This window comes from Magnolia sinica, chromosome 9 (assembly GCF_029962835.1).
Source record: "Magnolia sinica isolate HGM2019 chromosome 9, MsV1, whole genome shotgun sequence".
In the NCBI taxonomy this organism is placed as follows: domain Eukaryota; kingdom Viridiplantae; phylum Streptophyta; class Magnoliopsida; order Magnoliales; family Magnoliaceae; genus Magnolia; species Magnolia sinica.
This window is the reverse complement of record NC_080581.1, coordinates 87366983-87655340: the sequence shown is the minus strand read 5'-3', so window position 1 is coordinate 87655340 and position 288358 is coordinate 87366983. Positions and strand designations below refer to the sequence as shown.

General features: G+C 39.5%; 8 protein-coding genes, 5 long non-coding RNA genes and 3 other non-coding genes across 23 annotated transcripts; 9 read left to right on the top strand and 7 right to left on the bottom strand.

The window, feature by feature from the left end:
• The first annotated feature begins 19805 nt into the window (after positions 1–19805).
• Positions 19806–19912, top strand: LOC131257095 (small nucleolar RNA R71). The gene has a single exon (XR_009177115.1). It is a non-coding gene; the product is annotated as a small nucleolar RNA R71 (small nucleolar RNA).
• Positions 19913–47344: 27432 nt separating this feature from the next.
• On the top strand, positions 47345–48786 carry LOC131256532 (uncharacterized). 2 transcript variants are annotated; one of them, XR_009176871.1, is made up of 3 exons: positions 47345–47995; positions 48074–48142; positions 48729–48786. It is a non-coding gene; the product is annotated as an uncharacterized LOC131256532 (long non-coding RNA). The 2 variants fall into 2 exon arrangements; XR_009176872.1 differs by having other exon boundaries at positions 48262–48779.
• Positions 48787–50744: 1958 nt separating this feature from the next.
• LOC131256531 (uncharacterized) lies at positions 50745–52642 on the top strand. 2 transcript variants are annotated; one of them, XR_009176870.1, is made up of 3 exons: positions 50745–51458; positions 52072–52268; positions 52347–52642. It is a non-coding gene; the product is annotated as an uncharacterized LOC131256531 (long non-coding RNA). The 2 variants fall into 2 exon arrangements; XR_009176869.1 differs by having other exon boundaries at positions 50745–51518.
• A 9880-nt stretch (positions 52643–62522) lies between these two features.
• Positions 62523–66010, bottom strand: LOC131256530 (heavy metal-associated isoprenylated plant protein 47-like). Of its 2 annotated transcripts, XR_009176868.1 has the most exons (4): positions 65891–66010; positions 65573–65651; positions 64623–64809; positions 62923–63110 (listed from the first exon to the last, which is right to left on the bottom strand). XR_009176868.1 is itself a non-coding variant. In XM_058257386.1 (3 exons), exons 1-3 carry the CDS (start codon positions 65894–65896, stop codon positions 62824–62826), a joined length of 372 nt encoding a protein of 123 aa, XP_058113369.1. In that variant the 5' UTR covers positions 65897–66010; the 3' UTR covers positions 62523–62823. The 2 variants fall into 2 exon arrangements, 1 of the variants encoding a protein (XP_058113369.1); XM_058257386.1 differs by lacking the exon at positions 64623–64809 and having other exon boundaries at positions 62523–63110.
• Positions 66011–86249: 20239 nt separating this feature from the next.
• Positions 86250–86789, top strand: LOC131256529 (uncharacterized). Its single transcript, XR_009176867.1, has 2 exons — positions 86250–86422; positions 86625–86789. It is a non-coding gene; the product is annotated as an uncharacterized LOC131256529 (long non-coding RNA).
• A 1692-nt stretch (positions 86790–88481) lies between these two features.
• Positions 88482–90687, top strand: LOC131256528 (uncharacterized). Its single transcript, XR_009176866.1, has 3 exons — positions 88482–88729; positions 89984–90061; positions 90296–90687. It is a non-coding gene; the product is annotated as an uncharacterized LOC131256528 (long non-coding RNA).
• Positions 90688–104702: 14015 nt separating this feature from the next.
• On the bottom strand, positions 104703–106854 carry LOC131256527 (disease resistance protein Pik-1-like). The gene is made up of 3 exons (XM_058257384.1): positions 106543–106854; positions 105726–105807; positions 104703–105193 (listed from the first exon to the last, which is right to left on the bottom strand). The coding sequence occupies exons 1-3, from the start codon at positions 106546–106548 to the stop codon at positions 104901–104903; spliced, it is 381 nt and encodes a 126-aa protein (XP_058113367.1). The 5' UTR covers positions 106549–106854; the 3' UTR covers positions 104703–104900.
• A 43767-nt stretch (positions 106855–150621) lies between these two features.
• LOC131255974 (uncharacterized) lies at positions 150622–251296 on the bottom strand. The gene is made up of 3 exons (XM_058256947.1): positions 250998–251296; positions 151639–151720; positions 150622–151117 (listed from the first exon to the last, which is right to left on the bottom strand). The coding sequence occupies exons 2-3, from the start codon at positions 151706–151708 to the stop codon at positions 150831–150833; spliced, it is 357 nt and encodes a 118-aa protein (XP_058112930.1). The 5' UTR covers positions 151709–151720; positions 250998–251296; the 3' UTR covers positions 150622–150830.
• LOC131255326 (uncharacterized) lies at positions 189485–193792 on the bottom strand. The gene is made up of 4 exons (XM_058256026.1): positions 193738–193792; positions 193401–193471; positions 192444–192624; positions 189485–190929 (listed from the first exon to the last, which is right to left on the bottom strand). Exons 1-4 carry the CDS (start codon positions 193790–193792, stop codon positions 190658–190660), a joined length of 579 nt encoding a protein of 192 aa, XP_058112009.1. The 3' UTR covers positions 189485–190657.
• Positions 211995–212101, bottom strand: LOC131257090 (small nucleolar RNA R71). Its single transcript, XR_009177110.1, has one exon. It is a non-coding gene; the product is annotated as a small nucleolar RNA R71 (small nucleolar RNA).
• Positions 234543–236581, top strand: LOC131255325 (uncharacterized). The gene is made up of 2 exons (XM_058256024.1): positions 234543–235173; positions 235264–236581. The coding sequence occupies exons 1-2, from the start codon at positions 235145–235147 to the stop codon at positions 236579–236581; spliced, it is 1347 nt and encodes a 448-aa protein (XP_058112007.1). The 5' UTR covers positions 234543–235144.
• LOC131255972 (uncharacterized) lies at positions 238573–241228 on the top strand. Of its 4 annotated transcripts, none has more exons than XM_058256941.1 (9): positions 238573–238825; positions 238924–239171; positions 239249–239452; positions 239532–239624; positions 239697–239801; positions 239905–240381; positions 240485–240532; positions 240666–240903; positions 241006–241228. In XM_058256941.1, exons 1-9 carry the CDS (start codon positions 238705–238707, stop codon positions 241029–241031), a joined length of 1560 nt encoding a protein of 519 aa, XP_058112924.1. In that variant the 5' UTR covers positions 238573–238704; the 3' UTR covers positions 241032–241228. The 4 variants fall into 4 exon arrangements, with proteins under 4 accessions (XP_058112924.1, XP_058112925.1, XP_058112926.1 ...); XM_058256942.1 differs by having other exon boundaries at positions 238574–238825; positions 238927–239171; XM_058256943.1 differs by having other exon boundaries at positions 238575–238825; positions 240666–240908.
• LOC131255324 (uncharacterized) lies at positions 242196–243340 on the top strand. Its single transcript, XM_058256023.1, has 5 exons — positions 242196–242387; positions 242515–242611; positions 242702–242833; positions 242929–243227; positions 243314–243340. Exons 1-5 carry the CDS (start codon positions 242211–242213, stop codon positions 243338–243340), a joined length of 732 nt encoding a protein of 243 aa, XP_058112006.1. The 5' UTR covers positions 242196–242210.
• LOC131255975 (uncharacterized) lies at positions 243345–246016 on the top strand. Its single transcript, XR_009176549.1, has 3 exons — positions 243345–243627; positions 245415–245506; positions 245800–246016. It is a non-coding gene; the product is annotated as an uncharacterized LOC131255975 (long non-coding RNA).
• On the bottom strand, positions 249838–251788 carry LOC131255973 (disease resistance protein Pik-1-like). 2 transcript variants are annotated; one of them, XM_058256945.1, is made up of 4 exons: positions 251656–251782; positions 251338–251388; positions 250853–250934; positions 249838–250320 (listed from the first exon to the last, which is right to left on the bottom strand). In XM_058256945.1, the coding sequence occupies exons 1-4, from the start codon at positions 251659–251661 to the stop codon at positions 250028–250030; spliced, it is 432 nt and encodes a 143-aa protein (XP_058112928.1). In that variant the 5' UTR covers positions 251662–251782; the 3' UTR covers positions 249838–250027. The 2 variants fall into 2 exon arrangements, with proteins under 2 accessions (XP_058112928.1, XP_058112929.1); XM_058256946.1 differs by lacking the exon at positions 251338–251388 and having other exon boundaries at positions 251656–251788.
• Positions 251789–257542: 5754 nt separating this feature from the next.
• LOC131257134 (small nucleolar RNA R71) lies at positions 257543–257649 on the bottom strand. Its single transcript, XR_009177150.1, has one exon. It is a non-coding gene; the product is annotated as a small nucleolar RNA R71 (small nucleolar RNA).
• Between the last annotated feature and the right edge of the window lie 30709 nt (positions 257650–288358).

Genomic DNA, 288358 nt, shown 5'->3' with positions numbered 1-288358 from the left:
AATAGCTAAAAACAACCTCCTATAGGGTTGAAATACCAAATACCTAGCCATCAACCTAGACCCTTAGCATATGCCAAATCTATACCCTTGGCAGATTCTAACCTTAACCCTTAACACATGCCAACTTGGACCCTTAATACATCCCAACCTGAACTCTAAACATATAATAACCTAGACCTTTTACAAATGACAACCTTGACCCTTACCAAAATAAGGTTTTACCTTAATTAAGGACTCCAATTATAGTTCCCTAGGATGATAGAGACATCGAAGAATAGAATGAAGATGATATGTTCATTGGAAAATATAATGTATGATCGTAGTGGTGGAAACGATGGAGGAAATCTCAAAGAAAATGAGTTTTCAGACGAATTCTAGGGAAATAATGAATGCCGGAGACTAACGTTGGAAGAAGAGTGGTACTGGTCCCATGAAGGAAGTTTCCCAAGAAGAAAAACCTCTTGCAAAAAGGGTATAAAAGGCAAGTGTTATCATTATGTATCTTTGGTCCTATATACGAGGGAGCTTCATACACCATCTGTGGGGGCCTATGCATGGAATCCACTTCATCCATTCTCCTCTGAATTGCATGAAAGGCTATTGTAAAAAAAAATTGACCAACATCTATTAATTATATAGACCACATCACAAGGAAATAGTTCATAGTAAACAGACACTATTATTAGTTGTCTTCTTTTATGGGCCACATAGAGGTTGTATGAGCATGAGATTATCATCTTCTTAAGTAAATCGTGGGCCATAAAGAAAATGAACAGATAAGATCTACCTTTCAGTGGGCCACAACATGCCTTGGAAAGAGTTGTATTAGCATTGGAATCCAAGCATGGGCATTTTCATCCAAATCTTTTCCACTTTTTTGTGAGAGGGCAAAAAATAAAAGGTTATAAAAAGGAAGCTAGGCTAAAACATATTAAGAGCCTATTTTAACGCCATTTGGATAAAAATCCCGCCCAATTTCTTCTTCTTACTTGAGAGAAGGTTGGCAAGGGGTCAGGTTTGCCCGACTAGATAGGAGGTCGATTAGGTGCGGCCCTCATTGCGGGGCATACATTGATTTAATTATTTAATATGTGTTGCTGCTCATCTGTTTTGCCGAATCATTTTAGTGTATGATCAGCCCAAAAATGAAAGAGATGGACCATACTCTACAAAATAGTGGTGACGAACACCCTATCATTAAAAACCTCCTAGGGCCATCATCATGCTTATATAATGTTTATTTTCCATCCCATCTATTAATAAGCTTACATGAAGGAAAAAATCAACTTGATCCAAAACTTTTGTAGCCTATTAGTGGTCAATCGCCACTGTTTTCTATGGTGTCTTCCACTGAGAATTGGATCAACTTCATTTTTGAGCCCATAGACTAAAATAGTTAGCCAAAACAGATGGATAACATGGATATGGAATACATGCATCAAAGTAAGCCCCACAGCAAGGGCTGCACCTAATCCACTCCCGACCCTACGTGCCAAACTTTTTAATTTTATTTTATTATTATTATTATTATTATTTTTACACACACACTTACACCTCACATACACCCACACACTTACACCACAGTGAAATTTTGTCACAATGAATACTGGAACCATGACCCCGTGTTGAGTCCACCACCAAGGAGGCATGAGCTACTAAGGAGGCCACATGGTGAAATTTCAATGCAATGGATACCGGAACCCATGACCTCGTGTTGAGTCTACCACCTAGGGGGCATGATCTAGTAGAACTTCACTACAATAGGTACTCAAAACCATGATCGCCTGTTAAAACTCTTGTGAATCTATCACCAAGTTCTTTCAACAAGTTATTGGTTTAGCCCATGGGTCAAGCTTTGCCTTGTATGTATGGCCTTACTAATTTCTAGGTCAGACCTGTTCTCAAATCATTATACCCTGATATGACCCCACCTCCCAACTTAACATGCTTGGGTTATATTCCTCCTATATGTCATTTCAATCCTCGGGATTTGTTCTTCTGGATATCTACTAGAAACATTCAAGTGGGACATAAGAATTTTATCAATTTTTAAGTCAGGTCAGGCTTAGGTTAGCCAAGCCAAATTTTTTCAATCTCCAGCTTAGGCCTGATGTGTTAGGCCCATGCTCGGCTTAGCCCTGGTTGGATCCTCATATATTAAGTGTCGGCCGGGTTGGGTTTGAGCCTAACCTAGCCCATCCCTAGCCCATCACTACCCCAAAAAGAAGGAATGACTGTCCCATTTAACTCATAGGACCCAAGTGGGACACCTACGATCACGGTGGGCCATTGGGTAGAAAGGGTCCACTGTAGATTGTACATGGCCACAATATCTTCTTGATATGATGATCACAGCTTTTTCAAGTAAGGGCTTGTGAAATGGACGGTGGTACGGTAGTCTATTTCGTATGCTGATGTCTTTATATGGTTGTCATCATCCTATCGTGGTTAGTTTTGGAGGATGTGAAATCTTCGGTGGATTCTTCCCGTACTACGTGGGTTCACTTGGGTCCCACGTAGGTACGAATAATTTGCATTGTAAAATGGTTCTAGAGGTGCGATCCTGTGTTACCCGTGGTGCCGGGAAGATGTGGGGTCCATCTGATGCACAAAGGACATCCAACCTGTCCATCACATCCGCGAATTCCTTTTGTTTTCGGGTGAAGAAAATCAGCTCGATACAAAACTGACGTAAGCCATGGAATAGAGAAAATTGTAGTAGGGAATTTTTCACCCTTGACTTGCACTACAGATCACCTGAGTTGTAAAACAGACTGATTTTGGTCCTAACCATTAATCCAGGCCAGATGAAAAGGATGAATAGAATGGATTGCAGATATAATACACTGTGGTCTCCTATTCAAATCAACGGTAGTTATACACTCTCAACTTGTTCCCTGTTTTATCGATCACCTCAGTTTTGAATTGGAATGATTTTTGGGCAGCACGAGTACTTTTAGATAACGCATCGGATGAGTGGATTGGATGTCACGAATACATCAGTCAGGCTCCACTTCTATGAGGTACCACCGTAGTTTACGGTGCTACCGCGTCACGTAGTTCTATGGTTTGCGAAATAAAATGAAAGGTTGGTGGCCAGAACATTCCTAGTCAACGCTACTCTTTTTCGTTTGGCTTCTGGGACGCGGTTTGGCTAGTGACGCTGCAGCTAGCAAGGGCTAGGGCTCGGTGCTCTGTGGGCCCTACATGATCTATGTGTTTTATCCACACCGTCAATCCATTTTTGCATATCAATTTAATACGTTACACTATAAAGAGGTAGATCAAAATCTTAGGTGGACCACATCATGGGAAAACAGTAGGGATTGAATGTCCACCATTAAAAACTTCATAGAGCCCACTGTAATGTTTATTTGACATTAGGTCATACAGACCTGATATGACCCTGCCTCACATCCTTGTCTGACTCTTATACATGCCGGGGTTATATTCTACAAATATGTAGTTAATAATAACTTTTGAGGGTGTTTGTTGAGAGGAAAACAACTATGTTATTGCACTTTGAAGAAATGTGTTCAAACTGTCCGAGCGTCGATCCAAAATGAATCTTGTTCATCCAATGCACTTGCATGAATGAGAGTACCAAAGGTAGATTTTCAAAGTTTGGGGTCTTTATCTGGGCCAACCAAAGCAGGACAAGTATGATAATATGCTTGAAGTCTGGAGATGGGATTCTACGCCACCTTGACTACCATTGTGCAAGTGGACACTTTCAATGGAAACCTATGATATATAAGTGGTCTTGATTAAGGTCCCTGCTGTAGGGGCCCACTTATGTAACATCATGTCTATAGAAGCGGATTTCCTTGTGACCATGCAATAGGGGTCCACTATGATACACATGTGTTTCTATCCGTGCCATCCATCCCCTTTACTAGCTCATTTCAGCGTATAAGCCCAAAAATAAAGCAGATCCAAAGCTCAAGAAGACCTCACCGTAAAAATAGTGGGGATAATCACACCTATTTGCCATCCAACAAGTTCATGAGGTCACACAGAGTTGGATGAAGGAAGAAGACAAATATCAGCTAGATCCACAAGTTTTGTGGCCCTAAGAAGTTTTTAATGGTATGAATTCAATCATCGCTTTTTGGTGTGGTGCAGTCCACTTAAGATCTGGAGCTGCTTCATATGGGACTCATGCCCTAAAATGAGCTGGCAAAAATCGATGGATGGCATTGATAAAACACATACATCATGTCGCGCCCCAAAGTGCCTGCTGGTGCAATCAGGCAATCTGCTTCCAATATTTGTTCCACTTTTCTGCCCCACCGTGCATGTCCAATTGCATGTACCTCAGTAACATTCCCACTTGCATTTTTTAGAATTGCTCCCATTATATTACAAATTTGCAATATAATTTGAGATCATCTACCATTTATTACCAATTATAAGTACATTTTTCCCATTATATATTCAAAGAGTCCATTTTTTAGGGACTACCTCTCCATGCTACACATGAAAGGAGGATAAGTCAATATCATCCATCTAATGGGCACTATCAAGGATGGTTTGTGGCTCAAAATACCACACCATGAGACCATCTCCATTGTTACTTCTCTTGACGTTAACTAACAGACGTTGATTGTTGACCAACTTTGTTTCCTACCATTGCTTTAAAGACCATTAATGAAATGGTTATAATTATCCGATAGATATATATTTTTAAATCATATTCCATCCACTAGATGGAATGGCTTAAATCTTTGCTGAATCTATTGTGATTCATTTTTCTAATATAATATGGCTAAGGAAATTAACACTCTCCTTTTAGAATTTACATTTTGAGATCGCATACAACTGATTATCTGTATACCTCAGTTTTCATAACCCGAGCTTAATACTTGTTTTCCGAAATTCCGTGTATTAACCTTTAAAGATATCTCAAAGTTTACCTATATTTTCTTTTCGTTTTTAGAGTTGACAATTCAGTAGAAGAGAAACAAATCAAGTATAAAGGAATGTCTCAATATACATATCAAAATACAAATGGTTGCTCGAAGGCTTATACAAACCAATGTATCAACACTAAAAATTAAAATAATTTGATAATAAAAGTAAACTATAATTTAAAGCTGCAAGATCATCAAGCTCTTCATGCTCAATACCAGAATCAATCTGTACATCATTCACATATCCTGTACTAACTGAATATGTTTTGATAGCGTTAATGACTATCGTAGTGAAGTATACCCCCAAGATTTATCAAAACATTATGTTAATTAAGCATAGTTTATCATAAACAATCTATAATAAATATTTTACGATGACCATCATAGTAATAAGATAGAGTTCATCATATACACATACATTATATTAATAAATTTCAGAATAATATTCTTGTTTAAATGCATAAATGCATGTACATGCTCGCAAACCTAAGGATGCTCATTCAGCTGGCAAAAAGGTTGCCCAAGGAGTACTAGCTACTTGAAAAACTACTCAAGATGCGCCCAATGAAAACTAGCCATTCAGAAAAGACCATGTAATGAGGACACTCAAGGCGAACAAGCCTCTCGGAGAAGTACTCTACGATACGCCCTAGAAGAACTAGGCACCTGAAAATTAAAATCCATGCAACGAGTACAAGACCTACAGTTTCAAATCTTCTAAACTTCCAATCAAATAAATTTGAATTAGCTAAACTTCCAATCAAATAAATTTGAATTAGCAATTCATAAAAAATCAAAATGCAGTCAGAGTAAATTATAAACTATAATACAAATTAGAAGAATAGAAATAGTGGGGAAAAGTAGAAGAAGAAAGCAAGATAAAAAAGAAATTTATGAAGTTGTCCAGGTCTAAAAAGGACTGATATATTTTCTGTATCCGAGATCAAATCCTAAATTTCAAGAACCAAATACATCAAATCTTGACAAAAAAAATAAAAATAAAATGCAGAAAGATGCTCGTGCATTCATAAATCACATAGAAAATCACTGAATCTGGTAATAAAGAACGAAAATGCAGAAAAAAATTCAAAAGCATCGACAAACTGCATCATCGACAAATCTAGTAATATTTTTGCTTGTTCCTTTTCGTTCCCTATTGCATGTTCAATTATTATTATTATTTTATGTTGCTTTTGCACCCATTGAGGGGTTTTAGCAACCAACATAGATAACATCTAATCAGCCATCATGTGACCCCTCATGTTTTCCTTGACGCCCAAAATTCATGCAGATCCATATAGAGACTATCATTGATTAATATGATATTAATAAAAACAAACTTCCTTCATTGAAATCAAATACAATGCCCTCATATATATATATATATATATATATATATATATAAAGAGAAAAAAAAATCTATTATTTCTATAACATTATTTTCTTTTTCCAATAAGCACCATAGCTTGCACGACACTCTCTTAAATGGTGCTATTACATCCAACAAAAATTCTCATTTCCCTATTCCTAATAGCTTACAGAAAAAGCATAGTTAGGTACCACAAGCAGGCTCAAGACTTATCCCACACAAACTTCAACCGTGGATATCACTGCTTCACATGATCCAACAGTTATCCCGGCTGTGGTGTTCACACACATAATACAGTAGTTGTGGCCAGTTGTATTGGTAGGCCCACGTAGTGGGACACACCATGGTTTCGATCGATGGCTTTGTCTACTTTGTCTCCTCTGTCATGTTCTCATCGACCCCCGTGAGGCTAACAAGCTGTGTATCCCATTTTCTTTTTAAGCAGGGTTGTCAACCTGATCGAGTCGACTCCCTCACTGACCACTACAATTTGGTCCTGATCGCTGCTCTCCAATGTAGCAGATATAACTCCTGCAATCAACATGATCAAAATGACGTCTTAGAACCTAGATTGGAAATTGCAAAGATGGCTAGTCCATCACATTTCTGTGGTTTAAAATTAAACTTCAAGGCACCCACAAGACATAGGTAATCCAGTTCAATATTTAGGGAGTTGACTCACTGAGTCAACTCGATTCATGGGTTTGCCAAATCACGTTAGTAGTGAACTTGGGGACCATTTGAAAGTACCACTACTCACTGAGTCAACTCAGTTCATCTGCTGATGTCACCAAGTTCTGTGGACCCCACCATGATGTATGTGTTATATATATCCAACAGGTTCATCAATTTTACAAGATCATTTTAAGGGATGGTCCAAAAAATATGGCAGATCTAAATCTCAATTGGACCACACCATAAAATGCAATGGCAATTGAATGTCTACCATTGAAATCTTCTTGGGGGCCACAGAAGTTTGGGATCATTTTGATATTTGTTTTTTCCCCTTCATCCATGTCTACGTGACATCATGATCAAGTTGGATGATAAATAAACATTATGATAGGCCCTAGGAAGGTTTCAACGGTAGCAATCATTGTCCCAATGCTTACTGTGGTGTGGTCCACTTGAGCTTTGGATCTGCTTCATTTTTGGGTTCATGACCTAAAATGATCCATATAACACATACATCATGGTAGGGCTCATAACACTTGTTGACATCAACACACTAGTACATCTGTGGTGTGTGGCACACCCAATCCATTTCCGCGGAATTAACCTTCACTGACTCGATGAACTCAGTGAGTCAACTCAATAACTCCGTTTGCGCAACCCACACGTGATTTTGAAGACAAGCTTAGATTTCTCATTGAAGAAGTAAGAACTGTGAGCTTCACGTGGCATCTGAGCTAAATGCGGGTGAAATCACCTGGTGTGTTGACTGTGTTGGGAATTTACGTTTGGATACACCGAAAATATCAAAAATAAATCGAAAATAAAATATTTCACTAGGTTGAATCACGTATAAAATACGTTGTCCTTAAAGCGCGATTCGCACCCTTATCAACTGCTGATGGGTTACAGGCGAATTGCTTCCAGGACATGACAAGTCTTATCAGGATCTAGCATACAACAATCACGATAGGTCCACTTTGGAACAGTTTTAACGCAGCAGATCTCTTCTTGCAGACTTAGACGGTAGAGATGATCAAAGTATTCTGTGATGGAGATATGGATCGTATTTGATTTGATGGGAGAGATGGTGTGTTGAGATGATGAAATCAGACTAGAATGGTCCAGTTTATATAGGCATCAGGTATAACACCGTTGCTGTGTGGTATTCAATGGTCCAGAACATTTGAAAATATTTCTGGCCATTGTCAATTAATCCCAGACGTTTCTAGCGCCACTACAGCCACACTACCCATGCTCGTGCCTGAGCGCGAGCGCGAGCGTATGCGCCCGTGCATGTGTTCCAGTGCGTAACCTGAGTATCACCTCATCCAAAAACTCCAAGTAAGAATACTCTTCACAACATCTCATATAAACTACAAAATCATTCTTTGCATTTTCGATGTGGGACAAAACACACACACCGTACTTTTTAATTCAAAAATTCAAAAAAGTTTTGGCGAGAAATTCCCAAAATTTTGAAAAATTCAAATTTTTATTTTATTATTTTGAAAAACCACTAATTTTCAATAGACTGCAGCTTTCATGGCCTTGGACCGGCACTTGGGATTGCTCATCATGGGGACTTTCATTACAATCTTTTGCTGTAAACAGAAAAGAACAAGTTACTACAATGAAAACCACGTAAAAGTTCATATAACCCACTTCAAGAAATCAACCATAATAAAAGTACGACTAATATTAGATACCTTCATTGTCGTTCTTTAGTAATCTACCACAGTTGAAACGTTGGTTGTGTGTGATTGCTTATCCCACGTGAAGATTTTCAGCCAAGGTAGGATCAAGGACAACGAAAACTTTTGAGTGTGGCTGTCTGTCCAGGTACTCGAATACTTGAATGTGTGATCTAGACTCCTCCATTTATATATAGCCATTAGAAAACAGATAAGATTTTCTGCATTTCTTTGTTAAAGAATAAATATAGATCTCAGCCAACACGTTATAGCGTTGAATTCAACCGTTCATTTCATGGTGTGCCAACCTGTTATGATGTTCGTTAGAAATGCATCTTGTCCATCCTATTTGTAAGATCATATGAGGACTTGGGGCCAAAAATGAGGGAGATCCAAAACACAAATTGGCCGCAGGACACGAAAAATTTGGTAGACTCTCGGGAGTTTCAACACCCAGTCAAGGGTTCGAGTATCCATAGGTGGTGAAATTCCACTAGCGTGAGTGTGTGGGGTGTGTGTGTGTGTGTAAATATATATATATATATATATATATATTTTAAAGGGTAGGGAAATTCCAACCGTCGAAATCTCCCTTGATCCACCGTGATGTTTATATGCCATCCATACAGTTCATAACGTCATCCTTACCGGGATGAACTGAAAAGACAAAAATATTAGCCTATGATCCAGAACTTTTGTGACCGCACGAGTATTTCAATGGTGGACGTTAATTCCTTACTGTTTCCTGTTGGACAGCTCACTTGAGTTCTGAATCTGTTTCATTTTTGGCCCATGTCTTACCATGATATGAAAAAAATAGATGAACTGGACGGATTTCTCACAAACATCACGGATTTCAATGGAAACCTATGATATGTGTTTCATCCATGCCGTCCATCCTTCTTGCCATGTCATTTTAGGGCTAGACCCAATTATAGTTCGATCCAGTGCTCGTGTGGCCCACATAATAAAAAATAATGGTGACTGTTGAAACTTTTTAGGCTCACCGTGATGTTTGTTAGAAGTGTACATTGCACATGTCAGGACTTTCTAGGCCCATGGTGAGCTGGTTGACAAGGTGGATGGATTGGATCACCCCATTGTGGGCCTTAAGCTATGGTACCAATGGTTTGGTAGAAGAGGAAATGAATACGTGGATACCACGATCCATACAACATGACAACCATGACCCATATAACATGACAACTACGACCCATGCAAACAACGACCCATATGGGCCCACATTGATATATATGTATAATCCATGTCACCCATCCTTTTTATTGTGTCATTTTAGGGATAGGGCCCAAATATCAGCCTGATTCGGTGCTAGTGTGGGCAAGAAAATAGAAAATAATGGTGACTGTAAAAACTTTCCAGGCTCACTGTGATGCTTGTTAGAAGTGGATATTATCCAAGTCAGGACTTTTTAGGCTCAGGGCGAGCTGGCCGACAAGGTGAATGGATTGGATCATCTCATTGTGGGGCCTTAAGCTATGATACCAATGGTTTCTTATAAAAGGAAGTGAACACGTTGCAAACCACGAACCATGCAACATAAAAACCACGACCCATATAATATGACAACTACGACCCATACAAACTAGTATCTTATGTGCATGTATAGGTCATGGTTGTCATGCAATCTGGGAATAAGAAATGAAAACCACGACCCATATTACATGACAACCACGAGGGTCGTGGTTGTAATGTGGTAAGGGTCGTAGTTGTAAGATCCTTACCATCCATCAAAGTTAGTACATGACATACGTAGATGTCATGCAAACGATATCTGTATAGTAGCATAGGTCGTATCAAGTGGTTGCAATGCCGTAAGGGTCATGGTTGTCATGTTAAATGGGTTGTGGTTATCATGTTATATGGGTCGTGGTGAACATGCAACAACTGTGACCCATATAACATGACAACCACGACCCACATAACATGATAACTACGATCCATGACACGACCCACATAACATAATAACTACGATTCATGATAACTACAACCCATATAACATGACAACCACGACCCATATAACATAACAATCACGACCTATATAACATGGAAACTACAGCCTATGCAAAACACGACCCATATAACATGAAAATCACGACCCTTATAACATGAAAACCACGACCTATGCAACATGGAAACTACGACCCATGCAAAACATTACCCACATAACATGAAAACCACAACACTTATAACATGACAACCAAGACCCATATAACACAGTTATTGCCACAAGAGAAGCTTAGAGCTGCGCAAGACTCTGTAAGTTTCTTCCACTTATGTTTGCAAATGGAGATATTATCATCCTCCTCACTCTCATCATCACTGGTTATTACTTTTGAAGAGTGCTTTCTTTTAGTTGTAAAGGATGGTGTAAAACTCTCCTCACAACTATTATCATTTTCTAAAGCTGCACTCTTACTTCTCTGGTCAGAATACCGTTCAACTGCTTTTTACATATTATTTTAGGGCTTGATCCCAAAAATGAGACGGATATAAATCTAAGGTGGAACACACCACAAGAAATTAGCTGACAACCACGACCCATATAACATGACAACTACAACCCATATAACATACCAATCACGACCTATATAACGTAACAACCACAACTCCATGGGAAACCACAACCCATATAACATGACAACCACTACCCATATAACATGACAACCACGATCATAATTACAATACAATATGAAGAACAGTTCTCTTCAACGAGCACCCAACGAGCTGAAAAACTCTGTTGAGAAGGTCCATATAATGGATCGTGGTTCTCATGTTATATGGGTCGTGGTACTCGTGTTATATGGGTCGTGGTTCTCATGTTATGTGGGTCGTGGTTGTCATTCCATTTTCCCCCGATCCACAATCCAACCAACTCTGGATGACAACCACGATCTATAGTGGATAAAAACCATGATCTAATGTGCATGTGAACCACGATCACACGACAGGGTCATTGTTGTCATATACACTAGGTCGTGATTCTCAACCATGATCTACTGTAAAGAATAACCACAACTCATTATTCATCATATTCACGACCCTTCCCTTCAAAATCAGCGCAACCCTTCGAAATAAGTGTTACATTTTTTTTTAGAAAATCACATTAATGTCGCTAGTTCCTCGTAATCCCTTTGGAATCAGTGTGACCCTTCGAAATCAGCGCCTTAACCATTGGTTGACCAAGGAATTCTGAGGAAGGAAACTAGGGATTCAGAGGATCCACTTATAAAGATCAGGGCGATCTTATGCCTGCATCAAGAATCATGAAAATTAAGCTGAACTTACTTGATCTAGTTTTCACGAGATGAAAGGTATATGAATTAGAATGGATTCCATCACCAAACCACGCCCAGGAGACAAAGCAAACAACAAAATTAAACTAATTACCAACCAATCAACAAAGCATGAAGGTTAGGAAGGGTACCGTTATCCGACCATGCCCATGAGACGATGGTGAACAACAGGGCTTCCTGACGTCATAAACATTAAAAGGAGGAGGAAATACTCAAAGCTATTGCAGATCTATTGTAATTTCAGTCACAACAAACCATTAAAAAAACTGAAAGTATTCCTTTTAATTGAACTAAAATCAACATCAGTCAGTCTAAACAAGAGGCACAAGCAAAGTCTCTCCCATCAGACTACAAGCTTCACCTCTTAGCCCTAGCTAAGAGGTTTAGCCAGTCATGGACATAGTGAAATCAAAACCCTTAAAAGAAGCAAAAGAAGAAAGAAACTAAAGAAGAAAAGGAGAAAGAAGACTCCTCTCGTGCCGGCCGTTTCAAGCTTTCTCCCTCTTCCCACGTCAAAAGATGTTCCCCAACTTGGATCCCCCCTCCTCCTCACGTGCTTCTTCTCTTATAATAGGTGTAGGTCAGCTGGAGTGGAGAAACTTCATGCAGAAGTTTTCTTTACGCAGCCCAGCAGCGTGCGCAAGAACCATGCGAAATACTCACGTTTTGGAGAAGAATTTTGGCACGAAATCAATTCATCTATTGATTCTGACATCTTGGCTAGCGTTATGGCCACCTGTTGTAACATGTGTACGGTCCAGATCATGGATCCGAGGTGATCAGAAGAACACAGGGGCCCACAGCGTCCAGATTTTACGGACTGCGAAACAGAGCCAGCGCTTCTTGCCTTGGCTATCGGTGGGACCCACTTATCGGCTTCGAATGATAAATCCACTCCGTTCTTTGGATTCCTAACGAAAAACTGGTTAGGAAGGGTGGGTTTTCTTCTAATTCTGCATGGCCCATTGTACCAGATCCATTCACCATCTATCTTTCTTTTGGATGATCAAAAATGGATCTCCGGGACCTTTTGAAAATTTGCCACCTAGGCATAAGTGATATTGCCCTTGTGATTCTCATGTACGGTCCAGATCTATCTTTTGAACGATGTATGGGCCCCACAACTCAAAATCGGACGGACGCTATCCGTCCGCTGGACGTTTTACGGAGAGACGGGTCAGCCCCCGTTTTGACCGAGCGGCTAGCCTGGTGCATTGCGGGAGTGCACCGCTTGTGCACTCCCACATGTATACGTGGGGTCCACTATGATGTATGTGAAAAATCCACCCCGTCCATCTCTTTCCTCATGTGATTTAAGGGGTTGAGACCAAAATTGAAGCATATCCAGATATTAGGTGGGCCCCAAATCAGATATTTATAGACTAATCTGTCCATTGGGCCATTTCCACAAGGATCCATGAGCTGAAATTTTACGTGTACGGTTCATTTATGGTCCTTAGGCCATGTATAAAGTTTGGAGCCGATCAGATGGTGGGAACCTTGTGATCTTGCATTATGGACGTCTTTCAGGCCTGTTTAAAGTGAGTGGCTAGAATTTCTCTGATCTCCGGTGTGTAAATCCTCTATCTTGGACCCATAAAGTCCCGTCCAATGTGTTGGTGATGCTTGAGTATTAAATCCATGCCTTTAGCATCCTTTTCAATCCATGCTCGGCAATACACTCTGCATCACAAACACGATTAAATCGGGCCATTGAACGGCATCATGCTTGTAAATCCAGGCAATAATTGGGTCTGATATGCAATATTTGACCCTCAACACAACCCCCAACTAGTATTTTTCTAGTCTCGAGCAAAGTATGCGAAAGATAAGTTAAAAAATACAGGATAATTTCTATGTACTCGAGTGATATTTTGAAAAGCGATTCGAATACAAGAAATCTAAGATTCATGAATGTTAGGCATTATTTTCTCCCGAACTCAAGCCCACAGTAATTTCAAATTCAACTTAAAGTAGTAATCCATCAATTTAAAAAAATTCTGAACATTAGGATCCCTGAGTATATAGTCTAGTCTCGACTTATCAACATTAAGATTTAATTCATTATTTCATGATATCATTGGTAACCACAAGAGCATTCAGGACACCCAAAACCTAAACTAAAACGTGCCTCATAAATCATTCTTTTTCTTTCTGTTAGCCTTTGATTTTTCTATTAAAAGGAGCACCAAGGAGGGGAATCAAATCCTCACCTATAGGGAGCAAACCTATAGTGAAGACTGTACACCCAACTTTTTTCACATATCATCCATGGGGGATTGAATCTACACCTATAGGGAGCAAACCTATGGTGTAGACCATTCGCCCAATCCTTTCAATTTCTCAGGTTGGTTCCTTTCAAACTTAGTGATCACCAAGTTAATCCTTTAATATCGAACTGAACCCTTAATGTGCATGTGAGATGTGTTTTGTGGAATTATGACTCAATCAATATTTACAACTTCTAATTCTGTATTAACAATTCAAACTTGACTGTGAAATCAATAGATAACTGAATCTAAGAGTCATAAATTACTAACATCACATATCTTGTAATTCTAAGTCAAAGATGATCATCAAAATCACTTCGAATTCACAAAAAAACTCCAGAAAAATTAAAAAATTTCACAAATTTTTGCTCAAGACCAAGAAAACATTGATTAAATTATCTAATCTCCCACCCCCAACCTAAAATCAATATTGTCCTCAATGTAAAAGAAATGAGCATGCAATGCACATGGGACAACGAAAGTAAAGTGATGGGAAGATAATACCTGGATAATGAATCAAGAGAGATACTTTCCAAAGATATCTAGGTAAGAGTGGGTCAGCACAAGAGAAAAACCAATAAGAATAAAATCCTACCTATACCACTTTCGCAGGTGCTCTCGGTTGCATTTAGCATATGCAACAAGCCTTTAAACCCCTAGGTTGCCCCTAGTGGACGAGTTGTAGTCTCGTGAGGGTTTGCAGCAATGTTACCCACAAACATTTGAACTAACTAACTAAAATAAAATAAAAGGCTGGGTTGCCTCCCAGGAGCGCTAAGTTTACCGTCTATCCTAAAACAGCATAAAGGAAACTATCCTAGTCCTATGAAAACAGGAAACCTACCTATACCTCCATCAGACTAGGAGATAAATCCTGGTAAAAAGGATCAGTTAGAGGTATGGACATGTCCTCTGAATTAAATTTCTCGACAAATGGCTTTAAGCGATGTCCATTTACTTTAAACTCCTTGCCATTGTCAGGATCTCTTATCTCAACGGCCCCATGAGGATACGCAGTGACCATAATGTAAGAGCCAGTCCAACAAGATCGAAGCTTACCTGGAAAGAGATGTAATCGAGAATTATACAAAAGGACTTTCTGACCTGGTGTGAATGATTTCCGTAGAATACGTTGGTCATGAAACACCTTCATTCTGTCTTTGTAAATTCTAGAGTTCTCGTATGCATCATTCCAGATTTCTTCAAGTTCATTTAATTGAAGTTTACGTAGCGAGCCAGCGTTGTCCAGATTGAAATTCAGATTTTTGATTGCCCAGTACGCTTTATGTTCCAACTCCACAGGCAAGTGACAAGCTTTCCCATGGACAAGTCTAAAGGGAGACGTTCCAATAGGGATTTTAAAAGTAGTACGGTATGCCCATAAGGCATCGGTCAATCGGATTGACTAATCCTTACGATCAGGGTTAACCATTTTCTCTAGGATATGTTTGATCTCCCTATTGGAAATCTCAGCTTGTCCACTTGTCTGTGGATGGTATGTGATGCTCACCTTATGAGAGATACCATATTTCTTCATTAAGCTCTCGAATGGTCTATTACAAAAGTGTGAGCCCCCATCATTAATGATGGCTCGAGGCGTCCTGAACCGCGAAAGGATGTTCTCTTTTAAGAATTTAATGACCGTGCGATGGTCATTATTTCACCATGAAATTGCTTCGACCCATTTAGTGACATAATCTACGGTGAGCAAAATATACAAATTTTCAAATGATTGGGGGAATAGTCCCATGAAATCAATGCCCCAGCAGTCAAATGCTTCTATGATAAGGATGGGATTCAAAGGCATCATATTTCGATGGGATAATGCTCCCAATTTTTTACAATGCTCACAAGCCTTGCAAAACTCATGAGTGTCCCTGAACATAGTGGGCCAATAAAAGCCACACTGTAAAATCTTGGCCGTGGTCTTTGTAGCAGAAAAGTGACCACTACAGGCCTGTGAATGACAGAAGGAGATGACACTCTGATACTCGTCATCTGGCACACATCTCCTTAGAATTTGGTCTGGGCAATATTTGAATAAATATGGATCGTCCCAGAAAAAGTTGCGCACCTTAGTAAAGAATTTCTTCTTATCTTGTGCAGTCCAATGCGTCAGTATGGAACCTGTGGCAAGATAATTGGCAATATCAGCGAACCAAGGCAAATGAGAGATTCTAAACAGTTGTTCATCAGGGAACATGTCATTGATATGTGTCATTTCAAGGGAATCAAAGGGATTAAGGCGAGAAAGATGGTCAGCCATTACGTTCTCTACTCCCTTTTTATCTTTTATTTCTAGGTCAAATTCCTAGAGTAGGAGGATCCATCGTATCAGGCAGGGCTTAGGATCATTCTTAGACAGAAGATACTTGAGCGCTACATGGTCAGTGTATATAATGATCTTGGATCCAATCAAGTAGGACCGAAATTTGTCCAAAGCGAACACTACGGCCAAGAGTTCCTTTTTCGTAGTCGAGTAGTTTACTTGGGCAGGATTTAGAGTCTTACTCGCACAATGAATAACATAGGATTTTTTATCTTTTCGCTGGCCTAGAACCACCCCAAGAGCATAATCAGACGCGTCACACATAAGTTCAAAAGGAATGCCCTAGTCGGGTGGTTGTATGATGGGTGCACTAGTCAACATGCCCTTAAGCTTAGTGAAAGCTTCCTGACATATCTCAGTCCACTCGTATGGTGCATCCTTTTGAAGTAGATTACACAAAGGACGAGAGAGGAGACTAAAGTCCTTTATGAATCGCCTGTAAAATCCTGCGTGTCCTAAGAATGATCGCACGTCTCTAATGCTCTTGGGTGGAGGTAGGTTAGAGATAAGATTAATTTTTGCCTTATCCACCTCGATTCCTTTGGACGAGATAATATGTTCAAGGACAATTTCCTTATGAACCATGAAATGACAATTCTCCCAATTAAGTACCAAGTTCTTTTCTTCACATCTTCTCAGCACACATTTAAGACTCTCTAAGCACTCGCTGAAAGATGAACCGAAAATAGAGAAATCGTCCATGAAGACCTCTAAATATTTTCCCACTATGTCAGAAAAGATACTCATCATACATCGCTGAAAGGTGGCAGGGGCATTACATAATCTGAATGACATCCTTCTGTAGGCAAATGTGCCGTAGGGACATGTAAATGTAGTCTTTTCCTAGTCCTCAGGGGCGATTTCAATCTAATTGTAGCCCGAATACCCGTCAAGGAAACAATAATAGGAATGACCAGCTAGCCTTTCCAAGATTTGATCAATGAAGGGCAAAGGAAAGTGGTCCTTCCTTGTGACGGTATTCAGCTTCCTGTAGTCAATGCACATTCTCCAACCAGTAGTAACTCTAATTTGCACGAGTTCATTATTGGCATTGGCTACGATGGTGATCCTGGACTTCTTAGGAACTACCTGAGTTGAACTCACCCATTGACTATTGGATATGGGGTATATGATACCCAGATCTAATAGTTTAAGAGCCTCGGCCTTAACCACTTCCCTCATGTTTAGATTTAGTCTACGTTGTGATTGTCAAGCGGTCTTCGCATTATCCTCAAGATATATGCGTTGAGTACAAATCGATGGGTCGATTCCCTTGAGGTCCGCTATCGTCCATCCAAGGGCTCCCTTATGCTCAATGAGAGTAGATATGAGCATACTCTCCTGTTCTTTCTCCAGGTGGGCAGAGATCACCACCGGGTATGTCTCATCTTGACCTAAATAGACATATTTCAAATCAGAGGGCAAGGGTTTTAGGTCAATCTTCGGCGGCTTGAGGTTAGACGGTAGAGGCACTACATCAGTTTGGGGCAACTCTTCAAATTGTGGCCTCCACCGGTTAACTTCAAGTACCGGTGCAGTATCAAGCAAGGCACACGTCTTCTTAATCATGTCATTATCAAAATCATGGGAGTGGGCCAGGCACGTCTCTAGAGGGTCAGAGGATAAGGTCAGAGGTGTCGTATCTTCCACTAAAGAGTCAATCATGTTAATGTCGTGGAAATCGTCGTCATCCTCTAAGTTTTTGCCGTTATTGAAAAAGATGTTTGACTCCAATGTCATATTCCCAAAGGACATAGTCATGGCACCATTCCTGGAATTGATAATTGCGTTTGAAGTGGCAAGGAATGGGCGACCAAGAATAACGGGAATCTGAGTGCTCATGTTATTGATAGGTTTGGTGTCCAGGATGATAAAATTTACAGGGTAGTAAAATCTATCAACTTGGACCAACACATTCTCAATTATCCCTCTTGGTATACGAATAGAGCCATCAGCAAGTTGTAGTGTAGTTAGGGTGGGTTTTAATTCACCCAAACCTAACTGTTTGTATACCGAGTAGGGAATCAGATTGATGCTCGCTCCTAAGTTAAGAAGTGCATGATCAATTCGATGGTCTCCGATTACACATGATATGGTTGGGCTACCGGGATCTTTGAATTTCTGTAGCACGTCTTGCTTTAGGATGACACTCACTTTCTCGGTCAAGAAGATCTTCTTTTGAATACTCTGCCGTCGTTTGGTCATGCATAAGTCTTTCAGGAATTTGGCATATGAAGGTATCTATTTTACGACATCAAGTAGAGGAATGTTGACTTTCACTTGTTTCAACACCTCTAGGATATCTTGAGAGTTAGAGAGAGGTTTTGGTGCGACCAACCGTTGAGAAAATGGAGCAACTGGCTTTTCTAAAATTTTCAGTTCTAATTTTTGTGGGGCCTCACTAGATCTATCATTGTTTTCCTCTTCTGGTTCTTGAGGCTTTTCGGGCCTAACCGGAAGGGTTTTATCAATGATCTTCCCACTCCTAAGAGTGGTGATGGATTTAGCGTGTCCCATTTAATTTGAAGAGCTGGGATCATTTATCTCGTATTGCGGTTTAGGATTGGGGAGCGGTTGTGTAGGAAGCATCCCCTTTTCTATAACCATCATACGTGAATCCATCTTTTGCATAAAGTCTCGCATTGCCTGGGTTAGCTCTTGCATGGAATTTTGAATCGGTTCTTCTTGAGGTTTCCCCTAACTTGGATTTTGATTGAAGAAACTTTGAGGGGTAGCAGTTTGTCCATTTCTCCAACTAAAGTTTGGATGATTTTTCCAACCAGGATTGTACGTATTGGAGGTCGTTCCATTGAAAGGTCTTTGATAATTATTTACGGCATTGGATTGTTCATTTAACACTTCTCGAAAGGCGGGTATTGTAGGACAATTTTTAGTTGTATGAATGTTGCAATCACAGATGCCGCAAACACTTTCATTAACCTTATCCTTCTTTCCTTCCATGGCCTCAACTTTTCTTATGAGTGTAGTCACCTTATACTTGAGATCATCCTCTTCTTTCAAGAGATATAATCCACCTTTCTCCTTTAATTGAGTTGGCCTAGACGTGGTGTTCAATTTTGGGTAATAATCCCATGATTGTGTTTTTTCAGCAAGACTATCGAGGTAATCCTATACCTCGTCGACATTTTTATTAATGAATTCTCCATTACACATTGTCTCGACCATTTGGCGCATGGAAGATGTCAGTCCATCATAGAAAAAATTTGTAATGCGCCACGTTTCAAAGCCATGTTGTGGGCATGAACTGACCAAATCCTTGAACCTTTCCCAACATTGGTAAAATGTCTCATCCTCCTTTTGGGTGAAGTTCATGATTGCTTTTCTAAGGGTAATCATTTTATGATGTGGAAAGAATTTCTTTATAAATTCCCTTTGCATATCATTTCATGTGCCAATGGATCTAAGACGCAGTGAATGTAACCACGTCTTAGCTTTCTCTTTTAAGGAAAAAGGAAAGAGTCTCAGCCTGACTGTGTCCTCAGACACATTTTAAAAATATAAAGTGGCTCTGATCTCATCAAACTCTTTCAAATGTAGATATGGTTCTTCAGATTCAAGCCCATGGAACTTAGGAAGGAGTTGGATAACCCCTGGCTTGATGTCCATATGTCCTGTATTTTTAGGAAAAATCATGCATGAGGGCGTACTCACCCCCGCTGGTTGTAAATAATCTCGTAAAGTACGTGGCGGGAGTGCTTGATACACCTCATTCTCATCCTGAATGTCCTCCACCCTAGGTTGGGGTAGAAGAGGTTGGTTTTCAGCCATCACTTCAATTAACTCAGGGGATTTCGAGTAGTGTCTAGTCCTGCGATGGATAGTTAACCCCTCAACCAATCCTCCTTCAGTCAGGAGACGTCGAGTGTTGTCACGGGCCCACTTGGGCATGAAACACTCACAGCCCTTAATCAAATTTGAAACCTAATCCTAAGAAAATCTAGAAAGAAAGAGAGGGTTGGAAAGAAGTTACCAAATTGGAAGCCTTAAGTAAAAAAACCTGCAAAAGAAAACAAAACAAGTCAGTTTCTAAAGAGAAGATCTAAAATTAGAAAATCCTTAAAAAGAAAGATAGAAGTAAACTAGTTTCTAAAAGAAGAAATTCCTAAAGGAAAGTGAAAATTTCTAAAATAAATTAGGAAAGTCCTAAACTAGAAAGTAGGTTACTACAAGAGATCTGGAAAATAGAAAGTAGAGAAGGAGCTTACCGAATTAGAAATTTCTATCTTAAAAGCCTACAAAATGGGAAAGTTAATTTTTAAACAAAAAGTCTACAAGTAGAAAATTTCTAAAAATAAATTAGGAAACAAAGTTAGATTCTAAAAGAGTTAGAATTAAAAAGTTTCTAAAATAGAAACTCTAACCGTAAAATTAGAAAGTTTCTAAAAATAAAATAAAGGAAAGATGAGTTAGTTTCTAAAATTAGAAAGAATTTCTAAAAAGGGAAATAACTAACCTAGTTTCTAAAAACAAAAGAGGAATGTTTCTAAAAATAAACTATTTCCTAAAAATAGAAAAAGTAGAGGAATTAGAAAGGGATTACCAAAGTAGAAGTTTATGTGAGGATCCTACAAAACAGAAAAACAGGTTAGTTTCTAGAAATCAAACCAAAAAAATTCTAACCTAAAATTAGAAAAATCCTAATCTTAAACTAATCCTAAAACCAATTAATTTCAGAGAATCGTAGCCGTCAGTCCCTGGCAACGGCGCCAAAAACTTGTTCACTCCCCAAGTGCAGGGTTGTGATGTAGTAATAAACTTGGTGAGACCGAGGTCGAATCCCAAGCGACTGATACTTGTTCGTTACCTGAAACTATGTAGAAATAGAACTAGCCTAAGATGAAATCTAAATTGAATATAAAGTGATGAATAATGGTGAGAGATTAATCTAAAACTTAAGAGAAATCAGAGATAGGAAACTAGGGATTCAGAGGATCCACTTGTAGAGATCAGAGAGATCTTATGCCTGCATCAGAAACTCAACTGGACTTAGAGTCCATCTTCATCCAGTTGAAGGTGTGACCATGGAAATCAAGACTGAACCTCATTTGATATAGTTTTCAAGATATAAAAGGTATATGAATTAGAATGGATTATATCACCAAACCATGCCCAAGAGACAAAGTAAACAACAAAATTAAACTAATTACCAACCAATCAACAATGTATGAAGGTTAGGAAGGGTACCATTATCCAACCATGCCCATGAGACGATGGTGAACAACAGGACTTCCTGACGTCATGCACATAAAAGGAAAGGAACATGCTCAAAGCTATCGCAGACCCATTGTAATTTAAATCACAACAGACCATTAAAAACTAAAAACATTCTCATTAATCAAACTATAATCAAAGTAGTTCAAATAATATAAATTAAAGTCATAAAATCCCTCCCATCACACTACAAGTTTCACCTCTTAGCCCTAGCTAAGAGGTTTAGCCTGTCATAGACATGCTAAAATCTCATAAAAAGGAAAATAAAAGAAAAAGGGAAGAACCAATGGAAGGAAGATAGCTCCACGTCCAGGCCGCTCCATTTCTCTCTCTCTCTCCACGTCTTTGGCCTTCACGGCTGCCCCAAATCATCTCCCCCCTCTTCCGTCCTCTTCTCCACATTTTGGAACTCTTTTTATAGCTGCTGGAGTGGTGGAAATTGGATTTGGAAAGCTATCGCACGCGCAGCGAAAGCCTTTTCGCAGCCAAGTTCGGGGCTTCATAACTCTCGCGTTCCTTGCATTATTTTTGTAAAATCAACGTCTCTTGGAAGTATTTTGGCTGGCCTACACGATGGACGGTTCAGATCTGCTATATGATCAAAGATGGTGGGCCACAACCGCCTGGAAAACTGAATTTCGCGGACGTGCGTAACCTTTCACACGTCCAGCGCTGTCGTGATCAGTGGGCCCCACAGAGGTGCTTTCATGAAAATCCACCCCGTCCATTAGATTCAGGACGAAATTTTAGTCAAGAATCGGTGGTTTTGAACGTCCATTGACGTGGCCCAATGGAGAAATCACAATAAAATTACTTTTGAACGTTGCAGGGCAGTCCATTTGTAGCCTCTATACCACATACGTGTGTACACATGGGTCCAAAATTTCAACATGGGTTTGTCATATTCGAGGCCATCTACAAGATGGACGGTTTAGATTAGCCGTAAGGATGACGTATAGGACCCACTATCTTCCGCAAAACGGACCGCCTGTCGGTTTGCGAAACAGAGAGTTTCCGTCTCTGTTTTGGCAACTGAGATGGTGCGGTCAAAGGTCCGTTTGACCATGGTGGATGTACAACGCACGAGTAGTGCACTTGTGCACGTGCACATGCCACGCAAGGTGGGGTCCACTGTAATCTTCTAGATAAATCTGCACCGTCCATCTATTTTGTCTCCTAGATTAAGGCGTTGAATCCAAATTTGAGGCAGTTTCAGATATCAGGTGGGCCCAGAATCAATGGTTTATGGGCTGATCTGTCAGTTGGGGCACTTCTTGAGGTCTTCAATGGATGAAATTTTACATGTACGGTTAATTTATGGTCCTCATCCCATGTACAAAGTCTCATGTCAATTGGATGGCAGAAACCATGTGATCTTGTATTTTGGACCATTTTCGGGCTTCTTTAAAGTGAACGACTTGATTTCCTCGAATCCCTGGCGTGTAAATTCTTCATTCTTGGTCCTCTAGAGTCCGTCTCTTGCTCTGGTGACTTTGGAGCATCAAATCCATGCTTTTAGCACCTTTTTCAGTCCAAGCTCCTAAATTCAACCTGCAGCATAAACACGATTAAATCAAGCTATTAAACAATATCATGTTCATAAATCCAAGTAATAAATAGGGTCTGATATGCAATATTTGACCCTCAACACAACCCCCAACTAGCATTTTGCTAGTCCCGAGCAAAACATGCGAAAAATACTTTCAGAAATAAGAGACAATTCTTGCAAACCCGAGTGACTTGTGAACAAATAGTCGAGATGTGAAAATTCTAAGATTCATGAATGGTGAGTGAAATTTTCTTCTGGATCAAGCTTACAGTAAACTTCATAATCAAGTGGAAACTATTAATCTATTAATTAGAATGTTCTAAACATTAAGTTCCATGAGTGTATAGTGTAATCTCAACTTACGATCATTAAAAGATCCAATCGTCAATTACATGATATCATTGGTAATTAACAACGGAATTCATGAAAACTGAAACCAACACTTGCCTTACAGATTAACTTTTCCTTTTATCAGCCTTTGATTTTTTTATGAAAAGTAATGCTAAGGGAGGGAATCAAATCCTCATATATAGGGAGCAAACCTATGATGAAAACTTGTCGCCTAACTTTTTTCTAAATGTCAACCATGGGGGATCAAATCTACACCTATAGGGAGCAAACCTATGGTGAAGATTATGCGACTTACCCTTTCAATTCTTCTTATTGAACTGATGCTAATTTATTTATTTTTCAAGCTGGTTCCTTTCATGTTTAGTGATTACCAAGTTAATCATTCAATTATCGAACCGGAACCTTAATGTGTAAGCGAGATGTGATATGTGAAATCATGACTCAATCAATGTTTACAACTTTTAATCATGGATTAACAATTCAAACTTAACTGTGAAATCTAGTAGACGGTTGAATCCAAAAGTCATAAATTATTACTTCAAATTCACAAGAAATTTCAGAAAAATTTACAAATTTTCACAATTCTTGCTCAAGACCAAGAAAATACTGATTAGGTAACCTAGTCTCCCACCCCCAACCTAAAATTTACATTATCCTCAATGTAAAAGAATAAGCATGCAATGCACATGGGACAACGAAAGTAAATGAGAAGTGATGAGAAGATAATACCTAAACGAAAGAATCAAGAGGCTTTTCATAGATATCTACGTAAGAGCGAGTCAGCACAAGAGAGAAACCAACAAAAATAAAAATAAAATCCTACCTATACCACTTTCGTAGGTGCTCTCGATTGCATTTAGCATATGCAACAAGCCTTTAAACCCCTAGGTTGCCCCTAGTGGACGAGTTGTAGTCTCGTGAGGGTTTGCAGCAATGTTACCCACAAACATTAAACTAAGAAAATAAAATGGAATGAAAAGCTAGGTTGTCTGCCAGGAGTGCTAAGTTTACCATCTATCCTAAAGAAGTATAAAACAAACTACCCTAGTCCTATGAAAGCAAGGAAAAACTACTCGATCATGTTACAAGATTCCTCTTCCGGCCAATATCTTGATAAGTTTCTCAGTAAGTTCCTCAACAGGATCATCCAAAAGCCCTTTTTTACAATAGGCTTGGGCGCCCTGGAGCATGACTTTCCAGAGAGACTTATATACCTCATAAGAAATTTTCCATTGAATTATTCCATTGAATTACTTGAGGTATCCAAACTATATATGATTCACCTGTGACAGAAGAAGTTTCAACGTTAGTATCCCATGGTGAATCAGAGACTACACGTAAATAAAGTTCAGAAAACTCTTTAAGAAGTGATGTAGTCCCAATACATTCCAAAGTATCGGACTTTGGTTCCATTGTCAGCTCTTCCTCCTTTAATGGTAGACGTTTAAGATCAAGGGAAGAAGGGGCTTCAGAATAAGGGTTCTCTAGGTCAGTGATGACTACCAAGATGTTATCTTGCAAGGCATCCACTTTATCTCTTGACATGGGATCGTTTGAATCTGCAAAGTGTGCCAAGCAATCCCATGAGTTGGGAAGTTCAACTGAGTGTGACTTATTTTTCACATTGGAGCTCATGATGATCTGCCCAAGGAATCCATCATCCTTGAAAATAGACGGATGTACGCTTTCTTCCTCCAGTCCTGCACAGACAGATTGAAAATCAATAGGGGAAGCATCGATGTAATCACTTTGTTCATTGAGACTACTCAATTGAGGTGTTGAATTGTCAAACGTGTACAGCTCAGATGGTGGCCTCAATTGAGTGGTTTCAAATTCCAGGGTCGCAGCGAGCAACTCGTCCTTCTCCTAAATCACATCATCATTCGATTCAGAGGTGTGGTCCAAACATATTTCACAAGAGTTAGAAGGGTCGGTTGTAAGGAGCTCATCCTCCACCTTTAAATCAGACATGTCAGGTGAGGGGAGTGACTCATTATGACCGACCACTTTGTGTACATCTTGATCATTGACCTGAACTAAACTTGAGATAGATTCCAGGGGAATTGTGGCTGCACATTCAGGATCGCTGTCCCAATATTCATCATATTCTAGTTTAGTGCAGTGCACATTTGGGATGGGATCACCTTCCTCACATTCTATACCTAAATTCAGTTGAGGTTCGAATAAACTAACCTCTACCTCATCATTGAGATCCTGTGTGTCATGTAAGGAAGGTGTGTTATCATCATTGTATTTGAAAGAAACCAATGTCTCTTCACCATTCTTTTGAACAATCATCGAGATTAACTCATTAGGAAATTGAACCGTATGCTCATTAATGGAATCCAACTCCTCATTCATAATTGCAGAGTTCTTCAAAGGTGAGTTAGGATCACTTTCTTCGCATTGTATTTCTGGACTGAATTGTGGCTGGGATGACCGAGCCTCCTCTATCTTTTCAAGGCGCGAAGTAAGCGCTTCAAATGATTTTCTAATTTTCATAAGACATGCCATGTTATGCTGAAATGAATCATCTTGGATCGTTTCTGGTTGGATCTCAAAGGTAGGGGATCTAAGAGAGTAATCATTATAACATGTTGTTGGTTCATTTTTTCAATTTTGATGTTTCCATTGATTATAGTCATACAGATCACAGGTGGAAGAATATGATGGTTGGTAATACATATTATCACTCATAATATAATCACACATTATTTTCTTTTTATCAGATGGGTGATAATAATTCTCACTCCCATAGTTATGATAATCCCAATACTCACGTACTGTTTTGTTAATCCGTGGGGTATAATTGTTCTCTTGTATATGATCACGTAAGGACTTTTTAACCGGTGGATCTTTATATTCCGATCGGTTCTCGATGATAGTTTCAGAAATGTTTTGATGCATAGGTTGTTTTCTATCATAATCATCATCCCAATATATGTTATTCTTCTCAGCATACTGACGTTCCCACTCATGCATATATATGGTGAAACCCGAACTCTAAATCTAATACTAAGAAAAACAAAAGAAAAGATCCTACAGCAATATAGAAATTAAGAGGAGGAGAAGTTAGAAAGAATATACCAAATGAAAAGTTCCTATGTTAAGATCCTACAAAAGAAAACAAAAAAAAAAAAATTAGTTTCTAAATAGAAAGTCTAAAGTTAGAAAGTTCCTGCAATTGAAATAGAAAGTTAGTTTCTAAAAAGAAGACCTAGAATTAGAAAGTTTCTAAAATAGAAAATTTAAGCCTAAAATTAAAAAGTTTTTAAAAATAAACTAATTTTTAAAAAGGAAAGTTTCTAAAAATAAAATAAAGGAAAGATGAGTTAGTTTCTAAAATTAGAAAGAATTTCTAAAAACAAAAGAGGAAAGTTTCCAAAAATAAACTAGTTCATAAAAATAGAAAAATACTAGAAAATAGAAAATTTCTAAAATTAAAAGAAAGCCTAGAATAAGAAAATTTCTAAAACTCAAACCCTAATTCTAAAAATAGCAAAAGTAGAGGAATTAGAAAGGGATTACCAATTTAGAAGTTATTTCAGGATCCTACAAAACAGGAAAACAGGTTAGTTCCTAAAAATAAAATAAAATAAAAACCTTTAACCTAAAGTTAGTAAAATCCTAATCTTAACCTAATTCTAAAACTAGTTAATTTCAAAAAATGAAACCGTCAATCCCCGGCAACGGTGCCAAAAACTTGTTTACTCCCCAAGTGCAGGGTTGTGATGTAGTAATAAACTCGGTGAGACCGAGGTCGAATCCTAAGGGACTGATACTTGTACGTTACCTGAAACTATGTAGAAATAGAACTAGCCTAAGATGAAATCTAAATCGAATATAAAGTGATGAATAATGGTGAGAGATTAATCTAAAACTTAAGAGAAATCAGAGATAGGAAACTAGGGATTCAGAGGATCCACTTGTAGAGATCAGAGAGATCTTATGCCTACATCAGAAACTTAACTGGACTTAGAGTCCATCTTCATCCAGTTGAAGGTGTGACCATGGAAATCAAGACTGAACCTCCTTTGATATAGTTTTCAAGAGATGAAAGGTATATGAATTAGAATGGATTATATCACCAAACCATGCTCAGGAGACAAAGTAAACAACAGAATTAAACTAATTACCAACCAATCCACTATGTATGAAGGTTAGGAAGGATACCGTCATCCGACCATGCCCATGAGACGATGGTGAACAACAGGGCTTCCTAATGTCATGCACATAAAAGGAAAGGAACATGCTCAAAGCTATCACAGACCCATTGTAATTTCAATCACAACAGGCCATTAAAAACTAAAACATTCTCATTAATCAAACTATAATCAAAGTAGTTCAAATAATATAAATTAAAGTCATAAATCCCTCCCATCACACTACAAGTTTCACCTTTTAGCCCTAGCTAAGAGGTTTAGCCTGTCATAGACATGCTAAAATCTCATAAAAAGGAAAATAAAAGAAAAAAGGAAGAATCAATGGAAGGAAGATAGCTCCACGTCTAGGCCGCTCCACTTCTCTCTCTCTCCACGTCTCTGGCCTTCACGGCTGCCCCAAATCATCTCCCCCCGCTTTCGTCCTCTTCTCCACATTTTAGAACTCTTTTTATAGCTGCTGGAGTGGTGGAAATTGGATTTGGAAAACTATCGCACGTGCAGCGAAAGCCTTTTCGCAGCCAAGTTCGGGGCTTCATAACTCTCGCGTCCTTGCATTATTTCTGTAAAATCAATGTCTCTTGGAAGTATTTTGGCTGGCCTACACAATGGACGGTTCAGATCTGCTATATGATCAAAGATGGTGAGCCACAACCGCCTGGAAAACTGAATTTCGCGGATGTGCGTAACCTTTCACACGTCCAGCGCTGTCGTGATCAGTGGGCCCCACAGAGGTGCTTTCATGAAAATCCACCCCGTCCATTAGATTCAGGATGAAATTTTAGTCAAGAATCGGTGGTTTTGAACGTCCATTGACGTGGCCCAATGGAGAAATCACAATAAAATTACTTTTGAACGTTGCAGGGCAGTCCATTTGTAGCCTCTATACCACATACGTGTGTACACATGGGTCCAAAATTTCAACATGGGTTTGTCATATTCGAGGCCATCTACAAGATGGACGGTTTAGATTAGCCGTAAGGATGACGTATAGGACCCACTATCTTCCGCAAAACGGACCGCCTGTCGGTTTGCGAAACAGAGAGTTTCCGTCTCTGTTTTGGCAACTGAGATGGTGCGGTCAAAGGTCCGTTTGACCATGGTGGATGTACAACGCACGAGTAGTGCACTTGTGCACGTGCACATGCCACGCAAGGTGGGGTCCACTGTAATCTTCTAGATAAATCTGCACCGTCCATCTATTTTGTCTCCTAGATTAAGGCGTTGAATCCAAATTTGAGGCAGTTTCAGATATCAGGTGGGCCCAAAATCAACGGTTTATGGGCTGATCTGTCAGTTGGGGCACTTCTTGAGGTCTTCAATGGATGAAATTTTACATGTACGGTTAATTTATGGTCCTCATCCCATGTACAAAGTCTCGTGTCAATTGGATGGCAGAAACCATGTGATCTTGTATTTTGGACCATTTTTGGGCTTCTTTAACGTGAACGGCTTGATTTCCTTAAATTTCTGGCGTGTAAATTCTTCATTCTTGGTCCTCTAGAGTCTGTCGCTTGCACTGGTGACTTTGGAGCATCAAATCCATGCTCTTAGCACCTTTTTCAGTCCAAGCTCCTAAATTCAACCTGCAGCATAAACACGATTAAATCGAGCTATTAAACAATATCATGTTCATAAATCTAAGCAATAAATGGGGTCTGATATGCAATATTTGACCCTCAACATTGACCAGCCTATAAAAGTGGTACTTGGATTTCAAATTACTTTGACTAGCCAATCCGAACTAGAACCTTTCTTACAACACCTTAAGCATTCATGAATTTCTTTGCTCTTTTAATCAAAATAATGGAGGAGATATTTGAAAAAGCCATCGAGTCTCTTTCGCATTCCTTTATGCGTGATTCCTTCCCTTTCCTCAGGGATGTTGACGATCTTTCGAACTCTAGCAACTCGACAAGTGGATAAAGATAGGATTCTGATTCCAATTATGTTCATGAATCAAGCATAGATTTCCTTGATCTCTATAAGTGGATCCTTGGAAACCCTAGTTTCCCACTTTTAAATTTCACAAGTTTTTCACAATTATTCTCTCACTTATTCCAGATTTAGGTTTTCATCTTCTTCTAGTTCTAGTTCTAGTTGCTCTCAGAAAACACATGAGATTAGTCCCTGTGGATTCGACCTCGGTCTCACCGAGATTATTACTACATCACGACCCTACACTTGGGGTTGTGAATAGGGTCTTGATGATGCGTTGATCAGATAGATTGACGAGATTGAGGAGATCTCGTGTATATTTGCGCTAGCTAACGAGTATACCTTAATCGGTATGAGAGACTTCAAACCTAGGAAGTATGATAGAGTGTCTCGATCTTTCATGTGAAAGGATGACTAAAGAACATTTTGAAATTTCATTATTCCAACTTTATCATTTCCAGTGAGAAGTAAATCATCAACATAAACTAGCAGGATAATAATATCATGAGAGGATGACTGAGTAAAGAGGACAGATCAGGACTAGTTTGTTGAAACCCAAATATAATTACAACCTCATGGAAACGCTGAAGAAACCAAGCATGAGAAGTCTGATTTAGCCTATATAATGCTTTACGAAGCTTGCAAATCAAAATTTTCGGACCTCTAAAATCGTGAGGTTGGGCCATGAATACTATCTCCTGTAAATCCCCATAAAGAAATGTATTTTTTACGTCTATTTGGCAAATATGCCAATCACAGGTAGCTGCAACATGCAAGAAGTGTTTGGATAAACTTCATTTTTACAACTAGATAAAATGTCTCTTCATAGTCAATACCATATTCTTGTTTATATCCTTGTGCAACAAGACGAGCCTTGTATCCATCAAGGGTTCCATCTGATTTGAGCTTTATCGATTATAACCATTTACTTCTAATCATCTACTGATCATGGGGACGATGAAAAAGATCCCATGTATAATTATTTGCAAGAGCTTATAATTCTCTTGTCATGGCATCCATCCAACACTAGTATATAGGAGCGTGAGAATAAGATGTGGAAACAAAAATAGACTCGATGACAAAAAGCATATAACAAATGAATCTATCAGGAGGATGTGAAGTTCAGCTATATCAACATACCTCTGGAAGGAATGGATCGACTTTAGGTTGAGTAGCAAGAGGGGATAAAGGAAGGAGTACTTCTAGCTCTTCTCATTGATAGGTTTGCAAAGAAACAAGTCATTTATAGATATGTACATACTATATGTGGAAAAGAATTTTGCTATACATGTATAGAAAGTAAATATAGTATCTAACTATACATGGAAGAGAAAATGATTCGCTATCAGTTATGTTATTGTAGTGAAGGGCTTTCAATAGCTCTATAGCTCCATGGGAAACAATCTATACACACTGGTTCATTGCATTCTTTTAGACGACACAACTGCTAGCAGGAAAGTTTCCTTTTGGGGAAGGACATTGGTGTTCAAACAGTCCAAGCATTGATCCAAAATGGATACTGTTCATCCAATGCACTTGCACGCATGAGAGTACCAAAGCTTGATTTTCAAAGTTTATGGTCTCTATCTTGGCCAACCAAAGCAGGACAAGTATGATAATACTCCCAGATATGGGATTCTACCCGATCTTGACTACCATTGTGTAAGTGGACACCTTCCTCAGATACCTACGATGTATGAGTGGTCCTAATTAATTAAGGTCCATGTTGTATGGGCCCACTTATGTAACATCATATGTCTATAGAAGAGGATTTCCTAATGACCATGCAGTATGGAGTTGTTGAGGGTCAAATATTGTATATCAGACCCAGTTATTGCATGGATTTACAAGCATGATACCGTTTAATGGCCCGATTTAATCGTGTTTGTGATGCAGAGTGTATTTACCAGCATGGACTGAAAAAGGGTGCTAGAAGTGTGGATTTGACACTCCGAAGTTACCAGAGCAAGGGACGCACTCCAGAGAACCAAGACTAAAGAATTTACATGCCAGGGATCCGAGAAAATCAAGCCATTCACGTTAAAGAGGCCCGAAATTGGTGAAAAATGCAAGATCACATAGTTCTCATCATCTGATTGGCTCAAAACTTCATACATGGCCTGAGGGCCATAAATTAACCGTACATATCAAATTTCAGCCCTCGGATCACTATGGAAGTACCCCAACTGACAGATCAGCCCATAAACCATTGATTCTGGGCCCACCTGATATCTGGAACTGTCTCAACTTTCGTCTCGACGGTTTAAATAAGATGAGAAAGTAAATGGATGGATCAGATTCTCGAATCACATCACAGGGGAGCTCGTATGTGAGGTGTGTACATTGCATGTGTACACGTACGCGAGGCACCGAACCAGCTAAAGCGGGTCAGCGCCTGCTGACCCGCGTCTTCTTCCCAAAAACGGTAACTACCGTTTCACGCTGTATAACGAATGGACGGTGTCCGTTTTTGCGGATGCTAGTGGACCCCACAGAGCGTACGTACGGATGATCCAAGCCGTTCATCTTGTAGAGGGCCATGAATTCTTCAAACCTATGCTGAACTTTTGAACCCATGTAAGCACACGTGCGCGATACAGAGGCCATTAGTGGACTGCCCTACAACGTTCAAATTGATGTTTGAATGATTTCTTCTCTGATTCTGAGTCAATGGACATGAAAAACCATCCGTTTCTTACCGAAATTTCGAGGGCAATCTAATGGACGGGGTGGATTTTCTCGAAAACACCTCTGTGGGGCCCACCGATCACGTCAGCGCTGGATGTGCGAAAGGCTACGCACGTCCGCGAAATCTGATTTTCTAGGCAGTAGTGGCCCACCATCTTTGATCATATGGCAGATCTGAACCGTCCATCGTGTAGGCCAGCTAAAATACTTCCAAGAGACGTTGATTTTACAGGAATAATGCAAGGAACGCGAGAGTTATGAAGCCCCGAACTTGGCTGCGAAAAGGCTTTCACTGCGCGTGCCATAGCTTCCCAAATCCGATTTCCATCACTCCAAAAGCTATAAAAAGAGTTCCAAACGTGGAGAAGAGGGTGTGCTTGAAGAGGGGACGTCAGATAAAGAAAGAGAGGCGGAGAGAGAAGTGTTTGGAAGTTTTATAGATTTTTTCTTTATTTTTCTTCTTTTTCCTATGAATTATGTTGAGATTTAGTCTGATTATGTTAGGCTAAACCTCTTAGCTAGGGCTAAGAGGTGAAGCTTATGGCGTGACGGGAGCTTCTACAGGTGATTTAAACTGAACTGATTGACTCTGTTTTGATTTAAGAAATTCTTTTAGTCATGAATGGTTTGTTGTGATTTAAATTACAGTAGATTTGTGATGGCTTGAATAATTTCTTTCCTTTTATTTTGATGTTCGGAAACCCTGTTGTTCACCATCATCTCATAGACATGGTTGGATGATGGAATCCTTCCTAACACTCAGACATCTTTTAGTTGGTTATGGATTGGTCTAAGTTCTGTTGTTTACCTTGTCTCTTAGGCATGGATTTGTGATGGAATCATACCTAATTCTTATACCTTTCATCTCTTGAAAACTATATCAAGTAAGTTTAGTATAATATCCATGAAGTAGGCATAAGATCTCTCTGATCTCTACAAGTGGATCCTCTGAATCCCTAGTTCCCTTTCTCTAAATTCTTTAAGTTTATATTAATATTTCACCATTATTCCTCAAATCACAATTGGTTTAGATTTCGTCTTAGCCTAGTTTTAGATCTAGTTATTTTCAGATAACGTACAGGTTTCAGTCCCTGTGGATTCGACCTTGGTCTTACCGAGTTTATTACTACATCACAACCCTGCACTTGGGGTGTGAACAGGAGTCCATTATGATATATGTGTCTTCTATCCGTGCCATTAATCTTTTTTGCCATCTCATTTTAGCATATGAACCCATAAATAAAGCAGATCCAAAGCTCAAGAAGACCACACCATGGAAATAGTGGGGATAATGACACCTATTTGCCATCTAACCAGCTCGTAAGGTCACACAGACTTCGATGAAGGAAAAAGACAAATATCAGCTTTATCCAAAAGTATCATGGCCCTGAGAAGTTTTTAATGGTAGGAATTCAATCATCACTTTTTCCCATGGTGTAGTCCACTTGAGATCTGGAACTTCATATGAGAGTCATGCCCTAAAACAAGCTGGCAAAAGTGGATAAATAGCATTGATAAAACACATACATCATGTCCTGCCCTAAAGCGCCTACTGGGGTAATCAAGCAATCTGCTTCCAACATTTGTTTCACTTGTGTGGCCCTGTAAAGTCCCTGTTTTTTACTATTTTGGATTTTCAAAAACCCTTAATTTTTTTTTGCTATAATTAGCTTACGTTTCACTTACTGACCCTTACTGCTTGATGTGATCATATACGCGGGTGGTACTAGTAAAGAGCCACACAAATCCAATTAATAAACTGTAGGAAGCCAACGAATCCACCCGATCACTTAAACATCGAGTCTAGCCTCGTGATTTTTTCATCCACAGTCCAAATCTACCCGACCTATCACTGACTAGTTAAGACAAACGTAACTAAATAAAGATATACCAAAAGCTGAGACAACTAGGAGTCGGATATTAATTTACAAACCAAATTGACCTAGTTACTCATTTAGCCTAAGAACCAACGGTTTAGGGTTATTAGGATCGAATCGTCATTTTTGTTATTTGCGAATATGCCACAATATTAACTTATCTAATACAAACCTTAATCATCGCGCACAAGAAATCTCGCTATCCAATTCATTTAAGAAATGCATTGATAATCCAAATAAGCTCTAAACCACTCGTTAGTGGGTCACTAAACCTAGCATTATAGAAATATGTTTATCTTAGTGGGCTTGACATCCATCGTGAGACATCGAGCTAAGATCATGTTTCAAATCACTCAACTTGGACTCACAAGGCCAATACATGAAATGTGTGAATATTTCTGAAATTAATAAAAACCTTAAGTTAGTTGTCTATATCCAGTCTTATATATCCAGATTTGTGGCATTCGAATCGTTAAATCGTGACCAAATTTAAAAAATTAATCTAAGTTTAATACCCTGCACATATCTATATAGTTGTTTAATCTCTTATAACTTTCTAAGTATAGTGGATTTTTGTAACACCCCATACTTTTCAGTACTCGGGTGTTACCATGAGAACCTAAGTTAGTATCAACGCAAGCCCGATTTATCTGAGCATTCACACACTCTTACCTAAACTCGACTGTTAGGGGTAACCTGCATCCGTAGATTGAGTCATCTACCCCTCAAGTATAAGATCAGTGGTTAGATCTCTACTTATACAGTCTTTATGACACCTAGAAGTAGTGAGGAGTGAGTCTGAAACACTTGCATTGTTGGATCACAAGATCTAACAATTGGAATTGTAAACCAACTACAAGATTCAAGATCAATCATTGGGTTTAGACTCCATATCGTACGGTGATGGACCTGATCATCAAGAAAATTTGTTATTAGATTCAACTAAGGGACTTCTTAATCGTCGATGAACTATCCTAAAATAAATCAACCGTTTAACATGTTCTTAAATAGCCTGATGATCAAATCACACTTAAAACACATAAGCTAACTAATCATCACCTAACCGGCCATTAAGTTCCATCTAGAATTGACTAGGAATCCATAGGAAGCTTGAATATCAGATTTGGAGATGATCTAACCATCCAATCGATAAAAATACACAATGAAACCCAATTATCACTTAATGTGGCCCACCTGAGCCTTGGAGTTGTCTGATCTTTGATTAGATGCCCTAATTGAGATCTCTAAAGTGAATGAATAAGAATTATTATGGACCCTACCTTTGGGAGTGTGCACATAATTGGGTGTACCCGCGCGACACCGGACCGATTAGCACGGTCAAACGGGGCTGACCTTATGGAAATTTGAAAAAGAGAGAATTCTCTCTTTTTCCAGTGTTTCCCTGCCAAACTAGATTCAAACGGACAACATCCATGTACGATGATCATTGCCTACCTTTTGCAACTGTATAATAGATCCAAACTGTCCATCTACTTCGGACGGGAGATCCGACCGAACCCTAATCGCTCCTCCTGTAGAAACACGTGTGCATGTACACGATCTTCGATATAAGCAAGTGGCTGCATGCGTTTGTTTTTGAAATCAGAAATCCATTTCTGTTGCTTTGCTGGCAATTCACAAGCGCTTACTCTCTCTCATCTTGACCGTTTATTTGGAAACATCCCAGCCTTCCGTTTGTTTCCTTTTAGGGTTCTTTCCCTTAACTAGAAGAAAAGGCGGAAAGAATCTTTTTGTTAAAGGAAAGGATCACCACTGGAAAGCTTCTAAAAGGCACTCCGGATGCATCAGAGACTAGGGTAGTACGCAACAACCCTAACGAACGAAATGAGAAGTTTTAACGAGAAATTCGTGCCACACGAGAAACCGCTGCGGCCAAAAATATCGAGAACTGTCATTAGTAAAAGGATTTTGGCAGCATGTGGTGGGTCCCACAGTGGTCATTGGACCCATCTAATCCGTCCAAAAGCACCAGATAAAAGGATAAGGCCGTAAATGAAGAATCGCCATGTACGACCACGTCATCTTCTCTGTCCGAGCAAGACACCCATCATCAGGGGATGAGCCTTATTTTTTGATCAAATATATCATTTTGATGGGCCATATGATCATAAGATCATCTATAACATTAGATCTTGACCATGCAGGCCAGATCTTAAGCTGTTGTCCGTAGAACTCTTGATTAGAACGAGCGGTTGTAACTAATCTTGTGATTAGTTATGCTCGAAAACTCTGGAAGCTACTTGGGGTAGCTATAAAAGCTCCCTTTCCAATTCGAGAAACATCCCAACGAAGCCCTAAAAGTTAGAGAGAGAAAGAAAGGTGCGCCATTTCTTCCTTCTGCATTAGCTGTCTCGGACCGAGTTGCGAGACAGTCTGAGTCTGGGCCAAGTCCAGGACTTCACTTGGTCATTCCAACAGAAAAATATCAAAGAGAAGCAGGAAGAATGGAAGAAGAAGAGAAGAAAATGAGAGAAGAGAGGAGGGGCGTGTGTGTCCCTGTCGCACCATTGGTGCCCCACTGGGTCGACTCAACTCGACTAGAACTAAGTTGGGTCAGCTCGAGGATGCATTGTTGGACATCTTCCAGCAAATGAAAATAAAGAAGAAAGAAGATAGAGAAGGGAGGGAAGAGTCGATGTTGTTGCTCCATCTTGACACAAACCGAGTTCATTGACTCGTTGTCGAGTTAACTGTGGCGAGTTGGTCCGAGTTTTGTTGAGTTGGGTTGAGTTTGGCTGAGTCCAGCAAGCTGTTAGACTTTCTAGCAGGGAGAAACAGAGAACACAAGAAAGGGAAGAAAGAAAGGAGAAGAAAGAAGAAGAAAGAGAGGGTGAGAGAGTAGTGGGCTGCCAAGCTAAACTGAGTTGACTCAGTTGGGCCTGAGGAGTTAAATGTCTTGTGGGGCTGATTCACTTCTGTTCACACCCCAAGTATAGGGTTGTGATGTGTTAATAAACTCAGTAAGACCGAGGGGCGAATCCATACGGACTGAAACCTGTACGTAATCTGAAAATAACCAGAACTAGAACTAGAGTAAGATGAAATCTAAAATGAATGAATATAAGGGAGTAATGGTGAAAATATTAATATAAAATTTGTAGAAATCAAAGGTGGGAAACTAGGGATTCAGAGAATCCACTTGTAGAGATCAGGGAGATCTACGCTTGATTCATAAACTCAACTGGACTTCGAGTCCCATCTTCATCTAGTTGGTAAGAAGAGATTTGTCAGATCTCTGAACTTCTCATGAATCTAATCATCAATAGATAAGAATGGTGAAGATTTGGAAGTGATTTCGTCACTGAACCATGTCCAGGAGACTATGACAAACAACAACAATTTACCAATCTCATAGCCAATCATAAGAGAATTATGAAAGTTAGGAAGGGTTCCATCACCCAACCATGCCCAGGAGACAATGATGAACAACATGGCCTCCTAAGTTCACAATCTCATAATGAAAAGAACATACTCAAAGCTATTGCAGATTTACTGTAATTTGAGTCATAATAAACCATTAAAAATTAAAAAATTTCTTTAATAATCAAGCTAGAATTCATATGAGTTCAATAACTATGAATCAAAGCAAAGCTACCATCCTAATCATAGTACAAGCTGCATCTCTTAGCCCTAGCTAAGAGGTTTAGCTGATCATAGGCATGATTAACTAAAATCTCTTTAAAAATTATAATAAAAACAGTTAAGGGAAGGGAGATAAAAACTCTGATGAAGACAGCCACTCCATGCAATCTCTTTCACTTCTCTTCCTCATGTCAGATGCAAGGATGGATCTGCCTCCACGGCTGCACGGCCTGCTCCTTCTCGTTCGAAAATATGGATCATTGCCTCTCTCTTTCTTCTCCTTTTATAGAGAAGGGAAGTCGGTTGAGTGGAGTCAGTTTGGAGCTTTACGTAGCTCTCCTTATGCAGGAAAGAAGCGGATGCACGCACTCTATTTTTTTGCGTAAGAACTTCTTGCGCTCGACCCTTGTTTGGCGCAGATGGTCGGCCAATTCTTGAAATCTGACTCCATGGTGGGGTTTAAGACCTCCTCTTGCAACTTCTGAATGGTCTGGATCATGTATCCGACCACGATCTTGATCATCGAACCGGCCCACAACATCTGGTTGTGCGGACTGCGTAACCGACGCAAGGGACCTACGTTGTCATGCTCGATGGGCCCCACAATGATATTTTTAATAAAATTCACCCTGTCCATTGAATTCCTGCCAAAAAATCAGTGTGGGTGGAGTATTTTTATCGGGTTTTGATGTGGTCCACTGTATTAAACCAACTCACCGTTCATCCTGCGTTTGACGGTGGGAATCGCGTGATCATCCTACGGAGCATATGGACGGCTCTGATTGTTAAAATATGTGATGGGTGGGGCCCACTAGCCAAAAATGGCCTCTTGCGTAGAGACGCTGGCTAGTTTTCACGGTTTTTAAAGAAACCATGGGTCAAAGACCCCTTGAGTGAGAATGCAATCTGGTGCACGGCGGCTATATACATAACGTATACATGTGTCGCGTGTGTGGATCCCAAGGTAATCCATATGTGAAATTTGCTCTGTCCATCCACTCTATCACATCATTTAAGGCATTGAGTCCAAAATTGAGGCATATCCAGAGATCAAGTGGGCCCAAAATTGACGGTTTATGGGCTGATTTGTCCGTTGGGCCACTTTCATAGGGATCCAAGAGCTGAAATTTGACTTGTATGGTTAATTTATGGTCCTCAGGCCATATATAAAGTTTTGAGCTGAACGGATGGTGGAAACCCTGTGATCTTTCATTATGGACGATTTTTGGGCCTGTTTAACGTGAGTAGCCTGATTTTCTCGAATATCTAGCATGTAATTTCTTCAATCTCAGTCTCCTGGGGTCCATCCCTTGCATTGGTGACTTTAGAGCGTCAAATCCATGCTTTTAGTACTATTTTTCAGTCCAGGCTCCTAAATACACCTTGCATCGCAAATACGATTAAAACACGGTGTTAAAGAGTATTATGCTTGTAAAATCTGGTAATAACTGGATTCTAATATGTAATATTTGACCCTCAACAACTTCAACATCTCATCATTCGGTTCTTCAGATCCGAGCCTCCAAGTTCAGATCAAAATAGGAATAAACAAGGTGAGTGAACTCCTTGTAATTACATATTAAACTTAGTTGAATAAAGTTATTAACTCTTAAATTCGTACTTGGAATCGAAAGGTTAAACTTTCCCATTTATGTTTCTTTTTGTGTGTTGATTTTAGCTCACGTGGAGTTGGTTTGGAAATTGAGTCGCTTCCATGGTTGAGTGTGGGTGGATCGATCTCTCAACATTATATTTTTCATTTGAATTAGGGTTGAGTAATGTTTAATTGAATTAGTGTGTTAATATGTTTATAGGGAATTGTGTTTTTTCCAAATTCCTCATTTAGAGTACTTTCTAATCATGCGAGAAGAGTACCCACATCCTAAGGTGAGGATCATCTTTCAAGCTTTTCTACATCTTGATATTTAGCATAGTTCGTTTATTTCATCTATTGCCTAATATAATACTCTGTAAAATTGATGATAAATGCTAGTTTCTATTTGAGTAATTCTTTATAATGACTGATAGTTAGATTTACATTCAAATATGAATATGTGATAGGTCTCAAATATCCCACTTTACATATGTAATTACTTTTGACAGTGTACTTGGCTTGTTTTACCACTTGTGTTTATTTAATGGTGTTTGTGGAAGTCCTTGAACTAGTGGCCTTTCTGCCAGATATATTAAATGGAATTTCATTGTGATGGACTTACTATCTTGTGAATCGCTTATGCCTATGTGGCTTTTAGGGAATAATCTTTTTTTATCACACCACTAGGTGGAATAATTGGCCCTTGCGGCTTTTATGGAGTAATTGCCCCACGTGGCTTTAATTGATTATTTTATATAACTTTGCGGTGGTAAGTTCCACTTGTTGGACAATGTTTGGCCACTAGTTAGAGAGTTCTACTCTTAAAACATTATGTTTAATAGTCTCATGAGCCAGGGATGGTAGAATGAGACACTATGCCTGAACTGTCGGCCTATACTGTGTGAGGAGTCCCCCACAGTGACCTTTGAACTTTCTTAAAATGATTGTTTGAAATTGAAATAATAATGGTTGGGCTAATCAAGCATTTTCATGGCATGCAGATTTTATCGGGTGGTCAACGTAAGACACAGGGGTTTTCTTGGAGCACTATGGGTTGTACCATAGAGTATTTTACCGGGTGATCTTAAATTATTATTTTGTGCATTCGTACCGCTATGGGTGTCCTTCTTGCATGGACTTTTTCAGGTGCCTAGTCCTTCTTAGGGCGTACCCTTAAGTACTTTTTTGAGAGACTAGTCCACCTTGGGTGTCCTCGTTGTATGGTCTTTTTCGGATGACTAGTTCTCCTTAGGGCGTACCTTTGAGTACTTTTCCGGGTAGCTAGTTCTCCTCGGGTGACCTTTTTGCTAGCTGGATGTGTCTTCCCCATGTTTGTGAGCATGTGCATGAATCCATGCATTTAAACAAGATTATCTTATGTAATTTATTTAATGAATGCGTATTTGATGAACCTTATTTGATTACCATGATAATCATTGTGTAATATTTGTTATATACTGTCTCTAATAACTATGCTTAATTATCTTGATAATACAATAAATCTTGAGGGTTATACCTCACTGGGATAGCCAATGACGCTATTGAACCGTATCCAGTATGCAGGAGACACAGATGATGCGCATACTGATGTTCATGTGGAATAGGAGGAGTCAGATGACCTTGCGACGCTCTATTGCTGACTTCCCTTGTAATTAACTTGTACTATTATGTATTGTAAAAGTTAAGACATTGGTTTGTATAAGTTTTCAGGTAATCACTCGAATATTTGGTTTTGTATATTTGGACTCCCTCTCGTAAATGATTTGTTTCTATTCCGCTAGTTTATTAACTCTGATAATATACACATACACACGTGGAATTTAGATATCTTTAAAGATTAACACTCAAGTTTTTGGAAAACGAGTAGTATACTCAGGTTTTGGGAACCGAGGTGTTACGATTATTTTTCACTTTATGTTGTGATTTTATTTAGCAATAATTTTTTTCATATAAAATTTGCGTGTTCTTTGTAGTTTCTTGAACTTTCATTTTTTATTATGTAAGGCTGCTTCCTAGCTGGACAAGTCATGTGAGGGCTTGCTGCGTCCCCAACATCACAAGTGGTACAGCCTGATTTTTTGGCCATGGTATTTTCCCTGTGTGCCACAGCTTATGCATTGCCTTGGGCATTTGCACCATTTGGGACTACATGACATGGGAACTATCTTATGATCTGAACCATTGGTTTGCTAAGCCCTGGATGGGTGGTTGGTGTCATTTGATCAAAATCGTTCCTTGGAGATACCATGTGGACGACTCTCTCAAATGGATTATTCATGTTGATAATTTAAGCTTCCTTGATCCATACCGTCAATTTTGTGTGGCACCGATCGATCAGATGGAAAAATTCGTCTGTCAGGCCCGAGCTTTTCACGACGACCAATGAAAAATGGTTGGTCCAGATAAATGATTTGACAGTCCGTGCACATATTTGACAGTTCATGCATGTGTCTACTTAGCTTGTAGCTTGTGTGGTTCAGCCGTCATGTTGTATTGACTCTTGACCAAACAAGCCTAGTTGCAGGCAATATGCACCTTCTTCTGGTCCATTGCATTTTTCGCAGGGACTCAGCTGTTAGGATCAAGTCACCTTTTGGGAAAGGGATTGGTGTTCACAAGGTACAGACATTGATCCAAAATCCATCCAATGAACTTGCAAGCACGACAAATGTGGTAATACCCTTCGAGATGGGATTCTATTCAATCTTGACTACCATAGTGTAACGGGACACCTTCCACAGACACCTAAGATATATGAGTGGCACTACAACAAATGAGACTTTTAGCGGCGCTCACAAGCGCCGCTATAAGTCCATAAAAGCGCCAGCAATTCTATTATTGGCGCTAGTCAAGCGCCAATAAATGGTTATGTCGCTAAAAGTATTGGTGGCGCTAGTAACTTCTATCGGCGCCTTTCTGAGCGCCAATAACTGTCTGTTTTTCCGACGCGAAAAAGTGCCGGTAAAAATCACTTAGAGCGCCGGAAAAATGGTTTGTGGACACTTTTTCTTGCGAAAAAGCGCCGTAAGATTTCTACACAAGCGCCGGTAGAAGCCTTTGTATGGATTTATGAGGCCCTAGCATGCCAATAATTTTTTTTATTATTATATATAATTCAATCAGAACCTGTATTTTTTAAATATTTGAAACATAAAAATGATGCAATACAAATAAAATTGAATATTAAACAAAATTTATATTACCACATAATTAAAAAAATATTACAATAAATGGTCTTGAATGTAAATAAATAAATAAAAACAAATCCTCTATATGGTCTTACTTCTAGCACGAGTGGCGTCAAAAGGCTGAAGTGATTTGAACTCTGGATTGCCCCACTTGTATGCAACGAGAAGAGTGGATCACCCACCATTAGCCCTTTGAAAATTGCTCATATGATAGCCAGAACCAGGCTAGTCCTTAGCTGCTCCATGGAAGTTGGTTTTTCGGCGCTTTACGTGGCTTCCCATCAATGGCATAACCATGGTTACAATGTTACTCTACTTATAGTATGGGGTCTATAAAAGAAAAAAAAAATAAATTCATTAAAAATTGTCTTGGGAAAAGAGAACAAGATAAATATAGATCTACATAATTTTCATAAGACCCAAAAAGAAAAAAAAAAAAAAAAAAAAACAAAGAAAGATTACCTTGGAATGTGAAAAAGACCCACTTTGTTTGCATACAAAGGGCTTATACTTGTGATTTAATACATCTGCTTCCACTTTTGTACCAGAAAAGATGAACAAAACCATCAAAGCAGCTCCCACCAATTTCACTAAAGGGCTAAAAGCTTTCCACCAAAGAACCAAATGGTTCTAAGTCATTCAAATAGTATTAGAATTACATGATGTTAGGCTGGTCGAAAAATAAATTTATTAGACTTTCAACTGGAGCCAATTTAATGATGTTCTTACATTGTTTTACACCCCCAAAAGCATAGGGCTGACACCATTTTCCCTCACAAAAATTTAATCTACCAAGCATGTATTGAAGTTAGGTTGACACTTCTCATTTACGAAAATAAAAACAAATGGAAGGGAAAGGAAACATATTCAAGATCACTGCATCAATCAATACATGGTAAACAAGGATTTCAAGTGATTAATGTCAAACAGTAAGCATGCCATCAATAGAACCATACCTATTACTTCCATCTAGAGCAGAAGCCGCCATGGCATGCCTCATATCAGAACCAGTTTGTAATGATTGAGCTTTCAACATCTGCTGTTGTCGAGCCAATGATGCCTGATAATATTTGTACAAAGAATTAGATAGATGGCTAAAAGTTTAACACTGACCATAAAATAAAACCAATATTTTATATCTATTTAAGCTTTGTTTGGATGCACAACCGAATCAAATTGCAAAAGTTTTTTTTTTTTTTTTAAAAAAAAATAGTAGCAAAAGTACAAGCAGGAGACTTTTGGTTATTGAAATGACACGTGTCATTGAAGCGGCTTGGTGGATCACAGTGGATCCTTGTGGGGCCCACCTGAAGCTTCCCAATTCCCTGAAGTGCACTTTTATAGGCAAGGAGGGAATGCCCTAATACCACGCCAATATTCCTCAAAACTGTTGAATCTGTGAGGTCTCGCTAGCAATAGCATACAAAATAATGAGAAAATTAAACATGACCACTGATATCCCTCTTGCCAAATGAGAAGACTCACTGCTATCGCTGTTTCAATATAAACATGATGCCCTCCATTTATCATGGCTTTAAAGACCACTTGGAAGTTTGGTGAAATAAGGATTTGTTCTACTATTCCAGCAGAACAAATCTGCTATCTGTTTTCCATGGAGATGGGAACAATGTTAGCCTCCCATTTACCAACCTTACCACTCCAGATTGTAAGTGCTAATAGTTGCTACAACTTGCAGCTAGGATGGAGCAGATCCACCTCACCATAAATGGGGAACTTCCAGATGCACCTACCATTAGTTCAGATAGTAGGAACAGAAAACCCATTGCAAGGGTTGGGCTCAACAAGCCCAGATCAAGACTCTCTTCTTTATAAGAAGACCAACACCAAAGAGTAAAAGAACTACAAAAGAAAAGAAAAGAAACGAAATGCAAACGGAACTATATTACCTGCCAACGTGAAATGGGTAACTCCGTGCTCAGGTTGTTTAGAGTTCCATTAGCTACAATCAGGTTACCCTCACTGTTTTCAAAATCAATCGGATTGACTTTGTGGGGCATAGTGGAAGACCCAATCTCGCCAGCCTTGGTTATCTGTACAACAGATCCACCACAGGAACAACATACTCACATTTTAGACATAATAAGACTTTAGAGAAAGCAAAGAAAAGGAGATCCAAGTGAGACTTTTGAAGAGGAGCTTTGCACAACACGTGGTGCAATGCACGAGATCCAGGCCCTTCATCAGGTAGGGCCTATCATGAACATGCAGTGGCTAACCAATAGGCTGGTCCACTCATCAGGTGGGTGGCACTTGTTTGAAGAGATGCGATTTTCTAAAAGAATTTGACCAATGGTTCACATCAATTGACCAGCTGTTCGCATTTAAATGCATGTGTGGCCCACCCATTGGCTGGAACCACCTGATTTTTGGGCCACTGTACATATGTGGTGAGGTAGACATGATGAAAATCCTGGTTCTGGCACATATGTTGCATGTTGGCACTCACAAGTAGCCTCTGCAGGGCTCTTGCTGGAAGCCTGGAATGTTGGATTGATTCAATCTCAGCTGCTGAAACTGATTCTTTACTGGAATGTGCAAGGAGTTAAGGACTGCTTCCCCCAGGTGATGGAAGCAATTCAGGTAACATGTGAAAGTGTGGCACATGCGTGAGAGATAAGGATGACTGTCATCATGTTGAAGCCAGAGTAAACATGCCGTGCTCGAGAGAGCTTTACTAAGCCCATATGCATGTGCAAGAAAGCTCATGTACACCGCTATGCATGTGCTAGCATGGCAGATAGGTTCAAGATCCAATTCATCCATCATAATCGCATGGCAATATTGATGCCCTAGACCAAGAATTAGGTTGATCTACTGGTCAGATGGGCCACAGTTTGCAAAACAAATTTACAGCTCAGAAAAACTTGGCTGAAGCTTTCTAACCCATCCACCTGTTTCCAATATTGGTGCCCAGATACTGAGTGGACCAAATTTGTTTTGGGGGAAAACATGTAGAAGGTCGGCCCAACCTGAAGGATGGATTGGATCTCGCACCTATGTGCCTTGCGGGCACATGTCACTACAAGAAAATGGGCCTTAGCCGACCAATGGGCTAATGCTTTGCCGGCTACTAGTTTTAACGGCTGCGGGCAGGTCCGTATAGATACATATAAAAGAAAAGGAAAAAACCCTAACCTATCGCACGCCTCTCTCTCTCCTTCTCGCTCGGTTTCCCTCTCACTCCATCGCTCTGCCGCTCGCTCTCCCTCTCACTCCCTCGCTCTGCCGCTCTCTCTGCCTCTCCTTCTCCGTCTCCGGCCCTCTCCCTCTCTCTCTCCCTCCCTCCCTCTGCCTCTCCCTCTCCGATCGCTTTCCCTCTCTCTCTCAAAACCCTAGTCCTCTCTCTTTCTATCTCCTCGGCCCTCTGCTGCAACATCAGGTATCTGTCTCTCCACTCGATCTCTGCTGTAACATCAGGTATCTCTCTCTCTCTCTCTCTCTCTCTCTCTCTCTCTCTCTCTCCCCCCCTTATCTATTCATATCAATTTGGGCATTTTTTGGCATTTTTTTAATCCTTCAAGTAACATTGTGCAATGATTTGTGTATTGGGATTTTTTGAGTTTCGAATCCCTAATTAGGGATTTGTAGTGTCGATTCCCTAATTGCGGATTAGTGTATAGGTGTTGTCTGAGAGAAGACAGTCATGTATCAGAGGTTCATTTGCATGAAGATGTTGATATGGGGCTAGAAAGGTTTTGGATCCCTTCGTCCAGGTCTGTTTGACCTAATCAATAGGTTGGATGGCAAATAAAGATTACAGTGGGCCCTAATCTCAAGATGCATGTCTACTACTTGTCTAAACCATATTAAACGTGAACTTTCCATTCGCTGAATTTTGGTGTTTCTATTATTTTACCATTTTTAATTTAAGTTTTTTTACCGTATTTCTAACAATTGAGGCTGAACTAGAAATGAATATTTCCCGTTCCTTTTTTTTTTGCCATATGCCTAACTACAAGTCAAACAAGTTACATCAAAGTCATCCTATAGTATTAAATCCGTGGATCCAGCAGACTATGAACAGAAACTTACCTGGAGAGCTAATATCCGATCCTCCACTGTATCTTTAACAGTTAGCCGTGAAACAGTCACAGGGCGAGTCTGCCTAATTCAATGTGCCCTGTCAATAGCTTGATCTTCGGTAGTTGGGTTCCACCAAGGCTCTATAAGAATAATGTGACAGGCAGCAACCATGTTTAGACTGAGATTTCCAGCCTTCAATGACATGATCATGACAGTCACCTGAAGAAAAAAAAAATCAAGTTTAAATCAATGTATGATACATTTCTAGAAGGCAACAGAAAAATAACAAAGGGAACCTTTACAATATCTCATGCACCATGCATCTCTTAAAAAAAAAAAACAATAGGAAAGTAAGAATAAAAAGAACCCATAAGGCTAAAGTGAGCTTCATACTAATGACAGCAATGAACTTTACACATTTCTGTAAGGCTGAAGTGTCAAACCTCTGGATCAGAGGTGACAATTAGATTCCATGCTTACATTCCCAAATCCTCCTTTGCTAATTTAAAATCAAGGACAGTATACTTGGTTTTCAATTTTGTAAAAGTTGCATGTTTCAGTGATAGACTGCTGGTAACTCTTCACATTTAAAAAAAAAATGTACCACCTACTTTTTATTTACTACTGAAGTTTGCCTGTAGTCTTGTGGCACATGAATTGTAAGAATGCTGGCTATATTTGATAATTCAATAATTTTTAGTTGCAGGGCATTGAAGAAATGTTGGAGGATAGTCAAGGAACCACTCCTTCATATACTTTTAGCAATGGAAAACCGGATTATGGTGATATGTTTGACGCCGAAGAGGGGTTTTTTCATGGACTCACCACCTCTGTTAGCAATGGCTTCAATGGCGTCAATTCTGGTTGGAGCAGTGCTTTTAGTGATCTTATTTCAGATCTGTACAGTCAAGCTGAGCAGATATCCACTGTAAATTCTACTCGACAACCCACTGCAAATGAATTTAGTTCAACTCAGTTGGGCCTGAATTCAGATTTAGTAAATGGTGATGATGATTTGGATGAAAATGACTGGGAATTCAAGGATGCCTTCTAAGAAGGCACAGTTGGAAATGGGAATCCTGAATTTGAGATTGTAGATGCACATCAAAACTTTTCCGCTGAACTAAAGCTAAAGAATTTTGTAGGTTTCTACTCTAAATTGAAAGACGAAGCACGATTTTTCATACTTGACCATCTTGATGATCTCAAGGTGAGTGCAAATTCATTGTTAAGATCTATCTTTATCATTTCATAGAGCTGAAAGAAATCGAATGGTGGTTGGTATTAGAAAGCCAAGAAGGATGCTGCTCTTTCTAGTGATGAAGTAAAGGTTATGGCCTTTGATAAGGAAATTCAGGTGTGTAGTTTCATCAAATTAACCTTGGTCTTTTCCTTTGGAACCTTTTGTGTTTGTGTGTGTGTGTGTGTGTGTGTGTGTGTGTTTTGACATGTTTGCCTGGGTCCTATATGTTCCAGTTCACTTTTGGGGGTGTGGTATTTCTTCCTTAGGATGCTTCAGTTTAGTAATTCCAGGTTTGTGCTAGTATAAGTATGAAATACAATATACAGGTCACCTAGAACTTCAATTATTTTACTTGGGCTAATGATGGTTAATCATCTACATTGTTGGAGCTACTTTTGTAGCCTACTTGTGCTGCTGTCTTCAATGTCACTCAGTTGTCGTATACCTGGTTGTTTAGTACATAAGGCTGTGATCAGGAGTTGAGTATCAGTTGTTTACTAATGGGATCTATTTTGGGTAGGATATGGATTAAAAGGTTGTGAATTAAACAAGTTTCTATTAGGAAGCATAATGCTAGTATTTCAAGTCAGACATGGACCAGAATCGGTTCCCAGAGTTGTCCATACATCATCCAACTGGATTCAATTAGCTTGAGGAGAGGCTCCTAATCTGCTTTAATTTGACATTTGTTCCGTTTCAGCCAATGGAGATATATGTGGATGATGAGGCCAAGTTGACCTTGCATGGTCTCGTACAGGTACTCGATAGTTTCTGAAATGTGCATTGAGTTCTCTTATTACCTTCTGTTTTCTTGCCTTTTTTGTTTGCTCCGCATTTCTTTTCTGACCATATATGCGGATGCTTGCTTCTGAGGTGGGAGTAATTAATGTATCTTTTCTTTTATTTGCTCATAAATGGTGAGCCTGTGGCATGACTTGTCATGAAAGTGTATTATTCTGTTTCTGCATTTGGTTGAAAAAAAAATAAACACTAAGCTATGATGGTTTTTAATGGTTATGGATGAAAGACCTTGTTCAACAAACATATAGTTGTGATTTTTATTTATTTATTTATTTATTTATAATGCCATTTCTTTGATGGGTTTGGTAAGTTTTCATTTAGAAAGCTCTCTTGAAGTTTCTACTCTTACACTACTTAGTTTACCACGCTATAATAATTTCACATGTGCCAATTTGACACATTTGTATGGGATCCAGGACGTTCATCAGATGAGAAAAAAATAAAAGTCGGGTCCGCAATGCAGATCAAAGTACACAACATTGGAATGTTTTGGATGCTGGTCTATGCACCTCCACCTGTTTTGGCTTTGATACACATACTCATGGGTAGTAGAGGTGCATGCTGGATGACTTGGATTAGTTGGACTTGGATGGTTAGTCATATTTTTTTAATATATTCCTTTCAAAAAGTCTGGAAATGAAATCAATTGAAAGTTGTCCATTTGTTAAAAAGCTACAGTTGTTGAGATGCAATACCTGTCACTTGCCCAATCAGGATCTGTAACCCTGCAACAGCAGGTGCAGTTCACAGGCAGAGAACAGCAAATTTTTGCTGCCTTATAAAGGATCCACCATGCGTTTGAAAAGCAAAGATTAAATTATGAGAAGCGTTACAGGTATTTTTTCCAAGTGGCTGATGGGTTTTGCACAATGCAAGAAAAAAAAAATCCTATTGGTGATTAAAGACTTCTCAATGATCAAACACTTAATTCAATAGCTCATTAACTTCTCTCGTTTATTTTTCACAAAGTAACTATATCTTAGACCTTAGTAGGTGTATACTATCTTGCTTGGAACAACATCAGAGGATGTGTTTTGCTGACAAATCTCTAACTGTCGAATTTCTAGAGGACAGTTATGGAAGCTGTGACTGCTGTACTTGGAGGCGGGCTGCAAATTGGTGTTCTTCTTCGGGGTAAGAAGGTTAGAGATGACAACAAAACGCTACTTCAGGCAGGAATCTCTCATGATGATAAACTGGATAGTTTGGGTTTTATACTGGAGCCTAACCTTGCACATTCTCCACCACCTCTGTGCCCGGAAAGTTCTCAGAGTCTACTTCCCTGTGACACAACTCAGCCACCACTAACCAGGTAACAAGACAATTCACGAGTTAGAGGTTTCTGTAATTTGCTGCAGTTGGATGAAGTTGAGAAAATTAAAAATAGTGGAGACCGAGTTTCATAAGAATTAACATCTGATGGCCCATTATCATTCCTTTGAATAAAACCCACTACAGTATCACTATTTTAAAATGATTAAAGTGATGTATACATTTTCAAGTTTCTACTGTTTCCTGTGAAGCATAAAAGTTAGTGCCAGTGCAACTTCATAAAAAACTCAGTGTTTTTCTTGTTTTCTGCAACATAATTCATGTTTTTGGCTGGTTTGCTGTCTGGTTAACACTGAATCGTAAATGGTGATGACTTGCCCAAGGTATTTGACATATATGTTGTTTTCCAAGTTAGTAAACTTTATTTTCTGAATAGAAGTTATAAGTTGTTGATGTAAATCAAGGCTGTCACAATTCCTATGGCTTTTTTTTATTTTTTATTTATTTATTTTTATTTTAATTCTTAGATATGCTGTTTAAAATTATTCCTGCACCTTTGCCACGTTTTTATAGTTAAATTGGTTGAATGATCATAATCTTCCAACCAATGCCTACAAAAGTTGACAGTCCATATTTGCCATGCTACAAATAGTCTGATCATTGATCTGACATCGATGATGTGGCTCTTATCCTTGATAGCCCATCTATTTCAAAAACCACTTTGGTCGGATGATCCTAACTTACAATCAATAACTAAAAAATTGAACTTTCCATCATATGCGAAACTGATTTTGCCCTGGATTGAACCCACAGTGCATGCTAAACTGATTTTTCCCTGGATTGAACCTTTCAATCCAGACTATCCACGTAATCCTCTGCTACTGTGCTACATCTGAGTACTTTAGGTTGCAATTGCTAAGCTTGGTTAAATGCCTGAATGATTCCATGGGTACTGGCTATTGATATGATATCGTGTATTTTTGTTTTTGTTTTTATTATAATTTATTTCCTTTTTACACTAATAATAATAATAATAATAATAATAGTAGTAACAACAACAATAACCCAAATCTTCATGCCTCTACTAATTCTGTTTGTTAAACAGGAATTTGGCAGGTCTATCTTGCAACTCTGCTAATAGCCAAAGTGGAGGGTGTCATGCTTGAAGCTTCTTTTATGTCTGAACTGGCTTCTCGTTATTTGGGATCAATCGGGTTACTTGGAGAGTACTGTCCAACTTCGAGAAAAAAGTATAGGCCCTCTTTAAAAAGAGCACTTTTCCACCATATTAACCCAGGCATGACAAAAACCAAATTGCAGCAACACAAGACATAAAAAAGCTCCAATCGAGCCGATCGTAAGCTTGTTCCATGTCTAATTTCAACGGGATGTTACCCCCACAGACTTTCCTATTAAGGTAACATGAAATGGCCTGAATTCACCAAAAATATATCCATCAATCAGTAATGAGTATCATCCAAATATCCAATCAATCTGATTTTGGGTTCACGACTAGTTACAGTAATTCCCAGAGTCTAGACCATTTAACCTGACGTATGTGCTGCTGCATGTGAACAGATGCGATTCCACATACTTGTGAGCTTAACGTCTGTTTTATGTTTACTTCATGTGTTTTTAGACTTGTTTAGTCGCATATGATAGTTGGCATCATAGCATGTATAATGTTTGATTATAGTAGCTCAGTTTTTGTTTCTGCATGGAGAACTCGTTGAGAAGCCAATGTGTCTGGATCAGTTTGCAGTCATTCTATGATTTGAAGCTCAGATTGGATGAGTATAGTAATTTCACATCTTGAGTTTGAAATTTAATTGTGTTAATTATATTCTTATAAAGAGTTATCTATTTGGTATGACTTAAGGAAATTTAATTGAGAATTCTTGCCATATAATCTTTGGCCATTTTTTTTCCAGGCAATTGATTTATAATTTTTTCTTAACCGTCTTTTGTAGGACGTTGATTGACAGATTAGGAAATTCGATCTGTAAGATTTTCGGAGCATCTTCCATCTATGGCAGTGCCTATCAAATCCAAGTTTGGATTTTAGAAGTATCATCCCCACTTGTAACAAGCATCATCAAGATACTTGGACCGAATGCCCTAGGAACTTATACTCCCTGTTCTATCCATGAATAGTTTCTAAAGTTAGGTATATGCTTCAAATTCTTTTATAAAATTTGAGCAAGCAAACTCTAGCAAATTCTTTAATTACAATTTTCTTTTCCAGACATTTTTCTCACAGCAGAGAGTGCGATGATCTGCACATGCAAAGTAACCAGAGAAAATGAAGAACGGTGGAATGGTGATGAAATGTTTGGATGATATCTTGTAATTGTAACAGGAGGGCATGGATATTTTGTTTCAGATATTTTGATATGTAACCATGTGCTAATATTTGTTATATGTTCTGTACTTTAATTCATAGAAACTGTTCAATTAAGGTTTGATTTATTTCACTATAGGCATTGTCTGCCTGTAATATGTTAGTTAAAAACTGAAATAGGAAGCAATTTCTTTACAGTATATGCCCAGGAGGGCTTCCATGAATTTTATTTATTGCCTATCATATGCTTAGAATAACTAAGAGTTTCCCTGTATCTTATTGGGGTAAGCTGATATGGATTCAACACTGCCGTATCAGCTGATGTGAAACTGATTTTCTGAACCCCACTCAACAGGCTACGCATTTACTATGGCTACGGTACCAATGGCTACGGTTGTACTGTGGGGCTAGTCATATTTAGCTACGGATTTTATCCGTAGCTTTTAACCATTTTTAACAAAAACTGACGATTTAGCGGCGTCCAGAACAACTGTCAATAAAGGTCGTGGCCGCCGGTAAAGCCTTTACCGACTGAGGCTTTACCGGCTGTTAGCTAACCGCAGGCAAAGGATTTACCGACGGTTTTCTTAGCCTTTGCCGGCGGTTTTGACCGCCGGTAAAGGATACTTTTCTTGTAGTGTGTGTGGGGTGTACATGAGCTGAATTGCACACACGTGTGTGCTTAGCAAAGCTTCTCTCCCAGAAATCAGGTGAGAGACGCACATGTATGAGAAAAACAGAAGGTCAGATTACAGCTCAGAAAAACTTGGCTGAAGCTTTCTAACCCATCCACCTGCTTCCAATATTGATGCCCAGATACTTGTGGACCAGATTTGTTTTGGAGGAAAACAAATCTGGTCCTCCAAACCTGGATGGATTGGATCTCGCACCTATGTGCCTTGCCGGCATGTGTGGTGCGTACATGGGATGAATTGCATACACGTGTGCTTAGCAAAGCTCCTCTCCCAGAAATTAGGCTTGTCCACTTATCAGGTGAGACACACATGTACCAGAAAAACAGAAGGTTAGAACAAACCCCCCGAAAAAAACAAAAAAAAAATGATCTATGGTCTATATTCAACTCATAATTGTGGCCTGATGAGTGGAATCTCTCTTCAAATACGTTGATCTTGCATTTGATTCCCATGTCAAGTATCCACATAATGTGCGGATATTTGACATTAGAAATAAATATAAGAAACGTAACCAGAGAGAAAAGGATAGATACAACACAGAACTAGCATGTGCATTTAAATCAGGTAACCAAAAGCATTCCAATCTATCCAGCCTTGAATTGTCCAAACGTGGGACAATTTGAGAATTTTTATGCCTCCAAAAGCACACTATATCTATACTTGGCCACATAAAAATTCTCAAATGGGCAACTGATTATCCTATACTTAAACAATTACATAATCAATCATAATTGGCATTCATCATCTAGCTAATGGTGCTCCATCCACAGTAGGAACCGTAATTTGATCGGCCCAGATTGGCGTGTGTGTATGCTATGGAGAGAATTGCAACAATTCGTAAAGTGGTCATAAACGCACACTATACCATGCCGAAATACAAAAAAAGGGAACCGATCACGTGCAGCCCCCAACCAGTGTTACCGTACTACCTTTTCCACTAATATACCGATTTTGTTGGAAATCAGTACCATGTAAACGGTCGGACCCACCACGAAGATCACGTGATACATAAATAAAGGTAAGATACTCATCATTCTGGTTGCACGGTTGGAATCAATGAACGATCCATCTGGGACGTCGAATTCAATTGCAAGTCAGCGTAAAGGTCAAAAATTGTGGGCATGTTGGGGCTCCATATATAATAAGTTGTTTATTGTCATTCACAATCACAAGTATCATTCATCATCCAACTAACTATTAACAACATTTACAAAAATAAAAGACATCCAACCAACTATATATAATAACTTGCAACTTAACCTGCTGGGAACCGTCATGCATCGTAATATCTTACGGCAGAGTGGGTTCTGAGGAGTTACAAGTTGGGCCTCTACTCTCTAGGAAAACACATAAATGAAGCGACAAAAATATAAATTAAGCAAGATCAATTATTTATGGAAGAGATTGATGAATAATACCTGGCAAACAAATGGAGAGAAACCCGCTGACTTACTTTGTAGAGCTATATAGGAAGAGATTGCTTGTATTGGTTCTAAGAATCAAAGATATGCAATTTGGAAGATCATGTTGAATTTCATCTAAAAAGAGGAAAAAAATCTACAGCTGAAATTCTAAAAGATACTAACATAGAACTTGAAAATTTGTTTGGAAATTTAACATATGGACAACAACTTTCAGTTTTGCTCTCCATTAAGCACCAAAAATGACAGAACAACAAATAGAGAATTGTAGCACCAAAATGAATTGGGACAGCACCTTATCGCTTTGGACATCGATTTGAAGCTTGCAACAAGTACAGTAAATAAGATAATGATTCTCTCTCAACTCTCCTTGCTTACAGATGGGACACCAAACCCTGTTGTCCTTGCCAACCTGGCACCCAATTTAGACAGTCTATACATGTAATCTATAAGAAACATAGTTATTGGTACACAAGTTAGAAGATTCATGCAACTACAATAAAAACTAAAATTCAAGAAAAGCGCAAATGTCGTGTATAGCTGTTTTTGTTGTAGTGTTGGTTGCATGTGGCAGCATATGAGGCTCGGAATGTGGATGCATCATGAACCAAAAACTTAGTTGAAAATACTTGGACATTGCATGCAGCATGCAAGCACTTCAAATCAAACAGTCCAAATTGTTTGCACAGATAAATTACAGTCTGATTGTTGGGCTGTTTCGAGAAGTGGGCTGCAATTCTTTTAGGTACATTCATAATTGACTCAGGAATTGGTGGCAGACAGAAAGCTCTTTTTGTGTAGCAGTGCTTTGTGTTTTCAAATTTCAACTGCTTGTTGAGATTTGAAACAAGTGAAATTGTTTATTATTTGGGGACAGAATGTGAAAAAATGATAACTGCCATTTGGGTCCCATTGTGCTGCCTCAAGCATCAATGTTTCACTGTTTCAGCTTTCAACTGTTTGTTGAAATTTGAAACAAGTGAACTTTTTTGTTATTTGGGGATGGAAAAGGAAAAAAAAAATTGATAACTTTCATTTGGGTCTTGCAACTGCTCGTTGAGATTTGAAACAAGTGAAATTGTTTATTATTTGGGGACGGAAGGTGAAAAAATGATAACCGCCATTTGGGTCCTGTTGTGCTGCCTCAAGCATCAATGTTTTGCTGTTCAGATTTCAACTGTTTGTTGAAATTTGAAACAAGTGAACTTTTTTTGTTATTTGGGGATGGAAAGTGAAAAAATGATAATTGCCATTTGGGTCTCGCTGCCCTGCCCCAAAAATGATAACTGCCATTTGGGTCCTGCTGCCCTGCCCTAAAAAATGATAACTGCCATTTGGGTCCCACTGCCTTGCCCCAAACATCAGTGTTTCGCTGTTTCAACTTTCAACTGCTTGATGAAATTTGAAATGAGGGGAACTGTTTTTTATTTGTGGATGAAAGGCAAAAATAAAAAACAGAAAATTGATAATTTCTATTTGGGTCTCACTGCACTGCACCAAATGCTTGACCAAATTTCATAGGGCTCCAAAGGTGCTGGAGGCAGGTGGGGCCCACTTCCATCATCATTCAACGATGATATTCAACCATAGAGGAATGCCACTATTGGGTTTTGTTCTGACCTTCCATGAAAGAAGGGAAACCAAAGAATTCCACCACTGCTGATAAATCAATTACCTCTCCTGCAGGGCCGACTGAAAATTGCAGATTTTGGATGGTCAATGCAATCCAGATCAAAGAGGCTCACCATGTGTGGAACTTTGGATTATCTAGCACCAGAAATGGTAACAAACAAAGCACATGACTACACAGTTGACAACTGGACCTTGGGCATCCTCTGCTATGAGTTCCTTTACGGCGTCCCACCTTTCAAAGCCGAGAACCAGGAAGATACATTCAAAAGGTTAGAAAAGCTTCATCTGCCTATCTACATTTCCCAAAGTTTACATAGAGCTTATAATACTACTATCTATGTGTAGGATTGTGGAGATCGACTTGAGTTTTCCTCCCACTGCTCATGTGTCTACAGAAGCAAAGGACCTGATCTGTCAGGTATGATGATCAGAAGCATCTATTGATTGAAAATCATTACGCATAAGCGTCTATGTATGTGTTAACATTCTAGTTGTAAATGTGCAGCTTCTGGTGAAAGATTCTTTAAATTACAGCCCAACAAAATTCTTAACACAGATAAATTACAGATCATATAGTTTGCACAATAGAAAATATGAGTAAAGCACCTTCGGTATTGTCAGCTGCTCAACATGATCTATCATATAGTTTGAACTGTTGAAGTCTCTAGGATGACTGTGGCTCTATCACAGTGCACTCTACCTGATGAATGGCCCTGAACTGTGACACATGGAAGTTGAATCATAGCCCTTTCAAATTTACACAAAAATCCATCAGCGGTGAATTCTTACAAATGTTCTGGCCCTAATATAAGTTGGATAACGACCCTTTTGAATTAATGCAACAAAAAAAAAAAGCAGAGGCCCGCCAATCTGATCCATGTGGGAGGTACAAGTCCGTGGAAAATTCCTTCCAACACCTTGTGACAACCATATTAATTGTCATGAAGAAATGAAAACTGTGGTTGAAGAACAAGCTAAATATCAAATATGAATGTCTCACACAATGCATGAATGCTACATGTACAGCGGCAAATACAAATAGCAAGCTGATTGACTCCAAGAAAAAGGGCCTGGACTTAAATCAATAAATGCCCATCTGATACAAAATATGTACAATAAATAGTCCTCCAAAATGTAGATTTTCTCACTATTATGTGATTATTTATCTGGAGATTGGATTAGTGGTCATTCGTTATGCTGTTAAAAAATGGAAAATACCTGTTGGTCCTATTTCAACAAACAAGTGTCCACGAACCAGTGGTTAGGATCTTGCTCTGCATTTTCTGGATTCCCGCATATCAAGCTCTCATACTTTGCGACCATCCAGATCATTTAAACAAACAACTGTTTTTCTATTGTGGAGATGATGGCGTGTCCTTATCTACTACGTTTTTAGCATATACAAATGGGTCTTGCTGTAGATAGCCATCCATGGAAAAACTATGCTATCCTACTCACTGGATAAATGGAGACAATTATTAGAACCCGGGCAATATTCAACTTTCAAAGGAGAATAAACAAATAGATGAGATCTCCTGGTTGTATTTGGGTGGCCCACCTGCAGACGGCTCAGATTCACAGAAAAATACAGCCACATGTACTATGATGAGTAACAAGAAACTAAAATACAATCATTAACGGCAATATGGGAAGGGGAAATGATCCAATTCTTCAAGTCAGTACAACATCAGAGTAAGGTTCGTTGAAATTAGACAAGCCATCTCCATCTTAAATGATCTGGATGGTGGGATTGGTGGGCATCTTCAATCATCCATGACCAAAAACCATCTCCACAGGGAGGATGGTAACCACTGTCAGATCAAACGCCTGAAAATAGAAAGACATGAAAACAGAGAGACATTCCATATTCCGTAATGGGCCAACACCATCCAACCCCACATCAACAGTGCATTAGCACCATCCAACGAGGATACATTTGAAGAAGCGCCATGAAAATCGCAACAGAACATGACAATAGAAAAACAATTGTTTGTTGAAATGGACTATCTGCTGGTGATTCATCTCAAATCCTAAAACAGTTTTAACAAAAATGATGGACAAGATACAGACAGGAACAATATATGAAGGTTTTAGCTAATACCTTTGAACTTGTAAATCAGATCAACACCATCAACAACCCTGATTCGAGAATCTGCAGATGTAACAAGCACTTCTAAATTAAGGATTCAACCATGCAAATCCCTAAAAATGGATTCGACAATGCAAATCCTTACAAATGGATTGGACAACGCAAATCCCTAATTAGGAATTTGTATTCAACAAAGCATATTCGTAATCAAGTATTCTAAAGTAGATCATACCTGAGAATCTGAGATTCACCAGCAGCAGAAGACTGAACTGTAGCAGAGTGCAGAAAACAGATCCAAAACCCTAGGAAACAAGAGAGTAGCAGATCTAGATACTACGGAGAGATCCCAAAGCAGTCGTGAGAGAGAAAGAGGAGAGAGAGAAGGAGAGAGTCGTGGAGTTGCACAGAGAGAGAGAGAGAGAGAGAGAGAGAGAGAGAGACGGGTAGGAAATAGGAGAGTCGTGGAGTTGCAGAGAGAGAGAGAGAGAGAGAGAGAGAGAGAGAGAGAGAGAGAGACGGGTAGAAAATGTGAGAGATTTTTTTTTAATATGGTACGATATCCGTCGTTGGGTCTTCGTTAGCGCCGATAAACGTGCAGCGCAAATGCCGTTTATACCGCTTTTTGTTGTAGTGTGGTCTTGATTAAGGTCAGTGTTGTTTGCGCCCACCTACATAACATCAACTGTTTATCTTGCACTCTGAGACCATAGGACGAATTGCAGTAGCCTTAATCTCTGAAGTAACTATTGTGATGTTTGTGTTACTTCAACTCTGTCCATCCATTTCCATAGCTCATTTTAGGATAACCATAGATAAGGTAGATCCAAATCTCAAGTGAGCCACGCCATAAGAAGCAACGTGTAGGCTGATATTTGCGTGTTGCCTTCAACCATGAGGAAGTCATCTTCACATTATTGGGCTGCATGTAAACATCATGCTGGACCAAGGAGGTGGGGATTGTACATCAATTGTAGGTTCGTATTTGGTGCCACCACGTTGTGCATCTTCCTTCTAATCTGTAAATCCGGTGAGGCTCACAAGGATGAAAGGAAGATACAAAAATCAGGATGATGTAGGCCAGGCAGCATGAATTTAGAGGTGTTTTAGGCATAATTTTAAAATTTTCATTTGGGGTGGCCCATCTGATCAGTTTTTTTATTGGACTGATTTTTTGTGCTTACGGTGATTATAAAGATGGATATAAGGGTTCTCACCTCATGGACAGAGTGGATGCATGCATGTCACATACATAATGTGGTGGGCCCCACAGATTTTGGGTGTTTTACTATTTGCAATTATATATGTGTGGCCCACCTGATAAACACATGTATGAAAGTGTGCATGCTTTCAGATTTTTAAGATTTGTGGTCTCCATCTTGGCTTACCAAAGCGAGTACAAGTATGGTACCGTGCGAGGGCGGATTGGCTACGCTCCTGCCACCAGCCAGGTGGCTGGTGGTCGGTACTACTTGGGCCCCACCATGCTGTATGTGTTTCATCCATTCCGTTCATCCATTTTTACATATCATTTTATAGCTTGATCCCAAAAATGAGAGGGATATAAATATCATGTGGACCACACCACAAGAAAACAATAGTGATTGGATATCCACCATAAAAAACCTCCTAAGGCCCACTGTACTGTTTATTTGACATCCAATCCGTTTATTATGTCATCCAAAACTTTTATGGCCCCCAATTTTTCTAATGGTTGACATTCATTCAACAATGTTTCCTATAATGTGGTCCAATTGAGATTGGGATACACCTAATATTTGATCTCGTATCATAAAATGATCTAGAAAAATAGATGGACAGCATGGATGAAACACATACATCATGGAGGGGCCTACAGAGAACCGACCATCAGCCATTGGCCGGTGGCAGGGGAGTAGCCAATCCGTTTCCGTACCGTGCAAGAGGACTCCTTCCATAGACACCTAAGATGTCTGTGGAAGCTGATTCCCTGGTGACTCAGTGCGGTGGTCCACCGTGATGTATGTATTTTATATCCATAATATCCATCCAATTTGCTAGCTCATTTAAGGCATGAGCCTAAAAATAAAGCAATCCAAAGTGTGCATTTTTCAGGGATAGTCTCTCAATGGTACACTTGGAAGAAGGATGTTAAGCCAATAACGTCCATCTAATGGGCCCTATCGAGGATGGCTTGTGGCTCAAAAACCATAGACATGAAACTATCTCCATCTTTCTTCTCTGGACATTAATTACCTAGCTGATGTTGGCTGTTGATCATTTTTGTTTCCTACCATTGCTTAAAAGGCCACTAATAGAATGGCTGTCATCTGAAAGATGTAATAAATTTTTTTTTTTTCAAATCATATTCCATCTACAGTACAACCCACTAGATGGATGGTTCTGATTGATAAGTTCCTCTTCCACAGTGTGCCATGTGGAGAGATGGCTCTACCATACGGCTCTACAATATTGGTTAGCGCTTATACATGACACGTCACCATCACCAACCATCAACTTCTATTCTTTGATGCGAATGTGGTCCACTTCACTCCACGTGACTACCACGTGACGAATAAACAAATAATTGATGCACTGATGCTACTGGTACAGTAATTAAAACCACCTATTTATATATTTTTTATGTAATTTTTTTGTTGGGGAATTTAATTTTAAAGTTGGCCTAATATTTCTAGAGTAAGGACCATCAGATCAACGGTCTGGATGACCGGGCCGTCACCCCATCTGTACATAGGAGTCCAATAGAACACCGTTCTCTTGGATGCATCATCCAAATGGAGAATCATCTGCCATGCATGTGGAATTTATGTAGGCAGTTCCACATCATCCAATGGTGATATCCGGTGTCCAGTGAATAAATCATAACCCACACAGAGATCAAACTATTCTGACCATTTAATGGTTGGATGCTTATGAACAGCTTAAAAAATCATGGGTATCAATTCAACAGGTGAAATTAGACGGGTAAGATTGTCTGATCCATTTAATTTTTGTCTATGATCAACGGTAGATGTCCCAAGGGACAGACATTCGGAATTGTGTCATCTACCCATGACACTATGCGCTGCATATGTGGATCGATAACCTCCAGTTTAGAAATGGTAGTCAGCTATCAACATAGCTTAACAACCGCCGGTATTTTGGGCCACGGTTCCAAATACTCAAATCAACCTTTTGGTGGTGATCTCTCTCTCTCTCTCTCTCTCTCTATATATATATATATATCCCATCCTTCGATATAACTACGAAGGATGGGATATAGATATATCATCCTTCGTAGTTATATCGATCCCATCCTTCGTAGTTCATGCACCGAAAAGAAAATAAATTGCAATACAAATGAGTCCTTTCTTTAATTAAAATTAAATAAATTACATAAAGGTGATATGAATACAAGCCCTTATACAATGGTTTAAAAACTCAAAACGACTAGACCCAACTTACCCAAGTGGAATCGACTTGACTAGATTTCATCCATACTCAACAAAAACTTACTAACTTTTCAGATATTACATAAATCGGACTGGAGAAACTTGCCTGAATTTCCGAGTCTGCTCAACTCGGCTGGTTTTGAACCGAGGCCAGTTTTCATTATTTTAAAACCATGCCTTGCAGGGGAGCCCATCTATACACCATTAAATATGCCAACGTATCTAACATGATTGAGTTCTAAGCCATCCATCAGGTGAGACTTATTGCGTCGATTACACTGCCTAAACATCAGAGACTTGGATTGGGTGGTGACCCCAACACCAACCAGCTAGCTGATGGAAAAGCTCTGTGGGCCCACCATGATGTATGTGTTTAATCTAGCCGTCCATCCATTTCTCCAGATCATTTTATAAGCATAAAAAGTAAGAAGATCTAAAGCTCAAGTAGACCACACCCCATGAAATAGTGGAGACTGAATGCCAACCACTGAAAACTTCTTCAGGCCCACAGAAGTTTTGGATCAATATGATTTGTGTTTCTACTTCATCCAGGTTTATGTGACTTTACGAACAGGTTGGATGAACAAGTTGGATGGCAAATAAATGTTGGGGTGGCCTCCATGAAGTTTTCAATGACAAGCCTTTAATACACCACTATTTCATGGGGTGTGGTCCACTTGAGCTTAGAATTTGCTTAATTTTTATTCTCATGATCTAAAATGAACTGAAAAAATGGATAGACGGCGTGGATAAATCACATACATCATAGTGGAGCCAACAGAGCTTTCCACCAGCTAGCTGGGTGATGTTGGGGTCCCCAGCTAAACCGAGTGGAAGAACCGGGCCAATCAACTAATCAACCAAGCAATATTTTTAGAAACAAATGGATGGCTTAGAAAAACTTCTTTGACCCATCAATTCATCAGGTGGACAGGCACGTGTGACCCATCTAATGGATGGCTTGGATTTCACACCACGTGTGCCACTTTGGCACATACGGTGGTGTGTAGGTGGGCCCCCTCTACATGCTTAACGAAGCTCATCCTAACATAATCTACACCACATTTGTATAGCAATAGGTAAAACACAAAAAATACAAAAATATCAGAAATACCCTCACATGAGAGAACACCCACCACGACATGGGTCGTAAACGGGCTCACATGCCACAAAGTACTGTGGATATGGCTGCCAATATGGTATGCAGATCTTCGGCTCTTCTTTTTTCTCGTCCTTCTTTTCTACCTTCTTTTCTTCTTTCGGTTTCACCTCTTCTACCGTGATTAGAACTGTGTGACCCACCTTCTTCTTCATACGGCATGCCAGTTTAGCGGCATCAACTCCTTCTCCGATCACCACGGCCTGATCTTGTTCCTTCCCTTCTATTACCACCGAGATTACACCTGCATCAAATTGGAGAACTCATGTCAAACTTAAATGATCGGATGTTTAGGATAATATACGAGTTTTCTACCATGAAATAATTGATGGGTCACACTCAATTGAAGTGATTAGATGGCTAGGATCATCTAATCATCAGGATTCTTTGTTATATGGCTCATCCAGATGGTGGAAAACCAAATCAGTAGGATGTGTTAGAGAATACACACACGGGGCCTTATTCGTGTTTATATGTCAAATCCACGTGCTTTAATTACATAAATGGACCTCATAATTGTAAAATCTCATATTTGTATGGACCTATTTTGAAAGCAAACGGTTGTATAGAAACGATAAATTTGTGAGAAATTGCAAGGACATTTTGTGATTGACTTTTCTTAGGATAGCTCCTCAGATCACTTAAATGAGTTAGGGTAAGCCCACGTCAGCGTGTGTAAGACAGCGCATCCAAATGGTCGCGGTTTGGCTAGTGTCCCGAACTTCAGCCTGATAGCTGATGTCAAAGCTCTCTGTGGGCCCCATAATGATGTATGTCTCTTATCCATGCCGTCCATCTATTTTTCCAGATAATTTTAGTGTATGATCCCAAAAATTAGGCAGATCGAAACCTTAGGTGGACCACACCATACGAAACAGTGGAGATTGAAGGCTGATTGTTGAAGACATTTTGAAGGCCATAGTAGTTTTGGATTAAGCTATATTTGTGTTTTGCCTTAATCTAGGCATATGTGACCTTATCAACAGGTTGGATGGCAAATAAACATTATGCTGGACCCTAGGAAGTTTTTAATCGTGGACACTAAATCAACAAATTACTTCCTGTGTGTGTTCCACTTAAGATTTGGATCTACTTCAGTTTTTGGCTCATGCCATAAAAAGAGATGGCATAAAGGATAGATAGCATGGATAAAACACATGCATCATGGTGAGGCGCATGGGCATAGGATGCAAGATGTCTTTCAGGTAGCTCCAACTTAGATTTTTAGCAAAAAAGGCGGGCTGGTTGGACAGCAATGTTAAAAATGGGTGGACGGCTTACAAAATCTTGGCCATATTTTTCCAACCGTACATTTTTTTTGAAAGCTGTGGCCCACCTGATGAGTGTACCAGACTGGTTTTTGAGCCAGGGCAGTTGGATGTCTTGGATCTTACATAGATGTGCCACACTAATCACATGCGTGAGGCTTTGCAGAGAGCTCTGTTTCACTGCCTCAATCATACCAATTAACTCCTTAATCATTTCTTATTATAAAAATATATATTTTAATTAATGAAACTGGAAATATGATTCATGTAATACGAAAAATGGCTCTCTCTCTCTCTCTCTCTCTCTCTCTCTCGTGCCAGTCACGTCCCACGCAAGTGTCCAAAGGATTCTTTTCATACAACGCATATCGGCTTCTTCTTGTACGATGCAATGCAATGACAATACCAGCTTTACATTCATGTACGTGGATTCTGTCCTGCCCCTGCCAAGATGGACTCAGTCCTCGGAGGGTGTCTGCAGGGCTCACCATGATGTATGTCTTTTATCCACGCCGTCCATCCATTTTAACTGATCATTTTGGGGCTTGAGCAAAGAAAGAAAGAAAATCCAAGGAGCAAGTGGACCACACCACAGGAAACAATGGTGCTAATGACATCCATCATTGAAGATGAAACCTTCCTAGGGCCCACCGTGACGTTTATATGCCACTCAACCTGTTCATAAGGGCATATAGACTTGAATGAAGGTACAACATAAATATCGGCGCCATCAAAACTTCAAAGTTTCATTTATTCACATAGTATATATACATTTCACAATGCTAACATACATCATGATGCATTCACAATTCAATAGATTGCATTACATTTGGACATATTTCTCATTGTTTAATTCACCTAAACTTGTATGCCATGGCAAGAATGCAGACAGAGGATGCTTGTTGGCTTACTGAGGTATATTACATATACGAGCACACCAGTGCAGGTAAACTTAAACACATACCATGCAAATCAGCATCCAAATATGAGCAGTATGGTGTTGGAATCACATATTCATCTCAGAACTAATGCTATGTAAAAACACAAATAAAATAAAATTTGATGACTTTGGTTGTTTGTCATTTCTATGCGTAGACAAAATTGCTCTCTTTGAGATAGTTGATCTTTGATGAGACCGACGGATGTAGTAGACTAACAAACGAAGTCTCTCGACATGTACAGCCAAATTGTGAAGTCCAAAGCTTTTTATAAGCACTCCATATCCCTTCTTCTTATCTTAATTATCTAACGTGAGACAGCACTTTTAAACTCAAAAAATGAAAGAACTCTTCTCAAAGGCTTGTACTATTTTGTTTTCTTTTTGGAAAGATTTCAACATTACATGCATGATTTTTTTATTTTTTATTTTCTTAAAATGACATTAAATCATGAGAGAATAACTAATTACTAGAAAGAAAAGGAGTTTATTGCTAGTCACCATGCACGGCTGAAGCGGTCTTCATGGCCTTCCTTCGGCAACACTCACAAGTCATCAGGACTTGCATTACTATCTTTTGCTGTAAAAGCAAGTTTCCGCCCAGTGAGTATACATTGAAACACAATATTTCGCATAATCAAATTATTCACAAAAAATAAAAAAAAAGAAAGAAAAAAAAAAAAAAAAGAAAAGAAAAAAAGAAGAAGAATCATTTTCTCTTATCTTTGATTCCCATTAATAGGAGGAAATGTTTTTTTATCCTCCTTTTCTTTTACTTAAAAGATATATATTTGGGTAATCGAAGGTTGCAAAACGTACCTTCATGTTCCCTACAACTTAGAACAAGATGTTGGATAGCCTCACAGACTTTCCAAACCCCCGCAAAATGCAGGTTTTTCTCGGGAACCTAACTGTGGTGCCATTACGGAGATGTCTTCCCCTCCTTTTATAGATGAGGGACGAAGCAGTGTTTTTATCTAGTTTGCACAGTTGGCTGAAAATCGCTGGTGGTTTAAAAATTTTCTTTTTCTTTTTTTCTTTTTGCTTCAAAGAGCTTTGAAGCACCGACATGCATCGCTCTCAGCGCATGCCTTCACATGCAATGCAAATGATGTCACGGTACGTTTGAGGGTACACCCATCACGTGGGACGTTGTGCAAATTAAGTATGGAGGATAGGCAGGTAGGAGTGGGCATAGCCCCAACAACTGAACGTTGTAAAAATATCCAACATCTTGTTCTAAGTTGGCAATGGACGGATCATGGTTGTTGGGGCCAAGCCCAATCCAGCCCAGCCCCAAAACTGATAAAATCTCATGGCTGGAAATTCCGGTAAACCGTGGTAAAATTAGAATAATGAAAATTGCCTTCCGTTTGAAATATATGTGGGATTTTACTTCGTGTTTGCAGCAAAACACAAACTCCTATAAGTCCAAATTCTGTAACCCCTACCTTAATGTATGTGTTTTATTCAGGTTGTAAATTCATTTTCTCAAATCATTTTAAAGCATGAACCAAAAAAAAGAAAAAAGCAGATCCAAAGCTCAAGGACCACACCATGATAAACAGTATTTTCGACTGTGACCGTTGTCATTCTCACCTTTTCCTTTGGTGTACGTAATCCACTTGAGTTTTGGATCTACCCCTCATTTCAGTTTACGTCCTAAAATGATATTGCAGATTGAATGGATGGAGTGGATAAAATACATACATGATGTTGGTGCCATGGAGTTTGTGACCTGGTCGGGTATGGATATCACGCAAACCGAATGACCCTCTGAGAAGCGGTAACTATCAAATATTACGAGCGGTTAATATAAAAAGTAAATAATTATTACTTATTTACACCAAATTATCAGTAATTAGGAACTCGCATGCCCGCCCACGAGCTATGAATTGGTTCTCACAAGAACACATGAGAACTTATCTCATGAGATATGAGCATAAAATCTTAACCGTGCAACATCTCATGAAACCTTTAAGGCCCAACTTTTACCCTGATTTAAAACTTTGGCGAGTCATGGAAAATGAAAACAATTTCATCTCTTGATTTGGCTCTCTTTGCTATCTCCTACAAGAGTTTTGAATTAGGTGGAAAGTTGGGCCTGGATTTCATGGGGTGCCACATGACATGGACCATTTAGATTTTGTGCCCATGACACATGTGTGAAAGTGCACAAGTGAGTGCATGCATACACACACACACACACAGTGAAATGCTAACAGGTTCTCACAAGAACTCTTGACAATTTATCTCACCTGATGTGAGCACAAAATCTGAATGGTCCATTGGGTAAGTCACGTCATGAAATCCTTAGGGCTAAAAGGTTACCTTGATCCTAAAATTTGGTAGGCCACAAAAATGAAAGGAAATTTTCACCTTGATTTTCATTGGGGCCCACTTGGGTTACAAAACAACTTGATCTTTTGCCCACCTCTTCATTTAAGTTAGATGAAGGGCTTGCATGGCCTAGATTGCATATGCACATGACATAAGATGAGTTCTTAAAAAGTTCTCATGAGTTTTCATGAGAACCAGTTCCCAATGAGCATCTCTCTCTCTCTCTCTCTCTCTCTCTCTCTCTCTCTCTCTCCACGCACACACACCCTAATGCTATTGTCTCCAACTAAGATAGACCACGTATAAATGAGTGACGCTTGTATGATATCTAGCAAATGTCAAATAACCAATTTCTCTAAAAGCTTGAGCCACTAGAGCAAGTGGTTGTTTGATATAGTCAAGTGTTCAAATTCTAAAAGTAGCAAATATGCCTTCCTAATATATTCTCTCATAGGGGGCATTTATGACGTGAGTTGTAAGTGTCCATCCACATGGGTGTGATTTGTGAATGTCCCTCCACCTTTGCCCAATATGCTCTCATGTGGAGTTCCACTTTGCACGTGTGGGAGAGCGTTAAAGTCCTTTAATGGCTCAAGCTTTTAGAGAAAGTGGCGATTTGACATGGTATTAGAGCAAAAGGTCCTGTATTTGAATACCAAGAGTAACAAATATGCCTCGGTATTATATTCTCCCATGGGGGCTAGGAAAATCTGGTCTAGCATAAGGATCGGGAAATCAAGCTTGGTTTGTTTATGTGCTCATTGTAGCTTTGACCCAACTCACCTTGACCCAAATTGACTCATTTGCATCCCTAATGATCCCCAACAAGTGTCATGTCTACTCCTCAAGTGGATTGAAAGGTTCATCAAGTAGCTACGACATCTCTATATTAATAATTTTTCTATAATAACCTAATTCACCATGAGCTTCATGGGCTAAGTTTATCCTACAAAATATTTGTTTGGGGCCCTCCATGATGTGTAGATTAGTGATCGAGTGCCTTTAATCTTGTATAAGGGAAGCCCTGTTTTGGTCCAATCGAAAGTTCAATCGGTCCGACCGAAAATTGAAGGTTTGACCTAGCTAATGCTCGTTATGATGCTTTGCCCGTTTTCAGTTCGATCAAAAGTTTGCACTACGGTTCAATCCGATCCGACCAAAAGTCTCACGATTTGACTGGACTTAATGCTTAAGTGTGGGATTAATTTCTAATTGGGTACATGATGTGTAAATATCTTGTAATCTCTCGATTAGGGTTAGAGAGCAGAATATCTAAGAGAGTGTTTTGAAGGAAAAATTTAGGTTTTTCATTTATAAATTGTTCAATCTCTCGTAATTCTTCTGATATAGTGGATTGATTGTCGCTTTGTGTCATTATTTTTTCCTGCAAAGGTTTACCACATAAAAATTCCTATATTATTTGTAGTTGCTTGCTCCTTTTCCTTCTTATTGCGTATTTGATTTATTCTGAGGTTACTTCTACGCCCATTAAGGGGTTTCAACACTATCAGGTGATTTACAGATAATGTAGTTGTTCCTCCTACATGTTCTTTCTACCTTGCAAATCGAGGACTTTCAAAGGTGCAACAAATGTTATCTCGAATAGAAATGAACAATAAAGGTTATGGTAAAAAAAATGACAAAACTTACCACTCACAAGGATCATCATGTTAGCTGAGAGCAGTGGGGTGCTCAACCGAGCAATACCCTGATGAGTGAGGGGTAAGCAATAATGCTGAGATTGCAAGCTAGTTAACATATGAGCATAGGTGGATGATTCTTAATACTAAGATCTTCCTTTAGATTCGACACACAGGCGCAAATGGAAGGAAACTACAACTACTGATTACGACTAAATTGGTCCGACATAAGGTGGAGATGGACTGAACTACTCCTAGATGTTAAGGAGTTCTACGCTAGTGTGCAATGGAAATGATAAATGTCCATGGAGACTGAATAAATAGAGTTTCATTGGAGTTGATTTGTTTGGGTTTTATTTGATTGATTAATGTTAATTCACTTCGTGTTCTCTTTTACTATTTATAGACTTTCTAATGGCAATTGTAAAGTAGCAATTACCCTTAATCGTTGACATTTTGCCTTCATCAAATATGTTATTATCAAGATGGTTATTGACCATGCCTCAATGTTGATGTAGCCCAAATAATTACTTGTTTTTATTCTTTAGGCTACTTATACGGTATGATTTTTTGAAGACCTAGTCATTAATAAGTTGTCTTTTATATATTTAACATACATCGTGAAGATTTCGTGCATGCCACATGGTTGCGCCTGCATCGACGTCGAATTTGACACTACTAGCTCTTATTCAAACACCATTAGAAGAGTATTTGGATCTCTCAATTTATGATTTGGGAGTGTGTCCTTACAATGCATAAAATGAAAGTATCATTCTTACCATGCAAATTGTGGCCAACAAATAAACAATTAGAAGTTTTATAATTTAAAATTGATTTTTTGAGAGGTAAGATAAGGCCTAACTAGAATAGTTTATATTTTTTTTAAAGACTCGAGGAGTAAGTCATGGTACACTAGAATAAGTTATTACTATTATTTTTAATGTTCTTTTTATTTTAAGTCTAACGTAAGATAAGGTAAAGGAAAATCACATGGATGTCTAAGATTGGATGAAATAAGGTTAGAGAGTTTAATCCCAGGGTTCAATGCATATTATAGTTTCCAAACACTTATAATTTTGAAATCGGATATCCACTTTGTGCCTATAATATGTTGTTGGAAGACTATGCACTAACTCTACATGCAAGTCAATATCAAAGAGTCTCAAGTAGTTGTCCAAAAATAAGTCATTTCAGGGTTTAATTTTGACCTTTAATTAAATTTTCTATATTTTTTTTTTTTATAAGCTGTGACTTTTACTATGCACTAACTCTAAAGAGAGGAATGCTGACCAGTGCACCTTCCCACCCAAGCACCAGTGTGCACCTTTGGACACATGTTATGGGCACAAAATCTGAACGATCCATGTGATGTAACACTCCTTGAAGCTCTATGGGCCCAATTTTTAGCCTGATCCAAAACTCTAGCGGGCCATAGCAAAGAGAAATGCAAATCAAGGGAGGAAACCTTTTTCCTTTTGACATGGCCCACCAGAGTTTTGTATCATGCTAAAATCTGGGCTTATGAGGTTTCAAGGGGTGCTGCATCACATGGACTATTAATATTTGTGCCCATGACATGTGTGAAAAGGTGCGGGTGCTCATGTAATAAGGTGCAAAGGTGCTCACGAGTGAGAGGAATGCTCACACACCTTCTTATGTGAGCACCCATGGGCACCTTTGCACACATGTCATGGCCACCACTACCAAAAAAATGGGCAAAGGCTACGGAGTAAAACCGTAGCCATAGACCTATGGCTACGGTTTTAGTCCGTAGCATGATCGTAGTCATATGTTCCATAACAATAGGTCTTGAACCTATGGCTACGGATTGAATCCGTAGCTATGGATCCTAATAGCTACAGATATAATCCGTAACAATTATATCTATAGCGAAAACTACAAACAACTACGAATATTATTTGTAGCAAAAATCCGTAGCAATAGGCCAAATTTAATAATGGCTACAGCTGTCAGATAACCGGCTACGGTCAATATCCGTAGCTATTGCGTACATTAAAAAAATATATAATCATTTGCTCATTCAATTACCACCTGTATAATCATTCATTCATTCCATTACAATCAATTACAATCATTCATTCATTCAATTACAATCCTTCATTCAATCAATTACAATTACAATCAATTACAATCCTTCTTTCAATCAATTACAATTACAATCAATTACAATCCTTTATTCAATCAATTATAATTATAATCAATTACAATCCTTCATTCAATCAATTACAATTACAATTACAATAATGCTGAAAATACAAATCTTTGGATTCTTTAGAGAAATTTGCTTGACTTCACCCTAAAATTTCAATAATAAAGAATTGAAAGAGAAGATATATTTTGATGATATGATATTTTTTTCACAAGTAAATACGCCTTTTTCAGCCATCACCCACTTGAAGAATAAAAAACCAATTGTTGTCTAAGTCCACTCCTTTTCCTTTCAAGTTCTTAATAACCTCTATAAATTACTTCCACGGTCATTTATGTGGTACTTTAAAGAGTTGTCTCAAAATGCAACCCTAGTAATGCAAAGTCACTTCCTATAACAGCTTCCTATATTCCATCATCCTATAAATAGTCATGACATTTATAAATCAAAATGACCATTGGGGGAAAGAAAAATAAAGTGAAAGAAATGCATCATGTATGACCATTTTTTTCTTAATGAATTAATAAAAACTCAAAGAGGAATGAAATTGACACAAAAGGAATATTGGTCTCACCATATGGTTTGTAGGTTTAGGTTAGGGAGTTGAGATTAGGATTAGGTGTAGGTTTAGGTTTAGGGATTTGAGAATACATTTAGGTTTTAGGTTTAGGTTTAGGTTTTAGGTTTAGGTTATATATTTTAGGTTTAGGTAATTGAGAATAGGTTAAGGTTTAGATTTAGGAAATCGGGTTCGGGTTCGGGATCGGGTTTAGATTTGGGTTTTCAAGTTTAAGTTTAGGTTTAGGTTAGGGAGTTGAGATTAGGATTAGGTGTAGGTTTAGGTTTAGGGATTTGAGAATACATTTAGGTTATAGGTTAAGGTCTAGGTTTTAGGTTATAGGTTATAAGTTTAGGTTATAGGTTATAGGTTAAGGTTTTAGGTCATAGGTTTTGGTTTAGGTTTAGGTTAAGGTTTAGGTTTAGGTTTAGGTTAAGGTTTAGGTTTAAATTATAAGCTATAGGTTTAGGGAATTGAGAATAGGTTAAGGTTTAGGCTTAGGAAATCGGGTTCGGGTTTGGGATCGGGTTTAGGTTTGGGTTTTCAAGTTTAGGTTTAGGTTTAGGTTAGGGAGTTGAGATTAGGATTAGGTGTAGGTTTAGGTTTAGGGATTTGAGAATACATTTAGGTTTTAGGTTTAGGTTTAGGTTTTAGGTTATAAGTTAAGGTTAGGTTATAGGTTATAAGTTTAGCTTATAGGTTATAGGTTAAGGTTTTAGGTCATAGGTTTTGGTTTAGGTTAAGGTTATAGGTTTAGGTTAAGGTTTAGGTTTAGATTATAAGCTATAAGTTTAGGGAATTGAGAATAGCTATAGGTTCGGGATTGGGTTTAGGTTTGGGTTTTCAAGTTTAGGTTTAGGTTTAGGTTAGGGAGTTGAGATTATGATTAAGTGTAGGTTTAGGTTTAGGGATTTGAGAATATATTTAGGTTTTAGGTTTAGGTTAAGGTTTTAGGTTTTAGGTTAAGGTTTAAGTTTTAGGTTTAGGCTAAGGTTAGGTTATAGGTTATAAGTTTAGATTATAGGTTATAGGTTAAGGTTTTAGGTCATAGGTTTAGGTTTAGGTTTAGGTTAAGGTTTAGGTTTATGTTTAGGTTTAGGTTTAGGATTAGGTTATAAGCTATAGGTTTAGGGAATTGAGAATAGGTTAAGGTTTAGGTTTAGGAAATCGGGTTCGGGTTCGGGATCGGGTTTAGGTTTGGGTTTTCAAGTTTAGGTTTAGGTTTAGCTTGGGGAGTTGAGATTAGGATTAGGTGTAGGTTTAGGTTTAAGATTTGAGAATACATTTAGGTTTTGGGTTTAGGTTATAGGTTTAGATTATAAGCTATAGATTTAGGGATTGAGAATAGGTTAAGGTTTAGGTTTAGGAAATCGGGTTCGGGTTTGGGATCAGGTTTAGGTTTGGGTTTTCAAGTTTAGGTTTAGGTTTAGGTTAGGGAGTTGAGATTAGGATTGGGTGTAGGTTTAGGTTTAGGAATTTGAGAATACATTTTGGTTTTGGGTTTAGGATTAGGTTTAGGATATAGGTTTGGGTTTAGGTTTAGGTTTAGGTTATAAGCTATAGGTTTAGGGAATTGAGAATAGGTTTAGGTTTAGGTTTAGGAAATCAGGTTAAGGTTCGGGATCGGGTTTAGGTTTGGGTTTTCAAGTTTAGGTTTAGGTTTAGGTTAGGGAGTTGAGATTAGGATTGGGTGTAGGTTTAAGTTTAGGGATTTGAGAACACATTTAGGTTTTGGGTTTAGGTTATAGGTTTAGGTTTAGGTTTGGGTTAAGGTTTAAGTTTAGGTTTAGGTTTAGGTTTAGGTTATAAGCTATAGATTTAGGAAATTGAGAATAGGTTAAGGTTTAGGTTTAGGAAATTGGATTTGGGTTCGGGTTCGGGATCGGGTTTAGGTTTGGGTTTTCAAGTTTAGGTTTACGTTTAGGTTAGGGAGTTGAGATTAGGATTAAGTGTAGGTTTAGGTTTAGGGATTTGAGAATACATTTAGGTTTTCAGTTTAGCTTTAGGTTTAGGTTTAGGTTTTAGGTTATAGGCTAAGGTTTAGGTTTTAGGTTTAGGTTAAGGTTAGGTTATAGGTTATAAGTTTAGGTTATAGGTTATAGGTTAAGGTTTTAGGTCATAGGTTTTGGTTTAGGTTAAGGTTATAGGTTTAGGTTAAGGTTTAGGTTTAGATTATAAGCTATAGGTTTAGGGAATTAAGAATAGGTTAAGGTTTAGGTTTAGGAAATCGGGTTCGGGTTCGGGATCGGGTTTAGGTTTGAGTTTTCAAGTTTAAGTTTAGGTTTAGGTTAAGGAGTTGAGATTAAGATTAGGTGTAGGTTTAGGTTTAGGGATTTGAGAATACATTTAGGTTTTAGGTTTAGGTTTAGGTTTTAGGTAATAGGTTAAAGTTTAGGTTTTAGGTTTAGGCTAAGGTTAGGTTATAGGTTATAGGTTATAGGTTAAGGTTTTAGGTCATAGGTTTAGGTTTAGGTTAAGGTTAAGGTTAAGGTTTATGTTTAGGTTATAAGCCATAGGTTTAGGAAATTTTTTGAGGGTCAAATATTGCATATTAGACCCCAGTTATTACCTGAATTACGAACATGATACTGTTTTAATGGGCTATTTTAATCGTGTTTGTGATACAAGGAGAATTGACAAGCATGGATTGAAAAAGATGCTAAAGGTATGGATTTGACACTCTGACATCACCAAGGCATTGGATAGGACTCCATGGGACCAAGATTGAGGATTTACACAACAGAGATCAGAGAAATTCCAGCCACTCACTTCAAACAGGCCTGAAAAATATCCAGAATGTAAGATCACGATGTTTCCACTATCTGATCGACTCGAAACTTCATACATGGACTGAGGACCATAAATTAACCGTACACATCAAATTTAAGCATTGGATCATTGTGGAAGTGTCCAAATGGACAGATCAGGCCATAAATTCTCGATTTGGGGCCCACCTGAGATCTGGATATGATTCAAAGTTGGTCTCATCCCATCTGGTGAGGTGATCAAATAGATGGTCGGAGTAGATTTAGCATATCTATCACGGTGGACCCCACTGCAGATTGGATGTGCACAAGGTACATGTGCGACGGACGTGCACCAAGAGTCCAAGACGGTCAAACCGCCTTGAACCCGAACTCCTTTCGAAAATGGCAACTGCCGTTTTTTCCTTACGCAGATAGTTGCACAGAGGCATTTTTCAGAAGCTGGTGGGCCACCATCATGGACCATCTGTCTAATCCAAACCGTCCATCAGGTAGCGTGGACAAATCCGTCCTAACCCAAGAAATTTTAGGAGAAACAGTAAGCAGGTACACATTTAATGTTCAGCCAAAGTTAGCCTTTGCACTGCAACATTAATAGGAAGCTGACCGTTTAAGGGACGTTGTGGGCCACTATCAAGACTCCTCTGAATAATCCACATCGTTCATTTGTTTGGCCATAAAAAATAGACCGTAGGGACGTTCTCCCTTTTTGAAGGAGCGACGTTGTGTATGAAATATGCTAGCAGAATTTCTGTCTTTTCAGTCGGTTACGCAAGACAGCTGGCTGTGTCGCTGCATAAACAAGTTGCGTAAAGAGGTCTTTGCAGGAGGATCCGAAGGGAGTGGGCCACGCATGGAGAAGGTTGAAAGAAAAAAAACAGAAAGTAATTTTGCAAGGAATCCCGGAATCAATGGTATTTTCCATTGTGGATGTGAACAGGGCAGCCTTATCGTTGTACTTGATGTGGCCACCCCTGTGATCGGACTGGGTAATCCAATCCGTCTATCATGTTCAGAGGATAGGTTTAGCCATAACCTAGCTTGTTTTGCACTCATAAAACACTCACCGAGCATGCAAATTGGTCGGCAACCGAGCCTGTTACATAATCTTTTGCGCAATCTGTTTACGCAACTGCTCTTCCTACGCACGTGATTCCCTTCGCCGACTGATACAGCCAGCTGACTCCACCTAGCCTCTTGCTGCCTATAACAAGGAGAGAGAAAGAAGTGGATGAGGATTCAATTGCCAGGCAGCCATAGAGCAGACGTGAGAGAGAGAGAGAGAATTGTTTAAGAGTTTTATTATTTGTTTGTTTTTATGATTTTTGAGAGATTTATCTCACTCATGTTGGGCTAAACCTCTTAGCTAGGGCTAAGAGGTGAAGCTTGTGGCGTGATGGGACTGATTCTACGACTTTGATTCATGCCATAAACTATGTTAATTCTAGTTTTGAATAATAAGAATATTTATATTTTTTAATGGTTTGTTGTGACTGAAATTACAATAGATCTGCGATGGCTTTAAGTATTCCTGTTCTCTTATTATGGTTACGCAGTTAGGAAGTCCTGTTGTTCACCATCGTCTCCTGGGCATGGTTAGATGACGATACCCTTCCTACTGTTCATACATCACTCAGATTGACTGTGAATTAGTTTAATTCTGTTGTTTGCTTTGTCTCATGGGCATGGTTTTGTGATGGAATCTATTCCAATTTACACCTATCTTATCTCTCTAAAACTAGATCAAAAGATGTTCAGATTTGATTTGCAGGTTATATCTTCCAACTGGATGAAGATGGGACTCGAAGTCCAGTTGAGTTCAAGAATTGAACGTAGATCTCCCTGATCTCTACAAGTGGATCCTCTGAATCCCTAGTTTCCTTCCTCTAAATTTCTTAAGTTTTATATTAGTATTTCACTATTATTCCTTAAAATCATTCAATTTAGATTTCATCTTAATCTAGTTCTAGTTCTACTTAGTTTCAGATAACGTACAAGTATCAGTCCCTTGGGATTCGACCTCGGTCTCACCGAGTTTATTACTATATCACAACCCTATACTTGGGGAGTAAACAGAATTAAGAATAGGTTAAGGTTTAGGTTTTAAAAATCGGGTTCGGGTTCGGGATCGGGTTTAGGTTTGGGTTTTCAAGTTTAAGTTTAGGTTAGGGAGTTGAGATTAGGATTAGGTGTAGGTTTAGATTTAGGGATTTGAGAATACATTTAGGTTTTAGGTTTAGGTTTAGGTTATAGGTTATAGGTTAAGGTTTAGGTTTTAGGTTTAGGTTAAGGTTATAGGTTAAGGTTATAAGTTTAGGTTAATATTATAAGTTAAGGTTTAGGTTTAAGTTATAAGTATAAGTTTTGGGATTTGAAAATAGGTTTAGGTTAAGGTTAGAAGTTTAGGTTTAGGTTATAAGTATAGGTTTAGGTTATAGGTTAAGGTTAATGTTGTAGGTTATAGGTTTAGGTTATAAGTATAAGTTTAGGTTAGGTTATAGGTTAAGGTTTAGGGAATTGAGTTTAAGATATAGGTTATAGGTTATAGGTTTAGGTTAAGGTTTAGGTTATAGGTTTTGAGATTTGAGAATAGGTTTAGGGTATAAGTATAGGTTTAGGTTAGGTTTTAGGGTAAAGTTTAGGGAATTGAGTTTAGGTTATAGGTTTATGTTAAGGTTTAGGTTATAGTTATAAGTTTTAGAATTTGAGAATAGGTTTAGGTTATAGGATAAGGGAGTGGTCCCTACAAATACAGATATAAACACGGCCTGCTTCAATTGGCCAGGCCCTTCCAATGCTTTCCATAGAAAATAGACTACTTCATCATGGTCATGACAGCGGTTCCCACCTTCCACCGACCCCCGCTCATCCGGATAGCTCCGACGCACATCCGCGTCTGCTCCATTAATGGTGACTAAATACATAAACACGGCCTGTCCAAATTGCCAGGCCACTCCAATGCTATCCATAGGAAATGGACAGTTTCATCATGGTCATAACAGTGGTTCCCAACTTCTAAGGACCCCTACTCAACATCCGAATAGCTCCGACGCACATCTGGGTCTGCTCCATCAATTTTTACGAAATTATGCATGTCCTGCTCATGAGCATGTCTAATATTGCCAATGCATGAGATTCAGCACAAATACCTTTTCATGATTCAAAGAAGGGGACTCGAGGGTTTTCCTTACCTTCCATTGTATGCTTCCAAGGTGTAGATGGTGCCTGAAACACACATACATCTTGGGAATCGCTTCTCAAAACCACAGACTATTTTGTTTTGAAACTCGATCATCTCACCTGAAAACCTGTCACATAATGAATAACTGTAACCACAATGATAACTATTGTGAATGCACTATAATGAACAAATTATTATTATTATAGATAATTGTAATTACAACATAGATATTATGCACATGATATCACATAATGTATTGTTTGATGAACTACACATGTGCATTCTTGACAAGAGACGTACCAGATGCTTGAATCTCGATTAACCAAGGGATCCATTTTCAACCTACACGTTACCAAAAATTAAAGCTAGAAATTAGCCTAATGCACCATCCTCCTCAAAGTTGGAAATGAAGGAAGTGCTATCAGATGATTAGACCCAAACAGATAATACCAAATACAATGTATTAAGGAGTTTGTAAACTTTTTAAGAAATGGTGGAAATGCACATCTTAGTGACTTAGTCTAGCCCTTCAATCACATTTCTGAATGTATATGAATGCTTGTTCCAGTAACATAGCAGACATGACACCAAATTAAAAGACATTCAAATTGATCTCGCAAACTGACAAACCAACAAATTTTCTGAAATTCCCTTCAAGATTATATGTGTGTGTGTGTGTGTGTGTGTGCTGAATGAAAGTTAGTTGATGTTTGCAAACACTATGACCAACCATTGCAGCAGTGTGGAATAAAGTCAGATGCATCTCAGTAGCTCCATACCACTGCTTGATTCCTGATGAATGCAATGCAGTGGATTAACATGTTTTATGACACATGTGGTGGATGAGTCACCAATATTTAAAAAATGGTATAAATGCACATGCTAGTCTAGCACTTCAGTCATATTTTTCAATGTATATGAATGCCTATGCCAATAACATAAAAGACATTGAAAAAAAAAATAGAAATTCAAATTGATGTCACAATCTGACAAACCCAAAAAAAAAATTCTGGAATTCCCTTCAGGATCTTAAGACAATCCACTGACATCACCATCATTACCTTTAAATCCCATCCAATCCACCTTAATCCCTTCAAAATTGCTTGGGACGTGTTTGGTTCAAGGGATTAAAAGGGAATAGAAGGTTTAATCCCGGGATTGGCCGGGCGTCCCAAACAGACTAGAAATAACAATCCCGAGATATAGCAATCCCATAGATCTTGCACCAATCCACTGACGCAGTTATCATTACCTTGAAATCTATGCAATCCACTCTAATACCATCCAATTCCATCAAATCTGCCCGACCAAACAGGCCCTAATGGTGGGCGTTCAATCACCCACTACAAGAAATATGGTTTTTACCGACGAAACTTTTACCTACGAAATTAATTTTCGTAGGTAAAGATGACTTTTACCAACGAAAATCATTTTCGTAGGTAAAAGTAACCTTTTACCGACGCAATTAAATTTTGTAGGTAAAAGTCATATTTACCTATGAAAATTTTCGTAGGTAAAGGGTCTTTTCAATGGACACTTTACTTTTACCTACGAAATTTAATTTTGTAGGTAAAAGCCATATTTGCCTACGCAAATTTTCGTAGGTAAAGGGTGTTTTGAATTTTTCAAAAAAGTAAAAAATCGAAAAGATTACTTTTACCGACGAAATATAATTTCGTAGGTAAAAGATATCTTCACCTACGAAACTTTTAGTAGGCAAAAGGTGTTTTCAATTTTTCTATGTTCACAAAAACGAAAAGTTTACTTTTACCTATGAAATTTGATTTCATAGGTAAAAGCCATCTTTACCAACGAAAATGTCCATAGGTAAAGGGTGTTATTAATTTTTCAAAAAACAAAAAAAAATCGAAAAGATTACTGTTACCGACGAAATTTAATTTCGTAGGTAAAGGTCATTTGTACCTACGAAACCTTTCATAGGTAAAGGGTGTTTTCAAACTAAAAGTCATCTTTACTTACGGACATTTTCGTAGGTAAATGGTGTTTCGCATTTTTCGAAGCAACAAAAAATCGAAAAGCTTACTTTTACCGACGAAATTAATTTCATAGGTAAAATCCATCTTTACCGACGAAACTTGTCGTAGGTAAAGGTGTTTTGAATTTTTGAAAAAATCAAAAATCGAAAAGTTTCCTTTTACCTACCAACAGTTTCGTAGGTAACAAAACGTGTATGAGGCTTTTACCTACGACTATTTTCGTAGGTAAAAAACACCACAAGAAAGAGGGTTTTTAGCGATGAAATTATTTTCGTAGCTAACAGTCCCCTTTAGCGACGAAAAGTTTCATAGCTAAAGGGCATTGCGGATTTTGAAAAAAACAAAAAAATTGAAAGGGTACCTTTGAGCGACGAAATTATTTGCGTAGCTAAAAGTTTACTTTAGCGACGAAAATTTGCATAGCTAAAGGGCGTTTCGGATTTTGGAAAAAACAAAAAAAATCGAAATGGTACCTTTTAGCTGCGAAATTATTTTCGTAGCTAAAGGGCATTCCAGACCTTTTAGCGACGAAAATATTTTCGTAGCTAAAAGGCGTTGCGAATTTTGGAAAAAACAAAAAAAAAAAAAATCAAAAGGGTACCTTTTAGCGACGAAATTATTTTTGTAGCTAAAAGTCCACTTTAGCAACGAAAATTTGTGTACCTAAAGGGCGTTTCGGATTTTGAAAAAAATAAAAATAAAAAAATCGAAAGGGTATCTTTTAGCGACGAAATTATTTTCGTAGCTAAAAGTCACCTTTAGCGACGAAAATTTTCGTAGCTAAAGGGCGTTCCGTATTTCGCAACTTATAAAAAAATCGAAAGGGTACCTTTAAGTGACGAAATTATTTTCGTAGCTAAAGGGTGTTCCGGATTTTGGAAAAAATAAAAAAAATTGAAAGGGTACCTTTTAGCGACAAAATTATTTTCATAGCTAAAAGTCCACTTTAGCGACGAAAATTTGCATAGCTAAAGGGCGTTCCGGATTTTGGAAAAAACAAAAAAATCGAAAGGGTACCTTTTAGTGACGAACTTATTTTCGTAGCTAAAACTCACCTTTAGCGATGAACATTTTCGTAGCTAAAGGGTGTTCCGGATTTGGAAAAAACAAAAAAATCGAAAGGGTACCTTTTAGCGACGAAATTATTTTTGTAGCTAGAGGGTGTTTTTCAGATTTTGAAAAAAACAAAAAAAATTGAAAGGGTACCTTTTAGCGACGAAATTATTTTCGTATCTAAAGGGCGTTCCGGATTTTGGAAAAAACAAAAAAAATCGAAAGGTTACCTTTTAGCGACGAAATTATTTTCATAGCTAAAGGGTGTTTTGAAATTTCAAAAAAGGGAAAAAATCGAAAAGGTTCCTTGTAGCGACGAAATTATTTTCGTAGCTAAAAGGCACCTTTAGCGACGAAAATATTCATCACTAAAAGGTGTTTTGAATTTTTCACATGGCAAATTTTCGCGCTGTGTTGTTGGCGGTAAGACGTTTACCAATGAAAATGTTCGTTGGTAAAAGTGTTTTTCCTATGTTTTAATTTTTAAAAATCTTTGTCGGTAAAAATATGTGTGTGTATATATATATATATATATATATAGAGAGAGAGAGAGAGAGAGAGAGAGAGAGAGAGAGAGAGAGAGAGAGAGTTTATATCATATGAATGGAAATTTATATATATATATATAAAATTAAAAGGTAATATTTAAAGGATTTGTAATATCACATGAAAAAGGATACTGAAAAGTTTATAAATTTTAACTATGTTTAAGAAACATTTTGAGAATAAAAAAATGCTTTTGAAGTAAAAAATCAGCATTTTAAAATTTTTGAAAAAAATTTAAAATATGAGATAATTTTTGAGATTTTGAAAATAAAAATTCAAAATTTGTATTTTTATAATAAAAATGATATTTAGTTAAAAGAGTAAAAAAAAAAAATATACATTTTGAAAAAAAAAATGTTAAATTTATTTGGGAAAAATAAAATTACTAAATTATTAGGCACATTCACTAATTGAACCTTTAATCGTTTTTGGACAATCTAATCAGTTCAAGTTGAAGAATAAATAACTTTAGATGTTAAATCAAATTTCAATGAAATTGTTGATCAATCTTGTATGCCCAATATCTTTCCAATATGTAGCCTGATTGAGGCAAGTAACTAGTCAAATTGAGAGTATTGATCAGTAAAATAGAGTGAATGGACCAGACATGTAAAATGGGCCAAATATTCTGGTTAAAATTGTCACCTAACTTATTGACCTATTGAATACCTAACAATTGATGTTAGTAAGTTTTGTGGGCCCCATCATGATATGTGTCGAACATCAACACCGTGGATTTGATGTGTCCCCTTTAGGTTATGATATATCTCAAAAATCATCGGTAAACGAAACTCAAGTGGGCCATACCATTTAAAACTATGTGAAGACATCTTAAAACTATAAAAGCACTTGGTGGGGCCCACATGAGTTTTGGATGTGGTTGAAGCTTGGTCTGACCCCTCATCCAAGTGGGACACATATAATGAGTGGGTTGGATATGTGAATCACATTTAGGCACGCCTAATATATGATTATGAATGTTTTGAGGAAACCTTTCTCCACTATATTTAAGTGAGTTACTCGTTACCTTTACCAGAGTAAACTCTGTGGGGTCCACCATTTTTTATTTATTTTATCCACTCCATTCATCCATGTTAACAGATAATTTGAGGTCTAAAGAACAAAAAGGAAGCATATCCAAAGCTCAAGTGGACCACGCCACAGGAAATAGTGTGATTGAACCTCTATAATTTAAAATTTCTTGGAAGCCATAGAAGTTTTTGATTAAGTTGATGTTTGTGTTTTCTATTCATTTATATATATTTTTGATATTATGAACAACCTTTCTTGGAGGCTATAAAATTTCTGTCTTTGGACAATCTGATCAATATAGATTGAAGAGTAAATAACTTCATATATTTAAATCAAAATTCACTCAAATTGTTGATCAATCTTGTTTGCCCAATCTTGTTTGCCCAATATCTTTGTCATATATAGCATGATCGGGGCGAGCAACTAGGCAAATTGAGGGTAATGATCAGTAAAATAGAGTGAATGGACCAGACATATAAAATGGGCCATTAAAAACATTAAAAACATATTGGTAGTTATAAAAGTTTTGGATCAAGCTGATTTTTGTTCTTTCCCTTCATCTGGTCCTGTATGACCAAATCAACAGATTGGATGTCAAATAAACAGTACAGTGGGCCTTAGGAGGATTTTAATGGTTGGTATCCAATCACTATTGTTCTCATGTGGTGTGGACCACCTGAGATTTATATCTCTCTAATTTTTGACATAGAGCTCTAAAATGATCTTTGAAAATGGATGAACGGAATGGATGAAACACAAACATCATGGTAGGGCCCACAGAGCACCCGCTTGAAACCGCCCAAAATTAGGCGCGCGCTCAAAACAGAGGCGCGCTCAATCCCTCTGCCCTCTCTCTCTCTCTCTCACCCCTGCCCTCTGCACTATCTCGCCGCGCCCAATCCCTCTGCCCTCTCTCTCTCTCGCGGTCCCAGTCCCAGACACCCCTAGCCCGGAGGCCGTGCGTCGCCCTCCTTCCGACGTCTGACCTCTCTCTCTCTCTCTCTCTCTCAGATCCGCCGCGCCATCGGATTTCTCTTCTTCAGAGGTCGATTTTCTTGTTGATTTTTAACGGTAAGTCTATGATCTTTGATAGTTTCTATTTTCTCCGTTGGATGTTGAGATCTCTATTTCAAGTTTGAGTTTTCTGGATATTTTCTTCTTGAATCCGTCTCTCTTCTTGAAATATTTGAGTTTTGAGTTTATTTTTCTTATTTGTATGTGATTTATTTGAAGATATTAGGGTTTCATGCCATTTTCTGCTTCTGTTTTTCAGATATGAAGCTTTTTTCTAGAGAAATTTGAGGGTTTTTTTTTTTTTTTTTTTTGTGCATGATATTAGGGTTTCCATATGGCTCAACGGATGGAAACAACAACCTAGTCGAAAATACTAGCACATGATATTAGGGTTTCCATATGGCTCATAGGAATATGCAGAGTTCTCAGTTAGAGTTGCAACTGAGTTCAGCTTGATCCATAGTCCATCAGAAAATTTAGTTCAATAGCAATGAATTTAGCAATGCATTTCAGTTCACAAAAATTCCAATGGTATGGACTTCAACAAAATGTTCAGTTCAAGCTACAGTCTACATTCCAGTTCAAGTTCAGTTCACAAATGAGTTCCAGTTCACACATTTGTCTGGAGTTTAGTCTATGAATCAGTTGACAAATTAGATTAGGATCTGCTGCAATCACATGATGCAATCCAGTTCACATGAGTGCATGAATCAGTTTACAAATGAGTGCAAGAAAGAAAAGTAACCATTGATTTGGAAAAAAACCATTAATGTGCATCACTTCACAAAAACCTGCAACCCATCACTGCAATCACAGAATAAGTCAATGAATCACTTCACAACCATCCATCGATCTGCATCACTTCACAAGCATGTGCATAACATTAGTTGCAAAAGTCTAGGATCTAGTATTGCTATCATCTAGATTCATGAAATAAGACACATTCATCATCCATCAATGAAGTACAATGGTGGAAGTTTACCTTCACAATGACTATACCCATCACCCACAAATTTCACTTCGTCTACGACAGGGCATTGATTCCACACTTCCGTGTTAGCAGTAACAGCATGGAAATTATCATCCCAATTGAACCCATTTTTCTGAAGTAGTGTTTGTAGAATGTGATATAGCCTTTTGAGAAGGTGGTAACAACTTTTAATTTACCTATATACATCAAGTGGTCACTGAGCCTATTCACTTACAAAATCCTATTGATGTCTTGGAAAAAGAAGAAGCTTAAAACTCTTCTTCTTCTTCTTCTTCTTTTTTTCCTTTTTTTTCCTTTTTTTTTTGGAGATCTTAAAAGTTCTTTTTTCTTTCAACTGTAATTGAAATTTTAAATATTTAAACTCGAAAAAGTGAAATCGATAATACATAGGCATGGCAGTTATGAGAGTGTTTAATGCCATTCTTGTTGGCTGGTTTTACTTCTCCACATAGGCACCCTTGAGGAAATGATTATAGTGGCTTAGTCCAAGTCACTTTAGATGTGTTTGAGATGCACCTTTCTGTCTCACAGGGTTATGGTTCAATCATCAAGGGATACACCCTCAATGGTTTTCTTTTGGGGCTAGCAAAAGGATTGTCATCCCTTGGAAGGTACTTGATGCCTTTGCAGAAATCCTTGACCTTCTCAATGTCTTAATACAGATTGTTTAACGGTTAAGGTCTGAGGAAAGGCAACTCCTTGGATGTCAATTTTCCCTAATTTCCCACATCTGGCAACCTCATTTCAATATGGTGGTCTAAATACCTGTTTATGACTAGTGGTGATATGATTCGGCTGAATAATGTATCCTCCTTAGCATTTTTGTCTTTCATTTAAGTGCTAACAGGCCACATTAACTCCCAAGCTACTTGTGAATGTGATGGCACTGATCATTTGGCTGCTGGCTTGTGTTACAGTTCATGATAAGAAAGAGTATGCTGTCAATGCTTCTGCTTGTGGCAACATATTCACTCGGCATAGATTTGAAGCCTCTTCAAAGTCCAGTTCTTCCAGGATCACCAATATATGTGCCCCAATTTTTAACTATATCTCATTTCATTAGGTGCATTTTATACATTCTGCAATGCAACATGCTGATATTGACAGTGTTATGACATGACTAACTCTATACTATAGATAAGTTGCAGGCTAATATTTGCCCTCCTACTTGTTTGACTTTAGAACTGATAGTAAGCGGGAACTATTGGTCATAGGTCAGTGAGTAATATCATGCCGTATGAGATATCTACAAGTTAGTAATATCCCTTTGCATGTGCTGTAAAATCTTAGGAGGGACTGTTTACATTATGCCAGTTGTTGTAGTTTTTTTGCTCAGCATTGTTACTCTAGCGTGGTGGTGCAGCCACAGTTAGGATTTTGCACCTTCCCTCGTAAAGTCCCTTTCATTGGAGTATACGATGCACATTGTTCTCTGTTGAACTCAACAAATCAGGAAAAGATTAAACTCAACAAACAGCTCCCTTAGTCGGCAACATCATTAAGGTCAGTCTTCATTGTCAGATCAAAATTTTTGAAGGAAAGTGCATACATTTTCTTTTTTATTTCATTTGAGTAAGTTTTGCTTCTTATAATACTTGTACTAAGCTTTTAACTATGATTGTTTCCCTTTGATAAATCAGGTTATTTGCAGATACTGTGCCGAGTGAGAAGGATCCTCTGCTTGGAGTGAATTTGGAGAAAAATGTGGCTTTAAAGCAGGATGCAGCCCACGGTAGCATTTCAAATCCCAACTGTATATTTGGAGTGGATCCACGTCAAACCTCATTTGTTTCAGAGAAGAAAAAACCCATGTTTCTTTCTAAGATATGGAGAAATCTTCTTTGCAGGTGTAATGCTTGCACAAAATTTTATGTCCAGAAAAGCATGATAGGTTGTCTAATTGATGAGGACTCAATTGAGGAATATGAAAAGGTGGCAAAGGAAAAGAGGAAGGAGAAATTGGAGCAACAGGAAGGAGTGGAGTTAAATTTTCTCAGCAAACTTGGTCATGTCCAAAAGATTGAGATTCTGAATGGCATTGCTGACATGAAGAATGAGCTCAGGTCCTTCATGGTATGGGTTCTATGTTCTGAATTTCCTGTTTTTATATGTGATTCTGTCTGTAATTCTAAATTCTTATTTTAAAGGGGCTACTATAGGGGAGGGCCACAAATTTCATTTTCTTTCATCTGAAATTTCTCTTTTATCAGTTTGTGGTTTAGAGTGCATTTGGTTGCATCAAATATCATGAAATTTCATGATTAGGTGCAATCAAATGCACAGCTAGTGAGAAAAGAGAAGTGCCATTTTTAGGTCTTCCATTTAATTAGTATTGACAGTTTGTGGAGTTTTAGATCACAAGGATTTGAAATCAGTGTTAATATTATTTCAGATTACAGGTAATGCACTTACATCTTTTTGAAATTTTTATATCTGGTGTTATTTACCTTGACAAGTGGGAATATGCCACAAGGATACAAATTTACATGCAGGCATATTGATTTTTAGCCTGAAAAGTGACGAAAATGCATCAAGGAAATGCATTTAGCTTCTCTTACATGATTTTTATCTTGAAAAGATGTGACATTTTCATCAAGGATGGGCACTTAGGTTCCCTTACGTAAATTTTTTATCCTGAACAGTGGGTTAAATGCCTCAAGGTTATGACATTATGATGAAATTTAAAAAAATTAAATAAAAATCAAAATTTCTATGGTTTTTCCTTTTTTGGAAGAAATTGTGGTGAATTACTGCAAGAAACTCGATTTTAAGCTCATGATTATTAGCTAAAAATAATAATTTAGTTAGTTCCATTTTCTTGTTTTATGGTAGGCATCATTGCAAGTTATGTAAGAAACTCTTTTTTTCTTTTTCTTTTTTTAATCCTTTTTTTTTGGAGGAACGAAATGTGTGTGTGTGTGTGTGTGTGTGTGTGTGTGTGTGTGTGTGTGTGACTTTAATTTCCTCTGATTTCCTGATTCTGGAAAGCTCACAGGGAAATTAGATTAGTCGCTTGAGTTTACACTAGATTTCCCAAGGAAGCTGCAGTAATCTTTTACAAGAATTAGGGTGGTGATTTTGCATGAAGTCATCTCTATTTTTATTTTCCTGTTATTTGAGATTGTGATGATGACCTTGAAAAAGAAAATTGAACTTGCTTTGGTTTTTCCCATATTGAATCAGATCATGGCAAATAAACACAAGAAACTCGATTTTGGCATCAGTTTCTAAGTTTCAGAGGAATAAGTAGCACTCATACATGTCTTTGGTAAGCTTTTGATTTCCTCTTAATTGAGTTGTGAGGATACAGTTGAAAGGAGTGAATGCTTTAATTGATGCTAAATTTTTTCTTCTCATCTTTGAAAGCGATCGAGAATATTTTAGGAAGCCCAATTTTGCCTGAAATTCCAGGGTTTGGAGGAATTAGGTGTGACTTTTAGATGAATTCATCTTTAAGTCACTTTCTTTTCCCATCCTATGAGAAATTTTTGATAAATTTGCTAGCATAGAAAAATAATAATATTTCATTTTCTATAAAAATTCACAAAAAACCAATTCAAATTTCGTTCAAGACAAGTTGCACTCAGGTATTTCGCTTTTGAAGTTTGGTATTATGGAGAGTTTCCACTATGCATGAACTATTATAATTAATTTTTGTAAATAAATTGTGCAGCATGAGAATGATGTCTGGTATAAAAAATAAACAAAAAGAAATGTCATCCTGCATTAATTAGATCCAATTTTTTCATGTGTATGAATGCATGTTTGGGTCTTGCAAGACTGTGGAATTCATAGCAGTCCACTGGCTTTTAAATTTATCAAGAATTTTTGCCAAATTTAAGAAGATATTAGATGCATATATCTGGATTGATGAGTATAGTCTTTGCTACCATCTCTGTTGCTGCTGCCAAAATTTCCAGATCCTTCTTGAGTTGCTATTTCTTCACATCTTTAGCAACACTTCTTTTTCTTCTTGACTAATCATGTGCACATTGTAAATTTAGAGATTTGGTTCTCAAGAACTCATTGAAGAGGATTTCTTGCTTGGCACCTGTTACTTACACGCGAGAAGATACTCATTGAAGAGGATTTCCGTGTGGACCGAGTCAATCAGAACAAAGATTGTTCTCTTTTCTTGAACAATCCTCTGTTTAAGAGTGTAATGTTGGATACAATGTATTGTATTGTCAATTATTTCAGTGCAAATTGGAAAATTCTTTAGCTACATTATCATAGAAACTAAAATTGATTTGATTTAACTTAGCCTTTCATGGGTTTTGTTCTATTATACTAAACAGGGTTGTGCTAGGAATCCTACTCATGCATTCATGGGGCTTGTCAGCAAGGGTCTTGAGCTATGGATATATTAGGTATGAAAATTGCACTTTCTAAAAACTGATTCTTTTCTGATATTCTGGCAAAATATTGCAAAAACTGGTGTAGAACTCAAGGTACCTGTCATCCTTGATCCCTACTCTGATTGATTGTCTATTTGCTGAGTTTGGAGTTCCCAAAGCACCAATTCACACGGGGAACAATGTAGTAAACAGTTCCACTGAAATTCTTGTTCCATGCATATTCTGTTTTTAGGCTGTTTGCACAGAGGGGGTGTCACCCATATGCTAGCAATAGTCCACTATGTCAGAAGATCCAAAACCTTCAACTGGAGTATGGCAAACATATTTTCCAGTTCAGGATTGAAAATTAGGCAATGTGTTTCCTGAACAGAGGATCTGCCACGTGTGAAGCTCAGGTACATAGCTTACTATGAGCAGTCCTAATAACAGGGTAGCATAGTAAGCATAGCATCCAATGTTTGTATGTGATCGTTCCTCGTTAATTAGAGAGAATTTTCTTATGATTAAAAGCAGGAATCGGGTCATGGGTTGGGCTATTGCGTCACCATCATCAACATATGGCTGATTTAATGGCCATGTAGCCACATTTCCAACATGGGATATTTATTGGAAAGTTAAAAAGTGAAAAATCCAATGTTCCTGTTTTAACAAAAAAGATGCCCACTAATTCATATGTTAGGACTGTTCAAACAATATGATGTTTGGAATGTGTCTTAGAAGTGTAGCAGTGTTGCCTATTTTCATCCATCATTTTCGTATGGGCCCACCATCTTGTATGCAAGCATTTTGTAACATATCTGCTATCACATTGTAGCAGCCAGTTTGAATGGTTGCATGGCAACTGTAACCAACCTGAAAAATCCGGTGAACAAATGATGTTATGGTGTTGCTCCTATTACGGTGGGATATCCATTCCTTTTTAAAAATAGAATCTAAACTGTCATTAGTTATGATTGCTGCAGCCAAATTTTATTCATTGTTTCCTGTTCTGAACTTGGCAGCACAATAAACTTCATGTGATATTGAAATCAGTTTCTTCTTGCACTAGAAAAAGACTCGAGTAGGGTCTTTTTGGTTTTTCGTGTTATCATCAACATATGGCTGATTGAATTAAAGCATCCTAGATGTGGTTCATAATTCAGAAAACTTGGAATACAAATATAGTCGTGGTTGTTTTTTCAAGGTTGTGGAAATGGACAGATGAGAGTGGGAGGAATAGTATAATGCCAACTTAGAAATTGTGATGATTTTTTCTATATGCTGTAGGCACAAGTTGATTTGCTCTCATTCAATTAGTCAAGAAAACCTCATAAGTCGAAGCTTCTCAAGGATTTGATTGTTCAGGTAGTTTTTCTATTTGTATTCTGATTTTAAGAACTTTTGAGCATGATCATTACTGCCATTTTTATTTATACTTTTAGGTATATCGACATGATGATAATAACATGGAAAACATGAGAATTCATGGATTGTTGGCTCCATTAAAGCCTTTTGGGTAAGTAGTTTCAGACCTTTTCTGTGCTGTTTTCTTGCTCATGTTTGAAAAAATGAAATAAATCATCGGGTTTCCTTATTCAGATACATTGTAGAAGCCCTGGAGATGCTATTGATGTCCATGGCAAAAGATGGTACTGAGGCTCTTGGGCTCAATGGGAAATGATGCTCCTTTGGCTGTGATGTCCAACAGAGAGAAACTTACATTTGAGTATTTCAAGCAGATGTTTGCTCAGGTAACAAACCCACCGATTGATCCGATTCGAGAGAAAATAGTCACGTGGAAGGGGACCTTACTGAAACAGTTCATGTGGAAGGCTATGTGGTAGTTTGTTTGTTTTGAAAACTTTCAATAGACCATTAATTGTTTTGTTGGTATTGTGCTGATTGTTGTCTTGATGGATGTTAAATGGGTGAAACATGCATAGGTTCAATGATTGGTTGATTATAATATTGTTAGCTTTTGTTGATAGAAACTAGATTTAGCCTCGATTATTGATAAATGAGGTTAAAAATTGAATTTAACCTCACTTGATGCCAACAAAGGCTAAATCTATCTTTAGTCTCAGTTTTACCTCAATTACCTAAACTGAGACTACAACTCCCGTGGTTAAAGGCTTTAGCCTCAGTTGTTGAGAACTGAGGTTAAAAATAGATTTAGCTTTAATTGGAGGCAACTGAGGCTAAAATTTAGATTTAGTCTTAGTTGGAAACAATGGAGGCTAAAATTTTGATTTAGCCTCATTTCGAGAAAACTGAAGCTAAAAAAGTTCTTTTAGCCTCACTTGAAGAAACGAGGCTATAAAAGTCATTTTAGCCTCGGTTGCTAAAACTGAGGCTAAAGCCTTTAGCCACGGGGGTTTCAACCTCGGTTTGGATAACTGAGGCAAAGCTGAGGCTAAAGGCTTTAGCCTCAGTTTTTAACCTTTTTAGCCACAGTTTTAAACCGAGGCTAATGCCCCCTTTTCTTGTAGTGGTTACAAACTTGAGATTTAAAACTTTCTGAAAGAAAGTTGATAATTGAATACTATCTGTTTTGGAGGCTATGTATTGCTGATTTTGTTCAGGCCATGACTGTCCAATAGGTTTGGGGCACCTATGGATCTAAAGAAAGAGTGGGAAAGATTAATATTTGAACAAAAGTATGGGGAAGCATTCACTTCAGCCCATGAATTGTTGGATGTTTATTTGGTTTTTAGATAATGCAGATTTTGCTTAGTTTTTCAGAGTTCGTAATTGAGAAGATGAGCATGTGCTCTTGAAGTATTGTCTCTCTCTCTTTTTTATGACATCTCATCCTTATCTTTAATATATTTTTAGTTCTTCAATTTTGCTGCATTACTTTTCTGTATGATGATATTCGTTGTAGGAAGCTATTCGTTGGGGTACTGATTATCTTCTCAAAGCTACTGCTCATCCAAACACCATATATGTGCAGGTTTCTTTTTCTTTTTCTCTAATTCTTTTTGGGGTTGGATTTGCTTTCTTTTTCTTTTACCTCATGTGGGATCTCTGTTTCTTTTCAGAAAAAAGTTGTTTAATTTGTAAGAGAGGCAGAGGGAGGAGCATGAGAAGCAGAAGGAGGAGCATGAGAAGCAGAAGGAGGAGCAGGAGAGGCAGAGGGAGGAGCAAGAGAGGAGGATGGAGGATATGCGGGTGGAGCATGAGCGACGGATGCAAGAGATATTACAGGTTCTCGCTGCACGCTTACCCATCGATGCCCCGCCACCTCCGCCTTCATCTTTGTGATTTGTCATATTTTATTTATGATTTATTTTATATAAGAATGTTAAACTTATATGTATTTATGCGTGGATGAATGTAATGTGGATAAGACTATTTGTGTATGTATGGATGTGATTTGTGTTTGGATGGATGTAGTTTATGTTTGTTTGGAAAAATGAAAATATGAATATAATGAAATATATTGTAATAGGTGTATAAGAAGAATTTTTGCAAAAAAAAAAAAAAGAAAAAAAAGAGACTTTTACCTACGAAAATTTTCGTAGGTTGAAGTTTCATCGACATTTTTACCTACGCACTTTTTCGCAGGTAAAAGGTTCATTCACATTTTATTACCTACGAATTATTTCGTAGGTAAAAGTTTCATCAACAGTTTTACCTATGTCAAATTTCATAGGTAAAAAGTCTTAGCACAGTTTGTACCTACGAAACCTTTCGTAGGTTTGCATTGTAGGTAAAAGTATTAACACAGTTATTAGCTACGAAAACGTTCGTAGGTAAAATTTTTAATACAGTTTGTACCTACGAAACATGTCATAGGTAAAAGCTTTAACAAAGTTTGTAGCTACGAAAACGTTCGTAGGTAAAAGTCTTAAAACCGTTTGTACCTACGAATAAATTCGTAGGTAAAAGTTTCAATTAAGTTTATAGCTACAGAAACATTCGTAGGGAAAGGTCTTAATACAGTTTGTACCTACGAAACATGTCGTAGCTAAAAGTTTTAATAAAGTTTGTAGCTACGAAAATGCTCGTAGGTAAAAGTCCTAACACCGTTTGTACCTATGAAAAAATTTAACAAAGTTTTTAGCTACGAAAATGTTCGTAGGTAAAAGTTTTAACAAAGTTTTTAACTACGAAATGTTCGTAGGGAAAAGTTTTAACACTTTGTAGCTAAAGTCTTAACAAAGTTTTTAATTTCGTTGGTAAAAGTCTTCCCATTGCCAACGATGACATTTTTGCGTCTGTAAAAGTCTTTAGCCACGGCTTTTTACCAACGAATTTACCGACGAAATATTTCGTAGGTAAAATTCTTTGCCTACAAAATAATATCATTTACCTACGAAATTTTTCGTAGGTAAAAGTGGCTTTTCTTGTAGTGACCACAGTTTCCTATGGTGTGGTCCACCTAAGATTTGGCCCTAAAATGAGCTGAAAAAGATGAATGGCCTGCATACACATATTATGGTGGAGCCCACAAAGAATTTTTAGGGCCCAATTGGCCGGGTGGATTGAAAGGGATTGAATGGTATTAGGGTGGATGGCCTGGATTTCTAGGTATTGATGGTGTTGTCAGTGGATTGTCTTCAGATACATGGGATTGCTATATCCCTGGATTGATATATCCAGTCTGTTTGGCACGCTCGGCCAATACCAGGATTAAACCTTCTCATCCCTTCCAATCCCCCAAACCAAACACGTCTCAGGGATTGGGATCAGATAATCGACTCTGTTTGGCATGCCCGGCCAATCCTAGGATTTAACTTCCAATCCCTTTCAATAACATCCAATCCCTTCCAATCCGACTAGCCAAACGGGCCCTTAGATTTCAGAAATAGAGAGAGGGGAATGCAGATTAAAGGATTGAAATATTTGAGAAAGAGATAAAGAGGGAGAAAGAAAGAAACTAACCGTACGTGCTCCGTCTTCTTCTCCTTCTCCTTCTTCTTCTCCTTCTTGCAGCGAAATGGGTTTTTGAAAACAGAGAGGGGAATGCGACCTTGAGACATGGAGAGAGGGTGAGGGAGATCGGGAGATCGAGAGAGGGCAAGGGAAAGAGAGAGACTAAGTGTGAGATAGAGATGGAGAGATGGGTTCGTCAGCGAACAGGAGAAAATGGCAGACGGGGGTTTTTGTTTTTAGAGGAGTTTGGGGTTTTGGAGGGGCGCGTGACGGATGGCTCCCTGGACATTTTATGGTTTTAGGACAGTGGGGCCCACTGTGATGTATTTCATATATCCACTTCGTCCATTAATTTTAAATTATTATTTTAAGTGCTGATAAAAAAATGAGTTAGATCGAATCTATAAGAAGACCACACAACATATTAACAGTAGAAGTTTAATTTATATTATTTCTTATGGTGTGGTCCACTTAGACATTTAATCTACATAATTTTTGGGCTCATGCACTAAAATTATATATCAGAATTTTTGGACGGCTTAGATCAAACACATATATTCCAATGGACCTCATGGATCCCCTTAAGCACCATCTATATTTAATATGTTTTTGGTGGGGAGGTACACTTTAGCTACAGACCCCTTAGGCTATAGCTACGGATTAAATCCGTAGCTATCTATATTGCGACGGATTAAATCCGTAGCTAAAAGCTTTCAACCTCCATAGCTATTGCTCGATTTTTTGGTAGTACACATAATTTGAATGGTCCATGTGATTCGGAACCCCTTGAAACTCTATGGGCCCAAATTTTAGCGTGATCGAAAACTCTAGTGAGCCATATCAAATAGAAATGCAAATCAAGGGAGGAAACTGTTTCCTTTTGTCGTGGCCCACTAGAGTATTGTTTTAGGCTGAAATTTAGGCTCATGAGGTTTCAAGGGATGCCACATCACGTGGACCATTTAGATTCACTGCCCATGACACGTGTGTAAAGTTGCACATGGATGTTTATGTGAGAAAGTGCAGTGGAGCTTTGTGTAAAGTTACACATGCATTACGTGAGAAAGTTGCATATATATATATATATATATATATATAGAGTCATGCTCCCCTGCGCACCTACGCACGTGCGCACCTTTGCACACGTGCCATGGGTGTCTAATCTGAACAGTTCATGTGATGCGGAATCCCATAAAACCCCGTGTGACAAATTTTCACCCCGATCTAATATTCTGGTGGGCCATATAAAAAAGAAATGCAAATCAAGGGAGGAAACTGTTTTCATTTTTCATGGCCCATCAAAGTTTTAGATCAAAGCAAAACTTAGGCCCAGGGGGTTTCAGGAGGTGCTGCTTCACATGGACGGTTCAGATTTTGGATCCACATCACGTATGATGGGTTCTTAAAAAAGTTCGTACATAGTACATACGAAGTGGTTCGCAGGTGAGCGTATATATATATATAGGAAATGGTTCAATGGGGAACTTCCCATGAGGTGGAGCTTTGTGGCCCCACGTGATGCATGCCTGTCAAACAACTACGACATCGGTTAGATGCACCATTCAATGGTGGGCCTAGGGCTTAACAATCAAGTCAATCCATGACTTGTGTGGGCCTCACCACATACAAAAGTGGAGAGGGTTACCCTCCTATTAAAACATTCATAATCATTTGTTAGGCCCACCAAGATGTGGTTCACAAATCCAGCCCATCCATTACATGTGTTGCACTTGGATGAGGGGTCAGACCAAGTATCCAAGTTTCAGGTGGGCTCCACCAAGTGCTTTTATATGTTTTAGGCATGTCTTCACATGATTTTAGATGGTATGACTTACCTGAGTTCCGTATATGGCTGATTTTTAGGATATCCCATAATTTAAAGGGGACCTATCAAATGCACGGTGTTGATATTCGACACGCATCATGGTGAGGTCCACACAGCTTGACCTCGTGGGAAGTTCCCACAAGGTCCACCACATAGAATCTATATATATATATATATATATATATATATATATATTATATAGAGAGAGAGAGAGAGAGAGAGAGAGAGAGAGAGAGAGAGAGAGAGAGAGAGAGAGAGAGAGAGGATATTTCTCTCCCTGTGGATTGAAGGTATCTCTTCTGTTTACCTAGGCACCTACTAATTTAAAGTTTAAAATGAGTTGAGATAAATTTTAGGAAAATACTTTTGAGAAAGTAATAATAGTCTTGTTAATTTATTCTCATGCATGGGTCATTGAAAAAGTAATTATAGAAGTGGGGTTTTCGTATCCTACACAGACAAATTGTATACAATATATAAATTTAAAAAAAGATTGTCCATTGTTTAGATGTCAAGATCATCAATCAGATTTTGGAGACTTGCAATCTTTGGTGGGGACCACGAGCTTGGACTTGTTGGATATAGAGATAAATGTGGCCATACTTTATCGGAGGTGTAGGAGTGAAAAGCCCCATCTGGAGCCACCTGCTTAAACAAGTTGATCTCAAGTCGGGTCTTTAAACCCGGTCTACTTCATTTTCCACATCCTACCTCGTGGAGCCTAGTTGACTGTGACCGCCAGAGCATGTTACACATTTTTTTTTTGTACTTGGTAGTGACCTCAATACAGGGATCTTGGTATCGGTCAGTGCTGTGGGCCCCACCATGATGTATGTGTTTTATCCCACTTAGTTCATCCATTTTACTAGCTGGGCACAAGCTGTAAAATATGGCCTAATCAAATTCCAGGTGGAGCAAACCACATAAAATAATGGAGATTGAACATTCACTATTAAAAACTTCTTAGGGCCAAGCTAATATTTGTGTTTTACGGCCTATTCGAAATTCCAGGTGGAGCAAACCACATAAAATAATGGAGATTGACTATTAAAAACTTCTTAGGGCCAAGCTGATATTTGTGTTTTCCCTGTATCTGGCCATGTGTAACCTAATCAATAGGACTTGGTGGGAAATAAACGTTACAGCTAATATTCATGGTTTCCCTTCATCCTTGTCCATGTGACCTAATCAACATTTGGATGCCAAATAAACACTACAGTGGGCCTTAGGAATTTTTTAATGGTAAGTATTCAATCAACATTGTTTCCTGTTGTGTGGTCCACCTAAAATTTGGATATGCCTATCTTTTGAGCTCATGCCCGAAAATGGCTGAGAAAACGAATGAATGGCATGAATAAAACACACACGTTATGGTGGGGCCACCAAGCTTTTCCATAAACAACCAGCACCTTGGTACTAGAGGGGTCATCACCGGATTGGAATATAAACCATAGCCCTTTTTCTTTTTCTTTTTTATTTTTATTTTTTTTACACACACTCACGCCTGGTGGAATTCCACCACCTATGGGTACTTGAACCCTTGACCGGGTGTTGAAACTCCAGAGAGTCTACCACCGGAGAAAGAGTAAGGACCCAATATAAACCATAGCTTTTAGACATGTGGCACATTTCTACCTATTTTTGATTCAACTACAAAGGGAGAAAAACTTTAATAATCTAGCAGAGTATAATAATTGATATGCAAGTATTAAAATATTTTACCGTGGCATAAAATCTAGCTCTAATTAAACCATCCAATTCATGGGCAGAAGTTTAGATGGATCATAGTTCAAAAGTTACATTGACTGATTTTTTTTAAATGATTGGTTACTGGACATTTATTGGATAATTGACATGAAGAATGTGTCTTCCTACCTATGTATTATATCTGTCTATTTGAACGTCAACAACCAATTTTTCATCCTTATGTTCATCCTTATGAAATAAGGATCCTTCATTGAATTTGACATCATGACTAAGGATGATTTTATGCGTAATCCGGTCATACAACATGTACCTCTTTACACCACCGCTATAGCTGACAAGAGATATATTTCTTTGTTCTTTGGTCCAACTTACCTCTCTCAACTGACGGTGCATCAGAGTAAGCATCACAACCAAATACTCGCGGTCTTGGGTAGTTTACCTACTAACAACTTCACACTTCATCTGAAATTCTACATTCAATGGCCGTTAAAGGGAAGTCAATTCACCAAGTAACAAGTTGTGTTAACGGCATCAGTCCACGGTTCCTTTCCCAACCCAACATTATTGATAATGTATCAGGCCCTCTCTAAGAGAGTCTAATTCATCCGCTTGGCCACACGATTCTGATCTGGCATATAGCGCATTATATCATGCATCACGATCCTTCCATCTTTGCATTACCTATTAAATTTCTTAGAAGTGAATTCCCCACTATTATCTGACCTTAAGACTTTCATTTTTTTTAATGTCTGTTTTTCCACCATCGCCTTCCACTGCTTGAAGTATGTGAAAACATCAAATTTATTTTTCATAAATAAAGTCATACTTTTTTAGAATAGTCATCAACAAAGGTGACAAATCATGACGACCCTCCACTAGAAACCACGGGTGCCAGGCCCCATACATCATAATATGCATAATCAATAACACCCTTACAAACATATATATTTGCCAAACTTAATAGATAATCTTGGCTATTTACTATATATATATATAATGCTCACATATACTAAAATCAATACTTTTAAAAACTGAAATTAAACAACGCTCAAAAATTGCCTTCATACCCTGCTCGCTCATGTGGCCCAAGAGTGCATGCCACATACGTGCCAACGTGGAATCTGTTATAGATGTTACAGCTCCACTCGATAAAGTGTTCTTGATTAACCTATAAAGTTTACGTTCCTCTGTGCCTTTATAACTATGAGTGCTCCTTTTGAAACTTTGAGGACACGATCAAACTCGATAAATCTGCACCCTAATGCCTCAAGTGCTCTTAGAGATGTCGGACTATTTCTCAAATCAGGAACGTGTTTCACATCGGTCCAAATACACTTCATGCCATCAAACATCTTAATGCACACCGATCCAACACCCACTACTTTACAAGTATGATCATCACCCATAAACACCTAGCCACCATCACACTCACTATAACTAGTGAACTAATTCTGATGAGGCAATATATGGTACGAAGCCCTCGTGTCCAAAATTCATTCTTCGTCGAAATACCCGAATTTTATTGTGGTGAGCACGTCACTATCATTCACTTCCCCACTGGATTCCACAGTTATTGGCCTCCGTAAAAGAACTATTTGATTTTTTTTTCTCGACTCAAGATTTTAACAATTCTTTTTCACGTTTCTGACATCCTACAATTCCATCACTTCATATAGTATAAACAAATAGTAAACAATATATATAATTTAAGAAGTGATTGTCTATTTATTAGATATTTACAAACGTATTTACCAGACTTAAAAGATAACATTAACTGTTTACCATATATACAATGCTCACATATATTAAAATCAATACTTTAAAAAACTGTAATTAAATAATGTTAAAAAAGTACCTTAATACTCCGCTCGCTCATGTGTCTCAAGCGTGGATGCCACATACGTGCAAACATGAAATCCGTTACAAACGTTGTAGCTCTACCTGATGAAGTGCTCCCGATCAACCTATAAAAGTTTTCGTTCTTTCGTGCCTTTATGACTATGAGTGCTCCTTTTAAAACTTTGAGGACACGATCAAACCCGATGAATTCGAACTCTAGTGCCTCGAGCGCTCCTAGAGATATGGGTTGTTCCTCAAATCAGGAACGTACCTTACTTCGATAAAGATACGCTCTATGCCATCAAACATCTTAATGCGCATCGATCCAACACCCACTACTTTACAAGCATTATCATTGGTCATAAACACTTGCCTTGCACTCACTATAACTAATGAACCAATTCCGATGAGGCGTCATGTGATATGAAGCCTCCCGTATTCAAAGTTCATTATTTGTTGAAGTACCCAAATTTTGATATGGTGAGCACATCATTATCATTCACTTCCCCACTAAATTCTGCAGTATTGACCTCCATAGAAGAATTATCCAAATTTTCTTTTCTTGATTCAAGATTCTGACAATTCTTTTTCATATGTCCGACATTCTACAACTCCATCACTTCACATAAGATAAACAAATAGTAAACAATACGTATAATTTAAGAACCAGTTGTCTGTTAATTAGATATTAGGTGTAATCGACCTGATTTAGAAGATTAGCAATATAGGGTGGGGACCACGAGTTTGGACCGTTTAGGTTTAGGCAATGTATATGAGTGGCCATGCTCGGCCGGAGGTGCACAAATCAAAGGCCCCATTCCTGAGTCACAACCCTAAACAAGTCGTCTCAAGTCAGGTCTTTAAATCAGGTCTACTTTATTTTCCACCGGCCACTTCCATGGGCCCCACCTGAAAACGTGACTTGCATGACCGGTATCTTCTGCACGTGGTCAAGCTGTTGACTTGCAACCTGCAGAGTCCAGAAACCATTGGCGGGTCATAAATGGAGGGAGAAAAAGTTTAAAATACTCTTGTAGGGTGTAATGGTTGATGTGCAGGCACTAAATATTTTATAGTGGCATAAAAAGCTAGCATTAATTAAACCGTCCAAATCATGGGCAGAAGTTTAGATGGATCACAGTTCAAAAGTTACATTGACTGAATTTTTTAAATGATCGATCTCTTGATATTTAATGGATGGTTAAGATGAAGTCTGGCTAATGTCCTGAATTCAAGAAACTAATGTCGTTCAATCAGGGTTTCCGATTTCTCCGCGGACATGACTTTCTAGTGATGAAATGTTCACATCAGTTCTCTATCTTTGGACGGTTAAACTGATTCTAAAGCTCAAGTGAACCCTACCATAGAAAGCAATGGGGATTGAATACTTACCGTTGAAAACTACTTTGGGGCCACATAAGTTTTGGATCTGCCTCAATTTTAGGCCCATGGCATAATATGAGGTTACAAAACAAATAAACGGTTTAGATATAACACATGTGTGTTATTGTCAATAGTTTCAAATGATGGTGGGTACATCCTTTCAATGTACTACCGTATTAAAAAAAAAGAAAAAAACAAAAAAGAAAAGGATATTACGCTTATCCCATGGTAAGGGGGAACAGTCCCTGCCATGGGTAATGATGATGTTGTTTGAATTCCATCCCACCTAATACCGTGGGATCGGTCCGGCCAAACAGGCCCTCAGGGTTTCCGATTTCTCCACGGACATGACTTTCTAGTGATGAAATGTTCACATCAGTTCTCTATCTTTGGACGGTTAAACTGATCCTGACCGTTCATCTGTTGAGAATTCCCATGGATGGTTCATAGTCCAACCGATGTGCACGCCTAGTGGCCATGTTAAAACTATGGTGATGACCATGAAATGAATGGTGGGATGAAGAAGACTAATCAATGATCCACACTAAATAGGTGCTAGTAATCAAAGCATGGATGAGATTATTTAATACTGAGCGACAAATCATGGACCCATTGAGTACGGCCGCTTACATTAATGTTCACGTGAAGAGTACTAACCCTTTGAATTTTCATGCTGATTGGATCACCGATAGTTCTTGTGTCATTCAATTTTCAAAAACCCATCACACTCAATTCAAATCCGAACCGACCCAACTATTCCGCTTCCCGACGTTGACGGTCCTGATTATGACAAAATTTCGGGTTACACGCGGGTAGGAATCAACTACCGTACACACCAGCACATATGCCACGTGACAGACAGGTGACATGTCCAAGCCATTCATACATTTATTTAGGTAATTGTTGTCCATTAAGTGTGCCATCATTTTAGAAATAAACTGACAGGTTTGAAACTTCAGATGATTTTTCACAACCATACATTTATTTAGTTAATTGTGGCCTACCTAACCAGTGGACTAATTTGATTTTTGGGATAGAAAATCTACATGGTTGTACCCTTATGATGGATGGCTTAGATATTTCACCTGTCCATGACACTGGCATATTTAGGGACACGTGCATTAGCTGACCTGTACACACGCATTGGCATTGCAAAATTTGTATGTGCATTGGTTCATTTGAAAAGTCATTGAAAAGAATATTAACTTGTAACTCATATTACCAGGGGTGTAAATGTGCTGGCTGGCCCATCGGGCCTTCCGGCCTGGCCCGTCTCAAGCTGGCCCTGGGCTAGGGCTTGAATTTCAAGTGCATTTGTACTCGGATTAAGCTTGAGCAGAGATGTCCAAAACCTCATAAGCCCGACCGGCCCGTTTAACTTGAAAGGTGATTTTAAATTTGAAATTTTAAAAGGATGATATCAGTGAGGGGTTATCTTAGGCCATACTATACTGAACAATCGGCCCTGTACAATTGCTGGATTAGAAATAGTGTACATGGTAATACTCACCCTCCAAATTGTTTCCCTCCATGTGACCTACCTGGATAATTGAAAGGCTTGATGTTTTGGTTCTTAGTGCTAAATTTGAGTGTCCCATCTAAAATTTAGGAAACGTGTTGGCTACTCCCCTTGCCACGGGCAAATGGTTGGTGGTTGGTGCTCTGTGGGCCTCACCATGATGTATGTGTTTCATCCATACCATTCATCTATTTTTCTAGATCGTTTTATGATATGAGATAAATATGAGGTATATCCTAATATCAAGTGGAGCACATTACTGGAAACAGTGTTGAATGAGTGTCGACCATTAAAAACCTTTTGGGGACTATAAAAGTTTTGGTTCAAGCTGATCTTTGTTTTTTTACCTGTATGACCTAATCAACAGATTGGATGTCAAATAAACAGTATAGTAGGCCTTAGAAGGATTTTAATGGTGGATATTCAATCACTGTTGTTTTCCTGTGGTGTGGTGCACCTGAGATTTATATCCCCCTCATTTTTGGCATCAAGCTCTAAAATGATATGCAAAAATGGATGAACGGAATGGATGAGGCACATACATCATGGTGAGGCCCACAGAGCAACGACCATATGCCACCGGGCTAGTGGCAGGGGGAGTAGCCAATCCGTTTCCTCTGACATAAAGGTACACATCTATCAGATGGAGTAGATCTCGTATACACATCAAGGTCAGCCTCTAAAAAGTAAATGGTCGGCATCCTGGGATAAATCTTTTAATTACAAGGAACCGCATCACGAGACACACACATTAGTTAAAGCGGGGACAGTAACTTTGTGGGGGCTCCACCTTACTTGTGATCTTAGATTCACCCCTACAATCAAGTTTGTCTCACCATGCTAGACCTATTTTCCGAGTATCAGCTCCATTTGTATTCAAAATGGACCACACCAATGGAAATAGTGTACAGTGCATATATGTTCACCTCCAAACTGTTTCTCTTCATATATGACACACCTGATTAATTAATCAGCCTGGTATTTAGATCTCAGGCCTAAGTATTAGTGTGATATCTAATGGTTGGAGTGAATTTTATATAATTATCATGGTAGGCTTGTAAATACCAAGAGTAGACGTATCTCATTCCACTTTTTCCTTTGATATGGCCACTCGAGTCACCAGTCAGCCTAATTTTATTCTCCATGTAATATCTCACATCTAATAGTGGGAGTGGATCTTATACACAGCACGGTGTGCCTCTAAAAAATAATGAGTAGAGTTCCAGGAGAGTTATTTAATTTACACATCACCACACACGATGCATAAGGAAGTTATCTAATGGTTGGAGAAGATTTAAGGGGAGTTGTTTAACTTCACGATGCACAAAGAAGTTATCTAATGGTTGGAGTAGATTTTATATCATCATCACAGTGGGTCGTATAAACATCAAAGGTTAATGTCTCTCGCACCTTTTTCCTTAGTAAGGCCCACCTAAATCAAGGGTCTGCCTGATTTTTTCACCCATTTCCTAACCTGGTATCATGCTTCTAATGGACAGAGTAGATCTCATAGAAATATCACGGTGAGCCCCATAAAAATTAAGGGTCTGTGTTCAGTTAAAAGAGGCAGGGGCAAGTCAGTTTTTTTTTTGGTCTCTGGCCAGGTTGGAGTTGCCTAGGGCTTGGTAAAATCATTTCAAGCCGAGCTTGGGTCGGACTAATTGGCTCTTCATTGGCCAGGCCGGGTATAGGCTTAGGTTTAATAATATAGGTTGGAGTTGGACGGAGCTTGGCCCGGCCTTAATCTGGGCAGTTGACACCCCTACTCAGATAATAGAAAACCCCATAACCTTGCTATGGGTTTCCGAACACTAGCCCAATGGAATGTAGCATGTGCACACTAAATGTGTCGCTTTGCTCTATCTTACTTAAATCGAAATTGTGGTGAGTATGTAATGTTGACTAAAAATGGGTATGTTTGACTTGAAATTGTTACACAGTAAAGGACGTGAGGTCAGGCACAGTCTTCCTCAAGCGGATAACTGTTCTGAATCCACGAAACTTCTTTAGACTTCTCACGGAGACTTCTCGAATCCACAAGGAAAAGAATAAAAAAATAGAAAATAAATTTTATAAAATTTGAAATTGATTAATGAATTCAAATAAATAAGTATACAACCCTTTAAATAAGAATACTAAGCGTTGGAAGAAATTTCGGAACCAAACTACAACTAAAACTCTTAAAAAACGTGACTTACTATAAGTAGTAAAGTTACTAGTTATAGAGAGTTATGATGCCTACTAGCGCACAAGGTTTTTGGCAAAAAATCGTGTCCTATTTGGCTTCACCACGCTGGTCTCCTAATTATTGTAAGCACTTTTTATGTTGGGTGTAACTCTTAAAGCCAAACTGATGAAGAGTTATAATCAAACTAAAACTTACTATTTATAGTAAAATGGAATTAAAACAGGAAAATGACCGTCATCTGATGTTATTTCGCAAATTTGGATTGCAACCCGCATAGTAGTTGGGTGGCTAAAGTAGCTCGTACCCAACCTCAAAATCATATATTTTTGTCCAATAATCCATTTTAAGTTCTAATGGTCCAAATCACTTGTGTCGTTGACCGGGCCTTTTCTAATCCATCTTGGCCATGAAATTATCAGTGACCCGCGCTACATCAAATTGCTACTAACCAATAAAGCTATGAGGGGTTTCAACGCCCAACATAGATGACATCCAATCAGTCCATCATCCATCATGTGGCCCCTCATGTTTTCCTTGACGCCCAAAATTCAGGCAGATCCATATCTAAGGCTATCAGTGTTTAATACGTTCTTAATAAAAATCACTATTAAAATCACCTTCATTCTTTGAAATCAAATACAATGCCTCCCTTTATAAAAATCTATTATTCTATAACCTCATTTTCTTTTTCAAATAACCACCATAGCTTGCATGACACTTTCTCAAATGATGCAATTACATCCGACAAAATTCCCATTTCCCCATTCCTAATAGCTTGCTGAAAAAGCATGGTTACGTACCACACTCAGGCTCAAGACTCATCCCACACAACTTCAATTCAACCGTCGATATCATTTGTAGTGCTTCACATGAAGCAACAGTTATCTCGGTAGGGGTCTTGGTACACATAGTGCAGTGGCTGTGGTACGCCGTATTGGTAGGGCGAAGAAGTGGGCCACACCACAGTTTCGATCGACGGCTTTTTCTCTTCCTCTTTCTTTTCCTCTTCCTTCTTCTCATCAACCACTGTGAGGCTAATCAGCTCTGTGATTCCCATCTTCTTTCTAAGCAGGGTTGTCAATGTGACCGAGTCGACTCCAACGCCAACCACTGCAAGTTGGTCCATATCATTGCCCTCCAATGTAGCAGATATAACACCTGTAACAAAAACGATCATAACCACATCTTAGAACCCAAATCAGAAATTACAAAGATGGCTAGTCCATCAGGTTCGCCAGTTCATGGCATTTCTTGGTTTGGTTCAAAACTTCAAGGTAAACATAGGTAATCTAGTACAACATTTGGAGAGTTGACTCACTGAGTCGACTCAACTCATGGGTTCTCCAAATCAAATCAGTAGTGAACTTGGGAACCATTTGGAAGTACCACTACTCACTGAGTCGACTTGGCTCATCTGGTTTGTGCTTAGACTGGTGCGGGAAAATGAATGTGATGTCCACCATTTGGGTTGAAATTTGGGATTCCCACACAATCACATCCCATCCGTCGAAACCATCAGAATGAGATCAAGTGAAATCATCAGCCTTCATGAACTCAATAGACTCAGTGAGTCAACTCAGTTTGCGCAACCCATGCCACACGTGATTTTTATGACAGCTTAAATTTCTCATTGAAGGAGTTATAACTGCGAACTTCACGTGGCATCTGAGCTAAATGCGGGTGAAATCACCTGGTATGCTGACTACAGCTTTCATGGCCTTGGACCGGAGCTTGGGATTGCTCATCGTCGGGACTTTTATCACAATCTTTTGCTGTAAACAGAAAAGAAAAAAAAAATAAAAAAAAGTTACTACAACCAAAGCCACATAAAAGTTCATATAACCTACTTCAAGTATAGTTGTACACGATTTGAACCGAGTCGAGATTGGCACAGCTCGACTCGGCTCGGCCACTGGCTGACCCCATCTCGAACTCGGCTCAGCTCAGTCCTTGAGCCTGACTGGCCAGCTTGGCTCGGTTCAGTCAGCAGCTTGGGCCAGTTCGAGCCGAGTTGGAGCCTGTGCGGCATTTTCTCAAACACATGGAGTGCACGTTCAATTTCCCACAGTATGCAAAACAGCAGCGATATTTTACAGGTATTTCATCAAACACTTAGTAGGCAGCATCAAAATCAAGATACAAGGGTAATGTTTTCTTTTTTTTATAGTGATTTGTTTCATATCCATACCTTCCACCCCCCGAGTTGACCCCCCGGAGAATTCATCCACCCGAAGCAACACTTCATTGAGTCATTTCATCAAGCACTTGGTGAGCAACATCAATATCAAAATAACTAAGTCACAGAACTGGTTCGATCCGAGTTCGATTCGAGCTCAGACAAGCTCGAACTCAGCTCGAAATTGAACTCCACAAATCAGCTTGACTCGGCTCGAACTCAGTTTCGAACCGAGTCGAATCGATTTTGTTTTAGTCGAGCTAACTCGGTTCGTGTACAGCTCTGTCTTCAGGAAAACAACCATAGTAAAAGGACGACTAATATTAGATACCTTCATTGTCGTTCTTTAGTAATCAACCACAGCTGAAACGTTGGTTGTGTGTGATTGCTTATCCCACGTGATTTTCAGCCAAGATATAATCAAGGACAATGAAGATTTTTGAGCGTGGCTGTCCTCCAGCAACCGGATTGCTTGAATATGTGATCTAGATTCCTCTATTTATAGTGATTAGAAAACGGAATGATTTTCTTTCTTTTCAAACCGTATCATTTCGTTGAAGCTAAGAAGGGGCCCACGGAGAAATGTTCTATGGAAGAATAAAGATATATCTACGACGACGCGTTATCACGTCAATATCAACCGTTCATTTGATTAATGAGTGACTGCCCCACTGTGGAGTTCTTCGTACCTTGTGTGGGTGGGTACGTATATATGTAAGACCCAAGTGGGACATCTACGATCACGGTGTGCCATTGGGTAGGAAGGGTTCACTGTGGATTGTACATGGCCTTGATATCATCCTGATTGTATGATCACAGTCTTTCATGTAAGGGCTTGTGAAATGGACGATCGTACGGTTCTTCCTTGCAACGTATATTTCTTATGCTGATGTATCGATTGGATTTCATCAATACGTCAGTTAGGCCCCACTTATATGAGGTACCACCGTAGCTTACGGTGCTAAGCACCGTAGTTCCAAGTATGGCCGGTGAAATAAAGTTGAAGGTTAGTGTCTAGAATATTTCATAGACAACATTTTCTCTAATGGGACAAATTTGAGTTCTTTTACTAAAATAGAGTCAATGTTGGGTCATATTAATAATAAAAGTCTTTGGAATCAAGTTTGATACTTTTACTAAAATGACCTCAAGGTTGGGTCATGCTAATTTAAAAAGGTGTTGGGGTCAAATTTGAGATTTTTACTAAAATGGCCTCAAAGTTAGATCATGTTGGGGGCCTTGCACAAAACCTTACGATCTAGCCTCCAGAAATAAACCAGAATTATGGAATAATAAAGCAATGAAATAAATCAAAGCATAAACCACACACCACACAAGAGATTTTTACGTGGAAAACCCTCACAGAGGTAAAAACCACGGGAACTCGTCTAGATCAACAATCCACTATGAAGTAGAACGTTACAACCTTCTTTACTCTCGCAGGAGTGGATAAACAAAGAAAACGGAGAGATCTCATCGATCACGAGGACGTGGAAGCACTGAGACGTCGGCTCCCTTCCACAAGCTTCCTCTCTCTCTTTTCTCTCACTCTCTCACCCTAAACCCTTTAGCAAACCCTTGCAAAAGCTTTAGGAAACCCTCTTGTATTCTTTTTCATTCCCCTAGAAAACCCTAGGGACCCTTATTTATAGTTTCAGGAAACTTCCTTCCACATCCTTGTTGCGAAAGGACTTAAAATCCGCAATCCGTACAAAATCGCGGAACAAATCTGCGTAACCAGGACTGGTCGAGTAGGGTCCTCGACCGGTCAAGCACCACCTTCGACTGGTCGAGCACCCTGGAGAAAAATAACCCAAAGTCTCTGGACTTTGAGTCGAGTCAGGGCTTGACTCCACGACTGGTCGTGCACCATCCCTCGACCGGTTATGTGAGGCTCACGACTGATTGAGTACAGGTCAAAAAAACCCCATCAAATCTCCTCCTTTTTGACCCAGGAGAGATTCACCTTCTTCAAGCCAGACTGGTTTCTACTAACCTCAAACTTGCCCTTGAGCAAAGCCTTGGTCATCATGTCTGACCCATTATCGTCCGTGTGGACCTTCTCAAGTTGTAACACCTTCTGTTCCAAAGAATCCCTGATCCAGTGATACCGAATCTCTATGTGCTTCGACATGGAATGCTGATTTGGATTCTTGCTCAAGTGTATAGCACTTTGACTATCGCAATAGACCACATGCTATTCCTACTTCAAACTAAGTTCCTGTAGGAACCTTTTCATCCAAAGCATCTCTTTACATGCCTCTGTGACTATAATGTACTCAGCCTCTGTCGTCGACAATGCTACGACCTTTTGTAGGTTGCTCTGCCAAGAGACCACTCCCTCTGCAAACGTGAACATGAACCCTTATGTAGACTGCCTAGAGTCTATGTCGCCTGCTATATTTGCATTTGTGTAGCCCTCTAACACAGGTTTTTCGTCACCATAGCATAGGCTTAACCTGGATGAGCCTCTTAGGTACCACAATATCCATTTCACCGCTGCCCAATGTTCTTTGCCAGGATTGACAAGATACCGGCTGACAACACCAACCACATATGCTATGTCTGGGCGAGTACACACCATAGCATACATCAAACTTCATACAGCCGATGCGTAGGATATCCTTTGCATCTCTTCCATCTCTACCTTCGTATTGGGACACTGCTTGTCGCTCAATCTGAAGTGACCATCCACTAGATTACTGATCGGCTTTGTTGCATTCATATTAAACCACTCTAGGACTTTCTCAATATATCATTCTTGTGATAGCCAAAGCTTCCCGCTGCTTCTGTCACGGGTTATCTCCATTCCTAGGATCTGTTTAGCCGGGCCCAAGTCTTTCATCGCGAACGACTTGCCCAACTCCTGTTTAAGCCTGTTAATATTCTTGATGTCTTTTCCCACGATGAGCATGTCATTAACGTATAAGAGCAGAACTAAGAAATCACCATCTGAGAACTTGTGCGTGAACACATAGTGGTCTGAATCCGTTCTGTCATACCCATGCTTTAACATGAATGAATCAAACTTCTTGTACCATTGTCATGGAGCTTGTTTCAGCCCATACAAGCTCTTCCTCAACTTACACACCATATGCTCCTTGCCCTTGACTTCAAACCCCTCTAGTTGGTGCATGTAGATCTCTTCTTCCAGGTCACCATGGAGAAATGCAGTTTTAACATTTAACTTCTCTATTTTCAGATCCATGATAGTCGTCAACCCAAGCAACACCCGTATGGATGTCATCTTCACCACTGGTGAGAATATCTCCTCGAAGTCTATGCCTTTCCTCTGACCAAACCCTTTCACCACAAGTCTAGCCTTGAACCTCGTCTGTGAATTCTTCCGTATTTAAAATGAAAGATCTTGGACAAGTTGATACCATCCTAGGTATCAAAGTTAAAAAATATTGTGGGAATTATGATTTGTGTCAATCTCATTATATTGAGAAGATACTAATTAAATAAGTTTAACCATCTAAATATAAAAGAAGCAAAAACTTCATTTGATCCAAGTATCAAGTTAAAAGAGAATAATGGAAGAATAGTTGCACAATTGGAATATGCGAGTGCTGTAGGGAATCTTATATATGCTATGCAATACACTAGAGCTGATATAGCATATGTTGTGAGTAAACTTAATAGGTTTACTAGTAACCCCAGTACTGAACACTGGAATGTAATCAGTAGAGTATTTTGTTACTTAAAAGCAACCAAAGACTTATGACTATTTTATTCAGAATTTTCTTCTATATTGGAAGGATATACCGATGCGAGCTGGATATCGAGTGCAAGGGACAACAAGTCTACTACAAGGTGGATATTCACCCTAGGAAGTACAGCTGTATCTTGGAATCTAAGAAACAGACCTGCAAAACGCATTTGACAATGAAGTCTAATTTATAGCCCTAGCTATAATAGACAAAGAGGCTGAGTAGCTAAGGAATCTTCTATTAAAAATCTCTTTCTGTGTAAAGCTTATATCAGCTGTGTTATTACATTGTGATAGTGAAGCCACATTAGCCAGCGTTTATAGTAGCACATATAATGGTAAGTTTAGACATATCAGTCTTCGACATGATTATGTCAAACAATTGATTCGAGATGGAATCATTGCTTTTTCTTATGTGAAATCAAGCAATAACCTAGCAGAACCTTTCACTAAACCTCTACCAAGAGAGGTAGTAAAGGCTACATCTAGAGAGATGAGTTTGAAACTCTTTAATCAAAGTTCTGCTAGTGATGGTAATCTAACTTAAAGTCAGAAAATTTCTAATTTCAAGTTTAATGGGTAAGAACAAGTCACTGATATATGGAAAGTTTTTAGCACTGAATTATAAAACATCATCCATAATAGATAAGTGCTGAGCGTTACGAAAGAGGGTTGAGTCTTAGAACTCTTAATGAAATCCAGTCTATAGAACAAGTGCCTTATAGTAACGAAGACATTGGAAGGATTTTACCTATATGAATGTAGAGATGATGCCGTCTCTCATGAGAGTTAGGAATTTTCTCTCGAGATTGTTCACGAATCAGGATAAAGCACATGGTCATTAATTGTGCTGAGCAAGATTGTAGGAACTCTAACTAACACATAGTAAATATGTGTGTGATTTCTCTGACTCTTTTATTTAGGAATAACTGGCTCAACGCTATGGCTATTAGTTATTTCGATAGAGTTTTGAGATATACAGTAAGGAAAGATTAAAATCGAAAGATATCTTCTTTATGCGTATAAGCTGATTATTCTGGTAAAAATGTTTAATCGAGAAAAATATATTTTTAAAAAATTAGTGGGGGATTGTTGTAAAATAAATGATTTTATAAAATATATTTTAAATAAAATATAATATATATATATATATAATTTTTGTAAAAAGCGTTTTGGGGGGTTTTGAGAATAGTCCCGCATGGGAAAGAGAAGAGAACTTTTCTTGGTTTATATGAAAACAGTGGAGTACCTTATTATTTGCCCACATAGTTATGGAACATGGGACTTGCGTGTTTCAATGCGTAGCACTGGAACACCCGTGCGCGGGCTCGGGCTTAGTGCGAGAGCATGTGCATGTGAGGTAATGTGGCTGTAGAGGTGCTAGTGGCGCACTTTGTACTTCGCACGTGCGCATCGTGTCGTAGAGGGTCGATCCTTCACGACTTTACGCGAACCTGAGTAGGACGTGTGCGAGTCGCAGTGCCAGTAGGTGGCTAATGTGAGTGGCTGGTTGGAAGGGAGACTAGAGGACTGAGAGAGAAGTCCTCCAGTGTATATAGAGAGGCTGAATATGACTGTTGTAGGAGAAGTGCAACAGCTGTGCCATTAGTACAGAAACTATGCTATAACTGTTGATGGCTAGCCCAATAGCTAGAAAATGGCTAGCCACTGTCTCACAACAGTCAGCATGCAGCAGTGGTTATGGCTCATGCACAACAATCCGAAAACAGCCATTAACGGCTAGTTTTCTCCACTAGAAAACGGTCAATGGGATTTATTTCCCTGGACCATAACCCCCAGCCACCACAACCTATATAAACAGGGTCTGGATGGATTTTCAAACCATGTCTTAACCCACTTCACCAGACCCATACGAATTGAGATAGTCAATCCTCTCATATACTTCAGTGACTCCAACAAGACAGCAAGGTTGAACCATTGCTTGAAGAACAGACCAACAGTGTGGTCTAGAATGGTTTAATTGAACCAATAGCTGAAGAACAAGAAGTACAAACCAGTGCAGTGGTCTTACTTACAGACATCTTCTTCTCTCTTTTTCTTTTTTGAGATTTTTCTTTTCTGTATTTCTGCCAGACTGTGTGTAACAAAGTTCTAGTAGTGGGCCTTCGTGTTTGCTGAACGCAAACCCACATCAGGCTCGTCGTATCCTAGAAGTGGTTTGCCTGCAACCTATCAACATACTTAATTCACTTGAGTAGGGGCAAATAACACTTTAAGGACAACGTCCCAGACATGCTTCAGCCTGTCCTTATATAAGATCAACTTGGATTTTTTGGATTCCATATTTTATAGAAAAATATTATTCTGTTAATTTTACCAACGTACTACACTGTGGGCTTAGATTTAAATCAATGGTCACTATACACTCTCAACTTATTCTCGGTTGTATTGCTCACCCCAGTTTTGAATTGGAATGATTTTTGGGCAGCGCAGGTCATTTTAGATTACGCATCTGACGAGTGGATTGGATTTTATGAATACATAAGTCTGGCCCACTTCTTATTGTTAAAACAGATGTCTTAAATTCCTCCATGATGCTCGACCAATCGAGGGACGACTAGCTCGACTAGTTGAAGGTCTCTTCGACTGGTCGAAGACAGTTCGACTTGAAGTCTAACAATGATGTATTTAGTATTTTCGGAACACTCGACTAGTCGAGGAGTAGGGTCAACTAGTTGAAGGTTATGCAGATGGTGAGCGGATTCCGCGCAGACTATGTAAATTTGAGGCGGTTTATAGGGAGGTGGGTAAGTGGGGTTTCCCCATCTATAAATAGGAGTCCTTAGGTCATTCCTAGGTATTCTAAGGCTTTCTAAAGGTATTCCAAGGGTTTCTAAAGGGGTTTTAGAGTTTCCAAAGGGTGTAGCAAGGGTGAGATTCTAGGTTGTTCGAATCGGGTAAGTCCTCTCTCTTTGTTATTTCTATTTTCATAGTGAAGATCTGTCGCTTTGTGCCGTGGTTTTTTCCCAGAAAGGTTTTTCATGTTAAATCTTTATGTTCTCTTGTGTTTGCTTGGTGCTCTTAGATTGTTATCTGTGAGACTCGACCCAAGTTCGCATGTATGCATGTGTGTGTGAGTATGCATCTTGTTCATCATGGTCTCGCGGTCCTACCAGTCGAATCCCGGCAACCCGCGACCCTCGGATAGTGTATGCAGTCATCCTTGAGTCCGATCATGTTGACCCGACTCGAATCAGCCCGAGACCTATGTCATCTCGTTCGTATCGTCGTTGCAGTTCCAACGACACGTCTTGTGCGTTCATCCGACTTATAGATCAAAAGTTGTGAGCATTTCATCATGTGGCCCACTTTTTATACAAAAGCATATGGACAACTCTCATGCCACAAGTTCTCATGCACACCATCCACACACACTACAATTCCCATGGAATAAACACTACCCATCCTAAACACTACCCACACCTAACCTACCCTAGCAAGCATTGTTTGTATCACCATAGGTCATGGATTTCTTTCTCTAACCAAGGAGGGAGAGCAATGATGACTCTCCTACAACCCTCCCTTCCTCTCTCTCCTCCTTCATTCTCTCATTTTCCTCTTCCATGGTGGAATGTCCAGTCCTCCCTTTCCCAATTTTCAGCAACTTCTCCTTCCTTTCTTCTTCCATCTAACTACCACAAACTCATCTTGACCATTGAACCTTAAGGCTTGGAGCTTGGAGTACTTAGTATTGGTGGTAGCTTGAAGATTCAAGGTGGGTGTTTTCCACAAATGCTAATCTCCCTTCCTTCTCTTATTTCTTTTGTTCTTCATGTAGGGAACAAGTGGGACCCACCAATCCATGATGGGGATCCCATCTAACCCTTTGGATGTGCCTATTGGCCATCCATCATGCATGTGTTAATCCATGATGAGGCCATTCTCCATGGACCCCATCATGATATGTTTCATGATCTCTGCCCTCCTAAGGTCATCTAGACCTTTGTTTTATGGTGGGGATGGCATCCCCACCTTAGATTTTTACTATGGAGGTCCATGCATGCATAGATCCATAAATGAGCAATTGCATGGTTGAATCTTCTTTGTACATAAGGGGTTTTTAGTGGCGAAACCCCTCTTGAATGGCCGATCTCCTCCTCTTATTTTCTCTATCTCTTTTATTCCTTCTTCCTAAATAATTGTTGGTCATCGTGGCCCACCTGATGTGCAAGGCACATCCAACCGTCCATCCTTGTTGAGATGTCCATACGTCTCATTTTCTGGACATGTGGAGATCCACCTTGCTGTCCATTTACACATGCAAGGTTTGGATCATTTGCGAGTATGTCCCAGATGTGTGTGGCCCATCTAGGTGGCTACACCTTGATGTGCATGAAGATTATTTTGCTAGAACTTTAATTGTGGACTGTACTAGGTAGCTATATACCTTGCTGTCCAGATTTTTTTTAGGGCCATGTTGCTAATTGTTTGGGCGCCTGTGTTACTTTGTTTTGAAGAAGATAAGGGTGGGTTATTGGTATGTGGACCCCACCTTGATACATGCTGAAAACCTATCCCATTCAGCCCTTTTTGAGACGTCTAGGGGCTGGGCCTAAGGGCCTGGACGGTCCAACATATGGGACCGTCCAGCCATGTTGGTGGAAGAGGGAAAGACCCCAATGTGATCTGATTTTGGGAAGGTGGCCAACTGATGTGGACCCTACCTTGTTGTACAGTAATGGAGGCACCCTTCTCTCCCTTTTTCCCTTGATTTGATGAGCATCCCACTCCTTGGGTGATCTAAAAGGGGACAACAATCTGTAATTGTTCTACAACATTGCTGTCCATAAATTGTATGAATTATTAAAAATACTTTCACTACTTCAAAAAGTATAAAATTTTACAGAGAGGTGGCCCACCCATGATAAGACCCACCTACAAAATATTGGGGCCAATGGACGACTGTACTCACCATGATGGTGGCTGGACCGGCCCACTATAATATGATATCCAGATCAGTCCGATTTTCAGGACAGATTGATTTATTTAAATGAATTAAAATAAATTTGAGATGCCTAAAAATTCTAAAATTTTATATAAGTATGGTCAACTCATTTTAGGACCGACCTACCAAATTTCAAGGCTAATGGACCCCTGTGCACACCGTGGCGAGGGCCGGACTGTCCCACCACGTTGGGACGTCCAGGTCTGTCCGATTTTCTAGACAGACTATTTTGTTTAAATTAATTAAAATACTTAGGAATATCCAAAAATTTTAAAATTTTGTGAAGTTGTGGCTCACATATTGAAGTGTCACCTTACAAAATTTTAGACCCAACAGACATTTGAGCTGGCCGTGGTGCGGCCGGGAGTGGCCACTAAGTAGGGACGCCCAGGCTGGGGCGACCAGCCTGTTTCGTGGGCCCACCTTGATGTGTTGTATATCTCACCACCCATCCACGTGGGGTCCTTAGGGGATTGACCATCTTCCTTTTTTTTTGGTATTCAATTGGGGCCCATTGGGTGGATTTTTGGGCAAGATACCCCGGGCCCATAGGGCTGCCTACACATGGGACATCTCAGCCTTAGGCTATTGCTGGGCCCGCATTTCAATGGCCTGGCCCATTTGATATGTGTTTTGCATATCCTCTCTCATCTGGTGGGGCCTACAGTGATGTGTGTGGGCCATCAGAAATTGATTATACTAAGAAATACTTCTATTGTTGAACTCCAACCAACCCAGAAATTTGGGTGGGCTGGAATTTGACATTAAGCCCAATAATTATTGCCTATAGATGTTCTTTTGGAGCAATATGACCCACTAAATTTGAAGAGGATTTAAGTCAATATCTTACCATCTTAATTTTATATTTTTTCTTGGGCTTAATTATTGCATGATTAAAGGCCCATCCCAAATGGGATTCTTCTTGGGCTAGTCTCTTAGTTAAGTATGGGCCTTATAGCCTTGGTTGGGCTAGAACTTTTGATAGGCCTGTTCACTCCCCAAGTATAGGGTTGTGATGTAGTAATAAACTTGGTGAGACCGAGGTCGAATCCCAAGGGACTGATACCTGTACGTAATCTGAAACTAAATAGAACTAGAACTAGACTAAGATGTAATCTAAATCAAGCGAATATGAGGGAATAATTGTGAATAGATTTATTAAAAACTAATAAAAATAAAGGTGGGAACTAGGGTGCCAAGGATCCACTTGCAGCAACTAGGAAGTTACCTTGTATTGATTCAAGGACACAACTGGAATCAGAGTCCCATCCTATCCAGTTGGTAAGAAGAGATTTGTCAGATCTCTGAATGTCTCATGGATCTAATCATTAACAGATACGATTGGTGTAGATTTGGAAATGATTCCATCACCTAACCATGCCCAGGAGACTATAGCAAACAACAACAATTTACCAATACCACAGCCAATCACAAGAGAATTGTAAAAGTTAGGAAGGGGTTCTGTTACCCAACCATGCCAAGGAGACAATGGTGAACAACAGAGCCTCCTAAGTTCACAATCTCATAATGAAAAGAACATACTCAAAGCTATTGCAGATCTACTGTAATTTGAGTCACAATAAACCATTAAAAACTAAAAGTATTCCTTAATAATCAAACTAAAATCCACAAGAGTTCAATAACCATGAATCAAAGCAAAGCTAACAACCCAATCACACTACAAGCTTCACCTCTTAGCCCTAGCTAAGAGGTTTAGCCTATCATAATCATGATCAGACTAAAGTCTCATAAAAGCATTAAAAGAAGAAGAAAAACTAAAAGGGAAGAAAGAAGAAGATCTTGGCCGACCACTTTGCCTCCACGGCTGCCCACTCTCCACAGTCCAAGAGATCCCTCTCTCTCCTGTGCTTCACATTCAGCCCAAAGATGATCCTTCTCACATTCTCTCTCTATTTTATAGGTGCTAGGGGCGGTGGAATCGGTTACACAACAAGAGTCGGTAGAACCGACACTATTTCCGCAGTTTGCAGCAGAACCAAACTGCGCATGTAGCGAAAATGCATGGACAGTTGTGTTTAGCCCGATTTTTAAGACAGTGCACGGCTTCACGTTGTAGCCTAGCTCCATGACTAGGGTCGTTTCTTGCTTAACCTTCATCTGGATGGTCCGGATTGGCCATCTAAACAACGGTGGTGGTTCACTACTTCCTGAATCGTCTGGAACTTGCGGACGCGCTCCGTGCGCAGAGCAGCTGCGTGGAAGGAAAACGGAAACTTCCGTTTTCATGGATGAAGTCGGTGGGGTCCACTTATATTGACTTTATGGTGCATCAAATCCAGTATTAGAGCTTCTGTATTCATGCCTGATCACGGGCTCAAATTTGGAGTGAATCTGTTATTCATATGGGCCACACCATCAATAGACGCAGCAACGTTTTTCCTTACTAATGCAGTCTTGAACGTGTGCATGGAAGCTTGGAATCACTCAGGTTGCGGTCAAATTTATCTTGTGATTGCATTGGATGGTTTGGATCATGAAAAAGGATGATAGATGGGGCCCACTATCAAAACCCAAACGTAAGCACGTCCTCCACTGAACGTTTTTGGCACCATTTGGATGTTTTGTACAAAAAATAGGTGGGGCCCACTTCTGATGGCATTCTCGGAGATCTGCTCCGTTCATCCTCTTCTTAGTAACGTGTAAGCCCATGAGTCAAAGTATGAAGTAGATCTGAACACTAGGTGGGCCACACCATCCACATGTGATGAGTCACTACCTATCGTTGAAGCAAGCCAATTCTCAGTTATGTGCATGGATATGGAGTTCATTATATTTACAAATTTATCACTCTCCCTTTTAGAAACATCTATCGCTCGTTTCTCCCTACTATATCATCCAAAAGAAGTGAAATTTGACGGGTATATACCGTTTTTCATGCTCTTTCCATTGGTTCAATTTGGGTCCTAATCTCCCAAGGATGTCCAAGATGCTTTCTTAATGGTTATTGTCTGATCTTATCCATCACGTCACTTACACACTAATCCAAAGGCTGAATTTTGACGTGTACGATTAATTTGTGGTCCCTTGGCCATATATGAAGTTTCGAGCTGAACGGATGGTGAGAACCCCATGATCTTGTATTCTGGACAAATTTTGGGCTACTTGAGCTTCAGTTTCCTGATTTTCTCGGATCTCTGGCGTGTAAATCTGTCGATCTCAGTCCCCTGTAGTCCCGTCCATTGCCTTGGTAATTCCTGAGCGTTAAATCCATGCTTTTAACATCCTTTTCGGTCCAGGCTCGTAAATACACCTTGCACCAAAAACAAGATTAAAGCAGGGCGTTAAGCATTATCATATACGTAAAATCAAGTAATAATTATGGTCTAACATGCAATATTTGACCCTCAACACAACCCCCAACCAGCATTTTGCTAGTCCCGAGCAAAGTATGCGAAAAATAAGTTGAGAATTACAAGACAATTTATATAAACTCGAGTGATTTTTGAAAAATAATCCAGATATGAGAATTCTCAGATTCATGAATGTTGGGTATTACTTTCTCCTGGACTCAAGCGCATGATAAGCTTTATAATCAAGTTCAAAGTATTAATCTATCAATTAGAAAAAATTCTAAACATTGAATTCCATGGATGTATCGTGTAGTCTCGACTTATCATCATTAAGAGATTCAATCGTTAATTTACATGATAACATTGATGATTCAAGGAGCATTTAGGACAACCAAAACCTAAAATAGAACTTGCCTTACAATTCTTCTTTTCATTCTTCCAGCTTTTGATTTTTCCATTAAAAGTAACGTCAAGAAGGGAAATCAAATCCTCACTTATAGGGAGCAAACCTATGGTGAAGACTGTACACTCAACCATTTTCATATATCATCCATGGGGAATTAAATCTACACCTATAGGGAGCAAACCTATGGTGAAGATTATTGGCCAACCTTTTCCAACGGTATCTGGTTTTTTTTTTAGCTCAGTATTTTCTTTTCTTCAATTGATCATGACGGATAAATTTTTCAGGTTGTGGTTCCTTATTACCAAGTTAATCCTTGAATATCAAACTGAAACCTTAATGTGAAAGCGAGATGTGACATGTAAAATTATGACTTAATTAATGTTTACAACTTCTAATTCTGGATTAACAATTCAAACTTAATTGTAAAATCTGTGAAATCTAACAAATACTGAATTCAAGAGTCATAAATTGCCAACATCACGTATCTTGAAATTCTAAGTGCCTTAGATGGCTGTCAAAATCACTTCGAATTCACAAGAAATTCCAGAAAAATTAAAAATTTTCACAATTTTTGCTCAAGACCAAGAAAACACTGATTAGGAAACCTAATCTCCCACCCCCAACCTAAAATTTACATTGTCCTCAATGTAAAAGAAATAAGCATACAATGCACATGGGACAACGAAAGTACAAGAAGAGTGATGGAAAGATAGTACCTGGACGAAAGAATCAAGAGGCTTTCCAAAGATATCTACGTAAGAGCGGGTCAGCATAAGAGAGAAACCAACAGAAGTAAAATAAAAATAACAAAAATAAAATCCTACCTACACCACTTTCGCAGGTGCTCTCGATTGCATTTAGCGTATGCAACAAGCCTTTAAACCCCTAGGTTGCCCCTAGTGGACGAGTTGTAGTCTCGTGAGGGTTTGCAGCAATGTTACCCACAAACATTGAACTAACTAACTAGGAAAATGAAATGGAATGAAAAGTTGGATTGGCTCCCATGAGCGCTAAGTTTACCGTCTATCCTAAAACAGCATAAAGGAAACTACCCTAGTCCTAAGAAAGCAAGGAAAAACTACTGAGTCAAGCCGCAAGGTTCCTCTTCCGGCCAATATCTTGATAAGTTTCTCAGTAAGTTCCTTAACAGGATCATCCAAAAGCCCTTTTTGCAATAGGCTTGGACGCCTTGGAGCATGACCTTCCAGAGAAACTTATGTACCTCATAAGAAATTTTCCGTTGAAGTGCTTGAGGTATCCATAGCATATACGATTCACCTGTGACAGAAGAAGTTTCATCGTTAGTATCCCATAGTGAATCAGAAACTACAGGTAAATAAAGTTTAGAAAACTTCGGAAGAAGTAATGTAGTCTCAACACATTCCGAAGTTTCAGACTTCGGTTCAATTTTCAGTTCCTCCTCCCTTAATGGTAAACATTCAGTATCTGTGGAAGAAGGGGCTTCAGAGTAAGGGTTCGCTTGGTCCGTGACAACCACCGAGATAGTGTCATGCAAGGAGTCCACCTTTTCTTGTATCATGAGGTCGTTGGAATCCACAAGGTGTGTCAAGCATGAGTTCAAAGATGTGGAAAATTCAGCTGGGAGTGACTCGTCTCCTGCATCGAAATCTGTGATGATGAGCCCAAGGATTTCATCGTCTTTTGAAGTGGATGGATGCATGCTCTCTTGCTCCAGCCCTACACAGACAGATAGAGGGTCAGTAGACGAAGTATTGATGTGTGGACTCTGTTCATTGATACTATTCAGAAGAGACAGTGAATCGTCAAAATTCAGTAGTTCAGATGGTGGCCTCAACTGGGTGGTTTTAAATTCCAGAGTCGTATCGAGTGACTCGTCCATCTCCCGAATCATATCATCATGTAATTCAGGGGAGTGGTCCAAACATGTCTCACAAGAGATAAAAGGGTTAGTTGTAATGAGCTCATCCACTTTTAAATCAGATATGTCAGGTGAGTGGAATAGCTCATTATGACCACTCACTTCGTGCACTTCTTGATCATTGACCTGGACCAAACTTGAGATTAATTCCAGGGGAACTGGGGCTGCACATTCATGATCGTCATCCCAATACTCATCATATTCTAGTTCAGTGCAGTGCACATTTGGGATGGGATCACTTTCCTCGCATTTTATTCCCAGATTGGGTTGAGGTTCACATAAACCAACCTCTCCCTCATCATTGAAATCTAGTGTATCCTGTGAGTGAAGTATATCATCATCATTATATTTGAAAGACACCCATGTATCTCCACCATTCCTTTGAACAGTCATTGAGATCGACTCATCGGGGATTTGAACCGTATGCTCATTAATGGAATCTAACTCCTCATTCCAAATTTCAGATTTCTTCAAAAGCGAGTGAGGATCACTTTCCTCGCATTGTATTTCTGGATTGGATTGTAGTTGGGATGAGCGAGCTTCCTCTATCCTATTGAGGCACGAATTGAGTGCTTCCATTGCTTTTCTAATTTCAGCAAGACACTCCATGTTATGCTAAAATGAATTCTCTTGGATTGTTTCTGGTTGGTTCTCAAAGGTAGGGTATCCAAGAGAGTAATCATTACAATATGTTGTTGGTTCATCTTCCCAGTTTTGATGGTTCCACTGGTTATAGTCATACTGATCATACATGGGAGAACATGATGGTTGATAATAATCATCATTCCCATAATTATGATCGTATACAGACCTATTAACCGATGGAATATAACGTTCTAGTCGGTTCTCAATATCGGTTCTCGATGGAGAGAAATCTTGAGGTATACGTTGAATTCCACAACCCTTAGGCATTCCCCAATATCTCCTATCCATCTCAGCATATGCACGTACCCACGCTTCCATGGTAGAACCCTAACTCTGAGTCTAATCCTAAAGGAAAAATCCTACAGCAATATAGAAGGTAAATAGAGGAGAAGTTAAAAAGAAGTTACTAGATTGGAGTTCCTTTGTTAAAATCCTGCAAAAAGAAATAAAAGAAATTAGTTTCTAAAAACAGAAAAAATCCTAGAATTAGAAAGTTTCTAAAAATAAAAATAGAAAGTTAGTTTTTTTTTTTAAAAAAAAAAAAAAACCTAGAAGATAGAAAATTTTTTAAAAAAAGAAAACCTAAAATTAGAAAATTTCTAAAACTAAAACCCTAATTCTAAAATAGAAAAAGTAGGGAATTTAGAAAGGGATTACCAAATTAGAAATTTCTGTCAAGATCCTACAAAATATGAAAACAGGTTAGTTTCTAGAAATCAACAGAAAATAATCTAACCTAAAATTAGAGAAATCCTGATCTAATCCTAAAACTAGTTAATTTCGAAAAACGTAACCGTAAGTCCCCGGCAATGGCGCCAAAAACTTGTTCACTCCCCAAGTATAGGGTTGTGATGTAGTAATAAACTCGGTGAGACCGAGGTCGAATCCCAAGGGACTGATACCTGTACGTAATCTGAAACTAAATAGAACTAGAATTAAACTAAGATGTAATCTAAATCAAGCGAATATGAGGGAATAATTGTGAATAGATTAATTAAAAACTAATAAAAATAAAGGTGGGAACTAGGGTGCCAAGGATCTACTTGTAGCAATTGGAAAGTTACCTTGTATTGATTCAAGGACACAACTGGAATCAGAGTCCCATCCTATCCAGTTGGTAAGAAGAGATTTGTCAGATCTCTGAATATCTCATGGATCTAATCATTAACAGATACGATTGGTGTAGATTTGGAAGTGATTCCATCACCTAACCATGCCCAGGAGACTATGGCAAACAACAACAATTTACCAATACCACAGCCAATCACAAGAGAATTGTGAAAGTTAGGAAGGGATTCCGTCACCTAACCATGCCAAGGAGACAATGGTGAACAACAGAGCCTCCTAAGTTCACAATCTCATAATGAAAAGAACATACTCAAAGCTATTGCAGATCTACTGTAATTTGAGTCACAATAAACCATTAAAAACTAAAAGTATTCCTTAATAATCAAACTAAAATCCACAAGAGTTCAATAACCATGAATCAAAGCAAAGCTAACAACCCAATCACACTACAAGCTTCACCTCTTAGCCCTAGCTAAGAGGTTTAGCCTATCATAATCATGATCAGACTAAAGTCTCATAAAAGCATTAAAAGAAGAAGAAAAATTAAAAGGGAAGAAAGAAGAAGATCTTGGCCGACCACTTTGCCTCCACGGCTGCCCACTCTCCACAGTCCAAGAGATCCCTCTCTCTCCTGTGCTTCACGTCCAGCCCAAAGATGATCCTTCTCACATTCTCTCTCTCTATTTTATAGGTGCTAGGGGCGGTAAAATCGGTTACACAGCAAGAGTCGGTAGAACCGACACTATTTTCGCAGTTTGCAGCGGAACCGAACTACGCATGTAGCGAAAACGCATGGACAGTTGCGTTTGGCCAGATTTTTAAGACAGTGCACGGCTTCATGTTGTAGCCTAGCTCCATGACTAGGGTTGTTTCTTGCTTAACCTTCATCTGGATGGATCGGCCATCTAAACAACGGTGGTGGTCCACTACTTCTCGGATCATCTGGAAGTTGCGGACTCGCTCCGTGCGCACAGCAGCTGCGCGGAAGGAAAACGAAAACTTCTGTTTCCATGGATGAGGTCGGTGGGGTCCACTTATACTGACTTTATGGTGCATCAAATCCAGTATTAGAGCTTCTGTATTCATGCCTGATCACGGGCTCAAATTTGGAGTGAATCTGTTATTCATATGGGCCACACCATCAATAGACGCAGCAGCATTTTTCCTTACTACTGCAGTCTTGAACGTGTGCATGGAAGCTTAGAACGCTCAGGTTGCGGTTGAATTTATCTTCTAATTGCATCGGATGGTTTGGATCATGAAAAAGGATGATAGATGGGGCCCACTGTCAAAACCCAATCGTAAGCACGTCCGCCACTGGACGTTTTTGGCACTATTTGGATGTTTTGTATAAAAAATAGGTGGGGCCCACTTCTGATGGCATTCTCGGAGATCTACTCCGTTCATCCTCTTCTTAGTAATGTGTAAGCCCATGAGTCAAAGTATGAAGTAGATCTGAACACTAGGTGGGCCACACCATCCACATGTTATAAGTCACTACCCATCGTTGAAGCAAGCCAATTCTCAGTTACGTGCATGGATATGGAGTTCATTATATTTATAAATTTGCCACTCTCCCTTTTAGAAACGTCTATCGTTCGTTTTTCCCTACTGTATCATCCAAAAGAAGTGAAATTTGACGTGTATCCACCGTTTTTCATGCTCTTTCCATCGGTTCAGTTTGGGTCTTGATCTCCCAAGGATGTCCAAGATGCTTTCTTAATGATTATTGTCTGATCTTATCCATCGGGTCACTTACACACTGATCCAAAGGCTGAATTTTGACGTGTACAGTTAATTTATGGTCCTTGGCCATGTATGAAGTTTCGAGCCAAAAGGATGGTGGGAACCCCATGATCTTGCATTCTGGACAAATTTTGGGCTACTTGAGCTTCAGTTTCCTGATTTTCTCGGATCTCTGGCGTGTAAATCTGTCGATCTCAGTCCCCTGTAGTTCCGTCCATTGCCTTGGTAATTCCTGAGCATTAAATCCATGCTTTTAACATCCTTTTCGATCCAGGATCGTAAATACACCTTGCACCAAAAACAAGATTAAAGCAGGGCGTTAAGCATTATTATGTACGTAAAATCAGGTAATAATTAAGGTCTAACATGCAATATTTGACCCTTAAAAAGTCCGTTAAACCCTTGGGTCCTATATTTACCATGCCATTGTGATGAGTCTTATGGGCTAAATACTCAAGTGGTTGGGCCCTTGTTTGCCCACTATAATAAATCCATACTTGGGCCGAGATGTGAGGCCCAACTTACTTGTGTTAAAAATATAAGGATTTCCCATATGTTGGGATAATGGGCTACGCATTAGGCCCACCACAATGAGTGAACCCATGACCTTTATGGTTGGGCCCTAACCTTGCTTAAGGGCCCACTAGGTTGCCTTTGTTTTGGGCTTAGTGTATGGCCCACTAAGCCATGGATCGATTGTGCCTTGGTCCTTTCTTTGCATATGTAGCAGGCTACCTTTTGGGACCTAGTTGAGGTTGGATGTCCTCCTTGGTGGCCCTAAGGTAGGCCCATAGAGGCCCTTATAGGTGGTTGAAGGCCCACCTTGGGCCTGGATAGGACCATTCCTCCTTAGAATTTTGACTCTCTTAGTTTGTGGGCATCCCAAAGTACTGAGCTCCCACTAGAGGATTTTTCTTCTCCTTAGAACACCTGTCTATGTTCATAAACCTTAACCCTCCTTAGGACAGAGGAATACATTCTACAGGTAGTACAGTTATATCGTTGTGACCCATATGCATCATCTGTATGAATTGATTGCATATATGGTGGTCATTGAGGGATGGAGTTTCTCCCCGTGTACACATTGAGTGCCCAAAACTTGTGCATGATCTGTGTGTGCGACTCATGCATTGGCATCACATTTCATTATGATAACGTGCTTGCTTCATCAGGGCCTTGCCTCCATAGGGACATTTGTGAATGGCCGCATGTGTGGACACCGGTAATATTACTTGAGCATACCGGGTGCATAGGATGCCCATGGATGAAATTTTCAAAACTTTCATGGTACCAAGGACCTGCTCCAATGCCGTGACTAGGTGGAATATATGAGCGCACGAGGGCCTTATACCGTTAGGCTACGACTCTCACTGTCGTGTAGTCGGTTGGATAAGGGTGTGGCCTTACCTGCCTGGTGTGAGGAGGCATTGCTAGGCTGAATCTGACCAGCTCGTAAATGGGTCCGCTGCCATCAGGCCTTGTTGGTGATTGGCTGTCCATAGGTGGGTAGTGAGGTCTCTTGCGCTCATTTGACTGTGCGGGGTCCGTAGAACAGCAATCATTCAGTAGTGTAATGGACCCCGGTGATTTCCTTATGATTGGAAATGTACTTGACATATGGTTTGGATATGAGCACTGACATTACTTGTATCACATTAGCATTGGCTGTGTAAGCCCCTTCATGCATTGCCTTGGTATGCCATCCAGTACTCATTGTATCGTATTCATGATAAGCCTTGGTAAGGCTGGTGATATTCTCATTAAGCATGTTTCTTTCCTTGTACCTCCTACTATTCTTCTGTGCACCATTAACACACACTTTCACCACCCTTTAAGCTTTTATAAGCTTATGCACGATTGATGCGTGCAGGAGACTCTAGGCAGGCATCTTAGCAGCAGAGCGTGGAGTAGAGTTGAGCAGTGAGGACTCCAGTGTTGCTGATTTCTCTCTCTTTCCTTATTACCTTATGTATGTTCTTTTAAACCTAGTGTAAACTTGTAAAAGTTCAAATTCTTAGTGAATTTTGTGATGTGTGCCCTATGTTATTCTCAGACGTACTTGTTGTGATCTTGGGTATGCTCATATTGAAAAATGATTATACTATTATAGAAATCCTCCTTGTAGGATCCTAGGATCGGAACCTACCTCAGGAGCCGAGAATGGGGTACTACGGAGGCTATTGCGGCCAGAACCAGTCATCGGGTTCCTTGTGAGTCCGGTTACCGAGTCTGGGGTGTGACAGGAGTTGGTATTAAAGCATAGAAAGTAATTCTTGGATGACTCAAGATAACATCGCCTGTCTGCCAAGAACATAGGACAAGTAGTATCCTAAGATTCTTCCTTTCGCTCCGTATTGAGACTATAATTGTCCTGATTCCTTGCGTCGTCATTATTTTGTAGACGATGCCGTGTGGACGTAGCGCCCGTGGTCGTGGTATTCATGGTCATGGTGCCCGTGGATAAGGCGCCCGAGGTACCCATCCTACTCGAGCACATCTTGCTCCCATTGTTGAGGATCCGATTCCTGAGGTCCCGATCCAGCTTATTCCTCCTGTAGCGCTTGTTCCTCTTACAGCGCCTGTTGAGCCTGTAGCACCCACTCCTTCAGTTGCTCTGGTTCCCCCACCTATTCCCCCTCCTCAGCCTGTTGTTCTAGTTACGGAGGCTCCTGCTCCACCTGCTGCACCCGTGCCTCCGCCCGAGGCGAGTGCCGCCCCTGCCTTTCTAACAGTACCTATAGGAGCCGAGCATTTTCAGCAGCTGATGTAGCTTGTTGCCACTACATTGCAAACCCATTAGCCTGCTACTTCCGAGGTTTTTGGGCAGTTTGACTTACCGTGTGCTAGTGCGATAGCCCGAGAGTTCCAACAGTATGATCCTCCCAGGTTTAGTGGCGACCCTGACCCTTCTGTCGCCGAGGCTTGGCGCACTGAGGTTGCAAGGACCTCAATTTGTTTGGACATGGGAGGAGTTCGTGGTTCGTTTCGACCAGAAGTTTTTCCCTATGCATGTTTAGATCCAATGAGCGATTGAGTTTGAGACCCTAGTGCAGGGTGATATGACCGTATTCAGTATGAGGCCCGTTTCTTGGCCTTATCTAGATTTGCTCCTCATCTCACCAGTGATGAGAAGATGAGGGCCCGTCATTTTATGACTGGATAGCGTCCTGCCCTTCGTGGCCATGTGGTAGGGGATTATTTAGAGACATCTACCAAGTCGTTCAGCGGGCACTGGTTTATGAGGAGAGCAGAGTTCCGGTGGAGACCGAAAGAGGAGAGCACCAATCGGCAGCTTCGTCAGCAGAGACGGAGGAGCAGATCAGGATTTCAACAGCCCGCGGTTCAGTCAGTAGCTTCTTTATCATCATCAGCATCACCAGCTACTTCATCTTCTGGCCCCTTTTCCGGCGTTTGCTTCGGTTGTGGACAGGCCGGGCATCGGAAACGTGAGTGCCCTCTCCCCATTCAGCAGCAGAGGTCACCGCAATTGCCCCCTCCTCATCCTCCTCAGCAGCAGTAGAGAGCACAGCTTCCACCCGCCGCTCTTAGGGCTCCTCCTCAGCAGCAGAGGCAGCTAGGCAGACCTCCTCAGCGGAGACAACAGCAGCAGAGACATCAGCATCATAGACAACAATAGTCGTAGCACTAGCAGAGGGAATATTTGTATGCTTTCTGGTTCTTGGGTCCAGTGTGTATAGCAGCCTAGCAGGCACAGACTCAGGACCCTCAGTCTTTCGGGTTGCTTCCCCTACCAGCTCAGGGCCGCTTTTATTCTGCCCAGCAAGCACCAGGTCAGGACCCGCAGTCATCGACCGGTGGAGTCGTTGAGGGTATTCTTCTTGTTTCTGCTTGCATTGCTCATGTTTTGTTTGATTCTGGCGCTTTCCATTCTTTTGTGGCCGAGTAGTTTTGCCGATTGACTGGTATTCCGTCGGAGGCTGTGTCTGAGGCCTTGGCCGTTTTTACTCCCACTGGGAAGTCTGTGGTATTGACCCGTCACTGCCCTTCTTACCCGGTATTGGTGGGCGAGATGTTCCTTCCTGCCGATCTGTTCGTGATGCTAATGACAGGATTCGATGTTATTCTGGGTATAAACTGGCTTGTAGAGTACGGTGTCGTCTTTACTATGCTGCGAGGACAGTTACATTTTATATTCTAGGCTTGCCAGTATTCTAGTTTGTTGTCGAGCCTAAAGTGGAGTTGTTATCTAGTCTCTTGGCTTTGGTTGTTGAAGATTCTGTGGCAAAGAGTATCGAGCAGCTGCCAGTTGTTCATGAGTACCTAGATGTGTTTCAGGAGATTCCAGGTCTGCCGCCGCATCGGCTGGTGGAGTTCCAGATTGATTTGGTGCCCGGTACCTCACCTATCTCAAAGGCCCCCTACCGGATGGTACGATTGGAGTTAAGGGAACTGCAGAAGCAGTTGGATGAGCTTCGGGAGTTAGGTTTCATTCGTCCCAGCAGTTCGCATTGGAGAGGCCCGGTATTATTTTTAAAGAAGAAGGATGGTTCATTGCGGCTTTGTGTGGACTATTGTGAGCTCAACAGAGTCACCATCAAGAACAGATACCCGCTTCCCCGTATTGATGATCTGTTTGATCAGTTGTAGGGTGCAAAGTGTTTTTTCAAGATAGACTTGCGTTCTGGTTATCATCAGATTCGGGTCCGAGATGAGGACATTCCGAAGACGGCTTTCCGGACACTTTATGGTCACTTTGAGTTTCTGGTCATGTCGTTCGGACTGACCAATGCGCCTGCTGGATTCATGCAGCTGATGAACGAGGTTTTCCGACTGTTCCTCGATCAGTTCGTGGTGGTATTCATTGATGATATTCTTGTATATTCGAGGACCCGAGAGGACCATGCTGAGCACTTGCGGATTGTGCTTGAGACCCTCCGTACCCACTAGCTGTACGCAAAGCTGGAGAAGTGTGAGTTTTGGCAGGAGGAGATGAAGTTCCTCGGTCACGTGGTGATGAGGGAGGGTGTCGATGTGGACCCGTCGAAGGTTGATGCAGTGCGTCAGTGGGGTCAGCCCACGAATGCGTCCGAGATTCATAGCTTCTTTGGTCTAACGGGATATTATCGATGGTTTATCGAGGGTTTCTCCTGTATTGCAGCACCGCTGACCCGGTTGATGCGGAAGGGCGTCGAGTTCGTTTGGAGTGACGCCTGTGAGAAGGCATTTACGGAATTGAAGGACCACCTCATGTCCGCTCCTGTTCTCACTCTTCCTGATGGGAGTGAGGGTTTCATTATTTTCACTGATGCCTCCAGAGTTGGCTTGGGTGTTGTACTGATGCAGCACGGGAAGCCAGTGGCGTATGCCTCACGCCAGCTCAAGGTCCATGAGCTGAACTACCCCACTCATGATTTGGAGCTTGTAGTAGTTGTCTTCGCATTGAAGGTGTGGAGGCATTATTTATATGGGGTCAGGTTCGAGCTCTTCTCGGATCATAAGAGATTGAAGTATCTATTTTCACAGTCCGAGTGGAACCTGCGACAGAGGCGATGGATGAAGCTACTGAAAGACTATGATTTTAACCTTCAGTACCACCCGGGCAAGGCGAACGTGGTGGCGGACGCGCTCAGCCGCCAGCTACGAGGCCTGGTGGCACAGATAATAGTGCGAGAGTGGAAGATGCTCGAGGATGTTTCAGAATATGACTTTAAGTTTGGCCTGCAATCTTCCATTGTTCATCTTTCGAGCTTATCGATTCAACCCTCTTTGGTGGCTAGGGTGATTAAAGCTCAGCAGACGGACGAGTCACTTCAGGAGTACCGTGCAGAGGCCGCATCCGTGGAGCAGTTAGACTGGCAGATTGGTTCTGATGGTGGACTGCGCTTCAGAGGCCGATTGTGTGTCCCGGATGTATCAGAGTTGCGTCGTGATCTGATGACCGAGGCACAATATTGAGACTTACTATCCACCTGGGCTCCATGAAGATGTATCGTGATATGAGGAAGCAGTACTTCTGGCAAGGGATGAAGCGCCAGATTACGAGTTTTGTGGCCGAGTGTGACACATGCCAACGTGTTAAGGCCGATCATCAGAAACCCCCTAGTCCCTTGCAGCCGTTGAGCATTCCAGAGTGGAAGTGGGAGCACATATCGATGGACTTCATCGTAGGTTTGCCGAGGACTCAACGCGGTCACGATACCATCTGGATTATCATTGACCATCTGATGAAGTCAGCTCATTTCATTCCAGTGCATGCTTCTTGGTTGATGGACCGACTTGCAAAGGTGTTCATTGAGGAGATTGTGAGACTGCACGGCATTCCAATTTCGATCGTTTCAGACCGAGACTATAGATTTATGTCTCAGTTTTGGAGGAGTATTCAGCAGGTGCTGGGGGTCATTTTGCATCTTAGTACCGCTTATCATCCGCAGACAGATGGGCAAACCAAAAGAGTCAACCAGATCCTTGAGGATATGCTCAGGGCTTGTGTGATCGACTTTGCGGGTAGTTGTGATGAGCATATGCACCTCGCTGAGTTCGCGTACAACAATAGCTATCAGGCGACTATCGGCATGGCTCCTTTTGAGGCACTTTATGGTAGATCGTGCAGATCTCCTAGTTATTGGGTCGAGGTAGGTGAGCGTCATCTCTTAGGTCCCGAGCTTGTGTAGAAGACGTCAGAGGCTATTAATGTTATCAGGCAGAGGATGCGCACGGCTCAGAGTCGGCAGAAGAGTTTTGCTGATCGTCGGCGTCGACCCCTCGAGTTCACAGTTGGGGACATGGTGTATCTCAAGGTCTTGCCTATGAAGGGCGTGGTTCGTTTTGGTGTGAATGGCAAGCTCACCCCAAGATTATTGGACCTTTTGAGATTACCGAGGGTGTAAGCGCCGTGGCCTATAAGCTTGCCTTACATCCCGAGTTGTCTGCGATCCACGATGTATTTCATGTTTCTATGTTGCGAAAATGTGGGTCGGACACTATCCCTGTGATTGATTGGTAGCCACTTCAGGTCCGTGAGGATGCTTCTTACATTGAGCAGCCGATTCGTATTCTTGATCGGAAGGAGCAGGCCCTTAGGACCAAAGTCATTCCCTTGGTGAAAGTGCAATGGGGTTATCATTCAGAGGCCGAGGCGTTATAGGAACCCGAGGCCGAGATTAGAGAGCATTATCCCCATTTGTTTGTTGATTGATATATGGGGATTGTATTACCTTCTCTTTTGATGATTGTTATATGATGATGGTGTTTGCTTTTCATTTTGTCCTACATTGGTCAATTTTAGGGACGAAATTTCTTTGTTGGTGGGGAGGATTGTGAGACCCGACCCAAGTTCGCATGTGTGCATGTATGTATGTGAGTATGCATCTTGTTCATCATGGTCTCGAGGTCCTACCAGTTGAATCTCGGCGACCATCAACCCTCGGATAGTGTATGCAGTCATCCTTAAGTCCGGTCACGTTGATTCGACTCGAATTAGCTCGAGACCTATGTCATCTCGTTCGTATCGTCGTTGCGGTTCCAACGACGCATCTTGTGCATTCATCCGACTTATAAATCAAAAGTTGTGAGCATTTCATCATGTGGCCCACTTTTTATATAAAAGCATATGGACTACTCTCATGGCACAAATTCTCATGCACACCACCCACACACACTACAATTTTTATGGAATAAATACTACTCATCCTAAACACTACTCACACCTAACCTACCCGAGCAAGCATTGTTTGTATCACCATAGGTCATGATTTCTTTCTCTAACCAAGGAGGGAGAGCAATGATGACTCTCTAACAACCCTCCCTCTTTCTCCTCCTTCATTCTCTCATTTTCCTCTTCCATGGTGGAATGTCCAGCCCTCCGTCTCCCAATTTTCAGCAACTTCTCCTTCCTTTCTTCCTCCATCTAGCCACCACAAACTCATCTTCAACCTTGAACCTTAAGGCTTGGAGCTTGGAGTACTTAGTATTGGTGGTAGCTTGAAGATTCAAGGTGGGTTTTTTCCACAAATGCTAATCTCCCTTTCTTCTCTTATTTCTTTTGTTTCTTCATGTAGGGAACAAGTGGGACCCACCAATCCATGGTGGGGATCCCATCTAACACTTTGGTTGTGCCTATTAGTCATCCATCATGCATGTGTTAATCCATGATGGGGCCATTCTCCATGGACCCTATTATGATGTGTTTCATGATCTCAGCCCTCCTAAGGTCATCTAGACCTTTGTTTTATGGTGGGGATGGCATCCCCACCTTAGATTTTTACTATGGAGGTCCATGCATGCATAGATCCATAAATGAGCAATTGCATGGTTGAATCTTCTTTGTACATAAGGGGTTTTTAGTGGTGAAACACCTCTTGAATGGCCGATCTCCTCCTCTTATATTCTCTATCTCTTTTATTCCTTCTTCCTAAATAATTGTTGGTCATGGTGGCCCACCTGATGTGCAAGGCACATCCAACCGTCCATCCTTGTTGGGATGTCCATACGTCTCATTTTCTGAACACATGGAGATCCACCTTGCTGTCCATTCACACATGTAAGGTTTGGATCATTCGGGAGTATGTCCCAGATGTGTGTGGCCCATCTAGGTGGCCACACCTTGATGTGCATGAAGATTATTTTGCTTTAATTGTGGACTGTACTAGGCAGTTATATACCTCGCTGTCTAGATTTTTTTTTGGGCCATGTTGCTAATTGTTTGGGCGCATGTGTTGCTTTGTTTTGAAGAAGATAAGGGTGAGTTATTGGTATGTGGACCCCACCTTGATACATATTGAAAACCTATCTCATTCAGCCCTTTTTGAGACGTCCAGGGGCTGGGCTTAAGGGCCTGGACGGTCCAACATATGGGACCGTCCAGCCATGTTGGTGGAAGAGGGAAAGACCCTAGTGTGATCTGATTTTGGAAAGGTGGCCAACTGATGTGGACTCTAACTTGTTATACAGTAATGGAGGCACCCTTCTCTCCCTTTTTCCCTTGATTTGATGAGCATAGGCCCACTCCTTGGGTGATCCAAAAGGGGACAGCAATCTGTAATTGTTCTGCAACATTGCTGTCCATAAATTGTATGAATTATTAAAAACACTTCTACTACTCCAAAAAGTTTAAAATTTTACAGAGAGGTGGCCCACCTATGATAAGACCCACCTACAAAATATTGGGGCCAATGGACACCTGTACTCACCATGGTGGTGGTTGGACCGGCCCACTATAATATGGTGTCCAGATCAGTCCGATTTTCAGGACAAATTGATGTATTTAAATGAATTAAAATATTTTTAGATGTCTAAAAATTCTAAAATTTTATATAAGTATGGTCAACTCATTTTAGGTCCCACCTACCGAATTCCATGTCTAATGGACCACTGTGTACACCGTGGCGAGGGCCAGACTGGCCCACCACGTTGGGATGTCGAGGTCTGTCTGATTTTCTGGATAGACTGTTTTATTTAAATTAATTAAAATACTTGGGAATATCCAAAAATTCTAAAATTTTGTGAAGGTGTGGCTCACATATTGAAGTATTATCCTACAAAATTTTAGATCCAACAAATATTTGAGCTGGCCGTGGTGCGGCCGGGAGTGGCCGCTAGGCATGGACACCCTGGCTGGGGTGTCCAGCCTGTTTCGTGGGCCCACCTTGATGTGTTGTATATCCCACCACCCATCCACATGGGGTACTTGGGGGATTGACCATCCTCCATTTTTTTGGTATTCAATCAGAGCCCATTAGGTGGATTTTTGGGACAGATACCCCAGGCCCATAGGGCTGCCTACACATGGGACATCCCTGCCTTAGGCTACTGCTGGGCCTACATTCCAATGGCCTGGCCCATTTGATATATGTGTTGCATATCTTCTCTCATCTGGTGGGGCCTATAGTGATGTGTGTGGGCCATCAGGAATTAATTATACTAAGAAATACTTCTATTGTTGAACTCCAAGTAACCCAGAAATTTAGGTGGGCTGGAATTTGGCATTGAGCTCAATAATTATTGCTTATAGATGTTTTTTTGGGGCAATATGGCCCACTAGATTTGAATATGATTTAAGTCAATATCTTACCATCTTAATTTTATATTTTTTTGGGCTTAATTAGTGTATGATTAAAGGCCCATCCCAAATGGGATTCTTCTTGGGCAAGTCTCTTAGTTAAGTATGGGCCTTATAGCCTTGGTTGGGTTGGAACTTTTGATAGGTCCATTGAACCCTTGGGTCCTATATTTACCATGTCATTGTGAAGGGTCTTATGGCCTAAATACTCAAGTAGTTGGGCCCTTGTTTGCCCACAATAATAAATCCATACTTAGGCCGAGATGTGAGGCCCAACTTACTTGTGTTAAAAATATAAGGATTTTCCATATGTTGGGATAATGGGCTGCCCATTAGGCCCACCACAATGAGTGAACCCATGACCCTTATGGTTGGGCCCTAACCTTGCTTAAGGGCCCACCGGGTTGCCTTTGTTTTGGGCTTAGTGTATGGCCTACTAGGCCATGGATTGATTGCGACTTGGACTTTTTTTTGTATACGTAGCAGGCTACCTTTTTGGACCCAGTTGAGGTTGGATGTCCTCCTTGTTGGCCCTAAGGTAGGCCCATAGAGGTCCTTATAGGTTGTTGACGGCCCACCTTGGGCCTGGATAGGACCGTTCCTCCTTAGGATTTTGACTCTCTTAGTTTGTGGGCATCCCAAAGTACTGGGCTCCCACTAGAGAATTTTTCTTCTCCTTAGAACACCTGTCTATGTTCCTAAACCTTAACCTTTCTTAGGACAGAGGAATACATTCTACAGGTAGCACACTTACATCGTTATGACCCATATGCATCATCTGTATGAATTGATTGCATTGTATGGTGGTCATTGAGGGATGGAGTTTCTCCCCGTGTGCACATTGAGTACCTGAAACTTGTGCATGATCTGTGTGTGCGACTCATGCATTGACATCGCATTTCATGATGATACCGACCCTACTTCATCAGGGCCTTGCCTCCACAGGGACAATTATAGATGGCCGCATATATGAACATCGGAAATATTACTTGAGCATACCGGGTGCATAAGATGCCCATGGGTGAAATTCCTAACTTCCATGGTACCAAGGATCTGCTCTAATGTCATGACCGGGTGAAGTATATGAGCGCACGAGGGCCTTATATCGTTAGGCCGCGACTCCCACTGTCGTGTAATCGGTTAGGTAGGGGTGTGGCCTTACCTGCCTGGTCTGAGGAGGCATTGATAGGCTGAGTCTGACCAGCTCGTAAATCGTTCCGCTACCGTCAAGTCTTGCTGGTGATTGGCTGTTCACAGGCGGGTAGTGAGGTCCCTTACGCTCGTTTGACTGTACGGGGTCTGTAGAGCAGCAGTCATTCAATAGTGTAATGGACCCCGGTGATTTTCTTACGATTAGAAATGTACTTGACATATGGTTTGGATATGAGCACTGACATTACTTGTATCACATTAGCATTGGCTGTGTAAGCCCCTTCATGCATTGCCTTGGTATGGCGTCCAGTACTCATTGCATCATATTCATGATAAGCCTTGGTAAGGCTGGTGATATTCTCATTAAGCATATTTTTTTCCTTGTACCTCCTACTATTCTTCTGTGCACCATTGACACACACTTTCACCACCCTCTAAGCTTCTATAAGCTTATGCACGATTAATGCGTGCAGGAGACTCTAGGCAGGCGTCTTAGCAGCAGAGCGTGGAGTAGAGTTGAGCAGTGAGGACTCCAGTGTTGCTGATTTCTCTCTCTTTCCTTATTACCTTATGTATGTTCTTTTGAACCTGATGTAAACTTGTAAAAGTTCAAATTCTTAGTGGATTTTGTGATGTGTGCCCTTTGTTATTCTCAGACGTACTTGCTGTGATCTTGGGAATGCTCATATTAGAAAATGATTATACTATTATGGAAATCCTCCTTGTAGGATCCCAGGATCGGAACCTGCCTTAGGAGCCGAGAATAGGGTACTACGGAGGCTGTTGCGACCAGAACCAGTCATCGGGTTCCTTGTGAGTCCGGTTACCGAGTCTGGGGTGTGACATTATCCTAGATCCAAATCCGTGTGATTTCTCAGAGAAAATCCCAACAAGTAGTATTAGAGCAATCATTAGCGTATAGATCTGAACCTGAAGGATTAGCAATAATAGGAAGTACTAGGTATGATATTGAGAAGTACTCAGGGAAAACTAACTTTGAGTTATGGAAGATTAAGATGATCAGTTCCTTAACTAACCAAGGCAAGGATGGTGCTCTTGAGATGAGCAAGTCTAGTATGAATGATGATGAACAAAATACCCTTAATAAGAAGGCCTTATCCTCAATCCATTTATGTCTTATGGATGAGGTTTTCTATAATGTTTTAAGTAAGAAAACTGCAGCTAGTTTATGGGCGAAGTTAGAGGATATTTAGGTGAAAAAATCCTCTAAAAATAGCCTACACTTTAAGCAGCAGTGGTATAACTTCAAGATGACAAATGGTGGAGATCTGGAAGCTCACATCAGCAACTTTAATAAATTAGTTTGTAAATTGCTGGATATGGAGGAAGTGATCAAAGATGAGGAACAAGCATGTATGTTGTTGAATTCTCTTCCTACATCGTATAAGTCATTCAGAGACACAATGTGCACCATAAATAAAATCCTGAGTGTCAACGCCGTTATCTCAGCCCTTCAAGTGAAGGCCATGAGAAAGCTAAACGGCGACATAGGGACATCTTCCGATGCACTAATTACGAGAGGCAGGAATTCTGAGCGAGATACAGGATCTTTAAGACCGAGATACATATATTCTATGGGATGTCTGGAGACATGAAGAAGGATTGTACTAATCCTAAAGCGAAGAAAGAAAATTCAACGGCTTCTTCCAAGGAGGCCAATGTTGTCACATCTAATGAAGAGACAAGTGGTGATTTATTGTCTGTGTCCATGATCGGACACTTGCACGACAATCATGGAGATGAGTAGATCCTTGACACAAGAGCATCATATCACATGACTCCTTATCGGAGTTGGTTTGCTAGTTACAGATAATGCAATGGTGGACAGGTTTTTATGGGCAATGATACTGCCTGTAATGTTGTGGCTATTGGTAAGGTGAGCATCAATATGTTTGATGGGATGAAGCGCACTTTAACTGATGTCAGGCATGTTCCTGATATGAAGAAAAGTCTAATTTCTCTCGGTGCACTTGATGTTATAGGGTGCAAGTTCATTGGTATTGATGGTGTCCTTAAAGTTTCAAAAGGGGCACTCGTGGTTATTAGAGCGTAAAGACACGGTAACCTTTACAGGTTGATTGGGAGCACTTTAGTAGGTGGAGCGACAACAACTATTTCAGATTCCACGTCTCTACGTATATGGCATGCTCACCTGGGCCACATGAGCGAGCGGGGCATGAAGGTACTATTTGATTATTGTTTGATTCCATCTTTTAAAAATTCTGATTTAGATATATACAATCATTGTATATATGGTAAACGACCTAAATTATCTTTTAAATCTGAAAAACATGTATGTAAGGGAGTGCTTGATTATGTGCACTTTAAAGTATGGGGGTCATCGCTAGAAATTTTCATTGGAGGGTTGTCATGGTTTGTTTCATTCATTAACGACTAGTCCAAGAAAGTTTGTGTTTACTTATGAAACGTAAATCTGAAGTTTTTACCATATTCAAACAATGGAAGGCAATGATGGAAAACAGTCAGGGCGAAAAATAAAGGTTTTAAGGACTGACAATGATAGAGAATTCGCTTCCACTGATTTTAATGAATATTACAAGGATGAAGGGATCATTAGGCATAACACGATGCGCCACATGCCCGAACTAAATGGTGTGGTTGAGCGAATGAATCAGACTCTTTTAAAAATGGCCCGATACATGTTAAATAATGTTGCGTTAGGCAAGGACTTATGGACTGAGGCCATTAACACGTCTTTCTATTTAGTGAACCGGTCTTCTTCTACAACAATTGAATGTAAAATTCCAAAGGAAGTATAGAGTGGTCATAAGATCGACTACTTAGATTTGCGCATATTTGGGTATGAAGCTTACTCTCACATACCGTCAGCTGAGAGAGATAAAGTAGACTATAGATCCAAAAAGTATATTTTTGTTGGCTATGGTATTGGTATGAAAGGTTACAGGTTATTCGACAAGATCAAATGCAAGGTCATCACTATCCGTGACATCAGATTCAATGAAAGTTCTTTATTCCGCAAGAATGATTAAGAGGAACCAGAGTTGATCGTAAATGTCCAGATTGACATAGATGATACTCAGGCAGAGACAGATGCGTAAACAGAGGTACAAGATTAGGTGGAACAACCACCTGTGAGAAGAAACCCACCACGAGATCGCAGGTTACCGACAAGATATAAGGACAACTCTAATATTGCATATGCCCTCATTACAGATGAATGGAACTCATCTACTATTCAGGAGGCTCTCAGTGAGCTTGATGTGGAAAAGTGAAAAGTGACTATGGACGATGAGATGGACTCGTTGCACAAAAATCACACATGGGAGCTAATGGAGCTTCAAGTGGGTCGAAAAGCGATCGGATGCAAATGATTATTCAAAAGAAAATATGATAGATACAAAGCTAGATTGGTAGTGAAGGATTATGCTCAGAGAGAATGAATCGACTTCACATAGTTCACGCCGGTGGTTAAGTATGTGTCTATCAGATTTGTGTTGGCGCTAGTTGCCCAATACAATCTTGAGCTGAAACAAATGGATGTTAAGACTATATTTCTACACGGGGAGTTAGAAGAATAGATATACATTAAGCAACTAGAGGGCTACGAAATTAAAGAGGAGAAAAAAGTTTGCAGGTTAATGAGGTCGTTGTACAGCCTGAAATAGTCGCCTAGGCAGTGGTATAAAAAATTTAATTCTTTCATGTTGAGTTGGGAATTTACTCGGAGTGAATACGATCACTGTGTCTATTACAAGACACTGAGTGATGACAAATTCATCATCCTAGTATTATATGTTGATGATATGTTGATCGCTAACCATGATATGTCTGAAATCAATGTATTGAAGACTCAGTTATTAGGAACATTCGAGATAAAAGATCTGGGAGTTGCAAAGAGGGTTCTCGGCATAGATATTTATAGAGATGGAAGATGAGTAAGCTTTAATTATTACAGACAGAATACCTTGAAAATGTATTGATCAAGTATGGGATGGACCAGGCAAAGCCAGTAAGTATTCCCCGCGTGGATCACTTCAAGTTTTCCTCAGAATAATGTCCTAAATCAAATAAGGAAAAGCAGGTTATGTCTCATGTGCTTTATTCGAATGCGATTGCCAGTTTAATGTATGTTATAGTTTCTACAAGACCAGATATTTCATAGGCAGTCGGTGTTGTGAGCAGATACATGTCAAATCCCAGCAAGCAACATTGGGAAATGGTGAAATGGCTACTTCGATAAATTCAAGGTATAAAAGACTACGTCTTAACTTTTGATAAGACAGGAACAAAATTGGTAGAGTATGTAGATTCCGACTTCGTAGGCAGTGTGGATTCTAGAAAGTTAACTTCATATTACTCGTTTGTACTAGCGGATGGAGCAATCAGTTGGATGTCAAAGCTTCAGTCCATGGTGGCTCTTTCCACGACTGAAGTAAAATATATGACAATGACGGAAGCGTTTAAGGAAGGTGTTTGGTTAAGAGGTGTGATAAATCAGTTGGAACTTCAGCAGGAGTCCTTGCTAGTTAATTGTGATAGCGAGAGCACTATCAATTTGGCTAAAAATTTTATTTATCACTCACATACTAAACACATTGATGTTCGTCACCACTTTATCTGACGTGTACTTGAGGAAGGAGGCGTAACACTGGAAAAAATTCACACCAGCGTGAATCCAACAGACATGCTCACTAAGATCATTTCTATAGAAAAGTTCAAGTTCTGTGCAACTTCTTTGAACTTGACAATGGCGTAAGAGAAAGACGAAGTGTGCACGAGAAGCATTGATTGAAGTTATGATGCGATGCAAAGATAAAAGAAAAGGTAAAAAAGCTACTCATTTAAAGATTAAAAACATGGTAGAGATTGTTGTTAAAACAAATGTCTTCAATCTATCCGTGATGTTCGACCAATCGAGGGACTGGCTCGACTAGTCGAAGGTCTCTTCGACTGGTCGAAGACAGTTCGACTCGAAGTCCAGTAACAATGTATTTGGGATTTTTGGGATGCTCGACCAATCGAGGGGCAGGCTCAACCAGTCGAAGGGGTCGTTCGACTAGTCAAAGCCCTAGCTCTACTAGTCGAAGGTTACGCAGATGGTGTACGGATTCCGCGCGAACTGTGTAAATTTGAGGCGATTTCTAGGGAGGTGCATAAATGGAGTTTCCCCATTTATAAACAGGAGTCCCTAGGGCCATTCTCAGGTATTCTAAGGCTTCCTAAAGGCCTTTAGCCTCAATTCAAAATCATGGGTAAAAAGGTTAAAAACTGAGGCTAAAGCCGCTAGCTTTAGTTTTACCTTAATTATCTAAACTGAGGCAAGAACCCCGTGGCTAAAGGCTTTAGCCTCGATTTTAGCAAACGTGGTTAAAACGGCTTTTGTAGCCTCGGTTCTTCAAGTGAAGCTAAAAGAACCTTTTTAGCTTCACTTTCCTCGAAATGAGGGTAAATCAAAATTTTAGCCTTCATTGTTTCCAACCGAAACTAAATCTAAATTTTAGTCTCAATTGCCTCCAATCGAAGCTAAATATATTTTAAACATCGGTTCTCAACAACCGAAGCTAAGCTTTTAACCACAAGAGTTGTAGTCTCAGTTTAGGTAACTGAGGCCAAACTGAGACTACAGATGGATTTATCCCACTTAGTTCGTCCATTTTCTAGCTAGGCACAAGATGAAAAATACAACCTATCCAAATTCCAGGTGGACCAAGCTACATGAAATAATGGTGATTGAACGCCCACTATTAAAAACTTCTTGGGGCCATGAAAGTTTTGGACCAAGCCGATATTTGTGTTTTCCCTTAGGCATGTGTGACATAATCACTAAGACTTGGTAGCAAATAAACATAATAGTTGATATTTGTGTTTTCCCTTCATCTAGGTCTATGTGACCTAATCAATGGTTTGGATGGCAAATAAACACCTTAAGAAGTTTTTAATGATAGGCATTCAATCACCATTGTTTCATGTGGTGTGGTCCACCTGAAATATGAATCCACCTATCTTTTGGACTCATGCCCCAAAATGGCTAAGAAAATGAATGAACGACACGAATAGAGCATATACGATATGGTGGGGCCACCAAGCTTTTCGAGAAACATCCAGCACCTAGGTACCAGAGGGGTCATTACCAGATTGGGATCTAAACCATAGCTTCTAGACATGCGACACGTTGCTATCTATGTTTGATTCATTTATAGATGGAGAAAAACTTCAATAATCTGGTAGAGTATAATAATTGATATGCAGGTATTAAAATATTTTACCATGGCATAAAATCTAACTAGTTTAGATGGATCATAGTTCAAAAGTTACATTGACTGAATGTTTTAAATGATTGGTTATTGGACATTTATTAGATAGTTGACATGAATTATGTGTCTGCCCATGTCTCATTTCTATCTATCTGAACGCTCACAATTAACTTTTTCGCTTCCTTGTATTCATCCTTACGGAGCAAGAATCATTTGTCAAATTTGACATCATGACTAAGGATGATTTTCCATGTCACTCGATCATACAGCCTGTACCCCTTCACACCACCACCATAGCCAACAATAAGTATATTTCTTAGCTCTTTTGTCTAACTCATCTCTCTCAAATGACGATACATGAGATTAAATATCACAACTAAATTGTCACAGTATTGAGTAATCTACCTATTGACTACTTCACACTTCATCTAAAATTTTACATTCAATGACCGTTAAAGAGAGTCACATCTCCAAGTAATAAGCCGTGTTAATGGTCTCAGTTCACAGTTCCTTTCCCAACCTAATATTATTGATTATGTATCAAACCCTTTATAAGAGAGTCTAATTCATCCGCTCAGCCACACCATTCTGCTTTGGGGCGTGGCGCACTGTATTGTGTATCATGATCCCTTCATCTTTGTAATAACTATTGAATTCTCTATAAGCAAATTCCCTGAACTTATCTGTCCTTAACACTTTCACTTTTTGTCATATATGTTTTTTCTACCATCGCCTTCCATTTCTTAAAATTTGTGAAAAATTTAAATTTATTTTTCATAAAATAAACCCACACTTTTTTAGAATAATTATCAATGAAGGTGACAAATCATGACGACCTCCACTAGAAACCACGAGTGCCGGCTCTCAGATATCAGAATATACATAATCAAGAACACCTTTATAAACATGTTTTATCAGACTTAAAACATAATCTTGACTATTTACCATATCTACAATTCTCACATATACTAAAATCAATACTTTTAAATATTAGAATTAAATAAAGCTTAGAAAGTACCTTCATAACCCGTTCGCGCATGTAGCTTAAGCATACATGTCACATACGCGCAAATGTGGAATCCGCCACAGACGTTGTAGCTCCACCCGATGAAGTACTACTGATTAACCTGTAAAAGTTCTCGTTCCTTCGTGCCTCCATGACTATAAATGTCCCTTTTGAAACTTTGAGGATACGATCAAATTCAATAAATTTGCACCCTAGTGTCTCAAACTCTCTTAGAGATATCAGGCTCTTCCTTAAATCAAGAACGTATCTCACTTCGGTCAAGATACGCTCCATGCCATCAAACATTTTGATGCACACTGATCTAACACCTACTACTTTATAAGCATTATTATTGCCCATAAATACCTGGCCACCATCATACTCATTATAACAAGTGAACTAACTCCGATGAGGCATCATGTGGTACAAAGCCCCCTATCCAAAATTCATTCTTTGTTGAAGTACATAAATTTTGTTGCAGTGAGCACGTAATTACCATTCAGTTCTCGACTGGATTCCACAGTACTAGCCTCTATAGAAGAACTATTTAAATTATTTTTTCTCAACTTAGAATTCTGACAATTCTTTCTTATGTGTCCGACATCCTCCAGCACTTTAAATAGTATAGACAAATAGTACACAATATGTATAATTTAAGAATTGATTGTCTGTTAATTAGATAACAAGTGTAATCCACCTATCTTAGAAGATTAACAATATAGGTTGGGCACCACGAGTTCGCAAAGTTTGGGTTTTGGTAATGTATATGAGTGGCCATGCTCAGCCTGATGAGATGCGTGAATCGAAAGCTCCATTCCTATCTCACAAGCTCAAACAAGTCAAACCAGGTATACTTTATTTTCCACCGGCCATTTCCTTGCCCCGCCCGGCCCCCCGGAAAACGTGACTTGTATGATCGGTGTCTTCTTCACGCAGTCATGACTTTTGACTTGTGACTTGCATAGTCTAAAAACCATTGGCGGGTCACATATGGAGGGAGAAAAACTTCAAAATACTCTTGTAGAGTGTAATGGTTGATGTGCTGGCACTAAAATATTTTATAGTGGCATAAAAAGCTAGCATTAGTTAAACCGTCCAAATCATGGGCAGATGTTCAGATGGATCACAGTTCAAAAGTTACATTGACTAAATTTTTTAAATGATCGGTTTCTTGATATTTAATGGATGGTTAAGATGAAGTCTGGCTAATGTCCTGAATTCAAGAAACTAATGTCGTTCAATCAGGGTTTCCGATTTCTCCACTGACATGACTTTCTAGTGATAAAATTTTCACATTAGTTCTCTTTGGACGGTTAAACTGATCCTGACCGTTCATCTGTTGTGAATTCCCATGAATGGTTCATACTCCAATAGATGTGCACGCCCAGTGACCATGTTAAAGCTATGGTGATGACCGCGAAATGAATGGTGGGAGGAAGAAGACTAATCAATGATCCACATTAAATAGGCACTAGTCATCAAAGCATGGATGAGACTATTGAGTACGGCCGCTTATAATAATTTTGACGTGAAAATTACTAATTCTTTGATTTTTCATGCTGATTGGACCACTAATGGTTCTTGTAATGCAGACAGCATATATGCCAGGTGGCAGACAGGTGACATGTCCAAGCCATCCATACATTTATTTAGTTAATTGTAGTATATTAATGGCGTATATTAATGGCATGTTTGTTAAATCTGAAATCTGAATATGAAGTTTGAATATGAAATGGGATAACTAATAACTAAAAGTGAATCTAGAACAAATAATTTGTTAATATGTTAATTTGACACGTTTACTAATATGAGATGATCGTGTTTGAATCCCTACCATTGAAACTTAATGAATTCCATTGGAATGTTTATTTGCTATCCAAACTATTGATATGCTAGGTGGGGCCCACCGTGATGTTAGTGAGAAATTCACCAGTCCAACTATTTTGTGAGCTCATTTTAGGACACATGCATGACCAAATGTGAAGTGTTTCCAAAACTCAGGTGGGCCACATGAGAGGAAAAATTGGAGAAAGAAATATAATGTTGAAACTTTCCTTGGCTCCACCTTGATGTTTATATGCCGTTCAAATTATTTATGAGGTCATGATTATTGAGATGAAGTTAAAAATAAAAATAAAAATACTTGGGCTGATACAAAACTTTTGTGGCCATACTAATTTTTAACGGTGGTCATCGAATCTCTATTATTTCTTCCCGTGTGGCCCACTTGAGTTTTGGATCCACTTCGTTTTTGGTACTATGATCTAAAATGAGCTCGCAAAACGTATGAATGGGGTGGACTTTGCACAAACATCATGGTGGACCCTATAGACAAGGTCTCACCCACCTCGGTGGATCCCCGGTGGCACATAATCCACTCGCTGCCAAAGACTTTCGCAGGAAGTTCTGGCACTGGAAATCTAGGTGGGCCCGGTATGACGTTGTTCAGAAATCCACCCACGTCCATCCGTTTTATGAGATCACTTTAGTATATGGGGCCAAAAATGAGCCGGATCCAACACTCAAATGGATTAAAAAGTGAAGGATTGAATATCAATAGTTGAAAGATTTTTGGGGCCACAAAAGTTTTGAATCGTACTAATATTTACGATTTTAATTCATCTCAAAAGGAATGAAGTGATGAACAGTATTGATGGCATGTAAACATCGCTGTTGAGTTTAGGGAGGTTTCAACGATAAAAAACTCCATACCCACCTTTTCCTTTAATGCAGCCTCCTTGAATCTTGTATCTTGCTCATTTTTGGCCTCAAGTCCTAAAATGAGCTCAAAAAAGGATGGATGGCTTAGATTTATCATAAACAACACGGTGCACCCCACCTAAGTTTCCAGTGCAAGAATTTCACGTAAAAAGGGGGGTGCATAAATTCTGCTTACTCAAATCTAGCGATTGCGTATCACCCCTTGCCGATCACATACCACCCCTACTAGGATCTACCCAGAGACGAATATTTAGGGGCTTTGTGGGGCTTACACACACACACACACACACACACATACACACGGATGGAAACACTCTCCTGGTTCGAACTCTTTTGCATTTATCTTTGCTATGGCCCACCAGAATCTTAGATCAGGGTGAAAATTCACCCCCTAAGGTTTCATGGGATTCTGCATCTTATGGACCATTCGGATTCGACACCCATGACACGTGCTCAAAGGTGCGTACGTGAGCATGCCTCTATATGTGTGTGTGTGTGTGTGTGTGTGTGTGTGTGTGTGTTTTATTCACTCCATTCATCTATATATATATATATATATATATTATATATATATATATATATATATATATATATATATATATATATATATATATATAGAAAATAAGATAAAAATGAGGCAGTTATAAGACTTAAGTGGGCCACACTACAAGGAACAATGGAAATTGGGTGCATAACATTGAAACCTTCTTAGGGTCACAAAAGAATCTGATCAAGCTGATTTTTGTGTTTTCCCTTCATCTAGGTCTGTGTGACCTTACGAAGAGATTAGATGGCAAATACCCTCATGGTGGACCTCAAGAAGGTTTTAAGGGTAGTCGTTCCATGCCCACTACTTTTTGTGATGTGGTCAACTTGAACTTTGGATGTACATATTTTTTGGGATCATGCCTTGCAATGATATAAAAAAGTTGATGGACAATGTGGATGTAACACATAAATCATGAAGGGCCCAAAAAAGTGTCACACATTAAAAGTTGGGTTGCCTATTACATAAACAAGAGAATATTTGTTTCCTTGTGGCAATATTGGATTTTAAAAAAATATCTATAGAGTGCTATCTAAATTCACCATTAGGTTAGACTTCCTTCACCAAAAAAGTTCGGCATAAAATGATGGAGAGCTTTCCTCGTTCAGTGTTAACAAACACCCCTAAACATCAGGGCTTTCCAGATTCTGTATTAAGGGAAAATTTTCAGTGTTAACAAACAGGCCCACTAGTGTGCCATCATTTTAGAAATAAACTGACAGGTTTGAAACTTCAGACAATTTTTCTCCAACATACATTTATTTAGTTAATTGTGGCGCCCTACCTAACCAGTGGACCAATTAGATTTTTGGGATAGAAAATCTACACGGTTGCACCCTTCCGATGGATGGCATGGATATTTCACCTGTTCATGACACTGGCATATTTAGGGACACGTGCATTAGCTGACCTGTACACGAGCATTGGCATTGCAAAACTCGAATGTGCATTGGTTCACTTGAAAAGTCAATGGAAAGAGTATTAACCTGTTACTCATATTACTAGGTGTGTAAATGTGCCGGCGGGCCCATCGGGATTTCGGGCCTGGCCCGTCTCAAGCTAGCCTTGGACTAGAGTATTAGGCCTGACGGCTGGGCTTGTGCTAGGGCTCGAATTTTAAGTCCGTTTGTTCTCGGGTTAGGCTCGAACGGAGATGTCCAAACGCTCGTAAGCAGCCCGGCCCGTTTAACTTAAAAGGTGATTTTAAATTTGAAATTTTAAGAGGATGATATGAGTGAGGGGTTATTTTAGGCAAAAGGAGTTTTGTTGGCTCGGGTGGGCCCCACTATGGTGTTATGTGAAATTCATTCCGATCAAACGATCAAAAGATGTGTTACCAAAATTTCAGGTTAAGAACTGAACAATCAGCCCGGTACAACTATTCAATTAGAAAGACTCGAATCTCTGTAATTTTGTCCAAAAAGGAATATATCACTCCATTGAAAAAAAAAAAAATCTATTCAATTAGAAACTGCTTCTCTTTGTGTGACCTACCTAGATGATTGAAAGGCATGATGTTTTAGTTCTTAGGTATCTAATAGTTGGAGTGGATTTTATATAATCATTATGGAAGACCCTGTAAGCATCAATGGTGGATTTCTCTCTCCCACCTTTTCTTTTAGGGTTGCCTGAATGAATTTTATGTCAGCCTGTTTTTCTTTTACATGGGTCTAACATAGGAAACGGATGGCCACTCCCCCTTGCCACCATCCAATGGCTGGTGGATGGTGTTCTGTGGGCCCCACCATGATGTATGTGTTTCATCTATGCCATCCATCTATTTTTTACAGATCATTTTATGGTATGAGACAAAAAACGAGGTATATCCCAATCCCAAGTGGACAACATTACAGGAAACATTGTTGAATGAGTGTAGACCATTAAAAACTTTTTGGGGGCCATAAAAGTTTTGGATCAAGATGATATTTGTTTTTTCCCTTCATCTGGGCTGGGCTTGTAAGACCTAATCAACAGATTGGATGTCAAATAAACAGTATATTGGGACTTAGAAGGATTTTAATGGTGGATATCCAATCACTGTTGTTTTACTGTGGTGTGGTTCACCTGATATTTATATCCCTCTCAATTTTGGTATCTAACCCTATAAAGATCTGTAAAACTGGATGAATTGAATGGATGAAGCACGTACATCACGGTGAGCCCCATGGATGGCTGGTGGCACGGATTGGCTGCTCCCAGTGCTAGCAGCCAATGGCTGGTGGTCGGTGCTCCGTGGGACCCACCATGATGTATTTGTTTTGTCCATGCCATACATCTATTTATATAGATAATTTTAGGGTATAGATATATCCCAATATCAAGTGGACCACATCACTGGAAACAATATTGAATGAGTGTCGACCATTAAAAACCTTTTGGGGGTCATAAAAGTTTTGGATCAAGCTGATTTTTGTTTTTTCCCTTCATCTGGGCCTATATGACCCAATCAACAGATTGAATGTCAAATAAACAGTATAGCAGGCATTAGGAGGATTTTAAAGGTGGATATCCAATCACTATTTTTGTCCTGTGGTGTGGTCCACCTGAGATTTATGTCCCTCTAATTTTTGGGATAAAGGCCCTAAAATGATTAGTAAAAATGGATGAACGGCATGGATGAAACACATACATTATGGTAAGGCCCACAGATCACCGACCATCAGCCACCGGGCTAGTGGCAGGGGGAGTAGCCAATCCATTTCCATCAATCAGGAGTAGCCAATCCGTTTCCATCAATCAAGGGGGAGTAGATCTCGTATACACAGGTGCGCCTCTAAAAAGTAAAGGGTCGGCATCCCAAGAGAAATCTTTTACATACAAGGAACCGCATCACGAGGCACACACTTCAGGAAAAGTGGGGCCAGTAGCTTCGTGGGGCTCCACCTTGCTTGTGATCTTATATTCACCCCTACTATCAAGTGTGTCAAACCATGCCAGACCTATTTTCCAAGTATAAGCTCCATCCGTATTCGAAATGAACCACACCATTAGAAATAGTGTACAGTGTAATCTCACATGTATGATATTTAGAACTCAGGCCTAAGTTTTGGTGTGATATCTAATGGTTGGAGTGGATTTTATATTATTATCATGGTAGGCTTGTAAATACCAAAAATAGACGTCTCTCTTCCACTTTTATCTTTGATATGGCCCACTTGAATCACCAATCAGCCTAATTTTTTGTCCATGTAATATCACACATCTAATAGTAGGAGTGGATCTCATACACAGCAAGAAGTGCCTCTAAAAATAATGAGTAAGAGTTCCAGAAGAGTTATTTAACTTACACATCACGGCACATGATACATAAAGAAATTATTTGCCAAACTTTTGGGAAAGTGGGTTGGAAGCATGGGTGTCACATAAGTTCAGGTCCATGATCCAAAGAATAGCTCCATCCGTGTTTCAAACGGACTATAATATTGGAAACAGTGTAAGGGGCCTACCTTATTAACTGATGGTTATGATGTTTTGAAATCAGGCCTAGGTTTTCGTATGTTATCTAATGGTTGGAGTAGATTTTATATCATCATCACAGTGGGTCATATACACATCAAAGGTCGATGTATCTCTCACCTTTTTTCTTAGTATGGCCCACCTAAATCAATGGTCTGCCTGATTTTTTCACACATTTCCTAACCTGGTATTATGCATCTAATGGACGGAGTAGATCTCATAGAAACATCACGGTGGGCCCCTTAAAAATTAAGGGTCTGTGTTCAGTCAAAAGAGGCAGGGGAGTCAGTTTTTTTGGGCTCTCTGGTCGGGTTGGAGTTGCGCAGGGGTTGGTAAAATCATTTCAGGCCGAGCTTGGGTTGGACTAATTTGGCTCTTCATGGGCCAGGCCCGGTATAGGATTAGGTTTAATAATATAGGTTGGACTTGGACGGAGCTTGGCCTGGCCTTAATCTGGGCAGTTGATCACCCCTACTCAGATAATAGAAAACCCCGTGACCTTGCTATGGGTTTGCGAACACTAGCCCAGTGGAATGTAGCATGTACACACTAAATGTGTCGTTTTGCTCTTTCTTAGACTAATTGAAATTGTGGTATGTAATGTTGATTAAAAAGGAGTATGTTTGACTTGAAATTGTGACGCAGGAAAGGACATGAGGTCGAACACCGTCTTCCTCGTCTTTCTCGCCTTCCTCAAGGGGATAACTGTTCCAAATCCACGGAACTTCTCTAAACTCCTCACAAGTACTTTTCAAATCCATGAGCGAAAGAATGAGAAAATAGAAAATAAATTCTATAAAATTCTAAATTAATTGATGAATTCAAATAAATGAGTATATAGTCCTTTAAATAGGAATACTAAGCCATGGAAGAAATTTCGGAATCAAACTACGACTAAAACTCTTAGAAATCACGACTTACTATAAATAGTAAACTTACTATCTATAGACAGTCATGATGTCAACTAGTTTTAGTCGTAGTAAACTTACTAGTGCGCAAGTTTTTCGGCCAAAAATAGTAAGTGTCCTAGTTGGCTTCACCATGCTAATCTCCTAATTATTCTAAGCACTTTTCATGTTGGGCGCAACTCCTAAAATCAAATTGATGAAGAATTATAATCAAACTAAAACTTACTATTTATGGTAAAAATAGAATTAAAATGGGGAAACGACCAGCATCTGATGGTATTTCGCAAATCCGGCTTGCACAACCCGGTATAACAATTGGGTGGCTAAAGTAGTTTGTCCTACTCCAAAATCATATATTTTACGTTTGATAATTCATTCCGGTTTGTGAGATACTTCCGTTTTAAATTCTGATGGTTTGGATCACTTTTGTTGTCGACCGGGCCTTGTCTAATCCATCCTGGCCATGAAATTATCCGACGCCCAAAATTCAGGCAGATTTATATCTAAGACTATCAATGATTAATATGTTCTTAATAAAAATCACTATTAAAATCACCTTCAATCATTGAAATTGAATAGAGTGCCCTCGTTTGTAAAAATCAATTATTTCTATAACCTAATTTTCTCTTTAAAATAACCACCATAGCTTGCATGACACTTTCTAAAATGATGCTATTACATCCGACAAAATTCCCATTTCCCCGTTCCTAATAACTTACAGAAAAAGCATGGTTAGGTACCACACTCAGGCTCAAGACTCATCCCACACAACTTCAACTGTTGATATCATTTGTAGTGCTTCACAAGATGCAACAGTTATCTCGGTAGGGGTCTTGGTACACATAGTGCACTGGCTGTGGCCCGCTGTATTGGTAGGCCCAAGAAGTGGGCCACACCACAGTTTCCGGCTTTTTCTCTTCCTCTTTCTTTTCCTCATCCTTCTTCTCATCAACCACTGCGAGGCTAATGAGCTCTGTGATTCCCATCTTCTTTCTAAGCAGGGTTGTCAATTTGACTGAGTCGACTTCATTGCCAACCACTGCAAGTTGGTCCATATCATTGCCCTCCAACGTAGCAGATATAACACCTGTAACAAAAACAATCCAAACGACATCTTAGAACCCAAATCAGAATTACAAAGATGGCTAGTCCATCAGGCTCCCCAGTTCATGTCATATCTGTGGTTTGGTTCAAAACTTCAAGGTACCAAGAAGACATGCAATCTAGTTCAACATTTAGAGAGTTGACTCACCGAGTCGACTCATCTCATGGGTTTGCACTAGTGAACTTGGGGACCATTTGGAAGTACCACTACTCACTGAGTCGACTTGGCTCATCTGGTTTGTGCTTAGACTGGTGAGGGAAAATGAAAATGCTATCCACCATTTGGGTTGAAATTTGGAATTCCCACACAATCGCATCCCATCCGTCGAAACCATCAGAATGAGATCAAGTGAAACCATCAGCCTTCATGGACTCAATAGACTCAGTGAGTCAACCCAGTTTTCGCAACATACACGTGATTTTAATGACAGCTTAAATCTCTCATTGAAGAAGTTAGAACTGCAAGCTTCACGTTGCAGCTGAGCTAAATGCGGGTGAAATCACCTGGTATGCTGACTGCAGCTTTCATGGCCTTGGACCGGCACTTGGGATCGTTCATCATCGGGACTTTCATCACAATCTTTTGCTGTAAACAGAAGAAAACAAGTTACTACAACGAAAACCACATAAAAGTTCATATAACCCACTTCAAGAAATCAATCATAGTAAAAGAACGACTAATATTAGATACCTTCATTGTCGTTCTTTAGTAATTGGAATGCTTGAAAAGTACGGTTGTGTATGATTGCTTATCCCACGTGATGATTTTCAGCCAAGGTACAATCAAGGACAACGAAGATTTTTGAGTGTGGTTATCGTTTCAGCAACTGGAATGCTTGAACGTGTGATCTAGATTCCTCTATTTATAGCCATTAGAAAACAGAAAGATTTTCTTTCTTCTGAAACTGTATTATTTCGTTGAAGCCGAGAAGGGGGCCTACAGAGAAATGTTTTATGGAAGAATAAATTAAGATAGATCTCGGACGACGCGTTATCGCGTTGATATCAGACCTTCATTTGATGTTGGGCCGCCATTATTGATCGATTACGGTGCAACTGCCCCACTGTGGAGTTCTTCGTACCTCATGTGGGTGGGTACCTATATATATGTAGGACCCAAGTGGGACATCTACGATCCACTGTGGATTGTACATGGCCGTGATATCATCCTGATCGTATGATCACAGTCTTTCAAGTAAGGGCTTGAGAAATGGACGGTGGTACGATTCGTCTTTGCAACGTCTATTTCGTATGCTGATGTTTGGATTGGATTTCATCAATACGTCAGTTAGGCCCCACTTCTACCAGGTACCACCGTAGTTCAAAGTATCGCCGGTGAAATAAAGTGAAAGGTTAGTGACTAGAACATTTCATAGGCAACATTTTCTCCACCTCTTCATTTTAAAAGTTAATGGGACAAATTTGAGTTTTTTACTAAAATGGTCTCAATGTTAGGTCATACTAATTTTAAAAGTCATTGGAGTCAATTTTGAGATTTTTACTAAAATGGCCTCAAGGTTGGGTCATACTAGGGCTGAAAGTTGGGTGGGTTCAACCCGACCAACCCATGACCGACCCGACATTGGGTTGGGCTCGGACAGGATATTTCGGGTCTGATCTTAAGCTTGGGCTATACAAACACCAACCCGAAAAAACTTGGGTTGGGCTCAGGTTGAGGTCTCGGGTTGCCCGACCCAACCCGAACCCGAACCCGATCAATATATAAGTTACCTATAAATTATAATTGAGTGTGGTTTGTTTGTATTGAAGGCACACTAGTGATGTCGAGTCTCATTTGTCCATGTCATTTCCAAGGACTCAAGCTAACAAGATATGCCAGATTTCTCTCTCCCAAATAAACTTCGTGCTATGCTATATGACTTTTAATGGAGTAGTTGTCTTATATTTTAGCTTGTTTTTTAAAAGAAAAAATGAAGTTCTTTATAATGAATAATCACATATATAATTAATAAAATTATAGATACAAAAAATAAGTCCTATATTGAAATATAATAAACTAATGTAATAACGAAAATATTAACATGTATATACCTGATCAACCCGATCAACCTGATCGAGCCTGCTTGGGTTGGGCTTGGGTTGAGAATTCCCAACCCGAGATTGGGTTGGGTTGGGTTTGGGTTGAGGTATAGGAACCTTGGGTTGGGTTAGGGTTGAGCACCAACCCGACTCAACCTGCCCGACTTTCAGCCCTAGGTCATACTAATTTTAAAAGTCATTAGGGTCAAATTTGATATTTTTACTAAAATGGCCTCAAAGTTGTATCAAACTCAGTAATTGACTCTACAAATTTTTGGTGCCCGAGAAGGCTTTCTGAAGTTTCAAAGCGACGAAATGCTCATATGTGTCGAGCCCGGCGCCCATCAGATCATGATGGTATGAGGGATTTGAATTGCGTACTACATGCATACTGTGTAAATTAACTTTGTGGGGCTCAATGTGACTATTGTATTTTATCCATGCCGTCCATTCATTTTCCCAGCTCATTTTAATGCATGACTCCAAAATTAAAGCATATTCAAAGCTAAATTGGAGCACATCATAGGAAACAGTGTGAATTGCACACCTACTGTTGAAAACTTATTAGGGGACCAAAGAAGTTTTGGATCAAGTTGAAATTGTGGTTTCCCATAATCCAAGTCTTAGTGACCTTATGAACAAGTTGGATGACATATAAACATCATTATGAGCCGTTGTAAAGTTTTAACAGTGAATATCACTATTTCCAATGTTTTTATGGTGTATTCTACTTGAGCTTTCGATATGATTCGATTTTGGGATCATGCCCTTTGCTGATCCTACAAAATAAATTGAAGGAGTGGATTAGACACATACTTCTATGGTTGTAACGTCTCAAATTTTCGCCAACATGGAATCCAAAAAAAAAAAAAAATCCTAAATTTTTTTCATTAGAAATTTTATTTTATCATATAGTGATCTTTAATACTCGATCTTAGCCTATACACATGTGTTACTAGTAAAGAACTGTACAAATTTGATTAATTAACTATAAGAAACTAACGAATATGATCAATTACTAAGATCTTGGGTCTAACCCTGTGATATATTAGTTGAGGGCTAAGATATAGACGACCTACCATTGATAAATTAGAGTAACCATAACTTAATGAAGATCTACCTAAAACCAAAATAACTATGGATCAAATCTTGATTATCCCATGTACATAAATCAAAGTGATCGCATTACCCTTTTAGCCTAAAAATCAATGATTTAGGATGATTGGGACCGAATCATCGTTTTCGTTAATTGCGAATAGATCACACTATAAACTTAGGTAATCCCAACCCTAATCATCGCGTACAAAAAACATCTCTATACAATTTATTCTAGAAATGACCAGATTAACTAAATGAGCTTTAAACTGCTCGTTAGTGGACCACCGAACTTGAAACTATAAAATGATGTTTGTCTTAATGAGCTTGATGTATATCATGGGATATTAAGCCAAGATCGTACCTCAAATCATTTAACTTAAGCTCCCAAGGTGAGAACATGAGATGTATAAATGCCCTTGAAAATTGTTAGAACTAGGTTAATTGACCCCCATTGATCTTTACTAAAGTTATGGCTTTCAAACCGTTAGATTATGGTTAAATTAAGAATACTAAATTAAGTTAATATCTTGCACATATCTATATAGTTGTGACCCCGATCGATGATCGGCAGCCATTGAATTGACTTTGAATCATACCTATTGATCGACGCATTTAAGTGGTTGGGTGATCGTAACCATACACAGATCATCAGTAGGGACAACTATCCTATAGTATAGATCAACCCATACATCTCTTAGTGGACCTAACAGGTAGAAACAACCATCCATAGGGTTGAAATACCAAATACCTAGCCATCAACCTAGACCCATAGCACATGCCAAACCTATACCCATGGCAAATTCTAACCTTGACCCTTAACGCATGTCAACCTGAACCCTTAATACATACCAACCTCGACCCTAAACATATAATAACTTAGACCCTTTACACATGACAACCTCGACCCTTACCAAAATAAGGTTTTACCTTGAATAAGGATTCCAATTGTAGTTCCCTAGTATAATGGGGACACCGAAGATTGGAATGAAGATGACCCATTCGCCGAAAAATAGAACGTATGATCGTGGTTATGGCAGCGATGGAGGAAGTTTCAAAGAAAATGAGTTTTCAAATGAATTCTAGAGAATTGAATGCCAGAGACCAATGTTTGAAGGAGAGTGGTAATCCCACGAAGGAAGTTTCCCAAGAAGAAGTACCTCTTGCAAAAAGGGTATAAAAGGCAAGTGTTATCATTATGTATCTTTGGTCTTATTGTTGAGTGTCAAATATTGCATATTTACCCCTATTTATATCTTAGTTTTATGAACATGATAATGGTTAATGGGTATATTTTATATATGTTTGTATTGCGAGGTGAGTTTAAGAGCTTGGATTGGAAAGAATGTTAAAAGCATGGATTTGATGCTCAAGAATCACCAAGGCAAGGGATGGATCTTAGGAGACTAAGATTGAAGATTTTAATACCCTAAGATTCAAGGAAATCAAGTGGAGAAGGAAGGAAGTCAAAAGTATAAAGTGCAGAAATTTACGGAATCTGAACTTCACTATCTATGTCATCGACCACCGGTCAATGACATCGAAGTAAGTGTTCGATGACATCGAACACGGGTCGATGACATCGAAGAATTACATGAAAATTGAGTTTGTTTGCTTGACAAATTGGAAGCATTTCTCGATGACATTGAAGCCTTGTTCGATTGCTCGAAGACCAGTTTGATGACATTGAAGGCAGTTCGATGATGTCGAGATTTTTACAGATTTCTGGAGCTACTCGCTGGAACACTCTGGACACATTCTCAATTGATCGAACACACTTTAATGACATTGAAGGTATGTTCGATGACATGAAGAGTTATGTAGTGTGAAAGGTGTTATATAGTGTGAAAATGCGCGACTTCTGGATTCAAGTTATGTTCGATTACATCGAAGGTGTTATGCAGAGTGCGTAAATTTGAGACGATTTTCAAAGACAGTAGGGCAAAAGCTATAAATATGGGTTCTATGAGGAGTTCTAAAGAGAAATTAGGTTTCAAGAAACAGAGCCAAAGGGTGGAGCAGCTTCCCAAGAGTTTTTCTTCATTCCCTATTTATTTTTAATATTTTTTTAAGGAGATTTAGTTTCAATCATGTCTATGGTTAGTTAAACCTCTTAGCTAGGGCTAAGAGGTGAAGCTTGTAGCAAGTTTGGATAATTTTCTTGCTTTGATTCTTGTTTTTCTTGAACTTCATTGATTTCTAATTTGAATTTAAGGAATATTTTCGGTTTTCTATAATTTATTATTACTCAAATTACAATAGATGCTGTGATAGCTTTGAATATCTTCTTTTCCATTTTGAGATTGTGAGATCGGTAAATCTTGTTGTTCACCATCGTCTCCTGGGTATGGTAGGATGATGGAATCTTTTCCAATCATCACAATACTTCTTCATGTGTGAATAGGTCAATGAAAAGTTCAGATTTAGTTTAATTGTTTCATCTTCCAATTGGATAGGATACGACTCCAATTTCAGTTATATTTCTTGAATCAAATGAGGTAGCATCTTGATAACTACAAGTGAATCCTTAGCGCTCTAGTTCCCTTTTGATTATTGAAATTTCATTCACAATTACTCTCTTTTATTCCAAATTTAGGTTTAGATATTATTCTAGTTCTAGTTATTTTTAGTATACGTACAAGTTTAGTCCCTGTGGATTCGACCTCAGTCATACCGAGTTATTACTACATCGCGACCCTACACTTGGTATTGTAAACACCTATCTAAGGGAGCCATACACCATTTGCGGTGCCCTATGTATGGAATTTACTTCTTCCATTCTCCTCGAAATTGCATGAAAGACCATGGTCAAAAAATTGACCAACATATGCTAATTATATGGACCACATCACAAGGAAATAGTTCATGGTGAGCAGACACCATTATCAGTTGTCTTATTTTATGGGCCACACAAAGGTTGTATGAGCATGAGATTATCGTCTTCTGATGTAAATTGTGGGCCATAAAGAAAATGAACATATAAGATCTACCTTTTGGTGGGCGACAACATGCCTTAGGATGAGTGCTAGTTAGCTTCTCCTCCCACACAATAGCCGTATTGGCATTGGAATCCAAGAGTGAGCATTTTCATCCAAATCTTTTCCACTTTTTCGTTAGAGCGCAAAAAATAAAAGTTATAAATAGGAAGGCTAAAACATATAAACAGCCTATTTCAAGGCCGTTTGGATAAAAATCCTACCCAATTTCTTCTTCTTACACGAGAGAAGATTGGCAAGGGGGTCGGGTTTGCCCGACTAGATAGGAAGTCGATTAGGTGTGAACCTTATTGTGGGACATACATTGATTTAATTATTTAATTTGTTACTGCTCATCTGTTTCGCCGAATCATTTTAGTGTATGAGCCCAAAAATGAAAGAGGTGGACCATACTCTACAAAACAATGGTGATGAACACCCTATCATTAAAAACTTCCTAGGGCCATCGTAATGCTTACAAAATGTTTATTTTCAACCTATTAATAAGCTTACATGAGGGCAAAAAATCAACTTGATCCAAAACTATTGAAGCCCATTAATGGTTAATCACCACTGTTTTCTATAGTGTGTTCTACCTGAGAATTGGATCAACTTCATTTTTGAGCTCATAGGCTAAAATAGTCACCCAAAACGGATGGATAGCATGGACATGGAATACATGCTTCAAAGTACACCCCGCATTAAGGGCTAAACCTAATCCACTCCCAACCCTACTTGCCAAACCTTTTTTTTTTTTTTTTTTGGTACACACGACAGTTACACCTCACATACACCCACACACTTACACCACAATGAAATTTCATCACAATGGATACTCAACCCATGATCTTGTGTTGAGTCTACTACTGAGGAGGCATGAGCTGATAGAGAGGTCACATAGACGAATTTCACTATGATGGGTACTCAACCCATGACCTCATGTTGAGTCCACCAAGGAGGTATGAGGTAGTAAGGATGTCATATAGTGAAATTTCACCACAATGGGTATTGGAACCCATGACTTCGTGTTGAGTCTACCACAGAGGGGGCATGATATAGCAAGGAAGCCAACACGGGAATTTCACAACAATAGGTACTCTAAACCATTACCTTGTGTTAAAACTCCTGTGAGTCTCTCACCAAGTGCTTCCAGCAGGTTATTGGTTTAGCCCATGGGTCAAGCTCTGCCTTATATGTATGGCCTGACTAATTTTCGGGTCCAGCTTGTGCTCAAATCATTATACCCTGATATGACCCAACCTCCCAACCTGGTCCGACCCTTATACATGCCTGGATTATATACCTTCTATATGTCATTTCAATCCTCAGGATTCGTTCCTCTGGACATCTACTAGAAACATTCAAGAGGGGCATAAGAATTTTATCAATTTTTAGGTCAGGTCAGGTTGGGCTTAGCCTACCCAATTTTTTTCAATCTCCAGCTTAGGCCTGATGTGTTAGGCCCACGCTCGGCTTAGCCCTTGTTGGAGCCTAGATCTTAAGTGATAGGTTGGGTTGAGCTTAACCTAGCCCATCCCAAACCCATCACCACCCCAAAAAAGATGGAATGAGTTATACCGAAGGAGTGTACCATTTAACTCACAAATATCGTGGTCGGCCTCACCTAGCTTTCCATGGCAGGAAGTTTCCACCGAAGGATTTATTAGGTAGGACCCAAATGGGACACCTACGATCACGGTGGGCCATTGGGTAGAAAGGGTCCACTGTAGATTGTACATGGCCTCAATATCTTCTTGATATGATGATCACAGGTTTTCAAGTAACGGCTTGTGAAATGGACGGTGGTACGGTTCTTCCTTGCAAAGTCTATTTCGTACGCTGATGTCTTTATATGGTTGTCATCATCCGATCGTGGTTAGTTTTGGGGATGTGAAATCTTCAGTGGATTCTTCCCATACTACGATGGGCCCACTTGGGTCTCACATAGGTACGAATAATTTGCATTGTAAAATGGTTCTAGAGGTGAGATCCTGTGTTACCCGTGGGGTCCATGTGATGCACAAAGGACATCTGACCCGTCCATCACATGCACGAATTCCTTACGTTTTCAGATGTCCATCACAAAACTGATCTAAGCCATGGAATAGAGAAAATTGTAATAGGGAATTTTTCACCCTTGACTTGCACTACAGATCACCCAAGTTGTAAAACAGCCTGATTTTGGTCCTAACCATTAATCCAAGCCAGATGAAAAGGATGAATGGAATGGATTGCAGATATAATACACTGTAGGCTCCTATTCAAATCAACGGTAGTTATACACTCTCAACTTGTTCCCTGTTGTATCGATCACCTCAGTTTTGAATTGGAATGATTTTTGGGCAGCACGGGTACTTTTAGATAACGCATCTGATGAGTGGATTGGATGTCAGAATACATCAGTCAGGCCCCACTTCTATGAGGTACCACCGTAGTTTACGGTGCTACCGCGTCACGTATTTCAATGGTTTGCGAAATAAAATGAAAGGTTAGTGGCCAGAACATTTCTAGTCAACGCTACTCTTTTTCGTTTGAAAAGCCAGTACGTGTCAGGCTTCTGGGACGCGGTTTGGCTAGTGATGCTGCAGCTAGCCAGGTGACTAGGGTTCGGTGCTCTGTGGGCCCTACCTGATCTATGTGTTTTATCCACACCGTCAATCCAATTTTATATATCATTTTAATACTTTACACTATAAAGAGGTAGATCGAAATCTCAGGTGGACCATCATGGGAATACAGTAGTGATTGAATGCCTACCATTAAATGTCTACCTCCTAGAGCCCACTGTAATGTTTATTTGACATCAAACGTGTAGATTAGGTCATACAGATCTGATATGACCCTGCCTCACATCCTTGTCTGACTCTTATACATGGCAGGGTTATTCTACAAATATGTAGTTAATAATAACTTTTGGGGACGTTTGTTTGAGAGGAAAACAACTATGTTATTGCACTCAGACGAAATTGGTGTTCAAACTTTCCAAGCATTGATCCAAAACGAATCTTGTTCATCCAATGCACTTGCACGCATGAGAGTATCAAAGGTAGATTTTCAAACTTTGGGGTCTTTATCTTCACCAACCAAAGCAGGACAAGTATACTAATATGCTTGGAGATGGGATTCTACGCGATCTTGACTACCATTGTGCAAGTGGACACTTTCAATGGAAACCCATGATATATGAGTGGTCTTGATTAAGGTCCATGTTGTAGGGGCCCACTTATGTAACATCATGTCTATGGAAGCGGATTTGCTTGTGACCATGCAGTATGGGGTCCACTGTGATATATGTGTGACCTCACACTAAAAATAGTGTGGATAATCACACCTATTTACCATCCAACAAGTTTATAAGGTCACACAGAGTTGGATGAAGGAAGAAGACAAATATCAGCTTGATACAAAATTAGTTTTGTGGCCCCAAGAAGTTTTTAATGGTAGGAATTCAAATCATCACTTTTTCGTGTGGTGTTGTCCACTTGAGATCTAGAGCTGCTTCATATGGGACTCATGCCTTAAAATGAGAGGGCAAAAATCATAGAAGGCATTGATGAAACACGTACATCATGTCGCGCCCCAAAGCACTTGCTGGGGTAATCAGGCAATCTGCTTCCAATATTTGTTCCACTTTTCTGGCCCCACTATGCAAGCCCAATTGCATGTACCTCATTAACATTCCCACTTGCATTTTTTAGAATTGCTCTCATTATATTACAAATTTGCAATTTGATTTGAGATTATCTACCATTTATTACCAATTATAAGTACATTTTTCCCATTATATATTCGAAGAGTCCATTTTTAGGGACTACCTCTCAATGCTACACATGAAAGGAGAGGATAAGTCAATATCGTCCATCTAATGGGCGCTATCAAGGATGGTTTGTGGCTCAAAATACCATATCATGAGACCATCTCCATTGTTGATTCTCTTGACGTTAACCAACAAATGCTGATTGTTGACCTACTTTGTTTCCTACCATTGCTTTAAAGGCCACTAATGAAATGGTTATAATTATCCGATAGATATATATTTTTAAATCATATTCCACCCACTAGGTGGAATGGCTTCAATCTTTGCTAAATCTACTGTGATTCATTTTTCTAATATAATATGGCCAAGGAAATTGACACTCTCCTTCTAGAATTTACATTTTAAGATCACATAGAACTAATTATTTGTATACCTCGGTTTTCGTAACCCGAGCTTAGTACTTGTTTTCCGAAATCCCGTGTATTAACCTTTTAAAGATAACCCAAAGTTTACCTATATATATATATATATATATATATATATATATATATATATATATATAGAGAGAGAGAGAGAGAGAGAGAGAGAGAGAGAGAGCAATTCAGTAGAAGAGAAACAAATAGAGCATAAAGAAAGGTCCAAATATACATATCAAAATCCAAATGGTTGCTCGAAGGCTTACACAAACCAATGTCTCAATACTAAAAATTAAAATAATTAAATAATAAAAGTAAACTATAATTTAGAGCTGTAAGATCATCAAGCTCTTCATTCTCAATACTAGAATCAATCTATACATCATTCACACCCAGATCCATAGCTCAAGTGGTAGACTGAGTGAAAGATACATCGTTTCAACACTGAGGTCTTAGTATCAATTCCCTAGTGGGGGTGGCTAACAGTGAAGTGTGAACTGACAGTGGGTGTACTAACAAGCTAACAAAATAATAATAATAAAATCTATACATCATTCACATATCCTGCACCAACTGAATGTTGTGAAGTATACCCTCAAGATTTATCAAAACATCACGTTAAGTAAGCATAGTTTATCTTAAACAATCTATTATAAATGTTTTACGATGATTATAATAGTAATAAGACAGAGTTCATCATATACACATACATTATATTAATAAATTTCAGAATGATATTCTTGTTTAAAGGCATGAATGCATGTACATGCTCGCAAACTTGAGGATGCTCATTCAGCTAGTAAAAAGGTCGCCCAAGGAATGCTAGTTACTCGAAAAAGTACTCAAGGTACGCCTAATGGGAACTAGCCACTCAGAAAAGACCATGTAATGAGGACACTCAAGGCGAACAAGCCTCTCGGAAAAGTACTCTATGATACGCCCAAGAAGAACTAGGCACCCGAAAATTACAGTCCATGCAACGAATACAAGACCTACAGTTTCAAATCTTCTAAACTTCCAATCAAAAAATTTTGAATCAGCAATTCATAACAAATCAGAATGCAGTTAGAGTAAATTATAAACTATAATACAAATTAGAAGAATAGAAATAGTAGTGAAAAGTATAAGCAAGCAAGATAAAAAAGAAATTTATGAAGTTGTCCAGGCCTAAAAAGGACTGATATATTTTCTGATATATTTTCTGTATCCGAGATCAAATCCTAAATTTCAAGAACCAAATACATCAAATCTTAACAAAAAAATAAAAATAAAAATGCAAAAAGATGCTCGTGCATTCATAAATCACATAGAAAATCACCAAAACTGGTAATAAAGAACAAAAAATCTAAAAAAAATTCAAAAGCATCGACAAACTACATAGAAAGTCATCAACATATCTAGTAATATTTTTGCTTGTTCCTTGTCGTTCCCTATTGCGTGTTTGATTATCATTATTATTATTTTATGTTGCTTCTATACCCATTAACGGGTTTTAGCGACCAACATAAATAGCATCCAATCAGCCATCATGTGACCCCTCATGTTTTCCCTGACGACCAAAATTCGTGCAGATCCATATTGAGACTATCAGTGATTAATATGTTATTAATAAAAACAAACTTCCTTCATTGATATCGAATACAATGCCCTCACTTATTAAACTGTAAAAAAAATAAAAAAAAAATCTATTATTTCTATAACCTTATTTTCTTTTTCCAAAGCACCATAGCTTGCACGACACTCTCTTAAATGGTGCTATTATATCCAACAAAAATTCTCATTTCCTTATTCCTAACAGCTTACAGAAAAAGCGTAGTTAGGTACCACAAGCAGGCTCAAGACTTATCCCACACAACTTCAACAGTGGATATCACTGCTTCACATGATCCAACAATTATCCCGGCTGTGGTGTTCACACACATAATACAATGGTTGTGGCCAGTAGTATTGGTAGGCCCACGTAGTGGGACATGTTGTATTTTAAATTATTTTAAAATAATTTAGTGTTTCAAAATATCCTACGGATGTGTCTTTTCACTGAAAGGTTATATCCTTTCAAATTTTGTTTTGAAAAGTTGTGTCTTTTGAAGCTTAAAGGTCGCACCACTTGGGTTTAAACCCAATAGCCACAACCCTTTGTGAAAGGGTGTCTTCACAAAGTCTATAAATAGACTTCTGATTTTAAGTTTTGAAATGGATTAGAAAATCAGGTTTCCTCTTAAAAAATGTGTTCAAGTATTTTTTAGTTTGGGTTAAGACTACAAGTGGTTCAAGCCCGTGTACAGTGAGTGCACCGCTGGGACCGGGTCATAGTCGTTGTATCCTGGAGGTCGATTGCTCTGGAAACCTATTGCACTTGGGACGTTGTCCAAAGGGAGCAAATTCGATTTCAAGCCAAGTGACTCACGTCATGCCTCGACTTATATAAATCGATAAGTTTTCTTTTATTCTTAATTTAAATTTATTTTGTTTAAATAGTTTTTCAAACTCCATATCCCAACAATCTTGAAATCGAATTTTGGTTTGGAAAACTATTTAAGAATTATGGTTGCATCTATTTGATTGGAATAGCCCAAAATGAAACCACACCAACCCGATTTGTGGGCCATGACTCATATAATCTAGAGTTGTAATATCTCACATAATGGTCAAGATCTTGTAGATACTTATTATGTAAGTTCTTTGGACCATACGTACAAAAGTGAACATATGCACCGACTAAGTAGGATATACATTGATCTTAACATCCCTGTACAATAAAGATCAACCCATATAATCTGGAACCATCATATACCATCTAATAGTTATGATCTTATACAAATTTGGTATACATATTTTTTGGACCACCTGTGCAAATCATCTAAAAGGCTTAAAGTTATGCACTGATGCTATAGCCTATTGATTGTTTTTATGTTTATGTCATTGACAATGCCAGTCTATCACACACAACAAGATCAAGTCATATGTAGTGCCACACCAAGTAGGTATCCACTAATATTCACCATTTGTGTACAATGAGGATTGATCTGCGATGTATATAAAACTAGGATATCAGGGTGGGACACAAGTATTAGGAACTTTTTCAACCACCATGCATGCATAAACAAAGGAGAGCCACTTTCACATAGAATCTTTAAAATATAAATGATGGGAACCATGTGAACCAATGATGGTACTATACACACGAACATTATTATACATGTGCAAACCAGAAGTAAAGAACATCATGATTATTTCATGTTATAAACCTTGCTAGTCATCCTCCCTCAAGTCGTTGCTTGCTTATGCCAAACACACATGATGATCCAAACTGTTCATCTTGGGCTCGTTGTTGTTGTTGTTGTTTGTATGTATAAATCCCAACCCAAATTTCGGATTTGTAACGTTATGATAGTGGATGACAGTTGTGAATGTGGGGGGGATCTAATTGCTTCAAGGCCCTAAGATTTTAAAGAGAAAATAAAATATTTTCTCATTTCTGTTTTCATCTCCAAGGTTCTGTACGGTTAGGATTATTCTAATGTCTATCCTCTAGTTGTGTTTATTGTTGAACTTTTGCATGCACCAAAATTCTTGATGCTTAATATTCGTTACATACATCAAGTGTGTCCTTTGATGTCATGTTATGGGGTCAAAATATCATGTTTGGATCTCTGGTTACTATATAATAAGAAACGGTTCATGTAATAAAATAAAAATTTTAAAAAATAAAAATAAATAAATAAATAAAGGTTTATCAATTGATGGCTGAGATTATTCTCTACTGTCCACCCATAAGAGTCCACTAGATGAACCATCTGGATCACTGGGGTGATGCTCCATCTTTATAATGTAATGTTGTCTTGATCAGGAAACAATGTTGATTCTCGCTGAGACTGTATATTGGGCACAAAGTTTATTAAACTTTTATCCTAAGAATTTCCAAATAAGCAGTCACAATCATCTCTTGGTGGGTAGGAGTTAATCCTTTAAAAGCAATATCTTGTTGTTATAAACTGCTACATGAGTAGTGCACATCCTCTTTAATTTAGCTTAATTTAAGTTATGTTGATGTTAACATGCAGTTGGATGATGTTACTCTCTAAAAGTTCTCATGTTAGTATGGTGCATGTGTGAGATATTCCGACCATCTACCTAGTAGGGCTATAGATAAACAGGCTCTGTCTAAAAGCCAAACATGAACGCTGATAAGAAAGGCATTTTCTTACAAGTATATATGATAAGTGGATTGGCCAAATGGGACAGGGCATTGTCTATAATCAAATGTATATATTGCTTAGATCGAATCCCTCACACATGTGTTGCAAGTCATGTAAAGTAGGCATAACACTTCTCATTGCTGAATAGTTATCTGTCACATGATTTTATCCTTATTTGGAATTATAACTTTAGATCATGTTTATGTCATCTATGGTGCCTACTGCATGCATAGAATCCATGATTCAAACTATCAATCTTAATCAAGTCATTTTAATATGGTACATGTAAGAGTGAAAATATTATTTAATGGATTTTGCCTTTAATGGCCTAAATGGAGGGGTATTCATATCGGACACATGACACATGTAGATGATGCATCAATGCTAGTCATTGATGGAAGTAGCATCATGTGAAGGCAAAAGGTCAAAAGGTGACTAGTAAAAATAAAAATAAAAATATTCTTATGGTTTTCAACTAGGGGAATTGATTGGAAAGACTCATTAAATGCATAGTCTGAATTCACTGCTAAATGACAATTGGATTATAGTTACAATTCATTTTAGATGTGGCTCATCATTGGTTGTTCTATAGAATGATGGTTCTCACATACCTTGATTGGAATGACTTCAATGGACATGATCAGATCGATAATTGAGTCAATTAAACCATGGGACTAGTTATAGCTATATTCTTATATAAATACTCACATTTTCTTCTTGTACGAATAAATTCGCTTGTAATCACATCCATCATCAACATCGTTCTGTGGTAGGATTCAATACTTTTTAAGAAAATATTATTTTCATCCAATCATATGCCAATAGAGGACACATGTGTTAGATCTAATCAATTCATATGATAGTTCCTATGAAAGTCTCAACTCAAAATTTGGTTAATAGGTTTATCGGGTAGGCCTTAGATATATTTATCAAGGCTAAATCTGAAATTGTGAGGGTGCACTTGGATGCATTTAGATAAACCACTTAACCCATGAAGTATAAGTTTAGTCAATAAGTATTGGATAAATGGGTTGACATAAAATTGAAGATTTGCAGTAAGGAAACTATATGTTGAATGTTATGGATCAATATACACATATTTTACGTTAATGTGTGAGACAAGGTGTCTGGAATTAAACATATTGTATATTTTAATGATCAAATTAGTAGCCATCAAATGAATGGTAGAAAGAATATTGGTAGCAGTTTGAATTCATAAGATGATTGTTGGATCAATGAGATTTTTAGGTTATATTTTATTCTCATTGAAGGCTAGATTTGGACATTTGAGATTGGTATTCATATGAGACTATAAGTTTATGTAATGAACTTTGTTGTTTTACCATCAACAAATGTATCTAATAGCCAAACTTATTCACATATGGAACTCATTGTTCAATCCATCGATCAAGATACTTTGTAATGAACTTGGACATTTGTCCTGCATATTCAGTTGCCAAATATACATTGATTATAATAAATTCTAATCACCAATTGATAAATTGGCCAACCTTTCATGTGTTAGAGAACATGTGATAACATGATAATATTGTAATATGATTACATGAAGGTTATACTCTATTTTAGTTGTCATATGTCTATACATGACAGATTACTTAAGCCTCTTTGTATTGCAGATACAATAAGGTCGATTGACTTTACCACCAGTTAGTTAAATGGTGGACTAGTGAAGTTGTTTGAATTGTAAGAGTACATTCAAGGCTAAGAAAGTTGGTTGTATTCAGAGCCGGTGATACAACAACTATCATAATAAAAGTGATGCTCAGTATCTGTTACTTGATGGAGTCATAATTGTTGACTCTGTGAGGTTGGAAATGAGTTCAGTATGCTTTGACTTAAGATATGAATAATCAAAGAGGCTGTAACTGACTGTCAAAGACTTGATTGAGGAGCAAAAGAAGGAATCAGCCTAGGCAGAGGCTCATTTATAAGTAGTTAGTTGGTGAAGTAATAGCTTGCCAATACGATGATCCCTAACTGATCTGAAAGGATGATTAGCTACAATGGGACTAAGACATGACCAAACTCGTATGAGAAGGAATCCTGATGGAACAATGACGGGTGGAGGTAAAAGGCCTACGGGTCATAAATCCTCTGACCAAGTGACTATTTAAAAGATTAGTTAATGATACATCAAAGGAAATGGGGCTGAGCCTAATATATGAGCTACCAGTGTTAGCAACCCAACCTATACGAGTAGAGATCCTATTAGATAGGTTCAATGGGTAAACAACAAGACACGAGATAGACGATTGCACTAATGTAAATGAGCCTCTTCTATGGTGTACAGTGCGAGCAGCAACGCAGAATGATGAGTTTTTAGAACTCTTAATAAATCTATAGCCATATATTTGGTGGTGTATGCAGTCGCTGCATACACTTGATGAAATTTACCTATATGGGTGTGGAGGTGGAGGCCACTTTTTATGAGAATCTAGGTGAATTCTCTAGAGCACTCATGAAATCCAGGTAATCGGGCATGACTGAAACGCACCGAACCGCAGAATCACTTGTAGCGGAAAAGTTGTGTGAGTGGCATGTACTTGCGATCTACATCAAAAGGAATCAGGTTCAAGACTATGGTGTCACCTGATTCCTATAGACCTGTCATGTTTACTCTAATGTCGGTTCAAGTCTATGGTGACACCGGCACCATTGCACAACTCTTCCATCTTAATCCGAAATGTCAAAATTTTGAAACATGTGGGGGATTGTTGTATTTTAAATTATTTTAAAATAATTTAGTGTTTCAAAATATCCTACATATGTGTCTTTTCACTGAAAGGTTATATCCTTTCAAATTTTGTTTTGAAAAGTTGTGTCTTTTGAAGCCTAAGGGTCGCACCACTTGGGTTTAAACCCAATAGTCACAACCCTTTGTGAAAGGATGTCTTCACAAAGTCTATAAATAGACTTCTGATTTTAAGTTTTGAAATGGATTAGAAAATCAGGTTTCCTCTTAAAAAATGTGTTCAAGTATTTTCTAGTTCGGGTTAAGACTACAAGTGGTTCGAGCTCGTGTACAGTGAGTGCACCGCTGGGACCAGGTCATAGTCGTTGTATCCTGGAAGTCGATTGCTCTGGAAATCTGTTACACTTGGGACGCTGTCCAAGGGGAGCAAATTCGATTTCAAGCCGAGTGACTCACATCACGTCTTGACTTATATAAATCGATAAGTTTTCTTTTATTCTTAATTTAAATTTATTTTGTTTAAATAGTTTTTCAAACTCCATATCCTAACAGGACACACCACAGTTTCGATCGATGGCTTTGTCTCCTTTGTCTCCTCTGTCTTGTTCTCATCGACCACCGTGAGGCTAATAAGCTATGTGTATCCTATTTTCTTTTTAAACAGGGTTGTCAACCTGATCGAGTCGATTCCCTCACCGATCGCTGCCCTCCAATGTAGCAGATATAATTCCCGCAATCAACATGCATGATCAAAATGACGTCTTAGAACCCAGATTGGAAATTGCAAAGATGACTAGTCCATCAGGCTCGCCAATTCATGGCATTTCTGTGGTTTAAAATTAAACTTCAAGGTACCCACAAGACATAGGTAATCAAGTTCAATATTTAGAGAGTTGACTCACTGAGTCGAATCGATTCTTGGGTTTGCCAAATCACGTCAGAAGTGAACTTGGGGACCATTTGAAAGTACCACTACTCACTGAGTCAACTCAGTTCATCTGGTGATGTCACCAATTTCTGTGGACCCCACTATGATGATGTATGTGTTATATATATCCAACCTGTTCATCTATTTTACAAGATCATTTCAAGGGATGGTCTAAAAAATATGGCAGATCTGAATCTCAATTGGACCACACCACAAAATGTAATGGCAATTGAACGTCTACCATTGAAATCTTCTTGGGGGCCACAAAGTTTGGGATCATTTTGATATTTGTTTTTTCCCCTTCATCCAAGTCCACGTGGTATCACGATCAAGTTGGATGATAAATAAACATTATGATAGGCCCTAGGAAGGTTTCAACGGTAGGAATCATTGTCCCCAATGCTTACTGTGGTGTGGTCCACTTGAGCTTTGGATCTGCTTCATTTTTGGGTTCATGACCTAAAATGATCCATATAACACGTCCATCATGGTGGGGCTCATAACACTTGTTGACATCAACACACTAGTTCATCGGTGGTGTGTGGCACACCCAATCCGTTTCCGCCGAATTAACCTTCACTGACTCAATGAACTCAGTGAGTTAACTCAGTAACTCTGTTTGCGCAACCCACACGTGATTTTGAAGACAAGCTTAAATTTCTCATTGAAGAAGTAAGAACTGCGAGCTTCACGTGGCATCTGAGCTAAATGCAGGTGAAATCACCTGGCACGCTGACTGCAGCTTTCATGGCCTTCGACCGCCACTTGGGATTGCTCATCATGGGGACGTTCAGTACAATCTTTTGATGTAAACAGAAAAGAACAAGTTACTACAATGAAAACCACGTAAAAGTTCATATAACCCCTTCAAGAAATCAACCATAGTAAAAGGACGACTAATATTAGATACCTTCGTTGTCGTTCTTTAGTAATCTACCGCAGTTGAAACGTTGGTTGTGTGTGATTGCTTATCCCACGTGAAGATTTTCAGCCAAGGTAGGATCAGCGACAACGAAAACTTTTAAGTGCGGCTATCTGTCCAGGTACTCGAATACTCGAATGTGTGATCTAGACTCCTCTATTTATATATAGCCATTAGAAAACATATAAGATTTTCTGCATTACTTTGTTAAAGAATAAATACAGATCTCAGCCAACACGTTATAACGTTGAATTCAGCCGTTCATTTCATGGTGTGCCAACCTGTTATATTGAATGATTAAGTGCAACTGCCCCGCTTCTACGTGAAGCTAGGTGGGCCCACTGCCGTGATGTTCGTTAGAAATCCATCTTGTTCATCCTATTTGTAAGATCATATAAGGACTTGGGCCCAAAAATGAGGGATATCCAAAACACAAATGGGCCACACGATAGGAAAAATAAGGTAGGGAAATTCCAACCGTTGAAATCTCCCTTGATCCACCGTGATGTTTATATACCATCCATACCATTCATAAGGTCATTCTTACCGGGATGAACTGAAAAGACAAAAATATTAGCCTATGATCCAAAACTTCTGTCACCACACGAGTATTTCAATGGTGGACGTTAATTCCTTACTGTTTCCTGTTGGGCAGCTCACTTGAGTTCTGGATCTGTTTCAATTTTGGCCCATGTCTTACCATGATATGAAAAAATGGACGAACTGGACAGATTTCTCACAAACATCACGGTGGGCCCACTTAGCTTCCCCTATTAGGAAGTTCTGCTAAAGGCTTACGTAGGGAGTCCATCTCACCATGTATGATCCAAGCGAGACTTACACGATCACGGTGGGCCATTGGGTGCGAAAAGTCAACGGTGGATTGTACATGGCCACGATATCATCCTGATCGCATGATCATAGTTTTTCAAGTAAGGGCTTGTGAAATGAACGGTGGTACGGTTCTTCATTGCAACGTGCATTTCGTATGCTGATGTCTTTATATGGTTGTCATCATCCGATCGTGGTTAGTTTTGGGTGATTTGCAATCTTTGGTGGATTCTTCCCATAATATGTGGTGGTCCACATAGGTACGGATTATTTGCATTGTACACTGTACAATGTTTCTAGAGCTGCGATCCTGCGTTACCCGTGTTGTCGGGAAGAGGGAAATTTTCACCCTTGACTTGCACTACAGATCACCCGAGTTGTAAAACAACCTGATTTTGGTCCTAACCATTAATCCAGGCCAGATGAAATAGATGAATGGATTGGATTGTAGATATACTACACGGTGGAATCTGTTCTAATCAACGGTAGGAATTTACTCTCAACTTGTTCTCTGTTGTATTGCTCACCTCAGCTTTGAATTGGCATGAGTTTTGGGCAGTGCAGGTAACTTTAGATCACGCATCTGATGAGTGGGTTGGATTTGATGAATACATCATTCTGACCCCACTTCTATGAGGTACCACCGTAGCTTAGGGTGCTACTGCGCCGCGTAGTTTTATAGTTAGCGAAATAACGAAATGTTAGGGGCTAGAACATTCTAGTCAACGCTACCCTTTTTTGGTTTGAAAGGGTAACGCAGATGGTTGACCGCGGGTTGCCGGCCCACGCTACGGGAAGCGAATTAGGTGCGGCCCGGCCCATCACAGATGGTTCGTCCCTTATCGTGGGGCCCACCTTGATGTAAATATTTATATATGTCCATGCCGTCCGTCTGTTTTGCTAGATAATTTTAAGGCATCACCCTAAAAGCAAAGAAATCCAAATCTAAGGTGGACCATACCAAACGAAACAGTGGTGATGAACACCCTGCCATAAAAACTTCCTGGAGCCCACCGTGATGTTTCTATAATGTTTATTTGTCATCCAAACTATTGACAAGCTCACTCAACTCTGAATGAAGGAGAAAAAAATATCAGGTTCATCCAAAACTTTCGTGGCTCATTGATGCTCAGTCATCACTGTTTTCTATAGTATGTTTGACTTGAGAATTGGAATTGGTTATTTTTTGAGATCCTCCACTAAAATGATTTGGCAAAACAGATAGACGGTATGGATATAGAAGGTGGGACCCAAGATAAGGGCTTCACTGTCCTGATTGAGGCAAGCCGCACCTATCTACTCCCAACCCAACATGCCTGATCAGATGTATGGCTCAACCAATTTTCAGGTCAGGCTTGTGCTCAAATCATCATAACCTGACATGAACCTGCTTCTCCATCCTCGTCTGAGTCTTATGCATGGTCGGGATTATATTATACAAATATGTCATTTTAATTACCTATATAAGTGGAAGTAAATAGCTAATGATAACTTTTGTGGGTGTTTGTTTGAGAGACAAAAAATCTATGTAATTGCACTTTGAAAATAGTGTCAAATGTATAAAATAAAAAAGGAATTGGGGTCCCTTAAAATGGGATTTTGACCGTACTAACCTTGAAGTTTGGGCAAATTACCTAGAAAGCTACGACGTTCCATATATCCCAAGAGTGGCCTTCTGACAAGCTTTCGAAAATTACTTGGACCAAAATGCCCCTGTCCTTGGTTCAAAAGTAGCACGGTCCTAGAGTGAATAAGAAGTTACCTTCTTTTTCAAAATCTGAGAAAGTAATGGATTGACTACTCCCTCTACCACCAGCTAGGGGTGTACATCGGGCCGAACCGAGCGAAATGGGCTCAACCCAGCCCGGCCCGGTCACTAGCCAAACCAGCCCGAACCCAGCCCGGCCCGGTCACCGAGCCAACTTGTCCAGCCAAAGCCGGCCCGGTCAGCAATTGGGCGAGTTCGGGCCAGTTTCGAACCCACGATTTGGATGACCTTGATTTTTTGACTCTGCTTCATCTACTCCATGGAAAGGGCTTTGGCAGGTAACTTAAATGGCCTTGATTGTTGGGAAGGGCTTTTGTCATAGATTTTTGAAACTTTGCTCTATCTACAAAGGGACCTATGATTTGGACAGCCTGGATTGCTGTAAATGGTTAGGGTAATTGGGTAAGAATTTAGGATATATATATATATAGGCTGAGTCGGGCCAAACTGGAACCTATCCAAACTCGGCCCGAACTCAGTTTCGGACCAAAGAAAATGGCCCGTCTCAACCCGAACTCAGTTCCGGGTCAGGCCGAGTCAAGCTTTTTTGGGCCAAGTCGAGCGAGTTAATCGGGCTAGCCCGGTTCGTGTACAGCCCTACCACCAGCCAATGGCGGGTGCTCGGTGGTCTATCGGCCCCACCACCATGTATGTGTTTCATCCATGCTGCCCATCCTTCTTGCCATGTCATTTTAGAGATAGGCCTAAATATAGTTTGATCCAGTGCTCGTGTGGCCCACATAATAAAAAATAATGGTGACTGTTGAAACTTTTCAAGCTCACTGTGATGTTTGTTAAAAGTGTACACTGCCCATGTCAGGAATTTATGGGCCCACGGCGAGCTAGTTGACAAGGTGAATAGATCAGATCACCCCATTGTGAGCCTTAAGCTATAGTACCAATGGTTTGGTAGAAGAGGAAGTGAATACGTGGATACCACGATCCATGCAACATGAAAACCTCGACCCATATAACATAACAACTACGACCCATGCAAACAACGACCCATATGGGCCCACATTGATATATGTGTATAATCCATGCCGCCCATCCTTTTTGTCGTGTCATTTTAGGGGTAGGGCCCAAAATCATCCTGATCTGGTGCTCGTGTGGGCAAGAAATAGAAAATTATGGTGACTGTAAAAACTTTTTAGGCTCACTGTGATGTTTGTTAGAAATGGATATTGCCCAAGTCAGGAAATTTTATGCCCGGGGCGAGCTGGCCGACAAGGTGAATGGATCCGATCACCCCATTGTGGGGCCTTAAGCTATGGTATCAATGGTTTCATAGAAAAAGAAGTGAACACGTTGTAAACCACGAACCATGCAACATGAAAACCACGACCCATATAATATGGCAACTACAACCCATGCAAACTAGTATCTTATGTGCATGTATGGGTTGTGGTTATCATGCAATCTGCGAGCAAGAAATGAGAACCACGGCCCATATTACATGACAATCACGAGGGTCATGATCGTAATGGGTAAGAGTCGTGGTTGTAAGATCCTTACCATCCATCAAAGTTAGTACATAACATGCATAGATGTCGTGCAAACGATATCTGTATAGTAGTATAGGTCGCATCAAGTGGTTGTAATGCGATAAGGGTCGTGGTTGTCATGAGGTATGGGTCGTGGTTGTCATATTAAATGGGTTGTAGTTGTCATGTTATATGGGTCGTGGTGAATATGCAACAACTGCAACCCATATAACATGACAACCACGACCCACATAACATGATAACTACGATCCATGACACGACCCACATAACATGATAATTACGATCCATGACAACTACAACCCATATAACATGACAACCACGACCCATATAACATAACAACCATGACCTATGTAACATGGAAACTACGACCCATGCAAAACACGACCCATATAACATGAAAACCACGACCCTTATAACATGACAACCACGACCTATGCAACATGGAAACTACGACCCATGCAAAACATGACCCACATAACATGAAAACCATAACACTTATAACATGACAACCATGACCCATATATATAACACAGTCACTGCCAGAAGAGAAGCTCAGAGCTGCGCAAGATTCTGCAAGTTTCTTCCACTTAAGTTTGCAAATAGGGATATTATCATCCTCCTCACTCTCATCATCACTGGTTATTACTTTTGAAGAGTGTTTTCTTTTAGTTGTAAAGGATAGAGTAAAACTCTCCTCGCAACTACTATTGTTTTCTAAAGCTGCACTCTCACTTCTCTGGTCAGAATACTGTCTAACTGTTTTTTCACAGATCATTTCAGGGCTTGATCCCAAAAATGAGATGGATAGAAATCTAAGGTGGAACACACCACAGGAAATCAACTGACAACCACGACCCATATAACATGACAACCATGACCCATATAACATACCAATCACGACCCATATAACGTAACAACCACAACTCCATGGGAAACCACAACCCATATAACATGACAATCATGGCCCATATAACATGACAACTAGATCATAATTACAATACAATATGAAGAACAGTTCTCTTCAACGGGCACCCAACGAGCTGAAAAACTCTGTTGAGAAGGTCCATATAACATGGATCGTGGTTCTCATGTTATATGGGTCGTGGTTCTCGTGTTATATGGGTCGTGGTTCTCATGTTATGTGGGTCGTGGTTGTCATTCTGTTTTCCCTCGATCCACGATCCAACTAACGTTGGATGACAACCACGATCCATAGTGGATAAAAATCACAATCTAATGTGCATGTGAACCACGATCACACGACAGGGTCGTTGTTGTCATACACACTGGGTCGTGGTTCCCAACCACGATCCACTGTGAATAACAACCACGACCCATTGTTCGTCATATCCACGACCCTTCCCTTCAGATTTAGCGCAACCCTTCGGAATCAGCACCATTCTTTTTCAAAAAATTGCATTAATGTCACTAGTTCCTCGTAATCCCTTTGGAATCAGCATAACCCTTCAGAATCAGTGCCTTAACCATTAGTTGACCAGCCTATAAAAGTGGTACTTGGGTTTCAAATTACTTTGACAAGCTAATCCGAACTAGAATCCTTCTTGCAACACCTTAATTAAGCATTCATGGATTTCTTTGCTCTTTTAATCAAAATAATGGAGGAGATATTCGAAGAAGCCATCGAGTTTCTTTCGCGTTCCTTTATGCGTGATCCCTTCCCTTTCCTCAGGGATGTTGACAATCTTCCGAACTCCAGCAACTCGACAAGTTGATAAAAATAGGATTCTGATTCCAGTTGTGTTCGTGAATCAAGCATAGATCTCCCTGATCTCTACAAGTGGATCTTTGATCAACCCTAGTTTTTCACTTTTAAATTTCACAAGTTTTTCACAATTATTCTCTCACTTATTCCAGATTTAGGTTTTCATCTTATTCTAGTTCTAGTTCTAGTTGCTCTTAGAAAACACACGAGATTAGTCCCTGTGAATTCGACCTCGGTCTCACCGAGATTATTACTACATTGCGACCCTACACTTGGGGTTGTGAATAGGGTCTTGATGATGCATTGATTAGATAGATTGACGAGATTGAGGAGATCCTGTGTATATTTACGCTGGCTAACAAGTATACCTCAATCGGTATGAGAGACTTCAAACCTAGGAAGTATGATAGAATGTCCCAATCTTTCATAGATTGTCCCGATCTTTCATGTGAAAGGATGACTAAAGAACATTTTCAAATTTCATTATTCCAGCTTTATCATTTCCAGTGAGAAGTAAATCATCAACATAAACTAGCAGGATAATAATATCATGAGAGGATGACTGAGTAAAGAGGATGGATCAGGACTGCTTTGTTCAAACCCAAATATAATTATAACCTCATGGAAACGCTGAAGAAACGAAGCATGATGATTCTAATTTAGTCTATATAATGCTTTACGAAGCTTGCAAACCAAAATTTTCGGACTTGTAAAATCGTGAGGTTGGGCCATGAATACTATCTCCTGTAAATCCCCATAAAGAAATGTATTTTTTACGTCTATTTGGCGAATATGCCAATCACGGGTAGCTGCAACGTACAAGAAGTGTTTGGACAAACTTCATTTTTACAACTGGATAAAATGTCTCTTCATAGTCAATACCATATTCTTGTTTATATCCTTGTGCAACAAGACGAGCCTTGTATCCATCAAGGGTTCCATCTGATTTGAGCTTTATCGATTATAACCATTTACTTCTAATCATTTACTGATCATGTATGGAAGTCGAGTACCGAATTCGGGGCATCACGGAAGCTGTCCGTCCCCGGGTTGAGGGCGTGACAATCAAGGGTTCCATCTGATTTGAGCTTTATCGATTATAACCATTTACTTCTAATCATTTACTGATCATGGGGATGATGAAAAAGATCCCATGTATAATTATTTGCAAGAGCTTATAATTCTTTTGTCATGGCATCCATCCAACACTCGTATATAGGAGCATGAGAATAAGATGTGGAAACAAAAATAGACTCAATGACAAAAGGCATATAACAAATAAGTCTATCAGGAGGATGTGAAGTTCAGCTATATCAACATACCTCTGGAAGGAATGGATCGACTATAGGTTGAGTAGCAAGAGGGGATAAAGGAAGGAGTACTTCTAGCTCTTCTCATTGATAGGTTTGCAAAGAAACAAGTCATTTATAGATATGTACATACTATATGTGGAAAAGAATTTTGCTATACATGTATAGAAAGTAAATACAATATCTAACTATACATGGAAGAGAAAATGATTCGCTATCATAATTCGCTATCGGTTATGTTATTGTAGTGAAGGGCTTTCAATAGCTCCATAGCTCCATGGGAAACAATCTATACGCACTGGTACGTTGCATTCTTTTAGACGACACAACTGCTAGCAGGCAAGTTTCCTTTTGGGGAAGGACATTGGTGTTCAAATAGTCCACGCATTGATCCAAAATGGATATTGTTCATCCAATGCACTTGCACGCATGAGAGTACCAAAGGTAGATTTTCAAAGTTTATGGTCTCTATCTTGGCCAACCAAAGCAGGACAAGTATGATAATACTCCCAGATATGGGATTCTACCCGATCTTGACTACCATTGTGCAAGTGGACACCTTCCTCGGATACCTACGATGTATGAGTGGTCCTAATTAAGGTCCATGTTGTATGGGTCCACTTATGTAACATCATATGTCTATAGAAGTGGATTTCCTAGTGACCATGCAGTATGGAGTCCATTATGATATATGTGTTTTCTATCCATGCCATTAATCTTTTTTGCCATCTCATTTTAGCATATGAGCCCATAAATAAAGCAGATCCAAAGCTCAAGAAGACCACACCATGGAAATAGTGGGGATAATGACACCTATTTGCCATCTAACCAGTTCATAAGGTTACACAGACTTCGATGAAGGAAGAAGACAAATATCAGCTTTATCCAAAAGTATCGTGGCCCCAAGAAGTTTTTAATGGTAGTAATTCAATCATCACTTTTTTCCGTGGTGTAGTCCACTTGAGATCTGGAACTTCATATGAGAGTCATGCCCTAAAACGAGCTGGCAGAAGTGGATAGATAGCATTGATAAAACACATACATCATGTCCTGCCCCAAAGCGCCTATTGGGGTAATCAAGCAATCTGCTTCCAACATTTGTTTCACTTGTGTGGCCCTGTAAAGTCCCTGTTTTTTACTATTTTGGATTTTCAAAAACCCTTAATTTTTTTTTTATTTTGCTATAATTAGCTTACGTTGTTACTTACTAACCCTTAATGCTTGATGTGATTGTATACATGGGTGGTACTAGTAAAGAGCCATACAAATCCAATTAATAAACTGTAGGAAGCCAATGAATCCACCCGATCACTTAAACATCGAGTCTAGCCTCGTGATTTGTTCATCCACGGCCCAAATCTAGCCGACCTATCACCGACTAGTCAAGACAAATGTAACTAAATAAAGATATACCAAAAGCTGAGACAACTAGGAGTCGGATATTAATTTACAAACCAAACTGACCTAGTTACTCCTTTAGCCTAAAAACCAACGGTTTAGGGTAATTAGGATCGAATCGTCATTTTTGTTATTTGCGAATATGCCATAATATTAACTTATCTAATACAAACCTTAATCATCTCACATAAGAAATCTCGCTATCCAATTCATTTAAGAAATGCATTGATAATCCAAACAACCTCTAGACCGCTCGTTAGTGGGCCACTAAACCTGGCATTATAGAAATATGTTTATCTTAGTGGGCTTGACATCATCGTGAGACATCGAGCTGAGATCATGTCTCAAATCACTCAACTTGGACTCGTAAGGCCAATACATGAAATGCGTGAATATTTCTGAAATTAATAAAAAACTTAATTAAGTTAGTTGTCTATATCCAGTCTTATATATCCAGATTTGTGGCATTCGAACTGTTAAATCGTGAGCAGATTTAGAAAAACAATCTAAGTTAATACCCTGCACATATCTGTATAGTTGTTCAATCTCTTATAACTTTCTAAGTATAGTGGATTATTGTAACACCCTATACTTTTTAGTACTCGGGTGTTACCATGAGAACCTAAGTTAGTATAAACGCAAGCTCGATTTATGTGAACATTCACACACTCTTACCTAAACTCGACTGTTAGGGGTAACCCTGCATCCATAGATTGAGTCATCTAACCCTTAAGTATAAGATCAGTGGTTAGATCTCTACTTATACAGTCTTTAAGACACCTAGAAGTAGTGACGAGTGAGTCCGAAACACTTGCATTACTGGATCACAAGATCCAACAGTTGGAATTGTAAACCAACTACGAGATTCAAGATCAATCACTAGGTTTAGACTCCATATCGTACGGTGATGGACTTGATCATCAGGAAAATTTATTATTAGATTCACCTAAGGGACTTCTGAATCGTCGATGAACTATCCTATAATAAATCAACCATTTAACATGTTCTTAAATAGCCTGATGATCAAATCACACCTAAAACACATAAGCTAACTAATCATCACCTAACCGGCCGTTAAGTTCCATCTAGAATTGACTAGGAATCCATAGGAAGCCTGAGTATCAGACTGGAGATGATCTGACCATCCAATCAACAAAAATACACAATGAAACCCAATTATCACTTAGTGTGGCCCACCTGAGCCTTGGAGTTGTCTGATCTTTGATTAGATGCCCTAATTGAGATCTCTAAAGTAAATGAATGGGGTGGATTCCACTAAGAATCATTGTGGACCCCACCTTTGGGAGTGTGTGCACGTAATCGGGTGTACCCGCGCGACATTGGACCGATTAGCCCGGTCAAACAGGGCTGACCTGATGGCAATTTGAAAAAGGTGTTTCCCTGCCAAAGCAGATTCAAACAGGCAACGTCCATGTACGATGATCATGGCCCACCTTTTGCAACTGTATAAGAGATCCAAACTGTCCATCTACTTTGGACGAGAGATCCGACCGAACCCTAGTCGCTCCTACTGTAGAAACACGTGTGCATGCACACGATCTCCGGTATAAGCAGGTCGGTGCGTGCGTTTGTTTTCGAAATTAGAAATCCATTTCTATTGCCTTGCTAGCAATTCACAAGTGCCTACTCTCTCTCATCTTGACCATTTATTTGGAAACATCCCAGCCTTCCGTTTGTTTCCTTTTAGGGTTCTTTTCCTTAAATAGAAGAAAAGGCGGAAAGAATCTTTCCGTTAAAGGAAAGGATCAATCCTAGCCACTGGAAAGCTTCTAAAAGGCACTCCGGATGCATCGGAGACATCCGTCTTAGGGTACGCAGCAACCCTTATGAACGGAATGGGAAGTTTCAACGAGAAATTCGTGCCACACGAGAAACCGCTGCGGCCAAAAATATCGAGAACAGTCATTAGTAAAAGGATTTTGGCAGCATGCGGTGGGTCCCACAGTGGTCATTGGACCCATCCAATCCGTCCAGAAGCACCAGATCAAAGGATAGGGCCGTAAATGAAGAATCACCATGTGTGGCCACCTCATCTTCTCTGTCTGAGCAAGACACCCATCATCAGGGGGATGGGCCTTATTTTTTGATCAAATACATCATTTTGATGGGCCATATGATCATAAGATCATCTATATCATTAGATCTTGACCATGCATGCCAGATCTTAAGCTGTTGTCTGTAGCACTCTTGATTAGAGCGAGCGGTTGTAACTAATCTTGTGATTAGTTACGCTCGAAAATTTTGGAAGCTACTTGGGGTAGCTATAAAAGCTCCCTTTCCAATTTGGGAAACATCCCAATGAAGCCCAAAAAGTTAGAGAGAGAAAGAAAGGTGCATTGTTTCTTCCTTCCGCATTGGCTGACTCGGATCGAGTTGCGAGACAGTCTGAGTCTAGGCCAAGTCCAGGACTTCACCTGGTCGTTCCAACAGAGAAATATCAAAGAGAAGCAAGAAGAATGGAAGAAGAAAAAGAAGAAGAGAAGAAAATGAGAGAAGAGAGGAGGGGCGTGTGCGTCCCTGTCGCACCGTTGGTGTCGCACTGGGTCGACTCAACTCGACTGGAACTGAGTTGGGTCGGCTTGAGGATGCATTGCTGGACATCTTCCAGAAAATGAAAATAAAGAAGAAAGAAGATAGAGAAGGGAGGGAAGAGTCGATGTTGCTGCTCCATCTTGACACAAACCGAGTTCATTGACTCGTTGTCGAGTCGATTGTGGCGAGTTGGTCCGAGTTTTGTTGAGTTGGGTTGAGTTTGGCTGAGTCCAGCAAGCTGCTGGACTTTCCAGCAAGGAGAAACAGAGAACACAACAAAGGGAAGAAAGAAAGGAGAAGAAAGAAGAAGAAAGAGAGGGTGAGAGAGTAGTGGGCTGCCGAGCTAAACTGAGTTGACTAAGTTGGGCCTGAGGAGTCAAACGTCTTGTGGGGCTGATTCACTTTTGTTCACACCCCAAGTATAAGGTTGTGATGTAGTAATAAACTCGGTAAGACCGAGGTCGAATCCATAGGGACTGAAACCTGTACGTAATATGAAAATAACCAGAACTAGAACTAGAGTAAGATGAAATCTAAGTTGAATGAATATGAGGGAGTAATGGTGAGAATATTAATGTAAAATTTGTAGAAATCAAAGGTGGGAAACTAGGGATTCAGAGGATCCACTTGTAGAGATCATGGAGATCTACGCTTGATTCATGAACTCAACTGGACTTCGAGTCTCATCTTCATCCAGTTGGTAAGAAGAGATTTGTCAGATCTCTGAACTTCTCATGGATCTAATCATCAATAGATAAGAATGGTGAAGATTTAGAAGTGATTCCATTACTGAACTATGTCTAGAAGACTATGGTAAACAACAACAATTTACCAATCTCACAGCCAATTACAAGAGAATTATGAAAGTTAGGAAGGGTTCCATCACCCAACCATACCCAGGAGACAATGGTGAACAACAGGGCCTCCTAAGTTCATAATCTCATAATGAAAAGAACATACTCAAAGTTATTGTAGATCGACAGTAATTTGAGTCACGATAAACCATTAAAAACTAAAAATATATCTTAAAAATCAAGCTAGAATCCATAAGATCGAGTTCAATAACCATGAATTAAATTAAAACTACCATCCTAATCATGCTACAAGCTGCACCTCTTAGCCCTAGCTAAGAGGTTTAGCTAATCATAAGCATGATCAACTAAAATCTCTTAAAAAATTATAATAAAAACCGTTAAGGGAAGGGAGATAAAAACTCTGATGAAGACAACCACTCCATGCAATCTCTTTCTCTTCTCTTCCTCACGTCAGATGCAAGGATGGATCTGCCTCCACGGCTGCACGGCCTGCTCCTTCCCGTTCCAAAAGATGGATCACTGCCTCTCTCTTTCTTCTCCTTTTATAGAGAAGGGAAGTGGGTTGAGCGGAGTCGGTTTGGAGCTTTACGCAGCTCTCCTTACGTAGTAAAGAAGTGAATGCACGCACTCTGTTTTTTTTTTTTGTGCAGGAACTTCTTGTGCTCGACGCTTGTTCTTGAAATCTGACTTCATGGTGGGGTTTAAGACCTCCTCTTGCAACTTCTAAACGGTCTGGATCATGTATCCGACCACGATCTTGATCACCGAACCGGCCCACAGCATCCGGTTGTGCGGACTGCGTAACCGACGCAAGGGACCTACGCTGTCATGCTCGGTGGGCCCCACAGTGATATTTTTTTAATAAAATCCACCCCGTCCATTGAATTCTTGACGAAAAACCAGTCGGGGAGGAGTGATTTTTATCTGGTTTTGGTGCAGTCCACTGTATTAAACCAACTCACCGTTCATCCTACCCTTGACTGTGGGAATCTCGTGACCACGGTGAATTGGCCAAAAAGGAAAGCTTGTACGGGGTTTTGGCCACCATACGGAGCATATGGACGGCTATGATTGTCAAAATATGTGATGGGTGGGGCCCACTAGCCAAAAACGGCTGCCTACGTAGAGACGCTGGCTAGTTTTCACATTTTTTGAAACCATGGGTGAAAGACCCCTTGACCGAGAATGCAATCAGGTGCGCGGCGGCCATATACATACCGTATACACGCGTCGCGTGTATGGATCCCAAGGTAATGCATGTATGAAATCTTCTCCGTCCATCCATTCTGTCACATCCTTTAAGGCGTTGAGTCCAAAATTTAGGCATATCCAGAGATCAAGTGGGCCCAAAATCGACAGTTTATGGACTAATTTGTCCGTTGGGACACTTCCACAGGGATCTAAGAGTTAAAATATAACTTGTACGGTTAATTTATGGTCCTCAGGCCATATATAAAGTTTCGAGCAGAACGGATGGTGGAAACCCTGTGATCTTGCATTCTGGACAATTTTCGGGCCCGTTTAACATGACTGGCCTGATTTTCTTGAATATCTAGCATGTAATTTCTTCGATCTTGGTCCCCTGAGGTCCGTCCCTTACATTAGTGACTTCAGAGTGTCAAATCCATGCTTTTAGTACCCTTTTTCAGTCCACGCTCCTAAATACACCTTGCATCACAAACGCGATTAAAACAAGGCGTTAAACAGTATCATCCTTGTAAAATCAGGTAATAACTGGGGTCTAATATGTAATATTTGACCCTCAACAACTTCAACATCTCATCATTCGGTACTTCAGATCCTAGCCTCCAAGTTCAGATCAAAGTAGGAATAAACAAGGTGAGCGAACTCCTTGTAATTACATATTAAACTTAGTTGAATAAAGTTATTAAGTCTTAAATTCGTACTTGGAATCAAAATGTTAAACTTTCCCGTTTAGGTTTCTTTGTGTGTGTTAATTCTAGCTCACGTGGAGTTGGTTTGGAAATTGAGTCGCTTCCATGGTTGAGTGTGGGTGGATCGATCTCTCAACATTATATTTTTCATTTGAATTAGGGTTGAGTAATGTTTAATTGAATTAGTGTGTTAATGTGTTTATAGGGAATTGTGTTTTTCCCAAATCCCTCATTTAGAGTACTTTCTAATCAAGCGAGAAGAGTACCCACATCCTAAGGTGAGGATCACCCTTCAAACTTTTCTACATCTTGATATTTAGCATAGTTCGTTTATTTCATCTATTGCCTAATATAATACTCTGTAAAATTGATGATAAATGCTAGTTTCTATTTGAGTAATTCCTTATAATAACTGATGGTTAGATTTACATTCAAATATGAATATGTGATAGTTCTCAAATATCCCACTTTACATGTGTAATTACTTTTGACAATATGCTTGGCTTGTTTTGCCACTTGCGGTTATTTAATGGTATTTGTGGAAATCCTTGAACTAGTGGCCTTTCTGCCAGATAGATTAAATGGAATTTCATTGTCATGGACTTACCATCTTGTGGATCGCTTATGCTTATGTGGCTTTTGGGGAATAATCTTTTTTTTTTATCACACCACTAGGTGGAATAATTGGCCCTTGCGGCTTTTATGGAATAATTGTCCCATGTGGCTTTAATGGATTGTTTTATATAACTTTGCGGTGGTAATTTTCACTTGTTAGACAATGTTTGGCTACTAGTTGGAGAGTTCTACCCTTAAAACATTATGTTTAATAGTCTCATGAGACATGGATGGTGGAATGGGACACTATGCTTGAGCTATCGGCCTATGCTGGGTGACGAGTCCCCCACAGTGACCTTTGAGCTTTCTTAAAATGATTGTTTGAAATTGGAATAATAATGGTTGGGCTAATCATGCATTTTCATGGCATGCGAATTTTACCGGGCGGTCAACGTAAGACACGAGGGTTTTCTTGGATCACTATGGGTTGTACCATAGAGTATTTTACTGGTGATCCTAAATTATTATTTCGTGCATTCGTACTGTTATAGGTGTCCTTGTTACATAGACTTTTTCAAGTGCCTAGTCCTTCTTAGGGCGTACCCTTGAGTACTTTTTTGAGAAACTAGTCCACCTTGGGTGTCCTCATTGCATGGTATTTTTCGGATGACTAGTTCTCCTTAGGGCGTACCTTTAAGTACTTTTGTGGGTGGCTAGTTCTCCTCGGGCGACCTTTTTGCCAGTTAGATGTGCATCCCCATGTCTGTGAGTATGTGCATGCATCCATGCATTTAAACAAGATTATCTTATGTAATTTATTTAATGAATGCGTATTTGATGAACCTTATTTGATTATCATAATAATCATTGTGTAATATTTGTTATATATTATCTCTAATAACTATGCTTAATTATCTTGATAATATGATAAATTTTAAGGGTTATACCTCATTGGGATAGCCATTGATGCTATCGAACTGTATCCAGTGTGTAGGAGACATAGATGATGCACATACTGATGTTCATGTGGAATAAGAGGAGCCAGATGACCTTGCGACTATCTATTGCTAACTTCCCTTGTAATTAACTTGTACTATTATGTATTGTAAAAGTTAAGACATTGGTTTGTATAAGTTTTTGGGTAACCATTTGAATATTTGGTTTTGTATATTTGGACTCCCTCTCGTACATGATTTGTTTCTATTCCGCTAGTTTATTAACTCTGATATATATGTATTTTTTTAAAAAAATATACATGGAATTTGGATATCTTTAAAGGTTAACACTTGAGTTTTTGGAAAATGAGTAATATACTTAGGTTTCGGGAACCGAGGTGTTACAATTATTTTTCACTTTATGCTGTGATTTTATTTAGCAAGAATTTTTTTCATATAAAATTTGTGTATTCTTTGTAGTTTCTTGAACTTTCATTTTTTATCATATAAGGTTGCTTCCCTGCTAGACAAGTCATGTAAGGGCTTGCTGCGTCCCCAACATCACAAGTGTACAGCCTGATTTTTTGGCCATGGTATTTTCCTGTGCCACAGCTTATGAATTGCCTTGGGCATTTGCACCATTTGGGACTACATGACATGGGAACTATCTTATGATCCGATCCATTGGTTTGCTAAGCCCTGGATGGGTGGTTGGTGTCATTTGATCAAAATCGTTCCTTGGAGATACCATGTGGACGACTCTCTCAAATGGATTATTCATGTTGATAATTTAAGCTTCCTTGATCCATACCGTCAATTTTGTGTGGCACCGATCGATCAGATGGAAAAATTCGTCTGTCAGGCCCAAGTTTTTCACCACGACCAATGAAAAATGGTTGGTCCAGATAAATTATTTGACAGTCCATGCACATATTTGACAGTTCATGCATGTGTCTACTTAGCTTGTAGCTTGTGTGGTTCAGCCGTCATGTTGTATTGACTCTTGACCAAACAAGCGTAGTTGCAGGCAATATGCACCTTCTTCTGGTCCATTGCATTTTTCGCAGGGACTCAGCTGTTAGGATCAAGTCACCTTTTGGGAAAGGGATTGGTGTTCACAAGGTACAGACATTGATCCAAAATCCATCCAATGAACTTGCAAGCACGACAAATGTGGTAATACCCTTCGAGATGGGATTCTATTCAATCTTGACTACCATAGTGTAACGGGACACCTTCCACAGACACCTAAGATATATGAGTGGTCTTGATTAAGGTCAGTGTTGTTTGCGCCCACCTACATAACATCAACTGTTTATCTTGCACTCTGAGACCATAGGACGAATTGCAGTAGCCTTAATCTCTAAAGTAACTATTGTGATGTTTGTGTTACTTCAACTCTGTCCATCCATTTCCATAGCTCATTTTAGGATAACCATAGATAAGGTAGATCCAAATCTCAAGTGAGCCACGCCATAAGAAGCAACGTGTAGGCTGATATTTGTGTATTGCCTTCAACCATGAGGAAGTCATCTTCACATTATTGGGCTGCATGTAAACATCATGATGGGCCAAGGAGGTGGGGATTGTACATCAATTGTAGGTTCGTATTTGGTGCCACCACGTTGTGCATCTTCCTTCTAATCTGTAAATCCGGTGAGGCTCACAAGGATGAAAGGAAGATACAAAAATCAGGATGATGTAGGCCAGGCAGCATGAATTTAGAGGTGTTTTAGGCACAATTTTAAAAATTTCATTTGGGGTGGCCCATCTGATCAGTTTTTTTATTGGACTGATTTTTTGTGCTTACGGTGATTATAAAGATGGATATAAGGGTTCTCACCTCATGGACAGAGTGGATGCATGCATGTCACATACATAATATGGTGGGCCCCACAGATTTTGGGTGTTTTACTATTTGCAATTATATATGTGTGGCCCACCTGATAAACACATGTATGAAAGTGTGCATGCTGGCAGATTTTTAAGATTTGTGGTCTCCATCTTGGCTTACCAAAGCGAGTACAAGTATGGTACCGTGCGAGGGCGGATTGGCTACGCCCCCTGCCACCAGCCAGGTGGCAGATGGTCGGTACTACTTGGGCCCCACCATACTGTATGTGTTTCATCCATTCCGTTCATCCATTTTTACATATCATTTTATAGCTTGATCCCAAAAATGAGAGGGATATAAATATCATGTGGACCACACCACAAGAAAACAATAGTGATTGGATATCCACCATAAAAAACCTCCTAAGGCCCACTGTACTGTTTATTTGACATCCAATCCGTTTATTAGGTCATCCAAAACTTTTATGGCCCCCAATTTTTTTAATGGTTGACATTCATTCAACAATGTTTCCTATAATGTGGTCCAATTGAGATTGGGATACACCTAATATTTGATCTCGTACCATAAAATGATCTAGAAAAATAGATGGACAGCATGGATGAAACACATACATCATGGAGGGGCCTACAGAGAACCGACCATCAGCCATTGGCAGGTGGGAGGGGAGTAGCCAATCCGTTTCCGTACCGTGCAAGAGGACTCCTTCCATAGACACCTAAGATGTCTGTGGAAGCTGACTCCCTGGTGATTCAGTGCGGTGGTCCACCGTGATGTATGTATTTTATATCCATAATATCTATCCAATTTGCTAGCTCATTTAAGGCATGAGCCTAAAAATAAGGCAATCCAAAGTGTGCATTTTTCAGGGATAGTCTCTCAATGGTACACTTGGAAGAAGGATGTTAAGCCAATAACGTCCATCTAATGGGCCCTATCGAGGATGGCTTGTGGCTCAAAAACCATAGACATGAAACTATCTCCATCTTTCTTCTCTGGACATTAATTACCTTGCTGATGTTGGCTGTTGATCATTTTTGTTTCCTACCATTGCTTAAAAGGCCACTAATAGAATGGCTGTCATCTGAAAGATGTAATAATTTTTTATTTTTTTTTTTCTAATCATATTCCATCTACAGTACAACCCACTAGATGGATGGTTCTGATTGATAAGTTCCTCTTCCACAGTGTGCCATGTGGAGAGATGGCTCTACCATACGGCTCTACAATATTGGTTAGCGCTTATACATGAAACGTCACCATCACCAACCATCAACTTCTATTCTTTGATGCGAATGTGGTCCACTTCACTCCACGTGACTACCACGTGACGAATAAACAAATAATTGATGCACTGATGCTACTGGTACAGTAATTAAAACCACCTATTTATATATTTTTTATGTAATTTTTTTGTTGGGGAATTTAATTTTAAAGTTGGCCTAATATTTCTAGAGTAAGGACCATCAGATCAACGGTCTGGATGACCGGGCCGTCACCCCATCTGTACATAGGAGTCCAATAGAACACCGTTCTCTTGGATGCATCATCCAAATGGAGAATCATCTGCCATGCATGTGGAATTTATGTAGGCAGTTCCACATCATCCAATGGTGATATCCGGTGTCCAGTGAATAAATCATAACCCACACAGAGATCAAACTATTCTGACCATTTAATGGTTGGATGCTTATGAACAGCTTAAAAAATCATGGGTATCAATTCAACAGGTGAAATCAGACGGGTAAGATTGTCTGATCCATTTAATTTTTGTCTATGATCAACGGTAGATGTCCCAAGGGACAGACATTCGGAATTGTGTCATCTACCTATGACACTATGCGCTGCATATGTGGATCGATAACCTCCAGTTTAGAAATGGTAGTCAGCTATCAACATAGCTTAACAACCGCCGGTATTTTGGGCCACAGTTCCAAATACTCAAATCAACCTTTTGGTGGTGATCTCTCTCTCTCTCTCTCTCTCTCTCTCTCTCTCTCTCTCTCTCTATATATATATATATATATATATATATATCCTTCGATATAAGGGATATAGATATATCATCCTTCGTAGTTATATGGATCCCATCCTTCGTAGTTCATGCACCGAAAAGAAAATAAATTGCAATACAAATAAGTCCTTTCTTTAATTAAAATTAAATAAATTACAGAAAGGTGATATGAATACAAGCCCTTATACAATGGTTTAAAAACTCAAAACGACTAGACCCAACTTACCCAAGTGGAATCGACTTGACTAGATTTCATCCATACTCGACAAAAACTTACTAGAACTTTTCAGATATTACATAAATCGGACTGGAGAAACTTGCCTGAATTTCCGAGTCTGCTCAACTCGGCTGGTTTTGAACCGAGGCCAGTTTTCATTATTTTAAAACCATGCCTTGCAGGGGAGCCCATCTATACACCATTAAATATGCCAACGTATCTAACATGATTGAGTTCTAAGCCATCCATCAGGTGAGACTTATTGCGTCGATTACACTGCCTAAACATCAGAGACTTGGATTGGGTGGTGACCCCAACACCAACCAGCTAGCTGGTGGAAAAGCTCTGTGGGCCCACCATGATGTATGTGTTTTATCCAGCCGTCCATCCATTTCTCCAGATCATTTTAGGGCATAAGCATAAAAAGTAAGAAGATCTAAAGCTCAAGTAGACCACACCCCATGAAATAGTGGAGACTGAATGCCAACCATTGAAAACTTCTTCGGGCCCACGGAAGTTTTGGATCAATATGATTTGTGTTTCTACTTCATCCAGGTTTATGTGACTTTACGAACAGGTTGGATGGCAAATAAATGTTGGGGTGGCCTCCATGAAGTTTTCAATGATAAGCCTTTAATCCACCACTATTTCATGGGGTGTGGTCCACTTGAGCTTAGGATTTGCTTAATTTTTATTCTCATGATCTAAAATGAACTGAAAAAATGGATAGACGGCGTGGATAAATCACATACATCATAGTGGAGCCAACAGAGCTTTTCCACCAGCTAGCTGGGTGGTGTTGGGGTCACCAGCTAAACCGAGTGGAAGAACCGGGCCAATCAACTAATCAACCAAGCAATGTTTTTAGAAACAAATGGATGGCTTAGAAAAACTTCTTTGACCCATCAATTCATCAGGTGGACAGGCACGTGTGACCCATCTAATGGATGGCTTGGATTTCACACCACGTGTGCCACTTTGGCACATACGGTGGTGTGTAGGTGGGCCCCCTCTACATGCTTAACGAAGCTCATCCTAACATAATCTACACCACATTTGTATAGCAATAGATAAAACACAAAAAATACAAAAATATCAGAAATACCCTCACATGAGAGAACACTCACCACGACATGAGTAAACGGGCTCACATGCCACAACGTACTGTGGATATGGCTGCCAATATGGTGTGCAGATCTTCGGCACTTCTTTTTTCACCTCCTTCTTTTCTTCTTTCGGTTTCACTTCTTCTACCGTGATTAGAACTGTGTGACCCACCTTCTTCTTCATACGGCATACCAGTTTAGCGGCATCAACTCCTTCTCCGATCACCACAACCTGATCTTGTTCCTTCCCTTCTATCACCACCGAGATTACACCTGCATCAAATTGGAGAACTTATGTCAAACTTAAATGATCGGATGTTTAGGATAATACACGAGTTTTCTACCATGAAATAATTGATGGGTCACACTCAATTGAAGTGATTAGATGGCTAGGATCATCTAATCATCAGGATTCTTTGTTATATGGCTCATCCAGATGGTGGAAAACCAAATCAGTAGGATGTGTTAGAGAATACACACACGGGGCCTTATTCGTGTTTATATGTCAAATCCACGTGCTTTAATTACATAAATGGACCTCATAATTGTAAAATCTCATATTTGTATGGACCTATTTTGAAAGCAAACGGTTGTATAGAAACGATAAATTTGTGAAATTGCAAGGACATTTTGCGATTGACTTTTCTTATGATAGCTCCTCAGATCACTTTAATGAGTTAGGGTAAGCCCACGTCCGCGAGTGTAAGACAGCGCATCCAAATGGTCGCAGTTTGGCTAGTATCCCGAACTTCAGCCTGATAGCTGATGTCAAAGCTCTCTGTGGGCCCCATAATGATGTATGTCTCTTATTCATGCCGTCCATCCATTTTTCCAGATAATTTTAGTGTATGATCCCAAAAATTAGGCAGATCGAAACCTTAGGTGGACCACACCATACGAAACAGTGGAGATTGAAGGCTGATTGTTGAAGACATTTTGAAGGCCATAGTAGTTTTGGATTAAGCTATATTTGTGTTTTGCCTTAATCTAGGCATATGTGACCTTATCAACAGGTTGGATGGCAAATAAACATTATGCTGGACCCTAGGAAGTTTTTAATCGTGGACACTAAATCAACAAATTACTTCCTGTGTGTGTTCCACTTAAGATTTGGATCTACTTCAGTTTTTGGCTCATGCCATAAAAAGAGATGGCATAAAGGATAGATAGCATGGATAAAACACATGCATCATGGTGAGGCGCATGGGCACAGGATGCAAGATGTCTTTCAGGTAGCTCCAACTTAGATTTTTAGCAAAAAAGGCGGGCTGGTTGGACAGCAATGTTAAAAATGGGTGGACGGCTTAGAAAATCTTGGCCATATTTTTCCAACCGTACATTTGTTTTGAAAGCTGTGGCCCACCTGATGAGTGTACCAGACTGGTTTTTGAGCCAGGGCAGTTGGATGTCTTGGATCTTACATAGATGTGCCACACTAATCACATGCGTGAGGCTTTGCAGAGAGCTCTGTTTCACTGCCTCAATCATACCAATTAACTCCTTAATCATTTCTTATTATAAAAATATATATTTTAATTAATGAAGCTGGAAATATGATTCATGTAATACGAAAAATGGCTCTCTCTCTCTCTCTCTCTCTCTCTCTCTCTCTCGTGCCAGTCACGTCCCACGCAAGTGTCCAAAGGATTCTTTTCATACAACGCATATCGGCTTCTTCTTGTACGATGCAATGCAATGACAATACTAGCTTTACATTCATGTACGTGGATTCTGTCCTGCCCCTGCCAAGATGGACTCAGTCCTCGGAGGGTGTCTGCAGGGCTCACCATGATGTATGTCTTTTATCCACGCCGTCCATCCATTTTGACTGATCATTTTGGGGCTTGAGCAAAGAAAGAAAGAAAATCCAAGAAGCAAGTGGACCACACCACAGGAAACAATGGTGCTAATGACATCCATCATTGAAGATGAAACCTTCCTAGGGCCCACCGTGACGTTTATATGCCACTCAACCTGTTCATAAGGGCATATAGACTTGAATGAAGGGACAACATAAATATCAGCGCCATCAAAACTTCAAAGTTTCATTTATTCACATAGTATATATACATTTCACAATGCTAACATACATCATGATGCATTCACAATTCAATAGATTGCATTACATTTGGACATATTTCTCATTGTTTAATTCACCTAAACTTGTATGCCATGGCAAGAATGCAGACAGAGGATGCTTGTTGGCTTACCGAGGTATATTACATATACGAGCACACCAGTGCAGGTGAACTTAAACACATACCATGCAAATCAGCATCCAAATATGAGCAGTATGGTGTTGGAATCACATATTCATCTCAGAACTAATGCTATGTAAAAACACAAATAAAATAAAATTTGATGACTTTGGTTGTTTGTCATTTCTATGCGTAGACAAAATTGCTCTCTTTGAGATAGTTGATCTTTGATGAGATCGACGGATATAGTAGACTAACAAACGAAGTCTCTCGACATGTACAGCCAAATTGTGAAGTCCAAAGCTTTTTATAAGCACTCCATATCCCTTCTTCTTATCTTAATTATCTAACGTGAGACAGCACTTTTAAACTCAAAAAATGAAAGAACTCTTCTCAAAGGCTTGTACTATTTTATTTTCTTTTTGGAAAGATTTCAACATTACATGCATGATTTTTTTATTTTTTATTTTCTTAAAATGACATTAAATCATGAGAGAATAACTAATTACTAGAAAGAAAAGGAGTTTATTGCTAGTCACCATGCACTGCTGAAGCGGTCTTCATGGCCTGCCTTCGGCAACACTCACAAATCATCTGGACTTGCATTACTATCTTTGCTGTAAAAGCAAGTTTCCGCCCAGTGAGTATACATTGAAACACAATATTTCGCATAATCAAATTATTCACAAAAAAAAAAAAAAGAAAAAAAAAAAAGAAGAAGAATCATTTTTTCTAATCTTTGATTCCCATTAATAGGAGGAAATGTTTTTTTTTTCCTCCTTTTCTTTTACTTAAAAGATATATATTTGGGTAATCGAAGGTTGCAAAACGTACCTTCATGTTCCCTACAACTTAGAACAAGATGTTGGATAGCCTCACAGACTTTCCAAACCCCCGCAAAATGCAGGTTTTTCTCGGGAACCTAACTGTGGTGCCATTACGGAGATGGATTCCCCTCCTTTTATAGATGAGGGACGAAGCAGTGTTTTTATCTAGTTTGCACGGCTGGCTGAAAATCGCTGGTGGTTTTAAAATTTTCTTTTTCTTTTTTTCTTTTTGCTTCGAAGAGCTTTGAAGCACCGACATGCATCGCTCTCAGCCCACGCCTTCACATGCAATGCACATGATGGCACGGTACGTTTGTGGGTACACGCATCACGTGGGACGTTGTGCAAATTAAGTATGGAGGATAGGCAGGTAGGGGTGGGCCTGGCCCCAACCATTAAACGTTGTGCAAATATCCAACATCTTGTTCTAAGTTGGCAATGGACGGATCATGGTTGTTGGGGCCAAGCCCAATCCAGCCCAGCCCCAAAACTGATAAAATCTCATGGCTGGAAATTCAGGTAAACCGTGGTAAAATTAGAATAATGAAAATTGCCTTCCGTTTGAAATATATGTGGGATTTTACTTCGTGTTTGCAGCAAAACACAAACTCCTATAAGTCAAAATTTTATAACCCCTACCTTAATGTATGCGTTTTATTCAGGTTGTAAATTCATTTTCTCAAATCATTTTAGAGCATGAACGAAAAAAGCAGATCCAAAGCTCAAGGACCACACCATGATAAACAGTATTTTCGACGGTGACCGTTGTCATTCTCACCTTTTCCTTTGGTGTACGTAATCCACTTGAGTTTTGGATCTGCCCCTCATTTCAGTTTACGTCCTAAAATGATATTGCAGATTGAATGGATGGAGTGGATAAAATACATACATGATGTTGGTGCCATGGAGTTTGTGACCTGGTCGGGTATGGATATCATGCAAACCGAATGACCCTCTGAGAAGCGGTAACTATCAAATATTACGAGCGGTTAATATAAAAAGTAAATAATTATTACTTATTTACACCAAATTATCAGTAATTAGGAACTCGCATGCCCGCCCACGAGCTATGAATTGGTTCTCACAAGAACACATGAGAACTTATCTCATGAGATATGAGCATAAAATCTTAACCGTGCAACATCTGATGAAACCTTTAGGGCCCAACTTTTACCCTGATTTAAAACTTTGGCGAGTCATGGAAAATGAAAACAATTTCATCTCTTGATTTGGCTCTTTTTGCTATCTCCTACAAGAGTTTTGAATTAGGTGGAAAGTTGGGCTGGATTTCATGGGGTGCCACATGACATGGACCATTTAGATTTTGTGCCCATGACACATGTGTGAAAGTGCACAAGTGAGTGCATGCATACACACACACACACACTGAAATGCTAACAGGTTCTCACAAGAACTCTTGACAATTCATCTCACCTGATGTGAGCACAAAATCTGAATGGTCCATTGGGTAAGTCACGTCATGAAATCCTTAGGGCTAAAGATCCTAAAATTTGGTAGGCCACAAAAATGAAAAGAAATTTTCACCTTGATTTTCACTGGGGCCCACTTGGGTTACAAAACAGCTTGATCTTTTGCCCACCTCTTCATTTAAGTTAGATGAAGGGCTTGCATGGCCTAGATTGCATATGCACATGACATAAGATGAGTTCTTAAAAAGTTCTCATGAGTTTTCATGAGAACCAGTTCCCAATGAGCATCTCTCTCTCTCTCTCTCTCTCTCTCTCTCTCTCTCTCTCTCTCTCCACGCACACACACCCTAATGCTATTGTCTCTAACTAAGATAGACTACGTATAAATGAGTGACGCTTGTATGATATCTAGCAAATGTCAAATAACCAAATTCTCTAAAAGCTTGAGCCACTAGCGCAAGTGGTTGTTTGATATAGTCAAGTGTTCAAATTCTAAAAGTAGCAAATATGCCTTCCTAATATATTCTCGCATAGGAGGCATTTATGGCATGAGTTGTAAGTGTCCATCCACATGGGTGTGATTTGTGAATGTCCCTCCACCTTTGCCCAATATGCTCTCATGTGGAGTTCCACTTTGCACGTGTGGGAGAGCGTTAAAGTCCTTTAATGGCTCAAGCTTTTAGAGAAAGTGGCGATTTAACATGGTATTAGAGCAAAAGGTCTTGTATTTGAATACCAAGAGTAACAAATATGCCTCGGTATTATATTCTCCCATGGGGGCTAGGAAAATCCGGTCTAGCATAAGGATCGGGAAATCAAGCTTGGTTTGTTTATGTGCTCATTGTAGCTTTGACCCAACTCACCTTGACCCAAATTGACTCATTTGCATCCCTAATGATCCCAACAAGTGTCATGTCTACTCCTCAAGTGGATTGAAAGGTTCATCGAGTAGCTACGACATCTCTATATTCATAATTTTTCTATAATAACCTAATTCACCATGAGCTTCATGGGCTAAGTTTATCCTACAAAATATTTGTTTGGGGCCTTCCATGATGTGTAGATTAGTGATCAAGTGCCTTTAATCTTGTATAAGGGAAGCCCTGTTTTGGTCCAATCAAAAGTTCAATCGGTCCGACCGAAAATTGAAGGTTTGACCTAGCTAATGCTCGTTATGATGCTTTGCCCATTTTCAGTTTGACCAAAAGTTTGCACTACGGTTCAATCCGATCTGACCAAAAGTCTCACGATTCGACTGGACTTAATGCTTAAGTGTGGGATTAATTTCTAATTGGGTACATGATGTGTAAATATCTTGTAATCTCTCGATTAGGGTTAGAGAGCAGAATATCTAAGGGAGTGTTTTGAAGGAAAAATTTAGGTTTTTCATTTATAAATTGTTCAATCTCTCGTAATTCTTCTGATATAGTGGATTGATTGTCGCTTTGTGTCATTATTTTTTCCTGCAAGGGTTTACCACATAAAAATTCCTATATTATTTGTAGTTGCTTGCTCCTTTTCCTTCTTATTGCGTATTTGATTTATTTTGAGGTTACTTCTACGCCCATTAAGCGGTTTCAACACTATCAGGTGATTTACAGATAATGCAGTTGTTCCTCCTACATGTTCTTTCTACCTTGCAAATCGAGGACTTTTAAAGGTGCAACAAATGTTATCTCGAATAGAAATGAACAATAAAGGTTATGGTAAAAAAAATGACAAAACTTACCACTCACAAGGATCATCATGTTAGCTGAGAGCAGTGGGGTGCTCAACCGAGCAATACCCTGATGAGTGAGGGGTAAGCAATAATGCTGAGATTGCAAGCTAGTTAACATATGAGCATAGGTGGATGATTCTTAATACTAAGATCTTCTTTTAGATTCGACACACAGGCGCAAATGGAAGGAAACTACAACTACTGATTACGACTAAATTGGTCTGACATAAGGTGGAGATGGACTGAACTACTGCTAGATGTTAAGGGGTTCTACGCTAGTGTGCAATGGAAATGATAGATGTCCATGGAGACTGAATAAATAAAGTTTCATTGGAGTTGATTTGTTTGGGTTTTATTTGATTGATTAATGTTAATTCACTTCGTGTTCTCTTTTACTATTTATAGACTTTTTAATGGCAATTGTAAAGTAGCAATTACCCTTAATCGTTGACATTTTGCCTTCATTAAATATGTTATTATCAAGATGGTTATTGACCATGCCTCAATGTTGATGTAGCCCAAATGATTACTTGTTTTTATTCTTTAGGCTACTTATACGGTATGATTTTTTGAAGACCTAGTCATTAATAAGTTGTCTTTTATATATTTAACATACATCGTGAAGATTTCATGCATGCCACATGGTTGCGCCTGCATCGACGTCGAATTTGACACTACTAGATCTTATTCAAACACCACTAGAAGAATATTTGGATCTCTCAATTTATGATTTGGGAGTGTGTCCTTACAATGCATAAAATGAAAGTATCATTCTTACCATGCAAATTGTGGCCAACAAATAAACAATTAGAAGTTTTATAATCTAAAATTGATTTTTTGAGAGGAAAGGTAAGGCCTAGCTAGAATAGTTTATATATTTTTTAAAGACTCGAGGAGTAAGTCATGGTACACTAGAATAAGTTATTACTATTATTTTTAATGTTCTTTTTATTTTAAATCTAACGTAAGATAAGGTAAAGGAAAATCACATGGATGTCTAAGATTGGATGAAATAAGGTTAGAGAGTTTAATCCCAGGGTTCAATGCATATTATAGTTTCCAAACACTTATAATTTTGAAACCGGATATCCACTTTATGCCTATAATATGTTGTTGGAAGACTATGCACTAACTCTACATGCAAGTCATTTCAGGGTTTAATTTTGACCTTTAATTAAATTTTCTATTTTTTTTTTTAAATAAGCTGTGACTTTTACTATGCACTAACTCTAAAGAGAGGAATGCCGACCAGCGCACCTTCCCACCTAAGCACAAGTGTGCACCTTTGGACACATGTTATGGGCACAAAATCTGAACGATCCATGTGATGTAACACTCCTTGAAGCTCTATGGGCCCAATTTTTAGCCCGATCCAAAACTCTAGCGGGCCATAGCAAAGAGAAATGCAAATCAAGGGAGGAAACCTTTTTCCTTTTGACATGGCCCACCAGAGTTTTGTATCGTGCTAAAATCTCGGCTTATGAGGTTTCAAGGGGTGCTGCATCACATGGACCATTAATATTTGTGCCCACGGCATGTGTGAAAAGGTGTGAGTGCTCATGTAATAAGGTGCAAAGGTGCTCACGAGTGAGAGGAATGCTCACACACCTTCTTATGTGAGCACCCATGGGCACCTTTGCACACATGTCATGGCCACCACTACCAAAAAAATGGGCAAAGGCTATGGAGTAAAACCGTAGCCATAGACCTATGGCTACGGTTTTAGTCCGTAGCACGACCGTAGTCATATGTTCCGTAACAATAGGTCTCGAACCTATGGCTACAGATTGAATCCGTAGCTATTGATCCCAATAGCTACAGATATAATCCGTAGCAATTATATCTGTAGCGAAAACTACAAACAACTACAAATATTATTTGTAGTAAAAATCTGTAACAATAGGCCAAATTTAATAATGGCTACAGCTGTCAGATAACCGGATACGGTCAATATCCATAGCTATTGCGTACATTAAAAAAATATATGATCATTTGTTTATTCAATTACTACCTGTATAATCATTCATTCATTTCATTATAATCAATTACAATCATTCATTCATTCAATTACAATCCTTCATTCAATCAATTACAATTACAATCAATTACAATCCTTCTTTCAATCAATTACAATTACAATCAATTACAATCCTTTATTCAATCAATTACAATTACAATCAATTACAATCCTTCATTCAATCAATTACAATTACAATTACAATAATGCTAAAAATACAAATCTTTGGCTTCATTAGAGAAATTTTCTTGACTTCACCCTAAAATTTCAATAATAAAGAATTGAAAGAGAAGATATATTTTGACAGTATGATATTTTTTTCACAAGCAAATACGCCTTTTTCAGCCATCACCCACTTGAAGAATAAAAAACCGATTGTTGTCCAAGTCCACTTCTTTTCCTTTCAATTTCTTAGTAACCTCTATAAAATTACTTCCACGGTCATTTATGTAGTACTTTGAAAAGTTGTCTCAAAATGCAACTCTAGTAATGACAAAGTCACTTCCTGTAACAGCTTCATATATTCTATCATCCTATAAATAGTCATGACATTTATAAATCAAAATGACCATTAGGGGAAAGAAAAATAAAGTGAAAGAAGTGCATCATGTATAACCATTTTTTTTCTTAATGAATTAATAAAAACTCAAGGAAGAATGAAATTGACACAAAAGGAATGGTCTCACCATATGGTTTGTAGGTTTAGGTTAGGGAGTTGAGATTAGGATTAGGTGTAGGTTTAGGTTTAGGGATTTGAGAATACATTTAAGTTTTAGGTTTAGGTTTAGGTTTTAGGTTTAAGTTATATGTTTTAGGTTTAAGGAATTGAGAATAGGTTAAGTGTCACGCCCCAGACTCGGTAACCGGATTCACAAGGAACCCGATGGCCAGTTCTGGCCGCAACAGCCTCCGTAGTACCCCATTCTTGGCTCCTGAAGCAGGTTCCGATCCTGGGATCCTACAAGGAGGATTTCTATAACAATATAACCATTTTCAATACGAGCATACCCAAGATCATAACAAGTAAATCTGAGAATAAAAAAAAAGGCACATATCACAAAATCCACTATGAATTTGAACTTTTACAAGTTACATAAGGTCCAAAAGGACATACATAAGATAATAGAAGAAAGAAAGGAAGGATGCAATACTGGGTCCTCAAACTCAGCTCTAATCCAAACTCTGCCACTACAACACCTGCCTAGGATCTCCTGCACGCATCAATCGTGCATAAGCTTATAGAAGCTTAGAGGGTGGTGTAAGTGTGTGATAATAGTACACAGAAGAATAATAGGAGATACAGGAAGGAGACATGCTCAATGAGAATATCACTAGCCTTACCAAGGCTTATCATGAATATGATGCAATGAGTACTGGACGCCATACCAAGGCAATGTATGAAGGGGCTTACATAACCAATACAAATGCGATGCAAGTAATGCCAGTGCTCATAACCAAACCGTATGTCAAGTATATTTCCAATCATAAGGAAATCACCGGGGTCCATTACACTGCTGGATGACTGCCGCTCTACAGACCCCGCACAATCAAACGAGCGTAAAAGACCTCACTACCCGCCTGTGGACAACCAATCACCAGCAAGGCCTGACGGTAGTGGACCCATTCACGAGCTGGTCAGACTCAGCCTAGCAATGCCCTCTTACATCAGGCGAGTAAGGCCACACCCCTATCCAACCGACTACACGACAGTGGGAGTCGCGGCCTAATGGTATAAGACCCTCGTGCGCTCATATATTCCACCCTGTCACGGCGTTGGAGTAGATCCTTGGTACCATGGAAGTTTTGAGAATTTCACCCATGGGCATCCTATGCACCCAGTATGCTCAAGTAACATTTTCGGTGTCCAAACATGGCCATCCATGATGTATCTATGGAGGCCACAACCCTGATGAAGCAAGGGTGATAATGCTCATATTATGCAATGCCAGATGCATTAATCACACAATCAACTATGCATCAATTCCAAGCATCCAACATGCTCAAGAGGGAATATTATGTCCCTCGGGAAGACAGCATGCAATGCCCAATGGCACAATCATAACCACACACACAATGTCATCCAAGCATACAATGATGCACATGGGCCATGAAGATGGGTCTAGGCGCATTATGCGACGATATACAAAGTAAATTACATTCCTCCTATCCAAGAAGGAATCAAGACTAGGTACTTAGACAATATCCATAAGGAATCCCACCTCTAGTAGGGGCCCATTTACCTGGGGTAGCCCATAAGACTAAGCATACAACTACGGGTCTAAGTAATATAGAAATGAGCCTAGCAACTATCTAAGATAAGTATCCAATCACTTTTAAATACAATCGGACCTAGAGGGGTCCATAATGGGGACATTTAACCACCATTCCCCAAAAAGGCATATCTACCATGAACTATATGGATAAAAGGCCCAAGGCCTACATTTAAGATAAAAATAAAAGTAACCACATACATATATTCCTCATAATAGGCCATAAAAAGATATAATACTACTTTTAACAACATGGCTCTAAGAGGGGAATTAAGGCCCAAGGCCCAATTCCCAATGGCCATAGAATCCATGTATTAAGTTGGACTTGGTGGGCAACCCGCGTACACAATATACGGCCCAAAAATATGTTTAAGTTTGGATGAAATGGGCCCCACTATATCAGCCCAATAATTAACAATTTAAGTAGGCAACCGAGGGCCCAATACTATCCTTACCTCAGCTCACAAGTCCATCAAAATGGTGGAAGTCGGCCCAATGTATGGTTGGGCCAAGCTGGGATGTCCCTGCCCAATCTGGGCTCACTAGATGTCCCAAAATTCTGATCTTAAGATGGTGGTCCTCATAAGATCACTAAAAGTGACCCAAAGAATGCACTGATTAAGCCCAAAGATTATAAGAAAGCATAAGCGTGTAACACATACACAAGTTCTCAATATGGTGAGCCCCACAGCCAAATGAAGTTGTAACCATAAGATTGTATATCGAAGGCCCTTTGATAAACTTTTGGCCCATTTGACTTCCTGGGCCTGCTAAGGTCCAGAAATTAGTTAAGTATGTGGAAATAATCTCATGAAGGCCAACTATACTCACTGGGGAATCCCACCAGATGGAGAGTGTGTACATATCATGAAAAGATCAAGTGGGCCTGCTACTAGATTGTGAGTTCAGCAGCAACCCAAGGCAGAGAGTGCTTCCACAATTGGGCGATCCAAGGCTTGGAGGGCCTGGACCAAACATGCATTAAGGTAGGTTCCACATACATGCACATTGAGCCTTAAATAAATAGCCTAAGGTCCATGGTGGGCCTTTAACCACCCATAGAGAAACCTATGAGCTTACCTTAGGATCACTCAGGAGGACATCCAACCTCAACTGGTTTCCAAGAGGTAGCTCACCACTACCCATATAATGAAAGATCTAAGGCCTAAGCAATGTGTGGACTAGTAGGCCATACACCAAGCCCAACTCATAAGCCATATAGTGGGCCCTCAAGTAAGGTTTGGGCCCAACCACAAAGGTCATAATTCCACATATTGTGGTGGGCTTCATGGGCAGCCCAGTAATTCATTTACATGGGCAAGTTTCACATTTAACACAAGTGAGTTGGGCCTCACTTTTGGCCTAAGTACAGGGTCAGTTTAATGGGCAGCCAAGGGCCCGACTTCTTGTGTATCATTGCCCCTAAGCCCCTCACAATAGATAGGAGAGTATAGGCTCAAGATCAATGGGCCTATCCAAAAGAACCGAGTCCACAAGGCCTACTTACTAACACAAACATGCATATACTATATCACATAATGGGCCCTAAAGAAATGGCCCAAAACAAAAGTCATCCAATTCATACATTATGGTGGGCTTGAGGGCAGCCCATAAACCCAAGAATACACATATGCAAGGCATATACTGACAGTGTGGGCCTTACCACATCAGCCCAAAGACTTAGCAAGGCCCTCCACACTATACATTTATGTGGGCCCCGCAAGTCAGCCCATAATTAAGCATTTCATGAGGGCATCACGACTAATAAATACACACGGTCAGCCTGTAGACAGCCTGTTGGGCCCGTGAAACAATAAGGTCAGGCCCTACACTATCTTGGGCTCAAGAAATAGGTTTCCAGCCCATTGGGCCTATAAACTACCAAAAATCTGGTTAAGGCTAACCCCCAACATCACCACAAAGGTGGGCCTTAAGAGGAACTAATTATGCCCAAAAGTGTCTAAGGAAATAAGGTAAGGAGTGTGTGCAATACTCCCTTAAATCTGGTGGGCCATAACAGCTCCAAAACAATCAACTATGGAGTAAATTTGGGCCCCTTACTGGAATTTCAGCCCACCCACTTCCTGGGCCTGCTGGAATCCAGAAATTTATGTAATTCAGATGGGTTACTAGCCTATGGTGACCCACACATATCATAGTGGGTCCCACCGGATGAGAGAGGAATGCACAACACATATTAGAAGTGGGTCATGCCACTGGAATACAGGCCCAGCAACAGCCCAAGGTAAGGGCGTCCCATGATGGGTAGTCCTACGGGCTTGAGTATGTGGCCCAAAACTGACCCAAGTTTGCAGGCCACACCACGATCAGTACAGGGGCCCGATGGCCATAAAAATTTACAAGATGGTCCTCCCATAGGTGGACCACAAATCTTCAAAATGTTGTGATTTTTGGACGGTCAGAAGTATTTTAATTAATTTGAATAAAACAGACCATCAAGAAAATCTGGTGAATCGGGATGCCTGAACGTGGTGAGCCATTCCAGCACTTGTCACGGTGTACACAGGGCTCCATTGGCCCCAAAAATTTGTAGGTGAGTCTCACCATAGGTGGACCACCTCCCTGTAAATTTTCATAATTTTAGGATACTCAAAAGTATTTAAATTAATCTAAATAATACAATCTATCCAGGGTGAAATATTGCTGGAATATAACTGTCCTGAATTTGGGCCATCCAATGGGTGGGTTCTGGGCCTCCAAAATTCCTGAAATTTGGACCCAAGGTCCCTCATCAAGCCTAAAATAAGTTGGCATCCAGAAATATGGCCCACCTTCTTAGAAATTATTTTTTTAATATTATTTTTATGAGACTATGCTGCTGGACTGCACAGCAGAAATTTCTGGCAGTTCAGTATGTTGGCCCGCCCTTTTGGATGCCCAAATAGGATTCCTTGGCCCTGAAATTATGTGGATAGGTCCTACCATAGGTGGGACACCTCCCTACAAAAATTTAAGATTTTTGGGATAGTAAAAATATTTTATTTAACTCATGCAATTTATGGACAGCAAGGTCCAGATTTTTATTTTCCTGCTGCAGCAATGCTGCTGTCCCTGACTTTAGCACCCCATTTGAGTGGGCCCAGGTCTATATAAATTTGGAAAAATATAAGGCCAACCTTCCTATACAAGTATACAGTAAGGTGGGGTCCACAAAGGTGGCCCACCATTTCAAAATCAGGCTGATATTTATGATTTTCCAGCAAACAGTGTAGCTGGACAGTCTAGAAAAATCTGGACCGTCCACCCTCCTTGGCCCATCCTTTTGGGTGATCAAATAGGGACATTTGAAGCTGAGGTTTAGCATAATTTTAGGTGGGGTCCATACCTCAAAGAGAAGTCTAAGAAATCAGGAAAAATGAGACCACAAACAAGGCCTATAACACATACATTACAGCATAAAAAAAATTCCAGCAATCTGGACAGCAACATGTTGCTGTCTAGATCAGCCCAAAAAAATTTAATAAATGGGAAATAAATTATAGATTCCACAAGGTGGGGTCCACCCTGATGTGTCACACAACTCCCAAGCCCAGCACCTTCCCAAGAAAATCCATAAAATTAGGCCCAAAGGCTTTCTAAATCAAGCAGCAAAATTAGGCAGCACAGTTGGGCCTGGGTGTCCAACAACTTGGGCCTGGATGTCCCAAAATTTAAAAATTCTGGTTGCATGGCACATCAGGTGGGCCACATAATCATTACATCCAAACCATAGAAAGTGGAGAAGAGAGGAATAAAGGAAATCTCATCAAGATGGGGTCCATGGAGAATGGCCCCATCAAGATCACTTGCATGCAAGTGATGGCTAAAAAAAATCTTATCCAAGGAGTGGTGGACCTTCACCATTGATGTGGTGAGTCCTACACTCTCCATATGAAGCAATAAAAGATCTATGAAAATAAGAACCATGCAATCTATCCTACATGCTCACCCACTTGTTGGATCTTCAAGATTCTTCAACTACCATGCTCCTTAAGCTTCAAGGAAGGGGGTTCAATGGTGATGATGGATCTTTGATGGTTAGATCTAGGGGGAAAGAAGAGGAAAGATGGTTGGAAAAGTTCAGTAATGGAGGACATTTGCAAAGAGGAGAAGAGAGAAATGAAGAAGGAGAGAGGGAGATGAGAGAGTTTCTAAAGTTGAAATGATTGCTTTCTTAGAAAAAGATGAATTTTGAAAAGAGAAAATAATCATTGCTCATGGGATAGGGTGGCTCATCATTGCCTAGAGAAGCCAATCTCATCATGGTTTTCTTGAGAAAAGAAGCCATCATTGCTAGGCTAAAGGTGGCTTACATGGGGAATAGTGCACATGGGGAAATGTGCAATCAGGTGGGTCCAACTAAAAATGCAATCAACGGTCCAAATAATGTGCGGCCCATAACTTTTGATGGACATGCCGGATTTACGCATGAGACGCGACGCTGAAACCGCGACGATGATGCGGTCGCAATGGCATAGGTCCTGGGTCAATCCGAGTCGGGTCTACGTGACCAAACTCATGGGTGACCACAATCACTATCCGAAGGTCGCGGGTCGCCGAAATTTGAACGGTAGGACCGCGGGACCAAAATACACGAGATGCATACTCACACACACATGCACACATGCGAACTCGGGTCAGGTCTCACATTAAGGTTTAGATTTAGGAAATCGGGTTCGGGTTCGGGATCGGGTTTAGGTTTGGGTTTTCAAGTTTAGGTTTAGGTTTAGGTTAGGGAGTTGAGATTAGGATTAGGTGTAGGTTTAGGTTTAGGGATTTGAGAATAAATTTAGGTTTTAGGTTTAGGTTTAGGTTATAGGTTATAGGTTAAGGTTTAGGTTTTAGGTTTAGGTTAAGGTTAGGTTATAGGTTAAGGTTTTAGGTCATAGGTTTTGGTTTAGGTTAAGGTTATAGGTTTAGGTTAAGGTTTAGGTTTAGGTTTAGGTTAAGGTTTAGGTTTAGATTATAAGCTATAGGTTTAGGGAATTGAGAATAGGTTAAGGTTTAGGTTTAGAAAATCGGGTTCGGGTTTGGGATCGGGTTTAGGTTTGGGTTTTCAAGTTTAGGTTTAGGTTTAGGTTAGGGAGTTGAGATTAGGATTAGGTGTAGGTTTAGGTTTAGAGATTTAAGAATATATTTAGGTTTTAGGTTATAAGTTAAGGTTAGGTTATAGGTTATAAGTTTAGCTTATAGGTTATAGGTTAAGGTTTTAGGTCATAGGTTTTGGTTTAGGTTAAGGTTATAGATTTAGGTTAAGGTTTAGGTTTAGGTTTAGGTTAAGGTTTATGTTTAGATTATAAGCTATAGGTTTAGGGAATTGAGAATAGGTTAAGGTTTGAGTTTAGAAAATCGGGTTCGAGTTCGGGATCGGGTTTAGGTTTAGGTTTTCAAGTTTAGGTTTAGGTTTAGGTTAGGGTGTTGAGATTGGGATTAAGTGTAGGTTAAGGTTTAGGGATTTGAGAATATATTTAGGTTTTAGGTTTAGGTTTAGGTTTTAGGTTTTATGTTAAGGTTTAAGTTTTAAGTTTAGGCTAAGGTTAGGTTATAGGTTATAAGTTTAGATTATAGGTTATAGGTTAAGGGTTTAGGTCATAGGTTTAGGTTTAGGTTTAGGTTAAGGTTTAGGTTTACGTTTAGGTTTAGGTTTAGGATTAGGTTTTAAGCTATAGGTTTAGGGGATTGAGAATAGGTTAAGGTTTAGGTTTAGGAAATCGGGTTCGGGTTCGGGATCGGGTTTAGGTTTGGGTTTTCAAGTTTAGGTTTAGGTTTAGGTTGGGGAGTTGAGATTAGGATTAGGTGTAGGTTTAGGTTTAAGATTTGAGAATACATTTAGGTTTTACGTTTAGGTTATAGGTTTAGGTTTAGGTTTAGGTTAAGGTTTAGGTTTAGGTTATAAACTATAGGTTTAGGGAATTGAGAATAGGTTAAGGTTTAGGTTTAGGAAATTAGGAAATCGGGTTCGGGTTCGGGATCAGTTTAGGTTTAGGTTTAGGTTAGGGAGTTGAGATTAGGATTAGGTGTAGGTTTAGGTTTAGGGATTTGAGAATACATTTTGGTTTTAGGTTTAGGTTTAGGTTTAGGTTTAGGTTATAAGCTATAGGTTAAGGGAATTGAGAATAGGTTAAGGTTTAGGTTTAGGAAATCGGGTTTGGGTTCGGGATCGGGTTTAGGTTTGGGTTTTCAAGTTTAGGTTTAGGTTTAGGTTAGAGAGTTGAGATTAAGATTAGGTGTAGGTTTAGGTTTAGGGATTTGAGAATACATTTAGGTTTTGGGTTTAGGTTTAGGTTTAGGTTTAGGTTATAGGTTTAGGTTTAGGTTTAGGTTAAGGTTTAAGTTTAGGTTTAGGTTTAGGTTTAGGTTATAAGCTATAGGTTTAGGGAATTGAGAATAGGTTAAGGTTTAGGTTTAGGAAATCGGGTTTGGGTTCGGGTTCGGGATCGGGTTTAGGTTTGAGTTTTCAAGTTTAGGTTTACATTTAGGTTAGGGAGTTGAGATTAGGATTAAGTGTAGGTTTAGGTTTAGGGATTTGAGAATACATTTAGGTTTTCGGTTTAGGTTTAGGTTTTAGGTTTAGGTTTAGGTTTTAGGTTATAGGCTAAGGTTTAGGTTTTAGGTTTAGGTTAAGGTTAGGTTATAGGTTATAAGTTTAGGTTATAGGCTATAGGTTAAGGTTTTAGGTCATAGGTTTTGGTTTAGGTTAAGGTTATAGGTTTAGGTTAAGGTTTAGGTTTAGGTTATAAGCTATAGGTTTAGAAAATTTGTTGAGGGTAAAATATTACATATTGGACCCTAATTATTACCTGAATTACGAACATGATACTGTTTTAATGGGCTATTTTAATCATGTTTGTGATGGAAGGAGAATTGACTAGCATGGATTGAAAAGGAAGCTAAATGTATGGATTTGACACTCTGGCATCACCAAGGCATTGGACGGGACTCCATGGGACCAAGATTAAGGATTTACACAACAGAGATCAGAGAAATTCCAACCACTCACTTCAAACAGGCCTGAAAAACATCCAGAATGCAAGATCACCATGTTCCCACCATCTAATCGACTCGAAACTTCATACATGGACTGAGGACCATAAATTAACCGTACACGTCAAATTTAAGCCATTGGATCATTGTGGAAGTGTCCAAACGGACAGATCAGGCCATAAATTCTTGATTTGGGGCCCACCTGAGATGTGGATATGATTCAAAGTTGGTCTCATCCCATCTAATCAGGTGATCAGGTGATCAAATAGATGGTCGGAGTAGATTTAACATATCTATCACGGTGGACCCCACTGTAGATTGGATGTGCGCAGGGCACATGTGCGTCAGACGTGCACCACGAGTCCAAGACGGTCAAACCGCCTTGAACCCGAACTCCTTCCGAAAATGGCAACTACCATTTTTTCCTTACACAGACAGTTGCGCAGAGGCATTTTTCGAAAGCTGGTGGGCCACCATCATGGACCATCTGTCTAATCCAAACCGTCCATCAGGTAGCCTGGACAAATCCGTCCTAACCCATGAAATTTTAGGAGAAACAGTAAGCAGGTACACATTTAATGTTCAGCCAAAATTAGCCTCTGCACTGCAACATTAACAGGAAGCCGACCGTTTAAGGGACGTTGTGGGCCACTATCAAGACTCCTTTAAACAATCTACATCGTTCATTTGTTTGGCCATAAAAAATAGACCGTAGGGACGTTCTCCCTTTTTGAAGGAGCAGCGTTGTGCATGAAATATGCTAGCAGAATTCCTGTCTTTCCAGTCAATTACGCAAGACAGCTGGCTATGTCGCTGCATAAACAGGTTGCGTAAAGAGGTCTTTGCAGGAGGATCCGAAGGGAGTGGGCCACACATGAAGAAGGTTGAAAGAAAAAAAATGGAAAGTAATTTGGCAAGGAATCTCGGAATCAATGGTATTTTCCATTGCGCATGTGAACAGGGCAGCCTTACCATTGTACTTGATGTGGCCACCCCTGTGATCAGACTGGGTAATCCAATCCGTCTATCATGTTCAGAGGATAGGTTTAGCCATAACCTAGCTTGTTTTGCACTCATAAAACACTCACCGAGCATGCAAATTGGTCGGCAACGGGCCCGTTACACAATCTTTTGAGCAATCTGTTTATGCAACTACTCTTCCTACACACGTGATTCCCTTCACCGACTGATACAGCCAGCTGACTCCACCTAGCCTCTTGCTGCCTATAAGAAGGAGAGAGAAAGAAGTGGATGAGGATTCAATTGCCAAGTAGCCGTAGAGCAGACATGAGAGAGAGAGAATTGTTTGAGAGTTTTATTATTTGTTTGTTTTTATGATTTTTGAGAGATTTATCTCACTCATGTCGGGCTAAACCTCTTAGCTAGGGCTAAGAGGTGAAACATGTGGCGTGATGGGACTGATTCTACGACTTTGATTCATGCCATGAACTATGTTGATTCTAGTTTTGAATAATAAGAATATTTATAGTTTTTAATGGTTTGTTGTAACTGAAATTACAATAGATTTAGGATGGCTTTAAGTATTCCTGTTCTCTTGTTGTGATTACGCAGTTAGGAAGTCTTGTTGTTCACCATCGTCTCCTGGGCATGGTTAGATGACGACACCCTTCCTACTGTTCATACATCACTCAGATTGACTGTGAATTGGTTTAATTCTGTTGTTTGCTTTGTCCCATGGGCATGGTTTTGTGATGGAATCCATTCCAATTTACACCTATCTTATCTCTCTAAAACTAGATCAAAAGATGTTCAGATTTGATTTACAAGTTATATCTTCCAACTGGATGGAGATGGGACTCGAAGTCCAGTTGAGTTCAGGAATTGACCGTAGATCTCCCTGATCTCTACAAGTGGATCCTCTGAATCCCTAGTTTCCTTCTTCTGAATTTCTTAAGTTTTAGATTTGTATTTCACTATTATTCCTTAAAATCATTCGATTTAGATTTCAACTTAATCTAGTTCTAGTTCTACTTAGTTTCAGATAACGTACAGGTATCAGTCCCTTGGGATTCGACCTCAGTCTCACCGAGTTTATTACTACATCACAACCCTATACTTGGGGAGTGAAAAAGTTTTTGGCGCCGTTGCCGGGGAATGATGGTTACGTTTTTCTGAAATTAACTAGCTTTAGGATTAGTTTAAAATTAGGATTTTTCTAACTTTAGGTTTAGATTTTTCTGATTTGTAGAAACTAACCTATTTTCCTGTTTTGTAGGATCCTAACATAAACTTCTAAATTGGTAATCCATTTCTAATTCCTCTACTTTTTCTAATTTTAAAATTAGGGTTTGAGTTTTAAAAATTTTCTAATTCTAGTATTTTTCTATTTTTAGGAAATAATTTATTTTTAGAAACTTTCTTCTTTTGTTTTTAGAAACTAGGTTAGTTATTTCCCTTTTTGAAATTCTTTCTAATTTTAGAAACTAACTCATCTTTTCTTTATTTTATTTTTAGAAACTTTCCTTTTTAAGAATTAGTTTATTTTTAGAAACTTTTGAATTTTAGGTTTAGATTTTCTATTTTAGAAACTTTCCAACTCTAGACCTTCTTTTTAGAAACTAACTTAGCTTCTAGGTTTAGGGAACTTTCCTTTTTAGAAACTAACTTTCTATTTCAATTGTAGGAACTTTTTAATTTTATACTTTCTATTTTAGAAACTAATCTCTTTTGTTTTCTTTTGTAGGATCTTAACATAGGAATTTCTCATTTGGTATCATCTTTCTAACTTCTCCTCTTACTTTTTGTACTTTTCTAATTTTAGATTTAGATTCTTCTTTTAAGTAACTTTCTATTTTCTAGTTTTAGAAGTTTTTCCCTTTTTTAGAAACTAACTTTCTATTTTTTATTTTTAATAACTTTCTAATTCTAACTCTTTCACAATCTAACTTTGTTTCCTAATTTTTTTTTAGAAATTTTCTACTTGTAGACTTTTTTTAGAAACTAACCTTCCTATTTTGTAGGCTTTTAAGATAGAAATTTCTAATTCGGTAAGCTCTTTCTCTACTTTCTATTTTTCAGATCTTTTTTAGTAACTTACTTTCTAGTTTAGGACTTTCCTAATTTATTTTAGAAATTTCCACTTTCCTTTAAGAATTTCTTCTTTTAGAAACTAGTTTACTTCTATCTTTCTTTTTAAGGATTTTCTAATTCTAGATATTCTCTTTAGAAACTGACTTGTTTTGTTTTCTTTTGCAGGTTTTTAACTTAGGGACTCCAATTTGGTAACTTCTTTCCAACCCTGTCTTTCTTTCTAGATTTTCTTTTCCTTTCTTAGGATTATGTTTCGAATTTGATTGAGGGCTGCGAGTGTTTCATGCCCAAGTGGGCTCGTGACAATACTCGACGTCTCTTGACTGAAGGAGGATTGGTTGAGGGGTTAACTATCTATCGCAGGACTAAACACCACTCAAAATCCCCTGAGTTAATTGAAGTGATGGCTGAAAACTAACCTCTTCTACCCCAACCTAAGGTGGAGGACATTCAAGATGAGAATGAGGTGCATCAAACACCCCCGCCTCGTACTTTATGAGATAATTTACAACCAGCGGGGGTGAGTACGCCCTCATGCATGATTTTTCCTGAAAATATAGGACATATGGACATCAAGTCAGGGGTTATCCAACTCCTTCCTAAGTTCCATGAGCTTGAATCTGAAGAACCATATCTACATTTGAAAGAGTTTGATGAGATCATAGCCACTTTATATTTTCAAAATGTGTCTGAGGACACAATCAGGCTGAAACTCTTTCCTTTTTCCTTGAAGGAAAAGGCTAAGATGTGGTTACATTCACTTCGTCCTAGATCCATTGGCACATGGAATGATATATAAAGGGAATTTATAAAGAAATTTTTTCCACATCATAAAACGATTACCCTTAGAAAAGCAATCACAAACTTCACCCAAAAGGAGGATGAAACATTTTACCAATGTTGGAAAAGGTTCAAGGATTTGGTCAGTTCATGCCCACAACACGGCTTTGAAACATGGCGCATAACAAATTTTTTCTACGATGGACTGACATTTTCCATGCGCCAAATGGTCGAGACAATGTGTAATGGAGAATTCATTAATAAAAATATCGATAAGGTATGGGATTGTCTCGATAGTCTTGCTGAAAAAATACAATCATGGGATTATTACCCAAAATCGAACACCACGTCTAGGCCGACTCAATCTATGGAGAAAGGTGGATTGTATCTCTTGAAATAAGAGGATGATCTCAAGTATAAAGTGACTACGCTCATAAGGAAATTTGAGGCCATGAAAGGAAAGAAGGATAAGGTTAATGAAAGTGTTTGCAGCATCTGTGATTGCAACATTCATACAACTGAAAATTGTCCTACAATACCCGCCTTTCGAGAAGTGTTGAATGAACAATCCAATACCGTAGATACTTATCAAAGACCTTTTAATGGACCAACCTCTAATACGTACAATCCTGGTTGGAAAAATCATCTAAACTTTAGTTGGAGAAATGGACAAACTGCTACCCCTCAAGGTTTCTTCAATTAAAATCCAAATCAGGGGAAACTTCAAGAAGAACTGGTTCAAAATTCCATACAAGAGCTGAACCAGGCAATGCGAGATTTTATGCAAAAGATGGATTCACGTATGATGGTTATAGAAAAGGGGATGCTTCCTGCACAACTGCTCCCCAATCCTAAACCACAATACGATATAAATAATCCCAGCTCTTCAAATTAAATGGAGCACGCTAAATCCATCACTACTCTTAGGAGTGGGAAGATCATTGATAAAATCCTTCCGGTTAGGCCCGAAAAGCCTCTAGAACCGGAAGAGGAGGACAATGATGGATCTATTGATGCCCCACAAAAATTAGAACTAGAACTTATAGAAAAGCCAGTTGCTCCATTTCCCCAACGGTTGGTCGCACCAAAACCTCTCTCTAACTCTCAGGATATCCTAGAAGTGTTGAAACAAGTGAAAGTCAACATTCCTCTACTTGATGTTGTAAAACAGATACCTTCATATACTAAATTCCTGAAAGACTTATGCACGACCAAACGACGGTAGAGTATTCAAAAGAAGATCTTCTTGACCGAGAAAGTGAGTGACATCCTAAAGCAAGACGTGCCACAGAAATTCAAAGATCCCGGTAGCCCAACCATATCATGTGTAATCGGGGACCATCGAATTGATCGTGCACTTCTTGACTTAGGAGTGAGCGTCAATCTGATTCCCTACTCGGTATACAAACAGTTAGGTTTGGGGGAATTAAAACCCACCCTAACCACACTACAACTTGTCGATCGCTTTGTTTGTATACCAAGAGAGATAATTGAGGATGTGTTGGTCTAAGTTGATAGATTTTACTACCCTGTAGATTTTATCATCCTGGACACTGAACCCATCAATAACATGAGCACTCAGATTTTCGTTATTCTTGGTTGCCCATTCCTTGCTACTTCAAACGCAATTATCAATTGCAGGAATGGTGTTATGACTATGTCTTTTGAAAATATGACATTGGAGTCAAACATCTTTTTCAATAACGGCAGAAACTTAGAGGATGATGACGATTTCCACGACATTAACGTGATTGACTCTTTAGTGGAAGATACGACACCTCTGACCTTATCATCTGACCCTCTAGAGATGTGCCTGGCCCACTCCCATGATTTTAATGATGACATGATTAAGGAGACGTGTGCCTTGCTTGATACTGCACCGGTACTTGAAGTTAACCGGTGGAGGCCACAATTTGAAGAATTGCCACAAACCGATGTAGTGCCTCTACCGTCTAACCTCAAGCCACTGAAGCTTGACCTAAAACCTTTGCCCTCTGATTTGAAATACACATATTTAGGTCAAGATGAGACATACCCGATGGTGATCTCTGCCCATCTGGAGAAAGAACAGAAGAGTATACTCTATCTACTCTCATTGAGCATAAGGGAGCCCTTGGATGGACGATAGCAGACCTCAAGGGAATCAACCCCTCGATTTGTACTCATCGCATATATCTTGAGGATAATGCGAAGACCGCTCAGTAATCACAACGTAGACTAAATCCAAACATGAGAAAAGTGGTTAAGGCTGGGGTTCTTAAACTATTGGATATGGGTATCATATACCCCATATCCGATAGTCAATGGGTGAGTCTAACTTAGGTGGTTCCTAAGAAGTCTGGGATCACTATCGTAACCAATACCAATAATGAGCTTGTGCCAACGAGAGTTACTACTGGTTGGAGAATGTGCATTGACTACAAGAAGCTGAATACCGTCACGAGGAAGGACCACTTTCCTTTGCCCTTCATTGATCAAATCTTGGAAAGGCTAGCTTGTCATTCCTATTACTATTTTCTTGACAGGTATTCAGGCTACAATCAGATTGAAATCACCCTTAAGGACCAGGAAAAGACCACATTTACATGTCCCTACGACACCTTTACCTACAGAAAGATGCCATTCGGATTATGTAATGCCCCTACCACCTTACAGCGATGTATGATGAGTATCTTTTCTGACATGGTAGGAAAATATCTAGAGGTCTTCATGGACGATTTCTCTATTTTCGGTTCATCTTTCAGTGAGTGCTTAGAGAGTCTTAAATGTGTGCTAAAAAGATGTGAAGAAAAGAACTTGGTACTTAATTGGGAGAAGTGTCATTTCATGGTTCATAAGGCAATTGTCCCTGGACATATTATCTCGTCCAAAGGAATTGAGGTGGATAAGGCAAAAATTGATCTTATCTCTAACCTACCTCTACTCAAGAACATATGGGACGTGCGATCCTTCTTAGGACACGCTAGGTTTTATAGAAGATTCATAAAGAACTTTAGTCTCATCTCTCGTCTTTTATGTAATCTACTTCAAATGGATGTACAATACGAGTGGACTGAGCCATGTCAGGAAGCTTTCACTAAGCTTAAGGGCATGTTGACTAGTGCACCCATCATACAACCACCCGACTGGGGCATTCCTTTTGAACTTATGTGCAACGCGTCTGATTATGCTCTTGGGGCGGTTCTAGGCCAAAGAAAAGATAAGAAACCCTATGTTATTCATTATACAAGTAAGACTCTAAATCCTGCCTAAGTGAACTACTCGACTACGGAAAAGAAACTCTTGGCCGTAGTGTTCGCTTTGGACAAATTTCAGTCCCACTTGATCGGATCTAAGATCATTATTTACACTGATCACGTGGCGCTCAAGTATCTTCTGTCTAAGAATGATGCTAAGCCCCACCTGATACAATGGATCCTCCTACTCCAGGAATTTGACTTAGAAATAAAAGATAAAAAGGGAGTAGGGAACGTAGTGGCTGACCATCTTTCTCGCCTTAATCCCTCCGATTCCCTTGAAACGACACATATCAATGACATGTTCCCTGATGAACAATTGTTCAGAGTCTCCCATTCACCTTGTTTTACTGATATTGCTAACTATCTTGCCACAGGTTCCATACTGACACATTGGACTGCGCAAGATAAGAAGAAAATTTTCACCAAGGCCTGTGGTGGTCACTTTTCTGCTAAAAAGACCACAGCCAAGATTTTGTAGTGTGGCTTTTACTGGCCCACTATGTTCAGGGACACTCATGAGTTTTGCAAAGCTTATAAGCGTTGTCAGAAATTGGGAGCGTTGTCCCGTCGAAATATGATGCCCTTGAATCTCATTCTTATCATTGAGGCATTTGATTGCTGGGGCATTGATTTCATGGGACCATTCCCCCAATCTTTTGGAAATCTGTATATTTTGCTCGCTGTAGACTATGTCACTAAATGTGTTGAAGCGATTCCATGTCGGAATAATGACCATCATATGGTCATTAAATTTTTAAAAGAGAACATCCTTTCACGATTCGGAATGCCTCGATCCATCATTAGTGATGGGTGCTCACACTTTTGTAATAGACCATTCGAGAGCCTAATGAAGAAATACAGTATCTCTCATAAGGTGAGTACCCCATGCCATCCACAAACAAGTGGACAAGCTGAGATTTCTAATAGGGAGATCAAGCATATCCTGGAGAAAACGGTTAACCCTGATCGTAAGGATTGGTCAATCCGATTGACTGATGCCTTATGGCCGTATCGTACTGCTTTTAAAACCCCGATTAGAACATCTCCCTTTAGACTTGTCTATGAGAAGGCTTGTCACTTGCCGGTGGAGTTGGAACATAAAGCGTACTGGGCGATCAAAAATCTGAATTTCAATCTAGACAACGTTGACTCGCTACACAAACTTCAGTTGAATGAACTTGAAGAAATTCGGAATGACGCATACGAGAACTCGAGAATTTACAAGGACAGGATGAAGACGTTTCATGATCAACATATTCTACGAAAAACATTCACACCAGGTCAGAAAGTCCTTTTGTATGACTCTTGACTACATCTCTTTCCGGGTAAGCTTCGATCTTGTTGGACCGGCCCTTACATTGTTGTTACTACTTATCCTCATGGGGCTGTTGAGATAAGAGATCCCGACAATGGCAAGGAGTTTAAAGTAAATGGACATCGCTTAAAGCCATCTGTCGAGAAATTTGATTCAGAAAACATGTCCATACCTCTGACTGATCCTGTTTACCAGGATTGATCTCCTAGTCTGATGGAGGTATAGGTAGGTTTATCGCTTTCATAAGACTAGGATAGTTTGCTTTATATATTGTTTTAGAATAGTTTGCTTTTATTGGTTTCTCTCTTGTGCTAACCTGCTCTGATATCTTTGGAAAGCCTCGTGATTCTTTCATCTAGGTACTATCTTTCCATCACTCCTCTTGTACTTTCACTGTCCCATGTGCATAGCATGCTTACTTCCTTTATACTGAGGACAATGTAGATTTTAGGTTGGGGGTGGGAGATTAGGTTGCCTAAACAGTGTTTACTTGGTCTTGAGCAAAAATTGTGAAAATTTTTAATTTTTTCTGAAATTTCTTGTAAATTCGATGCGATTTTGACGGCCATCTTTGATTTAGAATTAGAAGACACGTAATGTTGGTAATTTATAACTCTTGGATTCAGTTATCTATTAGATTTCACAGTTAAGTTTGAATTGTTAATCCATGATTAGAGGTTTTAAACATTAATTGAGTCATGATTTCACAAGACACATCTTGTTTGCACATTAAGGTTTCAGTTCGATATTGAAGTGTAACTTGGTGATCATTAAATATGGAAGGAACTAACCTGGGAATTTGTCCATTATGTTTAATAAGAAGAATGAAAGAAAAAGAAAATACCCAGTTACAAGATAGCTGCCTGCAGAAAGGGTTGGTGGAACGAACTTCACCAAAGGTTTGCTCCCTATAGGTGTAGATCCAATTCCCCATGGTCGATATTTGGAAAGGGTTGGGCGACTAGTCTTCACCATGGGTCTGCTCCTTATAGGTGAGGATTCGTTTCCCCTCCTTGACTTTACTCTTAAAAAGTTGACATAGTGTAAAAATCATCAAAAGCTGGAAGAATGGATCAAGTTTTGGTTTAGGTTATTATGAATTTTCTTGTGGTTACCAATGATATCCTGAAATAGAGAAGTGAATCTTAATAGTGTTAAGCCGAGATTACACTATACACTCATGGAACTCAATGTTTAAAATTGTTTTAATTAATGGATTAATATTTGAACTTGATTATGAAGTTTACCATGAGCTTAATTCCAGGAGAAAGTAATGCCAACAATTATGAATCTTAGACTTCTAGTTCTGGATTGTTTTCAAAAATCACTCGAGTTTATAGAAATTGTCCTGTAATTCTCAATTTATTTTTCGCATACTTTGCTCGGGACTAGAAAAATGCTGGTTGGGGATTGTGTTGAGGGTCAAATATTACATATTAGACCCCAGTTATTAACTGAATTATGAACATGATACTATTTTAATGGGCTATTTTAATCGTGTTTGTGATGCAAGGAGAATTGACGAGCATAGATTGAAAAGGATGCTAAAGGTATGGATTTGACACTCTGGCATCACCAAGGCATTAGACGGGACTCTATGGGACCAAGATTAAGGATTTGCAAACCAGAAATCAGAGAAATTCCAGCCACTCACTTCAAACAGGCCTGAAAAACGTCCAGAATGCAAGATCACAATGTTCCCACCATCTGATCGACTCGAAACTTCATACATGAACTGAGGACCATAAATTAACCGTACACGTCAAATTGAAGCCATTAGATCATTGTGGAAGTGTCTAAACGGATAGATCAGGCCATAAATTCTCTATTTGGGGCCCACCCGAGATCTGGATATGATTCAAAGTTGGTCTCATCTCATCTGTGAGGTGATCAAACAGATGGTCGGAGTAGATTTAGCATATCTATCATGGTGGACCCCACTGCAGATTGGACGTGCACAGGGCACATGTGCGTCAGACGTGCACCACGAGTCCAAGACGGTCAAACTGCCTTGGACCCAAACTCCTTCTGAAAACATCAACTGCCTTTTTTTCCCTTACGTAGACAGTTGCGTAGTGGCATTTTTTGGAAGCTGGTGGGCCACCATCATGGACCATCTGTCTAAACCAAACCGTCCATCAGGTAGCCTAGACAAATCCGTCCTAACCCAAGAAATTTCAGGAGAAACAGTAAGCAGCTACACATTCAATGTTCAGCCAAAGTTAGCCTTTGCACTGCAACATTAACAGGAAGCTGATCGTTTAAGGGACGTTGTGGGCCACTATCAAGACTCCTCTGAACAATCTACATCGCTCATTTGTTTGGCCATAAAAAATAGACCGTAGGGACGTTCTCCCTTTTTGAAGGAGCGGCATTGTGCAGGAAATATGCTAGCAGAATTCCTGTCTTTCCAGTTGGTTACACAAGACAGCTGGTTGTGTCGCTGTATAAACAGGTTGCGTAAAGAGGTCTTTGCAGGAGGATCCGAAGGGAGTGGGCCACGCATGGAGAAGGTTGAAAGAAAAAAAAAATGGAAAGTAATTTCGCAAGGAATTCCGGAATCAATGGTATTTTCCATTGCGTATGTGAACAGGGCAGCCTTACCGTTGTACTTGATGTGGCCACCCCTGTGATCGGACTGGGTAATCCAATCCGTCTATCATGTTCAGAGGATAGGTTTAGCCATAACCTAGCTTGTTTTGCACTCATAAAACATTCATCGAGCATGCAAATTGGTCGGCCACCGAGCCCGTTACATAATCTTTTGCGCAATCTGTTTATGCAACTGCTCTTCCTACGCACGTGATTCCCTTCGTCGACTGATACAGCCAGCTGACTCCACCTAGCCTCTTGCTGCCTATAAGAAGGAGAGAGAAAGAAGTGGATGGGGATTCAATTGCCAGGCAGCTATAGAGCAGACGTGAGAGAGAGAGAGAATTGTTTAAGAGTTTTATTATTTGTTTGTTTTTATGATTTTTGAGAGATTTATCTCACTCATGTTGGGCTAAACCTTTTAGCTAGGGCTAAGAGGTGAAGCTTGTGGCATGATGGGACTGATTCTACGACTTTGATTCATGACTTGAACTATGTTGATTCTAGTTTTGAATAATAAGAATATTTATAGTTTTTAATGGTTTGTTGTGACTGAAATTACAATAGATCTGCGATGGCTTTAAGTATTCCTGTTCTCTTATTGTGGTTACGCAGTTAGGAAGTCCTGTTGTTCACCATCGTCTCCTGGGCATGGTTAGATGACGACTCCCTTCCTATTATTCATACATCACTCAGATTGACTGTGAATTGGTTTAATTCTATCGTTTGCTTTGTCTCATGGGCATGGTTTTGTGATGGAATCCATTCCAATTTACACCTATCTTATCTCTCTAAAACTAGATCAAAAGATGTTCAGATTTGATTTACAGGTTATATCTTCCAACTGGATGAAGATGGGACTCGAAGTCCAGTTGAGTTCAAGAATTGACCGTAAATTTCCCTGATCTCTACAAGTGGATCCTCTGAATCCCTAGTTTCTTTCCTTTGAATTTCTTAAGTTTTAGATTAGTATTTCACTATTATTCCTTAAAATCATTCGATTTAGATTTCATCTTAATCTAGTTCTAGTTCTACTTAGTTTCAGATAACGTACAGGTATCAGTCCCTTGGGATTCGACCTCGGTCTCACCGAGTTTATTACTACATTACAACCCTATACTTGGGGAGTGAACAGAATTGAGAATAGGTTAAGGTTTAGGTTTAAGAAATCGGGTTCGGGTTCGGAATCGGGTTTAGGTTTGGGTTTTCAAGTTTAGGTTTAGGTTTAGGTTAGGGAGTTGAGATTAGGATTAGGTGTAGGTTTAGGTTTAGGGATTTGAGAATACATTTAGGTTTTAGGTTTAGGTTTAGGTTTTAGGTTATAAGTTAAGGTTTAGGTTTTAGGTTTAGGTTAAGGTTATAGTTTAAGGTTATAAGTTTAGGTTAATATTATAAGTTTTAGGTTTAGGTTATAAGTATAAGTTTTGGGATTTGAGAATAGGTTTAGGTTAAGGTTAGAAGTTTAGGTTTAGGTTATAAGTATAGGTTTAGGTTATAGGTTAAGGTTAATGTTGTAGGTTATAGGTTTAGGTTATAAGTATAGGTTTAGGTTAGGTTATAGGTTAAGGTTTAGGGAATTGAGTTTAGGTTATAGGTTATAGGTTATAGGTTTATGTTAAGGTTTAGGTTATAGGTTTTGAGATTTGAGAATAGGTTTAGGTTATAAGTATAGGTTTAGGTTAGGTTTTAGGGTAAAGTTTAGGGAATTGAGTTTAGGTTATAGGTTTATGTTAAGGTTTAGTTTGTAGTTATAAGTTTTGGGATTTGAGAATAGGTTTAGGTTATAGGATAAGGGAGTGGTCCCTGCAAATACAGATATAAACACGGCCTGCTTCAATTGGTCAGGCCCTTCCAATGCTGTCCATAGGAAATTGACTACTTCATCATGGTCATAACAGCGGTTCCCACCTTCCACCGACCCCCGCTCATCCGGATAGCTCCGACGCACATCTGTGTTTGCTCCATTAATGGCGACTAAATATATAAACACGGCTTGTCCAAATGGCCAAGCTACTCCAATGCTATCCACAGGAAATGGACAATTTCATCATGGTCATAACAGTGGTTCCCAACTTCCAAGGACCCCTGCTCAACATCCAGATAGCTCCGACGCACATCTGGGTCTGCTCCATCAATTTTTACGGAATTATGCATGTCCTGCTCATGAGCATGTCTAATATTGCCAATGCATGAGATTCAGCACAAATACCTTTTCATGGTTTAAAGAAGGGGACTCGAGGGTTTTCCTTACCTTCCATTGTATGCTTCCAAGGTGCAGATGGCCCCTGAAACACACATACATCTTGGGAATTGCTTCTCAAAATCGCAGACTGTTTTGTTTTGAAACTCGATCATCTCACCTGAAAACTTGTTACATAATGAATAACTGTAACCACAATGATAACTATTGTGAATGCAATATAATGAACAAATTATTATTATTATTATAGATAATTGTAATTACAACATAAATATTATGCACACGATTTCACATAATGTATTGTTTGATGAACTACACATGTGCATTCTTGACAAGAGATGTACTGGATGCTTGAATCTCGATTAACCAAGGGGTCCATTTTCAACCTACACCTTACTAAAAATTAAAGTTAGAAATTATCCTAATGCACCATCCTCTTCAAAGTTGGAAATGAAGGAAGTGCTATCAGATGATTAGACCCAAACAGATATTATATACCAAATATAATGTATTAAGGAGTTTGTAAACTTTTTAAGAAATGGTGGAAATGCACATCTTCGTGACTTAGTCTAGCCCTTCAATCACATTTCTGAATGTATATGAATGCTTGTTCCAATAACATAAGAGACATTACACCAAATTAAAAGACATTCAAATTGATCTCACAAACTGACAAACCAACAAATTTTCTGAAATTCCCTTCAAGATTATATATATATATATATATATATATATATATATATATATATATGCTGAATGAAAGTTAGTTGATGTTTGCAAACACTATGACCAACCATTGCAGCAGTGTGCAATAAATTCAGATGCATCTCAGTAGCTCCATACCACTGCTTGATTCCTGATGAATGCAATGCAGTGGATTAACATGTTTTATGACACGTGTGGTGGATGAGTCACCAACATTTAAAAAATGGTATAAATGCACATGCTAGTCTAGCACTTCGTTCATATTTTTCAATGTATATGAATGCCTGTGCCAGTAACATAAAAGACATTGAAAAAAACATAGAAATTCAAATTGATGTCACAATCTGACAAACCCCATGATATAGCAATCCCATGGATCTTAAGACAATCCACTGACATCACCATCATTACCTTTAAATCCCATCCAATCCACCCTAATCCCTTCAAAATTGCTTGGGACGTGTTTGGTTCAAGGGATTAAAAGGGATTGGAAGGTTTAATCCCGGGATTGGCCGGGCGTCCCAAACAGACTGGAAATAGCAATCCCGAGATATAGCAATCCCATAGATCTTGCACCAATCCACTGATGCAGTTATCATTACCTTGAAATCTGTGCAATCCACTCTAATACCATCCAATTCCATCCAATCTGCCCGGCCAAACAGGCCCTAATGGTGGGCGTTCAATCACCACAGTTTCCTATGGTGTGGTCCACCTAAGATTTGGCCCTAAAATGAGCTGGAAAAAATGAATGGCCTTCATATACATATTATGGTGGAGCCCACAAAGCATTTTTAGGGCCCAATTAGCTAGGTGGATTGAAAGGGATTGAATGGTATTAGGGTAGATGGCCTGGATTTCTAGGTATTGATGGTGTTGTTAGTGGATTGTCTTCAGATACATGGGATTGCTATATCCCTAGATTGATATATCCAGTCTGTTTGGCACGCCTGGCCAATACCGGGATTAAACCTTCTCATCCCTTCCAATCCCCCAAGCCAAACACGTCTCAAGGATTGGGATAAGATAACCGACTCTGTTTGGCACGCCCAGCCAATCCCAGGATTTAACTTCCAATCCCTTTCAATGACATCCAATCTCTTCCAATCCGACTGGCCAAATGGGCCCTTAGATTTCAGAAATAGAGTGAGGGGAATGCAGATTGAAGGATTGAAAGATTTGAGAAAGAGATAAAGAGGGAGAAAGAAAGAAACTAACCGTACGTGCTCCGTCTTCTTCTCCTTCTTGCAGCGAAATGGGTTTTTGAAAACAGAGAGGGGAATGCGACCTTGAGACAGGGAGAGAGGGTGAGGGAGATCGGGAGATCGAGAGAGGGCAAGGGAAAGAGAGAGACTGAGTGTGAGAGAGAGAGAGATGGAGAGATGGGTTCGTCAGCGAGCAGAAGAAAATGGCAGACGAGGGTTTTTGTTTTTAGAGTGGTTTGGGGTTTTGGAGGGGCGTGTGACGGATGGCTCCCTGGACATTTTATGGTTTTAGGACAGTGGGGCCCACTGTGATGTATTTCACATATCTACTCTGTCCATTAATTTTAAATTATTATTTTAAGTGCTGATAAAAAAAATGAGTTAGATCGAATCTGTAAGGAGACCACACAACATATTAACAGTAGAAATTTAATTTATATTATTTCTTATGGTGTGGTCCACTTAGACATTTAATCTACATAATTTTTGGGCTCATGCACTAAAATTATATATCAGAATTTTTGGACAGCTTAGATCAAACACATATATTCCAATGGACCTCATGGATCCCCTTAAGCACCATCTATATTTAATATGTTTTTGGTGGGGAGGTACGCTTTAGCTACAGACCCCTTAGGCTATAGCTACGGATTAAATCCGTAGCTATCTATATTGCGACGGATTAAATCCATAGCTAAAAGCTTTCAACCTCCATAGCCATTGCTCGATTTTTTGGTAGTGCACATAATTTGAATGGTCCATATGATTTGGAACCCCTTGAAACTCTATGGGCCCAAATTTTAACATGATCGAAAACTCTAGTGAGCCATATCAAATAGAAATGCAAATCAAGGGAGGAAACTGTTTCCTTTTGTCGTGGCCCACTAGAGTATTGTTTTAGGCTGAAATTTAGGCTCATGAGGTTTCAAGGGATGCCACATCACGTGGACCGTTCAAATTCACTGCCCATGACACGTGTGTAAAGTTGCCCATGGATGTTTACGTGAGAAAGTTATATATATATATATAGGAAATGGTTCAATGGGGAACTTCCCATGAGGTGGAGCTTTGTGGCCCCACGTGATGCATGCCTGTCAAACAACTAGGACATCGGTTAGATGCACCATTCAATGGTGGGCCTAGGGCTTAACAATCAAGTCAATCCATGACTTGTGTGGGCCTCACCACATACAAAAGTGGAGAGGGTTACCCTCCTATTAAAACATTCATAATCATTTGTTAGGCCCACCAAGATGTGGTTCACAAATCTAGCCCATCCATTACATGTGTCGCACTTGGATGAGGGGTCAAACCAAGTTTCAGACGCATCTAAGTTTCAGGTGGGCTCCACCAAGTGCTTTTATATGTTTTAGGCATGTCTTCACATGATTTTAGATGGTATGGCCCACCTGAGTTCCGTATACGGCTGATTTTTGGGATATCCCATAATTTAAAGGGGACCTATCAAATGCACGGTGTTGATATTCAACACGCATCATGGTGAGGTCCACACAGCTTGACCTCCTGGGAAGTTCCCACAAGGTCCACCACATAGAATATATATATATATATATATATATATAGAGAGAGAGAGAGAGAGAGAGAGAGAGAGAGAGAGGATATTTCTCTCCCTGTGGATTGAAGGTATCTCTTCTGTTTACCTAGGCACCTACTAATTTAAAGTTTAAAATGAGTTGAGATAAATTTTAGGAAAATACTTTTGAGAAAGTAATAATAGTCTTGTTAATTTATTCTCATGCATGGGTCATTGAAAAAGTAATTATAGAAGTGGGGTTTTCGTATCCTACACAGACAAATTGTATACAATATATAAATTTAAAAAAAGGTTGTCCATTGTTTAGATGTCAAGATCATCAATCAGATTTTGGAGACTTGCGATCTTTGGTGGGGACCACGAGCTTGGACTTGTTGGATATAGAGATTACTGTGGCCATACTTTACCAGAGGTGTAGGAGTGAAAAGCCCCGTCTGGAGCCACCTGCTTAAACAAGTTGATCTCAAGTCGGGTCTTTAAACCCGGTCTACTTCATTTTCCACATCCTACCTCGTGGAGCCTAGCTGACTGTGACCGCCAGAGCATGTTACACATTTTTTTTTTTTTTTTGTACTTGGTAGTGACCTCGATACAGGGATTTTGGTATCAGTCAGTGCACTGGGCCCCACCATGATGTATGTGTTTTATCCCACTTAGTTCATACATTTTACTAGCTGGGCACAAGCTGTAAAATATGGCCTAATCGAATTCCAGGTGGAGCAAACCACATAAAATAATGGAGATTGAACGTCCACTATTAAAAACTTCTTAGGGCCAAGCTAATATTTATGTTTTACGGCCTATTCGAAATTCCAGGTGGAGCAAACCACATAAAATAATGGAGATTGACTATTAAAAACTTCTTAGGGCCAAGCTGATATTTGTGTTTTCCCTTTATCTGGCCATGTGTGATTTAATCAATAGGACTTAGTGGGAAATAAATGTTACAGCTAATATTTGTGGTTTGCCTTCATCCTTGTCCGTGTGACCTAATCAACATTTGGATGCCAAATAAACACTGCAATGGGCCTTAGGAAGTTTTTAATGGTAAGTATTCAATTAACATTGTTTCCTGTTGTGTGGTCCACCTAAAATTTGGATATGCCTATCTTTTGAGCTCATGCCCGAAAATGGCTGAGAAAATGAATGAATGGCATGAATAAAACACACATTATTTTGGGGCCACCAAGCTTTTCCATAAACAACCAGCACCTTGGTACTAGAGGGGTCATCACCGGATCGGAATATAAACCATAGCCCTTTTTTTTTTTTTTTTTTACACACACTCACGCCTGGTGGAATTCCACCACCTATGGGTACTTGAACCCTTGACCGGGTGTTGAAACTCCAGAGAGTCTACCACCGGAGAAAGAGTAAGGACCCAATATAAACCATAGCTTCTAGACATGTGGCACATTTCTACCTATTTTTGATTCAACTACAAAGGGAGAAAAACTTTAATAATCTAGCAGAGTATAATAATTGATATGCAAGTATTAAAATATTTTACCGTGGCATAAAATCTAGCTCTAATTAAACCATCCAATTCATGGGCAAAAGTTTTAATGGATTATAGTTCAAAAGTTACATTGACTGATTTTTTTTTAAATGATTGGTTACTGGACATTTATTGGATAATTGACATGAAGTATGTGTCTGCCTACCTATGTAATATAACTGTCTATTTGAACGTCAACAACTAATTTTTCATCCTTGTGTTCATCCTTATGAAATAAGGATCCTTCATTGAATTTGACATCACGACTAAGGATGATTTTCTGCGTAATCCGGTCATACAACATGTACCTCTTTACACCACCGCTATAGCTGACAAGAGATATATTTCTTTGTTCTTTGGTCCAACTTACCTCTCTAAACTGATGGTGCATGAGAGTAAGCATCACAATCAAATACTCACGGTCTTGGGTAGTTTACCTACTGACAACTTCACACTTCATCTGAAATTCTACATTCAATGGCCGTTAAAGGGGAGTCAATTCACCAAGTACCAAGTTGTGTTAATGGCATCAGTCCACGGTTCCTTTCCTAACCCAACATTATTGATAATGTATCAGGCCCTCTCTAAGAGAGTCTAATTCATCCGCTTGGCCACACGATTCTGATCTGGCATATAGCGCATTATATCATGCATCACGATCCTTCCATCTTTGCATTACCTATTAAATTTCCTAGAAGTGAATTCCCCACTATTATCTGACCTTAAGACTTTCATTTTTTTTTTTAATGTTTGTTTTTCCACCATCGCCTTCCACTGCTTGAAGTATGTGAAAACATCAAATTTATTTTTCATATATAAAGTCATACTTTTTTAGAATAGTCATCAACAAAGGTGACAAATCATGACGACCCTCCACTAGAAACCACGGGTGCTGGGCCCCATACATCATAATATGCATAATCAATAACACCTGTACAAACATATATATTTACCAAACTTAATAGATAATCTTGGCTATTCACTATATATATATATATATATATATAATGCTCACATATACTAAAATCAATACTTTTAAAAAATGAAATTAAACAACGCTCAAAAATTGCCTTCATACCCTGCTCGTTCATGTGGCCTAAGAGTACATGCCATATACGTGCCAACGTGGAATCTGTTATAGATGTTACAGCTCCACTCGATAAAGTGTTCTTGATTAACCTGTAAAAGTTTACGTTCCTCTGTGCCTTCATAACTATGAGTGCCTCCTTTGAAACTTTAAGGACACGATCAAACTCGATAGATCTGCACCCTAATGCCTCAAGTGCTCTTAGAGATGTCAGACTATTTCTCAAATCAGGAACGTGTTTCACATCGGTCCAAATACACTTCATGCCATCAAACATCTTAATGCACACCGATCCAACACCTACTACTTTACAAGCATGATCATCACCTAGCCACCATCGTACTCACTATAACTGGTGAACTAATTCTGATGAGGCAATATATGGTACGAAGCTCTCGTGTCCAAAATTCATTCTTCGTCGAAATACCCGAATTTTATTGTGGTGAGCACGTTACTATCATTCACTTCCCTACTGGATTCCATAGTTATTGGCCTCCGTAAAAGAACTATTTGATTTTTTTTTTCTCGACTCAAGATTTTAACAATTCTTTTTCACGTTTCTGACATCCTACAATTCCATCACTTCATATAGTATAAATAAATAGTAAACAATATATATAATTTAAGAAGTGATTGTCTATTTATTAGATATTTACAAACGTATTTACTAGACTTAAAAGATAACATTAACTGTTTACCATATATGCAATGCTCACATATATTAAAATTAATACTTTAAAAAACTGTAATTAAATAATGTTCAAAAAGTACCTTAATACTCCGCTCGCTCATGTGTCTCAAGCATGCATGCCACATACGTGCAAACATGAAATCCGTTACAAACGCTGTAGCTCTACCCGATGAAGTGCTCCCGATCAACCTATAAAAGGTTTCATTCTTCTGTGCCTTTATGACTATGAGTGCTCCTTTTAAAACTTTGAGGACACGATCAAACCCAATGAATTCGAACTCTAGTGCCTCGAGCGCTCCTAGAGATATGTGTTGTTTCTCAAATCAGGAACGTACCTCACTTCGATAAAGATACGTTCTATGCCATCAAACATCTTAATGCGCATCGATTCAACACCCACTACTTTACAAGCATTATCATTAGTTATAAACACTTGCCTTGCACTCATTATAACTAATGAACCAATTCTAATGAGGCATCATGTGATACAAAGCCTCCCGTATTCAAAGTTCATTATTTGTTGAAGTACCCAAATTTTGATATGTTGAGCACGTCATTATCATTCACTTCCCCAGAATTATCTAAATTTTCTTTTCTTGATTCAAGATTCTGACAATTCTTTTTCATATGTCCGACATTCTACAACTCCATCACTTCATATAAGATAAACAAATAGTAAACAATACGTATAATTTAAGAACCAGTTGTCTGTTAATTAGATATTAGGTGTAATCGACCTAATTTAGAAGATTAGCAATATAGGGTGGGGACCACGAGTTTGGACCGTTTAGGTTTAGGCAATGTATATGAGTGGCCATGCTCGGCAGGAGGTGCACAAATCAAAGGCCCCATTCCTGAGTCACAACCCTAAACAAGTCGTCTCAAGTCAGGTCTTTAAATCAGGTCTACTTTATTTTCCACCGGCCACTTCCATGGGCCCCACCTGAAAACGTGACTTGCATGACCGGTATCTTCTGCACGTGGTCAAGCTGTTGACTTGCAACCTGCAGAGTCCAGAAACCATTGGCGGGTCATATATGGAGGGAGAAAAAGTTTAAAATACTCTTGTAGGGTGTAATGGTTGATGTGCAGGCACTAAATATTTTATAGTGGCATAAAAAGCTAGCATTAATTAAACCGTCCAAATCATGGGCAGAAGTTTAGATGGATCACAGTTCAAAAGTTACATTGACTGAATTTTTTAAATGATCGGTCTCTTGATATTTAATGGATGGTTAAGATGAAGTCTGGCTAATGTCCTGAATTCAAGAAACTAATGTCGTTCAATCAGGGTTTCCGATTTCTCCACGGACATGACTTTCTAGTGATGAAATGTTCACATCAGTTCTCTATCTTTGGACGGTTAAACTGATTCTGACCGTTCATCTGTTGAGAATTCCCATGGATGGTTCATACTCCAATCGATGTGCACGCCCAGTGGCCATGTTAAAACTATGGTGATGACCATGAAATGAATGGTGGGATGAAGAAGACTAATCAATGATCCACACTAAATAGGTGCTAGTAATCAAAGCATGGATGAGATTATTTAATACTGAGCGACAAATCATGGACCCATTGAGCACGGCCGCTTACATTAATGTTCACGTGAAGAGTACTAACCCTTTGAATTTTCATGCTGATTGGATCACCGATAGTTCTTGTGTCATTCATTTTTCAAAAACCCATCACATTCAATTCAAATCCGAACCGACACAACTATTCCACGTCCAGACGTTGACGGTCCTGATTATGACAAAATTTCGGGTTACACGCGGGTAGGAATCAACTACCGTACACACCTGCACATATGCCACGTGGCAGACAGGTGACATGTCCAAGCCGGAAACGGATTGGCTACTCCCCCTGACACCAGCCCCGGAGCTGGTGGTCGGTGCTCTGTGGGCCCACCATGATGTATGTGTTTCATCCATTCCGTCCATCTATTTTTCTAGATCAATTTATGGTAATACAAAAAAATTGAGTTATATCGCAGTCTCAAGTGGAACACATTACAGGAAACTGTGTTGAATGAACTTTGACCGTTAAAAACTTTTTGGGAGCCATAAAAGTATTGGATCAAGTTGATCTTTGTTTTCTCCCTTCATCTGCATCTTTATGACCTAATCAACGGATTGGATGTCAAATAAACAGTACAGAGGGCCTTAGGAAGATTTAAATGATGGATATCCAATCACTATTGTTTTCCCATGGTGTGATCCACTTGAGATTTATATCTCTCTCATTTTTGGGATAAAGATATAAAATGATATTTAAAAATGGATGGACTGCATGGATGAAACATATACATCATGGTGGAGCCCACAGAGCACCGACCACCAGCTCCGAGGCTGGTGTCAGGGGGAGTAGCCAATCCGTTTCCGTCCAAGCCATGCATACATTTATTTAGTTAATTGTTGTCCATTAAGTGTGCCATCATTTTAGAAATAAACTGACAGGTTTGAAACTTCAGATGATTTTTCACAACCATACATTTATTTAGTTAATTGTGGCCTACCTAACCAGTGGACTAATTTGATTTTTGGGATAGAAAACACTACAACAAAAAGCGGTAAAAAAGGCATTTGCGCTGCACGTTTAGCGGCGCTAACGAAGACCTAACGACGGATATAAAAAAAAATAAAAACTCTCTCACATCTCTCTCTCTCTCGCTCTCGTACCATATTAAAAAAAAAAAAACCCTCTCACCTCTCTCTCTCTCTCTCTCTCTCTCTCTCTCTCTCTCTCTCTCTCTCTCTGCAACTCCACGACTCTCCTATTTCCTACCCGTCTTTCTCTCTCTCTCTCTGCAACTCCACGACTCTCTCCTTCTCTCTCTCCTCTTTCTCTCTCACGGCTGCTTTGGGATCTCTCCGTAGTATCTAGATCTGCTACTCTCGTTTCCTAGGGCTTTGGATCTGTTTTCTGCACTTTGCTGCAGTTCGGTCTTCTGCTGCTGGTGAATCTCAGATTCTCAGGTATGATCTATTTTAGAATACTTGATTAGGAATATGTTTTGTTAAATACAAATCCCTAATTAGGGATTTGCGTTGTAGAATCCATTTTTAGGGATTTGCACTGTCGAATCCATTTTTAGGGATTTGCATGGTCGAATCCCTAATTTAGGAGTGCTTATTACATCTGCAGATTCTCGAATCAGGGTTGTTGATGGTGTTGATCTGATTCACAAGTTCAAAGGTATTAGCTAAAACCTTCATATATATATATATATATATATATATATATATATATATATATATATATATATATATATATATATATATATATTGTTCTTGTTTGTATCTTGTCCATCATTTTCTGTTGAAACTGTTTTAGGATTTGAGACGAATCACCAGCAGATAGTCCATTATGGAAAACAAATCATTCTTCTTCGTTAGTCTTCCTGTGTGCATGACATGCATTAGAGCAATATAATAAGGATGAAGAAGTGGAGATCTAACAGAAGTTTGTTGTAGCCATTGATTTGTTTCATGCACTGTGGCATCATCCTCTGAATAGCCACATCTGTTTTATGGGCCAGGAAATCTAGATGGTGGATTGTGATTGATGGATTGCTTGGAATATTGGCACCTATGCTGGCATAGCTTAATGGTGTGGACGATCAACCGTCCTCTGTTTTGGGGTGAGGCAACAACATCATTGAAACCATTTGCCAATGTATTAGCCACGATTGATGGGAAAAAGAAAATGCAAGTCCCATTGTGGTTTTGCAGGACTGTTTAAAAGAAGAAAAGAAGAATTGTCTGATTTTTGCTATTTTTTCACTCTAGCCCATCCATGGGGTGGATCCCACCAGATAAATTGTTTAATCACCGAGGATAGTTGCGAAGAATGATGAAGATTGCGCGAAACTGAAATTTATGTGAGATCTTCAAGCATTATACTAGTCCTTTAATCCTTTAAGATATAGCCATTATGTAATGGCTGAATCAAGACAAGATTTGGGGAAGATCAGAAATCAGGTCGGGCGGATGGATATGATTTTGGTTTCCTTCATATAAAGGTGGTAACTGTTGAGTTATACAATCCCTTTATTGTTCCCTGTTTTCCTAACAACCATGAAAAGGCTATGTGGTTCAAAATGCAATGAGAAATGTTATGTCTACTTGTAAGAGTAGGGTTGTGAATTCTTCTCTCCTAGAAAGATTCAAGTTGTTCATATGGTGTGCCCCACTGGGGATATGTGGCTTGACCTGAAAATCAGGCTGCTCGGGTCAATCAGGTCTACCGCACATGCATGACCAAAAAAAGAATAAATAAAAAAGGCATGGACTATACCAGGCTGGCCTTTTGGGCCACATTATATCCACATTGGTGCCCACCTGATGTACTGTGCATTGACTGTATCACAATAGCACATATGGGCAGTGTGGGGTTCAAAAAGAGAGTAGCCATAGCAGGGATGAAATCTATTTTCTGTTTCAGCTGTCTTTTATTTATTACACGTGTTCTTTGTTTTCATGTTACAAATGAGGTATAAACTTACTTGAAAGATTTCTTGTAGTTGATTATTATAATAATAATGTTACAAATTATTTTTGACCTATCAAGTCTTATAATAAAGATTTCCTGTAGTTGATTATTATAATTCTGCAATTAATTGTTGAAGGACGGTTGCTAGCACAGCAGGCATTATCTCAAATATACAGCTGTTATGGCTATTTAAAAAAAAAAAAATCTGTCTAGGGAATTTTTCTTTGGAGAAGTAAAATGTCAATAGCATTTCCATTTCAAAATCCAAGTGTTCTACATTAAAGAAATATGCTTGGAATTTTTTTTCTCCTCAAAGGATGTTTTTAATATGGCAAGTATGTCTTACTGAAAGTCAAATGGTAGTAGGTATGTGCACTGTTTGATTTACGAGGAGAACGCTTTTGTAACATTATTATTATTATTTATTTTTCTTACTGAATGCAGGATCAGTATATACTGGGGTGGATTTTTGTAAAAGGCTATGCGGTGTCTCAGTTATTAGAAGGTAGACTGTCATAGTTTGTTGCGAGTTCTATTATCAGTATTATTTCCACCTTTTAAGTACTGAACATGAAGAACATCTTATTTATGCAATCACTGTCAAGTGCAATGTCACATACAGGAGCTCATTTATGCTTTTTTCACTGTTTCCTTCTGCAGCTGCTGCAGTTCTTGTAAATGTTTTAGCAGTTGTCGCCATCTTAGTTGCATATCAGTGGCTCCTGTATGTGACAAGTGCAATGTCAGGCCTACCGACCAATTCTGTGAACAAATTAGTCAGTTGTCACCATCTTAGTTAAAAATTGTTCTCTGTACTCCTCTAAAGTTTAACTCATCTAATACCTTAATTTCAATCATTTTCCGTTATGCTTTGGCATTTTGGAGGAACTGACAAGATGTCAGTGATTGAAAATGTTGCCTGAGGACTTAACCTCTTCAAAGTAGGCATCTCCCATTTATTCCCATGTTATCAAAGAACTGAGTTCAAAGGTTGAATAAATGGAATTTATTTATTTTTGGTTCCTTCACCCTCTTTAAAATTTTCAAGTATCTCATCATCATCTAAACTTTATCCCAATTAATTGGGGTCAGCTAGAAGTTAAAATTTCCAAATATCTACTATGTTGAAAAGATTGTATGGCTGGTGCATTGGTGGTTTTTTCGATTTATGTCTGTTATGCCGTGCATGGTTCTTCTGATGTAGCCTGTGGTTAGTGCTTGGAATTGTGAATATCAAACATGTGAGGTTATGAGAGTCTTTTGTCGGAGATGACATCGACAAACTAAATTTTGACATCATATTCCTTCAGGCTTTTCATATTCCATAAGATAATCAGTTTTTAATTGTTAGATAATCAGTTACGAATCTTTCTTCCTCATATATAATGCATGTGCATGGATCAGATTCTGATTGAGCGGGTTTTTCTCCATTTGTTTGCCAGGTATTATTCATCAATCTCTTCCATAAATAATTGATCTTTCTTAATTTATATTTTTGTCGCTTCATTTATGTGTTTTCCTAGAGAGTAGAGGCCGAACTTGTAACTCCTCAGAACCCGCTCTGCCGTAAGATATTACGGTGTATGACGGTTCCCAGCAGGTTAAGTTGCAAGTTATTATATAGAGTTGGTTGGATGTCTTTTATTTTTGTAAAAGTTGTTAATAGTTAGTTGGATGATGAATGATACTTGTGATTTTGAATGACAATAAACAACTTATTATATATGGAGCCCCAACATGCCCACAATTTTTTGGCATTTTATACTTTGACATTTTACACTGTATGACTCGCAAGTCGCATGGTCATACGTGTAAGTGGTAGAGAAATGATCATCTACAGGCAAAGGTACCGCAACTTGTTGTATCGTACCGTTATCCCAGATAGTGTGTTTATGACCACTTTACGAATTGTTGCAATTCTCTCCATAGCATACACAAACGCCAATCTGGACCGATCAAATTACGGTTCCTACTGTGGATGGAGCACCGATGATGAATGCCAATTGTGATTAATTATATAATTGTTTAAGTATAGGACAATCAGTTGCCCATTTGAGAATTTTTATGTGGCCAAGCATAGATATAGTGTGCTTTTGGAGGCATAAAAATTCTCAAATTGTCCCACGTTTGGACAATTCAAGGCTGGATAGATTGGAATGCTTTTGGTTACCTGATTTAAATGCCCATGCTAGTTCTGTGTTGTATCTGTCCTTTTCTCTCTGGTTACGTTTCTTATATTTATTTCTAATGTCAAATATCCTCACATTATGTGGATACTTGACATGGGAATCAAATGCAAGATCAATGTATTCGGAGAGACATGGGGAGATGCTGCCGGAATTTCAGTGTGGGCATTTAAATGGGAACATGAAAGTATTACAATCTATCCAGTCTTGGATGGGTGACTGATTTAGTTAGTTAGTTAAAGATACCATTAGAGATTCTATTAGATGCCTAAGTCATCGTTGCTCGTGGGGTGAGCAATAATGGTGCTTGTTTCATTATAATTTGTCTCTTCAGTACTCTTCCTTAAATTTCTCTTATACCCATTCTAGTTTCTCTCCTAGGAAGCTTTGTCGGGCTCACGTTGTATTTCAACTAACTTATCGAAGTAGCCGAGGAACATAGTGATGGATAAGAGTTGGATTCATTTGTCAAGGTATCTCAGTAACTTTTTCTTCCAGTTGTTGTGGTCCAATGGTTAAGATTCATTGTTTGATATGTCCTCCAATTGCATTGAATGGTTTAGGGTAAGCAATGCATACGTAAGTGGAGCTAAGGAATTCCTAGACTTTGCATTTACAAATACAAGTGATAGAGGGAGGATCCTATGTCCATGTAAGAACTGCAATAACAACTTCTGGGTATCTCGACAAGAAGCATACGATCATATTGTGTGTGACGGATTTAATACGAGTTATACTCATTGGCATTTTCATGGGGAAGCCACGTCTTCTTCTATGCCTAATCTGGATCCAAACGATGATATGCACGAATTGTTACATGATGCATTTGATTTTTCGGGTCCGGATGATCAAGAGAGTGATGCAACATATAGACCTACACAGGGGCTTAATACTGAAGCACAACAATTTTTCAAATTAGTAGAAGACGCCGATAAGGAATTGTACCCAGGCTGCAAGAAGTTTAGTAAGCTCTCTTTCATTATTCGACTATATCACATAAAGTGCCTTGGTGGATGGAGCGACAAGTCATTCACGATGTTACTTGAATTGTTAAAGGATGCACTTCCCGAAGGTGAAACCTTACCAAGGTCTTTCTATGAAACCAAGAAGATTATTGGAGACTTGGGCCTAAAATACAATAAAATTGATGCTTGTCCCAATGATTGTATGTTATATTGGAAGGATGCTGTCACCGAGCAATCATGTGATATATGCGGTGCTTCCAGATGGAAAACATTTGAACATCAATCAGATGACGAGGCAACTTCTTCGACTGCTAAAGAGAGAAAAATTCTAGCCAAAATATTACGTCATTTTCCTTTGAAACCAAGGCTTCAGAGGTTGTACATGTTATCTAAAACAGCGTCCTCTATGAAATGGTATTATGAGTGTCACACCGAAGATGGAATGTTAAGACATTCGGCTGACTCCCCGGCGTGGAAAACTTTTGATCACTACCATCCGACCTTTTCATCAGATAGTCGCAATGTTAGACTTGGGTTAGTAGCTGACGATTTCAATCCATTCAAGACAATGAGTATTACTCATAGCACATGGCCGGTTATTCTGATACCATATAACTTGCCACCATGGATGTGTATGAAGCAATCTTATTTTATGATGTCCTTGCTTATTCCTGGTCCTTCTGGACCTGGTAATGATATTGACGTGTATTTGCAACCTTTAATAGATGAGTTGAAGGATTTGTGGGAGGTTGGCATAGACACTTATGATGCCTCAAGTAATGAAATATTTCAAATGTGTGTAGCATTGTTGTGGACTATCAGTGACTTTTCTGCATATGAAACTTATCTGGATGGAGCACTAAAGGACGCCTTGCTTGTCCTTGCTGTAACAAGGACACTTTGTCTAAATACTTGAAGCATGGTCGAAAGTTTTGTTTTATGGGTCATCGTCGATTCTTGGAACTTGATCATAGATTTAGAAGTAATAGCAGATCTTTTGATGGTACAGAAGAATTTAGTGAGGCACCAACTTTGCTATATGGGTCTGATGTGTTGGATCAGTTACAAGGAATTAATGTCACATTTGGGAAGAAGACTTCTAGCAATTATGGGCACAAGAGAAGACGAGAGGATAATGTAAAAGATTGATATAACTGGAAGAAGCAGAGTAACTTTTTCGATTTGCCGTATTGGGAGCATAAGTTGTTGTGGCACAATCTGGTTGTGATGCATATTGAAAAGAATGTGTGTGACAATATGCTTGGGACACTGTTGAACATCGAAGGGAAAACAAAGGATAGTGTAAAGCCACGTCTTGACATGAAAGATATGGGTATAAGACAAACATTGCACCCAAGGCAGCTTTCATTAAACAAAACATATTTGCCACCTACATGCTTTACCATGTCATCGAGGGAGAATGATGATTTCTACAAAGTTTTGAAGTAAGTGAAAGTTCTAGATGGTTATTCAGCCAATATTTCACGATGTGTGCATCTCAAAGAGCGTAAAATTTCAGGGCTCAAGAGTCATGACTGTCATGTTTTAATGTAGCAATTACTTCCTATAGCGATACGAACAACATTGTCTAAGTGCGTGAGCTCAGTCTTGCTTGAATTGTGCAATTTCTTTAGGGAATTGTGTTCTAAAGTTGGCCAAGTAAAAGATTTTGATGGGCTGGAATCTCAAATTGCAGTAACACTTTGTCATCTAGAAAAGATCTTTCCACCGGCTTTTTTTGATATTATGGTGCATTTGCCGATTCATTTAGCGGGTGAGGCCAAACTAGCAGGACCGGTACAATACCGATGGATGTACCCCATCGAGAGGTGGGTACAAATATTTATAAATTAAATTTATTTTTCATGCTATTCCAGTCACGCTAATCAATCATATATTTCTAAACTGTTTAATATTGGTGACCATAGGTACCTGCACACATTGAAGTCATATGTACGTAATAAAAGTCGGCCCGAGGGTTCAATTGCAGAAGGGTACTTGGCGGAAGAATGCTTAACTTTCTGCTCGAGGTACTTGCATAATGTGGAGACAAGGTTCAACCGACCAATACGAAATGATGACTATGGTAACACCGTTATAGAACAATCCGCTATTTTCCCACGAATAAGTCGTGCATTAGGGAAGCCGGAGGATTATGTGCTAGATAAAGTTGCATTTACACAGGCACATCGATATGTTCTATTTAACAGCGGTGCGCTCATCCCATTTCTTGAGTAAGAAAACTATAACACTTATTTTATACATGATGAAAAATAAGTTACTATCACGTGTCTTACTGAAACCAATTCATATGCAGAGAACACATGAATGTTGTTAAGCAAAAGAATCCTCGCGCACGACCAAGGGATATAGAACACATTCACAATGAAACATTTCATAAATGGTTTAACGATCATGTAAGTAGTTGATGCAATAAGTCGATCGACGTGTGCATGTTCATTTATTTTCATTGTCCAGACATGTGCTTCTGTTTTAACATTTTTAAAATAGGTTGAACAGCTGCGCCAGGTAGAGAATGAGCAGGTCTCAGAAGACCTTAGATGGCTAGCTCGCCATGCAATGATCAAAGTTTGGAGGATTCGAGTAATGACATTGATAGTTGGGAAAGGATAGATATCGATGGTACAACAATTATCACACCTTTACCTCCCACCCAGACAATGGTAGATGACCAAACAGATGATACTGAGTTTTCTTATCGTGATAGAAATGACATTATGTACAATAATTGATTTCTTATACACTAGATTGTTCTAAAGTATGAAAGAGAAATTCACATCTTTTTTCATATGGTTGAATTATTATTATTTTCACATGTTCATATATTTTTATTGTCCAGACATGTGTTTCTGTTTTGGAATATGTTCCATTGATAATGGGATTCACAATTTGTACGGCTTGTATATTTCAATATGCAACTGTCCACAAATCAAGTTGTTCATTTTATGAATCTCCATTTAAATGAGAAATATTTGATTATCATATTGTCATATTGCTAGACATATACAGGTTTTAAACATGAGTACTAGACGCAGGGTTAGGCAATCTGTAGGCCCTATGACTGATAGCACCAGCCAGCCTCAGCTGCCCCAAACTAATGTTGGTCCTGCTCAACCTCAGCTGCCTCAGGCTACTAGTGGTATAACAAAATGTGTTCTTCTCTCGTGGACAATGTGTTTTACTGTGTAATTTGCTTTTGTTAATTAGTTTTATATGTACCATTGTGATTTTATTCAACAGATTCAACGTCCAAGAAAACAAAGACTCGAGGCCCCACAAGATCCTTTGATGTTTGGAAAATGCGTGAAGGTCAACGGATTTCTATTTCCATCAACGATCTAGGGCAGCCCGATTGTGACAATGCTAGTAAGCTGACAAATTTCATAGGGACAATAGCACGCAATGGGGTATATGCTCCCCTTACATTTAATGATTGGAGGGCGGTGCCAAATGCGAAGAAAGATGATATGTGGGGGCTTGTCACGGTAATGGTTACGATGCTTTTTTTTTAATTTTTATTTTTGTTCATTATGTGATTGTCCGCTTTTAACATGTGATGCAGTCCAAGTTTGAGTTTGACGGTAATGCTAAGGCTTGGGTGCTGAAGTCACTTGGTAAAAAATGGAGGGAATGGAAGGGCAAGCTGAAGAAACTCTACTACTCTTCTCATGAGACTGATGAGGAGCGGCTCGCAAATCTTGATGGGCGGGTCCAAGAAGATCAATGGAAGACTCTTGTTCAATTTTGGAACTCTGAAGAGGGGAAGGTATGCCTCATTCAATTATAGAATTATACAAAATCTTTTGTTGATATTTTATAATTTACTGTCTGTGTGTCACATATAGGCTCGTTCTAAAAAAAATAAAGAGAATCGGAAGAAACAACTGATTAACCATGCGGCAGGCTCGAAGAGTTTTGCGCGAATATGTGAGGAAGAGGTAAATTTTATTAATAACCTGACTAACCATGTTAGTATATTTGTGTTATATAACTTGTTTGCATAATAATAGAGGAAAAGGGCCAATGGGTCGGATCTGAGCCGGGCAGATATGTTTATCTTGACTCATACATGCAAAGATGGAAAGCCTGTGGATGAGGCCTCATCAGTAGTAATGGTATGTTAACGTATTTACATGCAAGAAGAGCTCCATATAAATGTGTAGCAGCAGCTAGAGTATTTACACATTAACTGTTACCATGTGATAATTATTATTGCAGACAAAACTCAATGAAGAAATATCTCAGCAACCCGGGGCCTCACAGAGTAGCACGGCAAGGGATGATCTATTATCTCAAGTTATGGGAGAAGACAAGTATGGTCGTGTCCGCACTTATGGGTTAGGACCATCTCCATCTGATTTGTGGGGTGCAACATCCAGCCAACAAAGGATGACTTCCATTGATCAGAGGAGAGATGAAAGATATGAGGAACTACATGCTGATATAGTCTCTCTTAAAGAAAATATAGCTGCACTCTCATCCTTAAGAGAAGCTGAAATGTCATCCCTTAAAGAAACTATGGTTGAAATCTCATCCGCAAGAGATGCTGAAATTTCTTCCTTGAAAGAAACTCTGATGAAATTGATAGCCACTATGAATAATGCAAACAATAACCCACCCACAGTATTCGGTGCTGCAGCTAGTTCTAACATGAACCAACAGTCCTCATCATCAAGCCATTGGGTGAACTCTCAGGTAATTATATTATATAAATGTCTTTATTTACATATGCATTATGTCCTAGATTATATATAGTTTAGTTGGTATTTAATGATTGATATTGATTTATCATTTGCAGAAGCACTCGACGAATAAGGGGAAGACCACGAGTTGCACTAGCGCTGGGGTAATTCCTTATACCAAGTGAATAGTTCTTTTATTATATTTTGATGTTATTGTGTTCTTAATTATATGTCCTATACGGATGAGTGTTTATTTAATACAATGCAGTTTGTCAAATAGTGAATTTTATTTTGTAGGATGTGACTAGAGTTCTTCTTACAAGTATTGTCAAACCCGGGGTTACTATTGCTAAAGGAATTGTTTTGAGCAAGGATCCGCTCACAAAAGTAGGGGGGCACGAACTTGGAATTGGTTTTTGGGAAGTATTAATTCATGTTGCAATAGTACGGGAGGAGGTTTTGATAAGACCCTATGGACGATATAAAACAATTGGGGATGCTATTGGAACGAGTATTGTTTGGCCCTCTATTATGTGTAAGGTCAGATTTTTTTTATTTTTATTTTCTATATACAATAGAATTTCTTGTACAAGAATGCGAGTACTAATTAATTTCTTTTTATTGTTTTGTTTTGTAGGTTTAAGGAGAGATGGATTGAGCTAAATGAAAGGATCTCTCTCTCTCTCTCTCTCTCTCTCTCTCTCTCTCTCTCTCTCTCTCTCTCTCTCTTGTAAATGTTTTATGTTTTGTGCATGGGTTTAGGACTGATGTGTGATTGGTTTTGGATAGAAAGTGTTTAACTCTCATTTTGGAATTTGGATTGACTTAAGATCCAATGCATATGACAGGTTGGGTAACTAAATCAACAAGTTAGCCAAACATGATTTTACTCTTGTTTTTATCAATTTTCTTTATAACTCAATGCAACTCTTGTTCTTTCCATGTTTCTTTACAACATTAATAGGATGGCGTTGACCTTTTTTAGCGTGTTTTTTGTGGCAGTGTTAGATGATGGAAGCCAAGCGAAGGAGAACAACTACATTTATGTAAGTATTATAAGTCTTAAGCTCCATTTGGTCATCACATCAATCTTTATGAATATAATTTTTTATCAAACCAAATGGATCTTAAGCCCCTTTTTTAACTCCGCCAATGCAACTACTTGCTTTGCCGGTCCCAAGCCCGGGTAAAGGAGGAGGGAGAAAGGCTTGAGCGTCAAGGTGAGTTTTCTGGATCTATGATTGTCTCTGTTTTTCCTTTTCATCCCTCTTTTTTATTACTTTGATTGTATTGTGTTTGTCCTTAGGCCATGGCAAAAACTGTAGAATTTTGGTTTTGTAATTGTTTTCCTGCAAATCAGTTTGTGATTTTTTCCTTATTTATAGTCTTCTATCATTGCTGACTTTTTCCTTATTTCACTTTCTATTATAACTGACAGTTCTTATTTTTGCACTGCTAGTGGGTACGCTTTTTGGAAGATGGGTCTGTGAATTACATAGTTGGTAATGGATCTTATTTCTAGTCTTTTATCATTGCTGACTTTTCTTTAATACCGATTCAAGTGACTCACCTAGCTTTTAAATGATGCTTCTGACATCAGTATGTATGTTCTTCCTTACTTCAAAAAATAAAATAAAATAAAATTACTAGAGTGTAGATTGTAGGTCATTTTATGAGCTTTCTTTGTAGCCCACCAAATATACCCCCCTTTATCTGCACCATGAATTGTATTGAGCGTCTGAAGTCAACAAAAGAAACTATCAATTAGAAGATCGAATAGCATATCTTTTCTTTCCCTGTTGCTGCTTGGTTCCTTGACTTTGCATTGCTATTATACCTGTCATGCTGTGTAAGGTTTCTTTCTCAAAATTGTTGGGTTGCTTCAAGGTGATAAAGCTCATGGTTGTCTTCTTGCAGGTGCTCCTTCCCATTATTGGATCTCTTCTAGACAATGCTGCACATGGACGAGATATACTGAAGCTGAAGACATGCTTATTTGCAATTTGCACCTCGCTCGTGGTACAAATCGAATCCACATGGCATGCATAAGTTGAAAACATACCATACATTTGAGATCTCAGTCCTGCTTCATTCTGACATTCTCCATGTCCTTGGGTTGCAAAAATTGAATTGTTTCCTGTTCTAGGTTAGGGGCGGGGATTCAGCTTTGCACCATGATATGGTCAAAATTAGAAAAATATTGGAAAGGGTACTGTTGTGGCCTTCTGCGGACAGTGACGAAGGTATGTGGCCTATTTTTATTTTTTTATTATTATTTTAACGTTTTAATGATGCCATTTGTCTTATGACTGCAATGCATTCCATGTCCGAAGTTTCCAAGGTGCAGCATGGATGTATCGATTGTCTAGCAGTGATGATTTGTGCCGAATTACAAGCCCCAGGATCATCGAAAGATTTGACCCAGAACGAGGTCAGGGTTGTAGGAGAGCAGATGAATTGTCCTAGTGGGTCCCCCCCTGTCCAGTGAATCGGCGTTTACTTGACCATGAGTGTGTTATTCATTCTTCTGCTCATGTCTGTGTGGACTTAAAAACTGCAGGCATTGGCGCTGTGATGAGCTCAGTCCTCACTTATGTGATGCAGAGATTGATATGTGATAAGAATGCGATTACCCTGACAGATTCAGATGAAAACGCATGCCATCGGGAGAGTCAGTCAGGCGAAAAAACTCCAGATTCAGTGCTAATGAAGAGTGAAAGCCTGATTGAGCCATCTATCCCACTTTCTTTTCGTCTATGCATGGCCAATGTCCTTATTAGTGCTTGCCAGAAGATCTCAAGCTCAGGCAAGCATGCATTCGCTCGTAGAGCTCTTCCAGAGCTCATTCGTACCGTTGAGGTAGATGCTCAAGATCGTCACAAGCTTTTTCTTGCTATGTACTATTGAATTTTTTGAGTAATTTCCTGATGGTTGCTTGCACGCAGGTAGTAGCAGACTCATTGATTTTCTAGAAAGTTGAATGCTGCATACAAGTCATGCAGGTGCTTCTCCCATCTTGTTGATTGATCTTGCAATAGTCTTTCTAATCAGGACATGCTCTTCTATTTGTCAACTTCTCCCATCCAGAGATGCTTTTGTTTATTTCCACTGACTCATATCAATTTGATCTGTGATACATGGAACTTCTTCATTGGAGCCACATAGCATATACTTCGCGATGTTGTACCAGATACCTGGATACATGCACAATGGCACCCTGTGAAATTGGTTTTTGATGCAGTGCTTTCACAAAGCCAAAGTAATATATTGTTCCTTGAAAGTAGTACTTGAAACAAACAGAACAATATTTCAGGGGGTTCTCCTGTCTAGTCTTTATTTTCCACATCACAACACAATTTCATTACTGGTTGATCTGTTTTCAGTTTTGACTGCTTTGTTTAGATGAATATGTTAACAATGACTGCAATTGTCATATGTAGATTTGGTTTTCCTTGTTTGGTAGCTCATAGAACTTTTATTTCAAAATTTTTTTCTTATGTTTGTAATTATAATAAGTATTAATAGGTTATGTTATAAAAATTGATGTAGATGGTCATGAATAGAATTTACATATATGGTTTATTGGTAGAGTCAGTTGACATGGAGCATTAGTTGAGTTGAGTGACTCAGATTGAGAAGTTTAGCCCAGTCGTGATTGGATCAAGCTAGCACTACAACAAACACGTGCTTACTCGGCACTTTGGGTGCATCTTTCACCGGCGCTATCTAAAACAGCCCATGCATATCACTGTGTGTGTGTGTGTGTGTGTGTGTGTGTGTGTGTGTATAAACCCTACTCCCTCGTTTCGTTCCCAGGCCCCGACTGTACGGCATGCCATCTTCTTTCTCAGTACTGTTGCTAAGGTAAGTTTTAAGAGCGAGAAATGTTGAACAATATTCTCATGAATAGGACTGAGTGTTTTTTCAGTGGTACACACAGATGCCAATGTGGCGTAGGTATGTTGTCTAGGCCATTCATCAGGTAGTGCCCTTTAAAATGTTTTCTTAGAATTTTGTGTTATACCGGTAAATGGGTTCATTCGTCTCATTGACTTATCTAACAGAATTGCTTCGGGCCCTCTGCTTTTTATGGACACCAGTGGCTTGTATTCTTTGGTGAGACCTTTTCTTTCATTAAACTGCTAGTTTTTCTTTGTCATATTGTTATAGAGAAATGCTTGTACAATGGGTGTTTTCATACAGTGAAGGATTGTTTCCTCGAATCAGAGGTAAGGATTGTTCAGCCAATCTAATTCTGGGAGTGAGACTCAGAGATAGTGGGTTTCACTATTTAGTTGGTTTAATTTGAGAAATTCGATGCCACGTGTACATTTTCTGATTGCCTGTCTATGGACCTTCATATACTCACCGAGTACCAAACAACTCCCCTTCAAACCAGAGTCATTCTGTTGTCGCTTTTTTAGGTTACAGTTAAGGCAAAGTTGTTATCTATAAACCTGTGCCCATATGTTTTTAAAACAACCATATGTGCAATGATTTTTGTTTTGGACTTTGGATTGTGCAAGTGGGGCCTATGGTTCAGTGATCCAAGCCGTTGAAATGATCATCGCCACTATGGATGGCTAATGTAACAAATTTCTTCCAAGTTGGAAGATCCAAGCCATCAAATATTAGGCATTTTTTGGGTTGAATGTGAAATGTTTCTAGGTCCACCTATTGAAGAGTTAGCATTTTCTCCAATCTGAACTAGTTTAGCTGCATGGGCCATCCATGGCTCAATTATCAACGGTTTGGATCAATGTACCATGGGGCCCACTTGTACAAGCTGAGAGCCCAAATGATACTATATAAACATCAGACTCAAAAGCATATGCATGCAGTAGTTATAACTTTTAAAATCTTGAATTGCATGAAGATGTTCAAACATAAAAAAGAGGTGTGGTCCAGTGATACACCACCATAGGTAGCGGTGGCACCGGAATGTTGTAGGGCCCATGTGATGTATGCATGACATCAAACCCGTCTATCAGGTGTATGCCCTCACATTCAACCTCAAGCGAAAAAATCCATGTGTTTTACTGTCAGGGGAGTATTTGGCCGATGATACCTGGGAATTTGTAGAGCTGCAAGAACAGATCACTAAAGGCTATATAAGTGTCTGGGCTCTTCATAAGAAAGTAAGCTCTCAACTTTGTAAAATATTAGTATGTTCATCTTTATTTATAAGTTGATTTATCTTTCAATTGATTGTGTAAAGCATAGATGTGCTGCGACATTCGTTTGTTTGTTAGCATGTTGGCTTTCTATTTTACCTTCTTTTTTGTTTTGCTTGTAATGGAATTCAAGTTACAACATTTGTTGCCTTGATAGTTTTTGATTTTTTAAAGTCGGGATCAAAGGATTGATTGTTTCCCATGCATCAATTTGTTGAATGCTACTTTTTAACTTTTCTTTTTTTCCTTGTGTGCAGGATTTTAATCAATTGTGCCTAAATTTAGGCCTACAAGCACTTCAGCCTTTTGACGCCGCTCGTGCTAGGAGTAGACCATACAGAGGATTTGTTTTTTTTTTTTGTTAAATTATTTATTTAAATTCAAGACCATTTTCAATTTATTGTAATAAATATTATATATTTTTTTTTATTATGTAGTACTATAAATTTTGTTTAACATTCAGTTTTATTTGTATTGCATCATTTGCATCATTTTTATGTTTCAAATATTTAAAAAATATAGGTTTCGATTGAATTTTATATAATAATAAAAATTACTGGCATGCTAGGGCCTCTTTTCCGTACAAAGGCATTTAGCGGCGTTTCTGTAGAAATCTTACGGCGCTTTCCCGGGAGAAAAAGTGTTCAGAAAGCACATTTAACGGCGCTCGGATGGACTTCTGCCGGCGTTTATTCGCGTCGCGAAAAAGCTACACTATCGGCGCTCAGACAAGCGCTGCAAGAAAGTATCTAGCGCCGATATAACTTTTAGTGACATACCCATTTATCGGCGCCTGTATAGCGCCGTTAAATCTATTTGGGGCGCTTTTTGGGGATTTTACCGGCGCTTTCGAGCGCTGCTAAAAGTTACATTTGTTGTAGTGAAATCTACATGGTTGTACCCTTATGATGGATGGCTTAGATATTTCACCCGTCCATGACACTGGCATATTTAGGGACACGTGCATTAGCTGACCTGTACACACGCATTGGCATTGCAAAATTTGTATGTGTATTGGTTCATTTGAAAAGTCATTGAAAAGAATATTAACTTGTAACTCATATTACTAGGGGTGTAAATGTGCTGGCTGGCCCATCGGGCCTTCCGGCCTGGCCCGTCTCAAGCTGGCCTTGGGCTAGGGCTTGAATTTCAAGTCCATTTGTTCTCGGATTAAGCTTGAGCAGAGATGTCCAAAACCTCATAGGCCCGTCCGGCCCGTTTAACTTGAAAGGTGATTTTAAATTTGAAATTTAAAAAGGATGATATCAGTGAGGGGTTATCTTAGGCAAAAGGAGTTTTGTTGGCTTGGGTGGGCCATACTATAGTGTTACGTGAAATTCATGCCGATCAAAAGATGTGTTATCAAAATTTCAGGTCAAGAACTGAACAATCAGCCCTGTACAACTGTTCGATTAGAAATAGTGTACATGTTAATACTCACCCTCCAAATTGTTTCCCTTTGTGTCACCTACCTGGATAATTGAAAGGCCTGATGTTTTAGTTCTTAGTCCTATATTTTAGTGTCGTATCTAAAATATAGGAAACGTATTGGCTACTCCCCTTGCCACCCACAAATGGCTGGTGGTTGGTGCTCTGTGGGCCCCACCATGACGTATGTGTTTCATCCATGCCGTTCATCTATTTTTCTAGATTGTTTTATGATATGAGATAAAAAATGAGGTATATCCCAATCTCAAGTGGAGCACATTACAGAAAACAGTGTTGAATGAGTGTCGACCATTAAAAACCTTTTGGGGACTATAAAAGTTTTGGTTCAAGCTGATCTTTGTTTTTTTTACCTGTATGACCTAATCAACAGATTGGATGTCAAATAAACAGTATAGTGGGCCTGAGAAGGATTTTAATGGTGGATATCCAATCACTGTTTTTTTCTGTGGTGTGGTGCACCTAAGATTTATATCCCTCTCATTTTTGGCATCAAGCTCTAAAATGATATGCAAAAATGGATGAACGGAATGGATGAGGCACATACATCATGGTGAGGCCCACAGAGCAACGACCATATGCCACCGGGCTAGTGGCAGGGGGAGTAGCCAATCCGTTTCCTCCGACATAAAGGTACACATCTATCAGTTGGAGTAGATCTCGTATACACATCAAGGTCAGCCTCTAAAAAGTAAATGGACGGCATCCTGGGATAAATCTTTTAATTACAAGGAACCGCATCACGAGACACACACATTAGGAAAAGCGGGGACAGTAGCTTTGTGGGGGCTCCACCTTACTTGTGATCTTAGATTCACCCCTACAATCAAGTTTGTCTCACCATGCTAGACCTATTTTCCGAGTATCAGCTCCATTTGTATTCAAAATGGACCACACCAATGGAAATAGTGTACAGTGCATATATGTTCACCTCCAAACTGTTTCTCTTCATATATGACACACCTGATTAATTAATCAGCCTGGTATTTAGATCTCAGGCCTAAGTATTAGTGTGATATCTAATGGTTGGAGTGAATTTTATATTGTAAATACCAAGAGTAGACGTATCTCATTCCACTTTTTCCTTTGATATGGCCACTCGAATCACCAGTCAGCCTAATTTTATTCTCCATGTAATATCTCACATCTAATAGTGGGAGTGGATCTTATACACAGCACGGTGTGCCTCTAAAAAATAATGAGTAGAGTTCCAGGAGAGTTATTTAATTTACACATCACCACACACGATGCATAAGGAAGTTATCTAATGGTTGGAGAAGATTTAAGGGGAGTTGTTTAACTTCACGATGCACAAAGAAGTTATCTAATGGTTGGAGTAGATTTTATATCATCATCACAGTGGGTCGTATAAACATCAAAGGTTAATGTCTCTCGCACCTTTTTCCTTAGTAAGGCCCACCTAAATCAAGGGTCTGCCTGATTTTTTCACCCATTTCCTAACCTGGTATCATGCTTCTAATGGACAGAGTAGATCTCATAGAAATATCACGGTGAGCCCCATAAAAATTAAGGGTCTGTGTTCAGTTAAAAGAGGCAGGGGCAAGTCAGTTTTTTTTTTTGGTCTCTGGCCAGGTTGGAGTTGCCTAGGGCTTGGTAAAATCATTTCAAGCCGAGCTTGGGTCAGACTAATTGGCTCTTCATTGCCGGGTATAGGCTTAGGTTTAATAATATAGGTTGGAGTTGGACGGAGCTTGGCCCGGCCTTAATCTGGGCAGTTGACACCCCTACTCAGATAATAGAAAACCCCATAACCTTGCTATGGGTTTCCGAACACTAGCCCAATGGAATGTAGCATGTGCACACTAAATGTGTTGCTTTGCTCTATCTTACTTAAATCGAAATTGTGGTGAGTATGTAATGTTGACTAAAAATGGGTATGTTTGACTTGAAATTTTTACACAGTAAAGGACGTGAGGTCAGGCACAGTCTTCCTCAGGCGGATAACTGTTCTGAATCCACGAAACTTCTTTAGACTTCTCATGGAGACTTCTCGAATCCACAAGGAAAAGAATAAAAAAATAGAAAATAAATTTTATAAAATTTGAAATTGATTAATGAATTCAAATAAATAAGTATACAACCCTTTAAATAAGAATACTAAGCCTTGGAAGAAATTTCGGAACCAAACTACAACTAAAACTCCTAAAAAACGTGACTTACTATAAGTAGTAAAGTTACTAGTTATAGAGAGTTATGATGTCTACTAGCGCACAAGGTTTTTGGCAAAAAATCGTGTCCTATTTGGCTTCACCACGCTGGTCTCCTAATTATTGTAAGCACTTTTTATGTTGGGTGTAACTCTTAAAGCCAAACTGATGAAGAGTTATAATCAAACTAAAACTTACTATTTATAGTAAAATGGAATTAAAACAGGAAAATGACCGTCATCTGATGTTATTTCGCAAATTTGGATTGCAACCCGGCATAGTAGTTGGGTGGCTAAAGTAGCTCGTACCCAACCTCAAAATCATATATTTTTATGTCCAATAATCCATTTTAAGTTCTAATGGTCCAAATCACTTGTGTCGTTGACCGGGCCTTTTCTAATCCATCTTGGCCATGAAATTATCAGTGACCCGCGCTACATCAAATTGCTACTAACCAATAAAGCTATGAGGGGTTTCAACGCCCAACATAGATGACATCCAATCAGTCCATCATCCATCATGTGGCCCCTCATGTTTTCCTTGACGCCCAAAATTCAGGCAGATCCATATCTAAGGCTATCAGTGTTTAATACGTTCTTAATAAAAATCACTATTAAAATCACCTTCATTCTTTGAAATCAAATACAATGCCTCCCTTTATAAAAATCTATTATTCTATAACCTCATTTTCTTTTTCAAATAACCACCATAGCTTGCATGACACTTTCTCAAATGATGCAATTACATCCGACAAAATTCCCATTTCCCCATTCCTAATAGCTTGCTGAAAAAGCATGGTTACGTACCACACTCAGGCTCAAGACTCATCCCACACAACTTCAATTCAACCGTCGATATCATTTGTAGTGCTTCACATGAAGCAACAGTTATCTCGGTAGGGGTCTTGGTACACATAGTGCAGTGGCTGTGGTACGCGGTATTGGTAGGGCGAAGAAGTGGGCCACACCACAGTTTCGATTGACGGCTTTTTCTCTTCCTCTTTCTTTTCCTCTTCCTTCTTCTCATCAACCACTGTGAGGCTAATCAGCTCTGTGATTCCCATCTTCTTTCTAAGCAGGGTTGTCAATGTGACCGAGTCGACTCCAACGCCAACCACTGCAAGTTGGTCCATATCATTGCCCTCCAATGTAGCAGATATAACACCTGTAACAAAAACGATCATAACCACATCTTAGAACCCAAATCAGAAATTACAAAGATGGCTAGTCCATCAGGTTCGCCAGTTCATGGCATTTCTTGGTTTGGTTCAAAACTTCAAGGTAAACATAGGTAATCTAGTACAACATTTGGAGAGTTGACTCACTGAGTCGACTCAACTCATGGGTTCTCCAAATCAAATCAGTAGTGAACTTGGGAACCATTTGGAAGTACCACTACTCACTGAGTCGACTTGGCTCATCTGGTTTGTGCTTAGACTGGTGCGGGAAAATGAATGTGATGTCCACCATTTGGGTTGAAATTTGGGATTCCCACACAATCACATCCCATCCGTCGAAACCATCAGAATGAGATCAAGTGAAATCATCAGCCTTCATGAACTCAATAGACTCAGTGAGTCAACTCAGTTTGCGCAACCCATGCCACGCGTGATTTTTATGACAGCTTAAATTTCTCATTGAAGGAGTTATAACTGCGAACTTCACGTGGCATCTGAGCTAAATGCGGGTGAAATCACCTGGTATGCTGACTACAGCTTTCATGGCCTTGGACCGGAGCTTGGGATTGCTCATCGTCGGGACTTTTATCACAATCTTTTGCTGTAAACAGAAAAAAAAAAAAGTTACTACAACCAAAGCCACATAAAAGTTCATATAACCTACTTCAAGTATAGTTGTACACGATTTGAACCGAGTTGAGATTGGCACAGCTCGACTCGGCTCGGCCACTGGCTGACCCCATCTCGAACTCGGCTCAGCTCAGTCCTTGAGCCTGACTGGCCAGCTTGGCTCGGTTCAGTCAGCAGCTTGGGCCAGTTCGAGCCGAGTTGGAGCCTGTGCGGCATTTTCTCAAACACATGGAGTGCACGTTCAATTTCCCACAGTATGCAAAACAGCAGCGATATTTTACAGGTATTTCATCAAACACTTAGTAGGCAGCATCAAAATCAAGATACAAGGGTAATATTTTCTTTTTTTATAGTGATTTGTTTCATATCCATACCTTCCTCCCCCCCACTTGACCCCCCGGAGAATTCATCCACCCGAAGCAACACTTCATTGAGTCATTTCATCAAGCACTTGGTGAGCAACATCAATATCAAAATAACTAAGCCACAGAACTGTTTCGATCCGAGTTCGATTCGAGCTCAGACAAGCTCGAACTCAGCTCGAAATTGAACTCCAAAAATCAGCTTGACTCGGCTCGAACTCAGTTTCGAACCGAGTCGAATCGATTTTTTTGAGTCGAGCTAACTCGGTTCGTGTACAGCTCGGTCTTCAGGAAAACAACCATAGTAAAAGGACGACTAATATTAGATACCTTCATTGTCGTTCTTTAGTAATCAACCACAGCTGAAACGTTGGTTGTGTGTGATTGCTTATCCCACGTGATTTTCAGCCAAGATATAATCAAGGACAATGAAGATTTTTGAGCGTGGCTGTCCTCCAGCAACCGGATTGCTTGAATTTGTGATCTAGATTCCTCTATTTATGATGATTAGAAAACGGAATGATTTTCTTTCTTTTCAAACCGTATCATTTCGTTGAAGCTAAGAAGGGGCCTACGGAGAAATGTTCTATGGAAGAATAAAGATATATCTACGACGACGCGTTATCACGTCAATATCAACCGTTCATTTGATTAATGAGTGACTGCCCCACTGTGGAGTTCTTCGTACCTTGTGTGGGTGGGTACGTATATATGTAGGACCCAAGTGGGACATCTACGATCACGGTGTGCCATTGGGTAGGAAGGGTTCACTGTGGATTGTACATGGCCTTGATATCATCCTGATTGTATGATCACAGTCTTTCATGTAAGGGCTTGTGAAATGGACGATCGTACGGTTCTTCCTTGCAACGTATATTTCTTATGCTGATGTATCGATTGGATTTCATCAATACGTCAGTTAGGCCCCACTTATATGAGGTACCACCGTAGCTTACGGTGCTAAGCACCGTAGTTCCAAGTATGGCCGGTGAAATAAAGTTGAAGGTTAGTGTCTACAATATTTCATAGACAACATTTTCTCTAATGGGACAAATTTGAGTTCTTTTACTAAAATAGAGTCAATGTTGGGTCATATTAATAATAAAAGTCTTTGGAATCAAGTTTGATACTTTTACTAAAATGACCTCAAGGTTGGGTCATGCTAATTTAAAAAGGTGTTGGGGTCAAATTTGAGATTTTTACTAAAATGGCCTCAAAGTTAGATCATGTTGGGGGCCTTGTACAAAACCTTACGATCTAGCCTCCAGAAATAAACCAGAATTATGGAATAATAAAGCAATGAAATAAATCAAAGCATAAACCACACACCACACAAGAGATTTTTACGTGGAAAACCCTCACAGAGGTAAAAACCATGGGAACTCGTCTAGATCAACAATCCACTATGAAGTAGAACGTTACAACCTTCTTTATTCTCGCAGGAATGGATAAACAAAGAAAACGGAGAGATCTCATCGATCACGAGGACGTGAAAGCACTGAGACGTTGACTCCCTTCCACAAGCTTCCTCTCTCTCTTTTCTCTCACTCTCTCACCCTAAACCCTTTAGCAAACCCTTGCAAAAGCTTTAGGAAACCCTCTTGTATTCTTTTTCATTCCCTTAGAAAACCCTAGGGACCCTTATTTATAGTTTCAGGAAACTTCCTTCCGCATCCTTGTTGCGAAAGGACTTAAAATCCGCAATCCGTACAAAATCGCGGAACAAATCTGCGTAACCAGGACTGGTCGAGTAGGGTCCTCGACCGGTCGAGCACCACCCACGACCGGTCGAGCACCACCTTCGACTGGTCGAGCACCCTGGAGAAAAATAACCCAAAGTCTCTGGACTTTGAGTCGAGTCAGGGCTTGACTCCACGACTGGTCGTGCACCATCCCTCGACCGGTTATGTGAGGCTCACGACCGATCGAGTACAGGTCAAAAAAATCCCATCAAATCTCCTTCTTTTTGACCCAGGAGAGATTCACCTTCTTCAAGCCAAATTGGTTTCTACTAACCTCAAACTTGCCCTTGAGCAAAGCCTTGGTCATCATGTCTGACCCATTATCGTCCGTGTGGACCTTCTCAAGTTGTAACACCTTCTATTCCAAAGAATCCCTGATCCAGTGATACCGAATCTCTATGTGCTTCGACATGGAATGTTGATTTGGATTCTTGCTCAAGTATATATCACTTTGACTATCGCAATAGACCACATGCTATTCCTACTTCAAACTAAGTTCCTGTAGGAACCTTTTCATCCAAAGCATCTCTTTACATGCCTCTGTGACTATAATGTACTCAGCCTCTGTCGTCGACAATGCTACGACCTTTTGTAGGTTGCTCTGCCAAGAGACCACTCCCTCTGTAAACGTGAACATGAACCCTTATGTAGACTTCCTAGAGTCTATGTCGCCTGCTATATTTGCATTTGTGTAGCCCTCTAACATAGGTTTTTCGTCACCATAGCATAGGCTTAACCTGGATGAGCCTCTTAGGTACCACAATATCCATTTCACCACTGCCCAATGTTCTTTGCCAGGATTGGCAAGATACCGGCTGACAACACCAGCCACATATGCTATGTCTGGGCGAGTACACACCATAGCATACATCAAACTTCATACAGCCGACGCGTAGGATATCCTTTGCATCTCTTCCATCTCTACCTTCGTATTGGGATACTGCTTGTCGCTCAATCTGAAGTGACCATCCACTGGATTACTGATCGGCTTTATTGCATTCATATTAAACCACTCTAGGACTTTCTCAATATATCATTCTTGTGATAGCCAAAGCTTCCCGCTGCTTCTGTCACGGGTTATCTTCATTCCTAGGATCTGTTTAGCCGGGCCCAAGTCTTTCATCGCGAACGACTTGCCCAACTCCTGTTTAAGCCTGTTAATATTCTTGATGTCTTTTCCCACGATGAGTATGTCATTAACGTATAAGAGCAGAACTAAGAAATCACCATCTGAGAACTTGTGCGTGAACACACAGTGGTCTGAATCCGTTCTGTCATACCCATGCTTTAACATGAATGAATCAAACTTCTTGTACCATTGTCGTGGAGCTTGTTTCAGCCCATACAAGCTCTTCCTCAACTTACACACCATATGCTCCTTACCCTTGACTTCAAACCCCTCAGTTGGTGCATGTAGATCTCTTCTTCCAGGTCACCATGGAGAAATGCAGTTTTAACATTTAACTTCTCTATTTTCAGATCCATGATAGTCGCCAACCCAAGCAACACCCGTATGGATGTCATCTTCACCACTTGTGAGAATATTTCCTCGAAGTCTATGCCTTTCCTCTGACCAAACCCTTTCACCACAAGTCTAGCCTTGAACCTCGTCTGTGAATTCTTCCGTATTTAAAATGAAAGATCTTGGACAAGTTGATACCATCCTAGGCATCAAAGTTAAAAAATATTGTGGGAATTATGATTTGTGTCAATCTCATTATATTGAGAAGATACTAATTAAATAAGTTTAACCATCTAAATATAAAAGAAGCAAAAACTTCATTTGATCCAAGTATCAAGTTAAAAGAGAATAATGGAAGAATAGTTGCACAATTGGAATATACGAGTGCTATAGGGAATCTTATATATGTTATGCAATACACTAGAGTTGATATAACATATGTTGTGAGTAAACTTAATAGGTTTACTAGTAACCCCAGTACTGAACACTGGAATGTAATCAGTAGAGTCTTTTGTTACTTAAAAGCAACCAAAGACTTATGACTATTTTATTCAGAATTTCCTTCTATATTAGAAGGATATACCGATGCGAGCTGGTGTTAAGACTCAAATATTGCATAATTTTCACCATTTATATCTTGGTTTTATGAACATAAATCATCTTAATATTCTATTTTACTCATGTATGTGTTGCAAGGTGAATTTAAAAGCTTGGATTGAAAAAGGTGTTAAAAAATAAGAATTTGATGCTCAAATTCACCAAGGCAATGGATGGATCTTAGGAGATCAAGATTGAAGAATTCACATGCCAAAGATCCAAGAAAACCAAGCGAGGAATGAAGAGAATCGAAGATTTGAAGTGAAGAATCCTGAAATCGTCCTAAAAAAGTGTATTTTGAAGCTGTGAAGTTTATTTTGGAAAATTGCGCAGCAGGAAGTCTGTTTTAAACGAACTATGCAGCGAGAAGTCTATTTTGGGAAAATACGTATATTTGAGGCATTTTCTAGGGTTTTCAACTTTGTACGAAGTTTGGAGTTCCCTACTTATAAATAGGGCCTCCTAGGGCATTCTAAAGCATCATTCAAAGCATTCAAGAGCAATATTTAGGGTTTTTTTTAAGAGTTTTTAGTTTTATTAAAGCTTTATAAGTTGTTTCTTTCCTTTTAGATTTTTTTCTATTTACAATTTTTCTTCTTTCTTTCTTGTTGCTTTTTATTACTGCAATTTAATTATGTTTTTCTAAGTTCCCTCTAACCCAAGCTCGAAGGGAAGCACATGGGTTTAATATTTCTTTAAGTTATGATGATTAATTGTTTTAATGATGAGAATAATGGTGTATGCATATTATCTATTATTTAGGTTTTGTTTTTATCCTCTTGTAAGATCCATATGTTTCCATCATATGAGATTTACATTGATGGATAGGCTTACCCTAGATTAATCAGATTTCCTAGATAGGAGATGTTCTCAACCTGTTATATTTCTTTGATATTCATTATCCTATAGATATTGAATACTTAAAATCATTGGCACTTGAGAATATATGTCAATGGTGCAAATCTATTATTTTCTAATCTTTTATATCATTTATTAAAATATTTAAAGTGTTTTATTTTCCGATTAGGCTGACCATAGTGCTCAGATCCTAGTTGTGTTATCCAAGTCATCATGATTTTGGAACATTAATCTATGTGTGGAACTTTGAAGCTTGGGTGTTTTTTTTATTCAATTGAATTACATCCATTCAAAAATCCAAAAATCAAATCATCAGTTTAGTTTTTATTACTTAGTTTGTTTTGCATTTGATTTTTTCCTTCTCGCAATTCATCTCCCTGTGGGATCGACCCTGTATTCACAGGATATTACTTATGAACCTCTGCACTTGGAGGCAAGCAATCAAGTTTTTGGCGCCGTTGCCGGGGAGAGATTGAGATAGATCAGATCTGTGCAAGATAGCCAAGGTAAGTTTTCTTCTAAACCCTTCAGATTTTCCATAGATTTTTATTTTTTATTTTTTATTTTTTATTTTTTTTTCTTATTTTCTTTTTCTTTGAAAATAAATTCAGTTGGGACTTTCAAGCACTAACTATGACATAAGGTTGCCCTGCTTGGGATTTTATCACCCAAGTGCTATGGTTGTCCTATAGTTGCTGTTTGATCACAAAGATCATCCGCTGAATCTATTTTTCATATTAGCATAGTTTAATTTCTGCATTAGTTTTACTTTTATTTATTTATTTATTTTTTTATTTTGCTTTGTGGATTGAACCCTCATGGTCGGCTCTGCCGCCTGGGTTGTTGATTTATTTTGCTTTGTGGACTGAACCCTCATGGTCGGCTCTGCCACCTGGGTTGTTGATTTAAGTTTTTATTTTTATTTTAAGTATCATACTTGCGATTTGAATTAGTGGTATTTGTTGTGTGGTGTGGATGGTTTATGTCCCGTTGGAGTAGGGATCAAAACAATCGACTCTCCTCTGAAGGGGGACTAGTTCCAGGCCTTGATCATTCACTTAGAAGAGGCACTCAATATCACTTGGATTCCATGGCAGACCCAATTGATAATCCAAATCCAAATCTGCCAAATCCAACTATAAATCAAAATAATCCTCCTCTTGAGGATGAAAATGAAGTTCATAGGAATGTGTTAAACCAACCACGAACTTTACGTGAACATTTACACCCTGAGAGATCAACTTTACCATCTTGTATAGTGTTCCCTGCTCACACAGGGAACATTGATTTTAAACCAGGTGTGATTCAATTAATTCCTAAATTTCATGGCTTAGATTCTGAAAGCCCCTACTTGCACCTCAAGGACTTTGAGGAAGTAATTGCAACGTTACAAGTAAACAATGGCAATAGGGATGTACTTAAGCTTAGGTTATTCTCATTTTCTCTAAAGGATTGGGCCAAAGCATGGCTCAACTCTCTAAGACCTAATACCATCACTTCATGGCAAGCCTTAAGTAGAGAGTTTTTGAAAAAGTTCTTTCCCGAGCACAAAACAAATGCACTAAAACAAGAAATCATGTCATTCTCCCAAAAGGGGAATGAACTATTTTTTCAAGCTTGGGAGCGCTTCAAAGATATTCTAATTACTTGTCCACATCATGGTTATGAACCATGGCACGTGATTGATGCTTTCCGAAAGGGGCTCACCATGGATACCCGTCAGTTCATAGAGATGATGTGTGGTGGAACCTTCCTTGATAAAGATCATAATGAGGCTTGGAATTTTCTAGATATGTTAGCAGAGAATACTCAGACATGGGATGTCTCTGCTAAATCAGACCAAACTAGACCCATTCCTAGAGAGAAAGCGGGAATGTATGTCCTAAGAGAGGAAGACGACCTTAATGCAAAATTCGCTGCATTGGCTAGAAAGGTCGAAGCTTTGGAAATTAGGAAGATTGATATGGTTAAAGCAAACACTTTCTTAGGTAATTTTTGTAGCATTTGTGGTGGTACAGACCATGACACAAAGGATTGTCCAATAATCTCAGTTGTACAAAATATCACGCATGAGCATGATCAAGCAAATGCTATAAATAATTACCAAAGGTCAGTTATGCAACCATTGGGAAACACGTACAATCCAAATTGGCGTAACCATCCTAATCTTAGTTGGAGGAATGGACCACAAATTAATGTGCCCAATGCACCTCAAATGCCTCCACAAAATAACTTCTTTGGGGCACCTAACAATGCACCATATGTGCCCCCGCCAAAGCGATCATCTGTGGAGGATGCATTGACCACATTCATTAACTCTCAAGCTCAAATGAATCAGTCTCTAATCCAATCAAATCAGGAATTAAAGACAGCTGTGGCTAGGATTGAGACTCAACTAAATACTAGGGAAAAAGGCACCCTTCCTTCTCAACTTGTGCCAAACCTTCGAAATACACATTTCATTGGAGACTCAAATCAAAGTGAGCTACATCATGAACAAGCTAAGGCCATCATTACCTTGAGAAGTGGAAAAGAGGTCGATAACAAGATAATGCAACCAGTAGAAATACCGGAGGATGAGCCACTGTCTCAAGAAAATGATGAACCGGCTATGGTTCAAGAGCCACAACAGCAAAAGGATAAAGAGACTAAGTCATATGAGCCTCCAGTTCCGTTCCCATCTAGACTTCGGAATCCAACTGTCCCCATGAAATATCAAGAGGTGTTGGATGTGCTCCAAAAGGTTACTGTCAATATTCCTCTACTTGATGCCATTAGACAAATTCCATCATATGCTAAATATCTCAAGGATTTGTGCACTGTAAAAAGGAAATTAAATGTGCACAAAAAGGCCTTCCTTACTGAGAAAGTGAGTGCTATAATTCAACAAAGGGTTGTACCCAAATACAAAGACCCGGGAAGTCCCACTATTCCTTGTATTATTGGGAATTTTCAAATTGAACATGCTTTGTTAGATTTGGGTGCAAGTGTCAACTTAGTACCTTATTCGGTTTACAAACAAATGGGGTTAGGCGAGCTTAAACCAACCACGATTACACTCCAACTTGCTGACCGCTCTATTAAGGTACCAAGGGAAATTTTAGAGGACGTGCTAGTCCAAGTGGAGAAATTCTACTTCCCCGTGGATTTTATTGTACTAAACACTGAACCATGTGTAAATGCTAGCGCTCAAGTTCCCATCATTTTAGGCCGTCCATTCCTAGCAACTTCAAATGCAATCATAAATTGCAGGAATGGAATGATGAACTTGTCTTTTGGTAACATGACTCTAGAGCTAAATATTTTCAATCTATGTAAGCAGCCCATTGATAATAATGAGATCCATGAGTTGAATTTCATGGACTGCTTGATAGAAGAAAAGGAATTAGAACCTAGTCTGACTGATGAATTGATTCAAGTCATTGGAGACTTGAAAAATTCTAATTTAGAAAAAATGCTTGCTGAAATTTCTGATGATAATGAGAGCACTACCACCCAGGACATTGGTATGTGCCAATGGAGACCGCGCACTCAAATCCTATCTATCAAGGACTTGCGACCTCTACCATCACCAACCAATGTTCCAAAGCTTGATTTAAAACCACTGCCAAATGAGCTTAAGTATGTATACTTAGGTGAAAATAAAACTTATCCTGTGGTGATCTCTTCATTTTTAGAGAAGGATCAAGAGATTAAATTGTTGAAAGTTCTAAGGGACCACAAAGGAGCTTTGGGCTGGACCATTTCTGACATCAAGGGTATAAGCCCTTCCATTTGCACCCATCGAATCCACCTCGATGATGACGCCAAACCAATTAGACAACCTCAAAGGCGTCTCAATCCAAACATGATGGAAGTTGTAAAAAATGAGGTGATCAAATTATTGGATGTGGGAATCATCTACCCAATATCCGATAGTGTTTGGGTGAGTCCAACTCAAGTAGTCCCAAAGAAATCTGGAATAACTATTGTGCAGAATTCTAATAATGAACTCATACCAACACATGTCACCACTGGTTGGCGTGTTTGCATTGACTATAGAAAATTGAACCAAGTCACAAAGAAGGACCATTTCCCTCTACCATTCATTGATCAAGTTTTAGAGAGGGTAGCAGGTCACTCCTTTTATAGTTTTCTTGATGGATATTCTAGATATAACCAAATAGAGATAGCCCTTGAAGACCAAGAGAAAACCACGTTCACTTGTCCATTTGGCACGTTTGCTTTCAAACGAATGCCATTTGGATTGTGTAACGCCCCAGCAACTTTTCAACGGTGTATGTTAAGTATTTTTTCAAATATGGTTGGAAAATTTCTTGAGGTTTTCATGGACGACTTCTCTGTATTTGGGAGTAGTTTTGAGGAATGCCTCAACAATTTATCTCTTGTCTTGTCCAGGTGCGAAGAGAAACACCTTGTCTTAAATTGGGAGAAATGTCATTTCATGGTTCAAAAGGGAATTGTTTTGGGCCATGTTATCTCCAAAAATGGAATCGAGGTAGATCGCTCAAAACTTGACATTATAGCTAATCTACCTATCCCCCGAACTGTTAGAGATATTAGATCACTTATAGGGCATGTTGGTTTTTATAGAAGATTCATCAAGGACTTTAGTGTTATTACTAGACCCTTGACTAATCTTCTTCAAAAGGATGTTCCATTTAAGTGGACAGATGAGTGTGCAAGTGCATTTAATAAAATTAAATCATCCCTTACCACTGCACCTATCATGCGTCCACCAGATTGGACACTTCCTTTTGAACTAATGTGCGATGCAAGTGATTATGCCATAGGGGCTGTTTTGGGCCAAAGGAAAGATAAACGGCCCTACGTTATTCACTATACGAGTAGAACTCTAAACTCGGCCCAAGTGAACTACTCAACAACTGAAAAAGAGTTGCTTGCAGTAGTTTTTGCTTTGGATAAGTTTAGGTCCTACTTACTGGGATCCAAAGTGGTCATTTTCACGGACCACTCGGCTTTGAAATATTTGTTATCTAAGAAAGATGCAAAGCCGAGACTTTTGAGATGGATCCTCCTACTCCAAGAATTTGACTTAGAGATAAAAGATAAGAAAGGAGTAGAAAACGTAGTGGCCGATCACCTTTCCAAATTGGTGTTAGATGATTTCACTGATGAGATGTATATACAAGACACTTTCACTGATGAACAATTATTTGCGATCTCCAAATTGCCTTGGTATGCGGATATAGTGAACTATCTTGTAACGGGAAAAATGCCATATCATTGGAAGTTACAAGATAGGAAGCGTTTTGAAACCGAGGTTAGAAACTTCTTCTGGGATGACCCGTATTTATATAAATATGGGACTGATCAAATTTTTAGACGTTGTGTCCCAGAGGATGAAGTTCGAAGTGTTATTTCTTTTTGTCACATGGAAGCATGTGGTGGCCATTTTTCTGCTAAGAAAACCACTGCAAAAATCCTGCAGTGTGGTTTTTACTGGCCCACCATGTTTAAAGACACCCATGCTTTCTGTGTTGCTTGTGATAGATGTCAAAGGTTGGGAAGAGTGTCCCGGCGCAACATGATGCCTTTATCCCCAATTTTACCATTGGAGATTTTTTATTGTTGGGGTATTGATTTTATGGGTCCATTTCCATCTTCTTTTGGATTTCTTTATATATTGGTTGGTGTGGACTATGTTTCAAAGTGGATTGAGGCAGTTCCAAGTAGGACCAATGACAACAAAGTGGTCATACGATTCCTCAAGGAAAATATTTTTGCTAGATTTGGAACTCCAAAGGCCATCATTAGTGATGGCGGGTCTCACTTTTGCAATAGAACATTTGAGGCTTTGATGAAGAAATATGGCATCAAGCATAAAGTGAGCACCCCATACCACCCACAAACGAGTGGGCAAGCTGAGATTTCTAATCGGGAAATCAAACATATTTTAGAGAAAACTATAAGGCCAGATAGGAAGGATTGGTCCCTCAGACTATCCGACGCTTTATGGGCTTATAGGACTGCTTATAAGACCCCGATTGGAATGTCTCCATACAGATTGGTGTATGGGAAGGCTTGCCACTTGCCTGTGGAATTGGAACATAAAGCCTACTGGGTAATAAAAAAATTAAACTTTGATATGGATCAAGCAAGTGGACAAAGGAAATTAGAGTTAAATGAATTAGAGGAGTTGAGGAGAGACTCCTATGAAAATTCTAAAATCTACAAAGAGAGGACCAAAGCTTTTCATGACAAAAATATCCTGAGGAAGAATTTTGAACCTCAGCAAAAGGTCCTATTGTACAATTCCCGTCTCCAGTTCTTTCCGGGAAAGTTAAGATCAAGATGGACAGGCCCCTTCATTGTGAAGAATGTTTATACTCATGGGGCTGTTGAAATTGAGAATCCACGTAATGGCAATGTGTACAAGGTTAATGGTCAGAGATTGAAGCCTTATGTGGAAAACTTTCATTTAGGAGAGGAGTCCGTCCCTCTTCATGAGCCAGAATATTCAGAATGATGCTCCTGGTCTAACGGAGCATTTGTGTAGGATTTGTATCATATTCAATTTTTTTAGTGTCACATAGCAGGTGAGTTTTTCATGGCAGGTATTATCCACCATTTCTTTTATTTTTATTGTTCTTTACATTACATTATCATTACATTGGGGACAATGTAGATTTTAGGTTGGGGTGTGTGGATAGTCATCCATGTGTAAGTTTTTTTTTTTTTTTTTGGGAGTTTCAGTTTATTTTATTATTATTATTTTTATTATTTTTAGGTTTCAGTTAGGTTTAAGTTTATTTTTTTTTTAGGTTTATGAAAAATTTAAAAAAAATAAAAATAAAAAATTTCAACATTTTCAAAATAATATTTTTTATATACAAGAATGTGAACATGATATTTTGCGAATTCCAAAGGCAAATTTAATACCTAATCTAGGTTGATAGTAGTCAGAAATCTGACAACTGAAAATTATAAACTTGAGTTCAATTATCTAATCACTAGTTTAAAGTGAGTTGTAATTTGATGTACTGAATTCACAATACACCCTAGCTAACTAAGTGAGGAATATGATATGTGAACTAAAATAACAACTTTTGATTCAAACAAGGTTGAATGAACTAGTACCATTGATATATGTTTAAAAGAGAGAATATTAAAGGGAAAAAAAAAAGAGAGTGATGGAAAAAAAGAAATTTTTATTATAGAGCATGAATGCAATGACCATAACAATCGTGTCAGTAATCCGGAGTAAGAATACCTAAGTATCCATTACTGTTACCATTACAAGTACGATACCTTAGGTTATGAAGCAAACCCGATGGGAATCTTCATCTAAGGGTGGTCTATAATAATGAGGATATGATGATAAAAGAAGAAATGTCATAAAAAAAATGAGATAACTAGAGATTTCATATTCTTGGGATGATTGAAAGGAGTTAGGATAGGGAACATGCATATTTCTCAAAGTTAGACTAGTGTCACGAAGCACCTAAGGATATTGGGTTATAACTATTCTAAATTTTGATTAGGTCTCTGAACTCAAGGATGTAATGGATTAAAAAATTAAGATTCTAGCTAACTTCATATCTAGGGTAAGTATTGTTTTGTTTTGGAATTCATATGATTAATGGAGGCATAATTGTATAAATTTTATAGTGTTGAAATATTTTTCTTATTTTCAATGTTTGTGGGTAACATTTCTGGAAACCCTCACGAGACTATAACTCGTCCACTAGGGGAAACCTAGGGGTTTAAAGGCTTGTTGCATATGCTAAATGCAATCGAGATTACTTGCGAAAGTGTAGTTAGAATTTTGTTTTCATTTTAATTTTGTTTCTAGAATTATTTTTTTCTTATTTTTATTTTTCTTCGCTTATTTTGCTCGGGACTAGCAAAATGCTGGTTGGGGGGTGTGTTAAGACTCAAATATTGCATAATTTTCGCCATTTATATCTTGGTTTTATGAACATAAATCATCTTAATATTCTATTTTACTCATGTATGTGTTGCAAGGTGAATTTAAAAGCTTGGATTGAAAAAGGTGTTAAAAAGTAAGAATTTGATGCTCAAATTCACCAAGGCAATGGATGGATCTTAGGAGATCAAGATTGAAGAATTCACATGCCAAAGATCCAAGAAAACCAAGCGAGGAATGAAGAGAATCGAAGATTTGAAGTGAAGAATCCTGAAATCGTCCTAAAAAAGTGTATTTTGAAGCTGTGAAGTTTATTTTGGAAAACTGCGCAGTAGGAAGTCTGTTTTAAACGAACTATGCAGCGAGAAGTCTATTTTGAGAAAATACGTATATTTGAGGCATTTTCTAGGGTTTTCAACTTTGTACGAAGTTTGGAGTTCCCTACTTATAAATAGGGCCTCCTAGGGCATTCTAAAGCATCATTCAAAGCATTCAAGAGCAATATTTAGGATTTTTTTTAAGAGTTTTTAGTTTTATTAAAGCTTTATAAGTTGTTTCTTTCCTTTTAGATTTTTTTCTATTTACAATTTTTCTTCTTTCTTTCTTGTTGCTTTTTATTTCTGCAATTTAATTATGTTTTTCTAAGTTCCCTCTAACCCAAGCTCGAAGGGAAGCACATGGGTTTAATATTTCTTTAAGTTATGATGATTAATTGTTTTAATGATGAGAATAATGGTGTATGCATATTATCTATTATTTAGGTTTTGTTTTTATCCTCTTGTAAGATCCATATGTTTCCATCATATGAGATTTACATTGATGGATAGGCTTACCCTAGATTAATCAGATTTCCTAAATAGGAGATGTTCTCAACCTGTTATATTTCTTTGATATTCATTATCCTATAGATATTGAATACTTAAAATCACTGGCGCTTGAGAATATATGTCAATGGTGCAAATCTATTATTTTCTAATCTTTTATATCATTTATTAAAATATTTAAAGTGTTTTATTTTCCGATTAGGCTGACCATAGTGCTCAGATCCTAGTTGTGTTATCCAAGTCATCATGATTTTGGAACATTAATCTATGTGTGGAACTTTGAAGCTTGGGTGTTTTTTTTATTCAATTGAATTACATCCATTCAAAAATCCAAAAATCAAATCATCAGTTTAGTTTTTATTACTTAGTTTGTTTTGCATTTGATTTTTTCCTTCTCGCAATTCATCTCCCTGTGGGATCGACCCTGTATTCACAGGATATTACTTATGAACCTCTGCACTTGGAGGCAAGCAATCAGCTGGATATCGAGTGCAAGGGACAACAAGTCTACTAAAAGGTGGATATTCACCCTAGGAAGTACAGCTGTATCTTGGAATCTAAGAAACAGACCTGCAAAACGCATTTGACAATGAAGTCTAATTTATAGCCCTAGCTACAATAGACAAAGAGGCTGAGTAGCTAAGGAATCTTCTATTAAAAATCTCTTTCTGTGTAAAGCTTATCTCGGCTATGTTATTACATTGTGATAGTGAAGCCACATTAGCCAGCATTTATAGTAGCACATATAATGGTAAGTTTAGACATATCAGTCTTCGACATGATTATGTCAAACAATTGATTCGAGATGGAATCATTGCTTTTTCCTATGTGAAATCAAGCAATAACCTAGCAGAACCTTTCACTAAACCTCTACCAAGAGAGGTAGTAAAGGCTACATCTAGAGAGATGAGTTTGAAACTCTTTAATCAAAGTTCCGCCAGTGATGGTAATCTAACTTAAAGTCAGAAAATTTCTAATTTCGAGTTTAATGGGTAAGAATAAGTCACTGATATATGGAAAGTTTTCAGCACTGAATTATAAAACCTCATCCATAATAGATAAGTGCTGAGCGTTACGAAAGAGGGTTGAGTCTTAGAACTCTTAATGAAATCCAGTCTATAGAACAAGTGCCTTATAGTAACGAAGACATTGGAAGGATTTTACCTATATGAATGTAGAGATGATGCCGTCTCTCATGAGAGTTAGGAATTTTCTCTCGAGATTGTCCACGAATTAGGATAAAGCACATGGTCATTAATTGTGCTGAGCAAGATTGTAGGAACTCTAACTAACACATAGCAAATATGTGTGTGGTTTCTCTGACTCTTTTATTTAGGAATAACTGGCTCAACGCTATGGCTATTAGTCATTTCGATAGAGTTTTGAGATATACAGTAAGGGAAGATTAAAATCGAAAGATATCTTCTTTATGCGTATAAGCTGATTATTCTGGTAAAAATGTTTAATCGAGAAAAATATATTTTTAAAAAATTAGTGGGGGATTGTTGTAAAATAAATGATTTTATAAAATATATTTTAAATAAAATATAATATATATATATATATATAATTTTTGTAAAAAGCGTTTTTGGGGGTTTTGAGAATAGTCCCGCATGGGAAAGAGAAGAGAACTTTTCTTGGTTTATATGAAAACAGTGGAGTACCTTATTATTTGCCCACATAGTCTATGGAACATGGGACTTGCGTGTTTCAATGCGTAGCACTGGAACACCCGTGCGCGGGCTCGGGCTTAGTGCGAGAGCATGTGCATGTGAGGTAATGTGGCTGTAGAGGTGCTAGTGGCGCACTTTGTACTTTGCACGTGCGCATCGTGTCGTAGAGGGTCGATCCTTCAATACTTTACGCGAACCTGAGTAGGACGTGTGCGAGTCGCAGTGTCAGTAGGTGGCTAATGTGAGTGGCTGGTTGGAAGGGAGACTAGAGGACTGAGAGAGAAGTCCTCCAGTGTATATAGAGAGGCTGAATATGACTGTTGTAGGAGAAGTGTAACAGCTGTGCCATTAGTACAGAAACTATGCTATAACTATTGCATGGCTAGCCCAATAGCTAGAAAATGGCTAGCCACTGTCTCACAACAGTCAGCATGCAGCAGTGGTTATGTCTCATGCACAACAATCCAAAAACAGCCATTAACGGCTAGTTTTCTCCACTAGAAAACGGTCAATGGGATTTATTCCCTGGACCATAACCCCCAGCCACCACAACCTATATAAACAGGGTCTGGATGGATTTTCAAACCATGTCTTAACCCACTTCACCAGACCCATACGAATTGAGATAGTCAATCCTCTCATATACTTCAGTGACTCCAACAAGACAGCAAGGTTGAACCATTGCTTGAAGAACAGACCAGCGGTGTGGTCTAGAATGGTTCAATTGAACCAATAGCTGAAGAACAAGAAGTATAAACCAGTGCAGTGGTCTTACTTACAGACATCTTCTTCTCTCTTTTTCTTTTTTAAGATTTTTCTTTTCTGTATTTCTGCCAGACTGTGTGTAACAAAGTTCTAATAGTGGGCCTTCGTGTTTGCTGAACGCAAACCCACATCAGGCTCGTCATATCCTAGAAGTGGTTTGCCTGCAACCTATCAACATACTTAATTCACTTGAGTAGGGGCAAATAACACTTCAAGGAAAACGTCCCAGACATGCTTCAGCCTGTCCATATATAAGATCAACTTGGATTTTTTGGATTCCATATTTTATAGAAAAATATTATTCTGTTAATTTTACCAACGTGCTACACTGTGGGCTTAGATTTAAATCAATGGTCACTATACACTCTTAACTTATTCTCGGTTGTATTGCTCACCCCAGTTTTGAATTGGAATGATTTTTGGGCAGCGCCGGTCATTTTAGATTACGCATCTGACGAGTGGATTGGATTTTATGAATACATAAGTCTGACCCACTTCTTATTGTTAAAACAGATGTCTTAAATTCCTCCGTGATGCTCGACCAATCGAGGGACGACTAGCTCGACTAGTTGAAGGTCTCTTCGACTGGTCGAAGACAGTTCGACTTGAAGTCTAACAATGATGTATTTAGTATTTTCGAAACACTCGACTAGTCGAGGAGTAGGGTCAACTAGTTGAAGGTTATGCAGATGGTGAGCGGATTTCGCGCAGACTATGTAAATTTGAGGCGGTTTATAGGGAGGTGGGTAAGTGGGGTTTCCCCATCTATAAATAGGAGTCCTTAGGTCATTCTTAGGTATTCTAAGGCTTTCTAAAGGTATTCCAAGGGTTTCTAAAGGGGTTTTAGAGTTTCCAAAGGGTGTAGCAAGGGTGAGATTCTAGGTTGTTCGAATCGGGTAAGTCATCTCTCTTTGTTATTTCTATTTTCATAGTGAAGATCTGTCGCTTTGTGCCGTGGTTTTTTCCCAGAAGGATTTTTCATATTAAATCTTTATGTTCTCTTATGTTTGCTTGGTGCTCTTAGATTATTATCTGTGAGACTCGACCCAAGTTCGCATGTATGCATGTGTGTGTGAGTATGCATCTTGTTCATCATGGTCTCGCGGTCCTACCAGTCGAATCCCGGCAACCCGCGACCCTCGGATAGTGTATGCAGTCATCCTTGAGTCCGATCATGTTGACCCGACTCGAATCAGCCCGAGACCTATGTCATCTCGTTCGTATCGTCGTTGCAGTTCCAACGACACGTCTTGTGCGTTCATCCGACTTATAGATCAAAAGTTGTGAGCATTTCATCATGTGGCCCACTTTTTATACAAAAGCATATGGACAACTCTCATGCCACAAGTTCTCATGCACACCATCCACACACACTACAATTCCCATGGAATAAACACTACCCATCCTAAACACTACCCACACCTAACCTACCCTAGCAAGCATTGTTTGTATCACCATAGGTCATGGATTTCTTTCTCTAACTAAGGACGGAGAGCAATGATGACTCTCCTACAACCCTCCCTTCCTCTCTCTCCTCCTTCATTCTCTCATTTTCCTCTTCCATGGTGGAATGTCCAGTCCTCCCTTTACCAATTTTCAGCAACTTCTCCTTCCTTTCTTCTTCCATCTAACTACCACAAACTCATCTTGACCATTGAACCTTAAGGCTTGGAGCTTGGAGTACTTAGTATTGGTGGTAGCTTGAAGATTCAAGGTGGGTGTTTTTCACAAATGCTAATCTCCCTTCCTTCTCTTATTTCTTTTGTTCTTCATGTAGGGAACAAGTGGGACCCACCAATCCATGATGGGGATCCCATCTAACCCTTTGGATGTGCCTATTGGCCATCCATCATGCATGTGTTAATCCATGATGAGGCCATTCTCCATGGACCCCATCATGATATGTTTCATGATCTCTGCCCTCCTAAGGTCATCTAGACCTTTATTTTATGGTGGGGATGGCATCCCCACCTTAGATTTTTACTATGGAGGTTCATGCATGCATAGATCCATAAATGAGCAATTGCATGGTTGAATCTTCTTTGTACATAAGGGGTTTTTAGTTGCGAAACCCCTCTTGAATGGCCGATCTCCTTCTCTTATTTTCTCTATCTCTTTTATTCCTTCTTCCTAAATAATTGTTGGTCATCGTGGCCCACCTGATGTGCAAGGCACATCCAACCGTCCATCCTTGTTGAGATGTCCATACGTCTCATTTTCTGGACATGTGGAGATCCACCTTGCTGTCCATTTACACATGCAAGGTTTGGATCATTTGCGAGTATGTCCCAGATGTGTGTGGCCCATCTAGGTGGCCACACCTTGATGTGCATAAAGATTATTTTGCTAGAACTTTAATTGTGGACTGTACTAGGCAGCTATATACCTTGCTGTCCAGATTTTTTTTAGGGCTATGTTGCTAATTGTTTGGGCGCCTGTGTTACTTTGTTTTGAAGAAGATAAGGGTGGTTTATTGGTATGTGGACTCCACCTTGATACATGCTAAAAACCTATCCCATTCCGCCCTTTTTGAGACGTCTAGGGGCTGGGCCTAAGGGCCTGGACGGTCCAACATATGGGACCGTCCAGCCATGTTGGTGGAAGAGGGAAAGACCCCAATGTGATCTGATTTTGGGAAGGTGGCCAACTGATGTGGACCCTACCTTATTGTACAGTAATGGAGGCACCCTTCTCTCCCTTTTTCCCTTGATTTGATGAGCATCCCACTCCTTGGGTGATCTAAAAGGGGACAATAATCTGTAATTGTTCTACAACATTGCTGTCCATAAATTGTATGAATTATTAAAAATACTTTCACTACTTTAAAAAGTATAAAATTTTACAAAGAGGTGGCCCACCCATGATAAGACCCACCTACAAAATATTGGGGCCAATGGACGCCTGTACTCACCATGATGGTGGCGGACCGGCCCACTATAATATGATATCCAGATCAGTCCGATTTTCAGGACAGATTAATTTATTTAAATGAATTAAAATAAATTTGAGATGCCTAAAAATTCTAAAATTTTATATAAGTATGGTCAACTCATTTTAGGACTGACCTACCAAATTTCAAGGCCAATGGACCCCTGTGCACACCGTGGCGAGGGCCGGACTGTCCCACCACGTTGGGACGTCCAGGTCTATCCGATTTTCTAGACAGACTATTTTGTTTAAATTAATTAAAATACTTAGGAATATCCAAAAATTTTAAAATTTTGTGAAGTTGTGGCTCACATATTGAAGTGTCACCTTACAAAATTTTAGACCCAACAGACATTTGAGCTGGCCGTGGTGCGGCCGGGAGTGGCCACTAAGTAGGGACGCCCAGGTTGGGGCGACCAGCCTATTTCGTGGGCCCACCTTGATGTGTTGTATATCTCACCACCCATCCACGTGGGGTCCTTAGGGGATTAACCATCTTCCTTTTTTTTTGTATTCAATTGGGGCCCATTGGGTGGATTTTTGGGCAAGATACCCCGGGCCCATAGGGCTGCCTACACATGAGACATCTCAGCCTTAGGCTATTGCTGGGCCCGCATTTCAATGGCCTGGCCCATTTGATATGTGTGTTGCATATTCTCTCTCATCTGGTGGGGCCTACAGTGATGTGTGTGGGCTATCAGAAATTGATTATACTAAGAAATACTTCTATTGTTGAACTCCAACCAACCCAGAAATTTGGGTGGGCTAGAATTTGACATTAAGCCCAATAATTATTGCCTATAGATGTTCTTTTGGGGCAATATGACCCACTAAATTTGAAGAGGATTTAAGTCAATATCTTACCATCTTAATTTTATATTTTTTCTTGGGCTTAATTATTGCATGATTAAAGGCTCATCCCAAATGGGATTCTTCTTGGGCTAATCTCTTAGTTAAGTATGTGCCTTATAGCCTTGGTTGGGCTAGAACTTTTGATAGGCCTGTTCACTCCCCAAGTATAGGGTTGTGATGTAGTAATAAACTCGGTGAGACCGAGGTCGAATCCCAAGGGACTGATACCTGTACGTAATCTGAAACTAAATAGAATTAGAACTAGACTAAGATGTAATCTAAATCAAGCGAATATGAGGGAATAATTGTGAATAGATTTATTAAAAGCTAATAAAAATAAAGGTGGGAACTAGGGTGCCAAGGATCCACTTGCAGCAATTAGGAAGTTACCTTGTATTGATTCAAGGACACAACTGGAATCAGAGTCCCATCCTATCCAGTTGGTAAGAAGAGATTTGTCAGATCTCTGAATGTCTCATGGATCTAATCATTAACAGATACGATTGGTGTAGATTTGGAAGTGATTCCATCACCTAACCATGCCCAGAAGACTATAGCAAACAACAACAATTTACCAATACCACAGCCAATTACAAGAGAATTGTAAAAGTTAGGAAGGGATTCCGTTACCCAACCATGCTAAGGAGACAATGGTGAACAACAGAGCCTCCTAAGTTCACAATCTCATAATGAAAAGAACAAACTCAAAGCTATTGCAGATCTACTGTAATTTGAGTCACAATAAACCATTAAAAACTAAAAGTATTTCTTAATAATCAAACTAAAATCCATAAGAGTTCAATAACCATGAATCAAAGTAAAGCTAACAACTCAATCACACTACAAGCTTCACCTCTTAGCCCTAGCTAAGAGGTTTAGCCTATCATAATCATGATCAGACTAAAGTCTCATAAAAGCATTAAAAGAAGAAGAAAAACTAAAAGGGAAGAAAGAAGAAGATCTTGGCCGACCACTTTGCCTCCACGGCTGCCCACTCTCCACAGTCCAAGAGATCCCTCTCTCTCCTGTGCTTCACGTCCAGCCCAAAGATGATCCTTCTCACATTCTCTCTCTCTCTCTCTCTCTCTCTCTCTCTCTCTCTATTTTATAGGTGCTAAGGGCGGTGGAATCGGTTACACAACAAGAGTCGGTAGAATCGACACTATTTCCGTAGTTTGCAGCGGAACCGAACTGCGCATGTAGCGAAAACGCATGGACAGTTGCGTTTGGCCCGATTTTTAAGACAGTGCACGGCTTCACGTTGTAGCCTAGCTCCATGACTAGGGTCGTTTCTTGCTTAACCTTCATCTGGATGGTCCGGATCGGCCATCTAAACAACGGTGGTGGTCCACTACTTCCCGAATCGTCTGGAACTTGCGGACGCGCTCCGTGCGCACAGCAGCTGCGCGGAAGGAAAACGGAAACTTCCGTTTTCATGGATGAGGTCGGTGGGGTCCACTTATACTGACTTTATGGTGCATCAAATCCAGTATTAGAGCTTCTGTATTCATGCCTAATCACGGGCTCAAATTTGGAGTGAATCTGTTATTCATATGGGCCACACCATCAATAGACGCAGCAACGTTTTTCCTTACTAATGCAGTCTTGAACGTGTGCATGGAAGCTTGGAATCGCTCAGGTTGCGGTCAAATTTATCTTCTGATTGCATTGGATGGTTTGGATCATGAAAAAGGATGATAGATGGGGCCCACTGTCAAAACCCAATCGTAAGCACGTCCGCCACTGGACGTTTTTGGCACTATTTGGATGTTTTGTACAAAAAATAGGTGGGGCCCACTTCTGATGGCATTCTCGGAGATCTGCTCCGTTCATCCTCTTCTTAGTAACGTGTAAGCCCATGAGTCAAAGTATGAAGTAGATCTGAACACTAGGTGGGCCACACCATCCACATGTGATGAGTCACTACCTATCGTTGAAGCAAGCCAATTCTCAGTTACGTGCATGGATATGGAGTTCATTATATTTACAAATTTGTCACTCTCCCTTTTAGAAACATCTATCGTTCGTTTCTCCCTACTGTATCATCCAAAAGAAGTGAAATTTGACGGGTATATACCGTTTTTTATGCTCTTTCCATTGGTTCAATTTGGGTCCTGATCTCCCAAGGATGTCTAAGATGCTTTCTTAATGGTTATTGTGTGATCTTATCCATCAGGTCACTTAGACACTGATCCAAAGGCTGAATTTTGACGTGTACGATTAATTTGTGGTCCCTTGGCCATATATGAAGTTTCGAGCTGAACGGATGGTGAGAACCCCATGATCTTGTATTCTGGACAAATTTTGGGCTACTTGAGCTTCAGTTTTCTGATTTTCTCGGATCTCTGGCGTGTAAATCTGTCGATCTCAGTCCCCTGTAGTCCCGTCCATTGCCTTGGTAATTCCTGAGCGTTAAATCCATGCTTTTAACATCCTTTTCGGTCCAGGCTCGTAAATACACCTTGCACCAAAAACAAGATTAAAACAGGGCATTAAGCATTATCATGTACGTAAAATCAAGTAATAATTATGGTCTAACATGCAATATTTGACCCTCAACACAACCCCCAACTAGCATTTTGCTAGTCCCGAGCAAAGTATGCGAAAAATAAGTTGAGAATTACAAGACAATTTATATAAACTCGAGTGATTTTTGAAAAATAATCCAGATATGAGAATTCTCAGATTCGTGAATGTTGGGTATTACTTTCTCCTGGACTCAAGCGCATGATAAGCTTTATAATTAAGTTCAAAGTATTAATCTATCAATTAGAAAAAATTCTAAACATTGAATTCCATGGGTGTATCGTGTAGTCTCGACTTATCATTATTAAGAGATTCAATCGTTAATTTACATGATAACATTGATGATTCAAGGAGCATTTAGGACAACTAAAACCTAAAATAGAACTTGCCTTACAATTCTTCTTTTCATTCTTCCAGCTTTTGATTTTTCCACTAAAAGTAACGTCAAGAAGGGAAATCAAATCCTCACTTATAGGGAGCAAACCTATGGTGAAGACTGTACACTCAACCATTTTCATATATCATCCATGGGGAATTAAATCTACACCTATAGGGAGAAAACCTATGGTGAAGATTATTGGCCAACCTTTTCCAACGGTATCTGGTTTTTTTTTTTTAGCTCAGTATTTTCTTTTCTTCAATTGATCATGACGGGCAAATTTTTCAGGCTGTGGTTCCTTACATGCTTAGTGATTACCAAGTTAATCCTTGAATATCAAACTGAAACCTTAATGTGAAAGCGAGATGTGACATGTAAAATTATGACTTAATTAATGTTTACAACTTCTAATTCTGGATTAACAATTCAAACTTAATTGTAAAATCTGTGAAATTTAACAAATACTGAATTCAAGAGTCATAAATTGCCAACATCACGTATCTTGAAATTCTAAGTGCCTTAGATGGCTGTCAAAATCACTTCGAATTCACAAGAAATTCTAGAAAAATTAAAAATTTTCACAATTTTTGCTCAAGACCAAGAAAACACTGATTAGGAAACCTAATCTCCCACCCCCAACCTAAAATTTACATTGTCCTCAATGTAAAAGAAATAAGCATACAATGCACATGGGACAACGAAAGTACAAGAAGAGTGATGGAAAGATAGTACCTGGACGAAAGAATCAAGAGGCTTTCCAAAGATATCTACGTAAGAGCGGGTCAGCATAAGAGAGAAACCAATAGAAGTAAAATAAAAATAACAAAAATAAAATTCTACCTACACCTTCGTAGGTGCTCTCGATTACATTTAGCGTATGCAACAAGCCTTTAAACCCCTAGGTTGCCCCTAGTGGACGAGTTGTAGTCTCGTGAGGGTTTGCAGCAATGTTACCCACAAACATTGAACTAATTAACTAGAAAAATGAAATGGAATGAAAAGTTGGATTGACTCCCATGAGCGCTAAGTTTACCGTCTATCCTAAAACAGCATAAAGGAAACTACCCTAGTCCTAAGAAAGCAAGGAAAAACTACTGAGTCAAGCCGCAAGGTTCCTCTTCTGGCCAATATCTTGATAAGTTTCTCAATAAGTTCCTTAACAGGATCATCCAAAAGCCCTTTTTGCAATAGGCTTGGACGCCTTAGAGCATGACCTTCCAGAGAAACTTATGTACCTCATAAGAAATTTTCCATTAAAGTACTTGAGGTATCCATAGCATATACGATTCACCTGTGACAGAAGAAGTTTCATCATTAGTATCTCATAGTGAATCAGAAACTACAGGTAAATAAAGTTTAGAAAACTTCGGAAGAAGTAATGTAGTCTCAACACATTCCGAAGTTTCAGACTTCGGTTCAATTTTCAGTTCCTCCTCCCTTAATGGTAAACATTCAGGATCTGTGGAAGAAGAGGCTTCGGAGTAAGGGTTTGCTTGGTCCGTGACAACCACCGAGATAGTGTCATGCAAGGAGTCCACCTTTTCTTATATCATGAGGTCGTTGGAATCCATAAGGTGTGTCAAGCATGAGTTCAAAGATGTGGAAAATTTAGCTGGGAGTGACTCGTCTCCTGCATCGAAATCTGTGATGATGAGCCCAAGGATTTCATCGTCTTTTGAAGTGGATGGATGTATGCTCTCTTGCTCCAGCCCTACACAGACAGATAGAGGGTCAGTAGACGAAGTATTGATGTGTGGACTCTGTTCATTGATACTATTCAGAAGAGACAGTGAATTGTCAAAATTCAGTAGTACAGATGGTGGCCTCAACTGGGTGGTTTCAAATTCCCGAGGCATTCTGATGGCATTCTCGGAGATCTACTCCGTTCATCCTCTTCTTAGTAATGTGTAAGCCCATGAGTCAAAGTATGAAGTAGATCTGAACACTAGGTGGGTCACACCATCCACATGTTATAAGTCACTACCCATCGTTGAAGTAAGCCAATTCTCAGTTACGTGCATGGATATAGAGTTCATTATATTTATAAATTTGCCACTCTCCCTTTTAGAAACGTCTATCGTTCGTTTCTCCCTACTGTATCATCCAAAAGAAGTGAAATTTGATGGGTATCCACCGTTTTTCATGCTCTTTCCATCGGTTCAGTTTGAGTCTTGATCTCCCAAGGATGTCCAAGATGCTTTCTTAATGATTATTGTCTGATTTTATCCATCGGGTCACTTACACACTGATCCAAAGGCTGAATTTTGACGTATACGGTTAATTTATGGTCCTTGGCCATGTATGAAGTTTCGAGCCAAACGGATGGTGGGAACCCCATGATCTTGCATTCTGGACAAATTTTGGGCTACTTGAGCTTCAGTTTCCTGATTTTCTCGGATCTCTGACGTGTAAATCTGTCGATCTCAGTCCCCTATAGTCCCGTCCATTGCCTTGGTAATTCCTGAGCATTAAATCCATGCTTTTAACATCCTTTTCGATCCAGGATCATAAATACACCTTGCACCAAAAACAAGATTAAAGCAGGGCGTTAAGCATTATTATGTACGTAAAATCAGGTAATAATTAAGGTCTAACATGCAATATTTGACCCTCAAAAAGTCCGTTAAACCCTTGGGTCCTATATTTACCATGTCATTGTGATGAGTCTTATGGGCTAAATACTCAAGTGGTTGGGCCCTTGTTTGCCCACTATAATAAATCCATACTTGGGCCGAGATGTGAGGCCCAACTTACTTGTGTTAAAAATATAAGGATTTTTCATATGTTGGGATAATGGGCTACGCATTAGGCCCACCACAATGAGTGAACCCATGACCTTTATGGTTGGGCCCTAACCTTGCTTAAGGGCCCACTAGGTTGCCTTTGTTTTGGGCTTAGTGTATGGCCCACTAAGTCATGGATCGATTGTGCCTTGGTCCTTTCTTTGCATATGTAGCAGGCTACCTTTTGGGACCCAGTTGAGGTTGGATGTCCTCCTTGGTGGCCCTAAGGTAGGCCCATAGAGGCCCTTATAGGTGGTTGAAGGCCCACCTTGGGCCTGGATAGGACCATTCCTCCTTAGAATTTTGACTCTCTTAGTTTGTGGGCATCCCAAACTACTGAGCTCCCACTAGAGGATTTTTCTTCTCCTTAGAACACCTGTCTATGTTCATAAACCTTAACCCTCCTTAGGACAGAGGAATACATTCTATAGGTAGTACAGTTATATCGTTGTGACCCATATGCATCATCTGTATGAATTGATTGCATTATATGGTGGTCATTGAGGGATGGAGTTTCTCCCCGTGTACACATTGAGTACCTAAAACTTGTGCATGATCTGTGTGTGCGACTCATGCATTGACATCCCATTTCATTATGATAACGTGCTTGCTTCATCAGGGCCTTGCCTCCATAGGGACATTTGTGAATGGCTGCATGTGTGGACACCGGTAATATTACTTGAGCATAGCGGGTGCATAAGATGCCCATGGATGAAATTTTCAAAACTTTCATCGTACCAAGGACCGGCTCCAATGCCGTGACTAGGTGGAATATATGAGCGCACGAGGGCCTTATACCATTAGGCTGCGACTCTCACTGTCGTGTAGTCGGTTGGATAGGGGTGTGGCCTTACCTGCCTGGTGTGAGGAGGCATTGCTAGGCTGAATCTGACCAGCTCGTAAATGGGTCCGCTGCCATCAGGCCTTGTTGGTGATTGGTTGTGCATAGGTAGGTAGTGAGGTCTCTTGCGCTCGTTTGACTATGCGGGGTCTGTAGAGCAGCAGTCATTCAGTAGTGTAATGGACCCCGGTGATTTTCTTATGATTGGAAATGTACTTGACATATGGTTTGGATATGAGCACTGACATTACTTGTATCACATTAGCATTGGCTGTGTAAGCCCCTTCATGCATTGCCTTGGTATGCCATCCAGTACTCATTGTATCGTATTCATGATAAGCCTTGGTAAGGCTGGTGATATTCTCATTAACTATGTTTCTTTCCTTGTACCTCCTACTATTCTTCTGTGCACCATTAACACACACTTTCACCACCCTTTAAGCTTTTAGAAGCTTATGCACGATTGATGCATGCAGGAGACTCTAGGTAGGCATCTTAGCAGCAGAGCGTGGAGTAGAGTTGAGCAGTGAGGACTCCAGTGTTGCTGATTTCTCTCTCTTTCCTTATTACCTTATGTATGTTCTTTTAAACCTAGTGTAAACTTGTAAAAGTTCAAATTCTTAGTGAATTTTGTGATGTGTGCCCTATGTTATTCTCAGACGTACTTGCTGTGATCTTGGGTATGCTCATATTGGAAAATGATTATACTATTATAGAAATCCTCCTTATAGGATTCTAGGATCGGAACCTACCTCAGGAGCCGAGAATGGGGTATTACGGAGGTTATTGCGGCCAGAACCAGTCATCGGGTTCCTTGTGAGTCCGGTTACCGAGTCTGGGGTGTGACAGGAGTTGGTATTAAAGCATAGAAAGTAATTCTTGGATGACTCAAGATAACATCGCCTGTCTGCCAAGAACATAGGACAAGTAGTATCCTGAGATTCTTCCTTTCGCTCCATATTGAGATTATAATTGTCCTTCCTTGTGTCGTCATTATTTTGTAGACGATGCCGCATGGACATAGCACCCATGGTCGTGGTACCCGTGGTCGTAGTGCCCATGGATAAGGCACCCGAGGTACCCATCCTACTCGAACACATCCTGCTCCCGTTATTGAGGATCCGATTCCTGAGGTCTCAATCCAGCCTATTCCTCCTGTAGCACCTGTTCCTCTTGCAGCGCCTGTTGAGCCTGTAGCACCCACTCCTTCAGTTGCTCCAGTTCCCCCACCTATTCCCCCTCCTCAGCCTGCTGTTCCAGTTACGGAGGCTCCTGCTCCACCGGTTGCACCCGTGCCTCCGCCCGAGGCGAGTGCCGCCCCTGCCTTTCCGACAGTATCTATAGGAGCCGAGCATTTTCAGCAGCTGATGCAGCTTGTTGCCACTACATTGCAGACCCGTCAGCCTGCACTGCCGAGGTTTCTGGGTAGTCTGACTTACCGTGTGCTAGTGCGATAGCCCGAGAGTTCCGACAACATGATCCTCCCAAGTTTAGTGGTGACCCTGACCCTTCTGCCGCCGAAGCTTGGCACACTGAGGTTGCAAGGATTTTTGACACTGTACAGTGTCCTGCAGGTCAGAGAGTGTCCCTTGCGACCTATCTTCTTCAGGGTGAGGCCCGTCATTGGTGGTCATCTGTATCTAGGATGGTCGGACCTCAGTTTGTTTGGACATAGGAGGAGTTCGTGGTTCATTTTGACCAGAAGTTCTTCCCTAAGCATGTTTAGATCCAACGGGCGATTGAGTTTGAGACCCTAGTGCAGGGTGATATAACCGTATCTCAGTATGAGGCCCGTTTCTTGGCCTTATCTAGATTTGCTCCTCATCTCACCAGCGATGAGAAGATGAGGGCCCGTCATTTTGTGACTGGATAGCGTCCTGCCCTTCATGGCCATGTGTAGGGCATTGTTTAGAGACATTCAACCAGCTCGTTCATTGGGCACTGGTTTATGAGGAGAGCAGAGTTCTGGTGGAGACTGGAAGAGGAGAGCACCAGCTGGCAGCTCCAGGTAGCTTCGTCAGCAGAGACGGAGGGGCAGATCAGGATTTCAACAGCCCGCGGTTCAGTCAGTAGCTTCTTTATCATCATCAGCATCACCAGCTGCTTTATCTTCTGGCCCCTTTTTCGACGTTTGCTTCGGTTGTGGACAGGCCGGGCATTGAAAACGTGAGTGCCCTCTCCCCATTCAGCAGCAGAGGTCACCGCAGTTGCCCCCTCCTCATCCTCCTCAGCAGCAGCAGAGAGCACAGCTTCCACCCGCCGCTCCTAAGGCTCCTCCTCAGCAGCAGAGGCAGCTAGGCAGACCTCCTTAGCAGAGAAGGCAGCAGCAGAGACATCAGCATCAGAGACAACAACAGTCGCAGCACCAGCAGAGAAAATATTCGTATGTTGTCCGGTCCTTGGGTCCAGTGTGTATAGCAGCCCAGCAGGCACAGACTCAGGACCCTCAGTCTTCCGGGTTGCTTCCCCTACCAGCTCAGGGCCGATTTTATTCTGCGCAGCAAGCGCCAGGCCAGGACCCGCAATCATTGACCGGTGGAGTCGTTGAGGGTATTCTTCTTGTTTCTACTTACATTGCTCATGTTTTGTTTGATTCTGGCGCTTCCCATTCTTTTGTGGCCGAGTAGTTTTGCCGATCGACCGGTATTCCGTCGGAGGCCGTGTCTGAGGCCTTGGCCGTTTCGACTCCCATTGGGAAGTCTGTGGTATTGACCCATCACTGCCCTTCTTACCTGGTGTTGGTGGGCGAGATGTTCCTTCCTGTCGATCTGTTCGTGATGCCGATGACAGGATTCGATGTTATTCTGGGTATAGACTGGCTTGCAGAGTATGGTATCGTCTTTACTATGCTGCGAGGACAGTTACATTTTATATTCTAGGCTTGCCAATATTCTAGTTCGTTGCCGAGCCTAGAGTGGAGTTGTTATCCAGTCTCTTGGCTTTGGTCGTTGAAGATTCTGTGGCAGAGAGTATCGAGCAGCTGCCAGTTGTTCGTGAGTACCTGGATGTGTTTCAGGAGATTCCGGGTCTGCCGCCGCATCGGCAGGTGGAGTTCCAGATTGATTTGGTGCCCGGTACCGCACCTATCTCAAAGGCCCCCTACTGGATGGCACCGTTGGAGTTGAGGGAACTGCAAGAGCAGTTGGATGAGCTCCGGGAGTTAGGTTTTATTCGTCCCAGCAGTTCGCCTTGGGGAGCCCCGATATTGTTTTTGAAGAAGAAGGATGGTTCATTGCGGCTTTGTGTGGACTATAGTGAGCTCAACAGAGTCACCATCAAGAACCGATACCCGCTTCCCCGTATTGATGATCTGTTCGATCAGTTGTAGGGTGCAAAGTATTTTTTCAAGATAGACTTGCGTTCCGGTTATCATCAGATTCGGGTCCGAGATGAGGACATTCCGAAGAAGGCTTTCCGGACACGTTATGGTCACTTTGAGTTTCTGGTCACGTCGTTCGGACTAACCAATGCGCTTGCCGGATTCATGCAGCTGATGAACGAGGTTTTCTGACTGTTCCTCGATCAGTTCGTGGTGGTATTCATTGATGATATTCTTGTATATTCGAGGACCCGAGAGGACCATGCTGAGCACTTGTGGATTGTGCTTGAGACCCTCCGTACTCATTAGTTGTACGCGAAGCTGGAGAAGTGTGAGTTTTGGCAGGAGGAGATGAAGTTCCTCGATCACGTGGTGATGAGGGAGGGTGTCGATGTGGACCCATCGAAGGTTGATGTAGTGCGTCAGTGGGGTCAGCCCACGAATGTGTCCGAGATTCATAGCTTCTTTGGTTTAACGGGATATTATCGATGGTTTATCGAGGGTTTCTCCTGTATTGTAGCACAGCTGACCCGGTTGATGTGGAAGGGCGTCGAGTTCGTTTGGAGTGACGCCTGTGAGAAAGCATTTACGGAATTGAAGGACCACCTCATGTCTGCTCCTGTTCTCACTCTTCCTGATGGGAGTGAGGGTTTCATTATTTTCACTGATGCCTCCAGAGTTGGCTTGGGTGTTGTACTGATGCAGCACGGGAAGCCAGTGGTGTATGCCTCACGCCAGCTCAAGGTCCATGAGCTGAACTACCCCACTCATGATTTGGAGCTTGTAGTAGTTGTCTTCGCATTGAAGGTGTGGAGGCATTATTTATATGGGGTCAGGTTCGAGCTCTTCTCGGATCATAAGAGATTGAAGTATCTATTTTCACAGTCCGAGTGGAACCTGCGACAGAGGCGATGGATGAAGCTACTGAAAGACTATGATTTTAACCTTCAGTACCACCCGGGCAAGGCGAACGTGGTGGCGGACGCGCTCAGCCGCCAGCTACGAGGCCTAGTGGCACAGATGATAGTGCGAGAGTGGAAGATGCTCGAGGATGTTTCAGAATATGACTTTAAGTTCGGCCTGCAATCTTCCATTGTTCATCTTTCGAGCTTATCGATTCAAGCCTCTTTGGTGGCTAGGGTGATTAAAGCTCAGCAGACGGACAAATCACTTCAGGAGTACCGAGTAGAGGCCGCATCCGTGGAGCAGTCAGACTGGCAGATTGGTTCCGATGGTGGATTGCGCTTCAGAGGCCGATTGTGTGTCCCGGATGTATCAGAGTTGCGTCATGATCTGATGACCGAGGCACAATATTGAGACTTACTATCCACCCGAGCTCCATGAAGATGTATCGTGAAATGAGGAGGCAGTACTTCTGGCAGGGGATGAAGCGCCAGATTACGAGTTTTGTGGCCGAGTGTGACACATGCCAACGTGTCAAGGCCGATCATCAGAAACCCCCTAGTCCCTTGCAGCCGTTGAGCATTCCAGAGTGGAAGTGGGAGCATATATCGATGGACTTCATCGCAGGTTTGCCGAGGACTCAGCGCGGTCACGATACCATCTGGATTATCATTGACCATCTGACGAAGTTGGCTCATTTCATTCCAGTGCATGCTTCTTGGTTGATGGACCGACTTGCAAAGGTGTTCATTGAGGAGATTGTGAGACTGCACGGCATTCCAATTTCGATCATTTCAGACCGAGACTCTAGATTTATGTCTCAGTTTTGGAGGAGTATTCAGCAGGCGCTGGGGGTCATTTTGCATCTCAGTACCGCTTATCATCCGCAGACGGATGGGCAAACCAAAAGAGTCAACCAGATCCTTGAGGATATGCTCAGGGTTTGTGTGATCGACTTTACGGGTAGTTGTGATGAGTATATGCACCTCGCTGAGTTTGCGTACAACAATATCTATCAGGCGACTATTGGCATGGCTCCTTTTGAGGCACTTTATGGTAGATCGTGCAGATCTCCTAGTTGTTGGGTCGAGGTAGGTGAGCGTCATCTCTTAGGTCCCGAGCTTGTGTAGAAGACGTCAGAGGCTATTAATGTTATCAGGCAGAGGATGCGCACGGCTCAGAGCCGGCAGAAGAGTTTTGCTGATCGTCGGCGTCGACCCCTCGAGTTCACAGTTGGGGACATGGTGTATCTCAAGGTCTTGCCTATGAATGGCGTGGTTCGTTTTGGTGTGAATGGCAAGCTCACCCCAAGATTATTGGACCTTTTGAGATTACCGAGCGCGTAGGCGCCGTGGCCTATAAGCTTGCCTTACCTCCCGAGTTGTCTGCGATCCACGATGTATTTCATGTTTCTATGTTGCGAAAATGTGGGTCGGACACTATCCCTGTGATTGATTGGTAGCCACTTCAGGTCCGTGAGGATGCTTCTTACATTGAGCAGCCGATTCGTATTCTTGATCGGAAGGAGCAGGCCCTCAGGACCAAAGTCATTCCCTTGGTGAAAGTGCAATGGGGTCATCATTCGGAGGCCGAGGCGTTATAGGAACCCAAGGCCGAGATTAGAGAGCATTATCCCCATTTGTTTGTTGATTGATATATGCGGATTGTATTACCTTCTCTTTTGATGATTGTTATATGATGATGGTGTTTGCTTTTCATTTTGTCCTACATTGGTCAATTTTAGGGACGAAATTTCTTTGTTGGTGGGGAGGATTGTGAGACCCGACCCAAGTTCGCATGTGTGCATGTGTGTGTGTGAGTATGCATCTTGTTCATCATGGTCTCGTAGTCCTACCAGTCGAATCTCGGCGACCATCAACCCTCGGATAGTGTATGCAGTCATCCTTAAGTCCGGTCACGTTGACCCGACTCGAATTAGCCCGAGACCTATGTCATCTCGTTCGTATCGTCGTTGCGGTTCCAACGACGCATCTTGTGCATTCATCCGACTTATAGATCAAAAGTTGTGAGCATTTCATCATGTGGCCCACTTTTTATATAAAAGCATATGGACTACTCTCATGGCACAAATTCTCATGCACACCACCCACACACACTACAATTTTCATGGAATAAACACTACTCATCCTAAACACTACTCACACCTAACCTACCTGAGCAAGCATTGTTTGTATCACCATAGGTCATGATTTCTTTCTCTAACCAAGGAGGGAGAGCAATGATGACTCTCTAACAACCCTCCCTTCCTCTTTCTCCTCCTTCATTCTCTCATTTTCCTCTTCCATGGTGGAATGTCCAGCCCTCCCTCTCCCAATTTTCAGCAACTTCTCCTTCCTTTCTTCCTCCATCTAGCCACCACAAACTCATCTTGACCATTGAACCAAAAGGCTTGGAGCTTGGAGTACTTAGTATTGGTGGTAGCTTGAAGATTCAAGGTGGGTGTTTTCCACAAATGCTAATCTCCCTTCCTTCTCTTATTTCTTTTGTTTCTTCATGTAGGGAACAAGTGGGACCCACCAATCCATGGTGGGGATCCCATCTAACACTTTGGTTGTGCCTATTGGTCATCCATCATGCATGTGTTAATCCATGATGGGGCCATTCTCCATGGACCCTATTATGATGTGTTTCATGATCTCAGCCCTCCTAAGGTCATCTAGACCTTTGTTTTATGGTGGGGATGGCATCCCCACCTTAGATTTTTACTATGGAGGTCCATGCATGCATAGATCCATAAATGAGCAATTGCATGGTTGAATCTTCTTTGTACATAAGGGGTTTTTAGTGGCGAAACACCTCTTGAATGGCCGATCTCCTCCTCTTATATTCTCTATCTCTTTTATTCCTTCTTCCTAAATAATTGTTGGTCATGGTGGCCCACCTGATGTGCAAGGCACATCCAATCGTCCATCCTTGTTGAGATGTCCATACGTCTCATTTTCTGAACACATGGAGATCCACCTTGCTGTCCATTCACACATGTAAGGTTTGAATCATTCGGGAGTATGTCTCAGATGTGTGTGGCCCATCTAGGTGGCCACACCTTGATGTGCATGAAGATTATTTTGCTGGAACTTTAATTGTGGACTGTACTAGGCAGCTATATACCTTGCTGTCCAGATTTTTTTTGGGGCCATGTTGCTAATTGTTTGGGCGCATGTGTTGCTTTGTTTTGAAGAAGATAAGGGTGAGTTATTGGTATGTGGACCCCACCTTGATACATATTGAAAACCTATCTCATTCAGCCCTTTTTGAGACGTCCAGGGGCTGGGCTTAAGGGCCTGGACGGTCCAACATATGGGACCGTCCAGCCATGTTGGTGGAAGAGGGAAAGACCCTAGTGTGATCTGATTTTGGAAAGGTGGCCAACTGATGTGGACTCTAACTTGTTATACAGTAATGGAGGCACCCTTCTCTCCCTTTTTCCCTTGATTTGATGAGCATAGGCCCACTCCTTGGGTGATCCAAAAGGGGACAACAATCTGTAATTGTTCTGCAACATTGCTGTCCATAATTGTATGAATTATTAAAAACACTTCTACTACTCCAAAAAGTGTAAAATTTTATAGAGAGGTGGCCCACCTATGATAAGACCCACCTACAAAATATTGGGGCCAATGGACACCTGTACTCACCATGGTGGTGGTTGGACCGGCCCACTATAATATGGTGTCCAGATCAATCCGATTTTCAGGATAAATTGATGTATTTAAATGAATTAAAATATTTTTAGATGTCTAAAAATACTAAAATTTGATATAAGTATAGTCAACTCATTTTAGGTCCCACCTACCGAATTCCATGTCTAATGGACCACTATGAACACCGTGGCGAGGGCCAGACTGGCCCACCACGTTGGGATGTCCAGGTCTGTCTGATTTTCTGGACAGAGTGTTTTATTTAAATTAATTAAAATACTTGGAAATATCTAAAAATTCTAAAATTTTGTGAAGGTGTGGCTCACATATTGAAGTATTATCCTACAAAATTTCAGATCCAACAAATATTTGAGCTGGCCGTGGTGCGGCCGGGAGTGGCCGCTAGGCATGGACGACCTGGCTGGGGCGTCCAGCCTGTTTCGTGGGCCCACCTTGATGTGTTGTATATCCCACCACCCATCCACATGGGGTACTTGGGGGATTGACCATCCTCCATTTTTTTGGTATTCAATCAGAGCCCATTAGGTGGATTTTTGGGACAGATACCCCGGGCCCATAGGGCTGCCTACACATGGGACATCCCTGTCTTAGGCTACTGCTGGGCTTACATTCCAATGGCCTGGCCCATTTGATATATGTGTTGCATATCTTCTCTCATCTGGTGGGGCCCACAATGATGTGTGTGGGCCATCAGGAATTAATTATACTAAGAAATACTTCTATTGTTGAACTCCAACCAACCCAGAAATTTAGGTGGGCTGGAATTTGGCATTAAGCCCAATAATTATTGCTTATAGATGTTCTTTTGGGGCAATATAACACACTAGATTTGAATATGATTTAAGTCGGTATCTTACCATCTTAATTTTATATTTTTTTGGGCTTAATTAGTGCATGATTAAAGGCCCATCCCAAATGGGATTCTTCTTGGGCTAGTCTCTTAGTTAAGTATGGGCCTTATAGCCTTGGTTAGATTGGAACTTTTGATAGGCCCATTGAACCCTTGGGTCCTATATTTACCATGTCATTGTGATGGGTCTTATGGGCCAAATACTCAAGTAGTTGGGCCCTTGTTTGCCCACTATAATAAATCCATACTTGGGCCGAGATGTGAGGCCCAACTTACTTGTGTTAAAAATATAAGGATTTCCCATAAGTTGGGATAATGGGCTGCCCATTAGGCCCACCACAATGAGTGAACCCATGACCCTTATGGTTGAGCCCTAACCTTGCTTAAGGGCCCACCGGGTTGCCTTGTTTTGGGCTTAGTGTATGGCCCACTAGGCCATGGATTGATTGCGACTTGGACTTTTCATTGTATACATAGCAGGCTACCTTTTGGGACCCAGTTGAGGTTGGATGTCCTCCTTGTTAGCCCTAAGGTAGGCCTATAGAGGCCCTTATAGGTTGTTGACGGCCCACCTTGGGCCTGGATAGGACCTTTCCTCCTTAGGATTTTGACTCTTTTAGTTTGTGGGCATCCCAAAGTACTGGGCTCCCACTAGAGAATTTTTCTTCTCCTTAGAACACCTGTCTATGTTCCTAAACCTTAACCTTCCTTAGGACAGAGGAATACATTCTACAGGTAGCACACTTACATCGTTATGACACATATGCATCATCTGTATGAATTGATTGCATTGTATGGTGGTCATTGAGGGATGGAGTTTCTCCCCGTGTGCACATTGAGTACCTGAAACTTGTGCATGATCTGTGTGTGCGACTCATGCATTGACATCGTATTTCATGATGATACCGCTCTTGCTTCATCAAGGCCTTGCCTCCATAGGGACATTTGTGGATGGCCGCATGTGTGAACACTGGAAATATTACTTGAGCATACCGGATGCATAGGATGCCCATGGGTGAAATTTCCAAAACTTCCATGGTACCAAAGATTTGCTCCAATGTCGTGACCGGGTGAAGTATATGAGCGCACGAGGGCCTTATACCGTTAGGCCGCGACTCCCACTGTCGTGTAGTCGGTTGGATAGGGGTGTGGCCTTACCTGCCTAGTGTGAGGAGGCATTGCTAGGCTGAGTCTGACCAGCTCGTAAATCATTCCGCTACCGTCAGGCCTTGCTGGTGATTGGTTGTCCACAGGCGGGTAGTGAGGTCCCTTACGCTCGTTTGACTGTACGGGGTCTGTAGAGTAGCAGTCATTCAGTAGTGTAATGGACCCCGGTGATTTCCTTATGATTGGAAATGTACTTGACATATGGTTTGGATATGAGCACTGACATTACTTGCATCACATTAGCATTGGCTGTGTAAGCCCCTTCATGCATTGCCTTAGTATGGCGTCTAGTACTCATTGCATCATATTCATGATAAGCCTTGGTAAGGCTGGTGATATTCTCATTAAGCATGTTTTTTTTCTTGTACCTCCTACTATTCTTCTGTGCACCATTAACACACACTTTCACCACCCTCTAAGCTTTTATAAGCTTATGCACGATTGATGCATGCAGGAGACTCTAGGCAGGCATCTTAGCAGCAGAGCGTGGAGTAGAGTTGAGCAGTGAGGACTCCACTATTGCTGATTTCTCTCTCTTTCCTTATTACCTTATGTATGTTCTTTTGAACCTGATGTAAACTTGTAAAAGTTCAAATTCTTAGTGAATTTTGTGATGTGTGCCCTATGTTATTCTCAGACGTATTTGCTGTGATCTTGGGTATGCTCATATTGGAAAATGATTATACTATTATAGAAATCCTCCTTGTAGGATCCTAGGATCGGAACCTACCTCAGGAGCCGAGAATGGGGTACTACGGAGGCTATTGCGGCCAGAACCAGTCATCGGGTTCCTTGTGAGTCCGGTTACCGAGTCTGGGGTGTGACATTATCCTAGATCCAAATTCATGTGATTTCTCAGAGAAAATCCCAACAAGTAGTATTAGAGCAATCATTGGTGTACAGATCTGAACTTGAAGGATTAACAATAATAGGAAGTACTAGGTATGATATTGAGAAGTACTCAGGGAAAACTAACTTTGAGTTATAGAAGAT

What these genes read in the sequence shown, in the direction of transcription:
- LOC131255325 (XM_058256024.1), top strand. Translation starts at nt 235,145, where the DNA reads ATGGATAAGAGTTGGATTCATTTGTCAAG. An exon ending in AGTTGGATTCATTTGTCAAG is followed by an intron (nt 235,174 to 235,263) that starts GTATCTCAGTAA and finishes TGAATGGTTTAG; the next exon opens with GGTAAGCAATGCATACGTAA.
- LOC131255324 (XM_058256023.1), top strand. Translation starts at nt 242,211, where the DNA reads ATGCTGTGTAAGGTTTCTTTCTCAAAATTGTTGGGTTGCTTCAAGGTG. An exon ending in AGAGCAGATGAATTGTCCTA is followed by an intron (nt 242,834 to 242,928) that starts GTGGGTCCCCCC and finishes TAAAAACTGCAG; the next exon opens with GCATTGGCGCTGTGATGAGC. An exon ending in AGCTCATTCGTACCGTTGAG is followed by an intron (nt 243,228 to 243,313) that starts GTAGATGCTCAA and finishes GCTTGCACGCAG; the next exon opens with GTAGTAGCAGACTCATTGAT.
- LOC131255973 (XM_058256945.1), bottom strand. An exon ending in GTCAAGTGGGGGGGAGGAAG is followed by an intron (nt 250,935 to 251,337) that starts GTATGGATATGA and finishes TTCTGTTTACAG; the next exon opens with CAAAAGATTGTGATAAAAGT. An exon ending in AGCTGTAGTCAGCATACCAG is followed by an intron (nt 250,321 to 250,852) that starts GTGATTTCACCC and finishes TTTTTGTTACAG; the next exon opens with GTGTTATATCTGCTACATTG.
- LOC131256530 (XM_058257386.1), bottom strand. An exon ending in GACCGCTTCAGCCGTGCATG is followed by an intron (nt 63,111 to 65,572) that starts GTGACTAGCAAT and finishes AATTTGATGCAG; the next exon opens with GTGTAATCTCGGTGGTAATA.
- LOC131255972 (XM_058256941.1), top strand. Translation starts at nt 238,705, where the DNA reads ATGAGTACTAGACGCAGGGTTAGGCAATCTGTAGGCCCTATGACTGAT. An exon ending in ATATGTGGGGGCTTGTCACG is followed by an intron (nt 239,172 to 239,248) that starts GTAATGGTTACG and finishes CATGTGATGCAG; the next exon opens with TCCAAGTTTGAGTTTGACGG. An exon ending in GCCATTGGGTGAACTCTCAG is followed by an intron (nt 240,382 to 240,484) that starts GTAATTATATTA and finishes TATCATTTGCAG; the next exon opens with AAGCACTCGACGAATAAGGG.
- LOC131255974 (XM_058256947.1), bottom strand. Translation starts at nt 151,708, where the DNA reads ATGAAAGTCCCGATGATGAACGATCCCAAGTGCCGGTCCAAGGCCATG. An exon ending in AGCTGCAGTCAGCATACCAG is followed by an intron (nt 151,118 to 151,638) that starts GTGATTTCACCC and finishes TTTTTGTTACAG; the next exon opens with GTGTTATATCTGCTACGTTG.
- LOC131255326 (XM_058256026.1), bottom strand. Translation starts at nt 193,792, where the DNA reads ATGGCACCACAGTTAGGTTCCCGAGAAAAACCTGCATTTTGCGGGGGT. An exon ending in ATTTTGCGGGGGTTTGGAAA is followed by an intron (nt 193,472 to 193,737) that starts GTCTGTGAGGCT and finishes TTGCTTTTACAG; the next exon opens with CAAAGATAGTAATGCAAGTC. An exon ending in GATAAAAGACATACATCATG is followed by an intron (nt 190,930 to 192,443) that starts GTGAGCCCTGCA and finishes AATTTGATGCAG; the next exon opens with GTGTAATCTCGGTGGTGATA.
- LOC131256527 (XM_058257384.1), bottom strand. An exon ending in AGCTGTAGTCAGCATACCAG is followed by an intron (nt 105,194 to 105,725) that starts GTGATTTCACCC and finishes TTTTTGTTACAG; the next exon opens with GTGTTATATCTGCTACATTG.